At 42.5% G+C, this 285,813-nt stretch overlaps 9 protein-coding genes across 13 annotated transcripts in view; 3 read left to right on the forward strand and 6 right to left on the reverse strand.

The window, feature by feature from the left end:
- Positions 1-232: 232 nt before the first annotated feature.
- On the reverse strand, positions 233-52,180 carry SLC1A1 (solute carrier family 1 member 1). 2 transcript variants are annotated; one of them, XM_066180862.1, is made up of 12 exons: positions 52,056-52,180; positions 38,380-38,520; positions 20,585-20,677; positions 18,811-18,925; positions 17,025-17,067; positions 15,184-15,291; positions 13,695-13,879; positions 11,597-11,704; positions 6,893-7,015; positions 6,160-6,354; positions 5,521-5,655; positions 233-2,371 (listed from the first exon to the last, which is right to left on the reverse strand). In XM_066180862.1, the coding sequence occupies exons 1-12, from the start codon at positions 52,144-52,146 to the stop codon at positions 2,125-2,127; spliced, it is 1,584 nt and encodes a 527-aa protein (XP_066036959.1). In that variant the 5' UTR covers positions 52,147-52,180; the 3' UTR covers positions 233-2,124. The 2 variants fall into 2 exon arrangements, with proteins under 2 accessions (XP_066036959.1, XP_066036960.1); XM_066180863.1 differs by lacking the exon at positions 6,160-6,354.
- A 25,226-nt stretch (positions 52,181-77,406) lies between these two features.
- On the reverse strand, positions 77,407-122,358 carry ARK2N (arkadia (RNF111) N-terminal like PKA signaling regulator 2N). 3 transcript variants are annotated; one of them, XM_066180865.1, is made up of 5 exons: positions 122,284-122,358; positions 106,238-107,051; positions 87,595-87,777; positions 83,298-83,424; positions 77,407-79,364 (listed from the first exon to the last, which is right to left on the reverse strand). In XM_066180865.1, exons 2-5 carry the CDS (start codon positions 106,959-106,961, stop codon positions 79,181-79,183), a joined length of 1,218 nt encoding a protein of 405 aa, XP_066036962.1. In that variant the 5' UTR covers positions 106,962-107,051; positions 122,284-122,358; the 3' UTR covers positions 77,407-79,180. The 3 variants fall into 3 exon arrangements, with proteins under 3 accessions (XP_066036962.1, XP_066036963.1, XP_066036961.1); XM_066180866.1 differs by lacking the exon at positions 122,284-122,358 and adding an exon at positions 122,063-122,107; XM_066180864.1 differs by lacking the exons at positions 77,407-79,364; positions 83,298-83,424; positions 87,595-87,777; positions 122,284-122,358 and adding an exon at positions 99,107-100,087 and having other exon boundaries at positions 106,238-107,031.
- A 6,963-nt stretch (positions 122,359-129,321) lies between these two features.
- Positions 129,322-138,513, reverse strand: HAUS1 (HAUS augmin like complex subunit 1). Its single transcript, XM_066180867.1, has 9 exons — positions 138,339-138,513; positions 137,121-137,295; positions 135,970-136,105; positions 134,843-134,977; positions 133,785-133,908; positions 132,954-133,019; positions 131,670-131,741; positions 130,515-130,562; positions 129,322-129,573 (listed from the first exon to the last, which is right to left on the reverse strand). Exons 1-9 carry the CDS (start codon positions 138,495-138,497, stop codon positions 129,514-129,516), a joined length of 975 nt encoding a protein of 324 aa, XP_066036964.1. The 5' UTR covers positions 138,498-138,513; the 3' UTR covers positions 129,322-129,513.
- Positions 138,514-142,510: 3,997 nt separating this feature from the next.
- On the forward strand, positions 142,511-150,081 carry ATP5F1A (ATP synthase F1 subunit alpha). The gene is made up of 12 exons (XM_066180868.1): positions 142,511-142,654; positions 143,841-143,919; positions 144,939-145,108; positions 145,842-146,015; positions 146,094-146,260; positions 146,390-146,538; positions 147,468-147,619; positions 147,741-147,965; positions 148,070-148,177; positions 148,688-148,832; positions 149,051-149,201; positions 149,855-150,081. Exons 1-12 carry the CDS (start codon positions 142,595-142,597, stop codon positions 149,934-149,936), a joined length of 1,662 nt encoding a protein of 553 aa, XP_066036965.1. The 5' UTR covers positions 142,511-142,594; the 3' UTR covers positions 149,937-150,081.
- Positions 150,082-152,787: 2,706 nt separating this feature from the next.
- PSTPIP2 (proline-serine-threonine phosphatase interacting protein 2) lies at positions 152,788-173,583 on the forward strand. Of its 2 annotated transcripts, XM_066180869.1 has the most exons (15): positions 152,788-152,842; positions 160,783-160,883; positions 162,501-162,578; positions 163,452-163,486; positions 165,006-165,112; positions 165,773-165,835; positions 166,746-166,844; positions 167,046-167,091; positions 167,496-167,575; positions 169,007-169,105; positions 169,619-169,715; positions 170,013-170,094; positions 170,765-170,799; positions 171,101-171,158; positions 171,685-173,583. In XM_066180869.1, exons 1-14 carry the CDS (start codon positions 152,810-152,812, stop codon positions 171,148-171,150), a joined length of 1,005 nt encoding a protein of 334 aa, XP_066036966.1. In that variant the 5' UTR covers positions 152,788-152,809; the 3' UTR covers positions 171,151-171,158; positions 171,685-173,583. The 2 variants fall into 2 exon arrangements, with proteins under 2 accessions (XP_066036966.1, XP_066036967.1); XM_066180870.1 differs by lacking the exon at positions 166,746-166,844.
- A 1,977-nt stretch (positions 173,584-175,560) lies between these two features.
- EPG5 (ectopic P-granules 5 autophagy tethering factor) lies at positions 175,561-230,600 on the forward strand. Its single transcript, XM_066180871.1, has 44 exons — positions 175,561-175,653; positions 179,882-180,808; positions 183,031-183,274; positions 184,128-184,264; positions 184,827-184,934; positions 185,914-185,987; positions 187,696-187,804; positions 188,120-188,234; positions 188,802-188,952; positions 189,854-190,009; positions 190,355-190,512; positions 194,153-194,307; positions 194,866-195,006; positions 195,231-195,395; positions 196,602-196,724; positions 198,534-198,793; positions 200,649-200,789; positions 201,184-201,328; positions 202,148-202,345; positions 203,075-203,185; positions 203,903-204,022; positions 205,447-205,613; positions 205,805-206,029; positions 207,701-207,824; positions 208,706-208,847; positions 209,933-210,104; positions 211,350-211,512; positions 212,100-212,242; positions 213,500-213,656; positions 214,700-214,894; positions 215,852-216,065; positions 216,826-216,986; positions 217,103-217,310; positions 218,069-218,144; positions 218,969-219,072; positions 219,272-219,447; positions 219,928-220,113; positions 221,653-221,862; positions 222,007-222,151; positions 223,188-223,430; positions 224,401-224,620; positions 226,109-226,324; positions 227,452-227,566; positions 228,644-230,600. Exons 1-44 carry the CDS (start codon positions 175,606-175,608, stop codon positions 228,824-228,826), a joined length of 7,731 nt encoding a protein of 2,576 aa, XP_066036968.1. The 5' UTR covers positions 175,561-175,605; the 3' UTR covers positions 228,827-230,600.
- Positions 230,601-232,677: 2,077 nt separating this feature from the next.
- SIGLEC15 (sialic acid binding Ig like lectin 15) lies at positions 232,678-240,696 on the reverse strand. Its single transcript, XM_066182290.1, has 6 exons — positions 240,645-240,696; positions 238,392-238,775; positions 235,543-235,899; positions 234,549-234,579; positions 234,277-234,282; positions 232,678-232,768 (listed from the first exon to the last, which is right to left on the reverse strand). The coding sequence occupies exons 1-6, from the start codon at positions 240,694-240,696 to the stop codon at positions 232,678-232,680; spliced, it is 921 nt and encodes a 306-aa protein (XP_066038387.1).
- Positions 240,697-259,062: 18,366 nt separating this feature from the next.
- LOC136288103 (urea transporter 2-like) lies at positions 259,063-273,946 on the reverse strand. Its single transcript, XM_066180872.1, has 9 exons — positions 273,857-273,946; positions 268,349-268,511; positions 267,441-267,630; positions 266,881-267,009; positions 265,609-265,801; positions 263,806-263,953; positions 263,104-263,238; positions 262,109-262,158; positions 259,063-261,072 (listed from the first exon to the last, which is right to left on the reverse strand). Exons 2-9 carry the CDS (start codon positions 268,494-268,496, stop codon positions 260,896-260,898), a joined length of 1,170 nt encoding a protein of 389 aa, XP_066036969.1. The 5' UTR covers positions 268,497-268,511; positions 273,857-273,946; the 3' UTR covers positions 259,063-260,895.
- A 10,808-nt stretch (positions 273,947-284,754) lies between these two features.
- The window catches only part of LOC136288104 (urea transporter 2-like), a 9,190-nt gene continuing 8,131 nt past the window's right edge, over positions 284,755-285,813 (reverse strand). The window contains exon 6 of the mRNA XM_066180873.1: positions 284,755-285,392. Coding sequence (XP_066036970.1) covers positions 285,123-285,392 — 270 coding nt within the window. The 3' untranslated portion in view covers positions 284,755-285,122. The remainder of the gene's footprint in view (positions 285,393-285,813) is intronic.

Below are 285,813 nucleotides of genomic sequence, written 5' to 3' on the forward strand. Positions count from 1 at the left end.
TGTTTAATAATAGCACACTCCGAATCCAGATCATCTGTAGTTAGAGGGGGTTCTTGCAATCTCAGCACTCTGCTCTTAGGCATCTATTTTATTGGAGGAAGAGTGTAATTCTTGTCAAAACTACAGCTAAATCACTAGACACAATAACATAAATCCTGAATTCGATGGGGTTTGGTTTTCTTGTTACAGCTAAAGGAACTCTTAAGGAGAAGACAGTAGGCTAAAACAAGAGTAAAGAGAGAAATTATTTATTTATAACACATTAGGAACACAGTTCATGGTACATCATTAACAGGGTGACTACATAATACAGTGATCATAAAAGGGTACCTAAAAAGCTAGTTAAAGACAAGGCATAGATTATAGGCTAGTGATGGAAACTGGTAGGCTTTTTCCTCCCATAAGCAAAGCTGCACAAATAAAGACTGTCTCATACTGTTTATGCAAAGGTAGAAGATTGATTTACTCAATTTGTAAATTTTCTTTATATTGTATAAATTTACTGATACTTAGATTAACATTTTCATATAGTTTATGATGTTAAATTTAAATACAGTATTATGTCTCATTAATTTAAGGTGCAATTTATCAAAATCTACAGTAAATATTTTCTTCTTAATCAGTTCTCTTTGGCACACTTCTGGTCTGTTTAAATACAAAAGTGTAGGATTGAACTGAGTATATAACACTGCAGGTACTTGGAGGGTTTTTTGTTAGTATATGAATGTGATTTTATGCTTACCACAAGCTTATTCACAAAGAAATAACTGTATATGAATTTCAGTTTAATTTATATATAAAATGGCTAACTACTTCAATGTGCAAGGCAGAAAAAAATTGTTACAGCAACTCCTCCCTTGAGAGAGTGATTTTTGCACCATGGAAATCTTGTATAAAATGTTATAGAAAATGGAGATTTTTAATGAGGAAGTTCTCGGTGCTTCTTATCTTACAGCAAGCCACCTGAGGACATGATTTTCTAGGTCCAGAAATGGTTCATAAGATACAGTTTAGCAGATAGGTTGGCACTGTAGTGGTGTTGCAGCTATAAACTTGCATGTTCCACTGACAAACTAAACCAAGGAGCCAAAAAAACAACCAGTCTGTGTAAGAAGTTTAGTGAAAGTGGCTTCTTTCCATGAGAAAAGTCTCATTCCTGAATTCCTGATATGTGTGTGTGTGTGTGTGTGTGTATACACATATATGCTTTTATTGCAAGGAAGAAGCATTTAGATTTTGCACTCTGCACTTTTGTCTTTATGACCTCTGCTTACTTTTGAGTTAGTATTTTGTTAAAATCTAAGGTGGATAACAGAAAATGGGCTTATTTCTGTTTCTGATGGAAATATACAAGGAGGCCATCAAAGTTGACCTAAATAGGTAAAGTATAATTTTACAAAAGCTCTTCAAATTTCAGAAGCGCAAGCTCAGGGCAATTTAGTTCACATCTGAAGGCCAATACCAGCAGCTGGCATTCACATTAAAGGTATGGAGAAACTTAGCTACATAAATACTGGACATCTTTCAGTGACTAATTATTACAGTTGAGGTAAAACTAAACTCTATTCACAGTAAAATGTACTTATTACAAGGCTCTTCTGGTCTCTTTTATCCTGAATCATGCAAGTAGTATCCCCTCAGCTGCAGAAATTAGCATTTTGGCAAATGATCAAGTTACAGGAGTTGTCAAGTACCGTGCAACCTGTTTAGAAGGCAAGGATATAAAAAGGGATTTCATACAGGTGCTTTGTGATGTGGTAATGTGTGAAATGCTGGGCTACTCCTGAGTAAAACACATTTGGCTCTCCCAGCTAGTAACCCATTTATGAGCATGGTGATTACAGAGGCATCTCAAAGCCTCAGGAATTGTATATATTCAAAAAAAAAAAAAAAAAGTATTTTACAACTGTCTTTTTCTTCAACCTGTCAGTAAGGACTAACAATGGTGAGTTCAAACATTGAAGGAGATGATGAGAAGGGGCAGAACTGGTAAGGAGAATCAGTCTGTGTGGTAAATCAAATGTAAGTGAGATGTAATTAAGTCTAAATTTCCTTTAAGCTTTTTGAGATATTGCATATGACCATGTCCCTTAGTGCTCCTTTTTTATCTGAAAGCTACTGGCTTTAAAACTGGGATGTCTGTGTGAAGGATATGGTGTCAGATTTATCTATAGCAAAGCCTCCATTGATGTAAGATTTCTTGGCCTGTGTTTCATCATTATCAAGTATTTCTGTTTCCAATGCAAAAGGATTGACTATGTTGACTTCAGAAGTGACATCCATCTGCTCCAGCTCCCTTTTTGAGAGCTTCTCCACTACTCCTGTACCAAAGGCGTCTCCCAAGACATTCACCATTGTTCTGAATCGATCTCTGTGGAAGAAAAATGTTGTCAGAAAAAACATTCAGTTGTTTAGAAAATCCTTTTAGTAAAAGTAGGGTACTTTACCTTATGCAGTGCTGTTTTCTTCCCAGTGCAGATCTGGGTAATTATTCAATTAAAAGAAAATAGTCTTGTAAAACAAAAAACAATTTTACCCACGCGTATTTGAAGAAGCCTGAAGTAATTTTCATGAGAAATTACTTTGTACAGGACATGCAAAACTGCAAGTCATGTCACTTGTCTGTTAGAGCAGTTATTCCACTGCTGTGGTATAGCCATACAGAATGTTAGAAGGATCATCTCTCAGGCCCCTGAAATATGCTACAGAGCTAGTTCCCTTTGTAATGACAGACTGTGGGGTACAGGAGCAGAGTATGTATTGTGCCTTTTGTCATTCTAACAGTCATGTCCTCAGCCAGAAGAGCACCTAGCCCAGTATCTTCAGTATTCTGGCCCAAACCTGGAAAAGGGAAAGGCATGTCTTCTGCTGGTTTCTTCTTGTTAAAGAGCTGAAGTACAAACTTGTACTAAACAAGTCACTTAAAGGAATATGATACTCTTGCACTAATAATTTTTCTCCAGACAGAAATGCGACATGCAGACCTTAAAACCTGCTGCTACAGCAGAGGAACAACAAACTCTTGCAAGATAACAAAGTTTGAAAATTGACCTGGAAGTTTGGTTTGGACAGCGGAAGGCCATGATTCTTTATTTTTCTTTTCAGCTACAGAGCACTACAAAGGCTCTGTGGCTGAACAAGTTTCTCTTTCTGTGCAGAGATATTGAGGTGGATATATTCACAATATTTCGCAATACTTCAACAACTGCTGAATTCCAGTGCTAAAAAAGTTTTCCATGTGTAACAAAAATATATGGTAGGGAAAGGAAGACAGAACAGTAAAGATTCTAGTAGGATCAGTGTGACAGGTGAGGAAATCAACAGCACTGGAAACTCATCTGTTATAACAGGACTATTCTATTAATTCTTCTATTTGTCATTCGACATATGGAAGTACTAGTCAAGCCTATGTAATATAACCTCGGTAAGTTCAGAATTAAGTAGTGGGTTGTTAATGAGCCACTTCTAGCAACCACTTTGCAAAATTATACATTTTAGGTAATAAGAACAAAAAGTGAAAGTTAATAATCTATGTGTCATCAAAATGTGCATTCCATCTCCTGAGGTGCAAAATGCGCTAGCAATGATCCCTGGTATATTAAATTAATCTTTGATTTAATTTACACAGTAAAACACGTCTTAGTCTGAAAAAATGCCTCAATTAGAAGCAGAAACCTCTTGAATTATTTGTATGTTTCATGGTGGAACAAGTACCTTCCATGTACTAATACTGTGCCTAAAACACACAAAAGCTATGGACTTTTAAAGTGGAGTGAAGATCAGATCCATAAAGTCATGATTGCTCTAGGAAATAGGGTATTGTTCTCTTTCTTTCTCACTCCCATAAGATAAGTAGAGGGCATCAAATTAAATTATTAGGGTGTAGACAAAGCCAAACAAAATTCAACTATGTCTTGGCACAACACATCATTAGGATGTGGAATTCATCTCCATAGGACTTGTGGAAACATGGGTCCCAAAGCAATGAGGCATTCATAGAAGATGATGACAAAAATCACCTCTAACTCAGGAACTCCCTGTGCTGTAGTTTGCAGGAGGCTGGGCAAATATTTTGCAAAAAGAACCAATATATGTTTGTTCTATTCTTAGACTCTTTAGATACCTGCTCTGAGCTAGTGGTTTGTACTGATCTGCACTACCCTTAAAAACACTAAATGCCCACTAGGAATAGAAGAGAGCTGGAGAAAACAAAATGACTGTGGAGCACAGCAAACAAAATTATTAGACACAGTTGCCAACAGCTGATTGGGAGAATGTACTTGTGGATAGAACTGGTTCATTTGGAGGAATTATGCTTATACATAAATTGAATTGATTCTTAGATCCATACAACAGCCCTGATTTTCTGGAGACTGGCATTTCTATTTGCAAAATTGAGTTATATAATCAAATAAATTAAATATATTTGTGAAATACATAGGTTGCTGCCAGAAATCCTTCAGGAAAATTATTGGAAAGTGTGGAGGAAGAACAGCTAGACATTTGCCTTGAGCGTAAATAAACCTGAAGAAGACATGCAAATATTATGAAATTATTAAGATCACTGGATTGATATCAGTGAAATGTCATCCATGCAAACTCCAGGTGAAAAAGACCTTGAGCTAACCACTAAAGCTCACACAGTTTAGGAGGCAAAAGAACTAAAATTATATTCCTTAACTTGTGAATCCTGTTACCCTATGTATCATGGGACAAAACTGAGTATTGATGTCCTTCTCACCTCCAGAATACAATGTGATTCTTTGGGCTTTTGCAAACGTAGCAGAGATACACACTGGTGTAACTTAAACAGTAAAGATTTTTGGTGAAAAGGCTTCTCTCCAGAAAGAGCAGATGAATGGGACTGAGAGGTTTTGAAGTGCTCTGATATGGTTGGGATTAAGCATAAGGATAACTTTCTGAATTTACATGTGTGCTTGTTGATTGAGGGCTGGACCATTGAAGAACAGCCCTAGCAAAGGAGTGCTGGCAGCATAGATGTGTACAGCTGGCTATATTGTTTGCATGAGGAATCCTGGGTCAGTTTTGCTTTTTTCATGTTGTGCTCCACTGCCAGTGTATGGATATTATGCACTATGCAGCTTGTGGCTACATTTGATTTTTATGAATGATGTATGTGTTTAGCATAATGTGGTGGCATCTCTGACACTTTAGAATTTCTTGGTACTGTCAAATTTGTCTGTCTTGAGGATGATGCTCATGATTTGTTAGTGCTGTGACCACTACTTTAAAGCAGAAAGCATCTCTGAATATGAGGTTATTTACTGCCATCCCATGCAGTACGACTTCTCTCAAAATCAAAGCCATTACCACATTCAACTCTGAACAAGCCTGACCATAAGAATAATCTTTGTCCATTTTCTGCAACAGCCCTAAATGATTTTATTGTTTTCTTTCTCAGACTCACACATTTCCAGGCAACTTATGCAAACATTAAAAAAAAAGATAAAGAAAAAAGAAAAAGGAAAAATCATTAAATAGAAGGTGCCTTTAACTTACAGAAGCCAATCAACTGCAATGATCAGAGTAACATCCTCGGCAGGCAGGCCAACAGCACTCAGCACAATCACCATGGTGACAAGTCCGGCTTGGGGCACGCCCGCAGCCCCGATGCTGGCTGCTGTAGCTGTTACACTAAATCCCAAATAAAACCCAGAAAAGACATTCAGAATACATGTTAATCACAGAAACTCTGTTTTATGGCTCAAATAGTTTTATTTCACTGCAAGAAAGACGCCTAGATATTTCAGTTTTCCTCTTGAATAGTATTTACTCAAAGTCGGGTGCCAAGCTTATAGGACAAGCCATGTTCTGATGCACTGTTATGGTTACACTGCAGGATAACAGGCAAGCAAAGCGGACAGATCAAAGATAGAGGCTGAGTTAGGTTTGCAAGTGTTTGCAGGGAAGAATAATGGCAATTTTCATAACTGTGCTGTATACCAGCTGCATATCCTGGCCCATCCTACCTCCTCATCAGGTTGCCCTGACTAGGCCTCAGATCAAGAAGTGAGAATGTTTGTTATTTCTTGTGCTGTGAATGATAGTTTAACCTTTCTCATGGGGTATCCAAAGTTAATGTACCATTCACACAAAAGCTCACTTCCCACAAAATGCATGTGACAGCTTTAGTCTTACCTAATTGTAATTATCTGGCCAATATCCAATTCTAAGTCATTCAGCTGTGCAATAAATACTGCTGCTACTGCTTCATAAAGAGCTGTGCCATCCATGTTGATGGTAGCTCCAACTGGAAGAACGAACCTTGTGATTCTTTTGTCAATCAAGTTATTTTCTTCTGCACAGCGGAAGGTGACAGGCAAAGTTGCTGAACTGGCACATAACGAAACACATAAAGTAAGTGCAGGCAACAACACACCATTTCCATTATATTTCCTTTTGCTCAGAGCATGATCTGCTTTATAACTCAAACGGAGATCTAAGGCAGGAAGGAAGGCTGCACCGTGAAAAAGCAAAGCAATTTCTGTTATACCTTCCAATATAGCTAAGAAATGGAAAGGAAGAAATAGCTAAGTCTTAGTTGTTCTCAAAATTACATGGTAAATTGCCATGGTTTATGTAGTCACAAAAAATGTGCAACAGCTTAAATGCTGTCAAGTCTGTGGCCAACGAACGGAATGGCAAAGAACTGCCTCCTCCTGGGAGAGGCAGACTCTCATTCGTTTAAGGCTAGCACACCCTGTAGTGCCCTTTGGGTACTGACAGAAATAATGATGAAAACATTATTTCAGCCTCCAGGGGACTGAGAACTGTCCAGTTCATACCAGGGCTTTTAAAACAGTAGCAACAGAATCAGAGCACAGACCATGCAATTGCTACTGGGTACATTATAGAAAAGATGTTTCTTTACCTGGAAGAGATCATGAGGGCTGTCAGAAGTGCCTGAGCCATCCCCATGGCAAACCGTAAAGGATTTTTCCTTACTATTATTAAGTAGATAAGTGGCAGAATTATACTGGAATGGATTGCAAGTCTGCAAAATAAAATCAACTAGTTAAGCAAACAGATCCATCTCATTGTCTTTCTTTACTAAGGTGGTGATAATAGGTACCCAGCTCTATCCTCAAGTATACTTATGAAACACTGAAGGTGACTTTAGTGACACCTTGGTGCAAAATTTAGAGAGAATGCCATGTTAATAAAAAGCAGACTAATGCTGTTCTACACTTCTTTTTGGAAAGGAGAGTGAGACCATATATGATAAGCTGAACAAGAATTGACTTGGAAATAATTTTAAACTGATAAAAATGAGAAGCCTAAAGTAATACGTAATACTTAAACTCGTGTGCAGAGGGTGACCTGAAATAACACTAAAAACACTTCACTCTTCTGCCAAATCCTTACAATGCAAACCAGAGACAAATCAGGAATCCAAATCAATTTATTATTCTCAGTTTGTCTGCCCTTATTACAGAACATGTTTTGGAAATAAAGCTAAACATGCTTTCCAGTCAGGGACAGCTGAAATGCACATCTTCCTGCAGAAACTTCAAATATGGACCTTCAAAAAAATCCACTGGGGAAAACTGTGTAAGCTCAGGTCTACAATTAAAATGTGGTGAGGTGTTTCAGACTGTTTAAATAAGATATATGTAGTCTAAGCATTTTTAATGTTGTAAGATGCTAAAATACTATATTTTGAAACCATTAATTTTTAAAAGTAAGACGGTTGACTCACAGAAGATCAACTTGCTCTTTTGACTTTAGCAGATCAGATGTATTTGCCTAGGTATTTGTATAGATCTCAGGGACAAAATCATCCATCACCTTATACATTAATTTTGAACCCTGTGCAGTAATCCTGAACGCACATGAATGCAGAGCTTGTGGGCACTAATATAAGAGGTAAACTGACTGCTGTAAGTATGTGTGAAATGCAATGTATTTGAAGAGTTTGTAAATATCCCCTGTGTTTGAAGGTTGCAATTATAGCAACATCAGCTTTTCATGGAAGGAAATTATCACATAGCCTGGAAACATAAACCCAAAACCTGCTGTCACTTTGGAATTTTTTTTTCTGTCCTCACAAAATGTTCATGTGCACATTCCTGGGTTGTAGTAGTGCTTTTTGGTTTCAGAGCAGTTGATAAAGCAATAAATCATGGTACCATTTGCTCTGCCAAAAACAGACATTTAAGAGACCAGTAGTCACTGTACAGAAATCCACAACAGCATGAAAAATCATCCATAAAACCTACATATTTGTTTCCTTGGAAAAATTGTCTTTTTAAAAGGAACAGGCATTGAAGTTTTCATTCTGTATGGCAACATATGACATATTTAGTGCAATGTAAATAATAGCATGCAACATGTCATGATAAAATTTTGTAAATAACTCTAGAAAGAAATCTAGCAATTTATACATGCGCCACCACAAGACACCATTGTATAAACTGACATGCCTGAGAACAAACTGAATTCTGCAGAATATATAGGAAAAAAAAGAAGTGGTGCGGGTACCATTTGCTGTCCTAATAAAATGTTAATGAGAGTAAGCATTTCAAGTATGTCTAAGTCTAAAAGCATATGGACTTAGTTTTTCGAAAAATTTAGAACTGCACCTTTTTAGTAGCAGAATGAACATGACATTATTCAAAATAAAGTATTTTTGTGTATCTACTTTGCTACTGCTGGTTTTCCTGAAACAACTTTGAGGTAATATTTATTTTTCTTCCTAAAATGCAATTCTCAGCAAGTAGCAGAAATTTTTATACCAAAAATCAAAATCAGTAATTGAAAACAGAAATTCTAATAGCATTCATTTTTAAGTTAGGAAGACTCTTGTCCCTCAGAATCTCAAGCTGCCATTTGATATAGGAATATTTCTTACAGGGATGTAGCTGCCTTGTTGCTTTCAGAAGAGACAAAGAGCCAGGTAAGGAGAGTCTACTTGCTGCAGTTTCTTTTTCTTTTTTCTTTTTCTTTTTTTTTTTTTCCCTTGAGAGACTTAAGATACTCAGTAACAAATTGCACCAAAGACACTGGGGAAATCTGTTCCCTTGTGGCCACCCGAATGAGACATACAGACTGAGATGAGTTGCAGACAATGGTGGATGAGTGCTGGTAGGGCTGAGGCTATGAAAGGTCATGAATAATTAAGTTGGGAAGAAGGTGAGCTGGTTAGAGAGGTTAAAGGAAAGAAAGCAGAGGATAAGACAATTATCTTGATAAGGAATACAAGAAATGTTTAAGATAACCTGTTATTTTTGGGTTCAAACTTAAAGAGAAGATGATAACCAGTTACAGAAGAACACCAGTGAACAGAATACACTGCAAACAGACAGAGACAAACATAAGAATGAAAACCAAAATGATGGTGGGGACATCAGTTTTTAAGAACCCGAAGAGATAGCAACATTTCTCATCTTTCCTGAGAAGTGAGAGAAAAGGATATTCTTGTATCCTGAAAAATGTAGAAAAAGCACCTTTCCCCTGCAGACTATAGCCTATGTACATGTCCATTTCTGCTCCTGTGATCTGATTACAACACGCTCTCCCTGATGGTCAGTTTTGCAGAGAATGCACTGCTGTTAGCCCTTATCCACAGGGCCTTGAGCAGCACTCATGGGAGCCTACTCTGCAGGAGACAGAAATGCTGCAGAGATCTACCTGAGCACCCATCAGGGAAAATGGTGTCATGTTTGCAGGAACAGAGACTTTTTCTCTCCAGGAATGCAAAGGTGCTCACTACATATAATGTTTTTGATGGCACCTGGGGTTCTACTTAAAATCGTTGTGCCTGTCAAACCAATCAGCTAAACAGGAGACTATACAATGGCAGTTTACTTTGCAATCAGAGTACTTTGGAGAAGGCACTGAGTCTTCACTCACATCTTAAGAATCTTGACTTGCCTTGTAACAGTAATCTGTATCCAGTAACCGATAGGTAAATAAAGTCATAAAACTTTATGGGTAAATAAGTCATAAAACTTGCTATCTGATGTAAAACTGAAGACAAAAGGCAGTAGTAATCCATTCAACATATTCCTCCTCTAAATTAACTGGAGTTAATAACATAGAAAATGTGCAGAAGTGATACACTGTCATTCTGTCAATGATTTCTATCCAGCTTGTGATTGGGGTGTCATTTATAATTTGTACAGAAAATATCAGAGTCTTGATTTACCATCTCTTGGTAAATATCAGCTTTTGAACCTGTAAAAATCTGACTTATTTTCCAAGTGCAAACAAATACTCACACAAAACTGCATAATGCATTAGATGAACATAACTTGCATTCACCTCTGTAACATTTTGAAAAGTAATGAATCGTTGCTATTTCTGGAGCAGTAATTCTTACTTAGAAAGAAATTTTATCTTTGATTTTCAATCAGCTAGTCCAAACATGGCTTATGAATACAACAAAACAACAACCTTGAAATAAATGTGCTTATCTAGCACAGATTAATGCAAAAGCCCCAGAGATCCTTCCTGACTATTTATAAAGTAGTTTGCATTTAAGACTAATATATTACCATTGTCTTTGCTTGGCTGTTAAAAAGTGTGTGAATGACATTTGAAGAATAGCGTGCAAATGCATAAAGTGTGGGGAAAGAAACTCTTGAACAACTTTGGACCTAGCCTCCAGACAAGTCATATATAAATCCTTAGTATACTGAAGGAATTATAGGAGTGGATGCTAAGGTAATGGACCAAGACTGCCTAGAAGGCTGTGCTTCACTGAATTGGAAGTAGAAATTTAACTGCATTTATCTTACTGGGACTGTAATATCCATTTTTCTGACAAAAGAGCCCTTTCAGAGATGTACAATAATCTGATATTATAACCTATCATTTGGAGCAGTTAAGTTATTCTAAAGTTCCACTGCTGAAAGGCTCCACATTGTGCAGGTGTAACCTCCTCCACCCAGACTGTTCTACACAGACAACGGCTAAGAAAAGAAGAGTAGAAAAAAAGTTCTGATGCTTGGCTGTGTTATTCAGATTGCAACTTCTCTTTTTGCAGTCTCACCATCTACCCTAACTCTGAAGGAAGAATTAGCAAACAGTGCAATCCCCAGGGCTTCTCTTGATGTCAGCTGTCTGCTCAGCACTGAAGAGGGAAGGGATCAGTCTCTCTGGCATCCTTTATTGTGCACTGCTTTTACTAAACATCTGTATTCAGCAGGAAAAGTTTGGTCTGTGCTGCTACACCTTGGGCCCAAAAATTCCACGGAGGTTCCCAACATAATCCACTTATTTGTGTATGTTTGATAGGGTGGCAAGCCCTAATAAGACGTAATTCATAACCTCACCTTTAATACAACAATATTTTCCGCTTCAGCACAAGTTGTGAAGATGAAACAATGAATACAAGAAAAGAATTTGCATTTGGGTTTTGGTTTTTTTAGAATGCAAGGCAGTGACTTTTTAAAACAAAACATGCACGCGGCAAAACGTGGATTCAAACCATCCTCTCACATGCTCACATAAGTTTCACTGATGAGAGTTTTTGTCTCTGACCTAGAAGACTGGGTGTGGTGGATAACTGAGTGGTAATCAACTGAGCTCCAAAACTGCATACATACAATTCCATCTCTAAGAAATGACATACCCACTTATTACTGTAGCCATATAAAGACCCAATTTACGAAAGATTTCCCAGTCCTCAACTTCTATTATCTTCCCAGCAATTAAAAAAAGGATACCAATTGGCATATACCTGGAAAGCAAAAATAAAACTATCAAAAATGCATTCTAGAAATACTGCATGCTCACCATGAAATAATATCTTTCCCATAGTAATTTTTAAAACAGACAGAAAATGTGTTTTTATAGCCTGTTTCACAACAACAGATTTTTTGTCTTATGTTTCACATTGGACTTTATTCATTTGCAGCAAAGTTACAACAGAGGTGATGAAAAAAGAAGGTAAAAGTAAATGTAACCCTACATATAGTCCAGCTAGTATTACATAAAGTCTAGCTAGTACTGTATAACTTGTATCTCTTGTCACAGAATACACAGAAGCTGGGAAGGGGTATGGGCATTTGTTACAGCAAATGTTTGTGTATAGCCGCAGGCTCCACTAGGGGTGGAAGTTTGCAGGGTTGAGACCAGTGTCTGTCTAGTCTGTAATGACACAGAGATGGGAAAGGTGTCCTGTAGTTACAGGAGCTGCCCTGCAGCACTGGGGGCTATATCTGTATCACCTGCACAGAATAAAGTAAACCTGCACAAGGCCATGCCTTATGGATCTGAACAGCTGCATAGGCTACTGCCTACAGAAAATTAAAGGGAAATACCAGGAATTATGTTAGCACCAGCTCCACTGCAATTTTTCTTTTGGTTCCAGAAGCTCCAGAGAGCAGCTGTCACAGAGACAAGTTACTATTTCGGAGCTTTGAGCAGTATAAATTAATCTAGAAATGTGTGAATATATAAAATGCATAATTTAAAAATAGAAATTATAAATTTATAAAATGTATGCTATCTCATAAACAAAATTGTATCTTATCCCTGTAGAAAGCAGGGATACCTAGGTCCTCTAAACACTGATGAAAACAGAACTAATTCCTCATACTTTCAGCACAAATTTCTACCTTGTTTCAAACAACAGCTCCCACATCTGTAGAAACTCAGGGAACCTGTAGCCACAGTTTCTGGCACATACAAGAAAAATGGATAATCAATTTATGAGTAAATTCCTGTATGGCATACGCTAAGTCTGGAGTCTTGTTGTTGGTAATTTTCTGCAGAGGGGGGCAGCCTATCTCACAGGGCTTTAACTTAGCCTGGGACAAAACTAGCTGCTTAGCACAGGACCAGTTGCAGAAATTAATTTGCCTTTCTTTAAGGAAGCAAGGAGTGTGTAACTAAACTCTGGACAGGTTTGCTGTCTTACAAACATCTCAGTGTGCTGGGATGTAAAAAAAAACCCATGGAAGGGTCAGATCTGACAAGGTACTGATATGAAACATGTGCATATGAACAGAATATTGTAGTAAGTGACACAAGGCACTCCACACGTAGGATCAAACTCTGGAAAGAATTGTGTATTTATAACCCTGATCCTGTACTTGTGATTTGCACAGACAAAATTCTGTGAATAGCTGTGAAGTCCAACCAAACACTATCAGACGAGTTTCTATATTTTAAATTTTTTCTTGTCTGAGAGTATTATGAGAATGGGGTCTCACAAAATGTATTAGCAGGAGGTAAATGATGCTAAATTTTATTCTGCATACCATTTTGAATTTCGCTCTGTGCTGTGGCTTGCATATTAATTCAGATTTCTGAAGGAACTTAGTTACAAGGTAAGCTATCCTGTGAACATGTCAGGGAATAATACTCAAAACTCACAAGGGCATACGAGTGGTAATGCTTATCCTCAAAAGAGTCCTCAAATGAATAGTGCACTAGTTTTTTTATGAACATCTAGCAAGAATGTTTAAAAAACTCATGTTTCTTGGGAACCAATAGGACTGTTTCTTTAGTATATATTAAGTGGAAGCCCTGTCTCCAGTTTCCTCAAAAGAATCAAATTCTGTAGAGAGGAAAATTTTTACCAATCTTTCTTTGAAGGTAGCCTTCTGTAAAGCACTGGGAAAAGCAAACATGAAGTCTGATGTAGGAGTCTGCTCCTACCTCTTCAATGACAAAATCCACTTAAAGAAATTGCTGGAAAATGCCAGTATTATCCTTGGACTTACCACATAATTATCTGAACTATTCTCATTGTAGCTTCATTCAGTGCATTGAAGAAATCCAACAGCACTTGTCCCTTCTCTCCCATTTTCCCAATAACCATTCCAAAAACAAGACAAAAGACAATCAACCCCAGCGCATTGATGCCGTTGGAATATGTCCCCACGATTTTATATTCTTGGGTTTTGTTCTATAAATTGGAAGCAAGAGAAAAAAATACTATCTGAAAATAATGAATTTACTTTGAAAAGTTCTAAAATGAAAACACATGTAGATTTTTTTGAAAGACATGAAGCTCTTTCCAAGCCTCTCTATTGGCTTTCTGAAAGTGCCAAGTGGGCAAGTTCAGGAATACACTAAACTGAAATTGAACACATTGTATTTTAAAGCAAGGATCTGCCCAGACCTTAGCAGGGAGTAAAGCACTCCTAAATTTGTGTTGTCCTTTCTATAGACTTCTGACATGAGGTATGGCAAAGTCTAAGTATCCACAGTCATACTTTTAGGATATACTCCCCTACACTCAAGATTTAGTCCCCACTGGAAAGCAGAACACAAATGTAGAATCCTTGTGTTTGTTTCTGAGCAACTCAAGGGTTTGTATCTGGATTTAAGATAAATTCACCATTGCGTTACAACTAGGACATCAGTGTAATTGCATAATTTATAGGAGAATTGTATGCATATAACATAAAAATCCTACTAAAGGGGTATTAATACATTCTTCTGTGCAGCATGAAGGAAAGGGTGCAATTCTTCACTACATTCTGGTCCAGGAATTAATTATTGTCTCTTCATATAGCTCATCTTCCCATGCTATTATTACTTTGAGATGAAATTTGGAAGGAGTATAACAAAATGTATATTGATTTGGTATTGTTTATAGTTCTGTGTTCACATTCTATTGAATTCCTTTCTCCCTCTTCTCCAGAATAAGTCTAGACTTAATACACCATTAACACTCGTAAGCTTTCCACGCCTCTAATGAAAGGCTTGTTAAATCTCTTCACTTTTGTCTCTGTACATTTGTTTTCAGAGTAACAGACTATTAATTAACAAAAGTTTATATTGGTTTTTTTTCTATTAAAAAAATTCTATTATTATTTTCAACTAATTTTCTTCTTTAGAGCTTATAGTTACAGTCATTGCTACTCAAACATCTCATGGTGATATACATCTAGTCTTTCCACAGTGAGTGTTGAATTTCTCAGAAAATTGACAATTCATAAGAAGATAAATATAATCAATCTTCATCTATTATCTTTGCACTAGTCAATCACCCATGGGCTCCTTGATGTTCTTAAACCTACTGGAAGATACTTCCAATGACCTCTAAGCACCTAGTTATTAACTTCTGTGCTCTTGCTAAAATTTATCTATGTGCTATTTCCATTCATTTCTTCATCACTAACCACATGAACTAAACCAAATTTAGTCTATATTCTTTCTCCCTGCTTGATATATTATGAAGGAATAAATGGATAAAGGTTGCACCTCTGAAGCCTTTGCTGTCGTAGCCGTTGTAGTGGGTTCTTCTCGAAATAGGGAGCTATTTTTATCCACAGCAATTGTAGCTTTAACTTTTTCACGTTTGGTTTTATACTGGAAAAGATTTTTTTAAAAAACAGAATAAATTATTTAGAAACATGAGAAAACTGAAGAACAGACAAAGGCATAGCCTCTGCCCAGTAAACATAAGAGAAAAATTAACCAATCTGACTTGAAGGTAGCAAACATAGACAAAAATTTTTTTTCCCAATTCATCTGAGCCATCAGGGTTCTGTACCTCAGAAGCTGTAGATCAAACAAGAGATTCACAAATAACATGCTATGAATTCTGCTCGCCAGGATCTTGAATACCCTGTGGATGTGCTGCAGTCTTTCAGGGCATGAGCTAGAGCTCCTGACAACAGCAAGAATTGCTGACAGCCATGTCAGGAGAGGTCTGTAGGGCAGATGCACCAGATGCAACCAGGCCCTTGGTGATGTGGTCAGCGTAACTAATGCCATTGTGCTAGGCAAACAGCCTTTCTTTGTGGTCAAATGGGTTTTATATTTCTGTTTATATTTCTGTTTCCCCACACTGCCAGGTCTTCAAGGTCCTGTGTACCAAGCAGACAAACTGAACAGACTTCCTCCCACTACTAGCCTCCAGATTCCTGGCACTAGGCTGACTATGCCTCTCCTTATTTTTCTTAAATGTTCCAAGCACTCAGCCAGACAAGTGGTGTTGACACAGTCACAGAACAAGGAATTCTAACAGCATTCTTACACTGTCCATAAAACCAAGCAGGTGCAAGTCCTCATGAGTAACTTCGACCAAAACTGCTACAGGACAGTGAGACCTGGTAGTCAGGGATGCCTCCATCATTGTCTTCTTCCTCTGAGGACTGAGTGACCAATCTGTATTCTTTTATATGTTTTTCAAGCCTAGATGATAACTGATAAAGCAAAGTACTTGATACACCAAGTATTAAGATTTGACCATATATGCACTGGCTCCAGGTGATTAGAAAACTTAAGCTGAATGGTGCTAGGATAAAACTGTACTACACTGATTCTGCTCATAGAAATCCTGTTGTTATTCTGATTGTAAGTTCTGTGCAATACTAATCATAATATTCCATTAAGAAAATAAGACTTTAATAGTAACTACAGTTTAGTGCCATCATCATTCTATAAAGGATCCCTAAAAGAGCCTGCCTTGTCCCCTTAGTGTTGGGTGGCCAGTATTGATGAGAAAAACTACATGGAGAAGTTTTATAAAGTGAGTTGTGCATAGCAGCATATCTGATATCAATTTCTGGGGAGGGTTGACTGGTAAATCTAATATATAGACAGAAGTTTCCTCTTTCATCTTCCAACATTCACTCTTCCTGTAAGATGTCTTGAATAGACTACTTGAATAGTTATCAGCCTTTTCCTTCAAAGGATTTGGTCTGGAAATCGACATTAGATGTGAGACACTTCAGGGTGAGGGCTAACTTACACAGACTTCATGAGACACAGAGGGACCTTAGGAACAAGGAAACAGATCCTCATAAGATGGTTCTTCTAACTCGTGTTGTCCCAAAAGGAAAAATCTTGTCTTACACACTGCTTGGTTTCTGCATCCAGCTTCTAAACAGTGTCTTTCCACCTCTTAATAGCTGATAGCAGAGTGTTTATCATAATTGCAATGGAACCAAGATGCCTTAAACTCCCACCTTTTTATAGAGATGAAGGTATTCCTGGACTTCTCATAAATAAGTTTCGCCTGACAACTTTTTTTGTGACAGAAGAAAACAATTTGTGGTTAACAGTGAAAACTACAGAACAGGAATGTTCAAACTTACCTGCTGGAAACAGGCCTGAACAAGGTTCTCTGGGAACATATTCCTGTTAACAGGCATAGAAGCATTTCAATACTACAGCATACTAAGGAAAAGTTGTTTGCTATAAACAAAAGGATAACATTTGATGCTTATAAACAGATCATGTTGTGGTTTTTTTTAGCAGAAAGGAGTATATTTAGCATCAGCAGATATAGATATATAGATATATTTCTTTCTTCCAAAGAATTAAGGGTTTAAGAGTCCCAGTGACTATTTTTCTCCTTGCACCTGTTGAACTTTTGGGCTTTTTTTTAGTATTTGACATTTCTATTGGTAAGCTACTAAACCCCATGGTTTTTCCCTGCTACATTATCTCCTTGACCTGCAAAAAGAATACAGGACACACTATAGGATATGTCAAATACAGGCAGAAGAGAAAAATAAAAAACCTCTTGCAAAGGCTGTGCTGTAAGAATAAGATATTTGGTGTGCTCTATTGTAGTTTTGAATTCAGAAAAAAAATCTTGGTTAATGGTAAATTCTCCTGTGTTAGTCTGGCGTCAAGGACCATTTTCACACACTGAAAAAAAAAAAGAGATTTAATGCAATGCGGTTTTATGGCTCCTTTTCCAAATGCCAATTTCAGATTCAAACAATTGCAAAAAGAAAGCATTAATGGGGTATTTGGTAAATATCCAATCTTGAGCAGAAAAATGCATTTTTATACTGAAGCAGAAGCTTTTATCTCCCCTACAGATCTTTCACAAGCTCCTGCCTTTAGTTTTCAAGTTTTTAAAGCAAAATCTATTCAAAAGCAAAATCAGTTTGTGCAAGTGTGGGTTTTTTCTTCATCTTTACAAGACTGTCTGGATTTGAATCCTAAATCCATTATTTTTATTTATATTTTTGAATATAAATATGTAGGGAAATTAATTCTAATTTCTTTAAAAGAGAATTTCAGATCCTTTAACTGCTAATTTGCAGTCTTAAATTTGTTTGCAAGAAGTTGAGCTATCATCTGTAGCAAATCCCTAAACTACTAGGTATGTGGCAGTTGATTCTTCCATGACAGATTAAGTAAAAATTCTATGAAAACAAAATGGTGGGCAGGAATTGTGACCCAGAACAGAGACTAAATACATGAGAAGAAAAAAAATCAACAGAAATATTTCTGAAGGTACTACGTAGCCTCTATTGAAAATGCAGCTTTTTTGGGGTGTTATTTTTCTTCAAATTCTTTAAACATGGTAGCTCTGAAAACCTGCACATGTCTTCTGCAGGCTTTTCTACGGGTTTCCTTCTTCTAACCTCTTTAAAGTATCTATCATTGTCCATGATGCTAATGGGGAAAGGCACAATATAAGGTTGCCTTAGACACTGGTGATGCAGCAAACTTCTTGACTGTGGAACCCTTGCTGCCTTGAGGAGGGGAACCATAGCTCTACAATTTCAGCTGGTTGTCTGTGCTGGATGACATAGAAGCTGCCAGTCAGTAATCCACCAGTAATCCATCAATCCTTTATGGATCTTTTCCTCATAGTAGACAAATCTAGCATGTCAAGTTCTGTGAAGGAGGGATTTTTTTTGTCACTGGTTTATTATCCGAAGTCTATGGTGTATAGTTTTTTTTAAACAAACTGCTTTGAGTATATTTTAAAATGTCTAATTTGATGAAATACAACTTATTCTCCCCTTATTCGTCCAAACATCATCAGAAATCATTTTATTACATTACATATCACAACTTTATTTGTGTTTGTTTGGACTTCTGCAAAGGGGATATGGAAACTAAAAATTAAAATCTCACCTGAGCAGATCCAGCATGGCATCAACAGTATTGACTTCTGGGGTACTGCCCACTCTGTGAATCTCACTTGCTCTTTGAGTCACTCCAGGTTTAATGGTCACAACAAGGATAATCCCTGCAGCAGGAGGAGCAGAGAGCTCACAGTGTAAGCAGAGGCATTGGTGCATTCTTCCTCAGTATATCCTGTGTAGCCAAACTCTTTGTGAACTCAACTAAATAAACACTTTCCCTGGGTACTTCTGCTGGTATGTGCAGAAAAGAAAAGTCTGCAGATGGTGTCCTTAAATGTGTGGGTTCCCCTAGTACAGGAGGTACTTGCAGACGTGCCCCTAGACTTCATCACTTCAGCTTTTTTTTTTTTTTTTAATGTATTGTACTAGATCACTACTGCTCACCAAGTGGGTAAATTACTTTAGCTGGGCTTCAGATTAGTATGCTGCAACTTTTGCAGAGCGAATGTATTTAATTGCTCTTTACCTTTTCCTTTGTGTAGTTCTTCTTGTTACTAGCTTTCAGATTTGAATACAAGTGTGCACTGTCCAGTGACCCCAAAGTCACACGGTGTTTTATTAAAGTTAGGTAGTAATAAAGTTATGTAAGAGAAGGGCTTCAGAAAAAGAAAGAAATAAAAAATTGTAGGTTAAGAAATACTAGATTTGGCTTTGTAAATACTGAAATCAATGACAAATTTTTCATTTACTTTAGTGGCTTCATTTTAAGCATTTTTACAATTGTTATTCTTCAAATGCATATTATTTTCTCTCTCTCTTTTTTCTTTTTTTTTTTTTTTTTCTTTTTTTTTTTTTTCTTTTTTTTTTCTATACAAGTCCAAAGAAAGTCAAAGCAAATGAAACTACAAAATTCCAGTGAAGGAAGAAAGAGGCATTTGGATGATCTTTCAATCAGGCAGGAACAAGTCTTTCTAATGAATAAAAGCAGTACTGCATTTGCCCAGCTCTGCATTATGAAACAAGTAATGTCACAATGCTATGGAACAACTTAGGATAGCAATGACCGTGGGAGATTGTCTGGTTTAACAGATTACCCAGGGTTGGGACAATTTCAAGGTTAGATACATACTAATGTTAGTCTTTAAAAATATTCCTTCTTATGTATTGACGGAAATTTCCCAGACATTAGATAGATTGGTTTATTTTGTTTGTTATTTAAGAAGGCTGGCTGAGGATGTTTCTTTAAGCAAATATGGAAGGTGTCAATGTTGCTTGTCAGGAATGAACTTCCTGTAAGAGGAGATGTGAATTTCAGAGATGTAGGATTGGAGCCTGGCAGTGACAGAGGGGAAAAAAACCTTTGAGGCAAGAAACAAGATAACAAGGGAACCAGTATTTTCTGTCATTCTTTCAGGTGTGACACACTACATATTTTTCAGTCTGAGAATCAGGAACAAGCTGTCAGTTTTGCTATTGAGGAAATTAATTTTGTATTTAAGGCTGGTCTTTGACATTCATTTGGCTTTCTCACTGCTGGTCACCTTTCACCTCAGCAGATAGCTCCTAATCTTCCCTGAGCTGAAATCTGAAGTATATGGTGAAATTGCCTGTGGCTTCACTTTGGATATGAACACAGCCCAACCGTAGACAGCAGAACTAACTTCTCTATTTATCTGTCTATAGGTAATGTCAGGTTACCTGAACCTGGTATGATCCCCCATCTCGTCTCCACATCCTGTCTTGGGAAATTAGTAATGTCACAGTACAGTATATTTGTAATTAGGCAATGCTATGATTAAAAAAGTTACAGAATCACAAAGTACCTAGTATTACAGCAATGACTGTAGTGGAGACATAATATACAACTGCTCGCAAACCAATCTTCCCAGAAATGTTGGAATCCAAAGCAGCAACACCTGCAAAAAACAGCCACAAAAACAAAACAATAAAAACTAGTCTTACAAGAATGTTGTCATTTTTGTAGAAAGAAGTAGTTATTGTCTCTTATTTCTATGCAGGAATTTTTTCCTTATTCAAGATGTTTCTAAATACTTAATTGGCATTTGCACTTCTGAAAAATATCTGTAGCTGACCAGCATATTTGCTTCTTCTTCTTTGCAAAAATCTGTTGGGGTTTTTTTCCCTTTTTTTTCTCGGACAAAATTGTCACAATTTATTTCCTAATTCGCTTAACTAATAGCTTCAGTTTTTCCAGATCTGTAACATTGTGGCTTTAAAGCTAAAACCCATGTGAAGGGAGTTACTCAGGTCTGTTACCCCAGGTTATTCAAAGGCACAGCAGAAAAGTAAGGATCATTTCTGGTAATTAACAATCATTTCTGCATTAACAGGTTTACTGTTTTTAAATTTTTGGCTAAAGCTTTTTTCTGAAGCTTGGGTGGTTCACACTTCTCCACCTGTATATGTCATTGTCATGAACAGGGGGTGGATTTACTAATGAAGGTAGGGAAAGTGCTGAAACAGGTTTCATACGGAGGTCAACTTAGCTTCTGGCAACAATATTAGATGAAATTTCTCGTGAAGTATTTCTTAATTGTTTAAAAGATTTATAAAAGCTGTATGTGTAAAATCAGTAACCAGGGAAAAATGAGCATTGTCACTCCAAAACTTGTCTGTTTTTAACAACATTAGTTAATAATTCACTGCTATCTCTTTATTATACATTTGTGATCCATTTATATTTGTATGTTTATGGAGTCAGTTTATAAAAGACTGGCTAGATTCCTTCATACACAAAAGCAAAACCACCGGGAGGATATTTAGCCTCAGAGAAGTGTGATTTTGTAGGGAAAAAATAGTTTCAAAAGTGAAGGAAGAAAAACCAAGAGATCTGACATACATGTAACTTACTGATCTTTGAGCTCAAGAAGGATCTTAGCAAGCACAGTTTAACCATGTGTTGATGTCTCTTTCAGAAGGTATATTAACAGCCCTGACAACTTGTACCTGGAGGCATATAATGTCTTACTAGTTCTGTTAATTGTTATTCAAAATGCAAACAATACCCAGAGGGGAAAATGAAGGTTACTTTATTTCATAATCTGATTATCTTGTGGTTTTCCATGGGATAGTGTATCATCAGACTGAGTACAGAAGAACTACACATATATACAGGAATCATAACACAAAGATTATCTCACTTGTAGAGCAAGTAAGGATAACTAAGGAACTATTCATATGGCAGAAGAATACAGATCAATGCAGAGAAAAACAATGCCACAGCTATTACAGGAAGCTGTCAGCAGCACGGATATTGTTTGAGGCACGAATAACAGAATGGACACAGAGTCTGGGACATGATTTCTATTTCTCACCTTGGGAACTGGGGGGGAAAAAGGTAGAAAGGAGGACTTTTCCATTGCTGTGGGCTCAGCTGTGGAAATCATAGCAGCAAGAACTCCTGAGAATGGATAGTTTTGGGAGGAAATGGTTAAAACTGGAAGATCTGGGGAGGAGGAGGGAATAGTTTAGACCAAAGTGACTTTGCAGCTGGGAATGCTAAAAATGTCAGTGTGGGAAAACTCCATTTATTATATCTAGTGTGTGGTTCACCCAGTGCCTGTTTCGAGAAGTGGAATTCCTGTGGAGAGATAACACACCCTCACAGACATGCAGGAAGCCTTCTGTTACAGAGAGGCAGGCCGCAAGCACTTCCCCCGGGCTGGCCACTAGGATGAGCTAAGCCTAAGGGAGCCTGTGTCCATGTGTCTCTGCCACCTGGCATTGCTGGTGAGGTAATGGAATAAATCTACTCTTCGCATTTCATCTGTAGCTCGGCAATTCCCTTGGTTACCTGATTGTGTCAATTCACACCAATAGTAATAAATAATGCTTTCCGTGGACAGGCCTGTTTTCAAAGGCTGTCAATGTTGAAACTTCTGCACCGGATAAATTAACTTGGAAGGATTCACATAACTTTTTGAAAGAGAGCAAACAGGTATTGTCACTGTTTCGTATCTTTTAACGAAAAGTTCATAAAACCTGGAAATACTTGGAATTTTATTCTAAAACTTGTGCCTTGTTTTTTTGTTGTTGTTGTTGTGGTTTGGGTTTTTTTTGTTTTGGTTTGGTTTTTTTGTTAGGGTTTGGGGTTTTTTGTGGGGTTTTTTGTTGTTGTTTTTGTTGGGCTTTTTGTCTTGTTTTCTTTGGTTGGTTTTTTGTTTTTTTGGTTTTTGCCTGACAGTCTTGTTGACTTAGTCAAGAGTCTAATAATCATGAAAGGTTATTTCCTGGAGTAGTCAGTTATAAAGATCCAACAGTTAATATAAAAGGAGATTCCTGTGACAGGCATTGTTCTGGCTCCAAATGAAATCCCTTTGCAAACTGTTATGCTCAGTAGAGTTATAGAGGTATAGTAAAGGTAAACTTGCCCCTGCCTTTTTAAACTGGATAATGATCCTCTTAGTGAGAAAGCTGTGCTAGGAACCAGCCTATCCTTCCATTGTCATGTTGGTGCTGCTTTTCTGGTAACCATAAAACCACACAAATCATTCAGACAGACATGGTTGAACAAGTACAAGTATGGTCTGAGAATGATTGGCAGGGGGCTTGCAATTTTTGGAAAGCTGCTGTACTCTGAAACCTGCATTCAGAATGATGTTTCCATTTAGAGACTGAAATAGCATTCACTACAAGTGCCACAGACACAGGTTTGCACTGGGTGATGTATACTGCTAAGCTCCTTTTTTTTTTCCATGTTAGCTTGTTACCCATAAGAAAATATGATATATAATAATAGAGCTCTATCCAGATATGTCCTACTGTCATGACTGAGCAATTAATAACATGATTGATAGCTACTAGCCTTTTTCTCAATATAACTGAAAATTGAGATTCCCTTTGTAGTTACATCATGGCTTTACAGATTTTTGGACATAACTGAAAGAGTTAATGGAAGATGTATTGAACAAAGCACTAACACAATTACTCCTACAAAGTTAATAATACTAAACTACTACACAACACTGATTTCAGTTCAGAAGAAAACTAAGATGCCACATACACTGCTCCAAAAGGAAAGCCTGCAGTGTTATTCAAAATTAGATCACAAAAGCAGTGTAATTAGGTTTGGTTATCTACTTTGGATTACCACTAAACTTTTTCAACTAATTTATTTGTTCTTTCTTCCCTCAATCTATCCCCGAATTTAAACATGTTTGAACAGATAAACTGGCAATATAATTTACTGTATAGAGTTTGAACAGGCATGATGGATTCTCCTCCATCCCTGGGCATTTCAAAACTGCAGTATTTCTGATTACTCCCTTAAATTTTCCTACAAAATATTTCCTAATTCAGCTGTAGCATAAAATGCTGTTCTGTTGTTATGATACAAAAAGGCTTAAGTAAGATCATCACGAAAGACACCAACTGATGTTGAAATCTGTTAATCTCTCTGCCCATATCATTTTAGCAGAACAGAGTTAGGGTTTTAATAACTGAAGTCAAATTTTGGAATCAATTGTCTAGTCTTCTGCAATTCACCTTCCATGTTTTCTATGTTAGTCTCCGTTTTAACGCTCTTGGTACTCTTCTCTTTTTTTTCCCCAGTTTTCTCTATTTTGCATCACATACACTTGCAAAAGAATAAACCCCAAAACAGTCAGTGAAATCAAGTCTCTCCCTTCTATTTTTTTTTGTACTAAGACCTCAAAACCCTACTAAAGTGAAATGCTGCACTGCAGCAATTTTTTTTATTGTTCAAATTTAAAACTACTTCCCTGAAATACTACTGGATAAAGCTACCTAAGGGAATAGTCTGATTCAAACAAAACTAAGCTTAAATATGAAGCATGGTCTTCCAGAATTTTTTACTAGTAGCCACTGCACATAAAATGTGTTCACTTTAGAGGCCTGTAAAAATGCATATGTACAAATGGCCAAATGGCTTTGGCCTGAGGTATAGTACTGTAATTCCAGAGTTGTTCACTATGCTCTTGTGAGACCAGTGCTATGGTCCTGTGAGATCTGGTAGTGAAAAGGGTTGTGTGAAGGACTGGAAACACTCTCAAGGATCTTCTGACTTTCAGAAATTATCATCTTCTAAGTTCCCTAGGGGTAACACCCACATCCTTAGAAATTGTCACACCATTCTACAGATTGGAATACATGCAACTGAGCACTCAGACCTATGCTTCCAGGCACTCTTTTTCACTACATTATGAGAGACTTAATCTACAATTTTGTTCAGTGGTTGACTCTGTTCAACAGCAACAATCATACCTAGACCCCCTGGAATTTTTTATTTCTGCTTTACAAATTTCAGTGTCATCATCAAGTCCATCTCTTGCAGTACTTCTTAGGTGTTCTCAAGCTTGCGAAGACTGGTGGAAGCTGACAAGATCATCACTTTATTCGCATGACACATTTATCATTATGTATAATCCGTAAGAGGCCAGGCTGTTTAACTCCTTTGCCAACACAGCTACACTTGAGGATCAATACGTGAGCTTTCTTGATGACACTTGGCCAGCTCCTAGCACTGACAGTTGTTCTCCTTAAGTGATCCAGGGCCCAAAGGAAGAGTCTGACTCAAGGTCCAAGTTCACACTACTGCCAGCCACATGCTATATTTCTTTATTAATTTTAGACGCTAATTAAATTCTGATGAAAAACAACTCAAGTATGGTGCACATCAACTGTACACAATTCTCTCAGGGTTCTGATATCTAATTCCCTATCAAATTCTCAACTGTAACAAAAATATAACAAGAAAAGTTCCTGAAGAATAGAACTGCTTTTAGATAGTATGCTTTTAGATCTTTTCAGCTATTACCACAATATTGATTCAAAGGCAAAACACAGTACTGAAACTGCCCCAAACTGCCAGCAGCCTTATTGATTTAATTGAGGAATTTCTGTGGTCACTAGATAAATCACAGGTGTTCACACTTTATTTCTTCATGTCCATTTTGGCTCTTCCGGCTGCAATATGCAGTCACTACATCATAGAAACGACACGACTGGTGAATATCTTGGAGAACAAAATTTTTTTACACAATGTTGCGTAAGATATATAAAAATAGAAAACCATATCTGGCTCTTAAAATGCATATAGAGAATTTCAGTAGGCAATCCTGTTAATGGAACCACAATGTCTTATATGAAAGAAGTAATGTTATTTTATGGCTGAGGTGAACTGTGTTATGTGTTGTTGCAAAAAGGTAATATTTATTCTTTAAAAAATACTAAGAAAAAAACTCCCAAACCAGTGCTGACATTCTGCCTTTGATAAATGGCTGCCTGAAATACATGAAGTTTCTTGGCTTTAAAAGATGGAGCTGGGATTGTTTCTAATTTAAGACATGAGCAGTATTAAAATTTCAGCTACATGCGACTGGTATGACCTCTCTGTTCCAAAGTGGTTTTGAAATATCATTTACCTAGTACGGAGAGTTCTTATTTAATCCACTGGTCATCACAGAGCTGGTAGTTAGGCCATAAAATGAACCTTTCTTAGGTGTAAGTGAAAATTTTAAATTAGTTGCCATACTTTTCTTCTACTTGCAATGGGAAACACTACCAATACTAAAACAGCATTTGGCATGTTCAGAAGACAGACATGCTTTTTATCTGAGGAGTGAACACTAAATTCTAGCTCCAGTGCTGAGCAAGCTTATTGCTTGCACAAGCAGTGTGTAGCAAGCTTATAGCTTATTTTCTTATTTCTCTATGTATCTAAGAGAATCCAAATCTGTATTCTTGTTCTATGAGCTATACCAGCTCTAATCAGTTACTGCTAGGAAAGGAAGGCATCTTACACATGTAAGACTAGATTTCATCATCATATTTCCATGTAAATTTTGTCATTATTTAATAGTTGGGTCATAGACACGAACAAGAAAATTTCCTTTACACTCCAGGAAAAGGCCCTTTCTGCTGCCCCATAGCTTGGGACAGTTCAAACATAAATTCAGAAGAATGTTTTTCTCAGGGCTTCTGAAAAGAAAGGATTCCAAAGCCAGTTGTCCTCTGTCCTTTTGTTCTTGGCCCAGTATTTCCTTTTGTCCTTCATCTATGCTCACTTTTTGAAGGTAAAATCCTTCCATATACAATTCAGAAAATAAGTGCAACGAGGGAATCACTGTGGTGAATTCAGAGCCTATCCTTTACTGAAGACATTTTTGAGTCATCCATCATTTTTCCCTCTTCCCATTTCAGACTCTGAGCTCTTTCTCTCCTATTTTTCCCTTTTATTTGCATGATTTAGTAGTACAAGTTTGCCCTGACTGTCATTAATCTCCTGAAAGGTAATTTTCTTCATATTCTCCCTGCAATTTCAGTTTCTAAACTAGGTTCAACAGCAGTTTGTGCTGCTTCTTCCAAAAGCTGAATGGTGAATCTTTTCCTCTTTTTTTTTTTTTTTTTTTTTTTTTTTTTTTTTTTTTTTTTTTGGTGCTCTGTGGAACTCTCTGGGAAATGCAATACCATGTTCCTTGTGTATGAACAAGACTATCAGGACCGAATACATAATTCACCACTGTCTACCGAAATACCACTCACATGCAGGACTTCAGGCAGCATGATGTTATGTACGAGTCCACTGCTCATCTGAGACAAAGGACTCATTACTATTGCCTGTAGATCATTCTCAAACATCTTTCACTTGTTGTGCATCTCATATTTTATTTTTTCCTCGTGTTTACTGTCATGGGGTTTGGAAGGATTTTTTGCAACTAGACTTTCCCCAGCTAACTGAATGATCACTTTAGCCTCTCATTAGGTTAGTTCCAAGTCAGATGTTGGCTGAGAAGATCAGGTAATGAAAAAGCTATGGCAAATGGAAGCTCCAAACACACAATAATATGCAGTCTCTCAAATGAGATTTTTCATGATCTATTGTCTTTAATGTTTTTACTAGAAGTTTTCTGTTCCTATTCTGACAGTTCTTCTACAACAGCAGTTATCCTCTTTTCAAATGTCATTGTTACTTACTGTAAAGGAAAAGGATTTCTATGGCAGCTTGTAGCAATTACCTTTTCAATAGACTTGATAAAAATTTCATTAATTGCTCTTCTTTGGAACAAATGATTGTTACTCCACTAGTAGGTTGTGTAAATGCAACAGGAGAATGTCTTATAAATGAAATGAAAAAAACAAGCATATGACAGGGGGGCAGTGTGAGCGAAAGAGTGGGAAAGGGAGATAGATGCATGCAGGTAATGCGTTAGCATCTGTTTGTGCTATTTAAATATCACCAAAAATTCAAGTCAGAAAATTCTCAGTTTTTAATTAAGTGATCTAATGACACTTGGATTAGCATGTCAAATATCGCTCTTTTAACTTTTGAGAGGCATTGAAAAAAGATTACTTGGAAAAAAACCCCAACAAACAGACTAAAGTGTGGAATGCAACCAGAGTTACAACAGTCCAAATAGTGAGAGATGTTTAGGATCATTTAGGATGGGGCTGGAAAAGTAGTTGTAATGAATCTTTCTAAATGCCAGATAAGGTGGAATGGGAGACAACAGTTTATAGCAATGAAAGGGTGAAGATCATTATAAAACAGAGGGAAATTCAGGTAAGATTTGAAGAAAAATTTATGACCCTGGATATCAGTTTGCTAAGGGACTGTTGTGCTGTATTTTTGGCAGTTGGCACAATCCTTGTATTATGGTATTTCCCTACAGAGCTTATTGGAGACATGCAGAGAAAGAGGGTATTAGTATTGCCTTCTATTCATCATTTCTAGGAACATTTTTTCTCTAGAAAGCTCTTAGAGGTTATATAATCTTTTTATATAATCCTTTTCAGGACAGATGATGTTCCTTGGTTGGAATATAAGAAAAACTTAAAAGGAGGGAAGATGACACATCTATCTGCCAAGATGGACAGGCTAACAAAATTCATTACAGAAATCAGATTCAGTTCAAGGATGTGGCAGAAATATAGCCCCTGCACTGTTGCTGGTGATACATGTATGGAGTGTATACAGAAAACCTGTAGTTTTGAAAGTACTTGAATTCTCTTGAAATTACTGGTGGCAAAATGTATAGGTGGACAAGGTTTAACTTCCAAGCTATTAAAAAAAGCCCTTTAACATGACACTGCATTTTTAATCGATTGTGATATCTACTCACAGAGGAATGGAGGTGAATGAAAAAGGTGAATGAAATCTGGTTTACCTAGTGAAACAGTTGTTTATGTCCTGAACTCCACAAGTGAACAGCAGAAGCCACCAAGTGACTTTAGACCCATCTACAGTGGTGCCACCAGCAGTGCCCACAGTGATATGGCTAGGACAGGAGGCAGAAACAGCTGGTGCCACAAAATGGCTCTTGTATTGGAGCTCTTTGCCCTTGAGAGCTGGTGGTAGTCATGCTCCATGAAGCAGAAGTGCACTTCAAAGTCTTATTACTATAATTTAACCTTAAATAATGTAGGGCCTGTCTCAGTTGTATGAGGTCAACTGATATTGATGGGAAAGGAGTAGATGACTATGACAGAAGTAATCTGAAGAAGAAGGGCACAAAGTCTTGTCCATTAATAACCCATGACTCTGCCATCCTGCCTGCCTCAATGACTGTACATGGACAGCAGGGACAGAACTTCCAGCATCCCTCAGTACAACTGAAGGCAGAACTAATCAACAGTACTGTAATGTTTTCTGACCTTCACACAATTAATGATACAGAGAGAAGAGGTGAGCCTCCTGTCTGAGCCCAGATAACTACTTTACTAATACTATCTAATGGATCTGATTTTCTTGGAAGTTCTTTTGGCTTAAGAAACAGCAAAGCATACAGAGAACATGCAGGTATTTCAGAAGACAGTCCCTGAGTATGTTAAGCTAGACCAGTAATTTCCCAAGGACTGTGCTGGTAATGTACACAGCCTGTTAAGGATGCCTCAGTAATGGAGCATCTCCCAATAGCTGCACTTCTTGGACTTGTAAAAATGGAAACTGCTGAGGCAGCTGCCATTCCAGGAATGATGACACCAGAGAAAAATGGATTTGGGTGCCCTGCATAATAGGAAAAACCCACATTTGACCTCCTGCCATTTTCTTATCTGTACTATTTTACAGTACTGTAAATATATGTATATACAATGTATATATGAAATGCAACTAGCAGGTCTATTCCTGGGCATTACCACAGTCTTAGTATATTCCAACTTAAATTACAAATAGAGTGAGTAAAATAAATAAAAAAGTGGTTGTTTAAAATCTGAACTGTTCTGATTTTCAAAAATAAACATGAGAAATAAAAACAATCTGATTAATTCAATTTTTTTTTTCTCATTGCATTCTAGCTCTTTTGTATCCCATTTTGTATATTTTGTTTTCATTCTCCAAATCCTTTGGCACTGTGATAAAACAAACTAGTATCCTTCCAGACACAGATCCAACACAGATCCAAGGTAAGAAGCTCACCCTTTAATTTTGAACAACTGAAAAGGACAAATAACCAAGTCAACACATCCATTCATCAGTCACAATCTAACATACTCTTTACACAGGGAAAATAGCAGACTCTGCAAATGCAAAAAGTCACATGGCTTTGGTAATTCACTGGGATATTTTTCTCTCTCAAGCCGTTGTAAGAAGAAGCCAGATTTGCAGTGAAATCATTACTTTTGTACTATTAGTAGCAAGTGCAAGTAAGAGTGTTTATTTGGCAGTGGGAAAACTGGAATGGCCATGATGCTTCAGACTGCAGTGGACCAGTAGTCAAAGCAGGCCCTGGAGTAAAGCAAGAGTTTATTTCTATAGTCATGGAAGCTTGATAGTTTTGCCAGACCCACAGCTCGGGAGATGTATTTATAGCTCACATAAAGCTGCCCTGAGAGAGGTAATTGATACTGTCTCTTTTTCCACTGTTCCTGAAGTATGCTATGAGTGCCTGCAAATGCCTCATCAATTGCTTTAAGAAATTTTGGTGGTCCCCATAGCTGAGCCTGCACAAATTCACAATGCAGGAAACTCTCATGTATCTCTTCTAGTCTCTTTGAAGTTGTCTGTGAAGGCCGAAAGTGCAGGGAAGGTCAGAAACATAAGAAAAAGCTGTATTAATATTTTGTCAGGGAGGAAAGATAAGAAATGAGGGAGAGATTATTGCAGAACTTGAAACAGACGTTGAATAGCTGATAAAATCATGTCATTAATATTGAGATCTGAGATATGGACCTGCTGTGCTCTGTAACATCTTTTAACACAAAGCTAAAATTTTTGGCATTTATGGGTAGCTCTGGAAACATCATCAAAGAAAGGTCATTTATCATATATGTGATGTGAGTTTTTTGACAGAACACATTTTAGCCCTGAAGAAGAAAGACCACCACATCAGGATCCATGGCTTATAGTTAGAAAATCAATGTTGCAGGCAGCGTGATATAACCCCATCAGAGAGGGACCGATTGAAGAGAGATGGGAAGAAGACCCATGGCTTCTCGATGTCTGGGGGTGTTGCATTAAGATCCAGATCTCCTGACACTAGGTACTAACAAGGAACTTAGATGCAGGAAATAAGGCCAGACACTTTATGTGGATTGGTAAGCTTCAAACTGGGCATGTAAGTTTCCTCAGCTTGTAAACAAGTACCAAGGAACAACTGTTGTGGAAACTTGACAGTTGTCTCCAACCTAAGCTCTGCTGTGATCCTGACAGAAAACAGATTTGCAAACATTTCCTGCTGTTGCATACTGTGTGAATTTCACTTCATGAGAAAAAAAGCTAAAAGTGATTAAAGGGGACTAATCTGCTCAGTATGCACCCTTGATGAAACACATTGCACGACTCCAGGGAATTTTCATTCTCAGAATGAAATTAGAGTTGTGAATTTCCAAGACTTTCAAAGATATTTTATATGTTGTAAGTATTCCCAAAATGATTAGATTTAAGTCTCAAAACTCCCATGAAGCATAAAAGACATTTCTCTCAATTCTCCCTACAGGGCACCTAAAAATAACATATTTTTTGTAGTTGTCTAATATTTCTTCTATTAGAGCATTACTTCAAAAAAAGTGGATTTGAGGTGTGGAGTATTACACTCAGTACAGCTGTGGTTCTGGTATCATAGCAATGATCATGAGTAACACTCTAGGCTTTTGATATTCATTTTCCATTTTTCCATGTCACTACCGCAGGATACAGAAAACACAAATCATTTCTTGACATGAATGATGCATTAGTGTGCTATTAACTAATTTGAGGTATAGCAATCTCATGGGTAGACAAAAGAGCTCTATATTTTGAACTGAATTATCATGGGTAGACTTTTGGGTCAGAGTAAATAAGTTTACATCTGAATCCATTAAAATGATTACGAGAAGAAGAGAACAATTAATATTTGTCTCTGAAGCGGAGTACTACTCAGACTATTTCATCCCCAAAGCAAGGTCCTGCTAACCAAAATTCTCAAAACAAATACATGCTTAGTGCTTATGTCAGTTTTCTACTAGGCTATGGTTATGCTTCCAGGCAGGTTAGTGGAAAAATTCCACAATTTGCAACTTGTACACTAAATCAGTGTGTAAACAATGCTTTTCTTCTCTTTCATTCAGAAGAGCTGGATTTGTGAATTAAAACCACATTCTACAAAGCCCTCCACGTGACCAGAGGGAGAATTTTGCCTTTTGAATTTGAAAATAGAGGTAAAGATTTTTCTGCTCTAATTAGAGCTCCAAGGAGAAAGAAGAGGCATGTTCCTGATTTAATTGAGGAAGTCAGTGAAGGTTTTTTCACTAAGATGGAATTTATTCCAACAAAATAAAATTACTAATACTTTAAGTTTTGCAGAAAATTCTGAAATCTCAATGAGTGATTCCAACCTCCACTCTCTTTGGAGGATTGGGATCTGGTCCTGGGACACGCATTTATGGACAGCTCCACATCTCTAAAGCATAAGCTGATTCTTTTCAGGATGGGACACTACCTTTTAAGACATTATAATCCTAAAAAAGAAAACCACAGACAACATGTTCTAAACTGTCTTGGTGACATACTTTGTATCATAGAATCATAGAATGGTTTGGGTTGGAAGGGATCTTAAAGATCCTACAGTTCCAACACATCTGCAAATGGCAGGGACACCCTTCATGAGACAGGTTGCTCAGATCTCCATCCATCATGACTTTAGACATTTCCAAGGATGAGGCAAACACAACTTCATGGGTTAACCTGTTCAAGTGCCTCAAAAACCTCAGGGTAAAGAATTTCTTTTCACTATCTAATCTAACCTAAACCTACTTGTTTTCAGTTTAAGGCCATCGTCCCTTGTCTTAGCTCTAAATGCCCGTGCAAAAAGACCCTGTCCAGCTCTCTTGCAGGTCACTTCAAGTGTTGGAAAGCTGGAACAAGGTCTCCCTGTAACCTTCTCTTCTGCATACTGAACAAGCCTGTGAACTTGCTGAAGAAGCACTCAGCTCCATCATCAACCACTGATAAAATGTTAAACAGGATTGGTCCCAGTATTGAACCCTGGGCTACATCACTACTGACTTGTCTCCAGCCAGATTTGTGCAGGTGATTGCAACCTTCTGGGTCTGCCCATTCAGACAGGTTTCAGTTTGCCTCACTGTGCAATTATCTAATCTGTATTGTATCAGTTGTTCTGTAGGATGTTATGGGAGACTGTCAAAAACCTTACAAAAGTCAAGTTAGACCACATGACCTCTTTGAAATTCTGAGTTTTCAGATCAAAAACAAAAGTCACGCTCTCAAAAATTATTGTAAAGAAGTGAACAAAGAGGGGAATGAAAAATGTATGGAAGATCCAGGATTTGTCTTCAGCTATGATTGTAAACAAGACAGCTCACTGTTTGCCTCACTGATAGTGGCAAGACCATGTATTTCTGCATTTGGCAGTATCTTTTCTAGAACGAGACCCAAAAGTATTTTCTTCCAAAGAAAATCATCATTCTTGATTAAATGTAGAACATGCAAGGAAAGGACCACAATCTGCATGCTGGGTGGTTGTCTTTGGTGGGACCAGATGCGTTTTGAGGATTTCCACCTCCTTGGAATATATGTATTATGCAGACCCCTACAGGGCCTGTATCCAATCATCACAGCTGTTGGACCTGTGTATGTGTTCACACCCTTAGTGGCAGACACTTGAGGCCACAATATATTCAAAGTTACTGCAGTAAAAGCAGCAACAACGCTTCAGCTGGTCCAGAATTAAAGTCTTTTTAGTCTTTTAAAGTTTACAAGTTCAGTTTTAGTTTACAAGTTTAGTTTACAAGTTAAAGAACATTTTTGTGTTATTGTGCCTTTGCTGCAGGTTCAGTGTGTGCACCAGAGACAACTGAAATGGCTTATCTGGTACATAACTGTAACCACAGTGTGATGCTGAGTCCAAAGATGTCTAGGAAGTTTTGATGCCTTTTGTAAATTTATGTCATGTCAAAATACTAGATTTGGTTACAGGTAACAGCTTTGTGCATGAATCACCAAGACAAAACTGGGAGGAGTGGCTGATGTATGAGATGGTTTTATGGTCACTCAAAGGTACCTGGATGTGCTGGAGAACTAGTCTCAGACAAATCTTGTGGAGTTCAACAAGAAGAAATGCAGAGCTCTACATTTGGGCAAGAATAATGCAGGGCACCAGTATGTGCTGGAGGCTGACTGGCTGCAACAGCTCAGCAGAGAAGGATCTTTGAGTCCTGGCAGACAACAAGCTGACTGTGAGACAGTAAGATCTCGCAGCAAAGGTGGCCAATAGACTCCTGGGCAACACTATGACAAGCACTGTCAGCATGTGTGTGAGGGGGTGATCTCTCTAAACACAACACCTGTGAGGTCGCACGTGGAGTACTGGGTCTCTTTCTGGGTTCCCCAGTACAAGAATGGGATAGACTTACTGGACTTAATCCAGCAAAGGGCCACAACTATGATGAGGGCTTTGGAGCATCTCTCACATTAGGACAGGTGGGAGAGCAGTTCAGACTGTTCAGTCTGGAGGACAGAATGCCCAGAATGACCTTTGTCATGTGTATAAATTGCTAATGGGTGGGAATGAGTACAGAGCCAGACTCTTACCAGTGGTGCCCAGAAACAAGACATGAGACGATAGTCAAAAATTTAAAAACTCATGAGATTTAATCTGAACACAGAGAAACTGCTTTAGCTGACCCTGTGGGTTGATTTGACAAAGCCTGAGTTTTTTTTGTGGGGGGGAGGGCCACAGAAGTAGCTTCTGTGAGAAGCTGCTAGAAGCTTCCACCATGTCCAAGAGAGCCAATCTCTGATGGCTCTGAACATGGACATGCTGCTGGCCTGATTAGAGAGGGCAGTAATCCCTCTGTGATGACATATTTAAGAAGAAAATCAAAACAGTGCAAGCAGTTTTTTTTTCTGGGGTAGTGATGAGCTGTAGCCACTGCCATCTCGATGGGTCCTGCAGTGAGCCTTGCCTGCCTGGCTGCCCCTAACCAGCTGTGCCATGGGCAGAAGGACAGGGCCAGCAGTGGTTTTCCCTTCCTGGTGCTCTGCATGAAGAGAGACATTAAATAGCACCAGCGCCATGGTGGCCACCACTGGCTATGCAATGGCAGTGGGGTCACCTGGCCAGCAGTGGAAACATGATGAGCAATTCCCCAACACTGAACCTAGACAAGATCAACCTCTTGGTACTGTGGGATCCTGCAGGAATTGGTAGAACTTGTTGACAATGGTACCTAGAAGCAGCAGTTTTTCTTCTAGTCAGAGAAGAAGAGGAAGAGAGAACATGTGGGAGAAAACAGCATGGCGACACCAAGGTCAGGGGAAAAGAAAGAGGGGAAGGAGGTGATCCAAGAATCAGAGCTGTGATGAGGACTGCGGTGAAACAAACTGTCCCCTGGTAATGCATGAAGTCCATGGGGGATGCAGAGATCCACTTGCAGCCCATGTGGAAAGGGCTCACGCTGGAGCTGGGGGATGGTGGAGGGGGCTGTGTGAGGAGTGGAGACCTGAATAAAGAGAGAGGGCCCCTGCTTACAGAGATTGAGAGAGAGAGGGCCCTTGCTTCCAAACTAGAGCAGTCTATCCTTAGAGGACTGCACCCTGTGAACAAACGACCCATTGCACAGCAGTTTTGGGAAGACTGTTTGTGGGAGGGAACCCCCTGGCAAGGCAGAGAAAAGATTCCTCTCCCTGAGCAAACAGAAAATCTTAAGTGATGAACTGACCAAAACCCCTATGCCATCTTCCTGCACTGTTGGGAAGGAGGGAGGGGCTGGCAGGGAAAAAGGTGTTTTAAAAGCTTATTTTACTGCTCATTATCCTCCTCTGACTGTTAATGATAAATTCATCTTATACCTTTAAATTTGAACCTGGTTTGCCCTTGGAGTATTTTTCTCCCAGTCGTTATCTCAACTCATGAGCCCTTCTTTAATTTTTTTTCCCTCTCCTCTGCCTAACTATAATAGAAGAGGGTGAGTGAAAGACTTTCGTGGCTGTCTGGTATTTTGCCAGTATCAAACCATGACACCCTGCATGGGCTTTGGATAAGATTATTTCAAGAGATCCCTTCCAACCTCAATCATTCTGTATGACTCTGTGTAAAAGAATAAAAATTACTAGTATGCTTCATAATCATTCACAGGTTTACTTACTCAATTCAAATGTGTATTTCTGATGCATGGAAGATTAACATACCTATTTTAAAAGAGACAATATCTTATCAACACCCTGAGGACGGATACAGGTGAATAGAGAAAACCATCACATACAGACGTTTGTGGTTCATTTGCAAAGCCCTACAAATTCTATCAAAGTAGCTTCTGTTTTTATCTATATTGTTTCCTTTCCCTTGCCTAAAATCCTAATATACAAGTGTAGAAAAAATATGCCCTTACTTTCTATGGAAATTGGATATGCCAAGGTCAGAATCAGAGCATCTCATTCTCACCATGAGATGCTCTGATTCTGACCTTGGCATATCCAATTATACAGTCATTTCTGCATTTGGCTGTAATCTGCAATCTGTAAAATCCAAGATTGTGTTAGTAGTTACAAATGCAGTTTACTCATACTGGAACATTATACATTAAGTAAGCACAATATTTTTAACAGGATGATTCTTGCTTCCCCTGCACATGCTAGACAGGGATAGATTTAATAAATAATTCATTTAATGATTATTCTAATAGTCTAACTTATTTCTGAAGACATGGGCCCAACTTCACTCACAAATAAAAGCTTGTTCAAAAAAAGAAATGTCTTAGTCTTATCTTGGCAGTTTTTCCTGGGTATCCTCTCCTCTCCTCTCCTCTCCTTTACACACCAACATTTTTTTAACCTCCCTTCATTCCTTTGGATACAACCCCTGACTATTTTGTGTCATTATTTCTCACTCCGGCAGCTTTCCATTCTGGATCTTGCAGCTCTTGATATTCTCCTTTTCAATTCTAACATTGGGTTCCTCCCACCCTAAATTACAGATATGCTCAAAAGCCCTTGGCAGCTTCCTTTAAGAACTCTCCTTCATAGACTCATTTTGGAATGTGCTGCTGTGAAACTAGTGATATCTTTAACTATGAACTCTGGGGAAATTGAAAGTTTGTATTTAATATCCTATTCTTGAATGCACTTTCATAACATGATGAAAATTCTGCTTTCATTTTCTGATCACAACATGCTCTCCTTTGCCTTAGGCAAATGTCTGATGCATTTTCATTAACATCTAACCAATCAACAAACATCTGGACATGAATATGTTGTCAAAACAGATGTTTTGTGGAGACAAAAAGGGACAGTATAGTGACCAATGTGTCTTGATTCACTGCAAGAAGCTGAAAAAAAATAGTCACAATCCTTACATCCTCAGCAAGGACGTAAAGAATAAAGAGGAGTTTGCTTGGCTTTCCCTTATTTGAAAAAAGTTATTTCTAAGGGAAGGCTATTTGACATTCAGTTCTGTCTCTTTGCCTTGGGCTTTCTCCACCAAATCTTTCTAAAGTTTTCCCTGTGGGTGACCTGTTAGCAAATTGTAGCATTCAGGGCAGGGTTCCAGCCAACACCTTGCTTGCTTTTCCCAGAAGATGGAAGCTTTGCTTTTTCTTCCATTTCCCCTTCCTGGCCACATAGTCTCCCAAGCACTTGCTTGGTTCAAAGGAGTCTTCAGTTTTGGGGAAGTACAAGTGGACTCACAGAAGGATTCAGTGAATGCTAGAGTTCATGCAAGGTACCTTATGGAAGTTTGCTGAGACCAAAAAGTGCAGGTCAGGAATGTCCTCTTTGTGTGACAGTAGGCTATGAGATCAGCTCTCCCTTGCTTGTGAAATGGCATCATGAGACTACTTATAGCAGTTAACTCTGTAACTCAGAATATGCAGTTGCAGCTTTGGGCTTGCAATTTGCAACTGCTTAACCCACTTCTGAAAACAGGGAGGGAAAGATACAAGAATCTATAGATTTGCAAATTAGCTCACAGCTCTATACATGACATTATATATATTATTAGCTAACAGCTCTGTATAATGACTAAGATAATAGTGCTAATCCTTCCAAATCCTTTCTCATTCTCGTAATATAAAGAAATAATTTAATCTAAAGGTAGGAAATCTGTATTTCTCAGGATAGAGTTCCATCAAGTTTCTTCTTTCCTTTAGAAAGGAATTTAACCCACAATGATAATCCCATAAGCTAACAGTACATTTTCAGTCGTACCTGTGACCATACTTGATATGATTAATGGCAGAATGATAAGTTTGAGCATTCTCATCAGCAGTTCCCCGGGAAATGCAAAGTAGAACTTATCCAAGTTAGACAGTTTGCCATATTCCCGTACCAGCATGCCAATTCCAATACCTAAAAGGGACATAAAAAATGTTACACAAATTAGATGTAATATATACATGTGAGACAAAGAGAAAAAAATAGCAGAAGACAAAAAGACCAAGCAATAAATGTATTTTCACAGCTATGACAGAACTTCTAAAGCAAATCAGATAAGAGATATTTTCTTTTCTGATAATAAGCAAAGTAATAAACTGTAACAAGCTTCAGGATGTTCTTTTAGGTATGTCTTTGGAAAAATCTGATTAGGTGCTCTGATTATCAGTCCAGTCCAGTACTGACTTTTTACCCACCTTCGCTAGTTCTAGAAGACCCATAGCTGGCATTAAAAAAATCTATAGACTATATAAACACTACCAAACACTAAAGAGAGATGGTGACATAAATACTTCAGATGATTTCTATTGGAGAAAATAAGCCTACCCAGCAGCAATACTTCCAGTAATTGCTACTCTACATAATTAAGAAAGAGCATGCCTGTAATCACTGAATTAATTTAATAACTTTCAGGAAATAGATCAACAAAAATACACTCTGCTCATTTCACACTCATTTCACAACACAAATGGCCTACAAATACCCAACTATTAATTCAACCAGTGAACCAGTGATTGTACCATGGCGCAAGACACCCTTATACATCCTCTTATTTTTGGATTACATTATCAGATAGTTCTCACTTCTGAGACAAATCAAGGATAGGAGTTTTACCAAAAGAAAAAAATCACAGGCCAAAAGACAAAATTCTTCAGTTTGACAGGCAATACCTTTATTTTCTATTCCAACATGATTTTTGAATTTAAATGACTGTAATAGAAAATATGTTCATCAGCGTCTAAAAAGCACTAGAACTGTTGTTTCACATAGGAGCTTTGTAATGGTTCAGTCCTGCATGAACTGAACATCAAGAGATCCAGTTTCTCAATGAAAGAACAAGTCAGAACACTTCAGCACCAAAATTAATCTAAATGAAAATTAAGGCAGGTTAAAAACCAAGTCTTTCCTGTTAATAGAGATGGAAAATGAACCAGGTAACCTTCCAAGAAAATGAGCTGCTCTAGTCAACTATTAAGATTTCTGATCAAGGTGTAATCTCTGCCAGTGAATATAGACAGCTTAAATTCCTTGGAGCAATCTTGAATCTTAACAGCCTTGAAGATATTATGCAAATGACCTTGATTAATGAATGATAAGACACAATGATCTCTATTGCTAAACTAGGGACTGAATTAGATGGGTTGAAAATATTTACTCTGCACTTTTAGATAAGCCCAAGCAAGATAAAATTCCATTTGTAAAATGGTTACATGAATTGAAGTTAGTTGCTAAGGCTTTGATCCTGAAAGCACTAGAGTAAACAGCTGAATCTAACCATACAGGTAATTATACAGGTAATCTCCATGTCTTCAGATGATTCGTGCAACTTAGGGTAGCAAGACTAAACTGCATGTTTATGGCAAGTTGTGTAATGCCACTTTACTTTCAGCAGGTATGACCAGGACTAACCATCTGCTTGTCATTCTACATGGTGACTATCATATTTGACCAGATGGAATTCTGATCACTGTATATTCAGCAGGATTGCTAGCAGGTATAAAAATTCACCCTTGTTTTCATTCTTGAGGGTTCTGTTTTCTCCTTCTTTAGATTTCACTACAAAAAGTTCCCACATGGTCTCAAAATTATAGCAGGGTTTCCTTAAGATTTTCTATCCATATACTTATACCTGTTCTCTTAGGGGTGTTTTTTTTTGTGTTTTTTTTTTTTTTTTTTTTTTTTTTTTTTTTTTTTTTTTGTTAAGGATATTATTTATCTAATGACAGTGGCTGAGAATAGGGTTCCAACAACCACTTGAAACTATATTATTGCTCTCAATTCCTTATTCATGTAATTTCTTTACCAGACAGAGCACTTATATTTGTATTAACTTGTGTAGCATGCCAAACTACAGTAAAATGCATCTATCTTTTAACTGCACTTAGCATCTAGCATATGCTGCTTGAATATATCATAGGAATACAAAAATTTTTATTTTGTAACAGTAACAAGATTAGAAATTTAGCAGAATAAACTTGCTTTTATACTGGAAATAGACATATATAAGAACATTTGATCCTCAACTCAATAAGCAAGTTCAACCTGGAAATTTCTTCTGGGAATTATAACACACAAAAAGAGGTGTGCTCCAGAACATATTTCACATGGTAACCACTGCTTTTAACATCACATTGATTACAGCAGCCCTAAGCAGAGACAAAGTCTTATAAAAATCTCAATTTCTCTAGATGAGTGCTACTGATAATTCCATTATTTCTGAAATAAATATGGACAATTACTTTTAACAACCTTAAAAATCAGCATAGTCTGCAAAGCTGCTTCTATATATTAGGATTCCTCTTTCTACTTTTTTTTTTCTTCTTCTTTTTTTTTATGGAATAATTTTCTTCTACTTTTAAAGAGCAAAACATCAAAACTTCACTTTTTCTACTTGCCGTCTTCATCTTTCCTGTTTAAACCACTCCACCTTTCTTCTTGTCCATGATAAATTGGTTTTATTTCTTTTCCATCTCTTCTCTTTGCTTTTTCTTGTCCACGTAGCCAAGTTAGGTTATGATTAGGTTGTGGTTAGGTTATGATTTTTAGCACAAGACCAATCCCTTACTTACAGCTCAGTGATACATACTGATTAAGCTCCAGATTTCTGCAATATTGGGCAGATGTGAAGAACAATGGTGGAATAAACTGTACAATGCCATATCTTTAATTTAATTTTTTAGGGAAAATATATGCTTATAACTGTGCATAGTACGGCATATGCTGTATAGTATGGTGTCTACATTTCCTCTCCCAGCAGTCACCAAGACAGCAAGTGAAAGGTGCAGTCTGGGTCCCTGGGATTGAGATGCACAATGAAGGCCACAGGACAATTCTCCTGTCTGAACCCATGTGAAACAACACATGCCCTAACTCCTTGTTACTATTCTCCCAGGTAGCACATAAGGCTTTTTATAAGCTTGGTAACAGACAGAAAATCCTTCAAAGAAAGGCTGTAAATACAGATGAAGTGGAGTGAGGATGAGAAGAACAAGATAAGAAAAACACAGCAGAAGGAAATCACTGAATATAAGCACACCAAGTGAAACCCATTGGCACTCATATTTCAGGGAATCCCAGCTTAAAAAACTAGAGGGAATATATGTTTCCTCTCTATAGGATGAGCCATTTTTCAATGTGTTACCCAGAAAAAGGGGAGCAGAGAGTGCTGCAAGGGGTTAGCTAGCACCTGCTACTGGCTCCACTGTATGTAGCACTAGATCCATCACATCTACCAAGCCTGAGGCTTTACAGGACCTAGAAGATGATGGCTGTGGGTATTAAGGTGGCAGAATCAGTCTGGCCTGTGTATGTATGTTCAATGAGTCCACCACAGAAATTAGGCAAAATGTGTCTTGGGAGTCTATTATGTTAAGGTGTCTGTCTATCTGCAAAATGACTTCTGTGACATCTGGGTATCCAGTGAAGGGTAATTTATTGCCATCTGATCTTCATCTAGAGTTTGCTATTCTATTTTTGCATATTGCTATTCCTTCTGAAATGTTGTCTAAAGAAAAAGGTAAATTCTTTGTATGGGAACAATTATAGGGCTACCGCATTTTTCTTCAAGTACCTTGCTGCAGTTTCATGACACAGATTTGGAAATGAGTAAAAAAAACCCCTCCCCACACTCTGTTCCAAAAATTCCCATAAACTCCAGGCTCAGTTATACTAGCATACATGGTATGTGTCATAGATTGTCCTACAGCTACTGGAAACCTGTAAAAATGTGCTAGCCATTTAGCACCCCCCTAAGCAACCCATTGTGGAGACCATTTACGATTTTTCAGAAAGTGATACCTAAACCCTCAGGTCCTTTTTGTATAATCTGTGAGGTCAACAGAAGACAGATTTTGAATTTGAAAACTCAGAAACCCTGAGTATCTGAATCTGTTCAGGACATGCAGTATGACATTACTGTATTATTTGCTTTACATCATTACCATTGTGGGTTAGTTGCTCTTCAGAACCTGATTACATCCCTGGTAAGAAGATGGCATGATAGCATGCCCCTTTGCTTTCTTTACCTTCATAGGTAGAACAACTCAAAATTTAGAAACAGATAACTGAAGTCCACACATAGACATGCCTGCTTTTATTTCTCACCGAAAGAGAATATAAAACAGAAAAAACCTGTTATGTAACATGTAGGACTCCCTCATGTTATTTACATTCATGGATGAGAACAACGGTTTGGGAGGCACTGTTTTACTTGACAGGGAGTTCCCCATCAGTGTGCATGACACTGAAGAAACAGCATATCACCTTCAACTCCCACTGACTTTATTATGTGAATGATCCTTAGGAATGAACCATAAAGACAATGAGAAAAGGAATCCAGCATATATTTTTGTATAACTAATAATCTATTTTGTAAAATGATCTGTTCTGTAGTACATGTATCACTCTGAAAAAAATTATTTTTCCTGTTCTCTTAAAATTTCATAATATGGAAACTAATCTTCACTGAAGCAGAGTTAGTGACCCTGTCTGATGCTGATAAGCAGTGTGGGAATTACAGGAATTTTGCTTTGACACAGCACTGAAAGAAGAAAAAAAAAGTCACATTCTTCAAACTGGTATTTAATTGTACTGTAGCAATATCTATTGCGCTATTAACAAAGTGATTAAGCTGGTCATAATTTCACATTATATACTGCACACATGTGGCAGACTAATTCTATCATTTTGGTGGGTCTTAACTGGACTAACTTCACAATAGATGATTCATGGAACTGAAAAGGCTAGCAAAAAAAGTTCACCGACTTGATTTCAAACACAATACAAAATATTCTATATAAACACGTCAAATTGCAGCACAGGCAGGAAAGATTTTTGCAGCATGATACATTTGCAGTCCCTTAGTAGTATTTTATAAATAAATTGTCTGATCTCTCCATAGAGTTTCTGTTATCACTGGCTTTCTCTTAGTGCAAAGAAATACAGTGCCAACTATAGAACACTAAAAGAGAGGGTGTGGAAGAATATATTACTAATGCTTATAAATGTATTATTTCAGCTTTTTTTGCATTATTTTCAATACTTTCTAATGTTACACATTTTACTGTTTTACACTCTACTTGACAATGTACCTTCCAATAAACATACTGACGTTGATCAAAAAAAAAAAAAAGATTCTTAAAAACTGCAGGCAATCACTAAGGTATAGAGTTTCAGGGGTGTAATTACATAGTAACTAATATCAATTCTCTGGTTGCTTGTGTTAGCCAAACTACTAGCTTGCTTACAAAGACATATGAAGAAAAGTTTTCTCAGAAATCTTCCAGAAGAAAGTTCCCATATCACCTCTTGGTTTACTGAGGAACATTTAGTAGCAATGTTTAAGAGAATATGTGCTTGTTCTCTGTCATGGTGAGACCCCTGATACTCTCTGATTATCCTGTTGAGGGTGCAGTGACTGTAAATTCCTTCACACAAAGTAACACATTGTCATCTGACTGCAGTGTGAGGGAAGTTCAGGTAGACAGTTGATTCCAGTGATGGACCTTCAGGAATGAAGGCAAGATGGAGTGCTAGCCAGAGGGGAAAAATCAGTTTCTCCAGTGTGGGTGTAATCCCTTTACTCACAGTAGGTTTGAAGGCTACTGCAAACAGCAAACCCACATAACTCCTGCTACTTTCTGTGCTGTGGGAGCCTGGAACAGGGCTAATAACATGGGGCAGCCTGTAGCAGTCACCACTAACACAAGGCTGCCTCTCTGCTATGCAGCCCTGCACAAGGCACACCTTGCACACCTCAGTCAAACCAAGGGCAGTTAGTTCACTCAGCCAGGAAATGGTGGCTGTTTTCCTGTGACTTTGTGACCACAGTTCTGCTCAATGTGAACTAGTACTCCCTCCAAACATGCAGAGGGGTAACCAATTTGATTATATAACAATGTCTCCTATTGGACTTTGGCTTTCCTCTCCTTTATCCAGATAGTAGATAAATCCCACCTGTACATATCTTCCAAATATTTCCCATGTGCAGATCCAATATCTTTCAGAGAAAGCCAAGAAAAAATATACAGCTGAAGGAAGAAGAAAAACCTTACCATTGTTCTTCATCTAGCCAGAGCTCTTAATTTAGAATCTACCACTCTAAAATTAAACTAAGTTTTACCAGAGATAATTTTTTTTCTTTCACAGTTTTTCAACAAACTTTTTGACTTACTATGTTTGTGAAGTACTGTGCTTACAACCTTAATATAAAAAATTTATTTATTTATTTATTTAATAAACAAGGTTGTGTCATAAATTAAACAATCTGGGGAAAATGACAATTCTTTCCCAGCAGCTATGCAACCTACATTTCTTCATGAATTTGGATGTGTCCTAGTGAAAGCACCCGTTCCATTGGGAAATTCTGTGTAAAACTCATTAAGGTTCAGAAAAAGCAAATTCAGTGTTGAACGCACACAAAGGAGAACTACAGGGTAATTAAAAAGAATGAAGAGCATATCGTTTGAAAGGAGATGAAAGAGCTTAGTCCACCAGGGATGAGTGACATAGAAATACAGAAAACGGTTGAATACTAGCGATGGAGCAATATTTTCATTACTGGATGCACAGTGAAACTGAATACATTTATAGTGAAAATCGTAAGGCTTTAAACAATCAGATTGAAGAATACAGGTTCCTAGAAGGATATACAGCATCAAATAGCCTATCCAGCTTTAAGGTGGAGCATGATATGTAACAGAATTCTATCTGTGATGGTGCAACCCGAAGCAGCCGAGGCTAAAATAACCCAGGGGGTATCCTTCTATCTCATATTCCTGTGTTTTACAGTAAAACTGAAAAGTAAGCTGACAACAGTAACTTGTCTTACTTCTTTTGCAGACTGTCCTTATGAGCCCTTTTAAATATCACTTCTAAAATTTCTAAAATATCACTTCTCCTTCATCTCATTGATCTATGACGTGTGAGTCTTCTTTAATTATGCAGTCATCCAGACATGTACAGGTCATACTGCTTCCATAATGTCTCCAAATGCACTACATTTTATAAAGCAGTGCTTTTGTTTAGACCCCTTTTCTCAGTTGTTTCAGAAATTCATGTCCCCTAGTTGTAGCTTCTAATGTTTTGCTTATATGGCCTAACATACTACAGCACAATGCCACACACAAAACTAAAAATTTCACACATTTCCTTGTAAAAGCCCACTGATCTTCTGGTCTCTTTCCACAATGTTTGCTTGCTATCTCAAAGCTGTATAAGCACCTTTGTACATGGATAGCCCAAGAGATACTAGCTTAGTAGAGCACATCAGGAAAAATGCATCTTCATTTAAGATCCCTAAAACACACAAGAAACTAAATGGTTGGCAGTGGTATAAGAAAGGTGAAAGGCTAGTAACTGGAAATATCTGCCAGATTCTGACCCTTGTTATTGCTTCTTTGATGAGAGAAATGGACAGTAAGCAGGACATTCTGTTCTAGCTCAGCTCCCCTTGCTGGAAGAGCAATGGAATGATTGTGACTGAGATAAGGAACTGGAAAGGCAATTTAGTGGACACTAAAGATAGACAGATAGTAACATGCAGAAACATTGTTATTCTGAAACTAATGAAGACATCAAAGCATTGAGAAATCAGATATGACCCAGAAAATTAGCTCAGATTAAGCAATGCCCGGTTGTTTTCCATTCCAAAAGCATGAAAAGACTGTGAAATTTGAAACACTAACTCAAATACAGCCCTGATCTTCAGATGTGATACAGATGTGTTCTCACTGCACAAAATAATGTTATGGGACTATAAGTACAAATGCCTTGCACAAATCCTATGGGGCATTTGTGGAAAAAAAAGATTTCCGAACAGTGCAACTGTTGTTTGTGAGTAGTCTCAACCTGGACATTATCTTTTTTGATATGGTATATAAGATGAAAGTGTCTTTATGCTTTGTTTCTAAAATGAAATAGTAATAAAAAAAAGCAATTACATTGTCGTATCTTCCCTCAAATAATATTGTGAAACTGGACAGAGTAAATATTTTGCTGAGATTAGTATTGGTGTTTTTGCTTCAAATGTAAAAATAATACTGGTAGACTTTGGTAGTTTGGGGACTTTGCAGAGTGTAAATTGACATTACACTCACCCTTTCCAAAGATTTAAAAATTCAGATTTAGTGATAGTTTCACTTCACTCACATGAAGTGAAACCCAGAGACTGTGGCAAAACAAATAATAAAATAAGAAAACTTCATATGCCAGAAATAAAAGATGGATTTTCTTCACTTCAAAACAGTTCAAGACCAAAAGAGGCATCATGTGTAACTTCCAACCACCTTTGAAGTCTTCCATTGGCTGATTTCCTGGCTTAGAGCATTTTTGATCCTCAGTGGTATGTGAAACTCTCAGATGAAATTATTTGTCATTCTGCATTTTACTTTCCATTGTTAAAATTAAATTCAGACATTTTCTCAGAATCTGCTGTTTCATACATTTCTGAAGAGATCCCATCCGGTATTAAACTGTTGGCAAGCGTTACAGAGAAACACAGATATAAGAATCATCACGGTCTAGAGAGGCATAAAAAGTCACAAGTATCATGTATGCTGTTCTGAGGAACAGCAAGAAGAAAACAGTCTTCTTTTCAATTTCCATGCTATTACAGTTGATTCAAAATATCTGGTCTTCATTTTTTATAAATTGTAAATTAATGAAATGCTATGCTTCAGAATTCAAGAAAGGAATTGAATGCTTGGCTTACAACTATACTTGTCAAAAACAAAGCAATAATTCTTTTCTTTTATTATATTTCCCTGAACTTCTTTCCTGATGGTTTTGCTAGTGTATTTCAAGAGACTATAAATCTGCTTCATTGTTTGGAACCTTACCACTGTATTTTGTAAGCAAGAAATGGTACTGAAGACAGCCTAAAGTAAGCTAATGGGCTATTTTTTGATAAAGGTACGAGGAGGGAGAAATGGAAAATAGTGAAACCTTACTTCATATCAAGAATAGGCTTTTGCTATTTAAATTGCATTTGACAGTGACAGAAGCAACTTAGTGTCATAAAGACTTTATAGGTCTTTATGGGTTTAGAGGCTGCAGTCTGTAATTGCAAAAGAAACTGAGGAGTATGGAGAGCTCCCTGGATTCAGGCAGCCTTCTGCATAGGGAAAGGCCACCAACAGAGTGATAGGTTACTGATTGTTCTGTTGCTGTCTTCACCCCATGAGACATTCATTCTTGTAAGAAGGCACTGGTGGGCTTCCAGGAATGGGGAACTACTGTTGTTAAAACCAGCTGTCAAGTCCCCCCCTGTCTGATAACAGAGGGAGCCATAGCCTTTCAATTAGCATGTGTGAATACACCTCACTTGTCTAGAAACAAAGAAATATTCTTATAGTTACTTATAATATTACTACTTAATATTATAATATAAAATAATAACTTCCATTAACATTATAGAGAATAAAGGCATATAAACTGCTAGGGGGATATCATAGAACACAAAACAGAAGATTCAGTGGCTACTGGAGTTAACAAATCCTGGCTAATCAGTACAGTCACAACACTCAAAGTGTCTACAGTGCTGGTGTTACAACAGGAACTATGCATACTTTAATCTCACTCTGAAATCCAGGGAGGAGATCTGATGCCTGCCTGAATCTTTCAACAAAGGAATGCACAAGCAAAACATCGATCCTGCGGAGACTGAATAAATTCACTTCAGAGGTGGAAATGTCAGGTATTTAGGCATGCTCCAGGCTCAATACCTGAACCCCGCCCTCTCTGTTACTCCATCCCTGCCTTGCATCATCGCCGGCTGCAGGTAGAGTTATTCCGCGATCTCCCGCCGGCCGCTCCCGGCTCTCCCTGAGCCACCTCGGACAGCTCCCGCAGCCCCTGCACCGCCCACCACGGCTCCTGGGATGGCACCAAGATTCCTTTCTCGTGGTGTATGAGATGAACAGCGTAAGGACCTTGTACATTTGTGGAGGACGATGGAGGAAGGTAATGACAGAGCACAAAAGTGTTTATCGCTGCCTCACGCTGAGACTGCACAGGCACACCCCGACGAACAAGGGGATGAAGAAAGAACACCTGCCATTCAGAGTCCGCCTTGCCATTTGCTTCCTCTGTCTTTATCAGTCTCAGTATTGCATTTCTCACACTTCTGCACGAATACCTGAACCATTTCAGTGTCGCACACATGTGCTGTTGAGAAAAGCCCAATCCCAAGTTACAGACAGGCTCAGAGTTATCTGAAGTTCTGAGACTGTTGAAGAAGCGACAGACACTCCATTCAGCAATAAAAATAAAAAGATTTTTTTTTAAAAAAAAGCTGATAGATTTCAAAATTACCAGTATAAAAAAATTTCTTTGTGTATAATTTTCTGACTCTGTAAAACGATCTTGGCTCTAGTATAGCATGCTACTTACTGCAACTCAGTGCCTTGGACCATATGTACGCAAATCACCTACACTTTCATTCCCATGATAAGAAAAAAAGCTGTTTTGCTGAAGAACTGCACAGTATTACAGGCTATCAGGCTAAGACACACAGACTAATGAGCAAATATTTACACATAATGAGCCTTTTACTTTCATGACTGGTTTGTCTGCATTGCAGAAATGACCTTTTGGAAATAAAGTGATGACAAGAAATACTTTAAGAGAAACCCGTGAAGTGTGACTTCAACTCTCCGCATGCAATTGCCCTTTGGACACCTGTTTCAGGGTGAGTAATTTTCAGGGATATTTCTGGTTTCTTTTGCTTGATTGTATCATCTGGAAACAATGTAACTTTCTATATAAAGGGCTGAAGAAGCACTTGAAGCCTGTTCACTTTTAAACTGCTTTCCTTAGCTCAGTGTCTCTGGGCTCAGTAAGGCCAGCAGAATAAAAAGATGCAAGATACACCTCCTTCTGCAGGTATTTGTGTGAGGCTGATGCTCTCCTGGTTACATCTCTCTCCACATCAGCTTGGTGGCCTAAAGTTGACTTTCTTCTAAGACAAAGAAAATGACCACTTCAGCCTCAAATTTCGTTTTATTTGAATATACATTCAGGTGTTTTCACCCAAAAGACACTACACTCAAGATGTTTTGTGTACAGATTTTAACACACACTGCTAAGAAAGAAATTCTGGTATTTTTGAAAATGGAAAGGACAGGAAAAAGAGTGAATGCTTAAGATTTCGCATAAAATAATTACTCTTGAAGGAAGAAATGTTCAGAATTCTGAGGGATTTCTGTCTGTTTCTGTCTCTTTTCAGAGACACACACACAAATAATGAGGAAAACTTTTCAGCTCAGTAAGGGTAAGCATTAAAAGATAAGCATATTTCAATTGGATGCTGAACATGGTTCTGATAATGATAAGCAAAAATCATGATTCCACATGATAGCGTAGGAATATCAGGTACTCTGCAAGACAGCTGGACAGCTTTCACAGCATATTTTCACAGCTTGATTATTTCCATACGTTTCTGAAAAGCCTATTTTCTTCTTTCAAAATGATGTGCCACTCTTGTGCTCATAAATGTTAAATTGTTCTTCCAAACTAAGTAGATTAACAAACCTCAGACCAGTTTCCCAGGGTATATTAAAAAAGAATGAATATGTAAATTTAATTATGAAAGGTTTGTGGACTCTAGGTATATTACAAACTTTCCTCAGGCTGTAGTAAAACAATAATCTATAATTTAATGCCATCTTTACAAGCGTTTCACTGTCCTTCTTACTTCACCTTTGAGAAATACTGGAAATGCTACAGATACACAGTTCCTTGCAAAAGGTAATTTGGTCCAAGGCTCACAGAATTACTATGAAGACTCTCTTTGACAGTACTGTAGAGCTCCCCTGAGTTAGGGACTCTTAATTACAGTTTAGCAAGCAGAGAGCTGGAAGGACACAGCAGGTGTTGGGAGCCTGTTCTCTCACTGGGAATTCCTATTGGGCATTAGGGGAATTGGGGTCAATTGTCCCCACAGCTCCAGCATAGTCATACTTTGTGGCTCTCAGAGAAATTTAATTTCAGAATGTTGCACATGTAGAAACACATCACACTCTTCAATTCTAACTACAGTCACTGAAGATAATGAGAGGGGAATATTTCTTAAGCACTTCTGTAAATTGGAAGTAAGTATATCAACTCCTGGTAGAGTACTTGACAGCAGTACGCAAAAAAGCAACTGTACACACGCAAACACGGACACATAATAACACTCCTCCAGTTGTACAGTCAGATTTTCAAAGCAAGGCCCCTAGCACACGGTATGAAAACTCACAAAAATCTTTCCCTTTTGAACAGGGTGAGAAAAACACAGAAATCTTTCAAATACTGAATGCATTGAGGAAAACACACATGTATATGTAAGCACAGTTCTGATCACAGTTTATAAATAACTGGGTAGAATTCCAAAATAATAATTCTCTTCTGAACAAATCTCCACCAAAATAGGCATGGTCCAGCCAAAGTTCAAATTAGCAGAAAAGTCATCTGAAGGAGACCCGAACAGCAGCTTAAGGAAGTATTTACAGCACCACTTCTCCACAAGACAATATGAACAAGGCTCTCCAAATAACCAGGAGAAAATGAAATAAGGTGTGCAGTTAAGGCCAAAATTATGCCCTACGGAAAAGCCTCTTCATCTAAGTAAATTGCATTTTCTTTCCCCTCTGCCCACTTAACCTTAGTAAGATGGCGTTCAACTCTTTTCCCCTTCAGAAACTTGTTGACGTACAGGGGAGATACCCTGCTATATTTACAATGATGGCCCTGAAAATCTATCTGAAAGCCGGGTGGCACAGCCAGACGTTTCACCTCTGAAAACCCCTCCGAGAGCTGGGCGGCATTGCCAAACTCTTCCAGTTGCACCACTCGCTTGGGCCATGGGAAGCTCCACAAAGCCACCGCTTTTTTTCTCCGGCTCTACAGCCTCCTTCGGCGGGGCTGCCGCCGGCAGACCAGCGGCAGGCAGGGGCCGCGTCCCCCGCAGGGGCTGCAGAGGCCAGCCGAGGCGCAGCGCGCAGTGGAAACCCGCAGTACGGAGAGCTCACAGTCCCCGGCGCCCGTGCGCCCTCTCCACACGGCGGTCTCACCCCGCCGATCACCGACCTTTGCCACACGGCCCGGCGGGACGCGCACCGGGGCCGGGCCGGCCGCGAGGGCCCCGGGACCCGCTGCCGACCCGGCCGCCCGGGGCTCCGAGCGCCGCGTCCCGCCGCGCCCAGCCCCGCTCTCGCCCGGCCCCCGCGGCACCGCGACACTGCGGGACTGCTCTCCGCGACCGCGGCGATGCCGGGGAAGAAAGGCCGGCCGCCCTCGCCCGCCTTTCGGGTGGGTGGTTAGCGCGGCCCCGCGCCGCCCCGCCCGGCCCTGCGGCCGCGCATCACCCCCGGCCCCGACGCACCGCCCTGGCACCCGGCAAGGCCGGACCGTGCCGGCAAGGCCGGGCGGGGGGCGGAGGCGCCGCGCTCCCTGCCTGCCACCGCGCTCACCCGCCAGTACGGCAGCCACCGTGCTCAGCAGCAGCCAGTTCTTCCTCACGGCGCTGGGGCACAAGAATCCCTTCTTGATCGCCTTCGCCATGGCGGGGATCGGCGGGGCTGGGGCGGTGCGCGCCGCGTGGAGCCGAGCCTTGTCGGGCCGATGCGGGCCGGACCGAGCCGCCTGCGTGCGCTCCGCGGGGCTGCGCGCTCACCGCGGGGAGGCGGAGACGTTGCGCTTCACCTGGCAACCGGAGAGCCCGGCCCCCGGCCGGCCCGCCTGCCGGCCGGCACACCCAGCTCCAGCGCCAGAATACTGCAGGCGGCAGGTACACACGTGTCTTTTGGGATTTCTCCCCAGGACTTGACCCTGATGGGCTTAAGTACCAAAATAGCGAAGAAGGGTTTATTTCTTGTGCAATTCACTGGCAATGGTCTCCTTCTCCCTCCCCACCGTAAGCTTGATTAAAGTATACATATAATATTTGGACCCAGTTCCCTGTGGGGCTGTGGTTTTCAATATATCTATAAACGTGTTGATTTTGATTGTCAAACCTGTAGCTCAATGGTAAATGCAGAAAACAGGCAAGCCCAACCAAAATCTGCCATTGTCTTGCTGTATGACACAGAGAGAGCAGAGTGAAAGTTTATCTTATTTAATTGCACTTGGTGTCATCCATTTCAAAGCACACTCTAGTGAGGTTTACCTGATTTCTGTCTATAACGGCTGGGTAACTAAGGCCTCTAGGAGACCAGCAAAAACTGCAATTGAAACCTTGTCACTTTTGCACTTCACATGAATCAGGCTGTTCCGTGTGACCGCTTGGAGAAAGAGACAAGTATGTACCTTGCTGAGTCAGGTAAGAGCACTGAAATCCACCTGGATGAGAAGCAAGAGCTGTCATCAATCTCAAGTGTTAAAACCTTGGCCTAGCTGCATAAAATCATATAGAGACTTCTAAAATTGTCCGTATTTTTCAGATGTGTAGAACAACTGCAGTAATTTGTTTGCATCTGTCATCAGGAGAATTTAATTTAAAAAATAAGAGGAAACCTAGTGGTGGAAAGGAAGCAGATGAGTAGTTATCATATTAGTTCAATTAAGTCGTAAAATGTTTCAGACCACTTAAAAGCCAGGCTGCCATACTACCACATTACAAACTACAGCAAAGCAAAACAGAAATAATTAAGGTGAAAAAATGGTAAGAAACACCATGACTATGCCTAGACTTTGGTATGGAAATGTCACAAAGTGTCAGTAGCACTAAAGAGATACAGAAAGAAAAAGGCACACTGGGTTTCAAGGTGGGCAAGATCAGGCATACCTTGTGCAGAAGAGCTCTGACTTTGGATCTCATTGCCATAGGGTGTAATTTTTTTTTTTTTATTTCCTCTAATATATACTTGGAATCCCAGGGTTTGCTTTCAGTAAGTCAAATGTCGGATCTGCCCTAGGAGGTGGTGAATTGGTGCCTCTCTAGACAGTAGAAACAAAATGATTTGCAAGGCATCTTCAGAATTTAGGCCTTCCATTAATTTTCTCCCTACTGACCTTCTCATCTACCCCTTCGTACAACTTACTCTGCTTCTCTTTTGAGCTGTTTCGGTGAGCTAGGGGAAATTATTCCAATTCAGTTCCTGAAGACTAGCTAACATAAGATTAGGGGAAAAAAAAAAAAAAAGAAAAAAGAAAAAAGAAAAAAGAAAAAAGAAAAAAAAATTTGGTAACACAATATCCATAGAAAATTAAAGAAGAGTTTGAAAAATTTTTAAGCTGTTGAAATAGGGATGTTTTAAACATCCTGATGAGCAAGCTGTTTTAATTTTCACTTTCCTATTATAGAATGATGGACATTGGCTTTGATCCTGGATGTGGAGTCAAGTTGGCAGTTTCTGTAAAGGGAACTATAAATTAAAAAATGCAACATCACAAAAAAAGTATAATAAAGTGGAAAAGAAATGTAGCACAAGCCCATGGATCACTCTGAAATGTTAAAATTTTTCTAAAAATTAATTCATCTATAAAAAAGACTAAATGACACAATGCTTTGCAAGACTACCTGTTTGTACACCTAGTAAGTGCAGCTACTGAGCAAACATAAATTTAAATTCTATTTAAAACATTTTTGTCATTGTCTGATTTTGAGACATCTTGGAATCATTATGAAATTAATAGAATGCATTTGTGAAAAACTGTCAATACACTTAGTCTGTAAAGATGATAATAATACATTTTGTAGCTATATTTGATCACGGTTACAAAGTTGTCAGAGTAGATCATGGTTAAGATGATATGCATGAAAAAATGCTTTAATTTTTTGCATTTAGTTTTTTTTAATGTTAATGAAACCTATGGAGGAATCAGTCTTGTAAAGTGAACACTGTAATGGGAAACAATGGCATACATTGACCATGTTTGGGTTGTTGTTGTTCCTGAAGGCTAAAATAATTCAGATTACTTTGCTGTAGAATTAGGAGTGTATATAAATGCATAAATACATAAATAACCCTTCTATTGACAAATTATTACCACACGGTGACCTGATACTTATACAGCTGTGTCTCAACAATAACTTTCAATCTGTAGAACTGTCTTAACTACATTTTAAGTTAATTACTTAAGACCAGGCTAGGAATATTTTCAACAGTTTGAGGCATATGATTGTTTCAGTGCTGGGAGTTGCAGAACAGTCCTACTAGAGCATGTACAGTACAGTGCAGTACAGAGTGTAGCAAGTGGAAGCTTGCGCTTTCATACATCTTTAAAAAGATCTTCAGTGATTCTAGTTAAGACAAGAAAAAAAATCACTTCAGTTTTACTTATTTAGACCTTCAAGTTTTTCTGCTTAGGTTAACTTATTAATATAATTTGTGTAAGTTTTGGTGACAGTTGATTTGTTCCATAGAAAACTAATGAAGTGCCTTTTTCTCATAGTTTATGATGAGCATAGAAAAGAAACTGCATCAACAGGCAATTAATGAAACTTTTAGAATTGTATTTTTTAAAATGCTTTGATAAAACAGAAGTATTTTAAAAATATTTTTTTAATTTGTGCTAATAAACGACATAAAATACAGATAGAATAACTGAAGGTTTTAATTTTTTTTTAATAACGAAAAGCCATGGGTACATACAAAATTTGAAAATACAAAGTGATCAGTTCCTAATATCTTTTTGCTTAATAAGAAAATTATCCAATAAAAATTGTATCATTTCTAAGTTCAGTGAAGTACCAAAGCATGTGGAAGAAAATGCACAAAGCTGTGCCTTATGTCTGTAAATACTTTAGTTACCAAGCACCCAAAATCGCAGAAATTTTCCTTATAGACTGGAACATGTGCCTCCTGACATCTGACCTCAAAGTTTAACTTCCATATATGCTATATAATATAGCATATGTGATAAGAAAAAATATATGATAAGAAAAAAATTCCTCCACTGAGCTTTATTTGACAGATGCTCTTATTGTCCTCAAGGGCAGAGCTGATGGGGTGCTGATTTACATCTGAGGCCATACTTGTTTAATAGCAGTAATGCCTTTTCTTTCAAAAATGCTGTTTAATCCAGTGTAGGTTTAAACTACCAGAATCTTTATTGGTATATTTAATTATTCCAACCCTTTCTTATAATTTTAAAGTCGTATATATTTCTATTTCAGTAGCTGATTCTGAATGCACAGAGGAATCCATCTTAACTACTGAGAACTTCCAGAATATTAACAATAGGATCTTCTGTCCTCACAGGTTTTTCAACTCTTACCAAAGATACCCTAAACCTTATCAAATTAGTCATTCCTCATGCTTTCTTCAACTGAGCTTTTTTAGAATTGTTAAATTATGCATTAAAACACATTAATAGTAGATAAAAAGGTCTGGATTTGGTCTAATATTAACAAAGAGAGGACATTGGAGGGTTTTGTTTGTTTGGGTTTTGGTTTTTTGTTTGCTTCTTTTGGGAAGGTATCACTGGGTTGGAGTTTTGTCAGTTGGGGTTTTGTTTTAGTTTTTTCCCTTAATTTAATGAAATCCTGTGCCAGATCAATGGGATTGATTTTCATCTTTGTTGGAGTCAATGGGACCACAACTGGGAGGAAGACAACAGCTGCAGATGGGATTTTTGTTTGCTAGCTTATAGCTGTCTAATACTGAAATTTTTTTTCCTACCAAAACCCAGTTTTGCTCCATCTCAACTAAATGTTATTTTATCAGCCATTTTTCACTGCTGGTATCAAAACTCATCTGTGTCAAACTAACACAAAAGAATAATTATGAAAACATGATAATGATTTACCTGTTATGCTTTTAAAACCTTGGATGTGGAGCCCTACATTCTAGATCACTTCTGGAGTTTTTTTCTAAATTGTGTTCCTGGCCCCAGTAAAACTACTACGTATATTGTCACTTACTTTAATGAAATTTGGAAGATGTTGTGTCCATGTCTTACTTGGAGGAATTTCTATCAGTGAGAAAGCATTTGATTATTTTTTCTTGTTTCAAGTAGTGTAAATATTTCATACTATGCTTGTACGTTTTCTTGGCTGCAGAGATTTTAAGTTGTAAGAAGGTGGCCAAGCAGAGTGGGAAGGTGGCATGAAATGTGTTTCACAGATTGAGATTTAACTGGTAGTTATGTACCATTCACAGAAGGCTGAAGGAAAGACAAGCTCTGAAAATCATCACAGGCAGATACATTTTACAAAGTCCAAAATTTTTCATTTGCCTACAAAGTATGATGGCGTATCTGTGAAGTGATCATGAACCAGCAACTGTGTAAATCCATGTGTATACTTGTGGTAATGATTTTAAAAACGGTTCTTCCTTTTCTTAATGATTCAGCCACTTAGGAGTCTATAAAAAAAGCTAGAACAACATGCCTGCAAATAGTTTTCCTTCCTAATTACACAAAATGGATAAGTATGAGCAACAAGGACAAGTATGAAGAACACATATTTCTCTCAACACCCTTCTTTAGCCTCATGTGCGAAGGAGTTCTGGTAGTAATAAAAAAATGAATTAAATTTGCACAAACACTAAAAATGTCTGAGTTTCTGCAAGCATTTAAAAATCTCTGTCAGAAAGTATCAGTATAGCAGGGATGAGGTTTGTGTTAAAGGATGATGTCTTTATGTGCTAAATTGTATTCGGTAACCAACTTTTAAATCTTTGTAGAGAAGATAAATACATCTACTATCTGGAGTGGAGGCTTACCATTTCACTTTTCATTTCTGTAATAGCTTCCCACCTGCTGACTCAGAAATGAGCACTGCTTAAGGCAAGTGTGGGGCCACAGAGTAGCAAAACCCCCCAAAGCAGAGCCAGAGAAACGGCGGCGGCGGGACAGGGCCGGCCCAGCTCCAGCAGGGCAGGGGAAGGTGGGCTCAGAATTCCGGGATGGAAGGTGATGGCAGATTTCACAGGACCGGACCTGGTGGTGACAGTGAACTCCTCCCGCAGCAAGCAGTCGCCTGGCCATCCTCTCTCCAATGCCGAGAGCAAGAGAGAGAAGCTGCCCCCAGCCCTGTCCTTTACCTGCCCCCAAAACTCTCGGTATCTCCCCATCTGCGAGAAACTGCTCAGAGACCCAAAGAAGGCAGGTGCTACAACTCCTCTCCTTTGGCCCCTTTGTTCTGCCTGAGTACCTACAAGTACCCAGTAGTTAGTTGCCTAGCAACTTAGGGAAAACTTCTATAAGTAAAACAGAAACAAATCTAACCCTCAACAACTACACAAAGTGTGTATGTATTAATACAAGGTGATTAAACAAAGCAAAGCAAAATTATAGGATAACATTCTACTGCTGCTCCAGCAACTCTCCAGGATGCCTCATTATGTGATGTATTATATAAGTAGCTGCACTAATACATATGTAATTATAAAATTATTGATTCTAGCAGACAGTTGCTCTTTATCAGTCTTCACAAATGACATAAATGAAATTGAAGGGCAGTGTTCACCCACACTCCATTTGGAGATTTATTTTAATGAAGATGTAAGGAAGCAGAACGTCTTCTTGATAGAAGATAATGATAGCAAATGACAAAATTATTTTGGAACTCAAATCTCTTGGTAACACATTGAAATGGATGAGCAGGCGAACACTAATTTAGAAGATGTTCAGGAAGTTTGAGGTAATATGTTAACTTAGATAGCCAAAGGTCTGAAGAGTGAAGTTGAGAAAGTCATTCAGAATTATTGGCTATGCAACTCAAAAATGAATTGTAGGCACATGATCTGACCTCCTGGGACATTTCAAGAGCTTGAAAATGCTCAAAGCCCTTGGTGTCATTTTTAGGCACAACTAAACAATCATTGTATTTATTCCCATTTTGTTCTGAGGAGTTTAATCACAAGATTTGGAGCTTTAGCATGGTCTGTGTCTAAGCCTCAGCTTTTTTAGATACCTGCATACATTAGAATAAAAGCATCCAATTGTGAACTAGGATTCTACTCCAAAAGAATTTGGAAGAAAGTGGAAAAAGACAATGGTAATGCACTATAAATGGTTCAAAGAAAGAACTCATCTTTTAAAGTATTTTAAAATCTCATTGTATCTGATACTTTACCTTCTTTCCAGTACTTGAAGGGACCCTACACAAAAGATGGAGATAGACATTTTACAAGAGCATGTAGTGCCAGGACAGGGGGGAATGACTTCAAACTTCAAGAGAGTACATTTACGTTAGACATTAGTGTTCTTTACTGTGAGGGTGGGAAGACTCTGGCACAGGTTGTCTAGAGAAACAGTTTATGCCGTATCCGTTGAGGTGTTCAAGGCCAGGTTGGATGGACTTCTGAGTGACCTGGTCCACTGGAAAATTTCCCTGTCCACGGCAGAGGAATTGGAATTAGATGATCTTTAAGCTCCCTGTCAAGCAAAACCATTCTATGATTCTAAATCTAGTCTCTTCAACCATTCACCCTTATCCTTTCACCACATGCCATGTAAAAAGTCCTTCTCTACCTTTTTTGGAGATCTCTTTTAGGCACTGTAAGGCTGCTTGAGGGTCTTTCTTGAGCCTTTTCCAGGCTGGAAAACTCAGACTGTCTCAGCATGTCTTCAAAGAAGAGCTGCTCCAGGCCTCTGGTCACCCATGTGGCCACTCACTCTAACAGGTCCATGTCCTTCTTATATTGAGGACCCCAGAGCTGAATCCAGTACTGTAGACTGTGTCTCACAAGAGTGGAATAGAGGGGCAGAATTACCTCCCTCAACCTGCTGGTCACGCGTCTTGTGATGCAGCGCATGCAGGGACATGGTTGACTTTCTTTGCTGCAAGCTCACTTTGCCAGGTCATGTCAGCTTCTTATCAAACAACAGCCCTTGTCCTCACGCCTGTCTCCATCCACTCATTACTCAGCCTGTACCCATGTTTGAGATGACCCAACACAGAGGGAGGCGCTTGTATCTGACCTTGTTGAACTTCCAGAGGTTTGCACAGGCCCACCTTTCCAGCCTCTCCAGGTCCCTCTGGATGGCATCCTTGTCCTTCAGTGCATTGACCACCCATAGACTGGTGTCCTCAGCAAACTTGCTGAGGGTGCTTCTACTGTCTGTGTCACTGACGTGGATACTATATAGCACTGGTCCCCTGAGGGACACCGCTCACTGGTCTCCACTTCGACACCAAGCTGTTCTCACAACTCTCTGAGGGCTAGCATCCAGCTAATTCCTTATCCACATAGTGTTCCACCCACCAAATTTGTGTCTCTCCAGTTTAGAGACAAGGATGTTGTGTGGGACAGTGTCAAATGCTTTGCACAAGTCCAGGTAAATGATGTCAATTGTTCCTCCGTCATCCACCAATGCTATAATCCTGTCATAGAAAGCCTCCAAACTTCTCACGCCTTAGTGAGAATTTGCCCTTAGTGAAGCCATGCTGGCTGTCATCAATCACCTCCCTGCCCTCCGTTCCAGAAGGATAGGCTACATGACCTTACCAAGCACTGAGATGAGATGATGGGCCTATAGTTCCCTTGGTCTTCCTTATTTTCCTTTTTAAAAATGGGTATTATATTTCTGCTTTACCAGTCAGTGGATTCCCACAACTTCTGAAATATGACAAATAACTTTCTCCATTAATTTCCTCAGGATCTGCAGCTGTATCTCATCAGGTTTATCTCAAAATACACCTGACCCTTGGAGCTTTCATTCTGTGTATCCTCTCTCCATGCTTTGAAATGTCTTCTGAGAGACACAGAATTTCTGCAAGTGGTGAGGAAGGAAAGCTGTCAAAAGGGTATATTAACCCAGGAAGAACAGGGTGAACACCATGGGTTACCATATCTCCATAGAATTAGATGAAGTGCTGGCTGACAAATTACAACCCTCCCTGAACTGCAATGAAATGTATGCCCAATTTTTAGCTGCAAGAACAAAAGCTGGTGTTATAAAATAAGCCCATGATTTGGAGGCAATATTATTTTGAGACTTGCAGCTTGGCCTTTGGGCTTTGGTTCAAGCTGCACTGGAAGCCATAGGCCAAATTTTCATGGTTGTAGGAAAGCCTTAGATAGCCAAGCATCTTTCTCAGTGCATTAACTGCAGGAAATGCCTGCTAGGAACAAGGAAGGAAGTGCAGAGGAGCCAGGTGAATGCTCAGTTAGTGTAGTAAGTAAATCTCATACACAGCTGTTAGTATACAAGAGACAATATTTTAGTGCGAATTATGCAAGCAGTTTGAACAGTTATATGGTCAATATTTCAATATATCATGTGAGGGATGTTGTTGATAGCAGTTCATAGAAGACACGGCACTTACTGTCATTCTGAGTGTCTTCTTTTCTACCTTTTCACTAATTTAGTCCTATTTATGCTTTTCAGTTCTTCAGCTTGTGCTAGTTTAAACCCAGAAAAATGAAATCCCATGCAACTGTCCCACTTTCCCCTTGCCCCTCCTGATAATGGGGGAAACTAGAAGAGATTATAAATTGGAATCACAACTTACTGAAAAGATTGTAATAATCACAATATTAATAACAAAGAGTATACAAGAGGGAGAGAGAGAAGGGAGAGAGTTTTACCCCAAAAGGTTGTTCACCACCGAACATCCACCTGGGCAACAATCAGCACGATCTCTGAACAAGGCAAAATAGAGACCCTCACTGCATGGCACCCAGCAAAACAGAGGCAGCATGCCAGGGAGGCTCCTGTGGCTCAACCTCCTCCTCCCCAGCCCAGAAACAATGGAAAACAGGGACAAAACAAAACCTGGAAAACGACTTTTTCCAAATAAGGAGCTGTGGTGCAGAGATGCTCACTCTGGTGGGGGCAGCAGTACCAATGCAGGCTCTCTCACTCTCTGCCACCACAGCTGCAGCAGTGCTGTGGGTGCAGGGCTCTCTCTCTGCAGCAGTGGTGGCAGCAGCAGAGTGGCAGCCAGCAGCTCCAGCGTGGTGGCCCCGATGGCTACAAAAGCTGTGATGACAACTCTATCCTGGTGCCCAGTGGCAGCGCAGTCCTGGCTCTGGTCTGGCACACACCCTTCTGTGCGCCCTGGCTAAAGGTGGTGCCACTTCTGTTTATGGCCGTAGCGTTTCCCCTGTTGAGGCTACACTGCTCCAGTGGTGACTTGGAAGGTGTGGAAGTGACAGCACCCAAAGCTCCATCCATCCCCTTGTCCCTGTACCCAGGACAAAGTTCTTAGGCCTTAGGATGATCATGCTTACTTCTCACCAGGGGTGTATCTAAGGGAACACTGGTAAGGGAACAGTGCTGTAGAGGAGGTAAGCATTTCTAGTTTATTAATTGCAGTAGCCAAAGGAGAAGGCTTGAGGCTTTGCTTCAGTCTTCTCGGTAATTAGCTCCTTAGAAATCCTTTAGCTGCAGATCGGTAAACTGAATAGTTGGAAATAGAATTAAAACCATAAGAAATGGCCTTATATATATATATTTTTTTTAAGGTTTTAAAATTAGTTTTAAACACAATGTTGTCATGGAAATGCTGCTGGGCTTGAAGCAGCTGACTTTTCCAGCCTTGTGGTCACCAGCGGTAAGCAGAACTTCAACCTATGCTTCTAGCAAATTTTATAATTAAGTTTCTGCAGGGAAGTTTAAGCATAATTTCAATGTTCTGATAGAAATGGCCTGTAAGAACAAAAAAATCTTTCTAAAAATAGCCTTTGGAGAGGCCAAATCTCCTGAGAAATTGCAGTGGAAACTCTTTGTCATTCAAGAGGACATAAAGTCTCTCCACGCATCAAGACGTAACTGCAGGACAGCAAATGTGCATGGTAAGGTTTTTGACTGATGAAATATAAAAGTATTTTAATGAGTGAGCAGGTTATTTTGCCCTGTGTTAGCAAAAGGACTGCATGAAAATGACCCCACACTGCTGGTCAGTATCAGAAACCTGCAGAAGGCACCTCTTTCCTATGGCAGCAGTAGAAAGTATTCAAGAAGCAATCTGTACATAAATTCGGATAGATCAGTGCAGATGTGGGGTATACATCCCCTTATTTGTGTCCTCTTTTCACCTGCTAAAGAACAGAGAAGATCTGGGGCTAAATGTGTAGCAGAATATTGTATTTCAAGTTAGTTGATTCAATTGTATGTTCACTTCAGAATTTCCAGAGATGTTTCTAGCTCCCCAGGTTCTCTCTATCTGGACACCATACAAAGATATGAATATGGTGGTTCTCATGCAATCAAACAGCAGCAAGGAGTCAAACATGTTCTTTGTCAAAGCAGCAGGAATTCACATAAATCATGTTGTATAATCCTCACAATATCAACTGGTAGTGGGGCATTTTTCATCTAATGTGTCTGTGCTGTATTCCATATGTGTCATCTGTAGTCTAAAGAAATTCTGATTACATTTAAATTCTGCCACTTTCAGATTGTGACCACATGCTTTCATGAAAATTAAGGTACATTCTACATTAAAAATGAAAATTTAATGGCAGGGATAGAGTCTGCTGTGGCACTGATTTTCCTAGTCTCAAATTTTGTGAATGTAAAAGTCAGCAGTAGTTTACTGTGACACCACCCCAATCCAGTGAATAATGTAAGACATTTTTTTTGGTAGAGTCTGTATGTTGAAAATAACCATCTAAAAATTTCTTCCTTTGAGGTGAAAGAGTATGTGGATAATTTGGGGCTGATAATCCTTTCTACCAGCTTGTTATGTTGCCTTTACTGGAAGGTAAGAAGATACAAACAGGGAGATATTTGCCCAGTAAAATTATTTTCAGAGGTGTGTTGGTCACTCAGTTTTCAGATCTAATGGCATTACACATCTTCATGAGTTGCAGGAAACAGCAGAGAATTCAACCTGAGCACATCAAGGCAAAAAATCTCAGAACATGGGATTTCTGAGTGTATGTGCTAGGAAATACAAAATCATAGAATCAGCTAATTTGGAAAAGATCTTCGAGATCATCCAGACCAACCTATGACCGAACACCATCTTGTCAACCAGACCATGTTACTGAGTGCCACATTTCTTTCCTTAACCATCTCCAGGAACAGTGAAACCACCATGTCCCTGGGTAGCCCATTCCAATGTCTATCTCCCTTTGTGCAATGAAATGACTCCTAATGTCCAACCTAAATCTCCCTTCGAGAAGCTTAAGACTATGTCCTCTTCTAATATTCACAGCTGCCTGGGAGAAAAGTCTGACTCCCACCTGGCTACAACCTCCTTTCAGGGAGTTGTAGAGAGTGATAAAATCACCCCTAATCCGTCTCCTCTCCAGGCTAAACTATCTTAGCTTCCTCAGGCATTCCTTACAGGACTAGCATTCCAGACTCCTCACCAACTTCACTGCCCTTCTCTGGACTTATTCCACCATCCCAGTGTCCTTCCTGAATTGAAGGACCCAGAACAGAACACAGGATTTGAAGTGTGGCCTCATCAGTGCCAAGTACAGGGGAACAATCCCTGCCCTGGTCCTGCTGGCCACACTATTGCTGCTACAGGCCAGGATGCCATTGCCCTTCTTGGCCACCTGGGCAACCCTGACTCATGTTCAGTCACTGTCACAGCACCCCCAGCTCCTTTTCCTGTGCGCAGCTTTCCAGCCACTCTGCCCCAGCCTGTGGCACTGCCTGGGGTTGTTGTGACCCAAGGGCAGGACCCAGCACTGGGCCTTGTTGAACCTCACACCATTGGCCTTGGCCCTTCATCCAGCCTGTCCAGATCTCTCTGCAGAGCCTTCCTGCCCTCCAGCAGAGCAACACTCCCACCCAGCTTGGTGCCATCTGTAATAAACTAAGATTACACAACTCTGAGTAAAGGAAGTTACTAGTTGTATGTTATGAGGTTCCATAACATTAAAGGTTAAAACGTCTTTTATAAAAGCTGTAAAATCCCCATTCTGTACCCCAAATCCTGTCCCCTCCCTTCTCCCTTAGAAACCCCACTTACCTGTCTCATTGTCCTAGGCTACTGACCCCATGCTGAACGTTCAGGTTGAAAAGTTACTAATTATACCCCATTAGTGGTTACGTGCTATATTTATCCCAGTTGTGCCCATGAATTGTTACACGTTACATGTATCCCAGCCCCAGTTTTTTTCTTCCTGGAGTTGTAAGCTTTGTACCCCTTTTGAAACCCCTTAGAATGCCTTAGCAATTCTCCCAAGTTGGACTGCTGCTGCTGCCCTGCTGGCTTCCTGTCAGCCATCTTTCTGTTTCCTGCTAGCAATCTTCCTACATCCCGTCAGTCCCAGCCTGCCTATCAAGTTGCAGTTGCCACCCCTATGGAAATTATGGAGCCCCACTGCAAACTGGGACAGAACTGACCCAAACAATCCCCAGCCGAGTCGAATCTACAAAGAATTCAACCTCCCGGAGAACAGCAATGGACTGTGGACACCTTGAAGTGTTGGCTGACTGATCCTGGTATCTGGCCATGACCTCAAAGACACTCCAAAGGAAAGACATCCCTAGAATCGACAATCCCTATTGAGTTTCTGAGGCCTCCTGTGTGGTGAGTGAATTGCTGGGTTTGTAGTAGTCTCTACAGCACCGACTCAGCACCACCTTTTCTGTGGTAAAAGCCACACTCCCCAACAGCATAGGACGTTCCTTTGAGCCAACTTTTTTCTAAGAAAGGCAATTGAGGAGGAAACATTGTTTCCTGCCCGTTCTTAACACCATCCATGAACTTGCTAATGGTAGACTCAAGCTTCTAATCCATATCGCTGAATATCATTATCAGATAAAGACAGTAGAAAGGACTGGCTCCAACACTGTTTCCTAGGGTGACTGCACCGGAGTCCTTTAGCCAGCTCATCCACCGTGGCACTGTGCCGTGAGTGGGATGCGTCTCCCAAGCGGATGATGAGAGATGCAGCTTGGAGCACTTTGCTCTACAGAATGGAGGTCTTTAGATCAGCACAGGCTGGGGACAAGGAATGAGAGGGAGGTCCTCTGTGATCCAGAAGGGTTTATTCACCTCAACAGTCAGTGACCCAGAATACGTATATATATGAATACCCGCAGAATACATACATATAAGTCTGAAGCAGTTTATACACGAGGGAGGTCTCAGGGGCGGGTACCGAATTCTAACCAATAGGGAGAGGATGTGGGAGGAGAATAAGGAGGAGTTTCATACTTCAGGAACCAATGGGAAAGCATTGGGAGGAGAACAGGTCACTTGGGCCAATGGAGTGTCAAGGATTAGGGAAATCCCCGGGATGGGTTTCGACAGGGATTGGTCCAGGGAAAGACTGACTTAAAACATTTGGGAAAAAGGAGTTGGGTTAGGTGCTACTGATAGCTCACGGGGTGGAAACAACTTTCTGGATAAAACCATTACTTCAGGGAAACAGGGGGATACAGAACAGTCCATTAACAATGAAACTCAAACAAACTAGAACACTAGGGGACACCACTAGTGATGAGACTGAATATGCTTGACTGAAGGAATCAGTTAAATTCTGAGCGTATGTATAGTGAAATTACCCTAACTGGGCAGTTTGCAAGAGCACTTTTTCTAATGCAACATTTACTGAATGGAGTAAACAGTCACACTTTTCTTCTTTGCTATTTTTTCTTTTTTCTTTTAATTTCTTTTTCTTTTTTTGCTTATATTTTTCTCAGTTTGAAAAAAACCCAACCAACCAACCAAACCAACATGTAAATTATCCTGTGGAAGCCATTTCTTGGCAATGTGGTTTGCAATTTGTAGTTTGAAGTGTTTTTCCAATTACCATTATATGTAACCTAGGCTATGAGTTTGATGCTGAAAGTCTGAAGTTTTCCTGAATTCTGCAAAATATAATATGATATGATTAATATAATTAACATAATTAATATGATATAATTACATATGTGTATATTAGGCCACTTTTTTTGGTTCAAATTTATGGACAAAAAAGTCACTATAATAACAGCAAGAATAGTCCTTAAATACTTGTATTTTTCTAAAATTTAAGCATTTAATTAATGTTAATTTATTTGTTGCTATTTCCCTAAAATCACTTTGCTTGTATGATTTATTTTGCTGAATAAAAATAATCAATAAGCAGTAAAATAATTTCAGTGGTTTTGTGCAAGCATGAGAATTATCTTTTTTTGGGAGTTGTCAAGTTAAAATAAGGTGACTTCTTCTGATTGTTTGACTCCATATCATTTAACAGACTCCTTATTGCTGAGTGGGACTCTAATAATTCAGTTTCTTGGAATTGTAAGTAGTTGGAAAATAGGCACCCAAGTGGAAATAGTTCAAAATAGCTTAGGTTTTGTGCTCTCAGCAGTAAGTAGATTGATTTGTTTTTTGTCATGCTATGGTTGCTTTTGACTTGCTCATCTTTAGCACTTTGAAAACTCAGCTTCAGTATCTCCAAATGGATGCTCCACATCACACTTTGAAAATGTTAGCCCAATAATTATGTCTTGATCCATTTCTGAAAGCAGTGAGGATCATCTTTAATGCTGTATTTTTCTCCTTTCATCCACCCGTGCCTATCCATTGTGCTTTCATTTGTTGCTTTTATTTGCATCTGTGGTAGTTTTCCAGCATGCTTAGCTTTGTGCACTTGGATCTGAAGGCTAAGCATGATGTATTTGTCTGTCATACTCTCTCTTTGTGCCCAGTGGAAGTGTCCTATCATCAAGCAGTCGTTTCACCTTGCTGCATTGCAACAGAGCTTACACAAGCAGTGGTAATACTAATGCTGTTCTAAGAAGTAATTGTTGAGGCATTCATCTTTAAAAGGAGATATTTTCATCCAAAAGTCTTAGAGATAAGGTAGTCCTGCTCTTAATTATGTCAAGGACCCTTTGAAGTCTCTGACTTCAGCAAGCTGGATTGTGCTCTACTATTACTATTATTCTGATCTCCTTTTGTGCCTGAGTAAGACACTTAACTTTTCAAAGGTCTAAAAAGCCTTCAATGACCCAGTTGACCCAGTGTGAAATTCTTTATTCAGGGAGACACAAGAAAGATCTTGAATATTCATCTATATTATAAGCCATGCCTAAATTTATATAAGGTGATATTGGGTACCTTGCTTTTGGCAATGTAGGAACATTACAGAGAAATTGAATTATGGAGGAGTTTATTTTCACAGAATGGTGCTTTCTTGCTCTTTTCATTTATTTTTGATCCATGTTGTTTTGGAAGGAGAGAGAATCTAACCATGAATTATCTGTGGGTTCAGTTACAAGTGCTTGAACATGGCATCTGATTTTGGTAGAAGATCTGATGTTGTTTATACATGCTCCAGACTTGAAAAAAGAGGACTAGTGAGAGGAAATTATGTTGTGACTAATGAGTAAGTCATCCTGCTCTTGTCAGATATGTCAACTGTCAACCTTCTTACAAGACCTTGGCAATCAGGCTGACATTAACTGTGAAATCATTACTATGTCTGTAATCCGTATGTATTTCAAATGAACTCATTGCACAATCTACATACCATCCATAAGAAATACTCTTCCATATTTTCCATGTATGGGAATGTTCCCAGATTTCAGAAATAGATCTCTTTGTAGAAATACACAGTCCATACCTAAGAGAAAAAAAAAACTCCCTCTGTCTCATTCAGATTTTCCTTCCCACATTCCTCCACACAGTGAATAAACATCATGTTCAGTCTAAACTGGCTATTTTCCAGGTAAGTGCAAGTTATCCTATGCTATCCTGAACCACGTTTTTCCTTGAAACTCTGTAAGGGAAGAGTGATCCTGAAGGTGTGCCCAGAGGCCATGATCAATATGCACAGGGTAAGGTGTAGGTTGTGAGCAAGTGGGCAGTTATTGCACTTCAAACTTCCATGGAATTCTAAATGATACCCCTTAAAAAAAGGCAAATTTTATGTGTGTGTGCAATCAGCATAAGTAAATACAACGTTAGAAAAGCAGTGAAAAGGACTCTGATGTTGGTTTTTTTTCAGCTAACTCACCAATTCCCTATCATGGTTTAGTCAAAAGACTAAAAAGACTATAAAGACTGTAAAGTCTATAAAGACTGGATGTAGCACTCAGTGCTGTGGTTTAGTTGATGAGGAAGTGTTAGGTCATAGGTAGGACTTGATGATCTCAAAATGTCTTTTCCAGCCTAGTTCATTGTGTCATTCTGTGGTTCTGTGAAGAGTCCACATCTACCTTTATATATTAATGTGTCTCTTTTTTAAGATGCAAGCAGACAAGGAGAAAAGATATTATGAGCTCCTAGTACACTTGTACTGAATGCTTTTATTTGTTTGAAAAAAAAGTCAAAGACTTGCTATTCATTACTTAGAGAAATCAACAACACTCCAAACAAGGGTGAAAGAGGTATAATGAAAGGTAGGTTATGATTAACAGAGTTGTCTTTAATCAAAGTGTGTTATGTTTTCTCTTGGACATAGAATACAGAATAACACTGACAGATTTTATAGCAACTGGACAACATTATTTGGTGGAGATGGTGGGAAAGGAAAAGGAAGAGAACAATCACTAAGGAAACTTTTGAGAGTTTTCCTCATGCATCTTCTTAATATAAATGAACTGTAATATATATCATTTTCTGACTATATCGAATGCTTGCTGTGGAGAAAATTAACTGTTGAAAAGGCAGATTGCCATTGCCTGTCTTGGCCACCTGGGCACACCCTGGCTAATGTTCAGTCACTGTCACAGCACCCCCAGCTCCTTTTCCTGTGCGCAGCTTTCCAGCCACTCTGCCCCAGCCTGTGGCTCTGCCTGGGGTTGTTGTGACCCAAGGGCAGGACCCAGCACTGGGCTTTGCTGAACCTCACACCATTGGCCTTGGCCCATGATCCAGCCAGTCCAGATCCCTCTGCAGAGCCTTCCTGCTCTCCAGCAGATCAACAGTCCCACCCAGCTTGCCTGCAAATTGCCTGAGGTAGCACTCGATCTCTTTGTCCAGGTTGTCAAGAAAGAAATTAAACAGAACTGGCCCCAATAAACTGCACTGCAGCCCTTCCAGCAGCCCCAGTTGCCTCAGGCAGCTGCCCCTGTGGCCCCCGGCCCTGCCGCAGTTGTCCCGGGCATTTCACGGGGCTCAGCCCTCCCTACTGTTGCTTTGCATCCGCACACACGTTCCCTCCCTTCCCGGGACACCCGATCACCCGGTGGCGCTCCGCGCGTCTCCGGAGATGCCACAGGCACAGGTTGCTGTTAAAATTAGCCCCTGGCTCCCTCCCGCCGGCGTGGTGCCCGCTGATGAACCCCAGCACAGCTTTTGGGGTCCAGCACCCCCCGTCTGGGGCATGGTCCAGGTTTTGCCCCAGGCTCTCCTTGAAAAATGATCGCCGCAAAATTCTGCTCTCCTGGGATGCTCTCCGGCCTCGTGGGTGTTGCATGTGGCACGGGTGTCCCCCTGGGTGGGTGTTTTGGGGGTTGCTGCAGACACTGGCCTCGAGGCACCGGGGATATCTCACCCCTCGATACCATGGGGGAAGATTCTCCCCTTATCCAGGAGGAAGGATGTCCAGAAATTAAAATGTGATACAGGGCAGCTGGGAAGACCTGGGCCACACAGGGCACATCAGCAGCATCCTGGGGCAGGTCTGAGGTACACCACAATTCCCAGACCTGCAGTATCTGTCCCCCACCCTCTGCCCACCCCTAAGCCCTCAGTAATTCGGCCTGATTCGGGACTTTTCACCACCTCTGCAAAACCAAGCTGGATGAAACCTTTTGGGAAGTCAGGATGGTCTCAACTGACTCAAAAAACAATGGCTCAGTTTTCTTCAGATTTAGGGGATTTTTTGGCTGGCTTCAGGCAGGGCAGTGGAACAGCCCCCAGTGAAGGGCTTTATCCAGCAGTTTTGAAGCCCCTGGTTTGCTCCAGAGGGACATTTCACACCCCACAGAAGCCTTTTTATGGAATCCTAGAATGGCTTGGGCTGGGGCTCTGAAGGTCTCAAGTCTCAGGTGGGGGAGACGCAAAGCCTGTTGGGCTTGGGGGAACAAATCTGGAGAACCTCCAGGGAAAAGTGATGGTGAAAAAACTTAAGGCAACATGGATATAGAAAGGGCAAAAAGGAGCGGGAATCTCTCCAGCAAATACCATTGCTCCATGCCTGGTAGCAACAGCAACCCAAACCCAAGTGGGGACTCAGAAACTGGAAGGGCTTTATTTGAGATTTTTTACACTGACATTTAATCTCGGGTTATTTTGCTGCTTTATTTTCTGCCTCCCAGTATTTTTTTCTCTTCTGCTTCTCACCTTGTTTCTTTACTTAAAAATAAAAAAAGAGAGGCAAATTGGAGGAAATCATTATGCATTTGATTGAAGTGTAATATTTCAGCGCTTCAATTTTCCAGCTGTATGGAGATAAAATAAGAAAATAGGTGAAAATCTCAGATCCAAAGAGCAACCATTTGAGAGGAGAAAAAGGGAGCGAAGGAAAACACTTTGCAATTATTTTGCCTTAGCCCATTTCAGGTATGTGGCCCAGAAAGTAGTTTTTCCCTTTTCCCTGAAAGGAGGATTTTTGGGAGCTCACAGCAGCTCAGAGGAACCCAGCAAACATCCAGAGCCATCCCTAGCTCATTTCATGAGGGAGCACAATTTATAGTAGCAAAGGGGATGAGTATCACATGTCCAGGGAAGGGAACAGAGCTGGGGAAGAGGCTGGAGCCCCAGGAGCGGCTGAGGGAGCTGGGAAAGGGGCTCAGCCTGGAGAAAAGGAGGCTCAGGGGGAACCTTCTGGCTCTGCACAACTCCCTGACAGGAGGGGACAGCCGGGGCGGTCAGGCTCTGCTCCCAGGGAACAGGGACAGGACGAGAGGGAATGGCCTCAAGGAGTGACAAGAGTATGAGAAGGTGGATATTAGGGAAAAAGATTTTGACAGAAAGGGTGGTCAGGCATCAGAACAGGCTGTCCAGAGGGCAGTGTTGGAGACCCCATCCCTATAGGGATTTAAAAGCCACCAGGATGTGGATGCGTGGCCACATGGGTCAGTGGTGGCCTTGGCAGTGCTGGGGAAATGGTTGAACTTGTGGGCTTTTCCAACTAAAGCAATTCAATACGACTATGATGCCCCATTTGTATCTTAACATTTTGCCAAAAATGAATTATTTTTCTTCCAGGAATTTCATTCTCCATTTGTATGGATCTGGTAGATAACAAAACAAATCTAGGGTTTTTCTGGCTTGTGGTGGTTGTTGCAAAATGGGAGCTGGTGAAGATTCACTACATCGAGTCCAAAGTGAGATATTGGGGCTGATTGAATTCTTCCTTTCAATTAGAGTTTTAAGCTCATAATACTCATTATTGCCTGTGTGCCTCCACAAGGCAAGGGTGGGGATGGGATTTAGGATGCATCACATCACCCTGTTTCAGGCAGAATGACCCCAAATTCATCCTTTCTCCTCCATCCTGCCCCTATTTTTAGGGGGCAGAAGTTTTGGTGCGTTTTCCTTGTTAGGCCCCCAATGCTGTCACTATCCAAGTGTGTTACCAGCTCCCTGCAGCAGCAGCTTTGGGATGCAACCATGACCACTGCAGGAACTGTAGAGAAAGGAAAGCCCCCTCCTGGAAACATGCTTTGCTGCAAAATCCCACAGATTCTGCTACTAATCAAGGACATTGTACTATTTTATTTATGAAATCAGCTCCTTGGTTTGCAATACCCAAAAATAAGGCAAGGTCAGCAACCCCTGTCCACATTCCCAGATCCTGGGCTTAATATCTTGAGAAATGACTCATCCGTGTTTAATTACCTCAAAATCACAGCTGGTTAATTTAATTTCAGTATTCCATCCAGATGATTTGTTTTCTTTTGCCCTTCCTTTTGCCCTTCCTTTTGCCCTTCCTTTTGCCCTTTTCCCTGCCTTGGGATGGATGCTGGCTGTATGGACGGGGTCTGACTAAGGCAACTGGGTCCAGCAGTATTGGGGGGAAAAAAAAAAAAAAATTGGCCTTTTCACATCCAGAAGCCTTTTTGCCTGTTTTTGAGGGCTCTTTCCCCGTTCTGGGTATGCAGAGGGTGAGACAGCAGCCCAGATCCCGTATCCTCTGGCTCTAGTGCCATCTAGTGCCTTCCCAGGGGCTGCTTCCAGCCAGGGCTTCCTGAGAGAAAGTATCAGTGGCGAAACCGCCGTAAAAATCATTGTTATTGCCTCCCTTCCAAAAGGGTGCTGCTGAGACCCCCCACCTCCACCCACCTCTCCCCTCCCCAGCCTTTCTGTGGGGTTGGGAGCAGGCTGAGCCGAGCCTAGAGCTCCAGAAATTAAAGGAATTTCTCCCTGGGGCACAGAGAAGGAGAGGATGCTGGTTTAAAGCTAATTTTGGAGCATTTTGGATGACCTTAAAATCATTTTAAAGTTTTTCTATACCCCTGAACAAGCTGGGAATGCTGGTCCAGGGCAAGACCTTACACTGGCCATTGAAGGATGGGGGAGCACTGCACCACTCCTCCAAAAACTTGGCTGTAGTATGCAATCCTACTGCTCACTGGGAAAATAGAGCATTGACTTTTTTGGCTGTCAGGGAGCTCAGCCCCTCAAGGAAATCTCAGTCCCTGTGCTATGCCCAGGTGGGACTGCTTTAAATATTGTCCTAATTCCTCCTTTTGACAAGCAGGTGGAGGATAGAGAGATTGTCCAAGGGGTCAAGGATTCATCAGCTTCAAATGGGATGGTGTTTTTAATGGCCTGATACTTTGTTTTCACAGCATCCTAACCACAGAAAATGTTTGGGAGGTGTGAAGGTCTCCTAGGTGGGCACCAGAGGCTCATTCTCCTTTTGCTGTGAGGGGGTTGAACTGAACAGCATTTTCAACTTGCCAGGCCTTGTCCGAGACATGTTGTGAGGTTATTTTTGAAATTACCCCCCCTTTTATTAGGATTTCCTTCACTGTGGTTTTGTATTCTGGTCTTGGCATGTTAACCTAGAGAAGAGAAGCCTTCAGGCAGACCTCGGAGCCCCTGCCAGTGCCTAAAGGGGCTCCAGGAGAGCTGGAGAGGGATTTGGGACAGGTGATGGAGGGACAGCACAAGGGGAAATGGCTTTAAATGGACAGAAGACAGGGTTGGATGGGATACTGGGGGGAAATTGCTCTCTCTGAGGGTGGCGAGGCCCTGGCACAGGTTGCCTAGAGCAGCTGCGGTGGTCCCATCCCTGGAAGTGTCCAAGGCCAGGTTGGACATGGTTTGGAGTAACCTGGGAAAGGTGTCCCTGCCCATGGGAGAGAGTTGGAATTAGATGGTCTTTAAATTCCCTTCTAACTGAAATAATTCTGTAACCCTGTGATTGGCCTGACATTGGGGTTTACTGGAGTTCAGCAACTCCAAGTTTAAAGTGGACACACAAGGATCTAGAAGAAACAAAACTGGAGGTTTGGGTGTCACTGGTCACTGGCCAGCCAGGGACAAAGCAGATGCACTCAGCTGTAGATGGCATTTCATCGGAGGCACCAGTCAGGCTCCAGGAGCTGTGTTCAATTCACAGCACCTACAGAAATGGAAAATGAATTTGACAGAGGACTCCTGTTTTTCCAGCTCTGATGTGGTTGCCCTGGATTCACCCACAGCTGCTGATGCAGCAAGTAAGTGTAGAAAATTATCTGAAATTAAATTTCCAGACAGCTTTCCCCCTGCCCACTCTAGCTTTGCCCTGAGACTGTCTGCAAGATGTTTCCTTCCCAGTGGCTGGCACTCAATTCTAATTTTAAACTGAATTGCAAATCCAGATGACTAATCAGATCCATGAGAAAACTTCCAAGGGGCATTTGTGAATCAGCAGTTGTCAGGACTCTTGGGTTTGCATTTGCTTTTCAAAACCTCAAGATATAGACTGGGGGTCATGGGTTGGATCCTTGTCTGCCCTTTAGTATCAATAACAAGAGGATTTCACCTTATTTGCACCAAAGTTCTCAGTAAATGCAGGGTCTGTCCATCCCAAGTTTGCATTTTGCAGGCATTCTGCTCCTTCCCTGTGCAAACAGAAGGGAAACTGCATCCCTGGGGTGCTCTGGAGAGAGCTGACATTCAGAGATGAGAGCCCCAAAAAGGAGAGGCAAAGCTGGGAGTATTTCAGCCAAGGAAGGTGATGCCTTCAGCAAAGAACACCATTTACAGATTCTCCAGGGAATTGGGGAAATAATCCACTTAGCACAACCCTTTCAGTCCTCATTTCAAGGCAGGCAAACTAAACTTTCAGCCACAAAATCTATCTACATTGCAACTAATTCACTGGGAAAAACACAATACAAAATCTAACTTGGTTTTGGGTACTTTTGATTAGGTTTTGTGTTACCCCAGAAATAACAATTCCCACAAAGTCAAGTGACTCCTACATAAAAAAGTGCCAAGGGCCACAGTAGAAATTTTAAGCTTTCTATTCAGTGTACCCTAAAGCCTATAGACTCTGGGTATCTCTTTGTTATAGAGAAGAAAAGATTCAGGAGATATTTTATCTGTCCTCTTGCCGTATCTCCACTGAACTCCACGGCTCTGTTCTCCCTCAGCTGCTGATAAACACAAAATAAAGCATGAGACTGGTGCCCACCTCTGCAGTGACCACCAGGCCCAGAATTTGGCTCCACATATGCCAAGGACTCGGTGAGGCTGAAAACCTACTTATTTTACCTTCATTATCCATATTGGTACTTAGAATACATGGATAAATGGCCTTCCTGATTTGCACAGGGATCTTTCTCATCTGATAAATACATGTAAAACACTGGTATGTACTGAATAATAATAATAATAATAATAATAATAATAATAATAATAATGATTATTATTATTCCTATTCCTGTTCCCATTTCCATTTTGCCTGTGAGAGGGCTGACAGGCAGCAGGACCCCAAGTTCAGCACAGTGCAGTTGTACTTTACCATCCTCCTCTTTACTTGTGACTCCAAATTTCCCAATACAATTTTGTGGTTCTCTGAACAGTTCACCCTGGCACCACCACCCTGGTCAGAGAAGACCTGCCCTGTAGCACCAGCTTGAGTCAGTCTCACTGACCAGCAGAAGATGTCTGGGAGGATGGGAGAGAGGGATGCAGTCAGAGAAATAATGGTGGGAAGGTTGCTCAAGCACCTGAAGGACTCAGGTGTGTGGGGAGGCTGTGCTGAAATTGCATCCCTGGAAAGGATTCTGCAGGGCACAAAGAGCCCCAAAATGGAAGACAGGGAGCTGCTGGAGCCAGAGGAGACAACAGAGATATTCCCATGACTGGAGCCCCTCTGCTGTGGAGCCAGGCTGGGAGAGCTGGGGGTGTTCAGCTGCACAAGAGAAGGCTCCAGGGAGATCTCAGAGCCCCTGTCAGGGCCTAAAGGGGCTCCAGGAGAGCTGGAGAGGGACTTGGGAAAAGGCATGGAGGGACAGGACACAGGGAATGGCTTCCCACTGCCAGAGGGCAGGGTTAGATGGGATACTGGGAGGGAGTTCCTGGCTGTGAAGGTGGTGAGGTCCTTGCACTGGTTTCTCAAAGAAGCTGTGGCTGTCCCTGGATCCCTGAAAGTGTCCCAGGCCAGGCTGGACAGGGTTTGGAGCAACCTGGGACAGGGGAAGGTGTCCCTGCCCATGGCAGGGGGTGGAATGAGACGATCTTTAAGGTCCTTTCCAACCCAACCCAAACTGTCCTGGGATTCTGTGATGGGCAGCAGCCATTTGTCACTGGTACCTGCACATCCCGGGGCACTAACATTACAGGGAGAAGTGATGATCCTGCCCCGGTCCAAGATAAAAGGAAGGTCTCTCAGCCAGGAAATCACTTCAGCATTCTGGATATGCAAAATTAAATGTGTTACAGCAAGAAACAGTGGTGAATTTCTGCAACTGTAACCGAGAATTTATGGATTTAATTGGGAGATGTGACAAACAGCAGCATATTTGATGGAAGTGGAAGAAAAAAAGCCCCAGCAAACTGATATTGTTTAAATAATACACTTTATTTAATCTTAAAATAGTTTAACCTTTATGCTACAGACTTGTTTCAAAAACCAGAAGGTCTCATCTTGCACCAAAAATATATATATTTATATATATATATATAACATTCTGTTTTATTATTATTTCTCTCCAAAGACCATTAAATATTAGATGGAAAATGAGAACTAAATAGTGAGTGTCAAGAAGAATCAAATTTTATTTTTAACTAGAGATGCATGTTATAAACATTTATATTCTGAGCAATGATTTGTCTTCACTATAGAAGATTCCAAGTTCACACTCCAGCAATTCAGGAGAACTGCTAAACCCTGAAGGTCTCGAGCCAATGCACACTGAGGTTGATGGGGAGCCCCAAACCGACCCCAGTGGGTTCTGGACCAGGCCCCAAGTGCATTGGTTCTCAGCCACACAATGGCTAACTTTTCTCTTTCCTGCTGAGAAGAGCAAAAACCAACCAGGCACATTTTTGCTCTTTTTAAAAAACAGACGTTAAAAAAAAACCCAAAAAAACAAAACCAAAACAAAACAAAAAACCCCCACCAAACCATTTCCCACCCATATCCAGTGATTGCATTTTTCAGATCACTAGCCTTGAAATTTGTTAAGAGAAAATACATAGTGTTTTAAATAAAAGAAAACCTGCATTGGACTACCATACATGAGCTGTTTAAACAAACACAGTGCACAGTTGGAGGAAATTTGGTTAGGAGGCAGTAGTTTTTATGTACACATGGAAGTCACATCATATACAAACCGAACAACAAGGAGAGTTAGTTTGTATTTTTTCACGGAAGGACTGCAAACAGGGTCTCTGCAGCTTTCTTCACAACCAATCTTCAGGAGACTCTGTGAAACGGTAAGAAACAGCAACAAGAGCTGGCTGTTCCAAGGTTACTTTTACAGCAGGTGTGTGAGCCCATGGCTGATGGAAACACAAGGAGAAAGGATGGGCAGAGTAGTATGGGGCCTTTCTGGGCTGCAGGGCCAACAGGCTCCATCCATGCTCCCCTCCCACCCTCCCTCCCTCCCTTCCTCCCTCCCTCCCTCCCACAGAAAAGAATTGGTCACTAAAAACATCACAGATATTTTTCTGGCTGTGCAAGACACTTATGTTCAATGTTCCAGAAAGCTGGAAATGGGAATATTAATCCTTACCTAGCTGTTCTGTAAAGTGCAGTATGAACTGTTCTGCTTATGGAAGAAACAGATGTTTGTTATTAACTATCCCCCCCTGCTGGGCTGTTTTTCCTTTATGTGACAACACAGGTAAATGTATTTTAATTTTTTATTTTGCCCACAGATAAAATTATGGGAAGCCAAATAAATTTTGAAACCAGCAAACATGAAAGGAAAGCAGAACTTCCTATGTCCTGACCACTCCTGTTCAGCCCTAAATAGTAAAAAATCTAATGGCAGAGCTGTACCAAATTCCCAATAGAAACACCTGGAATATGAAAGAATGTTTCAATTGCACAGCAGACATTTAAAGTGAATAATACCATCTCGTTAAAGTCTGATCTTTGGTTTTTGCCTTGGGAAAGGCTCAAAATGACAGATGAGGGGCAGGAATTTCCATATATGCCACAGAAAGTGCAGCCTGCTAAAGTTCCACTGATTTTGGTAAATATTCTAGTAGAAAGTGTTTCCTGAATCTTGGCATTTCCAAAACTAGTATGAGAGACATGATTGAAAGCCAGAGAAATGGTGCAGATTAGTAAAAAAAAAAAAAAAAAAAAAAAAAAAAAAAAAAAAAAAAAAATTAATACCACAACCTTAGTTGCTGACCCTGATCCTGCAAACCTTTGTTTCTGACCCTGATCCTGCAACATCTTTTAGGACAGAGTTTTAAGCATTTGAGTGGCCCCACAAATTCCAGGAACAGGTCCCAGCTGAACATCCTTTTGCCAGGCTGGAGCTTTGGAATTTGCTTTGGATTTGTTTTTTATTTTGTGAGATGGTGAATGACGCAAACAAGCAGCAATAGAGATGGGGACTATGAGTAAAACATTTCATTCCTCTCCTTCCTCTACTCCAGGCAAGACTTAGATAAAGGAACAAAAGTTCAGCTATAATGACAAAGGAAAGGGATTCTGGGCCTTTTTACCTTTTCCTGTGCTTTTGCCATGTTCAGCTGTTTTCAGGTCACTACTATTACTATTTTAGCCATTCCAAGCCATGGGAATTGACCAGTGAAATACAGTAGTCAAGGAGACAGAAGACTCAGCACTGACAAGTATAAACTATAAATTACATTGAAAATAAAAATGTTTTAATTGAAAGCTGTTCAGTGCATTTGTTATGGGCCGTTTGCTTTAAAGACAATCCCTCCTGCTGGTAACAACCAAATCAACTTGGGTAAAAATACTCCTGGCCCAAATTCTGGAAGTGTTATAATATCCCCCAGCTCCGATGAAATCAGTGAGGACACAGCATTTTTCAAAACCACTGATGCTCACACAGCAACACACTACTACTAACAAACTCAAGATACTGATAAATTAAAAATGTCCTGGAGTCGGGAGGTGGGGAGGGTGGGAGGACGTACATTTGCACGCAGTTATTTTGTTAGATATACACACATACATTAGTAACTGCAGATATGTTTTAAATTCGGTGCTGTTAATTCTGGGCACGAATCCTCCTTGGAGAAGGCAAAACCATTTGAAGTGATACTGAACTCAGACTACATTCCTGTGGACGTGGAGAAATGCCACGGGTTTGTGTTTCATGGTGCCAAGGACGGGGTCTCTGGAGGCGATGGTTTAGCCAGTGAACTTGTGTGCCAGGGAGGGCGGGAGGGGAGGGGGCAGAGCACAGTGACAAGGTGTTGTTACAGGAGGTATTTGCGCCTGGTGTCCTCGTCCAGAGTGAGGTCCACCACTTCTGGGGGCAAGGACCAGTTCTGCTGGGGAGCCCCTGCTGTCCATGGCTGCGTGGGCTGGGCGCTCCCAAACGGCGAGCTATGCTTCCAGGAGGACACGCTCTGGATCACCCCTCCCCTGGGATGCACACACCTGCAGTGAGGAGAGGGACACACACAGCATCAGGGACACTGCTCAGCTCAGCCACGACATCCCCACCTTCAGTGTTTCATCATTACCTGGTTACCACTTCCCTCTCCAAACTGGATTCTCCGATTTGTAGAGTCTGTGGCATCTCACACATCCAGTGAATAAAGCTAAATTTAAATTTGGGGGATTTGGTGGGGATTAAATTATTCTAAAGGAATGCCAGTGGGTGTAATGTAATCTTTCTCAAAAAATATGTGCATGGATCCCAAGGATCTTGAGGAAGCCTGCCCCACCATGTGTAGTACAATGGAGAGTATCCTGATGCAACTTAACCCATTGGACTTTTTAAAAAGAGAAAAACTTTAAGTGAGGCTGCCTAAGAGAAAAAGAAAAGCTATACTGCAATATTAAATCAAAGCCATATTAAAACATGGAGGTAATGATACTTTCATTACAATAATTGCAGAAGAGATCTTGCTAATCAAGTTATTACACCCGTTAGGTCTGGGGTTTTTTTGTTTTGGTCTTTGTAACTGAAAATTATAAACATGCTGGGAAATGCTCACTGGCAACAGCTCAGCCCCACTTCAGCAAAACATTTAAGTTTTAAGTGACTACAGACAACAAGACTAAAAGGTGTATTTGAAGATAAGGCTCCAGTGCCCTGCTGAAGCACAATACACAGGTAGCTATTCACACGGCATTTTAACCTATTATATCCATAGTAGATACATGACAAATGAAGCACAAGTTAAGAGCATTTAGAAAAAGAGAAATGCAAAATGAAAGGCAGAATAATTTTGTGTATGATGAAGTGATGACAGGAATTTACTGGAGGCTTTAGGATGATCACTCCATTTCCAGCTGCAAATCCTAAACAGGCACTAATAAAATTTGATACCTAGTGTTCCAAAAATTGTTTTGCTCCTGTAAGCACCGGTAGTGGCAGTAGCTGCTCCTGGATGCATGGATAAACATCAGGTGTTCTGGCTGCTGGGGTAACCTTTTCTCACTTCTTTGTGAAGACATGTATTTCAGGAACTCAAATTTCCTGCACTGATCAAATATCCCTGAAATTTATATTATATTTATTCCAATTTAAGTCTGTGCTATTTATTTTCTCCAAAACTACTTAGGTTATGCTCAGCTGTCTTGGTTCTGGCTGGAGTTTCATGAAATAAAATGAAAAATCTCATTCTCTGAGCTGTAACTTCTCTGAATATAAATGTCTCATTGCCTTCTCAGACACGCTGCTTAGGTTTAGCTGTGATGTTCGGAATGGTTCTTTTATTACTTCTTCAGTCATAAAAACACACACTTAAAGTATATATCTACAAAGAATTAGCAATAAGACCCTGTAACTCTAACAAATGTCTGGATTTCTTTCTTTAAAAGCTTTCTTTTAAGGAGAAATATTTTTAAGCATAACTGGCAAGAAAAGCTTGTAGGCAAAGCAAATTAAATATGATGTTTGATCTCAGGGGCTGTAGTACACCATTCTGAGAACAGTTCACAGTGTTTAGGCAAAGCTAAGAATAACTTTTCTTCCTGAAGATGTTGAAAACCGAGCCATAAATTATCTCAAAGAAAAGATATCTCAGAAAAATCGAAGTGTCTGTCCTTAAACTAGTCACACAAGGCACCAACAGCAAAACATTCAGTCAAACATGAGCTCAGGGAACATGCTTCCAATGTGCAGCTAAAGCAGGATACCAAGTAAAGGCAATAAAAAAACCTTTTCCTTTCCTAGGAAAAACTAGAGGAAAACCAGTTTATATGCATGCATGATTGAAAAAAAATTCTGCCGGTGAAAAATGAAACAAACTGAAAAATATGACTTGGTGTCCTAAGTAGATGCCAAGGAATATCCCAGTGATGAGGAACAGCACCAATTCACTAAGAATCTGAAGAACTACAAACTATGAACAAACTCCAGGGTGTCACAACTCACACCAGCCCAACGATGACATGGAATAGGGAGCATGATAAAAACCAGGATCCAAACACCACACTAACTAAGCATGCAGAAAATACTGATCAAAAACCTAACCTTTGCCCAAATCACAACCCTGCCAGAAGCCCATCAATACTTCATAACTGCAAGCCTAGACCTACAAGAGAAATAAAACTCTAAGTAGGATTCAAACAACTGAAATGTGTGAGTGAGTATTCAAGGGAGGCAGTAAACACTGGTCTATGGGAGATGCGTACAGGAAAAAAGTAAAGCACAGAAGAGTGATTTTAGTCTCATTTGCTGTAATTATTTCAGTCCATATCTACTAAAACTCATTTTAAACAGCAACTCTGCTTATAGGTCATGTTTCTATTCCCATAGAGGGTGACTATTATTGAGGCAGCAGCATGGAAAGCTTTCAAAGAGGGGACAGAAGAACAAGGGTCCTGTGTGCAGTGCTGCACAGATTTACATCAGCCAGTGCTGGAGGGTGAATCCACATCCTTTACCGTCAGCACAAAGATCCTCCAAGCCCTGAGTTCTGATGCATAAACAGCCAGGAGAGCTGCTTCCTAAGGAATTGCCATCTTCCAACAGAGTTGTCCATGCAAGGACTTTCTCACTGTTCTAAAAGCTAAGACTAAATCCCTCTTCTGGAACTGAGTATTTCCTTTTTTTCACATCCAACGACACTGGGCTGTGCCCACATTATCCATGAAGTTTCCTGCCTGTGAATTTGGGTCCCGCACATCTTCCTTCTTCCTTCTCCAAGAAAGATGCAATGAAGGGACAAGGAACTCTGCTCCGTGTTCCTCACACCTCTTTTCTGCCTCCAAACACCCACTAGGAAACAGAAAATTTTGAAGGAGCTTGTCTATGTACTGTTTTAACTTGGTTTCACTCCACCAAATTCCCACTCCATACTATTAGAAAACGTCAGTTTTGTTCAACTGCTTCATAATATTTTAAGCCAAGGAAAGACCACAGACTAAAGATGAAGACTAACATCAAAAAATGCCTACCAAGAGGAACAGCTCCACAGATTCCTGACTGAGAGAGAAACCGCTGGCACCCTTACCCTCATCTACTTTGACCTCTCTTGAATCTTGAAATAAACCCAAGATTCAAAGTCATCTGATTTCTAACCTAAAGGGAATATCTTATAATATTAGCTGTTAAAAAATGATAGTATTTTTACCCCTACTGATTAAATAAAGTGGAAGCTGATAAAAAAACTTAAGTTAATATTTTGAAAGGAAACAAGAACCCACATAAAGATTTTCACTTAGTTATTTACATATTCACATATTCCTTTAAAATTGGAATTTTTGATATTGAATTGTAGCAATATATCTGTGTAACAGGCCATTCTGATGTACCAGCCAAACTGGTTGTGAGTAATATTACCAAACCACCTTCAGTTCTGTTTTTAGAGCTCTCAGGAATTCATCAAGGTTACTGAGAAAACAGGATCAAAAATAAGAAGAGAGCCTGAGAAATTGTCTGCAAAAAATGTAAACTCTAGATAGGGGAAGCACAGCGTGATGATGGACACTTGACCAATTGGTGTCCTGAAGGATGTGTGCCTGCTTCAGGAGGAAGCAGCTTAGCCAGCCCAGAGATGCATGCCCACGTGGACAGTACACTTAGAATCTCTATCTGACATGTAATGTAAACAATTAACGGCTTCTGTTGGAATCATTTTGGTTTGGTTATTTAGTGGCCCATTTTCCCCCTTCACTAAATCACAATTTTAATCTGAGTAACTATCAAGTTGGTCACTTTCTAAAGAATAATACATTCTGACATCACCATGACCAGCAAAACAGAAAAAAACAAGTGCAACATTTGCTGCTTTTTGGGCATCACTCATGGATGGGTAACTACAGAAGTGAAGGCCAGTACTTTCTTTACTGATTTTGGTAAAGCAGACATTCTGATAAAATGAAAGTAACATTAGAGCAAGAAAAAATAATTCATACCTGGCATGTTCCTGAACTCCAACAATCTCTACTTCGCTGTCAGAAGAGGCAATGTTAATTTCGTCATTGGCCTGGGCATTGCCACCAGAGATTTTGTCACCTGCAAGGAAGCCTTGATCCAAATGACCTACAGATGGAGAAAATGAGAATAGAGACAGTGTTTAACAGCTTACATGACTCAGAAATCAGCTGGAAAACGAGTTTCCCAACCTTAAAAACCAAAACAACACTGAGATTAGAAAATCTCCTTAGACCAAGTTTTTCAACTCACAAATCATCACCTGATACAGGAAAACCACTGGATTTAGCTGGCATCAGTAGCTCTGGTGATGGTGCTGTCACACAAATGTGAACAAAGCCTGACTGTTGCACCAAGAACAACTAGAATTTCCAGCTGAAATGTTATGACAGTGCTAAGAGTCAAACTGTCCCTAATGTATAAACATTAAGAAACAAAACAATCTAAGAAATGCAATGATACTATAGCCAAAAAAAAAAAAAAAAAAAAAAAAAGCCTATAGGCTGGACAGGAACATCCCACACATCAAGGAAAATTAATTTAAATTCTTCAAATAAAAAAAACTAGGGGAAGCTGGTCCGCGAAAAAACACAGCAAACCTCTCAGTTTCTGGCAGTGCTGCTTCATACATCTGCTCTACATTATTACAAATACTTGAAAAGAAAAAGTGGTTTTCTTAAGTCCCATATGCAGCAGGGCTGTTTTTTTATTACAGTTCCTCAATGACATCCAGTTTGTCAGTCAGTCAAACCAGAAGCTCTCTCTAAATACTCACAGCAAGTGTGGTGCATTTTTGCCTTTTCTGCCAAGTGCTGCTAAGTAGGTTCTTCATCCCAGTTAGTGAATCTGTATTGAGTCATACAGGATAATACTTGCATGGGAAATGCAAAGCAGTCGGAATTATTATTTCTCTCACAGGAAACAGATTTCTTGAAAAATCAATTAATTAAAATATATAACTTCTACTCTTTTTTTTTTCCCCCCCAGGAAAAAGAGAAGATAATTAATTCCACTGTCTCTCTTTATCATTGGCCTGAGGGATGCTGGGCAGCCATGAAGTAGCTGATACTACCTACTTCTGAAAAACCACTTGCTCAGCTGTACTACACAGGGGAAGAGTCATTTGTTGAGCAGGAAATTTGAGAGTAGGTGAATATTTTATGTGTATCTAGTTTGAGTGGACACCTCCTCAAAGATGAGAGGAGGAGAAGCAATAATTATCCACAGGATTTCAAAGGTGTGTGAACACGCAGAACTGATTATACCCCCAGGGAGATTAAAAGGAAACAGAAGAAATTAAACTTGAAACAAGTGCCAGGGAAACTTTCTAATGGCTTTAAGCACGCAGGAAAGATGAAAGCAAATAGAATCATAGAATGGTTTGAGTTGAAAGGCACCTTAAAGTTCATCCAGTCCCACCCCCTGTCATGGGCAGGGACACCTTCCACTATCCCAGGTTGCTCCAAGCCCTGTTTAGCCTGGCCTTGAACATTCCCAGGAATCCAGGGGCAGCCACAGCTTCTCTGGGCAACCTGTGCCAGGACCTCACTGTCATCACAGCCAGGAATTCCTTCCCAATATCCCATCTAGCCCTACCCTCTGGCAGTGGGAAGCCATTCCCTGTGTCCTGTCTCACCATGCCTTGTCGCAAATCCCTCTCCAGCTCTTGTGTAGGAGCAGAGATCATGTTTTATGTTCAGTTTTTGAAAAGCCAAGACCCTTGGTGATTGGATCAGGGTTAGCAAGGGAATGAAACACATATGTTGCCAGGTGCCTAAAGGATGAGTTTCCACCTCACAAGACTAAAAAATATTTGTAGCTGAACTTAAAAACAAATTAATAGCCCAGTCAGTCTCTTCCTAGCATTGCAGTTAAGCTGAACATTTCTTGGCAAACATCACTGACTGCCAGGGAGCCCAAATATGGGTAAGGGGTATTTCTTGAATAGAAGTGGATGGGCAGACTGTGAAACATGAAATGAAAGTGCTCAGAGGCTTTGATTCACTTGCCAGGGGCTTCACATTGCCAAAGGGCAGGGTTGGATTGGACTCTGGGGAGAAATTCTTCCCTGTGAGGGAGGTGAAGCCCTGGCACAGGTGGCCCAGAGAAGCTGTGGCTGTCCCATCCCTGGAAGGCCAGGTTGGATGGTGCTTGGAGGATAGTGGAGGGTGTCCCTGCAGGACATGCCATCCCATGGCAGGGAGTGGAATGGGATGGGCCTAATATCTTGTTTTAATGCCTAACCACCCTTCATTTTCTTGACAGGGTAACATCTGGCAAAGGACCAAAGCAGACCAGCTCCTAAAAAGCCTCAAAAAGTATTCCTAGAGTATAAACTGGAGTCCCAAAAGAGCTTCCACATGTTACCATAGCTTAAAGTTCAGGCAACAAAAAGACAATTAGCAGTAGTGAAACCATGATTAGCAGAGTAAATACTGCAAGAGTAGCTGAGTGTTAATCAGGATTATAGCACAGACAGACAGATTTACAGCCTCTGGCCATAAAAATTTCATGCTTAATAACACGCCTATGCTGTTAATTTCTTTGCGCAAACATTAGGATGATGCCCAAGTGATGTTTTGTTTGCCCTACACCACCAGGGCTTGCAAAGCAGCTGCAAATATTTGCCCATGCACAAAGATGTGACAGTGTAATAAGAATTTTCACTTTGATAGAGCTGCCTATGTTGTTTTTTTCCCATGGGAAAACATTCTTTAAAGTCTGCTAAACTAGATACTGGCTGAAGGTTACACTTGTGAACTAGACCCAAGATTTGAAAATTCTGCTTTCCCAATATGCAACCCTAGACCTGGCAGGAAAAGACCAGCACTGGCTAAGGTGCAGTCAGATGTGTACTGAGGCTGCAGGGTAAAGTGTGTGCACAAGCAAAAAGAAATTTAGCGGCTGACATGGCCATAGCACCAGGACCAAATCCATATGCACATTCCTAGGGATGAAGAAATCTCTTGATGTTTCCTGTTTTCTTTTGCCTGCAAGTCCCCTTGGATATATGTAGAGGAAAAAAAAATTCTGCCTGCACTGCAGCATTTTAAGGGAAAAGTGGAAGAAAGCTTGGTAAGAAATGTTACTTTTTATTTCCTTACATTCATTTGGTGTACTGATCCATTAGTGCTATGTAATACAGGTGATTTCAGCTGTTCTAATTGTCTAATAAATCCCTTAATAAGGGACTGGGATTGCTAGGGGTCAAATAGCTATCAGTCAGCTGCTGTCACGCAAAAAATACCAGTGAGCTTGGAAAACAAAGGCAAGCTTCAAAAAGGCTGGAACAACATCCAGCCACAGACCACAGTGAAAATAATGCACAGAGATTCTCATACTCAAATCGTGGACTTGTAGACTCCATAGTAATGGAACATCTCTTTACAAAGCACCACCTAATTGTGTTTCTTTAAGCCTTTTAGACAGTGAAAAGCAGCTCAGAGCCACCACAACAGTCCCCATGGTGGGAGCCCTGTGGCAGGAAACCTTTGGGAAACACAGCACAAAATACAAACCTATTGTGCTCCACCACAGCTGGCAAGACTTACGTGTCTTATGCAGCCTGAAGTCATAACATGGGAGTTAAGAAAATGAGTAGAAAGCAAGTAAAACGTTGGCATAAAAAGCTGTGAGATGAAGCTGATAGAAAATAAACCCTGCTAACATCCAAAATAATTTTCTAAGGGATGCTGGAAATGCAGATGGAATATGGGAAGAATTAATGCTTGTATTTTAGAGATATAAAGAGACAAAAAAAACCACCAAACAAACAAAAACAAAAACAAACAAAAAAAAACCAAAAAACAAAACAAAACAAAACAAAAACCAAACAAAAAAAACACCAAAAAACCCCCCCAGAGACCCCCCAAAAAACCATACACAGGCAATCCCAATACTGAAAATGAGATTAGGACCAGCTGACTAGCTGGTGGCATGGGTTGTCATAATCAATCATTCAGTAACAAGATTAGGTCACTTTCATTTAAAAAATACCCACCACCAGAACCCCAGACCTAAGTTCCCTGTAGTAATTAGAAGGAAAAGAAGAAGAGTAGTTAAGAAAATTAGTGTCAAAAATATATTGCAGGAATATTTGTCAATTTTTATCACTTGTATTTTGGACTAAATGTCAGACCTTTTTAATAAGGTCCTGTTCTCTCACAAAATCCACATAGGGAGCTTTAACAGCTGTATAAACTATAAAAATGCTGAAAGCAAGAAAGGGAGAGACACCAACTGCAATGCTGGCACAAATGTCAGAGAATTTAAACAAACCTGTATTAGCACTCATTTCATTCAGCAGCCCTCTGGTTCTCCAGGCAGACCCTGAGTCTTGATTTCCTAAGGAATTACTGTGCTCTTGAACTACTGCAGCCGCCAACAGATTGTCCACATTTACCACTTCTGGGTCTGAGTTTGTGTCTGATATATCATAGTGAGCCACAACAGGGGGTCCATCTGCAGAGGAGAAAAGCAACATGGATTAGAAATCAGCACAGACTGAAAGACACCTCAAAAAGTACAAATAATTTGTTTAAGGATTAATGCAACATCCTACACGACGCCCTTAAAGGTATATAGTGGTAAATTGTATGAATTATTAAACTTCAGTTAATGAACACAGCCTGAGATTGCAGAGACATTTTGACCTTTGCATACACAGAAAACACAAGTGTCAGAAACACATGTTTATCAGAGTATCAGTTTTTTGTGTACTGTCTTTTACATTAACACATAAACATCTCCATATCCGACAATGTTACATTTACAATCTTTAAGGATAAGACCTCCAGTTTAAAATAAAAAAAAAAAAAAAATTACAGGACATTAAATTGGGCAGACAATATTTATCTAGAGAATTTTGCAGAAGTCAAATGACAGCTTACATTATTATAGGGATGATTGACTAAAACTAATTTTTTCATAAAACTGATCCAGTGACAATGAATTTAACATTAGGCAACTTTCCTTTCATAACATTCACCTGTCAACGGCAGGGGGATTTTTCAAAATTGCAATTTTTTTGGTTGTGTTTATTTTTTTTTTTTTAAGATCAACAGTAACAAGAAACAAAATTATATTGTGCAGCGATAAATATGCTTTTCATTCTACATGATTGTCAGATGAATTTTTGGCCACCATAATAAAGGAGGAAAGAGGGAGATAAAATTGCTTACATGATTCTGAAATCTGTCCTTGAGGAATAACAAAAAGCTATTTTTGATCTGTTTTGTTAGGACCAACTAAATTCTTTGTGATGAATGAAAATCACTTGTAATTGGAAAACGTGCTAGAAATAGAAGAGGGTCAGAAAAAAACCAAGCAAATTCAAGGCCAAGATTGATGTGGAAGCAGAGAGAAAGGATAAATTATGCAATTCTGAGAGAACGTGAGTGTTTTAGCTCAATGACTTGCCCCATCTGCAGCTCACTGACTCAGCATGGATGAGAGTGGTTTGGAGCCTCCCCCTTCCCCAAATAAGAGGATCAAAACTTTCTTTGGACCAAGGCTTCATCCACACAAATGAGGATGAGACAGAAACACAGGCAGGGCCAAAGCTCAGCATCTTTGCAATTCTTTAACTCCAAGGTTCTTGGAGCTCTGCAGCTGAGCATCTGCAGGACCTTTTGTTATGGGTGTGATACATGGAGGGTACAACTTGTATGAGATAATGTAAAATAATCATAAACTAAGAATGTGTTCAGGAAGTCAGGACTTTCAGAGTTACAAAATGACTAATGAAATCTTTTAAAGTGATAAAGAATACAATTAAAAGCCTTCGGAAAAACTGGTTCTTTTCGGAGTTTTAAGTGGCTGTTGAAGACAGAAACAACACAATGAACTAGAAGTTTCAAATTTGCTCTCCCAAAAAGCTGTTTTTCTGAGGTTTTTGGATCAGATTTTGGTTTAAGGGGCTTTTTCTGAGGGGGTGTTTTTTAGTAACTTGGTGCCTGAAATAAAATTCAACTGACTATTTTCGGAAACCCCTGTTTTGTGATTAGCAACACAGTTCATCAGAGAGTGACATTTTGCCTAACGAGTCCTGAAGATCAGTTTTGCAACAAGGTATGAAGAAATTTGCAAAATATTTCGGATCAGACCTGCCTCCAAAACAAAAATCCCATGAAACAATGTTACATTACAAACTTAAAACAGACCCAACAAAAATAAATGAATAGTTAAATACCAATGTATTAAAGACCAAACTGTTCGCAACATGAAACGCTGATGATTATGACTGGAACAGAATTCCTGATAATTAACTGGAAGGCAATCTTTTTTAAAAGGCAATTACAAAATAATGGAATACAGAGTTCAGAATTAAGCTGGCTGTTGTTCAGTTAATTATTTGTGACAGCTGATGATTAAATTACACATAGAAGTTAGGGATGGACTGAATAATGGGAGACATGTTTTCTTTCAGTCTTATCATCAGAGTTCAGTGTGAACATACGTAATGTGAGCTGTAAAAATAAACAGTTGAGTGCAGAAGATACGAGGGTCAAGTACAATATTGACTATTTGACCATTTTTTCAACAGGTTATCTAAGATTTCAGGAGCTCTGGACTGTTCCTTCAGGCCTTTGTTTTTCTCACTTCTGACTCAGACCTCCAAAAGCAGAAGCAAAACTTGATTTTCAGATAGACATCTCTACATGAGTAAAATTGTATTTGGACAAAAAGCAACAATAGTCTCAAGTCAAAATTGTACCACTCCTACATGTATAATCATGCAAAAATGTATAATAAATGTATATACATGCAGAGTGATATTCTCATCACCTACCCATAGAAATAACTTGTGTGAAAGTCTTCATCAGTAGGAAATACAAGCATAAACTTGTTATCTGTAGCTCCACTCTTGTATCTTCCACACTTCCAAAGAGCACACCTTATAACTTAGCTTAAATTCAGTATACATCAAACAGACAAAAATACTTTCAATATAATTTACACACTATAATTATATTTGTCAGGGTAACAGCCACCAATTTAACAATCTGGAAAAAAAGAACCCCGAACAAGCTGCCTACTTACAAAGCAATCACAGCAGAGATCTATTTTTGCATTTCTCAGCCTTGCCTTTCAGGTGCAGATCTGGAAATTTGGAAAGGCCCCCAACACCAGGTTTATCCACAGATATCACCAGTAAATGACTAACAAAGCCAAGATAATGTTCACCAAACTGCAACCCATCCTCAGACTCCCCATACTTACAATAAAAGAAATAAGCATAAATGCTTATGCGTGTTACAAAAACCACACAAAACCAGACAATAAAGAAGTTGCAGGCAAAAACTACCAGATGAAAGGTGCAGTGAAGGCATATTAAAAAAATAATCTTAGAAAAATCCTTTGTTCCCAAAAGCCTGTTTCCTTTTCAGTGCTGCATGGATGGGACAGGAGTGGAAATCTGGAAATAAATAATACTTCCCTAGCCAAGTACGTGATCATCTGGTGATATGATGCAAAGTGAACACATGGTACCAAGAAATAAGCACAACTGGCTTCAGCTAGGAAATAAAGTGAAAAAATGCTTTCAGGTTGAAAAGGTAAAAAGGATTATCTACAACCATAGATGTAATTCATTATCTTTTCTTTATAATAGAGACAGTACACGTAATTATTGACTCTAACAGGATTTCAACAGATTAAGAAACAGACCTCAAGACAAACCATGCCAGAACCCAGTCTTAATATAGAACAGTTAGGAGGTTCCCTGGTCAGTAATTTCAACTATCAACTTCAGAAAAATTACATCTTTTGAGAATCCAAGGTAGCCAGGAGAAGTACATTTCCCTGGTGACAAGCACTAATTAATTTCTAAAGCAATAAATGCTTGACAAAGGCAAGGCTGTAAGTTAATAAGTACCAGCAGCAAAATAGAGCTGTTGACATTTAATGCTATAAAGGGGGGAGGGAAAGCCTGCTTTCTTTTTCTCTTCCCCAAAGAATTTAGAGGCAGAGGTCATCACGGGGACAGGATTTCCAAGTGTCCAATTCTCCCTTAATTTACACAGCTCATCAGAACTAATTCCATTCCAAACAACTGAATGAAAAGTCACATGCACAAAAATCCAGTTCTACACATACCAATTCTCATTTTAAACTTGCAATACAGAAAATTAAATCACTTCTCATCTGCTACCTGCTCCCTTGCTTTTCTTAGAGCCACATCTCAACACTCAGAAGCCTAACCCATGCTGTAAGATCCACACTCCTATTATCCCTTACTTCATTATAATAGCAGCACAAGCGAAAAGGGGAACTCAAGCGTAAAATTTCAGCTGTAGGTTAAAAGCAGCCATTCCATAAGAAGCACTGTCCCTCTGCACTGCACAGACAGTTCATCATTGCAAAGGAATCACAAGATATTAGCTGGCAGAACCTGAGTGAGAAATTTAAGTCCTTGAAATCTGTGGGGACAGGCTGAGAGCTGCGGGAGTTTGGACTGCAGGGAGACCTCAGAGTCCCTGTGCCTAAAGGGGCTCCAGAAAAGCTGGAGAGTAACTTAGGACAAGGCATGGAGGGACAGGACACAGGGAATGGCTTCCCACTGACAGAGGGCAGGGATGGATGGGATATTGGGAAGGAATTCCTGGTTGTGAGGGTGGGGAGGGGATGGGCAGGAATTCCCAGAGAAGCAGTGGCTGCCCCTGGATCCCTGGCAGTGTCCAAGGTCAGGCTGGATGGGGCTTGGAGCAACCTGGGATAGTGGAAAGTGTCCCTGCCCATGGCAGGGGCTGGAATAGGATAAGCCTTAAGGTCTCTTTCCACCTAAACCATTCTATGATTACAAGTCATTATTTCTCTTCATCTTTCTTACATTTAGACATCCTGAGCAGAGCTCATCACCTAAACTCCTTACCATTGCAGCCAGAGAAAGGAAGTTCAGAGTCAGATCATCCTAGCCTGGAAATTCCAGTTTGGAGGATCAAGAGCACCATCTCCCCTTCTTCCCCAGCAAACAGAAAAAGCTTAGACACCACCTTAGCTCAGGCACCTCAATTTTACAGTACTCAAATTCCACAAGACGAATTACAGACTCAGGGATGGGATTTAAAATTTGCTATGTTTCCTCTACAAGTAGAAGAAAAAAAGACTGAAATCTCCAGAGGACTATCCCGATTAAAATAAATCCAAAATTAAAAGCCTAATTTTGGTGGTCTGAATTGCCCTCTGGAGCCATCAGTGCCTCTGCAAGGAAGAGACATGAAGCCATATTTAGGTGTGAATATCACCCCAAGTTTTAAGACACAGAGAACAATAGAATAATAAGAGCAACGACAATTACAACACTTTGTTCTTACAAAAAGCTCTCCATTAGTGGATCCAGGAGAGCTCCGAGGTGGTTATTAACCTCCTTTGTCCATGGGGGAAACTGAGGCAGGCAGCAGCCTGCAGTTTGCTCAAGGCTTATGAGCAGAGGAGTTCAGCCTGGCTGAAAACAACATTCCCCTCCAAATACTGGGCTGTTTTAAACTTGTGAATGTTTGAGGAGTTTAGAAGCTTTTGGGAAAGGTGCAAATGCTAAAAAGACTACACACACAGAGTCCAGGGAGACACAGCCTCCGCCAGCCTCACCCCCACCTCTTGGCTGTGAACATGGGCACTGATGGTCTCAGCCTCACTACGCTAATTGAATTTATTTCTATGGAACAAGTGAGAACACCAAGACATTTTAAAATACTGAAATACCTAAAAACGCCCTCATTTACACTTGATGCTTAAATTTAAGAGGTAAGTCCCATTACTTCCAGATTCCACAAGATATAGAATGGACTTTATTACCTATATAAATTTTAAGGTCAGATGATCATAATTGAAATAAATGTATTTTGTGTGCCAAAACCTAAAAGACTTATCCTAAGTGACTTGCCAAAATAATTTTATAGTGGACACATCAGTTACTGAACCAAACAGTTACTGAAACCAAACTGATACACAAAACTACAGGGGGAAGTGACAGCCTTTTTCTTTCAGATAAGCAATACAAACCTGGTATTAATTAAAACATGACCCAGATCTGCCATTTCAAAAGTACGTGCAGCTCAAATGGCACAAACTACCTGAACCCTCAGACAATTCCCAGAGGGGAGTGGGGCTGGAGATTGGTGCTTTTTTGTGCTGTTTAGCAACATGAAACACTTCATTGCTATTTAGATTTGTTTATTCATTCCAGGTTACAGTAGTTACATTTCAAAATTTACAGGGTTAAGCAAACAATACATTGTAAATACAATAAAAAACAATAGCAGTGTAACAACATTCTCTCTAAAATCATAACGTGAATTTTATCAGTGAGTCCACTTTCCTGACATTTCCCTTCATTTCACACAGTAAAGCTTTTCTGTTTGGTGGGGGTTTTTTTAACCATAATAATAAAATAAAATCAAAACAAACAATGATCAAATTATTATCTGTTCCCAGACTGGATATTTTTTAATATATCACATGAAAAGAAATCTCAAAAATTCAAGTCTTGTTGAACAGCATTCATACTTTCAGGCTTTTTGATGACTAGATGGAAAATACCTTGGATTTAATTTACCAAATGATGAATGAAGATAATAAAGCATTTTTCATTGTGCGTTAAGCAAAGGCACATGGAATATGGCTATAGATTGAGAATACTGGGAAGCGGCATCCACTTTGTATCTCATTACAGGAGTTATTTTCTGTGATGCTGCCTAACAGTGCAATACTTATGGAAGCAGGTATATCAACCAGATCTCTTCACCAGTTTTACTTGGAGAAGTGTATCAGGAGGGTTTTGAAAACTGCCACACCCTTACATAGCCATGGCAGTTAAAAAAAGTAAATATTTCCCTGTGTTAACACAATTTCCACTAAGAAAAGGCAGCAAACGTGTACCCCTGCAGAATATATCCCACTTTCTCAAGCACAAACTGCACCTTTCCATGGAAGGACTCATACAGCCTCTGATGATTCAGACTAATTCCCTGCTTCATCACTCTGCATTTGAAATCCCTCCTAACTCAATGAGCCTATTTTTCCATGTGCCTTCATTTTGCTGATCTAACACCAAGAGACTAATGAAATTTGTGAGAAAGACTGATTTCTGGCTTTGTGTTTTGCAAGGTACTGTCCATCTCTAACAATCAGCCTGATTATTTGGGGTTCTACTGTACAAATCACACAGTGCACTTGGTCTAACACATGTAACTGCAGTGGTCACAGTGTAGACCCCCATTACTTTAAAAACATCTACTCAACTGGCCTGAATTATACACCCTCATCAGGCAAAGACTCCCCTCAAGGTCATCTGGAGGATTCTCTGGACAAAGAAATGCAGAATAAGTTCAATTTTTAATGAGATGAAATACTAGTCCCATTAAAACCAGTAGAAAATTTTTACTACTATTAATGGGGCTAGGGTTTAATTTCTTAATGCCCCTGAAATATTATTTATAAATTTATCCACATACACTATGTGGATACAGAAAGAGACAAAATATATTAAAAGAGAAAACAGTGATAATAAATATGTTCCAATTTGTAACGTAACTGCCATATATAATCCTGTTTCACTGAAGTTAATATTGGTTTTCCAGTCTTTACCCTAGCAGCTCAGATAAAATAACCCAAAAATCTTGCACAAAAAGACACTGAGCTTAAAAAATTAGATGTGTATATCTGCCTGAATTATTTTGTCCTAGTACTGTAAAAATGGCACTGCAAGTTTCACATTTTGACTTTTTTTTTCCCTGCACTGTTATTTTTGCAATAGAAAATCTGAAAAAAGTTTCATTTCCTTGAGTTTGTTTCATGTTGTATGTTAATCTTTTTTTCTAAATAAAATCTGACAATTCAGATATTTATTCCTAAAGACCTTCCTTACCAAACCCCACTGAAAGGAGCATGAATGCCTTGGGAAGAACCTGCAGGCAAGCCTGCAAAAACACCACACACTGAAGCCCCTAGACTTGGAGGGACTCCTAAAAAGGGACTGATTCTAGAAGGAAATCCTCTTACTGCAATGCCAGTTTGACATTTAGTGAAACCTAAACTGAGCCTTTATACAAAGGCTTACTTCTTTTGCACTTACACAAAAAATGTGAAACCAAAACTGCTGTGTTTCACCTGCTGCTAAATCCCAACTCCAGGGTTGTACAGGTGTTCCACTGCTCCTAAGGTGGAACAGTTGCCATATTGAAAACGCATAATTCAATATTTAAAGTGATGGTATAGGAGCCTGAAGCAGATGAGCTCGGGCTGCCCCACCCCTGGAAGTGTCCCAGACCACGTTGGATAGGGCTTGGAGCAACCAGGGATAGTGGAAGGTGTCCCTGCCCACGGCAGGGGGTGGCACTGGATGAGCTTTAAGGTCCCCTCCAAACCAAACCATTTCATGATTCTCTGAACAGGCCAGTTAGGTTTAAACTGGTACCATCATCCCTGGAATTAAACCAGTCTACACCAGCTCACCTGACTCAATGCATATGACATTTTCAAATGATAAGTAAAATTCCTTAAAGGAATTAAAATGTTTCTTTACACCATTCTGAAGTATAAATCTTGGGGCAATTAGAGAAACTCTAAATTATCTGTGTTTCTCCATGTCTGTGCAAAACTCCTACTGATTTCTCCCCTACTTGTTAAATTTGGTGGTTTTGAAGTACTTTGATGAGATGTGAGCATAAGCACACATTCAAAATGTAACTCAGGATTGAAAAGTAGATGAGTTTTCTTCTGACAGTCCTAAAGTAGTCAGACTGTTAGATAAGTCAGACTGTTTCCATAAGATACAGAATGGGTAAGATAAAAATTTATGTTAAAATTTCATCTGAAGAAATTTTAACTCCCTGAGAGTTTGTAGCTGAAGCCCTTTGAAAATAAGAGCTTATAATGGAATTCATGACAAACTCAACTGTAGCCATGTTGTAAAAATAGTGAAAATATTCCCAGGAGGCAAAAAAAAAAAAAAAAAAGAAATCTGAAACTATGTGTTGGGAACCTGTTTTCTCAAATAGATGCCAAAGACTGTCACACATAGTTAAAACCCAGACTCATCACTAGTATCTAGAGGTTGGGTCCTTCAGAGCTCTGAACCTCCTGGATTCAGAATACAGAGCAAGAGAAATGCTCCTGTTTCTGGGCAAATCCTTCATCAGGCAGGCTACGCTACACCCGAACAGAAAGGTGGGGTTCTCCTCTCAGGCCAAACATACTTCCCCACGTGGAAATCCAGCTCATGGAGCAGATACCTAGCTGTGCACATCAGTGCACACTTTTCATTTCAAAGGGGAGATTTTGTGACAAAGCTGAAGATTGGCTCTGGTTTTGAGCCAAGTGGAAAGGGTGACCAAAGGAAACATGATTTGCCATTTACAAAACAATTTACAGTCACTGATCTTGCACAAATGTTTTTAGCTTTCAACTAGGTAGCTTTCATGGAGAAATTAGGTTAAAATTATATCTAATAGGAACTATTCCCTCATTCTTCTAGGAGCCTTGAGATAATTTTATCCTAATAAGAGTAGAGCTTTAAAGTCTCTATCCTCAACTTCTGTCACCCTCTGCTTGTTCTTTTAGGTTCACAGCTGCTTGCATTGAATATAACAGTTTGCATTGATGGAAAAAATAAAAGGTTTAAATTTTTGCCTCCAGTAACCAAACAAAATTTTTTATCTATTCATACACTGAATTATTCCAATTCTTTTTTTTTTTTTTTTTTTAAGACTACCTGGCCAATACATTGAAAATTTGCAGAAACTTCACTGGCTACATACCTAATCAAGTTATTATCTATTAATTTAGGTATTAATTGAGTTAATTATTAAGTTATTATACATTTATGATTAAGTTATTATCCATTATTATGTTATTATCCATTTATGACATACATATGTAAAGGTGTTTCAGTCTGAGAGATAAGTAAGTTCAACTGAACTCCTTACACAATTTGTTCTGAAATACCTAATTGTTCCACTTATACTATTTTACAAAAAAGATTATGGGCATGCTTACAGACATACACATTAAAATAAACCAGTCACTGCAAAAAGCTGCTTCTGCATGCAGGGAAAGATTTGTAAAGTTGTCATGCTTTAAAAATTCTGCTTTTATCATCATCATAAAGAGATTTTTATATATATATATATATATGTGTAATCTATGAACACCAGAAGGATTGATTCATTTTGGTGGGGGTTGTTTTATCAGCAAATACTCTTCCCTGAAAGATCTTTTTAAACAGATGAGGATAAGCTTTTAAATTGCAATCAAATGTAGAACAACTTGTTTAACTTTTACCTGAAATACACACAATTTCAGACAAGGGTTTTTCTAACAAGTTCGTATCAAAATCTTTGTATCAAAATTATGCACAAGGGTGACCTGAAAAGACTTTATCCCAGTACTTAAAAATCGTCTCCTGCATAGTCTTTCAAACAGTTACTCCGAAAATAATGCAGGTCTCTAACCCAATTTCTTTATAATGAAGGCATCATATACTTAAAAAAAAAAGTCAGTCTAGGACAAGAATAATGTTAAAATATCAGTGTTGATATTATACTGATAACAAAAAGTATTTCTCGAGTTCCTTTTACAGGTTGGACCCAAACTGTCACATAAATTGATGGAAAAACTCCCACTGATTTCAGGGAGGGTAAAAAAAAAGCCTGACCTACAGATGATACTGTAGTTACTCCCAACAGGAGGAAAAGAAAGTAAAATAAAATAATTAGGAAAAAAGTGACTGGGGTTTAAAAAGCAGGGTAACTGAGCTAAAGGAGACCCAAAAGTTTTCTTTACTTAAACTGCAGACATTCATTTTCCATTGTAAAAATTTTGATTTAATTTTCAATAGAAATTTTTATCAGTTCTACCTGGTGATATATATATATATACACATTTTTTTGGTAGCTACAGAGAAATTACTTCACATGAAGGAAGGCCGTATTGGAGAGGTGATCAAAAAATCCCCATGTATAGAATAATAGTAAGAATTAAATATTTTAATACATAGTTTAAATTAATCCTACTTTAAACATCACAGTTTCAAGCCTGCCTATTCAGGATAACTATTAGTACAAAAAAAGAACCCACAAACCAGCAAATTCTTGCCCTACTTAAAAAGAATCTGATGCTGTGGCATTCCCCATCACAAGAAAAGAATGATATCAGTGGCGTCCACACGTGGTCCGGTCTGACCCAGGCCAGCAGCTATCAGACCACCATGGTGCTCGCTTATCAAGCCATCCTTTAAAACCCTGTGCCAAGGCTCAACCCATCCCCTCATGGGGATGCTGCTTATCTGAGGGCAGACAGGATTGTTTTTATTCCAGTGTGAAGGATGTGGCTGAGCTGTATTGACAGGAGGAAGCAGCGGCCACTCTGTGTGCACAGGCTGGGGCGACTCATCTCACCCCACAGTTACCTCTTAGAGACCACTGATAAGCAAGGTTAGGAACAACCCCCGGGAGAGAAAGACACAGCCAAGAGGCATCCTCAGTGACGGCTTACTTCTTCCCACTGAGACCCAGGCAACAGCAGAGCAGACACCTGGAACTGGTGGAGATGACCTGCACCTGCGCCCAAACCAAGCACATGGAGATGTGCATGCATGTGCCTGTGTGCGCACACAGGGTACGGCAGCTGCCTCCATAAATGTGCCTTGTGCAACACAGCAGTGACACTGAGAAAAACCCTGGAAAGGGAATGAGCTGCTGAATGGGAGACAAAAAAGAATTAAATCTGCTGTGCACGCTTGTTATAGACAGCTAAATTTTTAGGGTAAGCTTTAGTTATTAGTTCTGCCTAAAAATGAAGAAGCTAATGTGTAGCATGTTCAAGCTGCAAAACTTGAGAGTAAACAGTGAGTTAAGGAAATGTCATGGGTATCTAGTCTGGATCTCTAGGGTGCTTTACCTCTTAAAATATAACACTTATTTCCTTATATAAATGTTTTAACATGCAAAAAGGGCATCTGGATGAATACCCTGAATGTTCCTGTTGCAGCAAACACAGCCCTACTGCTTTTGGGGTATCTAGACAAGGATTCTAAGTCATATTTTCCCAAGTTTGGTGATGAAAGCTTAGGGTGGCTCCCCCCATGCACCTTTAAACGTGTTTATATGTGTGTACTGGCACATGCAGGTGGGTATACTGTGATTTTTTTAAACTACATATATTCACTATAAATTAAAAAAAACCCAAACAATATCATGGTAATAAAACCCAAAAGAGAAAATAAAACAAACACATACGAAGAGAGAACAAACCTCATTTTTAGCAGAATCCAAAATAACATCAAGATTGCAAAGATCAGATTTTTTTTTTTTTTAAGTTTATGATTGATTCAGATCAGGCTCTGCCATATTCCTGTTCTCTGGAAAGATAGGTGGAAAATTGTTATTAAAAGTCGCTGGAAACTCTAGCATGGCACTGGCATTTTGATAGCCCACGTACGAATTAAACAGCTGCTGAGGAAGTACTTGGCTATCAGGCATCTGCACAAAAGCCCCTGACTGTGTGGTAGGGGGGATTCTTTGGCCAACTAGTTGGATTTTAGGTTCCCTGGGCTCCAGTTGTTGCTTGCTTTCTTCGTCCGTGTCAAGATGGGTTAGCTTTTCTATCCACATGCGGAATTTCTCCTCTGTCTGCCTCTGCATCTCGGCAAAGCAGTTCATGGCCTCTTCCAGGACATTGCCTATGCAGTTCCTATCCCACATGGTGCCCCTGTCAAGCAATCCTGGAATTTCCCTGGTCGCTCCTCCAGATCCCCCAGCACGACTGAAGCCAGCTTTAAAGACATTGAGGCCATTTGATAAGACATCATTAAATAAGAACATAATATTGTTTATTAAGGCATGTTAACTGAGGAAAACAACTTTTCTAATTCTGCCTCTTGGATATGACAACAAGAGAGGAATGAGCATATATTAACCAACAGTATTACTCTTACAATAAAATTTTACACCCACTGAGGTTTTAATAGAAATTTTAGCATCAAAATTATTTTTATTCTTGAAGTCTCAGACAATTCTGTCACAAAGGTCTCTTTTACTATCAAATTACTCCAGTTCCCTTGCAATTTCCTTTGATTTCAGTTGAAGATGTCAAAAACATTATACAATAACATGTTTAGTTCTATTAAGCTGCAATCCAAAATGCTATTTTTTAACTGAAAAACCTGAATCATTATGTGTATTTTACTTACTCACTTGGACCCTTTTATAAACGGGCTGTTAAACACAGGTGGAATTGACCCAAAGCTCTTGGCTTTATTTTGGGAAGCACATAGAACACACGACACAAAACACAAAAACACGGGGGGTTATGTGAATACTATGCCAACACAGGAGGGGAGAGCATCCTCTGCCAGGCATGACAGACACAGCTCCATCACAGGGCTAACCTGCATGCCACAGAGCCCTGACCAGCCTCACACCAGACAGGACCCTGCCCTGAGCTACCATTCCTACAGCCAGTCCCAGGCAAGGCAGAAAACAGGGAATGGTTGGAAGCAAACTGTTCTGCTTCTAGCTATCCATCAAAATGTATGGTGGAAATGACTGGCTTTGGGATTATCAGGAAGAACTGCAGCAGCCAGAAGAGAAGGACAATCCTCATGGCCTTACTCTACATATCAATAACAAAAGGCAGTGAAATCTGTATTTTCAAGTCTAGAGTTCACTCAGGAATCACCTAGGAAGCAATAAACCCCCAAGAAAATGAGGCTCAGTACCCATTTGAGGAATCATAAACAGTATGTGCATGCCACCCAAACACACAAATGTTACCAAAGGTAATTCCAAAACAAGACAAGCATCAAATTACACTACACAATGGTACAGAAGATGGTAATTTAGTATCTAAATATGAAACTTGTGGCACCCTCTAGCTTAAGAATGAGCGGAATCATTGCACAGCCTAAGTAAATACTTACCAAAAAGAACCTAAGGCACTAAATCTTTATTGGGATTTCACTGAGTACATGAAATTACGGTATCACTTAAACACTGCATTCTTTTTAGGAGCTGTTTAAGTGAGGTATACACAGATCCTTCAGTAACAGCTAAACAAAGCCCAGGGTTATTGTCTTATTTCTGAAGAGCATTTTTTAAGTCTTTCTTGTCCATCTGTTTGCCTATCAGATATTCTGGAAATTCAGCATTCAGGTCCTCTGCTAAAAATAATTACTTTATAGCAACTAATTTGCATCCCTCCAACTGCATTTTAATTAAAATCAATTAAATAAAATGGTACCTTTTTTTCTAAAACATGGCTTCTTCTGTATTATCAATAATTTTTTCCTCCCTAAAAGAAGTATTTTTTCCGTTCATTTAGTTCTAGTACTGAACATCCAATATGATTCTGTTTATTTGTCTTTAGTCTGGATCTTAGCTTAAACTCAAGGAACTAACTTACAATCTTTCTGATTTCCACAGACATATTAATATGTAATTTTTAATTGCAATTTAAATAAAAACTATTGATGGTGATAAGTGAGACAATCTTCTCAGGTTTTTAAAGGTAAGAATGAACTAGAATGGTCAAAGTAGACAAAATTGTTTCATAAACTGAATGAAGTATGTATTGAAATATACATAACCCTGCAATACAAATTTTAAAAGGCATTCACCACAGAGTATCTATGAATGCTACAGCTATTTTGCTGCAGCAGCAGCAAAACAATGTTTTAAATGCTTCCCATGCAGTTACTACAACAAGCCGTATTCAATCTTCTATTTTAGGGTTAAACCCCCCCCAAGCCTAAAAATGCATTTTTACATATCAAAAGTGCTAGCATTTATTTAATTGGTCCCTCTTCTGTCTATAAACTTTAAGCGATAGGGTTTTTTTAATTATGCCAAGTTTAAAGGAGAAGAAATTTGAGGTCACAAAAGGATCAGAATCAAAGATTTCTCTGTCATTTTTAAGACAACACCTCCTGCAAAACAGCACCTAAGAAACGCCCCAATGCTGTCTTTTTATGGTATTTCTTAAGTACAATCTAAGTTATAATCAAATCCAAAGTAATTTAATTTAGGAAGTCTGGCAACATAACAATGTAAGATATGCTTCAACTTCATTCTAACTAGCAATGGTTGGTTCCTCTGTGTTATTCTGCTGCAGACTTCCAAATTAGTATCTTAGAGCAAATCATTCTTAACAGACTACTTCTTTTTCCTACCTATTATCTATAATTGTCATTCTGAGTTACTTGAACCAAATTCATCCCTTGCAGATGTTTCATCCAAGATCAATGCATAGTTATTAGGAGGCAGGAATCTGTGCCCATCTCCTTGGGTTCGCTGCATATTTTAAAAGTCTTCTCTTTTTTTTTTTTTTTTTTTTTTAAAACAAAGTGAGATGCAGCTTTTTCAACATTAACACATATTTTTGTGATAGCCTAAAAACATGAGTCATCCCCATTTCAATGATTTTTCTCAGTTGTAGAAAACACAATGGTGGTAAAACGCAAAATATTTTTGTGTATTATTTTTGTTTCTAAAAATCCCTTACTTCTTCCAAAAGAGAAGTGTTTACACAGCAACAAATACTGACTGACTCCCAGACCTGCTCTCATGCCAATTTCATTCAGAGTTAAAACACAGTATCATATGTCAAACTGTTTAAAGAAAAAACTTCATATTACAGCAGGAAGTCTAGCAGAATCTATTTCAGGACTACTATGCCATGTTTATGTGATGTTTAAGAACAGCAAAATCTTAAATGCCAACAGAGAGACTCAGTCATTAAAAGATAAAAAATTGTTCCTCACCTGCAATAATCCAAAAATCACAGCATTTCCTGAAATAAGGAGCCAAAGATTATGACTGCTCACATCAGTAAAAAGGTTCTCAGGAGCACCCCTGAAGTTCAGACTGAACCTGTATTTTCAGGTGTAAATTAACACCACAGGATGCATTGAGAATACTGTAAATTACATTGTGCTGAGCTTCTTTGCAGCTCTCAGTACCTGTATTGAAGTACCACCAGTAAAATCTTGACTCTTCAATCTTTCTTGAGCAGAAAAACAAGCCTGACACTATTTTGATCCACAGTACATTTAAGTTCAGCAGAGAGACCTGACTATCTATTGTACAGCTGCTCTGTTCGTAACTTCGTGGCATCATCATCACGTATTTCACTGAACATTTTCTTTACCTTACAAATTTAGCCAAGCATATTTCAGAGCCAGTGACATGGACAGTTTAAAAAAAGGTTTATTTAAACTATTGCAGTATTTAAATGGAAGCGTTTTAATGACACAACATGAAGGACTACTGTATTCTCAAAATGTGGCGATTCAATTTTTCAGATCACGCAGAAGCAAACTGCCTGCTGTAACACTACCTGTGTTGACAGCTTAAGAGTCTGTAACTTTTGTCACGACAGCCAAATTAGCTGGCACTAAAAATTTTAAAGTATCTCTGTTGGCAAAGCTGTTTTTCAGGCAACAGAAGGCTAAAAATGAAAATTATATGAAAATAAGTGATGTTGAGTAAGTAACCAAGACTGCAGGTGAATGTCCAAACACAGACTAAGGGAAACACATGCTGCCTGTAAAAAACTCTTCTGCATCAATATGTACAGGCAACTCTTTTAAAAGTAAAGGCAAAAGTTTTTCATGCTTATGTACTGACACTGAAGTCAAAGCCTTTAGTTTTCTACTGTGTGCAGAGAATGCTGGGGGCCTGAAATTCCAACAATGCTTTTTGATACCCTGTATTGTTTTCTACCTACACGTTAGCTCCCTCAATTTTGAGGCTATTCACAGTGTTTTGGTAAGTGCACTAAAATGGCTTTCTAGCCAGAAGAAGGAACTGAGTCCTTTGCCAGCTCCAGGCAGAGGGATGGCAGATGGCTTGGGAACCCACCACTGCGAAGGAGCGCTGGGAGTCCGACCAGACTCGCAGCTCTACCACAGCTCTGAAAACCACAACGTCTCCTTCACCCACAAGCAGCACAGGATGCGTTTTTTGTACAAACGACATCCTTATCTCCACAGAGGGTGTTTTTCTCTCACACTTGGAAGGCATTTCCCACAAAGCAAAGCCGTTTCTATTTAAAGGAAAACTGCAATGTGGCAGGTACGTATCGCACCCTGTTTCACTGAGAGGACAGTGCAAACCTTTTAATGTCTTAAACAGAGCTCACCACCGAGCAGACAACACGTACTGTGAAATAAGAAAAAATGTTAACGTCCCTCGCTTGGGATGGTTTGTGCACTCTTGTACTGCAGGTAAAGTGGGCCTTGGTGTAATCGTCACTAATAGTCAAGCTCTTCATGTGATGGGATCCTTTCACCAAAAGCCTCTCATGGTCAGGAATGAGAGTCAAATACAGAAGCGCACAGGCATACACAAAAAATACCCTGGAATGGCTTCAGGTCCCCAGTAATGGCCCTCAGAAACCTAAGCAGACCTGAAAATACCATTTGGTGCCATTCTGGGTCACAAGGTACTTTCAAGGCTTAAAAAAAGAATGTGACCTGAGGGACTTATTCTGTGTGTTTTGTGGTTTTTTGAGAGGTGGGGAAGAACCTGTCCCAAAAATCAATTAAATAGTCTTCTTCAACAGGCTTTAAATTTGGCTTAAATTGCCCGAAGTGTAAATATTATAAATAAAAAGGCTAAAACTGTGAAAGCTACAAGACTGACTAACTACTAAATTGGTAAAAAAAAATCTATATCTCTATTAAAAGTTTACTACACAGTAATTAGAGGAAGATATTATGCCTTTTCCAGACATTCTAATAATAAACATTTACTTCCTTTGTGCAACCTGCTTCCTAGCAGGTGTGGGAAAAATGCCGATTTTCATGGTGACAGCACCATCCATAATCAACTCAGTTAAATCTGTTATTTGTAAAATCTAATGCAGTATTTTAATAATTCATCTAGAAAGCATTAGTTCAGTAACTTAATATTGCCGTTTTCCTTTAAATGTTCTTGCCCTATGTAAGATGCCATTTTTCCCAAAAAGAAAAAACTTCTAGCGCAACAGGCAAAAAGGCATGTAACCCAGTAAAAATTGGCAAGCAAAAAAGTTTATTTTTATGGATTTTATTTCTGATTGCCATATGATGGTTCTATGGTATAATATGCTGCAAGAATAATTCACACAAAATCCTATCCACAGCACTTGGACTAATAAAACAATAAAGACTCAGCAGACAAAAACCTTGAAGATTCAACTTTCTTTTGCTAATAAAATGACGCTGATAAAATGACAAGAAGGCCCCTATAATTTGCTGCCTCCCTTCTTTACACAGATGTGTCAGGAAGTTTAAAGCGTAGAAATTATTGATCCTAACAACATAGGAAAATGGTAACAATTTTGTCTAAAATGTTGAAAATTTAGATGTGAATACAGCTTGGGCACCTGTGTAATCATACCTGTATCCTAAAATAGGTGACCAGCTGCAATCTGAAAGAACTTAGAATAAGGCTAAGCAGGTTTGTCATGCACTGACATGTCGAGCTGAAAGCACAGAGTAAGTGCAATAATGGCCAGGGCCTTACTGTTACACAGGCAAGAGGTGCACCGTGCCATTTCTAACACAGCTGCCAAGCTGTGGGCTTTATATATTAAAGCAAAGCTGGCCACTTATCTTAAGAATTAGATTATCACCATCTAAGGGGATTTGACAGCACTGATGTGAGTTCATATAGGCTTACAAAGATCTGAAAAATCCAGAATTCAAAGGTAGTCCTTCCTCCCATTTACCATTTCTATGCTTTGCTGGTGTGCAAAAGTGCACAGGAACCTCAGAAGAGATTTTTAAAATTTGCCCACATCTTGTTATTACACTGCAGTCTTCAAATTTACACAGAGCTGCAGTTCTCCTGGGTTTTTCTCAAGTGTCAGTCATCTAACTTAGCATGACAGCTGAGAAACGATGTCAGGCGTGTTACAGTTCAGTTTAAAAAACATCCTCTACCTGGTATCTCTGCAGTGATTGTCTTGCTGCTCCCTGAAACCTCTTCGTCGTCGTCTGACGAGCTCGTGCTGGAGTCACAGGTCAGGTCACTGTCGCTGGTACTGCTGTCCTGCAGCAGGCTGTACTTCTTGCGAGCAGCAGCCTCCCGCTTCTGCCTCAGGAGCCGGATCCTCTCTTTGTGCTTTTGGCTCCGATGACCCTTTACCTTGGTAACTCGGCCGTTCTGCTTATCGCTAGACTGTCGGTTTTTCTTGGCAGCCATTGTGGAAGTCTCACTTTCAGACCTGGATCTCCTGGATTTCCTCCCGACCGCAGCCCCGGACACCGCAGAAGGGTCTCCCTCCACAGCGGCTTCAGACTGGCAGGGCTCATTCTCCTCTGCAGAAGACAACGTGTCTGAGTCAGCCAAATGCCCACTGGAGGAAGGGGAAAGCATGCAGTGGTTAGAAGAGTCACTCTCATAAACTCGGCCACCCGCTGGCTTGTCACTCTCCGTAGATGCCAGCTGAGACTCCGAGGAGTCCCGCCTCAGTTCCATCAGCAAGCAAGGCATGGAAGAGAGCACTGCAGAGTCTGCTGCAGTGGGCACACTGTCTTTCTGACATTGTGTTTCAAGTTCTATAGGCCTGTCTTCCTCGGGAGCAGTCTCTTGCTTTTCAGAAATCTTTGGTGGAATTTCTGAATCAACAAGTTCTTCTGCCTTTCCTACTGCCTCCATCTTCATTGCAGAGCAAGGTCTGTCCAGACTCAAAGCATTGAGCACGTTGTCCAGGAGGCTGGGTAAGCTAGACGTGGTCTCCAGCAATGCAGCAGCCTGCACAGGAACAGAACAGTAGGAAAGAATTACACAAGTAACTCAGTCTGCTCTTCACAGTGTTACCTTAAACAAGTCACTGCTTTCTGTTGCAGACAGAATGGGTTTACAGAACCCCAGAGTGGTTTGGGAGGAAGCTTTAAGCTCATCCAGTGCCACCTCCTGCCATGGGCAGGGACACATTTCACTATCCCAGGCAGCTCCAAGCCCCATCCAGCCTGGCTTTGGACACTCCCAGTGATCCAGGGGCAGTCACAGCTACTCAGGACAACCTGTGCCAGGACCACCCCACCCTCACAGCCAGGAATTCCTTCCCAATATCCCATCTCTACCTGTTCTCTGGCAGTGAGAAGCCATCCCCCCTTGTCTTGCTCCACCATCTGTGTATCAAATCCCCCCCTCCAGCTCTCCTGGAACTCCTTCAGGCCCTGTCAGGGGCTCTGAGGTCTCCCTGGAGCCTTCTCTTGTCGAGGTGAACAGCCCCAGCTCTCCCAGCCTGGCACTACAGAATAGCATCTTATTGCTCAGCATCATGTTCTTAATTGACCTTTTCCTAGTGAACTCATCCTGTTACACTAAATTATTCCTTCATTTACACACCCATGAAAAATGGTACTGGAGTCACATTGAATGGGGTTCCCAGAAGAACCATTATGCATGGGAACCTACCTACCAAAGACTTATTAAATAAAGAAGTGCTACTGAATTATCAGAGACATAGGTAAAGCCTCTGGCTCCAGAGGCGTTAGCCACATGTCACACAGATTACTCTCACCAGAGAACCACCATGCTGGTGAGTCATGTAAAGATGTTTTAGGAATATCTAATACACCATTCAGGAAGTCCTTGAGTGTCTCCCATGCAAGCCCTGGTTATATGAGAACCTCAAGGCTGACTTAGTTTCTCTCAAATCTGCCAGGAAAGAAGCATTAAATAGTAGGGGCTGCAAGCAAGAAATATTATCTACCCACACCAATATCCTACATTTTACTTCAAGTTATAATTCAGTAAATTGCATTGCTTCAGTGCAAAGACAAAGACAAAGCTGTTTATCTGATTGATAACTTGAACATTATCTACCCAAAAGTACCTGAAGCAACTTCAAGGAAATTTTCTCGGAGATATCAATAGTTACCATTTTGTCTTCATTATTCACACTTTGCCTTTTACCTGAATTTTCTCTTGGAATACAACACAGAATAAAGATCTTTCAATTACCACATCCACTTAGAGATGAACAGCATGGAACAAATCCTTTACAGCTTCAGAAGTACAGTAAATGATAAATTTATGGCACTTCAAAAAACAAAGTATAGGCAAGAAAACACAGCAGTGAGATCTAATCTGAAAAACTGCATTTCTGCAGAGAAGGCCAATCAGCACTTGAGCACTCTGAGGAAGCATGGATGGTTCAGAGAGATTTTTCTGTACCCTGAGAATCCTTCTTCAGTTTCCTGATCTATCCCAAGCTGCCTGTAAGCATGTAATTGTATATATGCATGTAATACACAATATAAGGGTACTTCCCTGCTTCTGAAAGGTGCTGTGCAAGGCTCAGCACTGTCTGGTGTGCCCTAACCCACTCTGAAATTTCATTTTTGAGAATAAGAAAATAAGAGTTCATGCTTCCTTCAGGCTAATGAATGAACTGCTGTATAGTGCAAGGAAATGAGGAAAATACTTATGGAGGAGAAACACCAGCTAAGGAAAGAAAGGTTGGTTAATATAAGACATCACAAGAAAGATGGAGACAACAAAACCCGGCCTGCTATATATGGGGGAAAAAAATCCCAAAACCCAAATCCCAAACAATAAATCAGCATTTCCCTACCAAAAACCAGAATAAAATGCATATTGTGGAATAGAGGAATATGTCTATCAGGAAAAATATTTGTGCATACCTGCGCTGAGTAACCCTCTCTTGAAAGCAACTTCAAAGAAGACTTTTTGGAGACAGTAATTTCATGTAAGCAGTGAATATCACGAAGGAACAATCTATTTCCAAGGCTACAGTAGAGCACAAACAAACCCAAATGAAGAATACACACGTTCTGAGACATAAATGCATGTCAATAAAATCTTTATTTCTATGTAATTACCTCACAAACCTCTATTATCAAATAATTCTCCTACTATACAGGTAAGTAAAACAGATTTGATGATAAAACAAGTAGAATTTGTATTCTCCCTGCTAGTGCAGTGCCCAGCTTTCCTCTGGCTTTCATTTTAAAATGAAAAATATCTTCTCTAAGAGTTTTGAAATGTACAGACAGGGAAAATATTGGTTGCTCAGACACAAACCGAAAGAGTATTAGCGGGCCAAACGAAAACATACTTAAATATTCATATTAATAACTGCAGAACAGTTTCTGCACTGTTCAACCTTTTAGCCTAGGGAGCAAAAAGAACAGAGCTTGACAAGAAGCTAAAGGGCAGCCAATGACAGCTGTGGACTTTTTTCCACAAATCTCCTACTTGGAAACATCATTTACCTCACAGCTCCCAAAGGGGCTGTAACAACACCCTTCCTTCATTGCACTTGCCTTCCCACCTCTTTGGTCTATCAGCAAGAAAAAAATATGTTTCATCTGCACATTGACACCTTGCTAACAGCTCAATTACAATGATTTTACTGGATTTTTAAAATATTAAATGGGATCTTTAACTACTCCAACCACACTGGTTCGATCCCTCACACAGTGATTGTCAGTGAGTTGGCAGTAGAGGAGTGAATAGTAATTTCATGACACTGATGTGTTTCCACGTATATAGAAAAAATCCCACTTTTTTTTTCCTGGTAAGGTTTGTACTCTACAGGTCCATTGAACTGGCTCTTTAGACATCACCAATTCCATTATTTATATATATATTGTCTTAGGTTGAAGTATATTCTATCACCATCTTCATGAACTGTTGAAACCAGGTGAGGCAGTGCTCCCTGCCTCCTCCACTCTGGATTATCTTCTGTTAATGGGCCCATCAGCACCTTTGCTACGCAGCTCACAGATAACCCCTTCCTGCACTACCTCCTGTTAATGGGCCCATCAGGCCTTGTCACATGACTCACCATCCCATTGTGAGATGCTCTGCCCAGAGGGAGGAACCAAGCATTCCAGCCTGGATATAAGCTGAAACTCTGAACACCAGAGGGCGCTTACCCACTGGATTCCCAGAGGACCCGAGCTACCAGACCTTTCTACAGGATCACTGCTTCAGGAAGACCACCTCATCTGGACTGCTTCCCTCACTACGCTCAGGTTGTATTCTGACTCTGTCAGTGGTCTTTTGTATTATTGCATCTATTTTATTTTACTTTCTTTCCTTTTTTTCCTATTAAATTGTATCTCTGACTTGGAGCCTCTCATTGGTTTTGCTTTCAAACCACTACAACATACATACATATATATTTAAACCAGAGCTTTGCCTTTCTCTCAGTGGGAAAAAAAAAACCAAAAACAAAACCCACCCAACCATGACTCGAACAGGCTTTGCTGCAGGGAAGAACACAGTCAGTTTGGCAGAGAATATCTATGCCAAGGAAATCCTGATCTCAAAGAAAGAAAAAAAAGTCCCAATTTAGTCCTTCATGACAAAACGTACAGAACAGCAAGAAAAGATTTTACTGAAAAACTCCCATTCCTTTCTTACCACTCGCCTGTCTAGTAACAGTACTAGAAGAGGAAATCTCATGGTGGTACTACTTTTTCTACTGAAATGAGAACACAGCACTGAAAAATACGTTGTGATGCTTACAGACACAGATGGATACCTAATTAGACATTGATCAGAAATGGCATTCTGCTTTTACTGATGAACAGATACCACAATGACAATTTTAAAAGGCAATTTTGTAAAAACCTATGTGCTGGATTTTTCCAACAGAAAATGTTATTTTCCAAGTCACACATTGAACATACCAGTGTGCAGAAACCATTAAATTATCCTGGGAAATATTTTTCAAATCATGGATTCATTTGTAAAGGCACACAATTTGTACACTAGGAAATCTGCACATCAGGGAAGAAATCCAGAAGGATTTTGAAGGTCAGATTTACAGAGAGAGCCCAGCCTCTCTGGGTTTTGTCCCCATTCTTTTCCCACATAACTGTGACTGCACGATCATTCTCCCTCCTGTGCACAGAACAGGCTCATTCTTCTGTGGGCAGACTCCTTTCAATAAGCCAGCAGAAATCAAATGAGAAAGTAAGTGACATTTTCTGCCAGAGCTTGCAGGAAGGACAGAAGGGAGAGCAAGCACAAATCATCCCTGTAGAAAAAACCCACATCGGATTAAAAGCTGCCTGCTGTTTTGTATCATCACACCTTGAACTCACCAGTTCTGCCTAGACAGAGTGTCCTGAGTGTTCCTTCACGGCACTGTTTGCTCTGGGAAGAAACTTTTGTAAATTAAAAAAAAAAAAAAAAAAAAAAAAGATTAAGAGCAAAAAGCCTCAGAGGCGATAGTAGCTTCCTAAAGAACAATTTTTCATGTAATATATACTATGGCACAAAGACATATTAAAGATAGCAGGTTTCCCAGAGCAGAGTCTCAGGCATCAGATTATAAAAATAAATAATTTAACAGAGTGTTAGAGCAGCAGATCAGCTGTGTGTCTCTGGAGAGGGACCCTGAACAAAGAAATAAATCCCCAGGAAATTACACAATTTAGGCACTCACACATCTTGCCTGCACCTCTTAGTTCACTGCTGATTTTTGGGGCCTTGCAACACTTTATTGGGTTGTTTCTCCATGTTCAGCTCCTGTGGAGATGCAGCTTCTGCTGGTGGTTGTTGCCTGCTGATCTCTGGTTTTAACTCCAGGTGCCTCTGCTCCCTGGCAGAGCAGACGGGACTAAAACAGCCCCCACACAGGTAAACAGTACTCAGTAGCAACTAAAACATCCGTTTGTTATTGATGTCCTTCCCACAGCACAGACAAAACACAGCTCTGTATCAGCTATAGGGAAGATTACTAAGGAAGTGAATGCCATTCAAGAAACACATTTCTACCTGTAAGTTCACAGTTTAAGGTTGAAGGCTTCATCAAATCCAGCTACTCAGGCCAAGCCATCAACATACTAAATAACGTATCATATTTCAGCAGCTAGGATGTTACTCATTCTACTTACAACTCACTTAATTAAGCTGAACAAGGAGTATCTCACAACAGCCTGAAATACTTAATAAACCCCATGACACCCTAACCTTAATTGTACATTGTAATTTTAGGTGTTATTGAACTGACTAATGAAAACGAATGCCTAGCTTGTATGAAGCAAACCAGCTCTTCTTTTTCTGAACCTATGGACAGGACAGATTCTTCTTTTGGAGGTACTAGTGTTCTCACAGCACCTTGCTGGAAAACTCGCTTTAACTTATTACTAACACATTTCCTCTTAATCACAGTCCAACAGACCACTTCTTTTTCCTGCTTATGGTCATATCACCTTCTTATGCCAATCCTAGCAACTGCTGAAATGAAAAAAATTATCTAGCAGAACACTGCCTTTTAATGCCTTTCAGTTAGCGCTGAAACAAAACAATTTGAACATCCCACCTCCTCTCACCACTTACCATTCATCTGGAAGCCACAATTTTCTTTAAAAATGAGAAACTGTACTTATGTTATTGCAGCAAGTAACATTGTGTACATTCTTGAGGCTTTTGTGACTACAGAAATGAAAAGCACTGCAGTGCTGCATACAAGCTGTTCAGAATACACAGTTAACTACAGATTGTTCCGTATCTTTCCAACCTCATAGTTTCAGGGCCACAGAAGTCACTTTCATCTAAATCTGAGTACGTTTTGATATTTATGAGGAACAAAACACTATAATGGCTCATTTTTACACAAACAATTATTTCCATCGCCAGTGGATTACATTATCTCCCATTTACCCAACAGAGATGGAATAAATCAGAGGTGTGAGAGTGGTAATGACAAACACATAAACCAGAGGCCAATAAAATTATGTAAAGCAGCTGACTATTTTAAAAAATGTAAACACAGAGACAAGCTCATTAAGAACTCTGACTCAAACACTTGACAGACTGTATGTCTGAGGAGGATAGGTTGGGAAAGGAGAGAAGCTGCACACAGCCTGAGTACTGAAGAGTTGACTGTAATGCACATGTCTGCACATAACACAGGATAAATTTTTGGCAAAACACAAAGTTAGGCCCTCTTCTGACAAAAGGATGGGTAACTCTGAAGATGTGAAGTGCTAATGAACCTGTCCACCTCTGAAGCTTCACCAAAACCCTTTACAGGTGTAGCTGTGTCTCAATCACGCTTTTTTCCTTCTCAAATCACCTTCCTTTCCATTGAAAAGAAACGCAATTAATTTGGTGAACTCATCAGTGACATTTTAGTACAAAAAACCACAGAGATATCAGTGAATCACAGAATGGTTTGGGTTGGAAGGTACCTCAAAGATGATCCAGCTCCAATCCCCTGCCAAGAGCAAGGACACCATCCACTAGATCAGACTGTTCCAACCCCCATCCAGCCTTGCCTTGGACACTTCCTGGGACAGGGCATCCAGTGCCAGGGCCTCACCACCCTCACAACCAAGAATTTCTTCTTAATATCTCATCTAAACCTACTCGCTGTCAGTTTAAAGCCATTACCTTACACCAGACAGAAGAATGCTTAATTAACTAAAAATTAATCAATTCAAATAATCAGACATCAGGAAAGACTCATCTGCACCCAGATAAATGTAGAAATACCAATGCTTTCTGGACTTCCCAGCTTGTTCAGCTCCTCCCGAAGATACCACACATTCCTTTTTAAGTGTCACACAAAACGGTGCACTTAAAACAACAGAAATGAGACCAGCACTCAGTCAATTTAACTCAACACAGTTGACTCAGCTCTGTGTGGATGTGTGTGCATGATGCTCCACAGCAGATTTTTCATAACACTGAGCCACCCCCACAGGGATACTGTGTAATTTATATAGCGTTCCTTTGAAAATGCTGCCCTAAAGCTGACTCACTGGCATGCGACTCTACCTAGGGCACATTTCTGGGAGTGGAGCTGGATCTTTATCAGATGATTCACAAATCAGGCCTGGTAGCAACCCCAAAGAATACTACCCTTCAGAACTGACAAAACAAAAGAAAGGATTAAACTGATTCTGTGTTTCAACCGGTTTTGCATAAATAAATGAAGGTTAAAAACAGGTTGCTCCTACTGAGCGCTCAACAGGCTGCATATACAAATTACCGAAGACCAAATACAAATTACAAGTGTATGTGCTAATACAAAGCTTTGCAGAGCATCCTTTGTGATCTTGAAAAGCAGTATTTTTTAATCCTACATAAGAAGCAAGACTGCACATTTAAATACAAGTTTTTGCATTGTAATGCTTAATGCACATATTCTGCCTCTTTCAAAGGACACTCAAGTACCAGCTAAGGTTTATTTCACAACTCCACGCATAGACTTCCGTAAACACTCACCAGCTGCACTTGGAATGCCACAATAAAAAAATCACTGCCCTTGCACACAGATAAAAGCATGCAGGATTGGCTGCACTTAGCCTTCTAAGAATCTCTTCTCATAATGAAACCATTTCTCTCAAGGACACAACAATTTAAAGTCTAGAAAGTTCTCTACTCTAAAAATAGAGGGGGCATATCTTTGTTACTACCTGTTCCTAAAACTTTATGTCACTTACTTTTACTTTTTTTTTTCCAATTAAAAAAGTGGAAGAAATCAATACAATCAAAGTTCCCTTTTCTCTTTGCTACACCAGATTTTGCCGATCACCCTACAGAGGATCTTCACAGGGATGGACCATCTTTTTCTAAGATACCGAGTTTAACAGATTTTCCCACTTTACCTATCCATTTCTGTTTCTTGAACAAAATGGGTTCTGTGCTTCCCCATTATATATAAACAGATCTCCTCAAGAAACTCTGGTCTATTCTTCTACCACAATCAAAGCAATGCTCACATAAAAGCCACATTTTTAATTGCTTGAGCACCACGTAACAAATTATTTCTAATTTTCAGAGCAGAAGTTAGGAACATTTACCTGAGCTATCCTGAAAGTAATCAACATTGTGTCATTTGCCAACAGCTCCAGCTGGTAGATCAGGACAATTGCAATGCAACTTCAAAGTAGCAAATCCATCTCAGCAGTGCCATATTCACAGAATCATAAAGGTTAAAAAATACCTCTGAAATCAAGTCCAGCCTTCAACCCAGCACTGCCACCATGTTCACCATTAAACCATGTCCTGAAGTCCCACATTCCACAGCAATTTTCCAGCATCTCCACACCTCTCACAGCTACCCAAAAGCTCAAGGCACTGAACTAGACTTGCTCTGGGTTTATGACAACCATTTAAAGAAGACAAGTTATGAGACACTAAGTAACTCTACAGTTTGTAAATACTTTATGGTCAGACGTTTTTTACACATCTTTGCCATTGGAACCAAACAAAACCGACACTCAGGTATTTTAAAGTTTCAAATGCTTTAATTCAACACCAATGGATGTTTCTGCCATAAGGTATAGGGCATTAAGATACCCATTCTATGGTCTGACCATCAGGTGACACATTCAAATTCTACAGAAGGCCTGAAAAGGAGCTGCAAGCTCAACAAGCCCTGATCTCAAATAATTTTCTTATCCACACAGCCACTCATATTTTCACTTGCTTCTTTAATTCTTAAGCTAGTAGCGTCAAATCTAAATATTGCAATACAGATTTACAGGAGGTATACCACTGAAAAATAAATGGTATCAGTACACTAAAGGCAAAGTCATGCAGCATTCAAATGATGAAATTTAACAACTGTTGGGCTGCTCTTGACACCAAATGACCAGCATTAAGACGTGCCCATTGATTTCAGCATCCACCAGATTGTTAACGATCAACAGTGCAGTCTTTCCATGTCCAAAGTGCTCCTAAAAGAACAAAGGATTCATGTCACAGGTCTCAGTAGGAAGCAAACACAGGTTGGTTCTACAAATGAACAAAAGCTACCTTGGGTATTTAAAAAAGAAGAACAGACTGGGTCAAAAGCCAGTCACATGTGTGACTGGCAAAAATGCCTCTAACATGGGCTTTACTATCACATACTTTCTACAGTATTTACTTCCAGTTGGCAGAGGAGAAGAAATTTGAGCTCTACTTCAAGACAACAACAGACAGGCCAAAAACCAGACGTTTCTTTCCCACAACACATAAAAGACTTTGCATGTATTTGACTGCAGAAATTAAATAACAGTATGTAAGAAGATACCAAGTTACTAGCTACAAAAAGAGAAAAAGAAAATTAAAAGGCAGTTTTCAGAAGTACCATGCAAGCACGTACTGACAGGAGAAAAAAAAAACCCTAAAACCAAAACAAACAAACAAAAATAATAACCCCCTCTTTCCCCTCCTCCCAAAAAACCCAAAAAACCCCAAAAAAACAAAACCAAAACAAAACAAAACAAACCCAAACAAAAAAACCCACACCAAACAAGCCTTAAAATGCATCTTTTACCCCAAGATGTCTTACATTATTATTCCTGTTTGGGAAAAAGTGGCTCAGCTGGCAGAACTAACGTTTGCAACAGGAGACATAAACTATATAAACAGCTTTCCCAGTAAATGGGGAGATGGGAGAAAAGAAACGAAAGAGCATGGAGCCTGGGTTATCAATTCAACCACATTCCATTAATTCAACACAGCCTTATCTCTGCTGGCGCTTTGAGAGTTCCATATAGACAAACAATGAAATCCACTACAAGTTTTAAACAGTAAAAAAACCCATTCTGATCTTGTAAAACAAACAAGGGAAACGGGGTGTCTGTTATCAAACTCACTTTAAGTTGGGGTGAAGTTTATAACTAATTATTGAGGGCTTATGAAGGTAACCCTGGCAAGATATTCAATGAACTTCCTTAGCTTGGTTTTATTCAGCAATTCCTGCATTTTCTTTATTACACTGAGTGGGTCCAAAGTCTGTATTTTGCATTTAATAAGATGACTTGCTAACAACAGTAAGTGGAACCATGAAAAATAGAACTTCACCTTGAATGCTTTCTAAACCCAATAATCAAAGAAATACTTGGTTCTTTGTATAGATTCTGCACAATGCTACCAAAAGGTGGTACCTCCTCTGGAGGAACCGTAGTTACTCACAACAGAAATTGCACTTATCAGTAATGGGCTCATGTGCACTGCTACCCAAAAGACCATTCTTTCCCATAAGGGCAACTTCATTTCCAAAAAACCTCTAACCAAACATGATGAGGACCCCACAACCATCATTTCACTCAACTTCCTTCACTACAAGACAGCCTTTAAATCATTGCATTTCCAACCACAGGATTAGTAGAGAGCTTCACTGATCTATTCTTTACCAAGATTTTCCCCCTAAATTGCCAGATTACTTAGAAATGTCCTTCTGGAATGATCTGGCATTCCAAGAGAACATGAACCAGGAGAATGAGCTGAGGAGCCAGGAGAATTACCAGCTGATGAGAAAGACAAAGTACAAGAGAACAGCACTGGTTCAGCCCCACCTTGCTATCAGGACAACCTGATTCTTTTTTTCTTCAAATGTTTGACAGTGCTATTGGAGCACCAGCCTCACACTGGAACCACGGAAATGCAATAGTCCCATGGAAAAAAAAGCTACTGAAATGGTAATTGTTTCATCATGCAGACAACTGGTATTACAAAGTCTGGTTCTTAGTTATTCCCAGCTCTGCTACTCTGAGTCACTTGGCCTGTGCCCATGTTGGATGAATGGAACTGAAATCTGCCTTCTCTAAAAAAAGTTGTGAAATGCTAAAGATCAAACATCATGAAACAAGACAGTACAGCAGAGAGGTACCATGAGGAACACTTATTCAATCAAAGTCTGGCTCTTCCTCCTCATTTTCAGGAAATTTTGAAGCATCACACAGAAGAGCATCTTGCAGGACACTGTAGAATCCTCACTATAATGTCAAATCCATGATCCACACACACTGAAACAAAAATGTTAGCTTGAAGGAGTCTTCAAATACTTGCATTTAATTAAAAAGTGACCACCTGCTACACTTATGATTCAAAAGTTGTCAGATTGAGTATTTACAGCTTCTAAGCTGTTTTCTCAGAGACCAAATATCACAAGGCATGGTAAGGCTGAAGCCTATATGCCATTCTGCTACTTAGATCAATTTCTGAGCATTGGAGAGAGACTACATGGTCAAATTGATACAAAACCCCTGAACACCTTCTTAAATAAAAAGGGATATTGGGTGGAATCATTCTGAACCTAAAGCTGACACACCTCAAGACCATGGGCAAGTTACTGGACCTCCTGGAGCAGTCAGTAATGCATCTGACACAGTGTCACTGCAACACCTGCACTGCTGAGCTGCATCTCATTTCCAGCCCTGCATGAGTAACCCGTGTGTGCCCCAGCCGCAGGAAGCCAGTCACATCCACGGAGAAACTGCTACAGGCTCCATTCACGCCGATCAGACATGGGGAGAGGCAACACTAACAAGTGGGAAGGGGGCAAACACAGATTTAAATTTGAGCCCTTAAACAGTAACACTGAGTAAGTGATGAGGTATCAGTCACTCAGCTTAGCTCAGAGACATACTACATCAGAGAAAGCAACAGCACAGGCTAATGTTTACACCATATGCACATTTTGATTTACAATCCCTTTCATCCAGTTCTCTTTTTGCTCAAAATCGCACATTTGTGGATACTGTGTTCCAAATCTCAAGTCACAGACTCAGAACTGCATTATGTATTAAAAACCTGGAATAAAGATGTGACAGAAAGTACAATTTTTGTGGTGATTTGTGTTGTTCAAGCTCCCTGCAATTAATATCTGCTGCCACAGATTCCAGGATCGTAAGTTTGGCTGCTCCTGAATTACAGTGATAAAGTTAAAGGCTGAACTCCCATTCATGTGCCGAACACTTATTTTAGTTCTGGAAAAACAAAAGTTGTTTCCTTTCCGCATAAGGTCATCTCAGACCATCAACACACACTGTACCACACTTTATCTCAGAGCTCTTTCCCAGCACTATGCCTGTTCCCCTCTCCCAGTGCTGCTTAATTTTCAGTTCTCGTTGCCACCAGTAATGTACAAGCCAGCAAAAGTTTTAGTAACTCTTTTCCAGAGTACAAGTTACACGCTGGCAATTGTGGTATTTAAATCTTTTACTTTGATCTAATAAATGTGTTATTAAATCCAGTGCTCAGTTTCTGTCAATGGTTGCATTTTTCTAAGCCATTCTGTCAACTGCAGATAAAAACACAGAAGCTGAGATTGACACAGACCCAATTCTTTCAAAAAGTACCATCAACACAAGTTTGAAATGTTAATGGACAAGAATGTGGCAGTTGCTTGGAACTATTTACTTGTTTGAAAAACTTTCCAAAGCTTTCATATTGCTAGATAGTTGGTGGTGTTTTGGTCAGAGGGTAACCAGAGAGCTGGATCACTCAGTGTGCAGCCCCTTCACTGTGTGTATGTACAGACCCCCCATCTCATTAACAGATGTTTCAGTGAGACGTTGATACATAGGCAGGTCAAAGATGGCACATACATCCTTGGTGGTGGAGGGAGTTGATGTGATAATACACAAGAGAAACGGAAGAAAATAAACAGGATCCAGGCAAAGAATCCTGCATTTTAAAGGGAAATATACAGCAAGAAGAAGGAGGTCAGGACAGCCAAGGCAATTATATCTTGTTGCTCTGATTTATACCAACTTATCTCCCTAATGTTTGATGTCCAAAGCCCCATATGATACTTACTCTTTGTTCACTCAACCTTAACATACCCCATTAATTCCACCCCCTTCACAGTGCCCACTTGTCAAAGGCACCCAAACATCCTTCCTACCTCCACTTTATCAGCTAGAGCAGGGCAACATCTTCTGTGCGCGGTGACCGTTCTCAACTGCCTTGTGGGTAGCTTCAGGTTCCTTCCTGTTTCCCCTCCCTCCAGCTTAAGGCACACACTCCTGGTTTGTGCTCTGTGATTCCTTCTAAGAAGGTAGAGATGACCAGGCTGCACCGTCACACAAATCACACGCCTGGATGCGCAAGGCCACAGTCCTCCCTTCTCCCTGACTTCTCACTGCACCTCCTCCACCACTCCAGCAACTGAGCTGGAGAGCAAACAGAAATAGTCCACGCAGTGCAATTAAAAAATGTGAGTGTTTCAAAATGAGTCAGAACTGTTACCTTCATGTACTCAAGCAGAAATACCAGCTGCCCAGACTCAGACACCACCTTCCACCACCCTCTGCGTCCCTGCCCTTGGTTCCCCAGACAGAGCACCAATGTCCCTGGTAAGCCAGAACCACAGAAAACTGCTTTTATTGGCTTTCAGTAGCCACATAACCACCCCCTTTGGAGCGTGCCTGGAAAGAGCCAGCCTTCTCTAGATCACCAGAGGTGAGGAATACTCAGGAAATGACTCTTAAGAATCACTGCTGCTGGACAGATGAGTTCCCCACACTTCCTCTCAGTGCTTTGCTACCATGTGTATATATATATATATACACACATATATATACACATATATATACATATATATATATACATATATGTGTGTGTGTGTGTGTGTGTGTATCGGGGGACATCTGGGTTTAGCAAACACATGACAAGCAACTCACTGTTCTCCTGAGAGTTTGTTACAGACCCGTTTCCTCCGCAGAGGCCACATTACCCTTCTCCAGGGCAGCAGGAAAAGCTGCGCTGCCCTGACACCCTGGCTCCCAGCACTTGTACCAAAGGAACAGCAATTACATGTGGTAACTGGGGCAGGAGAACCACATGGTGGGTAGCTCAAAAGAGCACCATGCTCAGTTTCCACCTCAAGGTCAAACATTACGTTTTTAATAGACTTAAGCAATGTTACTTGCTTTAAGAGACACATTTCAAATGTAGCATTTGTTTGCTGTTCCAAGGGGAGAGGCATTACTGTTTGTATTTAAATTTTTAGCTTGAAAAGTGGAAATAGTTTAGCCCTTACCTATAAGTGAAACTATTATTTGGTCTGATGCTTGACAAGTATCAGAGAAGATCTAAAACCAAATAAAATCTCTGGGAGGTGGAATTAAAAGAAATTTTACATTTTTAAAGAGATGCTCAAGGGTTCAAAGATTTACTTATTCATTCACTTTTAAAAGCTAGAATCACTTGTCAGGGGGAAAAAAAATCAAACAGGACTGACTTCTGCCACCTTGCCACACAAGTTTTTTTCAGCTTTTGAAGTGTTGTTAGGTACTTTGTGCTGGTTTAAAGTGCATAACTAGTTACAACCACGACCTTGTTTAACTAAGTTATTGCAGTTATAGTTTCACCAGGGTACCTACAAACTTTAAGGCCAGTTGCCTTGTTCCACGGTTAAGAAACTAAGACATAAATACACTTTGATGCTACTTAACAAGGGTGGAAACAAAGTAAACCTAAAAATAACCCCAACACACTAACTAACAAAACCCTCCGTTCGTTCAGAAAGTGGCCTTTGTTGTCCAATAACCTCCAGGCAAAGAAAGTTACAGTACTGGAACTGGGGAAATAACTAAAATATTACAAGTTTTAACAATAGTTAAAATATTACAAGTCCGCTCAGTCCCCCGTTTTTTTCGCTTTTAAAAAGGAACAAGTAGCACAGTAAAATTTTATATTCCCCTCGGATGGCTGTGTGGCTCGGAGCCACATCTGCAACCCATTAGATGTCAGGAGATCAAGGGGAACCCGGGCTAGATACGCAACGAACAACTTGAGCGTCCTTCCCATACAAAACACATTTTCCCAGCAGAGAAACACAAAATCCAAGGTAAACCAAGATGCAAAGAAACCCCTACAGAAGTAAACAACCGGAGCCCTTGCACCCCTTGTTTTTCCAAGGAGTAACTTCCAATAGCTCACACTTCAAAAGTCGTTACAGGAAGAAGAAGAAGAAAAAGAAAAAAAAAAAAAAAAAAAAAAGGGGGGGGGGGGGGGAAAGGAAAAAAGAAAAGAAAAAGGCACATTACAAAAGTCCCGGGAAAGACAAAGAGGCTCCCGAGTTGCTGCAGGGATCTGTGGGGAGTTTCGACCGGCGAGGCCAGGGCAGAGGAGGGCGGCGGGGCCGGGGCAGGGACTTTAGGACCACCCCCGAGGACGCCGCGGGGCCGCTCCCGCCTGGGACAGCCAGGCCGGTACCGCCCCGACCCGCAGCGCCGGGCCGCCCCCGCCCGCACGGCACCGCGCTCACCTGTGCGAGGCTGGGCCCCTCGCGGCCTCCCCGGCGGTGGCAGCGGCCGGGGCATGGGCGGCCGGAGGAGCCGGAGCCGCGGGAGCAGCGGGAGCGGCCGGGAAGAGCCGGGAATGTCACCGGGGCCGCCGTGCCGTCACTTCCGCCCGCCGCGCCGCCCGCGCCCCACAGCGATCCCTCGCGGCCGGCGCGGGAAGGGCGGGAGCGCCGCCACCCGGGGGGCTGCGACGACCCTGGCCCTGTCCCCCTGTCCTTGTCCCGGTGTCCCCGTGTCCCTGTATCCCTGCGTCCCTATATCCCTGCGTCGCTCTATCCCCGTCCCTGTGTACCTATCCGTGTCCCTGTGTCCCTGTGTTCCCGTGTCCCTCGCCCGTTTTGTCCCTGCGTCCGTTTTGTCCCTGCGTCCCAGTGTCCCTGTCCCCGTGTCCCTGTGTCCCCGTCCCCGTGCACCCATGTCCCGGTGTCCCTGCGTCCCTGTGTCCTCGTGTCCCTGTATCGTGTCCCTGTGTCCCTGTTTGCTTATGTGCCTGTGTCCCTAGGACTCTTATGTCCCTGTATACCTGTGTCGTCCCTCTGTGCCTTTATCCCCATGCCACAGTGTCCCTTATGTCCCGGTCTGTATATCCTTGTGTTCGTGTGTCCCTGTCCCTGTCGTTATATCCACCACTGTGTCCCTGTCCTGTGCCACTGTCTCTGTGTTACTGCGCCACCATCACCATCCCTATGTCCCTGTGTCCCTGAGTCCCTAGCCACTGCCCCTGTGTCCCTGCGTCACCAGCCCTGTCACTGCCCCTGTGTCACGGTGTCACTGTCAGTGTCCCTGTCACTCTGTAACAGTCACTGTGTCCCTGTCCCCATCAATGTTCCTTGTCACTGACTGTCCCTGTGACACACACCCCCCAGCACCCCTCACACACTCCGAGCACGTTCTCCCTTCGACACCGATCCTGGCGATCCTGCGCTCCCTGAGGCCACAGAATCCGGGGATCTTTGGGTTTGGAAAGCACCTCTGGAGACCCCAGCCCTGGAGGCTGCGTGGGGGAAGCGTGCTGCTTCAGCGACACCATAATTCCCTCTTTAATGATTGTAATGCACACTTTAAACACTGTAATGTACATTTTAATCATTGTAATGCACACTTTAAACGTTGTAATGCCCTCGTTAAAGACCGTCCTGGCGTTTCTTCACCCCGGGAGTTGTCCTGCACAGCTGCAGGTGTCGTCCCTGAGACTCGGAAGTGTGGCAGGAAATCATTTCAGCATAGTCCATAAGTCCTGATCAGGGCTACGAACACCTGGGAAATTCAAGCGTTAAGCATTCACCGTAGAACTGCTCGTGGCACAGACTCAGTCCTAGGGCTGGTAGCACGGAACTGTGCGGGAAATCTATCCGCACCACCACTCAAATCGTGTGCTGGATTCGGGAAAAACAGACAGACATCTTGCCACCTCCGAAGTATTTGTCATATTATGAGAGATTAAGAGATTCAGCTAGAAGCAAAACCACGCCTTCAGGAATCCACAATTATTTTTTAAGCCGGTACTTTGCGAGGTACTTCGCGAGGTACTTCCCACCAAATATGTAAAAAAATTTCTTGCCAAGAAAGGTGAATTCATTATTCGTGGTGTCAGCATGAAGGAAAGCACTAGCAAAGTCTGTACTTGAGCAAAGACAAAGCCTTCCCCGTGCTGGGCTGCGGGCAGAATCCAGAGGCCACTCCGATTTCCTACGCGCCTTTGACCATCAACCTTCATCACCCAGCTGGCTCTTCTGGGGGAGAGAGTGGGGGGAAACATCCAGAACCTGTATTTCTAGGGAGAAACGTGCTTTGGAGGCACAGCCCCTGAAAGACACCCGGAGGACAGCACGCAGCTCACAAGCGTTGGGACACGGCAGTCAGGAACAGGCAGTGCAGTTTTGGATGGACTACAGGAGAGCATGAGAACACGGAGGAGGGCGGTGAGCATCTGCCTTAGGTTTGCAGAAAGAGTGATACACGGGAAGGAGCTCCAAGACTCCATGGCTGAAAGAATCGGCAGGCTGGAGGCTTTACAAAAGAGAGGAAAAGAAATTCTTACTGTCTTAAGTACAGCGGAATTAGTAAACTCAGTGGGGAGACACCAGTGATCCGTAAATGTCTGAATGAGGCAAGCAGCATCAAGGGAGAAAGAAGGCTGGGGCTACATTAATGAATTTAATGGGGTGAAATTACAGAAGGGTATATCTAAGCTGAGAATCCATGTGGAAGGCTTTTGAATGGAGAACCACAGGCTGGAAGATTGTCTCCCTAAGGGAAATGGTGAAAGCTTTATTACCTGAGATTTTAAGTGCCAGATTAGGGGGAATACCAGGGGACTCATTCTGAAACATCAGAGACATTGGGCTGAAAGATTAGGAAGGTAAGAGGAAAGGCTGGAGGTGGTGCTTGCTCCAGGAATTTTGGGAGTAGAGCTCAGCACATCTAGGCTCCTCTGGCTCCATGTTATCATTCTTTGACTGTGTCTGCCAAGAGTGCAATGATTTCAGCATTCCTTTCACCCAAGGACATGATAAGAACTCCTCCACTGGGAAGAAAAGTGGTTGAACAAGTGAATCTCTTCGCTTCCCCAAGGACAATTGGAGGAAATCAGCTCAGTGCTGGAGCACAGCTCTGAGTCACATTCTCTTGTCAAAGTAAAAGTTGGTTCTGAGTGCATTTTGGCTCATAAGGGCATCCAGGATGGCTGCTTTCAGCTAGCTCCTGGCAGGGGGACACTCCTCTGTCCCTGCTCCCTTCTCTTTCCCAGCTCCAGGCCAAATGTTTCCCTCCAGCTCCAGACTGAAGAATGACTTTTTAAGAGCTCATATTGGAGGCTCTTGAAGAGCTTATCCATAGGCACATTACTAAGCATCCTCTGCAAAGGAGGCTTTGCCTCCTAAGCAACATTTAAACAACACCCATTTTCCAAGTCTCTGAAATCACAAACGTGCTGCTGATACCGAGCCAAGCCATCCTCCTGCTGCTCTTGAGGTCACTCAGGCTCCCCTGCAGTCACAGCAGTCGCTAAACAGGGGTCACGGAAAAGGTGTCCAGAACACCATAGTGTTCATCCATCCCCGAGGTACAGGCAGTGTCTCTTTGGGAAGGAAAAGAAATAAAACATTTCCTTCCTGCTAGGTTTTATCAGCCAACATAATCTAATTAACTAGCACAGCTGCTTCATTAGCATTAGAGGTATATTTATCAAGGAGCTAGAGGAAGCATTTATTAGATTAGTTAGTAATTTTGGAGTTGCTGGATGTGTTTTTACTTGAGTTTACACAGTTCAGGATGGTGCAATACTGAAGGACTTCAAGGCAGTGGGAGGCAGCACCATGTCCTCCCATGTAGATGGTACCTGGCACAGACAGAAGGAACCACAAGTCTTACTTTAAACGCACTCTCATTGGTAAAGCCTCTGCTTACTCATGTGGTGAGTTCTGCAGGAGAAATATTTGTGAATTGGAGAAGCAGAAACACAGCCCAGTACTGAAATTCTTTGGAAAAGTGAGTATTTAACAAAATAAGAAATGCTTTTAAAGTTGCTTGAAGTTACTAACAGTGACTATCAGCTTGGAGGCAAAGTGAAGGATTTCCTGCAAGGTCACGCAGACCAGGATCACTATTGTTTCACTGCTGACCCTGTACTTAAAAATTTCAAAGAACAGCTTATAAATACAAAACATTTCCCAGACCTCTAAGACCCATTCAAGTCTAAATGTAATTTGAAAGATCTTTTACACACTTACCATTGGATATTAAATTTTGCTTATAAGTGCCCAAACCAGTATTGAGTATCAAGATACTTGGAGTGTTCTACTGAAGATGGTACCAAATGCAACTAACTTACTTTTAAAATAAATCTTGAAACTTTCAATATTTTTAGCTATCTTTAATTAAAGTCCCATCTTAATATCCTGCATCTAGCAAAGGATTTATACAAATGAAAAAAGGTTTTTGAATACTTTCAGTCAAAGGAAGACTGGAAAGGAACCACAATGAAATGTTTGCAACAGATGGAGTATTTCTGTAGTACTAGCTAAAAGATACAGCCAAAAGAGATTCCATACATGTCTTTCGATTCAATGCATTTTAAGTAAAATATATATTGATGTCACCTTAGAAACCTTAAATTTGCTTGATGGATTCTGCATTTCTCTAGTATTTTACTTTAATTATTCTGGGTTTATTATCTAAATTTTTTTTAAATAGATCCACAATACTTTGCTAATTTGCAGATGATTTTTTTTTCCTAAAGCAGTTATTATTTTGCATATCGGCCCGATAAGAACAGTGTGTCAATTTGTGGTAAAATGTGTTTGAGTTTTCCCTTGAGGCTGACCCCTATTTTTCATAATTTTTATTTTTCATGTAGTTCGTAATTTTAATTCCTTTTTTTGTTTTGCTTTTTTGTTGTTGGTTGTTTGTTTTTGTTTTTGTTTTGTGTTTTCTTGTTAATTTCCTCATGTTTTCCAGGAGGAGGAATTGAGCACACAGCAATAAAACATGAACACCTTTTGCATGTTGTTGGGAAAATGGAATGTCTGCAGCTCAGTCTGGCCCTGCACCTGCTCTCATCTTTGCAGGTGTTAACACAGGGGTCTCCAAAACTCCATCTGGGAGCTCAGAGTGGAGCAGCTGATGTACACTGTAGGGACAGTGAAGCAGTGGAGGCCTCCCTAGCCTCACGTCCCTCTCAGTCGGATGATTATTCCATCTTATCCAACAGCCAAGGGTCCAGCTGGCAGCCACACGCTGTGACCTACATGGAAACACGCAACAGCTGCCAGGGCAGATGGAGAAGCCCAGAATCAGGGGTTTTCTCAGTCAGTCTGGTGTGCTCCTGTCTCAGCAGGACTTCAGGGAGCTGTTCCTCCTCCAGCATCCCATCCCCATGTGGGAAAAGCTGGTCTGTCCCAAAACACCAGAAAGAAAGGGTTCCTGCAAGGCACTCTGTCCAGGCAAGACCAAAGAGCTGAGAAACCTTCCCAAAGGGCTCCACAAACCTTGTTTATTTGACTTTTCCCGATTTCCAACAAGAGCTGAGCAGTCGGACATGACACCTGTCCACTGATTTACACTGCGTGCACTGGGGATGCCTCAGCTGTGACACACAGCTCGGATGCAGCTGCTGGGGTTTTTTTTTCCTCCTTGAGTTTCCAGTGCTAGGAAGCAACATGTGGATGTATTCAGGCAGCTCTCCAGACAGTCTAGTCTGGCCCTGCTGCTCTCCAGATTCAGGCTCTTCACATTCTGTGAAATAGTGGTGCAGCTGCTCAGTGGGTGTGGAGAGGGGGGAACAGCCCCAGGCTTCACAACTGGCGCAGCACTTCATGACAAGGTGGAGCTATGGAACCGCCACTGCCCCAGGAAATCCTCCCAAGCCTGGGGTCATGGTTACATGTGTGAGATAAAAAGTTTTCTCCCAATCTTAGCCAAGTAAGTCTTGAGTCTCTCAATAAGAAGCAGGGCTGGTAGCACCCTCAAGCCCTCATCTATCCTGTCTTTGTATCCCAAAGTGTGATCAACACTCCCTCACATTTTAAACACTCAAGCAAATAATTTCTAATCTGCTTTTAAGGTATTCCAGGGATTAAGATTCCTTAATTGCCAGGCTATGACCTCCAGTGCCTTACACTGGGGCTTTCTCGTTACATCATTCTTTGGTGCCTACCCAGCCATGTTCTGATGTCTTCCAAGACTACTGCTTCTTTTCCCTACCACTACAGGAAAACCAGATTATATTCTTGTTCTTTCCAAGTTCAAATACCATTCCCATGGCTTTTGGGTGCATTTCATTTGTAAGCAGTAGCTGTAGCTGTAACCATCCCTGTGCTGCAGTGCCTGCTCCAAATTTCACATCAGGTACCACTGAGATAATTTCTCCTGAGCCAGTTTAGCCCATGAATTTTTCACTTGATTTTGCCCTTGCTTCCTACCCCAGGAGTGAAGATAAATATCCCCAAAACTAAGGCAACTCACCCTTTCCTCACAGCTTGATTTAAACACTTGGAAGTAAACTGCAATTCTATTGCTATTTCTCATACGTGGGAAGATCGCACATAATCAATATGATTTATAAGCAAGCTTCACTTTATCGATCAAAAGGCACACATTATATTGAGGCTACTTATTATTATGCACACTTGTTAACATTTGATTGGTTACAGTAAAAGAAAACTATATACTTGTTTTCACTAAGCTTCTGCCTCAAACTTCTCAACCCCAGCGCTTTGTTAGGGTAACACAGCTGCATTCAAGTTCATGCTGACCTCACCGGCTCCTGTGCAAGTGATTTTAGCAAAGTTCTCTCATGTCTATGTGGCCTTGGTCACGTAGCCATTCCTCAACACAATTCCTTCTGTGTATGAAAGAGTTTGGAGATTCCCATGGGCAGTGGCTTTCTGGGAATCCCTCAATTCTTCCCCATCACAGCAAAAAACGAGAGGACAGACATCACACTTGTGGTATTTTATTAACACCAGTGTAATTTTGAATCACTCTTCCTGCAGATCAGTGGAAAATCAACTTTTGCAGTGAAGCAACAGCTCTCATGACCATAATCTCTTGCAACTCCAATTGCAAACATATTGTCACTGAGAACACCACGATTTGCCTGGATGCTTCTCAGAACAAACAGGCCCATGCTCAACGTCCTCAGGTGCTATCACTGTTCCTAGATTTTGTTTTTTTCCTGTCCACAGGAGATTTTCTGATTTGGTATCAAATGGGTTCTAAAAGCTGGAGTGTGCAAAACACTTCTGAAATTGTGGCAAGCTGGTGTGGTGATGGCACGGAAGTAACACAGCTCAGGGAACCCTCATGGAAAATGACATTTCAGGTAGAATTGTTAAGGGCAATCGGACTTCAAAATCACGTTCCACAGTGGTTTTGCAGAAATACTTTTTTCAGATCTAGAAAGGTCCGTGCGTTTTTAATTGTTTTAAAACTATGTCCGCACTATCCACAGAGCTGCTTTACAGGCATGTATCACAGAGGGAAAAAGAACTCATAAAGACAACAGTAAGGAGGTTATTTAATGAAAAATATGTGAAGTTTACAAACACAAGGCCAACAGAAAGAAGAACACAGCAGGAAGGTGCCAAGGTACAGTAAGAATTCTGAAATGCATTGCTAGTGCAAGTAAGTACGCAACAGAAGGGAAATCATGTTCCACGTAGGCCACTTCAGGTAACCTGGGGTTTGCTGGGCTATGTCAGCTCGAAAGGCAGAGCCTCAATCTCCATTGCGAGCTCTTCGTCCAAGGCTTTCTACCAGGAGAGAAAACCAAGAGGAATCAGGGACCACAGGAAAGCTTCCACACACTGCTGGTAAACAAACACATCTGCAGTGACCAACTGGGAGGTTGTCAGCAGTGATGGGTTAACCCCAGTGCTGAGCTGGATGGACTTGTCACTGCAAAAGGCAGCCAGCCACAAGGAAACCTCCAAATGAAGAGCTGGACAAGCTCAGCTGCCTTTACTCTGTGCCCCAATGTGATTTTGGACACCTCCCAGCTCACAGGTCCTTCCCAGAGGTGAGCATTCTGACCTCAGAACAGCCTCAGGCTGGTAAGGGGAATTTGTACTCCTGAATCAAAAACAAGTGGCGTACCAACCTGGGCAGTCTCACGTGAAAACGTGCAAAATGCTCTCATCTCACTGTGATTTTTGATCACAGGTTTAAGGCTTACCACTTGTGCTTTACAAGCAAGCAGGCAGTAGCCCAAAGGAAAAACCCCAAGTTTTATAGGGCTCAAACGTGGCCCTGCTCACTCAGGAAAGCTATGTATGAACTTCCCAAACAGCTTTTACGGTGTTTAGCGCAACAGCCACACCTGCAGATTACACAATGGAGAAAATGCGCACTATGTTTTACAGGGGAAGGTCCCCATTGCAGTCTACAAGGCAGCTATTGACTAAAATAGAGCCTGGAGCCCTCGGAGAGCCCAGAAGGAGCAAGGAAGCTTCCGTAATCTACACTGAGTGAATAAACATTCCAATAGGTAAAATTCAGGGGGATATAGCTACCTAATCTACACTGTGCCCAACTGCCTTTGCAGGTCAGACATCACTCCCCACCAGTTCCCCTGATCAGTATCTACAACTTACACCTCACCAAATTTCCCCATGAGAACATTAAGACTCATGGAGGTGGGTAAATGTGTAATCAATTAATACATGTGACTCCTGGAAATATAAAAAACTCTTACAAGTTCTTTTCTCGCTTCTTCAACCTTCACTCTTGCCAGGGGAATGCTCTAATGAGAAAACAGCATAAAAATCAGTATTTCATCAGGAAACAAGAGTCCCTGCACCTTTACAAGAGTGTAACGATGAGCCTCAAGTGAATTAGTGGACAATTAATGGACATGCAGTTTTGTGTATGCACTTCACATGCAGAAGGTATTGCCACTAAAAGCTTAGTATTGGTTTGGGCAATCATGTATTTTTCAAAAGTCCGGTATGGCCTAAAGTCTAAAAAAACTCCTTCATTTTAAGTGATTTTTCCAAACCTACCAATCAAGAGACTTGATTCCAAACATATTTGTGGAATTTTCCAAAGCACAGTAAGTTCGCAAGGATAAACCTCCCTCCCCTCCTTCTGCCTGCACCAGAAGTGAGGCACTGGGCCTCTCCCTGTCTCTACTGACAGCAAGGCTGGAGGAGGGAACTGGAGAACCTAATCCCATTTGAATGTCCTGATCCACTTGAGAGGAGGAGGAAGCTGCCTTTTTGAGGAAGATGGATTAAAGAGAGCAGCAGTCCCACTTTTCTACCCACAGCTTTTTCTTTTTTTTTTCTTCCCCTAGGGGCAAGACAGCAGTGTTTGTATGAGGGAGATGAGAAACTTGCATTTTCATAGAGCCAAGTACCCAGCACCCTAAAGAGAAATCAAGGAAAATGATGGAGCAGCCAGTTTAGGGGACAAAACCTACATTTGGCCATTTCTTCATGATCCTCAAGATCCTGTTCAGAGTTCAAACTCTGCACTATGCGTTGTGTCCACCATATTGACAGCCCAATGACAGTTACAGCTAAAGTACTGGTAAATCCCAAGAAGTTGATTATACTAGGAGATTCCTTGTCTTCTGTATTTCTTTGTTAAATTTCTAGCTAATTCACCTGAATACTAACTTACCCAGCCAATCTGTCTACTTTGTTAGAACAAAGTTTGCTTGACAAGGAAATCTAATTTCTTGGCTCTGATTAATAAATAGAGATTAAACCTTTGCTTTGCATCATTAACAGACCTGTAGCACATCTACCTGTCCACCAAAGCCATCACAATGATATCCCTTACATTCTGATGTCCACTAAAATTAACCTGATGGCAAATACAATGTAACAGTGGAATAAATAGTTACAAGAGGTAAATCATGGTAGGATGCCCGTTCCTCCTTCAATGGCTCAATTTCTTTCAGGAGTGCAGACAGTTCCTGCAGAGAGAGCAAGGCAGGTGATATTCTAGGGAATTATTTGTAGAATTGATGGAAATGAGTGAGATAGATCCACAGTTGTCTACAACATTTCAGAATTTGAGAGCTTTCATCCTCTATAAAACACATGGAAAACTGAAGTTTTCCACATGCAGCAGCAAAAAGACTCTCCTTTATGCTTATCAAGGGGAAGTAATTTCTCTTTGGGGGTTGCAAATTGAGTAGCTTCCACCATCCTGAACTCTTTTCAAACAACAAGTTAAATAAAAAAGATAAAATCATTAGTGCTATCTGTTTCACTGATGTCTTGGCAAAGCAGTTCTATAAATGTCAAGGAGTCAAACCTTATCTTATGCTTGGGCTCTAGAAGATGAAAAGCCTAGAAAATTTGCTTGTGGCTTTTTGGATGCAAAATTCCAACAAAAATTAATTCTGGTCAGTACCCTCCTGTAACACTGGGCAATGTGAGCACTGCCACCCAGTGCTGGTTGGTGAGAACCACAACAGAGAAACCAGGAAACCTATTTTCACTGCTCCACTCGAAAACATACAGGAAAAGATAGCAAAAGTAATGAGGAGAAAGACTGAGTTCCCAAAACAATAACAGCAAAAAAATATGAAGATGTATTGAGTGCACAGCAGAAAGCTGTAAAATCTGTAGTTACTAACTCAAGAAATGTGCTTTTTCTTTAACATATGATCCACTAGGTTTACAATACAGCTGAAAAATGTTATATATTAAAAATAGCACAGTGGTTCAGAATTTGTGTTTCACTTGACCTTATCCCCTTGTTTTGAAGTGTTTGGAAGAGATTTATTTTGCACAAAGTATAAAGAATCACATGGGTAATACTTTCAAGAAACTGCAATACACAGGTATTGGCATATAGTCCACAGAATATCCACTCTGTTTATACCAGAATACCCACACTTCGGATAACACAGATCACAAATAGAGGAGGCAGATCTGTTTTCAGTGGCAGGGAATTTATCCTGTGGAAATTCTCCAGTAGATGCCTCTAGGAAAGACAAACCCACCCAAAAGAGCCCAGTTCATGGAAATCCACCTGCAGGATTTTTATTTGTGCTTCCTTTGGCCATTAAAATTTGTTCAGGCAACCAAACAGCAAACTACAATTCCTGAAAGCACCCAACAAGCAAGCCTGGCCTGCCCCACTGTAGAAACATCCCTCTTGTACCCAAAAAGCCTACCTCAGATGATTCCACGAGTGCGTCATGCACCAGGGAATGGTCCAACTCCATGGCAACAAGCTTATCCTGCAAACAGGAGAGGGCACAAAATGCAACGAGGAGAAAGATTTCACCATTTCCTTCTGTTTTTATCTAAATAGGCAGAGAAGAACGCAGACTGTCCACAGAAGAAACTGCTATTTGAGCCACAGCTATAGTTGGTGTACCAAATGAGGTGCTGCTAAAATTTGTATTAAGAATAACAAGTCTTTCCAGAAAAGCAGTGGGAGAAGAGCACATGCCAACGCTGAAGAAAGGCTTCTCAGGAAAATGCCAGTTGTAATACAACACTTTCCATCTTGTATTTGTCAAGGTAACAAACAGCATTCATTCACATGTCCTTCATCATTTAGGAAAGGTGAAGGAGCAGGCAGTACAACTTCCGCTTTCTGCATTTAGTCATCCACTCTTTTCAAAAAATGGGTTATTTCCATTATTCTGAGACACAATTTACCTCAGTGAATCAGCTGCTGTAGTGGTAGCTGTCTGTGTTCTCTTGTATGACAGTAACTCACAAGAACCACCAGGTAATCCCAGCTAAAGAAGTTTCTCAGGGAATGAGGAGAGAGCGCTGTACTGATCACAGATTGTGCAGAGGAGAGATCAGCAGGGACAAATGAACTATATTTACATGTTGTCCTGTTAGGTCAAGAGTCCCCAGTTCTGGAGTTTAGGAAGCTTATGGAATGTCTCTGTAACTACAATTTGGGCTGCAACTACAAATTTGGGCTCAACCAACCATGGCTGTGACATCCCATCACAGTGTCTGGCAGGAAAATTCCTTCCACCTACCTCAGCATCACTGATGTTTAGTTTTAGATCCTTAGATTTATCTTCCAGGAACTTCAGGTCCTTGGATTGAATCTCAACTTCGGCCTTTTCTGCTTCCTGAGATTCCTTTAATTTTTTAATATCCCTTAAAAATAGCATTAAAAACCCCGTTACAGTCAAAAGATAAATCAGTATACAAATACTGTAACTTATCTATGCTCAAGCTAAATCCTGCAATACAACCAACACAAGAAGGAAGAAAATGGAGAAAATCTCGTATTTCCCTGTGAGATTTTCCACCAGAACCCCAGAACCCCACAGGCCAGAGAAAGCAGTGGCAAAGGGGAAGCCATATGCCTAAAGGCAAAGGGTAATAGTCTTGTGCATAATACCCTAACTCACTTACAGACCTGTAACACAAGCTAAACCTCAGACCAAGAGGAGGCAAACCTGCACAAAGAACACAGGAATCTCTTCTACAAGCCAAATTACCACTTTAAAAGACCAAAACAACACCCGACAAATACCTAGACTGGAAGGGAGCTATGAAGAGCATCTGGGACAACCCCCACTCAAGGCTGGGTTTGATCCTGCTGTCCCTGGAAAAGCACTTCAGATTACATCCCCCAGGGAATGGACTTGACACTGATTATTTTTTTTTTTTGAGTTATTACTATCATTATGTCTTCTACACACTGGTTAAGGGATCTTCTTAACTGAGAATAGTTTTTGTTTTGACTCACTCAGTCTTACTACAGAGCACATGCTAAACGCGCTAAGAAAATCAGATGGCCTCAAACAAAAGCAACTGGTGGAAGCTGCAAACTTCTATCTGGAAACTGCTTGTAGATCACTTTTGCTTTAAAATAATGGGTTTGATGCTTTCCCAGACCTCTTTCAATTACTGAAAGTATCCATAACACATGGGTTTTGATAGACACTTCCAAATACTTTGAATTGGAGATGTCGCAAACCCCTAAAAATTCAGTTATCCTTGTTAGTTACCACAACTCCTGTTGCCCAAGACAGGGATCACTGGTATTACTTTTATCTTTCCCTCTTCCTCATCTGTTACTCACTCCTCGAACTGCTTTTCCAGCGTCAGTGCTGAAGTTAGCTTTTTCCTGAGAGTCTTCAATTTAAGTTCCATTTCTTCGTTTTTTGATTTCGTTTTATACAGTTCTGAGGTCTGGTGATTGATGGCACTGTAGAAGCTAGTGAAGAGAGAATCAGTGGAAATGTTTAGGAGTCAACTCTACTGACTTCTGAAAGTCAGAGTTATTGTTATTCTTCTCTCCACACTTTACACTAATGACTTAGTTTCCTCCTGATGTTATGGCAAGAGTAAATTAAAATAAGACACTGAGGGAATCTGCTTTCCAGCACTAACACAGATTTCCACATGGAAGGGAAAACAGCCCAGCAACCTGAGCAAGAGAAAGTGAACAACAACTAGCACTCTGGTGAATAAAACCACTGGGTTTGAAACCACCACGTGCTCCACTCCTGGCTTGCCTTACTGCCTTTGACAGAAACTGTATTCAGTCCCTGGAAATGCATGGACACAAGATGTGCCCAGCAGCATCTGAGTCTCCGCCTCTTCCCAAGTGGCCCAAAGTTCTTCCCCCACCAGCTCAGGAAAAGAGCTGTAAGAGCCAAGATCCTAAATACCACATAAAAATTGGACTCCAAGGCAGATTTTGCCCCTTCTTTAGTGCAAGGGCTGCAGTGTCATGGGCCAAAGCCATGCTAGGGAGGGAGGCCCAAGGAGACCAGACTAACAGATGCCATTTCTCCACGGCAGAGGGAATCTCCTTGCATTATTGAGACCAGATGAGACAAACAAAGATGAGGAGCTGAGGCTGGAAGATCAGTCACAGTTCCCCAGTCTTTGCTAAGCAGTAGGAAACTGCTGTAGCTTAGGATACCTGGCACAACAACAGTCCAACTGGCAGCAGCCTGCAGCCACTGAACACAAAAGCATGAGGAAAAGGAGGGATTTAACTACATCCCAGACCCTTCCTATGCTGGGATAACCCAGAGCTAGCACTTTGTGTTCAGTTCCCATATACTCCAAAGCTGCCCAAGGGGTGAAAAATAAGCCTGACAAATAAGATTCCTAGTGTCAAGTTTGAAGCTGCTGATGTGAAAAAACGGAGAAAAACAGCACACACCATCACCATGAATGCAGAGTGTGAAGAATTACCTGATAAGAGATGTGTTCTCCACTTCGAGTTCCAATGCACTTTCTACCAGGTCAATGAGATCTGTAGTGGCTTCTCTGGACAGAATGCCTGCAGTAAGACCAAGGCATTCTCCAAGAATATCCTGCCAGTAATCAGCTGGAAAATATATACAACCGAAAGTAGTGATTTTTAAAATATAACTGTCCTTCTATGGAACTCTTCAAAGCTCAAACCCAATCCCACACCGAGAACTTGGCTACCTGCTTGTTTTTGGGAGGAAAAGACACTTTTAAAAAAGGCTTAAACATGCCGAACTGCTGCCACATCTCTATTTGTCAAATGAAATTAATATACAAAGGGAGAAAGCACTGCTCCACTCCCTCCCTGACCAGCCTGACTGACATCAGACAAACAAGAGCTCACCCTCGTGCTACAGCAATGAGCACATGCAGGTCATCTCCCCACAAAGCTCAGTCTGAGCCTTGTTCATGGCAGACCCAGGAAGTCTGTCTCCATCATTTTTTGTTTGGTGGCAAGGCACTTGAAGGAACAAAAACCAAACACGTTTTCTTACAAGAACATCTTCACGTGTACTATGCCAGCCTTTGCACAGAAAAGTAAAATTCCTTCCTGAGGAAAGCCTTTTAAGGGACAGTCCTTTATTATGTGTGTTAAAAGCATACTATGGTCCCACAAACCACTCAAAAAACCCCAAAGAAATTATAAAATAGTCACTCTAGGCAGCTCCAGCAACTTAATCACCCCGATGTTATTTTAGACTCCTCCACGGCTTTCCTTAACAGTGGCTGAGCACCAGCTCAGGCTCTTGAATGACCAGCAGGGACACTTCCCTCTCTATCCAGGCAGTATATCCATGGTGTGCTATCCAGCCCAGCAGACTAGGAGGTTTTAGCAAATAACTTGCTTGTCCACATTTATGGCCCACTCAAGATGGCTTAAAAAATTGTCCTTGACCATTCTTTTATCACTGCAAATTTAGCTGAAAGGAAGACGTGTGATGCATTGTAGTAAAAACTGCATCCAAAAAAAGCTGAGTTGTTTCAATTACACATATTTATTTATGTTCCTAAGTTTTTAACAAATACAGTCTTCAGGATCACTAAGAAAAGCCTGACTCTGATGGAACTGAGAAATGGAGCTTCAAACTCACCTTCCGCTTCATACTTGGTTACCCAGTCCTTCATGTCCTCTATCAGCAACCTTACGTCCTTGTCTCTCTCTTCACTGCACTCCATAACTTCATGCAAAATATCCACTGTCCTTTCATTCACCTCATACCCTGGAATAGTCACATCCCCATATATTTTCTTCAGCCATAAAGTAACCTGCCAGAGAAAGGAGACAGAAGAGCAAGTAATCATGTGAAATGACAAAAAACAGATGACAGACGTAAAAAAATGTGAACTACGGCAAATTCTGCATTCCTGAAGAGTAACTCCTAGATCAGTCCAGGAGACATTGGTGGGAAAAGGGGAGAAAAAATCATTTTCTTCTTTAAATGCTCTCTGTGGTCTGCATTATATCCCTTGCAGTCTCCCTCATTTCTTTGGACACCTGCTTATCTCCATGTGATAAAATGTTATCTTTTTATTCACATGAAATGTTGGCTACAGACACTGTAATGACCCAAGAGACACTAAATGGGTGTTTGGAAAACTGGTGAACACTGTGTTAAAGCCTGTGTGATAAAACTGCCCGGGCCATCATTGGGAACAGTCTCTGCAGAAGAGTGGGAGAGAGTCACCACAATGTGCAGGCAAAAGCCCTGCATAGCAGTTGTACCATCGGAGACAAGGACAGAATTAAGAGCTGAACACAGTGCTCTCAGGTAGGGCTCTGATTGTGGAATTGTTTGGGCCGGAAAGGCCCTCCAGGATCATCAAGTCCAACCATTCCCCCAGCACTGCCAAGACCTCCACTGACCCATGTCCCCAAGTGCCACATCCTCCCGGCTTTTAAACCCCTCCAGGGATGGGGACTCCAGCACTGCCCTGGGCAGCTCTGCCAGGCCTGGGCAAACCATTGAGTGAAGAAATCTTCCCTAATATCCAACCTAGTAAGATTAAAAAGATTAGATTAAGATCAGTAATAACTGAAGAATACGGAAGTTCTACACTATGTAAGGAACATAAACACTTGCACAAGCCTGCCTAAAAAACCTGACGGAGAATGGACGCAGCCGTATAATTTTAAAAGCCTTTTTTTTTTTCCCTAGCACCTGCTTCCTCATCCTGCAGTCGTACCTCAGCGACCTAAGCAAGCAACAATGGAGAAAACCACCGCACCCTTCGGCGCAAACAGCACGAACGATGGGGGCGGGGGAGAACTGTGATGAGAAGAGAAAGCGAAGCCCGCCGGGCGCCGTTACCTGTACGAGCTTCTTCTCGAAGGGATGGCCGGCCTCTACCTCTGCCTCTGCCTCTGCCTCTGCCTCTGCCTCTGCCTCTGCCTCTGCCTCTGCCGCCGCCGCTGCCTCTGCCTCTGCCGCCGCCGCCGCTGCCGCCGCCGCCGCCGCCTCTGCCGCCATCCCGCCCGGAGCCTGATGGGAGTGGGCGGCGGCGCCGCGGGGAGTCGCCGAGCGTGGGTTACACCAGAGGGGGAGAAATGGTAATGAAAAGGTGCTTAACAGTGAATCAGAATGTTAAACGCTCTGAATCAGGTCGTATTTAGTTAAGGGAAGATGTTAAAAAACGCCAAGAGAACCCCAGCAACAGCAAAACGAAACAAAAGAGATGTAAGGGGAACACATCGAGAAGTACAGCAGAAAGCTGCCTGGAGGTGCTGGTGCCAGCGGCTGGACAGGAGCCCGGGAGTGCCCAGGTGGACAAGAGGCCGATGGCCCCTGGGCTGTCCCAGCCATGGTGTGACACAGCCCCAGGGCAGGGCCCGTCCCCTGGGCTGGCACTGCTGAGGCACCTCCAGTGCTGGGGACAGCTCGGGGCCTCTCAGGACAAGACAGACACTGAGGGGCTGGAGCGTGTCCAGGGAAGGGAGCGGAGCTGGGGAAGAGGCTGGAGCCCCAGGAGCGGCTGAGGGAGCTGGGAAAGGGGCTCAGCCTGGAGTAAAGGAGGCTCAGGGGGAACCTTCTGGCTCTGCACAACTCCCTGACAGGAGGGGACGGCCGGGGGGTCAGGCTCTGCTCCCAGGGAACAGGGACAGGAGGACAGGAAACGGCCTCACGTTGTGACGGGGGCGGGGGGCGGGGGGTTTATAGATCAGATACTTGGAAAATTGTCTTCACAAAAAGGGGTGTCAAGCCCTGGCCTAGATTACCAGAGTGACCGATCACACTGCGCCTGAGTTTCAGTACTTTCTCACTGGCAGACCAAATCCTGTCTCAGATATGGGACATAAAATCATCCCCAGCTGCAGATTGAGGGGAGGGAGGACTCTACCCCACTCAGATGAGACTCCACTTGCAGAGCTGCCTCCAGTCCTGGGCTCCATAAGCATAAGGATGTGGAGCTGCTGGAGCCAGAAGAGGCCACAGGGATGCTCCCAGGGCTGGAGCCCTCTGCTCCGGAGCCAGGCTGGGAGAGCTGGGGGTGTTCAGCTGCACAAGAGAAGGCTCCAGGGAGATCTCAGAGCCCCTGCCAGAGCCTAAAGGGGCTCCAGGAGAGCTGGAGAGGGACTCGGGACAAGGCACGGAGGGACAGGACACAGGGAATGGCTTCCCACTGGTAGAGGGCATGTTAGATGGGATATTGGGAAGGAATTCCTGGCTGTGAGGGTGGGGATGCCCTGGCACAGGTTTCCCAGAGAAGCTGTGGATACTCCAGCCTTGTAAGTGTTCTAGCCCAGGTTGGACAAGGCTTGATGTGTTGTCCAGCCCTTTAGGGGAACGTTGCATCTAAGATTCATAGATGTTCATGGTCAAGAGGAACTACAAAAGTCAGAGCATTCACAAAAGTTTCCTAAGTGAAATTACACACTTGGCATGGAAATTAATGTTAGTCTCTGACCTCCTCGTACAAGCCCATGGCAGTGGGTTTTGAATAAGTGGGTAGTGTGAAAGGGAAGAAAGCAGGATTAAAGAGGGGGAGAGAGGAAGAAAGAGATCACCAGGCTTGGCTCCACTGGTGATCCAGCTGGTGGACTGTCTAGGGTCCTGGGGTGCCTGCACATATGGTCTTGGTGGTGGGACCTTTTATAGATGAGTTTACCTGCCCTGGAGGTAACGTTCTCTCTTTCTATGCAAATTTATCATCTGCAGTTCATTCTTCTAGAACTTTCTGGAAAAGGGTTGGAGGACTGATGCTGTTGTACACTACAATGACACAAATACTCCGACTTCAGAAGGGTGAAAATGACTTTTTTCTTGAGATGTGTCTCCCTTATATACTATTCTACACAAACCAATTTGATTGGTGAAACAAACCTCTTCAATCACATTGGTCAGACCAGAGGGACATCAAGAAGAAGTCCCTCCTAGGGAAAAAATGTAAACAGGAATGCAGTTACAAAAACATGTCTCTTGTTTACAGGAAATTCCCTGGGAAAGGAATTTCAAAAAACCAAAACATGTCAGGCACGAACCAGGGCTACAGAGGACTTCACGGGCCTCTGGTGGTCTTGATTGCCTTTACAGTCCTAGACGGCTTCTTGCCTTCATACCTGTGCTGTGCTGTGTTTGTCTCCAGGAACTAGAACAAGGATGTTTGCCCCAGAAAAATGCTGCCCTGTCTCTGAATGGCCTCTTCTCCAACCCCATCCTGTTCTTCCTTATAGCTGTGTTTTTATCAACAAACCGTGATTGTTGTTTTCAACAATGCTTGGTTGGCTCCACAGTTATCCAGCTGTTGGGTGTTTGAGGCACACAACCTCTTATCTTCTGGGCTTCTATACTTGGGGCAACCAGATTTAGTCTATTAAACAGATAGCAGCTAACAAGCAAGCTCTGAGTGATGTTCATGTATTACGAGAAAACAAATTATTGTTGCTGGAATTTCCTTGTCAAGGTTTAGGGCTTGATATGCTTCAACGATCTCAGACATGTGGGAAGGTTAACAAAGCTTGGAAAGGAAGGATGTACCACTGATAGTGGGCATAGAGAATGCAGAGTTTACAAGGCACAGGGATATCTGCTTGAACTTCCGAGATGGGGAAGAAACTAATAAAGTGAACCCAGCATCTGTGCTGAAATCAGCTCTGACTGGGAAAACAGTAATTCTGGCAGGGGGAATCTGTGACAACTGACCCAAGAATCTCACCAACCCAAGACAAGAGAAAGACTGGGGATGAGAAACAACAGAATCATTAACCAGTAGAATACTACTTGATAAAAGAACTATGTAACACATAGCCAGTGAACACCACTTCCTTTGTATACTAAAATGTATAAATTGTAAAGTGTTTTCATAGTTCTGGAATACCACTGAGCACCCAGGCTTGCACAACCGTGCAATAAATAATCAGAATCTCTTTTGTGTGTCCAATTATTGGCTTATTACACAACAGGTAAGGAATCAAGTTTTTGCAGACAGCACTGTCACTGCCCCATCCTTTCCCTACCCCTGATACTGAGCCCCACCAGATTTGCACGCCTCAGTGGCTGTAGCAGGACAGCTATGATTAAGCAGCTGCATATTGTGAGCATTGTGTGCTTGGCTGACTTTTTTAAGGAAATCAAGACGATTCCAAGGGGAATGGGCTGTTTGGATAAGAGGCACGAGGACTGAAGTCAGCAGGACTGAGCAGTACCTGGGAGAAAAGTAATTTTGGGAGTGGGAGATTGTGGCCAGCATCTCATTGATCACCAACTCAAAACAGACTGAGAAGCGAGAGCTCGAACTAGCAAAGACGGGTCTGAGTTGAAGTGGTAGTTAATAGATTGGTACTAACTAACAGAAGTTATGTCATTTGTAACCAATGAATGCTGATGCCTTTGGTTCTTGAAATGTATAAAGAGTACCGTTTTGATGATGGATATGCTAGACACCCAGCAACCTGCTTTGTGCTAACTAGAAAAAGAGACAGAAATACCTCGCCTCGGTGTGTGAAATGGTGCTGCACACCGGGGAACGAGCGCGCCGGGTAACACTTCTGTCCCTGATTCTCTGTCTCTGCCCCGTCCTTATCCCCGTTCTCTTTCGTGCCCCTGTCCCTACCATTATCCCTGTTCCTTTCCCTGCTCCTGCCCTTGACCCTACCCATGTCGCCGTCCCTGTTCCTTTCCATGGCCCTTTACTTGTCCCAACTCCTTTCGCCACTCCTGCCCTTGGCCGTGTCCCTGCCTCAGGTCCTGTCAGTACTGCTTCCCGTGTCCCTGCCCGTGTGCCACCTACGATCCTCCCTCATTCCCCGCCCCTTTCCGCCCGCTCAGGGCCATTTCAAGGACATAATCCCTGCGGGATTTTTTTTCTAAAAGCCTCATTTAGGTTTCTTTAATTATTTGTATTATTTTTATTACATATTCTAAATATTTGCGTGTAGATAGATAGACACACACACACATGCAAATCAGGGGCACGGGAAGCAGTTCCGTCGGGGGCCCCGCCCCCTGGGCGCGGCCGAGGCGCCAAAAGGGGCGTGAGGTGCCGCCGCCATTTTGTGTGCAGAGCGCGCGGGCAGCCGTCCCCAGCGTCCCGCCAGCCTCAGCCTCCCCCGGGACCCGCCGCCGCCGCGATGCTCTCCGCCCGCGTGGCCGCCGCCCTCTCCCGCTCCCTGCCCCGGCAGGCCGGCCTGGTGAGCGCCATTCCCACCGCGGAGCCGGTGGGGCCGGGGCGGCGCGGCGCGTCCGCCATGTTGGGGGCTGCGGTGACATTGAGGGTGTGAGGGGGTGACTGCGGGGTGTGGGGAGGGAAGCACGGGGTGTACCGTCAGCGCTGTGGGACAGACCCCGCTTAGGAACGTGGTGTCCTTGCCCGGGCTCGGGGTAGTGTTTTAAAGTTGGTAGGACAAGGTCAGGGTTGTAGGTGTGAGGTGCGAGGAGGGTGAGGGGTTTATCCTATGCTTGTGAGGAAGCGGAGGGTGGGAAGAGCGGTGAAGAACCATCCTGCCAGTGTTTCCAATGAATATGAATGGGGGAGAGAGCTGCTTGGGGTGCAGGGCATTAAATGGCGTCAGCGTTGCTGCATGGTGGTGCACTGGGAGCCTTGCTTAGGGTGCGAAAGCATGATCTTATGATGCAGTCATTATCACAGATTTTTTTTTTCTTTCATATTCAAAGCTGACCATGAGAAAAGTTCCTTTACAGGAAGGGTGAATGAAGGAGATTGTCCTAAATATGTGTGATTTAAGGTGACATTAGACATTGCAAGGGGCTCCCCAGGGGGGTGGTGGAGTCGTCAGCCTTAGAGGTGTTTAAGGATATAATGCAGTTAGTGCCATAGTCTAGTTGACAAGGTGGTATTTGGTAATAGGTTGGACTCAGTGACCTCAGAGCTCTTTTTCAAAGTAATTGTGATTCTGAGGTGTTTTTGTTACAGCGCTTTATGGGTTTTTTTTCTGTGTTTGGTAGCAATACCAAAACCACTGCAGTTACATTTTGTGTTAGAAAACAGAACCTTCTCCCTGTTCAGAACTTTGAGTGGTACAGTGATTTCTTTATGCCCCAAGGTTCTCATGTTCAGCACAGAAATGACAAATGTGAGGAGGTTTCTGTTTGGGAGCTGCTGCAGTGGTTGATGGTTACATCAGTGTACTGCAGAAAATGCAGTGAGGGATTTGGAGCAATCTCCTTCATTGTCTGTCCTTTCTTAGTGGTGCTGGACTTGGTTCCAGAACTCCATAGCTGTGAATGGGGTGCTGTGGAGCATAACTCAAAGCTGAAATGCATAATAAGCAGCTCAAGGTCAAAGGTGTTAATCTCTCAGCATTTTTTTTTTTTGCACGATAAAAGAAATCTTGCTGAAACAATGACTTATTTTAGGTTTCCAGAAACACCCTCAGTGCAGCATTTGTTGCTACCAGAAACCTCCATGCCTCCAAACCATGCTTTCAGAAGACGGGTGAGTCTGAGAAAGGTCCTGAGTGTGGTTAAGAATTTGGTCTGTCAGACAAAAAGGAATTTGTTTATAGTGAGTGTTAGTTGACAGCATCGAGGACATTTATGTTCTGGGAGTGTTTAGGTGAGCTGTTACCTGGTCACATCCAGCAAACTGCACTTGAATAACTTGACAGTGCTGGCAGAGGAGGGAGTGACCATGTTAGCTGGTTACATAGCATACCTGCTTCACTAGGATTCCACTCCCCTTCAGCATTATTTGAAAAAAAAAAATGGCCCCAAATTGGAGTTGCCTGTAACAAAATAAAGGAGTGGATGACTTCCTCAGGCCTGCCTGGGTTTGACCTTGTGTTCTTGGACGCAACTTTATTTTGCTGCCAGCAGTTCGCTGTTTAGAGAAGACAGCTGCACTGCGTAGCAGTGTGTTTGGCAGTGCTTCATGCATATTTTTTAAAGTGGTTTAAGGTGATTAAGGGCATTACTAGGAAATAAGTTTTGCAGTGTTATTTACTGTTTCTTAGCTGAGGAGGTAACAAGCTGTTGGAAGTAAATTGGAGAAGTATGGAGAAAATATTTTTATATCTTGTATCTAACAATTTGCTTCTGAAACATAATGAAGTTCCTTGATATCAGTGTGGATCTTGGATGACAAATCATTCGGCAGGGCATGCTCATGCATCCAAGGCTAAGTAACTGCACTGCAAGCAGGCCTGTTCTGCCTGGGCTAAGGCTGATTAATTAATCTAATTGCTTTCTAGAAAGAGAGAGAGTGTGAGACATAATCAGGAGAGTGGATAACCTCACAGCCAGGCCTGTTTTGTTTGAAGCTGGCTGGTAATGATGAACTGAAGCTGCTCTTATTAGCTGTGAATACACAGGCTGGTATTTATCTTACCCTAAGTAAATGTGTTGCTAGCTAGACTTTATGGCACAGCTGAGAAAGGGCACCTTGTGAATTTGAGGCGAGCTTACTTGCATGTTGTACCTTAACGTGCTAATCTGATTTCAGTCATCTCCCTCCAGGTACTGCCGAGGTATCCTCTATTCTCGAGGAGCGCATCCTGGGAGCTGACACCTCGGCTGAACTGGAGGAGACAGGCCGCGTGCTCTCCATTGGTGACGGTATTGCCCGCGTGTACGGCCTGAGAAATGTCCAGGCAGAAGAGATGGTTGAGTTCTCTTCTGGGCTGAAGGTAAGCTGTCACTTAAGGTGTTCCTTTAGCACGGAGATGTTAAAGACAGTTTGTTAAGAAGAACATGAGACTGTGCTTGAAGCTACCCCTATGAACATTGCATTAGTTTCATTGCAACTTTACTATGTATTAACTGGTGATTTTTAAAAAAAAATTTGTAACACTGCCTTCAGTATCAGTGTCTGATTCTCAGCCAACATTTGAACTGTCTTTGTCTTCATTTAGAAAGGAAAAGGACTAATCTGGCACTGGAATTTTTCTTTGTTTTCAGGGTGTCTTTTCTGTTTGCTGTTTAATAATGACCTCTGCTTCAATACATTATGCAGCTTGCTGGTTTTTTAAGTACTGTAACAGCTCTTTGAGCATTTTTAATGAACCATTTCACCTTGGGCAGAGAAGGAGCCAGTCCTTTTCCCTTGTCCAGCTTCTAGGAATGGGAGTAATGTTGTACTTGAACCTTGCTGACCCTTTCTCTTCTTTTTAGAGAAACAGTTGACTTGAGTGCTAGGCTGTTGGGGTATAACTACCTGGTAAGTTGAAAACTTAGGCAGGTTCTCTAGGCCACATGGAAGGAAATAAGACACTTTATACATAAGAACAGAACCTTGACTATTGTCACAAGGTTGAAATAGATCATGAAGGATTTTGTACACACTGAAATAATCATGTCACTATTACAGTTTTTATGCGTGTCAGTATGAATTTTCTGAGGGTGATGTGATCTCTATTGCAGGGCATGTCCTTGAATTTGGAACCTGACAATGTTGGTGTTGTCGTGTTTGGTAACGACAGACTGATCAAGGAGGGGGACGTTGTGAAGCGAACTGGTGCCATTGTGGATGTTCCAGTGGGGGAGGAGCTGCTGGGCCGTGTTGTGGATGCCCTGGGCAATCCAATTGATGGAAAGGTAAGTGTAGCTGAGTGCTAATGACCTCTGCTTATATCTGTGTGATACAGACCTCAGCAGTTCTTTCCTCTCTTTTAGGGTGCTATTGCATCTAAGACACGTAGGAGAGTTGGGTTGAAAGCCCCTGGGATCATTCCCAGGATCTCTGTGCGTGAGCCCATGCAGACTGGGATTAAGGCTGTGGACAGCTTGGTGCCCATTGGTCGTGGTCAGCGTGAGCTGATCATTGGTGACAGGCAGACTGGGTGAGTTAAATACTCAAGCCTAAAATATTCCATAAACAGAGATTCAGGTACAGCAGAGCTGGACATAAGGTTGTGTAGGGGCTGGGAGAAACTTGGGCAACTTGAATTACCAACCTCTCTGTTCCTCAGGAAAACTTCAATTGCAATTGACACAATAATCAACCAGAAGCGATTCAATGATGGCACAGATGAGAAGAAGAAGCTGTACTGTATCTATGTTGCTATTGGCCAGAAGAGATCCACTGTTGCTCAGCTGGTGAAGAGGCTCACTGATGCAGGTATGGATTTTGGGAGATGGTTGAGCCTGGCAGCTAATGACATTCTGTTCTCATTGTAATGCTGGGTACTGCTGTGACCTCTCTGCAAGGCTAGACAGAATTTATATTACATGTGTGAATTACTTAATTTTGTGAACAAAAAATCTCTATAGCAATCTGGGGGAAAAAGATGTAATTTTTGCTGTATCACAATTAAGATTATTTTGAGGCCCTCAAACTGCTGAATTGTTTCTGTAAAAGTCACCCTGTAGTTTTAGGGTTTTTTGTTAGCAGAATTGAAAGCTTCATCTTGACAGTCAGGCAGGCCTGGTGACAAGCTGTGGCCTTCAAGCTCTCATGGTCTTGGCATTTGTCCCATGTGTTCCATGTGCCAGTCAGTGTGAATGGCAGCTGAAAATGTGGTGAAGAGCTTTCACTGCCCAAACACAAGACATTAAATGATAGCATTTCTTCAGAGTCAGTAATCTCCATGACCCACGCTCCACATTTAGCAGAGCTAGCAGGAGATCAGGCGCTTTGACCTCATGCTTGGTGTTCCTGGCATCTGTCATGGAAAAACCCACATTTTAAGGACAGTAATTTGTTTAAAACTGTGTCACAGAGCATTGTACTTTCTTGTAGCAGCCAGGAAACCATGGGCTTTCAGTGTGAGTTTTTTCTAGAACAGAAGCTTGTCTTAGTTTTAAGCTTTGTTTTAAATGGGAAAAAAGTCTGCAAGTGTTAGATGTTAGCTGCCACAAACTTGGTCTTGAGACTTCCTGAGTGACATTTGCTAGCAGACACGTTCAGCTGCTGTACCGGCCTTTCCTTGTTAGTGTAGTGACACTGCTGGGGCTTGTTTCAGCACTCGTACTTTACACGCTTGTTGTTTTTGCTGATTTTGGACACGATGACATAATGCACTCAGAGGTGTTGCCAATCCTTTCCAGATGCCATGAAGTACACTATTGTGGTGTCTGCCACAGCATCCGATGCAGCACCCCTGCAGTATCTGGCTCCCTATTCAGGCTGCTCCATGGGGGAGTACTTCAGAGACAATGGGAAACACGCATTAATCATCTATGATGACTTGTCGAAACAGGTCAGGAAATTTTGGGTTTAGGCCTTTTGGGGTGGCATTGGTAGCTGTAAGAACATCTGTTTAGAAATCAAGAATGTTAAGTGAGGTGCTGAGCTCTGAGGGCTGTCTTTGCTCCCCGCAGGCCGTTGCGTACCGTCAGATGTCCCTGCTGCTGCGCCGCCCCCCTGGCCGTGAGGCCTACCCGGGTGATGTGTTCTACCTGCACTCTCGGCTGCTGGAGAGAGCAGCCAAAATGAACGACTCCTTTGGGGGTGGCTCTCTGACCGCCTTGCCTGTCATTGAGACTCAGGCTGGGGACGTGTCTGCTTACATTCCAACCAATGTCATCTCCATCACCGATGGACAGGTAGGGCTTCCTCACAGCCCAGCATCTCCATGGAACTTAGTGGTCAGTCTCTGAGGAGGCCTCCAGGCTTCTGAACAAGACAATGATACAATTCTATCTTGCAGATTTTCTTGGAAACTGAGTTGTTCTACAAAGGTATCCGTCCAGCCATCAACGTTGGTCTGTCTGTATCCCGTGTGGGTTCTGCTGCTCAGACTAGGGCTATGAAGCAGGTAATTGAGAAATTGCTGTTCCTAGTCATGCTGGATGAGTAGGCCTTCCAAGCCATTTCACTCTGATGAGCTGTGAGCAGAGCGTGAATAAAGCTTTTGATCTCTTAGTGTTATGAAATTTTAAAAGAACAGGCTTTATAGTTCTCTTTAATGCTTTCGTTGCCTGCTGAGAAAGGCATGGGGGAAAGGGAAATAGTATCAGCATAAAGATGTAGGATTAAGTTTTGATGTGTGGGTACTGATGATGTAGAAATAGAGAATGCTTTCTTATTTGCAGGCTTATAGTCCAGTCACAGAATTAGATTTAATACCAATAACTGTTGTTTTAGGGGAGATACAGCATGCTTATGGTAAAGTGTGGGATTTTTGTAATGTTTATAATCATCTGTCAGTTTTTAGATTGCTTTGTCTGGAATGCAAGGCAGAGCTGACAGGTGACAACTCTCAGCTGTCAGATAACCGTCAGACATGCTCTAGGGTGATGACAGTGGCTCTGGCTTTACCCTGCAGGTGGCAGGTACCATGAAGCTGGAGCTGGCTCAGTACCGGGAGGTGGCTGCCTTCGCCCAGTTCGGCTCTGACTTGGATGCTGCCACGCAGCAGCTGCTGAACCGTGGGGTGCGCCTGACAGAGCTGCTCAAGCAGGGCCAGTACGGTGAGTGCCCTGGGCTTGGCAGCTCTGGGTGCCCATCAGTGCCTTGTGCTATCGAGGTTGGGCTTGGTTAGCATTTATCTTGTCTGTTCTGTGAATGTGGTAAATGTGGATTTGCTTGAACCAAGCTGTCCATGTGCACTTGGTCTTCCAAGGACCCTGTAGTCTGTTGTGTCCTGAGGGAAGAGTTCCAGTGGTGTGAGTGCTGTGTTTTCCTGCAGTTCCCATGGCTATCGAGGAGCAGGTGGCAGTCATCTATGCTGGTGTGAGAGGTCACTTGGACAAGCTGGAGCCCAGCAAGATCACAAAATTTGAGAGTGCTTTCCTAGCTCATGTACTGAGCCAGCACCAGGCACTCCTCTCCACAATCAGGTATGCTTTATCCCAAGGATATTGATGTCTGGATAATGGTCCCCAAACTGTTAATTTAGTTTTTCTTAGAACACCAGGTGTTCAGCTGGCTGTATCAAAACTGGGGGTTAAATCAGCCTTCCTACCATCTGCCTTCCTCAGCTTCACTCTTAGGAAATGCAGCTGATGCTTAAAGTGAACTTTCTTGCAATGTGTCTGCTCTGACTTTTTCCTGAATTCACTTGATTGAATCAGTTTCCATATTGTGGACAGCTTTGAGCTGTTGGGAGTGCTGTGGGTTAAGTGCTGTAGAGTGAACTGTTGGGGATTGAGTATTTCCACAGTCCTGTCCTGGAATCTGGTCCTGGCTTTGTCATCAAGAAAATCATACGCCTTCTGTCTCTGGGGCACAGCTCTGTAGGTTGGGCCTTGTTGGAATACATATGGCCGTTCTGAAAGAATTTGTGAACAAACTTCAGTTCTTAAACAGGACTGGCTCTTTTAGGAGGAGGGGTGTTCTGTCAGTGGGATGGCTTCATGCACCAAACGAATGTGTTTGTTTATCTACTGAATTTGTTGGAAATGGGGAGGTTTGTTGTAAAGCTTCTGTGTTTGTCTCGGGGTTGACCCTGTTCTGATTGCTGTGTCAGAATTTAACTGAACTCTTCCCACAGGACCGAAGGGAAGATCTCTGACCAGACAGAAGCAAAGTTGAAGGAAATAGTCACAAATTTCCTGGCTACTTTCGAGGCATAAACTCTTAAAACTGTTCTAACAGACCAGGCTGTTGTGATCCAGTGTTCCAGTTCCATTGGAGATGAAAGCATGTGCGACTTGAATGTACAGATCTCGATGAGAATAAAGGTTCCCATGTAAAAAGGCTCTGTTCTGAATGTAAAAATACCGTGTTCTGAATGATTGCCTTTTGTCTGTACTTCCGGCTCGCTCTTACACCTGTATAACCACGGAACTGAGATTCCCTGGACACAGCACTGCTAGAGTAACTCTGGAAATCAGGGGTATCTTTAGTGGTTGAGTGGACAAACTCCCCTGACACAAACCAGGAAAGTGACAGAGCTGAGGGACCTTCTCAGTGTTTGCTATTTGTGCCAGGCAGGTTATCCTGCAGAAAGGCAGTGCAGCTGGGGAGGCAGCTTGGGCTGTGTCTTGTCGCAGGAATAACCCCCACTGGAGTTCACAGCAATCTGTAACTGCCTGATACTGACAGCATTTCTTGGAATTCCTGTCTGACCCATTGTGGTGCCCGGCCTTTGGAATACTGGTCCTTGTGTCTCAGGACAACTGCAGATGTCGCTGTTGGAGTACTAATAGCTAGAGATTTAAATCTGAGAATCCCACAATGGTTTTGGAGAGGACCTTGAAGATCGTCTCATTCCACCTTTCTGTCATGGGCAGGGACATCTTGCACTATCCCAGGTTGCTCCAAACCCTGTCCAGCCTGGCCTTGAACTCTTCCAGGGGTGGGAGAGCCACAGCTGCTCTGGGCAACCTCTGCCAGAGGCTCCTCACTCTCACAGCCAATAATTTCTTTCCAATATTCCATCTAACCTTGGCCTCTGTCACTATTAAGCCATTGCTCATTGTCACTTCAGGCCCATGTAATGAGTCTCTATCTTTCTTGTCAGCTTCCTTCAGGTACTGGAAGGCTGCAGTTGGGTCACTCCAGAGCTGCTGCTGCTAGGCTGAACAATCCTAATTTCTCTTAGCAGAGGTGTTCCATCCCTCTGATCATCTTGGTGCCTGCTCTGGATTCACCCCAGCAGTTCCACATCATCCTGCTGTTGGAGCCAGGGCAGGAGGCTTATGGGGTCTCACCTAAACAGAGGGGCAGAATCCCCTCTTGCCCCCCTGCCCATGCTGTGGGATCAGCCCAGGGCACTGGGGGGAAATTTCAGGACCAGGGCAGGACTGCTCTTGATGTATGCACTGTACCCAGTTAACTTCCTGTACAGGAGCAGGCTGCCTCCCAGTCCAAATCCGTGGAGTTCCAGGCAGCTGGAAACATTCTCATGCAGTTCAGGCCAACCAGCTTCTCTCGTTAATGGCCTGAAGTGCTTTGAGAGAGTGAGCTCTGCAGTACTGGGTGAAAATAAACACACATTTGCAATCCATAAATGGTAGATACCTTTTTGGGAACAGTGCTGTGCTCCAGGAGGAAGGACTCCTGTGCAGATTTATCTTTGTCTTTAAGCATCTTGTTTCTTTCACCCCACAGCCCCAGAAGAGGTGGCTGGAGGGCCTCATAGGTGTGAGGGAATACTGCTATGGAACATTTCTGATTTTTTGTGCCCAACGTAATTTGTTCCTTCCAGGACAGCTTTTACAGCTTGTGGCTCTGTTTCTGCCCAGTGACTGAACCCTGGTTACTGCTTGATACTGCTGTACCATGTTTTACTAATGTGCTGCTGTAGTTGGAAAGCCCTGAGCTCAGAGGTGTCTTAGTCCAAAACTACAGAGAGATGTATTTTTTTTCTAGTAACACAAGATGAATGTTCCAAGGTTCTGGTTTTTGCCCTCTTGCTGCTGTGATGGTAACACCATGAGCTAAATGCATCCAGTCAGGTCAGAGTGCAGGTCAGTCCATGAAGGTTTTGAAGGATGTGTCACAGGTTCTGAGTGGTGCTATGGGATGCCCTGAAGGGATGGGGCTGGGGATCTGGGAAATGGTGAGTGGATCACAGAATCACAGTGGTCTGGTTTGAAAGGGACCTTAAAGATCATCTGTGTCCACCCCCTCCCACTGGCAGGATTCCTGGTCCCAAATTGCTCCAAACCCCATCCAATCTGGCCTTGGACATTGCCACAGGTGAGGAGCCACAGCTGCTGTGGGCAACCTGTACCCTGCCCTCACCATCCTCCCTGGGAAGAGTCTCTTCCCAATATCCCATCTATCCCTGCCGTCTCTCAGTGGGAAGACATTCCCCCTTGTTCTGTTAGTCTGTGCCCATGTCCGAAATCCCTCTCCAGCTCTCTTGGAGCCCATTTAGGTGCTTAGTGGTGTGGATTCATGGCAGCGGTTTGTGCTCGTGTCAGGAGGCAACGCACAGGCTTAGTCTGCCTAAATCAGCATCAGGTTTCAATTGAGCAGACTTATTTCAGTAAGTTGAAAATGCCTTTTTTTTACACCACTAGAGTGTTTTAGCTGTCCTTGTGTTCAAGCAGAGGCAGCAGTGTGGTGGGTTGATTGGGGCATTTCAGTACACAGTGTCCGATCTCCACTTTCATATTTTTCAAGCATTGCTCAGAGGTCCCTCATTGACATTGCCTTATGTCAGGCAATGGCCCCTAATAAACAGTGTGTGACATGGGTTGTGTGTGGTGAAGGAGGATGGTGTGCGTTCAGGAGCGACTGGGGGAGCTCAGCCTGGAGAAAAGGAGGCTCAGGGGGGACCTTCTGGCTCTGACAGGGGACAGCTGGGGGGGTCGGGCTCTGCTCCCAGGGAACAGGGACAGGACAAGCAACATTCTGCAGCTGCAGCACCTTCCGCTCCTCGTCCCGCTCCTCGGGGTCCTGGGGCGGGAGCAGCCGTGCGTGGGAGGAGACTCCGCGGGGCGGTCCGGGCCGCGCCGGGCAGGGAGCGGTGGAGCGCGGCGGTGGCGGCAGCAGGATGCGGGAGGCGCGGTTCAAGGACCACTTCTGGGTGAGTGGGAGCACGGCGGGACAGCGGGGACAGAACCAGCCGGAGCCGAGGGGACACAGCTGGAGGTGGAGGGATCACTGCTGTCTGGTTAGAGTTGGTTCCAAAGTCAGCGATCGTGATCGTGGGGTGACTTTGCAGAATGCTCTGGGTCGATAAAACACTGGCACAGGTTGCCCAGAGAAGCTGTGGCTGCCTCATCTCTGGAAGTGTCCAAGGGCAGGTTGGACGAAGCTTGGAGCAACCTAGGACAGTAGAAGGTGTCTGCGCCCATGGCAGGGGGTGGAATGAAGTGGGTTTTAAGGTCCCTTCCAACCCAAACCATTCTGGGATTCTGTAATCCCCAGCAGGGACGGTCCACCATGCATGCCTTGAGAGTTGTGGCTTTACAGCCTGCTCCATGCAGCCAGAATAATCCCAGCAAGTTGCTGCTGCCCTGCTGGAGGAAGTTAGTGCCAGGCTGAAGGGTTAGATGTCATTAATTTGCCATCCGTGAGCTACTTGGAGACACCATGGCAAAAAATGCTCTCTTGATGTGGAGCTAATCCTGGACTAGGAGCAAGTCACTCAGTGTGGTGCTGCCGCTGGCTGTTCAGCCAGGGAGGAAAACCCACAGTTTGGGGAAAACCACAATTTATTCTTTTCAGTCTGAATTATGCTTTTATAAAAGGAGAAGTGCAGGAAACCCACATATCTGCTGCAAAGCTTCAGCTTTGTGGCTACTTGGTTCCTCTTGTGGTGGACCTTCATTCTAGGTATTGATAACCAGGAAGTAAATTACCTAATTTGGTCTTTGGGGGCTGAAAATCTTCATCTGTGAATGATGCTTAGTGTTTCCCAGATGTTGCCTGGAAGCAGCTCCCATCTTGTAGGATGTGGGAGAGAAGCACAGGCCCCAGGAAGGGCTGGCACCAGATTTGGGGCTCCTGAGTACTGAGGAATAAGTGTAGAGCACCAGCATCACCCAGCATCATTAGTAAGTTAACATTGTCAAATATGTAAATCCCACACAGGTTTCAAAGGTGTTGTGGAGAATAAAGCCAGCTTTGCATCTGGCAGCTGCTTCCTGGCTGTTTGTTATACAAAAGTTTTCCACAGTGCTCCCTTTGCATTGCAACTGGGCAGATGGGAGGTTTTGAGGGTGCTGGCAGCACCCCCTGGGCTGGGGGAATAACTGTGATGCCAGAAAAGCTGAGTAGACAGGCTTTGTCATGCCTCAGTGGCACATTGGATTGAAGAAGAGCTTCTTACCACAGGGCTGACTTCAGCTATTTCTGCCCAGTTTGTTCCTCTCCAGCAGTAATGTGGTGCTTTTTGGAGGAGGATCCTGGAGGAGAGGGCTCAGTGGGAGAAAACACCAGTACAAGAGCAACCTCCAGCTTCCAAGACAAGGAGGATCTGGGATGTTGCATGGGGTGCTCACCCCTGCTTGGTGACTTTTACTGCAAACACAACTATTTCCTGAATAATCCCTGGTTCTTGCAGAGTCCCAAACCACTGGTGCTGCTAGGGATTTTTCCTGGGTTTTGTCCTCTCTGAAGACTGTGTTCTCCAAGCCCCCTGACTGAGGAAACGTGTCTGGGGCAGGGAGCTGGGGTGGAGGTTGGACAGGAACGTGATGGATGTGAGTCAGTGGAGAGACTGAGGCCCTTTTGTGGTCATTGGGCCCATGGAAAAGGCAGATACCACCCCAAGCAGCTGCCACACCATGTACTGGTGACTGTGCATCAGCTGTGAGGGCTGGGGAGGAGGGGTGAATAAGGGTAGGAAGGAAAAAAAAACAATCAAGATGAGGGGTGGAGGGCTGCACATCCAGCTTCCACCTGCTTCTGAGTGCTGTGAGTGGGTACACACTTCCTCCTGCAATTTTCCTCTTAGATTGCGTTGTGTAAGGCAAAAACACGGGAAGTCTTTGCTGAAGCAAGTGATTTCTTAGAATCATAGAAGCACAGAGCATTTTGGGTTGGGAAAGACCTTAAAAACCATCTAGTTCAGCAGCCTCCCTGTAAGGGATAGCTTTCATGAGACAAGGTTGCTCTATGCTCTGTCCAACCTGACCTGGAACACTTCCAGGGATGGTGTAGCCACAGCTTGTGTGGGAAACCTGTTGCCAGTGTTTTAATACCCTCAATCATAAAGAATCCTAACAATTCCTTCCTTATATTTAATATGAATCTCTTCCTTATATTTAATATTTAATATTTAATATTTAATATTTAATATTTAATATTTAATATTTAATATTTAATGTTCCTTGGCCTATCATTACAAAGAGGTTGGTGAGGCACAACTTTCATCTTCTGTAGGTTCATCATTTGTCAGACAAGGTGAGACCAGGAGGACCATTGCTGCATGATCCTGAGCAGGTGGCAGATTCTGCCATGCATTGTTCTTTAGTGGTGATGCTGGCTCAGCTTCAGATCTGCTAGTCCAACAAAATGTCCATCTCTTTTTTTTTCCCCCCAAATTAACTCATCATCACACTCTACCTGCAGAATTCCTAAATACTGGGAAAACTGTATGTTTTTCTGGTGGGAGCAATTTTCTCAGTAGTTAGGACAGCCTGATGAGAAAGAGGAGACTTTGGGAGTGCTCCAGGGGAGTATCGTCCGACTGATGGGACAAAGACTAAAAAATGTCTCAAAACCTAGGCCAGTTTTGGTATTGGATCTTCCAGCTTTGAAATGTGACTGGTTGTGCGTGATGACCTCCAAATTTGTGAAGATAGGATGGTAAGGATGTGAGGATAGGTGAGGGTATTGAGGCCCTGATACAGGTTTCTCAGAGAAGTTGTGGCTGCCCCTGGATTCCTGGGAGTGTCCAAGGCCAGGCTGGACGGGGCTTGGAGTAACCTGGGATAGTGGAAGGTGTCCCTGCCCATGGCAGGGGGTGGAATGGGATGAGGTTTAAGGTCCTTTCCAACCCGAACCATTCTGGGATTCTGTGATTGTAGGCTAAGCTGCAGCCCACCCTTTGCTTTGTTGGGGTAGCAGAACTGTGCTTCCAGCCTCACCTGGGGACTGATTTAGTTTTAAACAGTTCTGGTTCCTTCCCTTTTGGTGGGTGCTGTGTGTGCTTCTGCACTGGCTCCTGTTCCCTGCTGGGGCTGACGGTGTGATATTCCTGATGTGCTCTGTTGGGAAAACACAGAGCCACTTGGCTTTCTGCACTGAAGTTTACTCATGCTCTTGGGTCTCAATACAAGATGATGGATTTTCTTAAATAAACATGTTTGCTTTCTGGCACCCCACGGCAGCTCCTGCTTGCTCAGGGACTGAAGTTCAGACATGCCTGAAGCTGAACATTTTTTGCCCTCCATGCTCTGACTCCTTTGTCACTCACTCCCACAGGTGAGTGACAGTATCCTGCCTGCCTGTGAGGGAGCTGTGCAAAAACAAAAATATTCCAAAGCTCATGTTTGTTTGCTCTTGCCCTGCCTGTAGTGATTGCCATGAATTGGGCAGCAAGTGTGACGTTTTGTTTTCATTTGTTTTTCTTTTTTCACTATGTGAGTTCTTTTCTTTCACATTTTTTCACTTTCTTAGTACATGCCTTGTTGTCTGCAAGCCTGTTCTTGCACATATTTCAGGTAACCCAACAGCCTTGGGTCTCATCAGCACACTTCGTTGCTGTAAAACCATACGGTAAAAATAGAAATGACAGTAATGCTAAGAACCACTCTAATTCTAGTCTATGGGCTAACAGGTTTCAACTTGGAGAGTGGAATTTTGGTAATTTTGCCTTTAATGAGGCAATGCTCTCCTCCCTGCAGTGTGTTTTGTCACACTGCTAAAACAAGCTGTGGCTGGGGGGATGCAGCCCTGGGTTCCTGGATTTATTCCCCGGCTGCTGACTGATGGTGGCTGTTTCACTTCCCCTTTCCCCTGCTCGCCCTTTTCTAAACAGGGACTGGCCTGGTGGAACTTAGCAGCAGCATTGAGAAATATCCAGGTCGTTGTTTCAAAGGAACAAGGTGGGGTTTGTGGGAAGAAGTCATTGCATCAAAGCAGAATGGTCCATTGCTTTTGGTGCCTCTGGGATGAGCAGGGAAGGTGTTGGCATAGGGGAAGGATACTTCAAATGGAAAATTCCTAATCAAAAACCTGCATTTTTTTGGGGTGCTGGACCCAGGTGGGTGGATTTGCAGCAAAGCCTTTTCCTCCCTGCAATGAATTTTGTCTCATTGAGTTGTGTACCCTTCTGGTAATGGGGTGGGGAGGAACTGCAACCTCGTGCAGCCTCTCCTCACCCTGCTCCCTGCAGGCACCAGCATAAGCACTTCTCTTTGTCTCAGCAACATATGTAGGACACTGACTGATTTTGAGGCTGCACTGGCTGTGAGCAAGGACAGCATGGCCAGCTACAGTTGCACAGTGTTTCTGACTACTTAAATAGTCACCAGCTTCTGGTGTGTTTCTCTAAGCGCAGGAAAGGCTGAGGAAACATACTGAGACCTTGGAATAAATATAGACCTTTCAAGAGATGGTTCATGAACAAGTGCAGTGCCCCAAACCTTTCAATTTGGGAAGGTTGGGACAGACTGATGGAGGGCAGGAAGGCTCTCCAAGTGGATCTGGACAGGCTGGATCCATGGGCTGAGGCCAGTGGTGTGAGGTTCAACAATAACAGATCGCAACAAGTTCCAGATCTTGCACTTGGGTCACCTAACATCTGCAGCTCCAGGCTGGGGCAGAGGGGCTGGAAAAGGCCCTTTGGGAAAGGCCCTGGGGGTGCTGATGCCAGCGGCTGGACAGGAGCCCAGGAGTGCCCAGGTGGACAAGGGACTGATGGCCCCTGGGCTGTACCAGCCATGGTGTGACACAGCCCCAGGGCAGGGCCCGTCCCCTGGGCTGGCACTGCTGAGGCACCTCCAGTGCTGGGGACAGCTCGGGGCCTCTCAGGACAAGACAGACACTGAGGGGCTGGAGCGTGTCCAGGGAAGGGAGCGGAGCTGGGGAAGAGGCTGGAGCCCCAGGAGCGGCTGAGGGAGCTGGGAAAGGGGCTCAGCCTGGAGAAAAGGAGGCTCAGGGGGAACCTTCTGGCTCTGCACAACTCCCTGACAGGAGGGGACAGCTGGGGGGGATTGGGCTCTGTTCCCAGGGAACAGGGACAAGATGAGAGGGAATGGCTTCAGGTTGTGTCAAGTGATGTTTGGATGGGATATTAGGGAAAATTTCTTCATGCTGAGGATTATTAATCCTAGAAACAAGCTGCCCAGGATGGTGGTGGAGTCCCCATCCCCAGAGTGATATAAAATCCATGTGGATGTGGGACTTGGGGAGATGGGTTAGTGGTGGGCAGGGCAATGCTGGGGAGTGGTTGAAGTTAACTGTTTTAGAGGGCTTTTCTAATTTAAAAATTTCTGTTTCTGTGTTTCTCCAATGCCATTTGCTTCACAGGGTGTGTTGTCTGTAGGGGTTTTCCATGTAAAGTGGGGTAGAATATAGAAGTGTCAAGCTCAGCAGCTTGCTGTGACTCAGATAGGATCATGACGTGCTTTCACATCCCAAGCAGAGCATTTTAGGCCCTCTTTTGGCTGAAAGTGTAACCAAACCCCAAAACATCACAAGCACCACACTAATTCCTTGTTGTAATTGAGTCTATTGGATGCAAATCCAGGCAGCAGATCAGGAAGGAGGGGCTGCATGTCCTGTGAGCTCAGGAAACATCAGGTGCTGCTTTGTCACCTTGAAATCATCTGTTTGCAGTTTCCATGGGCTGTCCTCTAAATAGCACTTGGGCTCAGAGCTCTGCCCAGCAGGGACGACCATGACAGATGTGAGCTGTAGAGTGGCAGGAGAGGTCCTCATGCTCTGTTTCAGCAGGGCTTGGTACAACTCCCCATCCTTCACAATTGCCTTTGTGTTAGTTTATTTTGGTTTTAAATCTTCTTCTCTGTGCCCATGGCTCTCTGCTTGCCATGTTGCACTTCCTCTTCCATTGCTGTTGCCAGCCCTGCCTTTGCAGTCACAGACTCTTAGAATGGTTTGGGTTGAATTGGACCTTCAAGACAATCCAATTCCACCTCCTGCCATGGGCAGGGACACCTTCCACTATCCCAGGTTGCTCCAAGCCCTGTCCAGCCTGGCCTTGGACACTTCCAGGGATGGGACAGCCACAGCTTCTCTGGGCAGCTTGTGCCAGGACCTCACCATTTTCACAGCCAAGAAATCCTTCCCAATATCCCATTTAACCCTGGCCTCTAGCAGTGGAAAGCCATTCCCCCTTGTGCTGTCCCTCCATTTCTTGTCCCAAGTCCCTCTCCAGCTCTCCTGGAGCCCCTCTAGGCACCAGACAGGGCTCTGAGCTCTGAAGGCTCCCTGGAGCTTTCTCCAGGCTGAACACCCCAGTCATGCTGGTCCTTTTGACTCTTTCTGTGCCAAACCTGCCCAGAAGGTTTCTGAAAAGGCCGATTTGACACCATACAACCCTGCCTGGCTCCATCTGGGCCGGGAACTCCTCCCATGGAAAACTCACATGGAGGAATTTAAAAGCCATATAAATGTGGCACTTGGGGACCTGGGTAGGTGAACGGCTTTGCAGTTCTGGGGAACGTTTAGGATATCAGAGGGCTTTTCCAACTTAATTGTGTGATTCTATGTTTCACGTAACACCTTCCACCCTGAGGTCTGGTCTAGCCTTGGGTGCTTAGGAAACACATGTGCTGGAATTAAATCCTTCTACTGTGGGAGGAAGAGTGATAAAACCAGGAGCTTAGTGCACATTATTGATGTATACTCCCGGTTTTCCCCTTGACCTTTCTGCCTGGCACAGAGAGCCCAAGAGTGCCAGGTAGCAGAAGAAGATGCAGGAGCCTCCTGGTGCTCCTGGACATGCAGTGATGGAGCTCTGATCCTCCCTCCTGCCTGGGCTTGCTGTGACCAAGCAGTTGTGCTTTGCATCCATTTTGCTTCCTTTGAAAGTGGGGATAGGAATTCAAGTTAGGCTGTTCCTGTGTTTTGCAAATGTAATGATGCCGGACTCCAGTGCAGTGTTTCCTTTTCATGGACCTGACTAGTGAAGATGTGGAGCAACCTGAGAGCTGGTTGAGGTTTATCAGTACAAACCTCATTCTGAAGGGACATTTGTACTTTGTAAATGAAGTTTGGTTTCTGCTTAGGTTCTGCTCCACAGTCCTGTCTTCCCATGCAAACCTGATCTGGGATACCTGTGGGTTTTCTGCTAGTCCCGTTCCACCACACCTCCCTTTCACTTCTTGCTTTCTGGTCACTGACAGTCAAGTACTTGAATAGGGAATTCCCCTTAATTAAACTCTTCCTTTATCACAAATACCAGCCCTGTTTCTCCTCCTTTATTGCACCAGGAATAAATTCCTGAGAAATCCCCTCTTCTGCTGCCCACACTTCCGTGCCAGATCTCTGCATAGTCTCATCCTGGCTTTGAACCATTTTGCGGATCTCTCCATCCTGCCACTGTCCCCTTCAGGTTTCTTGATAATGTTTCGTGGCTTTTCTTTCCTATCGCTGAGCTTCATACCTGCTCCTACTATTGCTCCCTTTCCTGCAGCCATGCGTAGGAATGGGGAAAGAATGGGATAGAGTAAGTCAGCCTCTGTCATTGCTGCACCTCTTCCTCTTCCCCTTCCCCTTCCCCTTCTCCTTCCCCTTCCCCTTCCCCTTCCCCTTCCTCTCTTTTTCTTCATGTATCAGTGCAATTTATGTTTTTAAGGAATAATTTGGAAGAAAACACTGACCCTTCAGAAGTCTATGGCAAGTGTGAGTAGCACAGATGTATCTTGTCTCAAATTGCCACCATGGTTCTCATTCTGGAGTCTCTCCTACAAAGTAAAAGAAAAGATTTTATTTCAGTGAAGAGGCACTTGCATGTTTGCTCCCAGTGAGCCATGGCCTGTGCAAATGCTTCAGGAGGTAGAAGTGGTCATGGACTGCACAAGGACATGACTCCTGTTCCTGTGTTTTCAGAGCATGGATCTGACCAGCACAGTTGGCTATGACAGCATCATTCAGCATCTGAATGATGGCAGGAAGAACTGCAAAGAGTTTGAAGACTTTCTGAAGGAAAGGTAGGGAGCTGCCTCTGACAATGGATTGGGTTGAGCCTGAAACTCATGCTGTGGCTACTCCTGGTATTCCTAGTTTGATTTCTGCCATGTTTAACTGATGTTAAAATGCTGTCCCATGAAGTTCACCTTGCTGTTTACCTTTCAGAAGATCATGGTAGAAGATCTTGGCCTAGGAGAGCCATGGCTTTGTCCTTTCTTTGTCTCTGTACATTATGAACACCCCACAGATTCAGCATTAAAAAGTGGTAGGACTAGGTACTGCCATTATTAATTAATCTCAGAGGAGATCACCACAGAGGTTCTGTTGCTGCAAAAACAGCTGCGATGATCCGACCATGTATTTTGCCTTTATAGTTCATCTGGTTAGCAGTGGCAAAATATGAAGAGCATATTCGAACACTGTACATTGAATTAATGTCATTTTGATAATGACAACTGGACAAAACCAACCCCTGACTCCACGTCTCGGTACAGAGCATCCTGGAACAAACAAAATGGGGATGAACAGGAGGAGAACTGCACTTAAAAGTGTCTAATGCACCTACATCTGTTCAGGCTGTAATCCCGTGTTCCAGGAAAATTTGGGCCTTCCACTTGAGGAAGTGGACCCTAAAAAACAAGTTTCACTCAATCGTGACAATGCAGAGAGTGCCAAAAGCCTCCTTTATATCCTGTGCCCTCTTTGGTCTTGAAGGAGGTTGTCACTGAAGTGTCTAGCCAGGAGGAGATCAGAGGCTGGACCTGGATTTGCCACTCTCTGGACTTGGCCCAGTTGTCCAACAGCTGTTACACAGTTCCAGCTATGGAGAATGTGCCTGCTGGATGTTTTGTCTCAAACAAAGTTCATGGGAATGTTGTTAGGTAGAAAAAAAATCAACCTATAATACATATTTTTTTCAATTTCCATGTTAGCTTCTGGAGTTTTTGGAGTTAAGGTAGGTGAATTCCATTGCCAAACTCCAGAAATCAACCACACTGGGGTCTCCATCTGTGTTAGTAGTTAAGGTATTTAAGGTGTTATTTGTTTTATGCAGTAGATGTTCCAATGGCAGCCTCTAGCAGTACTTGTTCCTTTCCACTGGCCACAAACAGCAAGGGTTGCCCACATGGAGAGAGCTACATTTGACCAAGCAAGTTGTCTGTAGTGATTTCAAAGCAGCTGCAAAGAACTGGTTGTCCTTACACTGAAACACATGGACTCTCTTTTCCTCTTTCATTTCTTTCAAGAGGGGAAGTTAATATGGTCTCTCAAAGGTGTTATTTATCCCACCTCACAAGATTTGTTCTCTTCTTCACGTGCTCTCCCTAAGGATTAGTGCACGTACAGAGAATACTTATTGCCACACATTGACAGAGAGCAGGGTTGAATGGGATATTGGGAAGGAATTCTTGGCTGTGAGGGTGGTGGGACCCTCTCTGACACAGGTTGCCCAGAGAAGCTGTGGCTGCCCTGTCCTGGAATTGTCCAAAGCCAGGTTGGACAGGGCTTGGAGCAACCTGGGATAGTGGAAGGTGTCCCTGCCCATAGCAGTGGGTAGCACTGGATGAGCTTTCAGGTCCCTTCCAACCCAAACCAATCGATGATTTCTCTCTTTGTTTTCTCTCTTTCCTCACCAGAGCAATTATAGAAGAAAAATATGGCAAGGAGCTCATAAACTTGTCGAAGAAGAAGCCCTGTGGGCAGATGGAGCTGAAGTAAGTTCACAGTTGTTTTTATGGGTGTCCCTGAAGCAGTGAAGGAGGAAGAGAAGGAAGGAAGCTGTGGGACAAAACAGAACTGAAATGTGATCAGGATGTTCAAAAGATGGGCTGAAATCATTCTCATGAATGAGCAGCGCCCAGTTGGGTTCTAATTTGCTTTGAGTTGGAGCCCACCAAGTTCTCCTTAGCCACAGATTAACCAAAGCACTCTAGATGTTCAGGGGGAATGTGAGCTGCTGGGTCTGCAGAAAACTGAGGATCATGAGACCTTAGGTTACCTCCGGACAGGTTTTGTAGCCAGAGGGAAGTACAGGTACTTCCTTGACTCAAACCACGCAAATCTTTAGAGCCCAAAATGCTGTGGCCTTCATGGTTTGCTCCATTTCCCAAATGACCCTCAGTGTCTTCTGCTTTCTCCTTTGTTTCTATGCTTTATACATGTCCTGGTCATTTACTTACAGTTTCATACTGAGGTGTCACTTCAAATGTTTCTGACATCTTTACTGTGAATAATAATAGGGAGAAAAGCTCCCTACTTTCCCAACTGCTGGCAAACGCACCATGTTGAAATTGTTCATCTGTTCCAAATGTTGGTTTTAGGAGGTTGCTGGAAACATTTGTCATGAAACTTTGAACTATTAATAACATCCAGTGTTCAAAAAGATGTAAAGTAAGTGTCAAACCAAGTGAACTGTGTTATATCTGCTGAGAGGGGAAAAAGCTGGAGGTACTAAGAGCGTAAATAAATGTGGTTTGAGGTACTTTGGCCATTGTTGAGTGAGCTCTGTTTTGGAAGAGGTGCTCTGCTGGTGCATGTGCCTGACTGTGCTTTTCCACCTTTTTTAATGCCCTGGCTTTGTTTTTCAGCACGTTGAAGAGATCCCTTGATGTTTTCAAACAACGTAAGTAATTCTTTGTGTTTGCCAGGACACTTGGCAGCGTAAAAGCCTGAAGGCAACTGCTTGGGAAGACAAAATCAGAGAAATCTCTAAAGCTTCCGTGCTGAGGCCTGGCATAGGCTGTACTGCTGGCCTGGTTCATCCCTGTGTGGGGGGGTTTGTGTCAAAGTGAGCCAGGATGTGTGAGACGGGAGACCCACAGGGCATCATTTTGTGATCTCTTGGGCTTCTAGGTCTGGCTAGAGCTCAGAGGTCATGTTTATGTAGTACATAGGAAGCTGTGCATGGGAAGCTCCTCTGGAGTTTGTTGGACAGGCTTGTCCTCTTCACAAACACACTGTAACTTGTACCTCAGACCTGGAGACAGCTCTGGGCCCCTTGGGACAAGAGAGACACTGAGGGGCTGGAGCGTGTCCAGGGAAGGGAAGGGAGCTGGGGAAGGGGCTGGAGCCTCAGGAGCAGCTGAGGAAGCTGGGAAAGGGGCTCAGCCTGGAAAAAAAGGAGGCCCAGGGGGAACCTTCTGGCTCTGCACAATTCCCTGACAGGAGGGGACAGCTGGGGCGGGGTCGGGCTCTGCTCCCAGGGAACAGGGACAGGACAAAAGGGAACAGCCTCAGGCTGTGCTGGCACAGGTTTAGATTGGATACTAGGGAAACTTTTTCATGGAAAGTGTTGTCCAGCCCTGGCACAGGCTCTCCAGGGCAGTGGTGGTGTCCTTGTCCCTGGAGAGATTTAAAATCCATGTGGATGTAGCACTTGGGGACATGGGTCAATGGTGGCCTTGGCAGTGTTGGAATGATTAAACTTGAGGATCTTAAGAGGGCTTTTCCAACCTAAATGACTGTGTCATTCCAAATGGTGCATCTAAAAGATGGTGGTTTGGTCAGTGTACGTTGTCATGTGCCACATCCTGTCATGGTACCATCAGACAGCACCTTGAGGGTGAGCACTCTGCTATCGTGTGCCCAGTCCATCCCTTACCCGATCCAGGTTTCTTTGCTGCCCCTGTGGATCTCCCTGGCATGGCTCTGCCCTCACCACTGCTGACAGTTCACAGCTGTGGGTTCAGAGCAGCTTTGGGAGTAGAGTCAGGAGATGGCATTTGGCTCGGCTCCCTTGGTGGACTTGCTGGGGTGGTGTTTCACATTGTGGCTGCTTGCCTTGAGCAAGAGGAGCCTGAGATTGTTTTAGCCTTCATTTTTCTGTGCCCCAAGTTGTTGTGTGCTGGCCTGGGGCAATGCAGTGTATTGAAACATGCCTAGATTTACTTGCATGAGGGGGAGTTTTCTCAAACTGGGGACTAGGTCCCAGCAGGACTGATCCTTACATTGGTGAGCACTGCTTGGAGGCTGCTTCAAACAAGCTGGAGCTTTTTCACTTTTCTGAAAGGGGATGTGTGGTGTGTTCTAAATTGACTTGAGAAACAGTCTCTTTAGGAAAATATATCTATATCTATCTATCTATCTATCTATCTATCTACACACAAATACATATAAATATTGAATTTATTTTCTCTTTGCAGAGATAGACAATGTGGGACAAGGTCACATCCAGCTGGCACAAACCCTTCGGGAGGAAGCAAAGAAGATGGAGGACTTCAGGGAAAAGCAAAAGCTGCATCGGAAAAAGGTCAGACACCACAGGCACCCTGCTGGGTGTTGATCCTACCCCCGCAAAGGGCTGATCCTGGCGCTGTCTCATGCCCTGTCCCAGCGCCTGCCACACCCCTACTGATCATGCTGCTGGGGAAGTACTGAGCTCCTTCCTATGTGTTGTAACTGTGTTGAACTGTGTAGCAACCTCCAAGTTCCTTCTTCTCACTTCCTTGTCTTCTCTGTGTGCTTTTTGGGGCCAGCCACAGCATTGGAATGTTTTTAAGGCATTCGTTTATAGTGCTGTATGATCTCCATAGGAGCTGCTAAAATGGCCAAGCCTTTTAACTTCTTCTGACTTGGGATTCCTTTGTCTGGAAAACCAGGGAAAACTGGTAGAACCAGGGACTGGTTTGGATATAGAAGAGGAGAGTGGGCTTCTCAGTTTTGCCAGAGTCTATGGAGGTGATACAGTACTATATATTGTTAGGATTCAGTTTGTAGAGCTCCTTTGCATACACAATTCAAGGCTTAGGCAAAAGTACAAAAGATGAGTTTTGTGAAGATGATTTGGGTACTTGAAGGTCTTTAAACACATCTCATTGTGATCGGTGGCTCATCTCTTGTAAGCCACACAGTGTGTTCTGGAGCTTTGATAGTCAGTGATGTGCTGACCCCAGGTCCGTTGTCTTCACAGATAGAGCTGATGATGGAGGCGATTCACAAAAACAGGAATCTTCAGTACAAGAAAACCATGGAGGTAACACAAATGTGCTGCTGTTTCTTGCCATGTAGGTTAATGCTGCTATCACACGCACGCACACACACACGTGCGCGCGCGCGCGCACACACACACACACACATGCACAGAGCACTGGGACAGGCTTAAATGAGAAGGGTTTCCTCCTCTCCTGTGACTCTTGATGCTGTGTCAGTGCAAGTGGTGTGCAGGGTGTGCTCAGAAACAGTCAAGAGCATGCCAAAGACACGGCTAGTGGTAGCCTTGCAGGGTTGGATACAAATGGTTTAGAATCAGAGAATTATTCAGGCTGGAAAAGCCCTCTAAGATGCGTGAATCCAACCATTTGCCAACACTTCCAAGCCCCCCACTAACCATCTTCCCAAGTGCCACATCACACCTTTTTTGAACACTTCCATGGATTGTGACTGTACCAGTGCCCTGGGTAGCCTGTTCCAAGGCATGAAAACCCTTTCTACGAAGAAGTTTTTCTGAATATCTACTCTAAACCTCCTCTGATGCAACTTGAGGCCAGTTCCTCTTGTCATGTCCCTTGTTCCCTGGGAGCGGAGCCTGACCCCCACCTGGCTGTCTGCTCCTGTCAGGGAGTTGTGCAGAGCCAGAAGGACCCCCCTGAGCCTCCTTTTCTCCAGGCTGAGCCCCTTTCCCACCTTCCTCAGCTGCTTCTTATCAAACTTGTGCTCCTGCCCGTTCCCCAGCCCTTCTCTACACATGCCTATGGCCTTGATTGCCAGGAGCTTTTCACCCCAATCCAAGAGCAGCCTGCCTTGCAAGGCTTTTCCCAAGCTGCAGGGCACCTTTTGTGCCATTCCCTGCTCTGCAGGCAGCCTGTTTGCTTGCAGGCTGAGCTTTTCCCCAAGGTCTCCCCTCGAGATGTGTCTGCATCTAGCTGTTGTGGTGTCTGTCCTAGGCTAAGCGTCTGTATGAGCAGCGCTGCCGGGACAAGGATGAGGCAGAGCAGGCTGTGCACCGCAACGCCAACCTGGTCACGCAAAAGCAGCAGGAGAAGGTATGGGAAGTGGGTAGCCATGGTGTTGGCAGGGAAAGGAATGTCTTTTCTTGCAGCTCTCATGCCCCACGGCTCTTCTCCCAGCTCTGGGTTTTGGAGTGAGATGGGGTGGCTGGTGATGCTCCCCAGTGGGGCTGCAGTGCCACTGGTGATGCCACCCAGCCTCTTCTCCACCTTCCTTGTCTCTCCTGTTTTTGGCAGCTGTTCCTGAAGCTGGCTCAGACGAAATCAGCACTGGAGGACACTGGTGAGTTTGGAAATACCATGTTGGGAGGGTGAGGGGAGTGTTTCCAGGGGCAGGAGGTTGTGAAGCTGTGGCATGGCTTGTGGGTGAGCTCCAGCTCTTGTGTCACGGAACTCCTTGGAAACACATGCCCAAGACACCAGCAGTGGGCAACTTCCCTGGAGAAGACTGCATGGCCCTACCAAAGCCACGTCCTTCTGCTTTATCCCTGATCTCCCAGCCTTTTCAGCCTTTCTCCCAGCCCTAGAATTACCTTCTAGTGAAGGGATTTTTTTAAATGAATGTCAGTCATGGAGTCACAGAATCATAAAATGATTTGGGTTGGAGGGGACCTTAAAGGTCATCTCGTTCCAACCCCACTGCCATGGACAGAGACACCTTCAGCCAAAATATGATTTGTCTTACAGACAGGAGTTACCAGCAGAGCGTGACCACAATGGAGAAGATCCGGGAAGAGTGGCAGAATGAGCACATAAAAGCTTGCGAGGTAAATGCTCCTAAACACCTCCACATGGCAGTGTGGTCCTCTGGCTTTGCAATCCTGGCTGCAGGACTCAGAGGCAATGCAGATTTGCTGTCTGTGTATTCCCCTGGCAGTGAAGCAGCAGGATGTATTGCAGCTGACTCCGTGTGTCTCAAGCATGGCTTCTGGATTCAAGGCTCCTCTGCTTCAAGGTTTCTGGGTATATCAGCCTGAAGCAGACTGCCTCACAGGGAAGTGGTCCAGCTGGGATTTCTAGCACGTGCTGGGGAATTCCAGACTGATAGCAGGAGGGCTGAGCAGGTGCTCTGCTGCTGACCTGTGATCTGTGACTGAGGGATGGACAGGGACTGAAAAGACAGATTTTATTCCAGATCTGCTTCAGGCTTGATGAAAGCAACCAGCTTTCCCATTCCCAGCTGATCCCTTCCAAGCTGCTTCTCTTCAGGCTGCTATTCTACTTTTCCCTTTTGAACTGGAATTTGCTGTCTGTTTTGTGTGGTGTGCATGGGTGTCTCTGTGCTGGTGTGCTTTTGGTGTCTTCTCTGGAAGCCTCTAGAATGGGGACAGTTTAGTGGTGGCCTGGCAGTGCTGGGTTAGTGGATGGACTCGATGTTCTTAGCTTTTCCAACCCTAATGATTCTGGGGTAGGGAGTGGAAAGCAGCAGTTTCATTTTTACAGATGGATGATGTGGAAGCTTTCCTCTCCATGTGTTGCAAAGGTCATAAGTGGTAACAAGTGTGGATGTTCATGGAAATATGTAAAAGCATGTGAAATTGAGGCATGCTAGACAGCAGATTTCAAAAGGGTTTAAAGCTGCTTGGAAAAGGGCAGGGCAGGAAACAGCCAGAAGACCAACTAATCAATACACCTCTGTTTTCATACATCCCCAGTGCTTTTCATCATTGCGCCATACTGGAACATGGAAATGTTAAAAAAACCCATGTACATGTGGCATTCAGAGAAATGCATTAGTGGTGTCCTTGGCAGCGCAGCAGTAATGGTGGGATTTGATGATCTTAGAGGCCTTTTCCAACCTAAATGATTCTGTGATTTAAGGGCACCTGTGTAAGGGAAGTAGGCTGGGACCACAGGAGCACAGAGTACCTTGGGAACCTGTACTGCCTGTAGGAAGCTGGCTTCATCTCCCCAGAGGTAGAGATGTGCTGGGTGATCCCCTCCCCATTAGTCTTGCAGATTTTCCAAGATTAGTACTCACTTTTGAATTACCTGGTTGCACAGAGGAATTATTTCTCTTCTGTACGATTTGGAGGACTCATGGCTTCCTTGTTTCCTGCAGAAGACCAACACCAACTGCTCCTGGCAGTTAGCTTTGTTTTGGCACGTGGGGATGAGAAGCAATCAGGACAAAAGAGAATTACCCTCTTTAAATCTCTTTAAAGATGTTATGGTCAGTTTTGTCTGTGTTGTTTCAGTTCTTTGAGACTCAGGAGTGTGAGCGGATCAACTATTTCCGTAATGCCCTCTGGCTCCATGTCAACCAGCTCTCCCTGGGCTGTGTCCAAAATGATGAGGTACCTCAACTGAAAATCTTCATTTTTCTGCATAGAAAACAAAGCCCAATTTGCTTTCCTGGGCACTAAGCTGTGTTACATCTGAATTGGGCTGTGGCTCTTGATTGACCACAGAGACTGGCAAGAGTGGGAAAGCAGAAGGATTGGCCAAAACTCTTGCAAATGAGGTTTTCTCTGGGATTCCCACATTTTTTAAGGGTGGTGAGGACCTGGCACAGGTTGCGCTGAGAAACTGTGGTTGCCCCATTCCTGGAAATGTCCAAGACCAGGATGGACAGGGCTTGGAGGGACTTGGTCTAGTGGAAGTTGTCCCTGCCAATAGCAGAGGGTGGAATGGGATGGGCTTTAAAGTTCCTTTCCAACCCAAACTATTCTGGGATTCTGTGATTCCCCTGACACTGAAGCATGTGTGAGTACTGGGCATAGTTTCACCCTGTGTGTGGTAAGCAATAGGGAAAAAGCTTTGTTTTTTGACCTGATATATACAAACACACTTTATTTCCCTTTTTGCAGAAATATGAGGAAATCCGCAAGAGTTTAGAAATGTGCAGCATTGAGAAGGATGTTGATTTTTTCGTAAATTTACGCAAAACTGGAAGTTTGGCTCCTGGTAAGAGCTTAGTAGAATCTCAGAAAGCAGTGCTGACTGCCCTGCACGCCTCATGGAGCAGGCTGCTCTTGTCAGCATCATTTTGTGTGCAGAAAACACTCATTTTGTGTTTCATTCATTGCCATGCAGCACTAGTCTCTGCCACTTTCGACAGCCCCTGGAGATTATAGATCCTGTTTTTTAGTTTCCTGATCAGGCGTTTTCTCAGAGTGGAAAAACTTAGCAGCTGAATGTTGGTATAGCAAGTATTTTCTGTCTGTAGTAGGCTTGTACTTTATTACTGTCAACTTTTCGTAGCTCCTGTTGTTTATGAAAACTACTATAATGCCCAGAGAAATGTGACTCCTGCGAAAAGTCCAGTTCCTGTACCTATATCAAGGTAAGATGTGTAACATATACAACTGCGATTGTTATTGCAAATGATGCTCGTACCCTCAAAACAGGCATCTTTCAATCTATTGGAAGCTTGACTTAAGGGTATTAGAGGAAGATATTTGCTTGCATGGGTATTGTGTGATCTGTCTGTCTGAGGAGAGTTAAAAGCATTTGAGGGTGGAGGGAGGAACTGCAGAGCTGTATTCACTCTCATGGGAGAGAAGCTGGGCAGGGAGGACATGGTGAAGGGTTTTCCTGTCGGGGCAAGGTGATGACTGGGGCCAAGACTCACACTAAGGATGAACTGCCGCTCTGGCTGCCACACTGAGAGAGGAGTCATGTCCAATTATGGCTTCCCAATGTCTCACTCTGGGCTAAGGCATGTACAAAGACATGCTCTGAGGCTCACTTGTGAATTTTTTCCGAAGTCAGTGCTTTCCGGTTATTATTTTCCTCTTCCCCACTGTGTCAGGTTCAATTACTGTGTTTGCCAAGTGGGCTGTGGGTGATGAGCCCACCATGACTTGCCTTGTCATGTCTCTACAAAGCCCAGGGCGGCCAAACCTCTTGCCCTCCCCCCAGCTCTGGGGTGGGGCAGCTGGGGCATGCAGAACAGGGGCAAAGGGAGTCCCTTAGCCATTCAGATCCTCAGCTCTGTGTTTCCTTCTGTGCAGGAGGGGACCGCTGCCCACCCCGACCAGTGCACCAGGTGAGTTACTGCTTTGTGGGCTTTCTGGCCACACAGGGGAGCTGTCACTTCAGCCTTTGCCCAAAGTCCCTTTCCAGCTCCCTTGGATCCCCTTAGGTACCAGAAGGAACTCGGAGGTCTCCTTGGAGCCTTCTCTTCAAGTGAACACCTGCAGCTCTCCCATCCTGGCTTGAGCCTCATTCACTCTTGCATCCCATCCCTTTAACATGGCCAGTGATTGGTGCTTCTGCTCTGTTTAAAGTCACATAATAAGCACTTCTCATGGGAAACCTGTGGGGATTTTTTGTGCTCTGTGTTTCAGGGGAGCCTGATTATGCCACAGTTGATGGCTACAGCTTGGTACATTTCTAGCAGTCACAGTAAGTACCCACTTTTGATGAAGAGATTAGGCTTAAAAGAAAGAGGAAGAGGAAGAGGAATTTTTTACCTGGGCAGATAGTAATATGACAAGGGGGAATGGTTTATACTAAAAGAGGGTAGATCTGGATCTGCTAGAAGGGAAAAATTCTTCCCTGTGAGGGTGGTGAGGCCCTGGCACAGGCTGTCCAGACAAGCTGCGACTGCCCCATCCCTGGAGGTGTTCTGGGCCAAGTTGGACAGGGCTTGGAGCAACCTGGAATAGTGGAAGGTGTCCCTGCCCATGGCAGGGGTGTTGGAATTAGATGGTCCTGACTGTCCATTCCAGCCTAAACCATTTTGGGATTCTGCAAGAAAGGATTTAATGTGAAATGACGCTACACAGAGGAGAGACAGTGGAGAAAGAAAGGCCATTGGTTAAGGAATGAGATTTTGAGGTGACTGACTGGAAGTGACACGCATGTTAGCCCTCCCATTGCTTGTCTGAGCTGTAGCTGTGGTTTAAACACTGTTGATCCTGTTCTCTAGGTTTTCCAAAAGGCAGGAGACACTGTTGGTCTGACCAGTGCGGCAGAGATGGTGTTTTCAGTTATTCCCAGACACAGAGAGCTGAAATGCTTCTGCTTTTCAAGAGGATATTTGAGGACTCCAGTAATTATTTGTACATTCAGAAAGTGCTTACTAAAAATCTATGCCTTTGATCAGCAAACTCCTTGGATGGACCATCACACTCAGAGGAAGAAAAGGACCAGACACAGAGATGATGTGTTGGAAGAAGTTTTTGATTTGAAGTTCCTCTAAAGTGTAGTCATCTAGAAGGTCTGGAGTCTCCCACTCTCTAGATGACTAAGAAGTTGTATGTGCTGAGAGGAGTGCTGCACTATGCTTTGGGCATGCTGGCTTGTATTCAGGGAATGTGCATTCCTCTCAGATCTCAGGTTTTCCCTGTTCCTAAGGGCTTTTGCCTGTTCCTAAAGTCTTTCATTAGTAGAGATGAAACTTGTCATTTAGGCAAAATTTTACTTATATCTCTCAGAAATCTTGCTTAGAGGGACACCAGCAGTTGCAGTGCACATCTGGCTTAGCTGTAGCTGTGCTCCTGGCTCAAGTGCTGACACTGGAAGCTGGTTTACATCTACCCAGGGAGGGGCTGTGTCACATCCAGCCTACTTGGAGGTCCCAGGAAGGATCTGATGGAATTCGTTCAACTCTTCCAACCACCTCTCCGATGAGGGTCCTGTGAGTTTTAGGTTTATCAGGTTATTCCCAGTAAGCTCTGGAGACCAGGCTGGATGGGGCTTGGAGCAACCTGGTCCAGTGGAAGGTGTACCTCTCCATAGCCGGAAGTTGGAACTGGTCCCTTTTTGGGACTACCTAAAAACAGAGGCCAGAGAAAATTAAGAGAATAAAAAGCAGTTATAATTATTGAAGGGCCTTCAGGTACATTTGGGGCAGACAAAGCCCACCCAGGGGCTACACCCAAAATGGACCACGGGTCATGGGTTTTCATATTTTTGAAAGTTTGGTCCGTTTGCATATTGGGGGTTAATCTTTCATTTACAGCTTCAAGTAAGGAAATAATTTACCTCCAGTTTGCTCCCCCAACTCACTTTTGTTTACATTTCTCAGGGCCTGAGACAGTGAGGTGTCCTTGATTCCCAGGCCTAGAGAGGAATTATTTTGTCTGACCAAAATGGGAAAGCAGTAGCTAACACTGTATATGGAGTTTAGAGTTACACACTAAAGAACTGCAGGATTACAAATATATGAAAAATACAAAAGCTACAATCCTAAGGCATCTGAACTAGGTGGTCTTTAAGGTCCCTTCCAACCCAAACCATCCTGGGATTCTCTGATTCTATGATTTAGTTAACTTCCGTGATTCTCTAAACTTTGGACTTGTTCTGACTATGCACCACTGGAAACAAACTGTTGGAACCATGAAACTTGTTTTCTGACCACATCTCCTGAAAGTTCCTGCCCTTGTTGTTACCACATATATAGATATGATTATGGCTTTGATTCAGAAGCTTATGTGCCTCAGAGAGACCTTATTGGTCTCTCTGATGTCCCTGTGTGCAGTGCTGCTTCACTGCTCCTCGCTGCCTTATGACACTGGATACAGGGACAATGGATATGGGGATAAACACACAATTTACCTGTCTAAACCTGGTGCCAGGTTGCTAACTTGGAGCAACAGGATTTGCTGTTTTTATGATGTTTTTTCAATTTGAATCTGCATGGCTTCAGCATGTGCCTCAGCCCACCAGTCCTTAGAGTTTTTACTGGATTTATTTGTGCTGTGAAGATGACACTGAGCTCTAAGATCTGCCCTGCTTCCTCACAGTGAGCTGTGCAGAGTGCACATGTCAAGGAATCCTATTTATTTCTGAAAGACCAAGGATACAAATACTCTTCTGAAGGAGCCTGCTGTAGTCTTAGTTTTATAAATATATATTTTAAAAAATAAGTTTTGAGTCTTGTGTTGTGGTTGTGTTCTTTTTTAAAGTTGTCATGTTCACTTTCTGTTGGGGATGGGTTTGGGATCCATGCAAAGCATCCAGTCTCTCCTGGATGGAAACCTACAAGATCACATCCTTGATCAGCCTTTATTTCCTTCCTGAGTCCTTGCTCAGTACCAACACAGTAGTAGGAGAAAACACCCCAAAAGAGAATGGCATGAGAAGTGCTTATGATTAGCCATGAGCTGCAGACCATGCAGGGCTGTTTGCCCTGAAAGTGTCTGCTCTGCAAAAACTTGCGTGTTTTCTTTTCTGGGACTGAGCACAATAGTTGCTGTTTGGCTTTTCTGGATGTAGAGGTCCCCAGTGAGGCTAAATCTTGGCTTGCACATTTACTGAAAGCACAGAAGTAATCCCAAAATCATGGTGCTGGGGAAGGTTTCCCCCTATACCCACATACAGTTTACCTTTCCCATAGATACAACAAATTCCAGGTTACACTAGCAACACAAAGACTTCTCAAGCCCTAAGTACAAGGTCCCATGGAGGGAGCAGTGCTTGTTCAAGGCCATTGACTGAACTGTGATGTGTTCTGCAAAGTGTCACTGAGCTCTGGGAAGGCTCATCCTCCTGGGCATTGGGAGAAGTCACTCCTGCTCCCAGTGGGGCTTGGGCCCTGCTGCAGCTCCCTGGGGTTGGCTGGGTGCCAGGACAGGGCTCTGAGCGACAGCAGGTGCTGGTCTGGGGCTGAGCCAGCATTCCTGCTGTGCTGGGGTGTCTCAGGCCCTGGGGCAGACAGAAGTGACCTCACACTCCCCATCGTTGCTAGTGAGGGCTTGGCTTCTCATCCCACATTTCCTGTGGCAGAAGCTTGGGTGGGCCCCATGGACAGTCTTTGAGTCCCTATAGGAGTCTCTGGTTCACTATAGACTGTGAGTCCCTCTGGACAGTCTGTGGGTCCCTATAGCAGTCTGTGTCACCCCACAGAGGGTCTGTTTGTCCTGATGGACAATATGTCAGTCCCTATGGATGGTCTGTATGTCCCTGTGGATGATTTCTGGGTCCCTAATAGTGGACCTTGGTCATCCATGGAGTCTCTGTCAGTCCCTATGGACAATCTGTGGGTCCTTATGGCTGTTTCTGCATCCCTACAGCAGACCCAACTCACCTAGAGATGGTCTGTGGGGTGCACATGGACACTCTGACGGTCCATATGGATGGTCTGTGGGTCCCTATGGAGTGTCTGTATGTCTGCATGGATGGCCTGACCCCACGGACAGTCTAGTCTAAGTGTCTCCACAGATGCTCTGTGTGTCCCTATGGACGGTCTCTTGAGTTGCCAAGGATAGTCTGTGGGTCCCTATGGATGTTTTGTGTGTCCCCCTGCATGCTCTCTGTGTCCCAATGGATGGTCTGTGTGTCCCTATGGGAACATCTGTGTATCCCCATGGATTTTCATGGAGTGTTTGTGTGTCCCTATGGATTATCCATGGCTCCCTATGGACGGTCTAAGTGTCCCCATGGACGGTCTGTGTGTCCCCATGAATGGCCTGTGTGACCCCGTGGATAGTCTAAGTGTCCCCACGGACACTGTGTATTGCCAAGGGTGGTCTTTATGTCCCTGTGAAGTGTCTGTGTGTCCCTACGAAATGTCTGTGTCCCCATGGACCCTCTGTGTCCCTGCGGAGACAGCAGGGAGAGAGAGAGTCTGTCTGTACCTACGGAATGTCTGGGCGTATCCATGGAGCGTCTCCCCCCGCCAAGGCCACTTCCTACTTCCTCTGGGCCCGCCGCTCCCCTCAGCTCCTCACCCCGCCCCGCTCCCTGGGCCTCGGCCCCGCCCCACCCGAGTCGCGCCCTGTGATTGGCCGGTGCCGCGGGGGCGTGTCTCACTCAGTCTCTCCCTGTGATTGGCCGCTGCCCCGGGGGCGTGTCCCGCCGCCCGTCCCTGCCCGGCCGGTGCGGCCTGAGCGCGGGCAGGGGGGCTATGGCCGAGGCCGTGCGACCCCCGCGCCGGGCCCGCGCCCGCCCCAAGGTGACGCGGCGGCCAGGGGGGCGAGGGGTGTCCCCCTCGGGCGATGGGGACGATGGGGACGATGGGGCGATGGAAGGTCCCGCGTGTGGGGGTGGCCGCGTCAGGCCGTGTTTACATCCGTGTTTGTGCGGCCTCTAATGGTGGAGGGTGGAGAGTGGGGGAGCGTGTGTGGGTGATGTTGTTGTGGGTCTTCTTTTTGTTTCGTAAAAAGATTCCTGCTTCTTCCTGCCGTTCTTCATTTCGTATGCATGGATTTGTCGTGTTTGCCAGGCGGGTGAGGATCGTGATAGGCCTTGTGCTGTAGCAGGATGTAAACAAGGTTTTTATTACGTTGTCCTCGTGCCTCCTCAGGGTCCTGTGGGGGAGCTGGAGGAATGTGTAGCAGTGGAACTTACCTGTATTTACAGTTTTTTAGTGTGGTGTGGGGAGACAGACCTACAGACAGAGCTGGGGGTGTTCAGCTGCACAAGAGAAGGCTCCAGGGAGATCTCAGAGCCCCTGCCAGAGCCTAAGGGGCTCCAGGAGAGCTGGAGAGGGACTTGGGAAAAGGCATGGAGGGACAGGACACAGGGAATGGCTTCCCACTGCCAGAGGGCAGGGATGGATGGGATATTGGGAAGGAATTCCTGGCTGTGAGGATGGAAAGGCCCTGGCACAGGTTTCCCAGTGAAGCTGTGGATGCCCCTGGATCCCTGGAAGTGTCCAAGGCCAGGCTGAACAGGGCTTGGAGCAATCTGGGATAATGGAAAGTGTCTCTGCCCATGGCAGGAGGGTGGAACGAGATGTTCTTTAAGTTCCCTTCTAACCCAAGTTATTCAGTGATTCTGTGATATTCCATTTTGTCTGTGTTTGGCTTTGAAATGCTGAGAACATGATGCTGTGTGTAACACATGATAGTGCTTCTTCTTCATAAGTTGGTGCTGCAGTTTATAAGTATCACTCTTCCTAGGTTTTTATCCTGTTTTGAGTGTGTTCCTTGTTCGTGATATTAGTACTGACAGCTTTCTGAAAGCTTTATTTTCTTTACAGAGAATGTTTGTGGGAATGATCTGAACTACCTAACAAGGTGGAAATGTTGTCCTTGGTTTCTTAACCTCTTTCTTGTTGTCCCTGTGGACAACCATATAGAGCAAGGATATTGAAGTCATGACTGTCTGAGCTCCTTGAAAACGCTGAATTAATTGACCAGTGCTCTGTAAAACCAGGATTAAATCTAGTGTCAAGTGTGGGTGTGCGTCCTGAATGGAAGGGAAGTAAATATTGACGGGAAAAACAACCCCAGAAGAGTTACTGTGTCATTGTTTCGGTTTTGATTCAGCCCCCTGGTGTGTGCAAGGCAGTCAAATCTTCAAACTGCTGCTTAAGAGAATTGGTTCCCTGCAGGAAGGTGGTGAGTCATGGGTGACGCTGCTGTTCATTAAGGACATGTGTGTGGTGACTCTAGTCTTTAGCCATCCCTTCCAGGTGAAATTCACTGTGCAACAATTCACTGGAGGTGTCACATGTGAGAACCCTGAATTCTCCACTGCTACACATGACCCATTTCTGGTATTTCTGTTGCTATTACTGTGCTTGCCTCTGTTAATACCCGGGCGTGCCTGAGGATGCAGTTTGCAGGTCAGTCACGTTAGGGACTTTTCCATTCCCATGCCACAGAAAAAGCTGTAATCCTTTGAAAAGCTGGAATTCTTGTGAGCTGAGAGAAAGGCTGGCTCAGCTGCAGAGCTGCCAAGTGGTGGAATGGAGCCCAGGGCTTTTGGAAAATAGTAGCCCAAAAGTTAAACTTGTGCAGCACCAGACTGATTCAAACACAGCGAGGTGGCAAAACCAGTGCACTTGTAAGTGGTGAAGAGGTGCCCCTGTGTCTGCTTCTTTTGTGTATGGCACTCAGGTTGATGCCTTAGGATTGTAGCTTTTGTATTTTTCATATATTTTTAATCCTGCAGTTCTTTAGTGTGTAACTCTAAACTCCATATACAGTGTTAGCTACTGCTTTCCCATTTTGGTCAGACAAAACAATTCCTCTCTAGGCCTGGGAATCAAGGACACCTCACTGTCTCAGGCCCTGAGAAATGTAAACAAAAGTGAGTTGGGGGAGCAAACTGGAGGTAAATTATTTCCTTACTTGAAGCTGTAAATGAAAGATTAACCCCCAATATGCAAACGGACCAAACTTTCAAATAATATGAAAACCCATGACCCGTGGTCCATTTTGGGTGTAGCCCCTGGGTGGGCTTTGTCTGCCCCAAATGTACCTGAAGGCCCTTCAATAATTATAACTGCTTTTTATTCTCCTAATTTTCTCTGGCCTCTGTTTTTAGGTAGTCCCAAAAAGGCATCAGGGTTGTTCCAGAGATATTTTTCCTGAAAAGTTTGAAGTGCCCTTGGAATTTGAGGGTCATTGATGATGTGCAAGGAAAAGAGAGTGGTCAGGCATGGCGCAAAACTAATGAGCAGGTGCCATTTGCCCGTCCCAGAGAGTGTTCCCAGCCAGGTTGGATAGGGTTTGGAGCAACCTGCTCTAGTAGGAGGTGTCCCTGCCTTTGGAAGGGGGTGGAATTAATGGTCTTTAATGTCTCTTACAACCCAAACCATTCTGGGATTCTTTGATAAGTGGCTTCAGCAGAATTTTCCTCCATGTTCAGAACTTGATTTCTCTGATTCTTTCTCAGATGAAATCTCTTTTAATGATTATGCTTTTTTTTTTTTTTTTTTTTTTTTCCCCCTAGGAAAGTGAGAACTGAAAGGCATGTCATAAATTTTAAAAACAGCTGTGTCTGGGAGAGATGCAGGCTGATACTGAGATATAAAGGGAATTTACTCTGTATGAAGACTGCAAGAGTAAACATTGGGGTTGTAGTGGGTAGAGGATGAGCATGTGTTTGTGAAGTATGTGGATCAATACAGTGTATAAATATGATTTAGTGATAAGGTATCCGGTGTAAATTATTGACTTTGAAGTAATTTTCAGGAGATGCTTATTAGCATCCCACAAGTCCTACCTTAGAGAAGTGCACTGATGTATTTTTAGCCTCTCACCTGGAGCTTCAGCTAGTGAGTCAGAGCTGTTTTGTGATCAGAAGTGTTTACAGGTTTTAATACACCAGAAACCAGTGTGAAAGCAAAGGCAGAGTAATTAGGTTTTTCTTTTGTAAAGGACCTGCAACCATATATTCAGAGTAAAATTAGCTCTGAGGTCAAGGTGGGCTAGTGCCTTGATTTGAGCCGTTTTCATTTATGCCTTCTCTTAAGGCAAAAACATTCAGATGTTTAATAAAAATATATGTGAAACTGTGGACAAGTTTCCAAACCTGTTGTAGTTTCCCTATTATTTCCCTATAGTAAAAGCTGGTACTCATTTCACCTGTGTTCATTGTTACATTGTCTGGGTCATCCAAAACTGGAGCACTGTGACCTAACTCCTCAGTTTTGCTTCTAATAAAGTGCTAGGTCTACACAATTTACAGATTGGCTAACCACTTTGCCAATTTTTTGTTTTACAAGTTGGCCAATGATTTACAGGTTATCAAAATTCTCAGTTAATTTCCTATGTGTGCATTTTGGAAGGAAGCTAATCTGCACCTTAGATTAGGTTTATAGGAATTACTTACCCTCAAACTAATTCTAATTTTAAATTGATTTACCGTTTAATGGCACTGTTTTTCTACATCTCCAGTGTGTATTGCCTGCTGAAAAAGGTATTTCAGTAATTGTTCAGATGTTACCATGGTTTTAGAATGTAGCTGAGGGTTACATTCCAGACTTGCTTTGCTTTGAAATTACTGTTTTGAAAATGTTTTTCCTGTCACTAAAATATTCTGTAAAATTTAAGATGGATCTGGATCACATAGTAACTTTTTTTTTTTTTTTTGTCAATATGGTGAAATTGAGTAACTCTTTTTAGGTGTCAGGGTCCTGTTATGTATAGTATTTTCTGTGTTAATGAAACAGTCTGTCCTGTGATATTTATAGATTTTTACTTAGAAATGTTGAAGCCTTGTGCAAGAGCTGACCAAGAAAACACACACTGGTATACAGTCTTCATAGGGCAGCTAAAGATTAGTTTGATATATTTGTTTTTATCTTTAGTATTATGAAAATTAATATCTTCAAAAGGGCTTTTGGAGTCATACTGCGGACAAATACTATTTTTGGTGTTGGTGGGATTTGGGATGCAAGATGGAGAGATTCACTTCGCAGTGACGTGGTTAATTTTTTGTTTTCTTAGGAAAAAAAGAAAAGAAGTAGTGAGGAGCCCCAGGTACAAGAGCCTGATGATGTTTTCCTGCTTCCTGTGGCAGAAGGGTCTTCTCAAGCCGGGAGAGTGCATGTGGAGCATCCTGGAGAATTTACAGAAATTCAGCTCAGAGATGAAGTAGACAATAGGAAAACTATAAATGACGTTTCTGACATTCCCCAAAGTCATTCATCTTCAGCAAATGAAGGGGCTCTGGAAGTGACTCTAGAGCCTCCCAAAGATGCAGAAGAGGTCAAAGGTGATCCTTCCCAGGAGGAATGTGTGGGGGATGTTGAGAAGAGTGAGAAGAATGAGTTGGACAAACCTCAGAGCCCTGTGGAGGCTGTTGCTAGTGGATCTAGAAATTCTAATGTATTGTGTAGTACCTTTCAGTCGAGTGCTGCTCCCCCTCTGTTAGTGATGGGCTTTGTGCAGGGCAGAAGAGCTGAAAACCGACAAGACTTTAGAGATCCTCTTGCCTGCTCTTCAGAGAGGCTTCCTCTCTGCGCCTCACAGCGCTCTGAGAAATCCAAGTCACGTGTTCCGCGGCCGATGTATCCAGACCTGTCCTTGGAGCTGTCCTATGAGAAACCCACCATCATGGCAGTAAAGCCCCTGCTGCACCAAGAGAGGCTGTACCCAGAGCTCCCCTCCGAGCCAGAGCTGGTTCCATTCACCAGGGAGCAGCTGAAAATCTTCGAGCCCTGTTCCTGGCTGGAGAACGTTGACTCCTATGCTGAAGAATTCGAGAGTGTGGCTCACCAGGACAGGCACGAGTTCTACGAGCTGCTCCTGAACTACATGCGCTGCAGGAAGCAGCTGCTGTTGGCTGAGGCAGAGCTGCAGGCCATGACAACAGATTGCCAAAACGTGAAGGGGAGATTATGGACTTTCAAGGAACAACAGAAAACCGTGCAGGTGCTGTTGCTGAAGCTACTTTTGAACCTAAACTATTCGGAAATTAATTATACTTGCTGCCAGGTTTATTGTAGTTAAGCTGTTTTGTTGTAAAAGAATCACAGAGTGTTAAGGGTTGGAGGGGGCCTTAAAAATCCTCTAATCCCAACCCTGCCTTCCATGGACAGGGACATCTCCCACTGGATCAGGTTGTTCAAGGTCTTATCCAACCTGGCTCTGAGCACTGCCAGGATTGGGGCAACCTTCCTGGGCAACCTGTGTCAGTGTCTCACCACACTCACAGTAAAGATTTCTTTTTCCTAATATCTAACCTAAATTTCCCCTTTTTTCAGTTTGATCTCTTTAGTCATTGTCCTGTTGCTATAGTTTCTGATGGAGAATCCCTGTCCCGCTTCCCTGTAGGCCCCTTCTAGATACTGGAAGGTGCTGTGAGGTCTCTACACTCCTGCAGGCTGAACTTTGTGAGGTCTTTACACCCCTCCAGGCTGAAGCCCCAGCTTTCTCAACCTGTCTTTGTAGGGAAGGTGTTCCAGTCTTCTTACCAACGTTTTTGCTTCCTCTGGACTTTCTCTGGCTTTAACAGTTCCATGTCCAGAGATTACCACCTTTGCTTTCTATTTCTCCACTGACCCCCTGTGCTTCAGAATATCATCATCTTGAGACTTAAACAGTTGCTTGATTTTTAACCTCTGATGTGTGCAGGGCAGTGGGTTATATGTTGGTGATTTCTTCTGGGGTCAGAAATGATGAGCTGTGTACACCCAGTTCTGTCCGTGGTGTCAGGTGAAGTTTGTACCGCAGCACTCCAAGCAGACATGGGGTACCTGCGGTGGAGTGACTGTAGCAGTGATGTCCCAGCTGGCCAGCTGACGGTTTCCGTTGATGTCATTGCTGCTGTCAGAGTAGCAGCTGCTGCAGGGGAGCTTGAAATGTGCTCAGGAGCAGCCCCATAGCTCAAAGGAAATGTTAGGGCCATCTACTTGCACTAACTTGTTCTGTAAGTGTAGCTGTGGTTTTTCTTAATTCCAGAGTGGGCATGGTACTCTGTAACATTCTTGTCTGCAAACCAGAGGGGTTTATGGAGCTCTTTGGGGCACACATCAGATAAGGTTTCCCACAGACTCCTTCTGTGACACTTGCCTTTGGAGTTCACTGTTACAGCGGGAGTGAATGAAACTGTTCTAATGCTGTTTACAGCCCACACATCATCAAAATTGTCCAAAGATGGTGAACTCCTATGCGTAGGGTAGATTTTACTGTTTCTGCGAGTGCAGTTCATCAGGGTTGGGGAACTGAACACATCTGAATTCTTTCCTTTTTCTTGGCGAATAACACTGGGCCTCACTGGATCCTAAGGGTTGCACTGATTATTTTCTGTACCAAAAGCAATTTTGGCTTCACTCGTGCATCCTCTAAGGTCATCATAGGGTTGTCTAAGATTGCTACTTGCTTTATTTCATCCCAATTCACTATTTCTTTTATGTACAGAATTATTTGTGTCTTTATACCAATTAAAAATTCTTATTCTAGTAATTTAGGAAATGCAGGGCTGCTTTCAAGGTAAGGTTTCAACGTGTTGGTTTTTGGGAATGTTTCCTGATTACATAGAAGATTATCAGGAATGTTACTTATTTTAAGAGTAACAAGAATGTTATTTATTGTATTTTTCTTGTGTTGAAGAAGTAGAGATGAGGCAGAGGAAAACTGGTCTGAGCTTTTAATTTCAGTTTGGGAAAAGGTCAGAGTACAGGTAATTTCTGAACATTTTAAACATGCAGTGGGGAATTGCTGCAGATCATCAGTCCTGGGAGTTTGGGAACTGTTTATCTTGCTCCAGTGAATCTTTCAGCTTTAAAATAGTGGATCCAAATATATTTGGAAATCTGTAAACTAAGAAGCAAGTGCACTCACTGGTAGTGAGACACCTTGTTTTGTTCCCATCTCTCAGTGCTGCAGGCAAGTAACTTCTGGCTGTTTCTAAACCTGAGTTACTGAGAGTTTATAAATTTGTTTTTCTTCAGGAGTAAAGGATATGAATCTTCAGTAGCTCTGAAAAGCACATAGGATATTGCCAAATGTTTGTCTTTCCCATTTATGAAATGCCTCCTTTTATGAAAGCCTTGAAATCTGTTTAGGAGAGGGTTATATCATGGTTGATTTCTGTTAGAGTGACCCAACAAAATGTCAGAACTGCTGACATAAAATATTTGCTCTCTTTTCAGGGTGTGTGTGCAGATCAGTGCAAGGTGACAGGTCATCACCGCTACCAGACAGTGAAGCTGAACGAGGGCATGCTGGGGGAGCTGAAGAAGCTGTTTGAGGCCAAAGCAGAGCATGTGCACCAGACCCTGGCCCTGCACTCCTACACTTCGGTGCTGTCCCGCTTGCAAGTGGAGTCCTATGTTTACAGGTTGCTCAGCAGCTCGTCCCTGCTGAGATCTGTGGCTCTGCAGCAGCAAGAACAAGGTATGTTTGCTGGTCTGAGCTGCCCCCAGTCCTGGTAAGGGTGCCCAGCACCATGTGCAGCTGCAATTTTGGAGCCTTGTGGTGGAATTTGTAAACTGGAGTGTTTCTTTGTTACAAAAAACTGTTGATCTTATGTAGGAATCAGTGAAACTCTTTTTCTCACAGGAAAATGTCCAGTTCCCTTGACTTTATCACCTGGGCAGTAAAAGCAGGAGTGACTTCTGCTGTCTGAGCTGCAGACTCACACTGATAACTGTACAGAAACACTGTGTGGATGGGACACCCAAATCCCCAATCTTTTGTTGTCCAAGGCAATATCTACTACAGTTCTTTTTCCCAAGTCCAAATAAGTCCAAAATAAGCTGGATATTTTTCCTGCTTTACTTCCTCTTGGAAGGCCATTTGAAATCTTAGGCTCTTAGTATTTAGAATTATCTTTTTAGTTTTCATCCTAAGTGCTTTGTTTGAGTTCATGCCAACATAGTCTTCTGACTAAAGTATTTTTCTTCCTCCTGCCCCAGATATTTTTCTTTCTTATTACTCCTCCCTTAGCACTCCACCTCCCAGATAGTTCATATGCATAGTAAATGGTGGTTCTTACAAAGCTGATGTTGAGAGAAAGCCTTTTGTGAGAGTAACTGTATTATATTCTTTTTATAATTAGTGTCCAGAGTTAATTATAAAATTAAACAAAGTACTCTAATTATTCTTTTCTGACAGATTTATCAGGCAGCTGTGTTGAAGTATCTTGGTGTCTGCAGATGCAGAGAGCAGTTTTATATGCAGCCCCAAACCCATTGTTCCTGCTGCTACTTCTTGTCAAAACTTCATTAATTCTGTTTTTAATTTACAGTTTCAAAGCAGTCAGAAAATCTCTCTTCAGATTTGAGCCACTTGAAGGAATGTATCAGTGTCCTTTTCAGCTTCACTCGCAGGGTTATTGAAGATCCTCAGTTTCACAGTGACCTTCTCATGTGGCTGCAGAGACTGGTGAGGGAGTAGACATGGATATATCTGATCCAACACATAGGATGAATTTGGGAATAATTTCTGGAAGTGTTTCTGTTTCACTCCCTGTCTGATGGGCAGCGTTTTTTTTGGTGGGGTTTGTCCTACTTGAGGAACAGAATCTCTTAGCAGAGCTTAAGAATTGATTCCCTTTTCTGATGAAGTCTAGCAGCATTAGTGAGGACTGGCACCTGAGCAGCTAACACTGCTCACAGTGAACTTCATAATACTCGTTTTGCTTTTACTTATTTTGAAATTAGAACTGTTCAGATATGTCATGTTGGAGAAACTTTTGTTTTGCCAATTTCTAAATAAATTAGATTCTAGTGCAGTTGTAGAAAAAGTAATTATGCCGAAGCAAATGGTTTGTGGCTGATAAGGCAAGCAAACAGATTTTAAATATTGTTCTCCTGTAACATGCTCTCAAAATTCAGGTTTGTTGGAAAGTGTTAGAAAAGAAACGAACAGTGTTACTCTAGTTACCAAGACTGTAAGGAAATGAACTTCAAAATTATTTACTCGATTTCAATATACTTCCCTCTAGGTATCTGTGCTGCAGAGAATTGGCTGTCCTGGTGACCATCTCTTCCTCTTCAACCACATCCTTCGGTGTCCAGCTGGCGTCAGCGAGTGGGCTTGTCCATTCATTCAGGTGCCAATGTTTAACTCTTCACTCTCAGCAGGTCAGAGTGGGAGTGGCGTGGATAGGAGAGGAGAGTGTCTTGGGCCTGCTTAGTCTCTTGTGACCCAAACTGCCTTTCCAGGTGCGTGGAATCATGGTGGCAGTGAGGGGTTTGTCAGGGAATACATTTATCCATGTTAGGCCAACCATGTGCAGGTTAACACACTCCACTCTTGACTGGAGAGATTCCATGAAAAGGAGTTAAGGCCTTATGCATCAGGTTTTGGGAGTGTTCTCCAAAAAGTGGAAAGCATATTTAGACTTGAAGCAGCTGCTGTATATAAAAAGTGAGATTGGAGTCAGCTCTGTGATGTGTAAGGGACCAGGAGGAACAGATTTTTTATATCCTATTGATTGAAGTGAGGCTGGTTTCCCTAGAAAGTTAAGGGACAACGGAAAGAGTTCACTTTGTTTAGGTCAGAGGGAGTGCAGTTATCGAAAGGCACCAGGTTGTTCTCTCAAAGAGCATACTTGCTCTTTTAAGAAGAGAAAACGTTGGAAATCTAGTTTCAGGAAAAAGACTTCAATTACACTAACAGGAAAGGTAAACAATGCAATAAAAGTATAGAATAGAATAAATTAACTTGGGAAAGACCCTTAATATCATGGAGTTCAATTAACCTAGTGTGGTAGGATTTCATCTTACCCTGTGCTCAGTGTCTCAATTACTCCTGGTGCTCAGACGTACATATAGCACAAAGAGAGAGGTTGTCTTTTTTAATGTAGCTTTTGATCTTCTTTCCCCCCCTCCTTTAATTTTTCTAAGTAATTCGTTTGGGCAAGTCTCAATATTTTGTCATGGCAATATTCTGTCCAGGGTGTGGGTGCTGTCTTTTATGGATTCTTTTAAGTCTTAACAAAAAGCTAGGGAGAAACGTGAATTTCTCTGCTAAGAGTAATTTGCCCTTTGCTTATTTAGATTTACTTAGATTTTTGCATTTAATTTCAGATCAGAGTCTTGGGTAACCCATCGGGTGTCTTTCATTTCATGCAATCTCTTGCCTTGCTTATGTCTCCTGTCAAGTAAGTATGAACATGCTTCTATAAATATTTATAATTATTTGAGAGTAGAAAACACAACACACAATTTACTTGTAAAACTCTGAAAGTTCATTGCAGGTAAAGTCATATGAGTGGGCACAAATTATTTCACAGTTTAATTCAAACCCTTTTTACTTATTATTTCAAAATTTGGCCTCGGTTGTACCTTCTTGTGCTGTACACAGTATGATGCAACTTTCTTTCAGCTGTGAAATAGCTTGTGGAGACTGACAGACCCACAGGTTTTGTTACTGTGCTTCTGAAGTATCTCTTGCTTTGCACCATGGCCTGTTTTTCATACTGTCTCTGCAACAGCATCCCCTGAGTAAAAGATGTTTAGCTGGTGTACACATTGTTTGGACTTCTTGATATGTTTTTCATCCTTTTTTAAAAAAAATATTTTTAAAATCCAGTAGGAATGTGGTGCTTGCAGAAGCTAGTTAATGAAATTAATCACGAGTGAAAGTGATTATGTTCTCCAGATAAAATACCTAACTTGCCTCTCCCTCTGCCCAAATCTTGAGGTCAGAGAATCGAACTCCTGGTATTTAGGGTTGTCACTGTGATCTTGGTAGTTTAGGTCAGACTTAAGTGAGTGTTTACTTGTTTATTGAAAGCTGTTATTTTAAAGGGTTTTAGTTTTACATTTCCTTTCTAGAACTGCCTGGGGAAACCAGTGTATCCTGAGGGAATGTGTGTTGCCAGTGCCTTTTGATACTTGGGTTTGGAACAAGGGCTAACTTAATGTGTCTGGGGTGCTGCTCTAAATGTTGATACCAGAAGTCTGAGCCTCCACAGAGTCTGCTCTTATTGGTAAAAGAGCTGAGGCTTGTCTGTTACAGCTCCTGCGTGTCAGGAACCAGGTTATCCTAGAGTAATTTACAATCACAGGATTGTTTAGGTTGGGAAACGCCTTTAAGGTTGTTGAGTCCAACTTTTAATCCAGAGCCTCTGTTTCCACTGCTGAATCATGTCCTCTGGTGCCACATCCACAAGCCTTCTGAACGCTTCCAGAGATGTTGACTCCACCACTGCCCTAAACAATCTGTTGCACTGCCTGACCAAGTTCCATTAAAAGCTTTTTCCTAGTATCTAACCCAAACCTCCTCTAGTGCAACTTGAAGCTGTTTTTAATCCTATCACTCATAACCTGAGAGCAGAGCCCTATCCCCCCCAGCTGTCCCCTCCTGTCAGGGAGTTGTGCAGAGCCAGAAGGTTCCCCCTGAGCCTCCTTTACTCCAGGCTGAGCCCCTTTCCCAGCTCCCTCAGCCGCTCCTGGGGCTCCAGCCTCTTCCCCAGCTCCCTTCCCTTCCCTGGACACGCTCCAGCCCCTCAGTGTCTGTCTTGTCCTGAGAGGCCCCGAGCTGTCCCCAGCACTGGAGGTACCTCAGCAGTGCCAGCCCAGGGGACGGGCCCTGCCCTGGGGCTGTGTCACACCACGGCTGGGACAGCCCAGGGGCCATCGGCCTCTTGTCCACCTGGGCACTCCTGGGCTCCTGTCCAGCTGCTGACACCAGCACCTCCAGGGCCCTTCTTGCCAGGCATATTTCTGCTTTACTTGCTAATTTCTTCCTCTTGTGTCTGGGTTTTTTAACATCTTCCCTTAACTGAAAGATTAAATTCAGAAAGATAAAAAATCAGAAATTTTTATTTCCTAATTTTTTACACTTGATTTTTCACTCTAAACCAGAAATCGTGTGGACTTCATGTGCCATATGAAACCAAGTGAAAGGAAAAGTTCCTCTTCTTCTGGGAAGGAGTCTGGGAACTGGACTCTGGTAGATGAAGGAGGAGAAGAGGTACAACAGATGACTTTTTTTGTTTCTCTTTGTTTTGTCCTCTATGCTTTTGTTTAAGCTCATTCATCTTTGTGAAATGGATGAAGAAAATCTGACTTGTTAAGTCAAAAAGCATGATTTGAATTAACTTCTATTTTACTCTCATTTTATCTCTGTTGAATAACTGTAGAGAGTGGAGCTTCCAGTAGTGATTATTAGCAGAGAGAATTCAAATATTTCAGTTACTGCTAACAAAACTGTAATTAGTACAATAATGAAGCCCTTTACTCTTGGTTTTACTGTAAAGCTACTGACAGCACCTGTATTTGTCTATAGGACGAGGATCCTGAAACAAGCTGGATTCTACTGTCGGAAGATGACTTGATTGCTCTGTTGTCACAGTTCCCATTTCATGAGCTGTTTCAGCAGTTCCTCGGGTTTACGTCTGAAGGTAAATTAGTTGCTAGAGAGTTATTCTTCATTTTGTTTATGCTAATCATATTGACTGTCACTGCCAAGAGTGCTACTGTATTATGAAGCTCTTGGAGAAGAACAATAATGCACCTGTGCATCAACTTGCAGGCTAAAGAGATGAGACGGAACTATATGCCATGTGTATGGGATAAATAAAAACCTCATAGCAATATGCATGCAAAACATTAGTCTTTTCCCTTAGTTTGGATTTGGTTGTCAATTAACTCCCAAAAGTGGTTTTAGAACTATTTTTCCCCCTTGCCTCTTAATTGTAATGTTACTGATGTTCTCTGATTTTTTTTTTTTCCCCAAAATCTCTGGACACATACATGAAGGTAATTGCTTGCCAGAGGTCTTTACTACCTGCATAGTTTATTTGTACTTTCATACTTAGCAAGTATTTATTGTTCATTTCATAAACAGAGCATACATTTCAGTTCACAAGATGATGAATTATTACTTTGAGTGCTTGTTAAGTTACTTAAAAATCCAGAATTCACACCTTTTTTTTTTTTTACTCTTATTTTTTGTGTCTCTGTCTTAGGTGCTTATTTTCCTGAAAAAACATCTCCCCAGAAGATGATGAAGATTTTTGCCTTTGCAAACTCCTTAGTGGAACTTCTGTCTGTGGGATTAGAAACGTTTAACAGAGCACGGTACCGACAGTTTGTGAAGAGAATTGGTCAGCTCATCAAGTAAGAGAATTTTTTTCTCTGTGGTGTGATTGAATCTGTTTTGTACGTATATTTGATGTTCAGAGCTACTAAAAAATCCCCAGAACCAGCCATCAAACAACCAAAAAAACCCCAACCCCATCCAAACAGTTCTCAGGTAGGTTTTGCTCTGACATTTGATCAGTTCCATCTGGGAATCTGAAATGGAGAATTGCAAAATCTAAATGCTGTGGGTACAAAGGAGCCAGGTGAGCTGTGGAACACCAGGCTGACTTCCATTATTGATGTTGTTAGGCTTGTCTTGGGTAGTCCCTAAAACCCAACAAGCAGCAAATTCCTTGAATTTCCCCTATCTAAAACCGATGTTACTGCTTTATTTCCGTTGTTACCAACGGAATTGTTTTGGGATATTTAATTTTCTCCCTGAAAATTGCCCTATTGTTGCAGTAAGTAAATGTAATTGAAGCCTAAAAGCTGCTCTTTATTTTTAAATCTCTAGCATTCATTCTATATGGCTTCTATGAGTGTGTTCTCAAGGGGGAATGCAGTCAAATCAGAAACAAAATCCATCTTTTTCTTTGTATTACGGAGGCAGTAACTTTCTCAGTGTAATCACTCCTGTATGAGCTTGCTTTATGTACTGCCATTTCATGCTGTACAGTTACCTTAAGGCTCCAGAGGTCACACACAAACTAATTTGGAATAACAGAATATTTTATGCTTCCTTTGCTTGTAAAACTAAGGAAGGAGAACACAGAAATTTGACTGATAAAATGTATATAGAAACCTCTGGAACCCAGAGGGCAAAATGTTGATCATGTCTCTTGCAGCTAGACTCTGATCTCATTGCCCTTGTCTGTGTTTTCCTGTGGTGCTGGCATACTTAATGGTTCTTCTTTGGCTTGTTTGCTCTGCTGTGTAGGATGACTCTGTGTCATGTGAGTGACCACTGGGCCCAGTATGTTAGTGGCAATAAACAATATGGATCAGTAGAACACCCCTACTCTGTGGAAAAATTGCAACTGGAGTTTGATGAGCTGTTTTTTAGAGCTGTTCTGCATGTTCTGAAGGCAAAAAGGTGGGTAATCCCTTCACTGGCTTAGTTTTGGAGGAGTTGAATACTTGAAACTGGGATTTGGAGTAGCTTTAAATACTTAAAGGTTTAAACAAGACTAAAATAAGTTGGATTTTTCAGTGCATTGGCAGCATCAAAGTAGGGAGGAATTAGGCCATGAATTTGTTACAACTGACAGAAGCTCTGAAATCTTGGTCAGTTCAGATGGAGGTTGGCTCAGAATTTGAGGAGCTAATACACATCCTCACATTGCTAACTCTATTATGTGTGGGCCAGAGATGTCTCCTTTCCAAATGTCAGGATTTATCAGGGTGGAACTGTTCCTAACTGCCTCTTCAAATCCAGCAGGCTGGGAGTCTGGCTGTTCATGTCTGAGATGCCTTATGGAACTTTGTCCAGCAACATGCTTTGGAGGCTCTTCTTTGTCATGCACTGTGCTGAGAACGAGCACCTGGAGCAGCTCTGTTCTACTCTTCAACCTGCTGACTACAAGCAAAGACTCAAAGGTAAAATTCCCCCACACAGAACCAATTTCTAATCCATTCAGCTGCTGCTGCATCAGCTGTGGGTTTAACTCTATGCAGGTTTTGTTGTTAAATGCATCCTTGAGAGCATGACTGGTCCAGTGGCCGCAGAAATGTCTTGGGCAGTTCATGGTTTTCCAGTACCTGTTTGCCTAAATTGCCATTTTAACAGCAATTGATAGATTTACTGTCCTGGTTTTCTCTGTGGCTGCCCTCAGAGCTGTAAGAGTGACATGCAGTTGGTACCTCTTGCGTATTCTTCTATGACTTCTCATCTTGACCTTCAAAACTATTTGGAGAGTGAGGTTTAAATCCTTAAGTACAGACTTCCATATCACTTAGGGTTGGTGTGGCAATTTTTTTGGTTGTTGTTGTTGTTTTTGTTTGTTTTTGTTTTTGGTGACTGGTTGACTGTTGAGCTACTATTGTTTATATTTTTATAGTTATAGGAAAACTATAAATATATATATTTATAGCTCTTATATATAAATATACAAATATGTCTGTATATGAATATGTATAAAAATACAAACATTTATATTTGTAGTATTTATAGTTCTATAAATAATGTATTTTTAGAGTCCTCCTTTTTTTCCCACTGAACTTGCTAATTTTGGCTTTAGTAACTCACATTGTGGGAGACTGCTTATCATCCGCAGCTATGTTTCCTTTATCTCAAGCCTTCTGTTCATTAATTTCTTGTCCTAAGTGGCACGTTTTATTTTTATTTCTTCTTGACTTTTGTCTCATGTTGATCTCCACAGTGAATGTGGTGTCTTCAGCTATAGCAGAGCTATTTTAGAGGCCAGCTGGAATGCTAGTTTCCCTCTGCTGCTGCATTCATGGATAGTATTTCAGGACTTGGTTGATGGGGGGGCAGGTAAACAGTTTACTTCTCCCTACTTTACAGCTTTTTTGCTGTCTTCAGGGAGAGGAAATCTTGTTTTTGTCAGTTCTACTTCTCAGCTGGCTGGTATCCCAGGTAGCTGTTACGCCATCTACCAAATCTGAATGGAGAAGCAGGAGAAAATGATGATTCTGGGAGGTTACTGAGTATCTTGGCTCTGTGCAAGCTCAGCTAACATTCCAGGCAATTTACACAGAAAAGGAGAGAGATACCAAGATTGTTGATACCAAGATAGTTGAGTGCACTTGATGAAATGCTGGTATGATAACCACTTGCCAGCCAAAACAGTAACTATTACACTGTTTCAGTAGAATATCTTTATTTTTGGTTTTGCTAGAAAATTTTTACTGCATCTATTAAGGGTTGCAGTAAGAAATACAGGTGGGTTTTTTTTTTTTTTGTTTTGTTTTGTTTTTGTTTTTGTTTAAATATAATTATCTTTTTCAGGCATTGTTTTGATTCTAGCTAACTTATGTTTTAAAGTCCCTGGTATGCTGATGCTGGATTTCTTTATCCTCTTCATTCTCGTCAATGAATTCTGTCAGCATAATACTGTTTTTCACCAGTGTCTAGACAGGGAAAATCAACCGTTCTTTCAGTGAAATCCATCTAATCTTCTGAAATAATTTTTTAACTAGCACTTCACAAATTAATGCTTAATTTCCTGTAATTCGTACCCTGGAAGACCATGACATTAATGTTCTCTTGGAAGAGAACCTGTTTTTGTGATTTCCTCTCCCAAATTAAGCATGAGAAAAGGGTGGTAAATCTACAGGTAAAAGCAAGCCTTGTTAATTGATGGAAGCTTTAGTAAATCCATAGGGGTGGGAGTAGTGCCTTTTTGGGACTACCTAAAAACAGAGGCCAGAAAAATTAAGGGAATAAAATGCAGTTGTATTTATTGAAGGGCCTTCAGGTACATTTGGGACAGACAAAGCCACCCAGGGTTTACACCCAAAATAGACAATGGGTCACAGGTTTACAGACTTTTATAAGTTTGGTCCATTTGCATATTGGGGGTCAATCTTCCAATTACAGCTTCAGGTAAAGAAGTCATTTACCCCAAGTTTGCTCCCCCAGCTCACTTTTGTTTACATTTCTCAGGGCCTGAGACAGTGAGGTTGATTCCCATATTCCCTTGTTTCCCAGGCCTTGAGAGGAATTGTTTTGTCTGACCAAAATGGGAAAGCAGTTGCTAACACTGTATATGGAGTTTAGAGTTATACACTAAAGAACTGGAGGATTACAAATATATGAAAAATATAAAAGTTAAAATCCTAAGGCATCAGGAGCATAGTTGCTGTTCTAGTGAGTGGCATCCCTGCCCATGGGAGGGATTTGAAACTAGATAACATTTAATATCCCTTTAATGCAAGGATGCTATAATTTTATTTGTGGTCCCAGTTTCCTTGCTGCCAGTATCAAGATTTGAGAAATCACTGATTTTTAGTGTGCCCTGAACTTGAACTGTAGTGTGGTTAGAGGTAGGGAATAGGGTCAACTAGCAAGTGGATGGTGAAGATGATGTTTCTCCACTATGAGACAACAGGATTTAGGTGGAGTCTCTCTGCTTCCCTATTCCTTGTCCCTATCTCCAGTCCCAGGCTATAGCTTGGTGCAGGTTTGAGGTTGGTGGGGAGCCCACAGTTGACCCCTCACTGTGGGTCACTCTGCTGTGCCTTTAGATACAATACTGATGTGGTCATTTTTAATGTCCTTCTGCATCATCTTAAAAAAAACTCAGAGTATAAGGGGAAACACAGTTGTCGGTAACTTCTGCCGTAAGAATAAAAAAGAATAGCATTATCAAATGGAGGTGAGTGGATGAGGCAACCCATTTGCCTGCTGTATCTATCAGCAGTGAGTTTCTCTTACTGTTTGGAAGAAACTGTTTTCTTAAATTGCACAATCCTCTAGCATGCTATTCCATGGGCTGTTTTGCCTGTACAAGCCTGACCTTCTCAGGTTGGAGTGGAGTTGCAAAATTCTTGAAAGCCCTTAAAGTAGAATGTAACCTAAGTGCAAGTGTTTGATCAGAACCATGCTGAGCATATGCGTGTTCAGGTTAGGTAGCTGAGTGCACAATGGGTGCTTTTTCTGTATATTCAGCTGCTATGATGGAGTCACTGTAAACAGTGTTTGCTGGCATGTTGTGGTTTGGAGAAGGCAGATCACTCTCCAGAACTTTCTACAGCTCAAATGCTGCTTTCAGTGCTTGTTTTGCCGCACAGACTCTATTTAAAGTTATTTGGAAGAAAAAAAGAAAAAAAAAAATTTAAAACCTTTTACAGGTTTCCTTTGTATCCTTACCTTCCTGTTGTCCCACGACATGAGGAGTGGAATATTTATTTGCTTTTGGCAATATCTCTTTTGGGTTTAAAGAGGAAACTTACCTTGAATTTGAGTGAAAGCATCTCTTAGCCTTCCCACTTGTGCAGGTTCAATTCTCTGTCTTCAGAGATGGATTCCAAACACGTGCATGTAGTTTGTTTTCTTGTATTGTATTCAGGAAACTAAAACCAGCCTTTCTTAGGAGCTCTTGGGCATAATCAAGACCTGGGCCTAGATACATGCAGAATTTTTATTTGTAGTTGGCATGGAATGATCTCTACAGATAACTTTTCTGGAATTTGAGTGAATAACTATAAAAATGCTGCTGATGTGTGTCCCATTGCACTTTTATCATGTTTCTTTCACTTGACTTTTTTTTTCTAGATCCAGAGCACCTTGCACAGTTTGAAAAGTATCTTCAATCAATGAACTGCTCAGAAGAAATCTGTCTGCTCACCACATTTGCTCAGATGGCACACACCAAACAGCCTGATGTTGATGAGGATTTTATCAAAATTGTTGTTTTGGAGATATTTGAGGTGAGTAATATTACTTGTCCATTCAGGAAAAGAATGAAAATGCTCTTTTTATTTGTAACAGTGGAAGATGTGAAACTTTGGTGGCTTCTGTAGTTTGTTCTACCATGGAATTTAAAAAGTGTTACTTTTTAAAAAAGTACTGAATTAAAATTGCCTGAAGTCCTTGTTATTTTCTGGGAAAAAAGAGCAGCTTTTCTGCAGCCAAAGCCAGAATGAAACAAATAAACAAAAATACATGTATTTTGTTTTATTTTTCTCATGTAGGCCTAACTTGCAGCTCTAGAATTCCTTGTGTGGTGTTTTTTCTGTTTTTTTGGGGGGGATTTTTTAGTGCGGCTGTGTTGTTGCGGTGTTTAGTTTTGGAATTTTTTTTGGCACTGTGACACAGAATTTTCTTGGTCTCTTGGGGCAATCTATTTCACTTTTCACATGGTCATTTATCAACTTTGCCTACAATAACCAAGAGCAATTCAGTCCTGTATTTTCTAAAGGACATTTCTTTTCTGTGTTAGTGGAGGTCAGCCAGAAGCAGTAACTTCTCCCTGCTCATCTTCTCAGGTGTCCTATGTTAGTCTTTCCACAAGAGAGACGTTTTCCAAGGTTGGTCGAGAACTCTTGGGAGCCATTGCCAGCATCCACACACAGATTATTTCTGTACTGCTGGATCGGATTAGAGAGACCATTGAGAAAGTGGGGATGGTAAGTGCTGATGTCTATAATTTAAATAATTTAAATCAGACACCCAGTTAAACCTAGAGGCTATACCAGGTTGTGTGATAAGACATGGCTTGGTATGAATAGATGTGTTAAAGACCTATCTGTGGGGTTTTTGGTCATACCTCCCTTTCAGATAGCAGGGCACAGGGCTGATTATTGTTATGTGCTGAGTACTGATGTGCACTTTTTGCTCTCTCTCCTCAAAGGTTTCTTTATATCTGTTCAAAGAACTGCCCCTGTACCTGTGGAAGCCTTCTTCATCCGAGATAGCCCTGATCCGTGACTGGTTGTTAAATTACAGCCTGACAACAGTGGAGAATAAACTGGCTTGCATTATCTTGGAAGGGCTGAACTGGGGATTTGGTGAGCATGTAGGTATTGAAAACAGGGGACTTGAACCTCCTCTCTTTTTCAGAGAAAAAGTTTAACTCAACCTGGGAGTAGAGCAGAATTTGAAAACTGTTAATTGCATGCTTTTATATTATGGCTGTACACCTAATTGGAGTTTCATACTAATTTTACAACACTCTGCCTGAGGACTTTCTTGTGTTGCTTTCTTATAGTGCTGTAGCTGAGTTTAAAAGAGATATTTAAGCAGGGATTTTTTTCCTCTCTAAACAAGGAAATAGCTGACAGGACAATTTTTTATGACTCACATAATTAAAATGCTTTTGGCTGCAGAAATAGAGGAATCTTCCCCAAAAAGTGTAGGGAGACTGGTGTGACTGTAGTTTGCATGCTGGTATTTAGGTATGTTTTTCACAGGGAAAGAAAAGTAATGATTGAAATTACACATTTCAAAACCCTAAGCATCATTTAAATGGTCAGGAATTATTCCATAATACTGGGTTGTTTCAGGAGCTCCATGAGTTCAGGATATAATTGAGGGTGAATTCTGTTTCAGAGAAAAAGAGAAATAGACTGGGGGAATAGTGTTACCTGAGTTCAGTGATTTAGTTTAGCATTGCATTCTGTGCATTTGGTCATCCTGAACTCTTCTTTGCCATGCTGATGATTGTACATGAATATTGGCCTACTTTTTCTCCCTGTTTCTCGTGGATGTGCAAAGTAAAATGAATGTTAGGGAAAATTAACAGAATTCTTTTCTGTGCAATAGCAATGCCATGTCTGTACCCTTTGATATGGGGAAAAAATGGCTCTTTAATGTGGCAATTGATAGAGGAATTGCTGTGTTTTCTTACAAAAACATGGTGATGGGATTTGGTTTGGTTTTTAAAGGCAAGAGTTCAAGTGTCTGTATTACGTAATTTAAAATGTCATCTATGGATTTTTGGGTTAATTATCATATGTTCATAAAATGCACGTGGAAAGGGAATATTATGATGCCTTTAAAAAAATAATCTAGTTGTTGGGCTTTGTATTGCCCAGTGTGAGCCTGGTACTCTAACACTGAGCTGAATTTTTTTCACTGGGCAAGATTTTTGCCTAGGTATTGCAATAATTAATTTGAACAGCCAGAAAAAGATTAGGATTTATTTCTCTGTTGTGCAGCTGAATGTACAATTGTAGAGACCTCTTAAATGACTCAAAGTTTTGTGTTCTGACACTATTTTTAGCAGAATACTCTTCACCTGGATCCAGCTGTCCATTCTGAAGTTGCATTGATGGTCCTGGAAGCATATCAGAAAAATCTCTCCCAAAAACCATATGCAGGGCTGCTTTCTGAAAGCATAAAACAGGTATCCTTTCTTCTTACTTACAAGGAATAACTTAGGGATGGCTATAAATGGGAAAAGCTGCAGGGCAAGACCTTGTTTTCTTTTTTTTTCTTCTTTTTAAAGCTGTTCATTGTCCCAACTAAAATTTAATAACATACCAACACTTAGTGTTGTCTGCATCCAGAGAGCTATTTGAAAATACTGTTAGGCTTCTGTTGAACATCTGTGTGAGAATTACAGAGTCATAGAATGGTTTGGGTAGAAGGGGCCTTAAAGGTCATCCAGTCCCACCCCCTGCCATGGGCAAGGACACCTTCCACAATCCCAGGTTGCTCCAAGCCCTTTCCAACCTGGCCTTGGACACTTCCAGGGGATCCAGGGGCAGCCACAGCTACTCCGGACAGCCTGTGCCAGGGCTTCACCATCCTCATAGAGAAGAATTTCTTCCTAATATCTCATCTAAATCTACTCTCTCTGTTTGAAGCCATTCCCCCTTGTCCTGTCACTCCATGCTTTTAGTAACGGTCTCTCTCCATCTTTGAGACAGACATTTTAGATAGATGAACTAATGACAAATAGTGACAAACTGGTCTTCCTTCACTCATGCAGAGGTAGACAGTACTTGCTAATGCAAGGCTATTTCTCATTGCTGGTGTGCATAAGACTCACTGCAGCTCTTATTTTATTTGAAGACTCAAGTGTTAAACCCTTTTGGAGCTTTTCAGCGATGTGCACTGTTGTGTGACCTGAACACACAACAGACATTTATCAAATTGATTTTACAGCACACTGGACTCAGGAAAGGATAGCTCTAAGTTACAGAATGCAAATGGAAGGATAGAAAGGTAAAGGTCTAAGAAATCCCTATTTTGGATATTTAGTCCAAGATGTTTATTTATTTAGCGGTTTAACATTGTGCTGTGCTTTGTCTTCTCAGTATTTTTTGTACAATGTTCTCTCCTCCTCTCTACTTTTTTCCCCGAACCTTTTCTTCCCGTACTCTGAATGTTCCTTGTTGTCTCTGCTCTGTTCTGACTTGCTCCTCTGTACTACTTAACCATGTTTTGTTGTCCTGTGCCAGCCAGATGAGTCTGTTTTTTAAGCCAGTGTTAGCCCTAGTTGCCACCTGTGCTGGTGAATCTGTCCTGACATGCATGAGCCTATAAATAGAATTTGAGAGAAAATAGTGCTTAGGTTCTTGTACCCCTACTCAGGGAGGATGAAATATCTGCATTGCCCGCCAGCTCTGCAGTTTACACTGTTCTGTCAGAACATGTACAGTTTTTCCCCAGAGATTTATAATTCCTTGTGATCTAGACAGGGTCTTTGTGACAGTGGTCACATACACATGTGACTCTGCCTGTCCACATACAGGCTTTTTTCTAAGGAGAGACTGCCAGGTTTTAGGCTTTTTGTTGACGGATAATATTTTTGCATAGATTCTTCTGTTTCCTTTCACTAGCAGTCTTAGATGTTTTAAACATTATTAAAGGTTGTGTGTGGCTCTTTTTTTCCAGTATTAAAATTTAATTCAAGGTCAGTATCTAGCTTGGAAAAATTTAAGCAGACAATGTAAGTTGATAGCCGTTACCTAAAGGGGTGGGGTGAAGGAGAGGGAAGTAAAAATTGAGGCCATAGGAAGAGAGTGTTTAGATAAACTACATGGTACGTCTAAAAAATAATTGCTGTTGGTCTAATCCTAGAGGGTTTGGGTTGGAAGGGACCCCAAAGATCATCCAGTTCCCCTTCCATGAACCAAGTCCCAGACCAGTGTCACATGTACTGTGTCAGGGCTGTGCTTCCTCTCTTGCTCCTGCTGCTCTGTTCCAGGTCTCCTACCTGGCCAGCATCGTTCGCTATGGGGAAACACCAGAGACTTCCTTCAATCAGTGGGCCTGGAGTTTGATTTTGAGGCTGAAGCTGCACAGGAATGACTGTGGGGTGCAGCAGAGCAGACTGGTGGTCCCCGTGTGCGACAGTGTGCTGGACATGGCTGAGTCGGTCACGCTGCACCCCCTGCTCAAGGCTGTGAAGGCAAACATCCCCATCGGCTGCTACCTGGCACTGGCAATGACCACCCTGGGCCACAGGTGAGGGCTTTTTGGGTGTTTTTCTTGCGTGGATGGCCTCAGGGGCTGAGCATCCTCCCTAATGCTGAGCTGAGGGTTGTTAACAGCTTTTGTGCCTGTTTAAGGAGTAAAGCGCTTGTGATGCAAGGGATCAAGCAGCTTGTCATCTCTCTTATGAGGAGCTGGGCCTGGTTGGTCTGGAGAAGACAGAGGGGATCTTGTTAATGCAGAAAAACATCTCAAACATCAGAGGATGGTGCTGGACTCTTCAGTGGTGTCCAGTAAGCAGATGAGCAATGGCTGCAGCTAAGACACAGGAAGTTTCACCTCAGTGTGGGAAAGAACTTTTTTATGCTGGGGATAGCAGAGCCCTGGAACAGCTACCCAGGGAGGTCATGGATTCTCCTTCTCTGGAGACATTCCAAACCCACCTGGACTTGTTCCTTTGTCTCCAGCACTGGGTGACCCTGCGTTGGAGGGGTTTGAACTGGATAATCTCAAGGTCTTTTCCAACCCCAGGTTTCTATGATTCTGGGACTGTTGTTTCACAGAATACCAGAATAATTTAAGTTGGAAAAGACCTCCAAGGTCATCAAGTTCAACCTGTGACCAATACCAACCTTTTCATCCAACCCAGAGCACTGAGTGCCACATCATTCATTGGACATCTCCAGGGATGGGGAGTCCACTGCCTCCCTGGACAGCCTGTTCCAGTGCTTAATAATCCTTTTTGTGAAGAAATAATTCCTGAATTCTTTCAAACAGCATGCTATTTCCTTTATTTTGCTAGTATTATTTTTTTTTCCTTCTGCACTTTAGGGTCCAGTCATAAGAAATAGTACTGAAAGTAGGGGTTAACAATAATTTCTCTGGGCAGGAGTAACTTTGAACCACACTTACTGAAAGGGTTGTTCTAGATAATTTCTAGATACTTTCTTTTATCAGGGTAGCACCGCATTCAGAAAATAGTGTGGAGAGAAAACCCACTCACTCTGGGAATGGTAAATAAAGAGCATTATAAGGGCAGTGAACCTCTTAGCTATGGCTGTGTTCCAGCACAGTATTTTCCAGTGCTTTTAGCTGGTTTGTAGGTAAGGCTTTTGGACATAATCAGATGTTCCTTTTTGAGGTACAGAGCCACAAAAATTTGATCAGTTCTCACTAGAACTGTTTTCTCTGAGTCTGTGATGCCTTTGGTTATGTGCTACGCTATTCAAAAATTTCACTAGCTTGTTTTCTAGGTATAATATTATGTTACTCTTTTAAGGAAAAAATATCTGGGCTTTCTTTTCCTTCCCCAAAGAAGCCATTGCTTCATGGTAAGATTGTGCCATGGATACTTTAAAGCAGTGGAATAGTTGGAGACTGATATTAAGATATTTTGGATTGAGAGTGGAAACTTTTCCATTACTTTGAGCATGGAATAAAAAACCAAAGAACCTCTTTAGTCTGTTCCCCTGCACCTTCTCTGTTTGGCCTTTGGCTCTTCTTTTCTTTGGAGAGGGAGGCAAGTTGTCCAAGTTAGGCAAGAACAGTGAGCATTAAAGTGATAGAAACTTGATGAAGACGTGAATCTCCAGTGATTTTTGGAAGATGGGACACTGATTCCCAGAAAGGAATTTGTGGTGGAAGGAGATAATTAGCAAATATTTGAGAAAGAAATACTTAGCAAATCTGTCAGTAAGTGAATGCCTCCTACAGCTGAAGAAAAAACCTCTGTATTTAGCAGCTTAGATTTTCAAAGATAAAATGTACAGTTACGAATGCGTTTACATCTCAGTTAATAAAAATTAAATCAACACCTTGTCTCCCTTTCTGCTGATACTAAATGTGTTTTTCTTTTTTGTTTGTCTTGTTTTGTTTTGTTTTCTGACAGCATCGAGAAATTCTGTGCTGAAGGGATCCCTCTTTTGGGTGTACTAGTCCAGTCTAGACATCTGAGAACAGTAGTCCATGTGCTGGATAAAATTTTACTATTGTTTTACTCTTGTCAGTATTACCTCCTGAAGAATGAACAGTAAGCATTATATGTTCATAATATGTTCATTTTTAAAATTTTATACATTTGTTTACCTAATTTATTCGTAGTTGCAGTGAAAGTTAATAATTGTCTTTTGGTTTAGACACCTGACAGTCTCCCAAATAAATCCTGAGTTAGATGTGGGTGCTGATGTAGATCAGGACCTGTATTTAGTTCTGAAGAGCTGCCTTGAGTTACAGGCTGGTGTGAAGTGTTCATACTGTGCCCAATGTATGTCTGAACTGGTTAAATCTGCATTGTGGTTGTGAATCAAAGCCTTTCTGTATATGTCTCATTGGTGCTGTTGAGCTGGTTTTAAGTCCTCTAGAAGCAGGCTTTCTACTTTATATGCAGTTGGAGTTATTTTAATTTCATTTGTTGACATCCCTAGGTTTCTATCTTATGTGGAACTGTTCCTTCATCTGGATAGTGGAGTCCCTCAAGGAGTGACCCAGCAGGTTACCCATAAAGTGACACAGCACTTGACAGGAGCAAACTACGGAGAAAATGTTAAGCTGCTCAGTAGTATGATACAGGTAAGAAGATTATTTAAAAAAGAAAAAGTGGAGAGAGTGTTTAAAACCAAGCTTATTTGACTGAGTTAGTGTTAAAGGTTAGAAAGGATACTGAACCTGGCCCTTCAGTCACAGGGTACTCTGTATCAAGCATTAGTAGTTGGGTTTGGTTTCCTGAAATGCTCCTGCTGAAACTTGCCTAAATCTGGCAATGTGTGTGACATAAACAACAGTATTTAGCTTTCAGACTTCTTGGAAAATTCATTTTCCTTTACCAGGTCAAAACTGTTTAAAAGAGGAAATGTAATATGCAGCACTGCTTTCTTGTTTGTGTTATTTGAGGAATGCAGCAGAGATATTAATGTTTGCAAGCTCTGATTTTTGCCATTAATTTAGTGCTCTGGAATAGAAAAATGTTCTTAAGTTAGGGAACAGTAGTATTTTTTTTAAGTGCAGAGAGGTCAAAACCCAAGGCCCTCTACATTAGAGAGGCATAATGGACACAGACCTGGAAGCAGACCAGGAAGGCCTTTTGCAGGAACAGCAGCCTGGTCTTTGGAAATGGATGCTGTTTATGCCTGCAGGGGTCCTGCTTAAGGCCTCTGTGTCTGTTTTTGCTGATTGCACAAGGTGCTCTGCTCTCTAGGCTTCAGAATCTGCAGAAGTTTGAAGGCTGAAGATTACAAAGCTGTCCTTATTTGGGTATAGATAGTGTTATTGTAAATTATCTAATTTAGGATTGCCCCACAGGCTCAAGCAAGTCAACCAGTTTTCCAATAAATTCTTAAGCTTTACTCAAAGCTGCAATCTGTTGACCACTTATACCCTTTAATTTGTCAGACTCACATTTTTCTAAGCGACCATCCAAATGGAGTAGGGCCAGCTGCAGTCCTGGAGTTCTGGGTGCAGGTCCTCACCAGCCAGCAGCTGTGGCACAGGGACCGGGCCACGCTCTGCCTGCTGGATGACTTGTGCAAAGCTGCTTTTCAGTACAGCCAAGAGGACTGTGTGCAAAAGCTGCTTTACCAGCAGCACAAGGTAAATAGCTGTGGTGTTTTGGTGTGGCTGTTGAGTAAATGGTCAGCTTGTGTGTCACACAGTTGGATTTTGATGTGAATGTATTTTCCTGAAGTGTAATAAGAACAACTGTGAAATCCTAGGATGGTTTGGTTTGGGAGGGACCTTTACAGCCCATCCAGTTCCACCCCTGCCATGTGCAGGGATACCTTCCACTATTCCAGGTTGCTCCAAGCCCTGTCCAAACTGTTCTTCAGCACTTCAGGGATGAGGCAGCTACAGCTTCACTGTACAGCGAGTCATGATGATGAGTGATGATGACACTGTCTGATTTTTGTTTTTTTTGAGTTGGTCAAGAAAATATTTTCTGAGTGGGCAAAGATTAATAAAATGTCTGATATTTTAATAATGATGATAATAATTACTACTAAAACCAGTTTGGAACACAGTTTTCATTCATGTGAGTTCTATTGTGGTTTGTCTTCTTCGCATTTCAAATATTTGTTGAAGTGTGTAGAACAAAAATGGAGCTTCCTCTCCTGAAAAAAACAGACACAGTCGCTGCAACAGGATGTTTTCACTGAAATAGAAAGTCTAAGCAGGCATTTCAGTGGTGCCTGGCTGAGCTGAAGTTGGAAAGTAGCAACAGGAGGTGGAAAGAACCCTGAATGACGGTTGAGAGATGCACCTGTAGCTTCTAAATCACCTGGTCATGAAAAAAAACCCCAAATGTTTTCTGTTTCTGTGCAGAATGCTTTGGGCTATCACTGTGACAAGGGTATGTTGTCTTCACTGGTCAGTTGGATCGTGGCAGGCAATGTCACACCATCCTTTGTGGAGAGCAGTGCCAACTCCTCTCAGGTGAGTGGTGTTTTGTAATGGGAAAAGCAGCATACTGGTCTGGGGTCTTTATTTTTTTTGCAGATTTCTCTCTTGGTCACATTTTCTTCCTGTCCCAGAGTTTTCTTGCGATAAAACCCCAGTTTAGCATAAGAAAATGCTGTGGGTTTATTGCACTAAAAGGAACATGGATATTTTGCACAGGGGGAATTTGTCTAATCTGTGCTCAAGAATTCATATAACAGGAATTATTAGTTAAATTTGCTTCTCATCTACTATTGTTCTTGATCTGTTTAACAAGACAAAATCTGTAAAGCCTGAGTTTTCTATTAGATCAGTCTTTATCTGATAAATATTTTGAATTTGAGTTACTTTCTTTCTGCTTAAGTGAGCTCCTTCAATTAAAAAAGAAACCTTGCAGTACCCCAGACAGAGATGCGTAGTGCAGGTGGAAGAGAGAAGATTTTACTTTACTGAGTTTGAGAAGGTTGTTTCCTCCAGAGCTCTCTGGTTAAGTCTGTCAGTTGTGTCTGTTTTCCCCTCTTCTTTCCCAAGTTTGTATAAAGGGGAAGTTTGAATTTAGGGATAAAGAGGTTTTGTTGTTGAGATATGATACTGCTTTTTGCAACTCTGCAGTGAGAATACGTCAAACATATTCCTCTTAAGAAATAATCAAGCTTCTGGATCCTGCCCCTGCCATTTTTTAATCAGTATTTGTGTCGTTTTTGTGTTGTCCAGGTCTGGTTTGCATGGACGGTGTTAAATATGGAGTCAATATTTGAAGAGGATTCACAACTTCGCAGAGTTGTGGAGGGGGAGCTGGTTATCAATGCTTTAACTCCTGATCAGGCTTTGAAGGTGAGAGAACTGGTCATCCCTTTTTATTAATTAGGGCTGCTGGAGGGAAGTGTTCCCTTGCATCATTTAGTTTTTCTCTTACGTACTACTTTCTTACTAGGATAAATGCATAAATAATGCTTACCTGACTGTGCAGGAGAAAATATACTGCAGGGAAATTTTCTTTTACATTTTGAGTGTATTTGAGTTTTTTTACATTTAAAAGCTACTATGGAAATACCTGATTTTACTATATCAATATTTACAGAAAACTAATATGTGCTTTTGCATGATTTTCTGGGTCATATAAAAGCCTCACAACGTCCAGTGGATTTATTCTATACCCCTGACATGGAGAGTGCTTATTTTTCAGGTGGGAAGGTGTGTCTGTATTTCGAACAGACGATTCCTCAGATGATCTGTATTGTGCAGAAGACTGGCCTTTACTTCTCTCTGTTTTCTGAATTATTTTCCAAGGCTTTCAAAACTATTTAGGCATCTCCTTTAACAAGGCACTTAATCAACTGTACTTCAGGCCACATTGCAGCATTTTCCAGCTTCTTTGCCCAAATTCAGTTAGAAATTCTACAGTGAAGCAAGTGGAAACCAAAGCTGCCCATTCTCAAAGTGTAACTTTTGGCCCGTCCTTCATCTCAGTGTATTTCACTGTTTTTCAGTGAAGGTGGTGGCTCTGTGAAAATAGGTTTGCTTGGACTGCGTCAAGTACATTTTGCATCCTTGGAGCTGGTCTGGAGAACATTTGTTCTTTGGCTTGCACATCTTGATTTAGCTGGAAAACAAAAAGAGTGTGAGCAGTGTGTGGAAAAGGATGCCAGAGGTCTGGTGGAGGGGATGAGGGAGTGCCATGGTCTGCTCCCAGTCTTGGGAACTCAGGAAAGCCTCCCATTCCCCAGCTTCAGGCACAGTCCAGGGGAGCTTGGAGTGGGACTGTTTAACCATTTAGTGGGTTTGTGATGTTGCTAAAATGGGATGCTGCTACTCATAGGTTGCTTTGTTCTTGTTCTGCTTTTGCCTCTGTGTTCTTTCTTCCCATTAGTTATACTTTGCAAATATGCTATTTCGAATTTTCACTAGAGCTGGTATTAAACATAATCTAGAGAAAGCTAAAAGTAGCATGCTGGAGATCTAAACCAGGGACATCTGCTTCTCTGGGGAAGAACAGTAATTAACTGTAATTAACACCAGTGGCCCATATATTGGCCTTGCGTCAGAGGCATCATGCTGGGGTTTTGTAAGCATCAGAGATGTAGGTCTGCTCTCCAACGTGAGACGGGCAGCTCATCCGTCAAGGCCTGTAACAGGTGTGTGACTGCTTCCAAAGTTTTCTTCTCTGTAATTACCAAGTGTTCACGCTGTGTTAATCTGCTCAGTTAACCTGTGACAGCCTGTTACAGCACCACACTTGTCTGGAAATGTTTCTGCAGAAAGCCCAGACTCAGCTGAAGCTGCCCATTGTCCCTTCCCTTCAGAGGCTCATGATTTACCGCTGGGCTCACCAGGCCCTTGCTACCCCTGCAGATCACCCTCTCATGCCGCTGATCTGGCAGAAATTCTTCCTTCTGTACCTTCACCGACCAGGACCACAGTATGGGTGAGTCTGACCTCCTCCAGCAGATTAGTAAACACTAATTAAGTGCACAGCAAGTGAGAGTCAGCGCATTACATTGACTGGTCCCAAAAGCAATGGGTACCAGCAGCTTCTCTGGTGAGCCAGTTTATCTGCAGAGATTCCGATTTGACATTTGTAACAAGACCTAGTCATGCTTTCTTGTTAATTTTTAGATTACCTGTAGATGGCTGTATTGGAAGACGTTTTTTTCAGAGTGCAGCTCATGTTAACTTGCTAAATGAGATGAAGAAGCGGCTGACAGAGGTGGCAGACTTCCACCATGCTGCCAGTAAAGCACTGAGAGTGGAGAGTCCTGAGGGCAGTGACAGGTCGCCAAAGAAGGCCAACTGCTCACCTGATTACCTGACTTCACCTGAGCTGCATAAGGAACTCGTCAGGTAAAAAAAGCCTGCCCAGTTCCACATTAATCAATGCAACTGCCTGCAGCACAGTTGTCGCTGTGTAAAGAATGAAGGGATGTGACCTTAGATGTACTACAGGCACTTATTAAAAGCATAAAATCATAGAACCATTCAGGTTCAAAAAGCCTTCCAAGATCATCAAGTCCAGCACTTAACCCAGCACTGTCAAGGCCACCACTAACCCATGTCCCCAAGTGCATAGTTGGGCTCAAATCCATTCCTCTGTTTGCATAACTTGTTTAGTTTGAGAGGGGGCTGGTTTTACTGCTAAAAATAAAGTATTGTTGATAGGTTTGTCACACCCTTCAGGGGAAAAGCTTTGTTTTTTAATGAATAGTAGCCCCATGTTGGCAAAATATTCGTTATTTAGGCATATCTGCTACTTGTATGTACATCACTAACATTAAATGTAAAATGCTACTTGGTTGTGTGTATGTTTGCCACATACCAGGGCCTGAATTTATGTCTGAGTAAAATTACTTTTTCAGGAAATTTACTGGGGACTTCAGCACGTGGTTCAGAGCAGTTTGTTTGGTTAGCAGCCTAAAGGTGAGCTCTGCCTTTAGGTGAGCTAAAGTGTGTTCTGTGCCACCTGAAAAATGGTAAATCTGCTTACCAGAACCTTGCCACAGGACTCCCTTTTTGTCTTGTGGTAGGCTAAGGGGGGGGACACAGTAACTCAGTGCTACTCAGCTGGTGAATGCCCACTTTTATGACAGATAGTAGCTCCTTGGAGATATCTCTACCTCATGTGTACTAAACCTGAGGAAGTATGTGAAGATTGCAAGGAAATATTTGAAAGGACTATTTGAAATATTTGAAAAGAGTCACCTGTTCAGGGGCCCTGGATGTGTGGAATCTGAGCTCCTGCTCTCCTCAGCAGTCAGTAGGTACTGTACAAACAAACAAGGGAGATGATAAATCCCACTTGGCTGTCTGTGAAAAATAATCCAGAGTTGCTCACCAGATGAACTTGATTAATATTTTCAGTATTTCATTTCAAATAAGTTCCCCACTCCAACAGGAAACAGGACTGCTCTGTGCCCAAATAAATCTTATGCTCAGGAAGTGAAAATGTAATGTCATTCTAGTGCTTCCTTGTCAGGAAGGCTTGGATGGCATGATTGTGAAAATGGTAGCAGTCAGTGGAATGATGTCAGCTGAAAAAAAGGTGTATTGATGTTAAAGTTTTAACATAGAAAGAAATGGGAATGGATGAGAGACCCTGGAAAGAAATATAAGGATGTGACTTAACTCAGGCGTGACATTTTGGAGCAGGCACTGCAGAGAGGTTGCGGGGTGAGAAGCCAAACTTGCTCATGTGTACTCTCCTTATTTCTTTTGAATGGGATTGTGATACTTTCTGACATAAGAGACTATTCCAGTCTTGGGTCTTATGCTAGTTCACATAAATGTTTTTCTTTTCAGAATTTGTCCTCTTATTCTTTGTTGCTGTCCTTCATATTTTCAAAGTAACTTCTTTCCACTGCTGGTCTTTAACTTGACAGTAAACAAGTGAAAAAGCACCTGAAATATCTTTTTTAAACCATACCACCTCATAGTATTATTTGTTGCCCTAATTCTAACCTTAGAACAATCAAATTCACACTGATTTTTTTTTCCTTTTTATCTTCTTTTTCCCCTCAGGCTTTGTAATGTTTTAATTTTGTGGTTGGAAGAGGAGAGTTTCCAGAAAGGAGACACATACATTCCCTCTTTACCAAAGCAGTATGATGCACATAGACTTGCTAAGGTCATGCAGAATCAACAGGTGAGTTGCTAAAAACACTGACAATCTGAAATCTAAAGTCCATTTGCTAAAATGAGTTTTTGAAATCAGTGAGAGAGTTGTGTTACTGGTCTGTAGTACAAATACAGCATGTATGATACCTTAATGGCTCTAACCTTTTTCCTAAAATCCTGTGCTATCTCAAACTGCCTTCCTTAATGTTAGAAAGAGGACTCGGATGTAGGTTACGTTATCTTTCAATTCTTGCGACACAATCCTTTTTCTGTACCACTCTGTAATTCTTTTTATGTTTCAAGTTAGTATTAGGAGCTATAAATAACAAATAGCTGGAAGCCAAAACCTGCTTGTCTTGGTAGTCTGAAAAATGTCAGGTTCAAATACAAGTTAGTGAGTGTGTATTATTCTATTCTTCAAGCCTGAAGACTTAGTAGAAGCGAAACCCTGCAAGAGGAGAGATTTTGAAAGAGCATTTACTTACGCTTGCTTTGTTTTCACTCCTCCAGTGTATATGACTACTGGAAATGCAGCCTGCTTTAGCCTGGCTGCAGTTAATCATCCCATGATGTTTTAGGCTTGGTCTCTTGTATTCCCTTTTTAGGAGCAGACTTTTAATAATCTATCTTTCTCTTTTTCTCTTATGTGTTGGGAATTATACCGTGTGTCAGATTTCGTCTCTAAGTGTGACAAATACTTTTCATTAGATATATATATATATATAATAAAATACTTCAGTATTTTTCTTCAATTTAGATTTTTTGCCCTTAATGATAAATTTTCTATGAGTTAAAACTGCAGGGTATATTTTTTTATGTACTTACTTGAGTTCCCCACCTACTAGATGGGTGGACAGCACATGGTGCTGACCAAAATGGAGATGATAATTTAACTTTTCTGTGCTCCAGGATCTGTGGATGGAGTATGTCAATGTGGAACTCATACATCATGAGTTTCAGGAAGCTCTGAACCTTTGGCTGCAGGTTCAGCTTGAATCACATCCAACCTATGCTTCTGCAGGGGAAGCAGATTTCACCAACCCTTTGTCAGGTAAGAGATAAAAATACCTTAAGGAAATTGCGCCTTAAAGAATTACTGGGATGTCAAAGCCCTGGTTTCTTCAGGAGCTTGATGATGCCTGCCAATAAAGATATTATTACTGTTTGTTTTCTGTGGGTACAATATTTTCCATGAAGTTGTCACAGTTTTCTCACTAATATTTTCATGTGAGGGGCTAACACTGATGCTTTTTGGCTTCAAGTTTGCCATGTTACAGAGCAGAGGTAGGACATCATGAGTGAGTTCCCCAAAAGTTCCTCTGCGCAGAGCATGCTCCAGACATTCATTTTCCCAAAATTTAGAGAGACAGGTGCAAGCAAAGGTAGAATCAACTGTACCTGAAAACATATTGTCCCTCAGATGTTTTTTAAGTTTAGTTTTGTGTGTTTGTTTTTTGTTTTGTGTTGTTTTTCCTCGTATGTTTCCCTGGAATTTTGGCATAATGAAAGGGTTGTTCTAGCACAGAAGGGATGATAGTCATAGCTGCTACTCTAAGGATACGGTGAAATTGGATTTGGGGCTGATCCAAAGAAGAGGAAGAAGTGAGGGAATAGAAGGGAACTGGAATAGTTTCTTAGGTGAATTTACACTGTTTGGACAAAGAAACTGAATGGAAATCAGCAGGAGGAGAGGGCTGACCCAGAGAATGGCTGTGCTCTGTGAAGGAATTGACACTGACAAGACTAGAGGTGAGGATGAGTTGTAGGGAAAGGAAGATGAATTTTGCTTAGAATTTTGTCAGGGTGCCTGTGTCAGATAAGTAAAATACATGAAATAAACGGAATGACGGGAAAACTGAAGATAGGAGTGTTTGGGGAAAACAAGGAAACAAGTGGGTCTTTTGATCCTAATCTTTGTGTGATGGAAGTGCTGGCCATGAAAATTAGCTGTGTGAAATAAAGTTTGGCAAAAATAAGATTAGTTGAGTACTTTTTTTTTTAAAAAAGGGGGAAACCTGAGAAATATTTGCTGCAGTTAAAAATGCTTCATGCAAAAAAATTAATGTTTTTGTTCAGTTTCCCCTAAACTTTTCTTACTGACCAAACTTGCTTCTGCTTTTTAAAATTTTTATGTAGCCAAAGTGAGGATCATGAATAACTTGAAGAAGCTTGACACTCCCAAGCCCCCTCTGCCACTGCAGACAATGAAAGCACCCGTGCCAGTGATTTCCTCTGCCACTCTCGTGAGCCAGAAAGACGCGATCCAGCTCATGCGCAAGGACCTGAACATCTTGCAGCAACATGCCAAGTGAGTCATGTCTGTGCTCCTTGTGCCTCACCAGTGCCTTGAAATGATCATGGAGTCACAGAATGGTTTGGGTTGGAAAGGACCTTAAAGCTCACCCCATCCTACCCCTTGCATTGAGCAGGGACACCTTCCACTATCCCAGGTTGCTCCAAACCCCATCCAACCTGGCCTTGAACACTTCCAGGCAGGGCAGCCACAGCTGCTCTGGGCGCCCTGTGCCAGGGCCTCCCCACCCTCACAGGGAGCAATTTCTTCCTGAAGATGTCCTTCACTGCAGCCTCATTTGTGGTGTTATCACAAGACTGTCAGCACTTGATTTCTGCTTCTTGTACCATTTGTTTTCTCTTTATTCTGGTCTGTCAGGTTATTATTCTACTTCTTCAACTGACATAAAAGTGCACAAGTCTTATCTAATGACTGAGATTTCATCAGAGGGCATCTAACTTACTTTCTCATTTGGCATATTTCCTGAAATAAAGCCTTTTTAGGCTAGATTTGTTGACAATGAGTTATTTAACCCTTTTGCTCCTAGGCAGTCGTTGCAATATGAAGCACCCAGGAGAGAAATCTGATTTCTGATTCTGCTAGCTTTGTGAATGAAAGAGACTTTCTGTTTTTAATATTCCAACTCAGATAATACAGCTGAATTGTTTTCAGTCACAACTGGTCAATCTGTGGCTGTTCTTACCCAATGTAGTCATTTAATAACAAAATTATGAACCAGAACAAAAAGTACTAAGCCCATGAGAGGCTGTGTCTAAACAATTCCAGTATCAGTTTTAGGTGGGTTCTCTTCTTTCTCTTCTGGGTGTGTGTTTTTTTTTTTTTTTTTTTTTTTTTTTTTTTGTTGTTTTTGTTTGTTTGTTTGTTTGTTTGTTTGTTTTTCTCCCCACTTTCAACTGAATCATCACTCTCTGGTCTTTTTTTCTTTTGTTCTGGTGGAAAATTGCATTTTCTACAGGGATTATTCTGTTTAGTTTCCTTCCAGGCCGTCGTATCAAGTCATTCAAAAGAACTCACACATACTTGAGTAGTTTTGTTCTTATGAACCTGGTTTTTTATTACTTTGAAGTGCTATTACTTTGAAGATTTAGCTCAATTTAATTTAATAACCTTTCATGTTTTCCAGGAAAGTGTCGTGAGTCTTTGTACAACACATTAAATTGAAGTCTCCTTTCTTATATATTCTTAGCATTGGTGTTTTCAGGAAAGATTTTGGTAATTTTATTAATAAATGCCTTTCAGAACTGCAGCTCTCTGGGAGTCTCAGCATGTTGCTCTGAACAGTGAGATCCTGGACACAGTGCCTAAGCTGTATGTCAACAGGGAGGAGCAAATCACCCTCCACCTAGAGTGCCGGGGAACTTCAAATAAAGACTGCCAGGGAGCAGCTCGGCTCACCATACAGGTTAGAGGCATGGCATCACCTCTCTTTTGGGGCTGTTGAACATAGAGGATGAATGTGAAATGGCTGAATTATTATAAAAGTGACCAAATAAATCCACACACATATTAGTGGTCTGAAACACCTCGTGTAATGCTCAAAAGGAGAAGCAGATCAACAGCTGAAAAATAAGTTGTTGCATAATGTGTTTCGCTTGTGGCAGCTATTCTAAACTGCTTCCCAGTGTATGGGTTGTGGGAATTTGTTTGCTGATAGGAATAACAGGAATGAAAATGTTTATGGAAATACTTCAGTGTTGCTTAGTAAATTAATTTTTTTGATCCCCTCTAAGTTTCAGTCCCTGTGGATTAAAAGGCTTAGATAAAAGACATGAATTCTATTAGTGTGTGTGATAATTAATTAGGAACACGACCAAGGATGTATGCTTGGGCACGATGCACTAAATCTCATCAAAGCTCTCAGGGGGAAAGCCATCCAAATTCAGAGTTCTTTGACTGGACTCTGTTTCTTTTTTAGAAAAAGCTGCAACATGGAAGAGTTTTAGCAAAACTGTGTTAATTCTGAAATGAATGTGGTTTTTTGTCGTTTAGTTTGAAGGGAAGCACAGAGATGAAGCAGTGAGCCAGCAGCTTCATGCTTTGCGTAAAGAAGTGAGACAGCTGCAGGCAGAAGCCATGAAGCCACCTTCCCCGGGTGTTGTGGAAGCAGCTGTACACGTGGAGAATTTCATAACGTAGGTTGCTCAGATGCTGCTCTGGGTAGTGGTTGTGTTTCCATTTTGGCATGTTAGAGTCAAAATGTGGAACCTGTTTATGTGTTTTTCTTTGTGCTCATCAGCTTGGGCCAACAGCAGAGCTTGAATCCTGAAACCTGTGTGTTTTGACGCAGTAATTCTTATTATCAGAGGGTTGTTCAGGCTCAGAAGGGCACACAATAGTGTGTTGTACTTCTGTTTATTGTTTTCAACTTCTTTTTATTGTTCTGTGCATTATAATAGCCCTCCTAATCCTGTAAAATGACACTCATTGATGACACATGGATGCTGTGCTAAGCTTTAGGAAGTAGCAAACTTCTACCATAGCTGTCTCAGCCACAGGCTAAATTACATTATTTGTATATGACTTTGGGTTTTTCTCTGTTATAGTGCAGGACATAAATCTTTAATAGAATGCTATAATTTGAATTTTTCAATAAGTGAAACAAAATGGTACAGTGGAAGTGAGCTAGATAATACTACTTTTTTTGAGGGGGTGTGAATAAAATTGAGTTGTCCAAGGCCCTTTTCCTCACTTAAAGACGTTTTACAGTTCATCCCAGAGGTCCACTTTTGCAACTTCATCCTCAATCTTCCAGATTCATGCTGGGATTCTCTTAGAGTAGCTGGTTTACTATAGAATGTAATGATTGTACAAGTAAAAGGATTTATATACTACTCCTGCTTGTTCATTCTTGATCATTAATCTTACAAATTCTGTGGATAAGCTAGTTCTTGGGATTTACATCTGTGGAATTGCATCTTCATCTGTTTTAATTCAGACTTAGTGAAGACAGGGATTTGATCTCAATGAAACATTTACTTGGCATTACACAAGAAAAGATTGATTCTGTTTTAATTCTTTTATTGTTGAGCCTGTGAAATAAAATGGGGTAGTTTTTCTTGCAATACAAAGGCAGTTGAGATGCCATCAGAATATGAGGAGTATGTGATTAAAGGGAGAAATAATCCATTGGAATTATGCTTTGGAAATCTTTCAGTGTTCACTTTCTCACTCTGATTATGAAGACTTTCTAAGGTTTGTAAGTATCCACTTCAGGCAGCAAAATTACATGAGCTAAATCTGTGACTTTTCAGTCTGGATATGAGAAGGAGGGATACTCAGGGAGTATCACGAATACTCACCTCAAGGCTATGTATTGGCAAGAAACCTCTCTTTATTGTTACATTCTCTGCATGGAAATTTAATTTGCCTTTTTAACTTAATTTTTTTAGGGCCCTGATAAATATCTACAAGGTGCAGCCTATGCCCATGATCAAGAAAGTTGGAATTGGTTTGTTTTTTACATTGGTAGAATATGTGTGTGATGAAACTCAACGTAATCCTCCCACAAGACAGTTCTTCACATCCTGCATTGAGATTCTGGGCCAAGTGAGTTTATTTCTTGAATATGAAAATACTTTTTAAATTTTTAAAGTTTAATTTTTGGTGCTAATTCGTATTCCAGTTTCACTACTGTTAATGGGGGGGACAGTCCTAAACACGTTCAGAAGGCTTAAAGTTAGTTTCTAAACTTCTATCCCATTTTGTTTGAAACTAATTGTGTAATATGCACAGTCTTTAGGAGAGGTGAAGCTTGCATTTAAGCAAAGTAAGAACTGTTCCTCTGAGGTGCCTCTGCTTAAATTTTCATTGTGTTAGTTAAATGCTGGAATTTTGGGCAGGTAACTAAGGTTTGAATACTTTCAGTTCGTAAGAGTGTGACTCAGCATAGACTTTGCTGTTACCTGTCAATTTCTGGTTGATGCATATCTTGTCAATGTCTGTATTTAGACACCTTTCTTCTACAGCCTTGTAGTGTTACACCTTTCTTCTGCAGCCTTGTAGTGTTCTCCTGTGTAGTGAGTTATATCAGAAGTTTGCTGGTAGAGAAGACAAATGCTTGTTGGTGGTGGTAATATTTGCTGTGTTTGTGCTCTGAGAAAAATTATTAGCCTGTGCTTTGGGTCAAGATACTTACTTTTATCTTAGATACAGCTTAATATTCCATGTGCAGCTTTCCCTGAGCACCTTTAACAGCTGAAGTGCTGAGAGGTTCTTCACAGCTCTAGTTCTGTTAAGTTTTTCCAAGTATCAAGCAGGGCTGGTGAAATCGGGATTCATTTTCTTACACTATTCCATCAGAAAAAGAAAAGGTATTTCTGGGTATTTTTAGACAACATATGTTATCACAAATGCTGCTCTAAAGTGAGCTAGGAAGACATGTTTGTTTTGCATTGTATCTTGTGGAATAACAGCATTTAGTCGATGTTAATCTTACAATTTCATAATCTCAGTCTTCTGTTTTTGAGAAAAACTTCACTTTTCATAAAAGGACCAAAACTATGAGTGTCTCAACAACAAGCTTAAGTGGTGTATTTTCCAGCTGACTGATAATTGGCTGTTATTTTTTCCACCATTCCCACTCTTCTCAGGTGTTCATCAGTGGGACCAAATCAGAGTGCAAGCGTCTGCTCCAGACGATCCTGCAGAATTGGAGGCTCTGTACTCTCCTTTCTCCTTACTTCACTCCTGTTTCCTCTCCCGATGAATTTGTGGCTTTATACAAAAAAGTCGTGGCCTTTCTGAGTGATGATAACAGTGATGTTGTCTTCATGCTGCTGACAAAGGTAAAGTCTGGTCTGTGTGTATTTTTTGGCTGAAGACCATGTCCTTAAGCTAAAGAGGAAAGAGATGAAAATCTGGTATTTTAAAATAGCATTGATAAGTTCTGTAGATCTGTGTTGGTCATACCAAATGGTAAGTGTTGCATTTAAGCTCAAGAGGGGCTAGAGTCAAGGCAAATAGCTTAAGTAGCCTTTTCTAGCACAGGTAATGCCAGTATGTGCTTCCCAGGGCTTATTGCTGAAATTAAAACCCTCTCTTGTTGACTTCTTCTGCCTGGTGTCTCTACAAGGACATTCATCACAGTAGCCACTGAATTCCTGGTACCTAACAATCAAAACAAAATTTGGGACAGTGTCTGCATTTTCCAGCTCTGTTTGGCACCCATGTCCTTCCTGCCTGTCTTAAAACAGAGTAAAGTAATACCAAATGATTTGCACATCTCCTGTTACTCATGATACTGCCAGTGGAATAATTAGTATAACACTTGGCCTTTGATATTCCTCTGATTCTCCTCCTCAGTTTCAGGGAGACAGCTGGGAGCCGCAGGCATTCTGTCCTGGGCAGGACTCTGAACTATCCATGGTGGCAGTGGTCAGTATTGCCCCTGCTGACCAAGGTCTAAGCAGGTGCTCAAAGCTTTGCTTCTCCACCTGAAAATGTATGGACTGTGGGTATCAGTCCAGTTTAATGCTTGTGTGGAAATTCAGACATATCTTTATGAATCTGAGCCACTCTGCCAAGGGCTGTTTCATAGATCTAGAGACTGCTGCGGAGTGCTGAATCATAGCCGTTGGAGAGTGAGGTTTGGAGTTAGGGCTAACGAGATGCAGATTCATGAAGTTTTTCTTAAGTACATAAAAATGTCATGATTTAATTTCTCTGGTGACTTCTCCCTCCTCCTAAAGGTGTTGTGTCTGTTGACTGTCCTGCTCACAAATGCTCCCTGTGCTCTCTTGTAGTTCGACCTCACTCAGTGGTTGAGCGTGGCCAAGCCGCCTCTCTCGGAGCGCACCCAGCTCCTGGAGTCCATTCACTTGGCTCTCAATGCATGTGGCCTGGAACCTGAAGAAGATATTTTGATGCCATTTAATATCTTCTGCAAGCATTGGACTAACCTTCTCCAGTATCAGTTCCCTGATCACTACAGTGATTTCTTAAGGTTGTTTGTGCAAAGTGAGTATCTGAGGTGATGCATCCTAAGCCTTTGTGCAGAACTCTTCTGGCTTAAAAATATGAACTCTGTGCAGCAGAGTTAAACTGCAGAATGATTTACACTTCCTTAGGTTTCTGCCTAGGGCATTTTTTTGTGCCTTGCTATGTGATGTGTTTTTGTTAGCCATATTGTAGCTCTTCTGTTAGTCAAGGCACCCACATCAATGACAACAGTTTTTCAGCCCATGTAACAGGAGAAGGATGGAGGAGAGCCTTCTGTTAATGGAAGCACCTATTAATGATGGCTATGCCATGGTCTGTAATGTAGAACCCTTGTTTTTGATTACCCTTCAATATCAGGCAGAGAGCTGGAATTATAGACATACAACTGACACTGAAATCTGCTGAAAATGTCCCAGTTGACATTTGATGCCACCCATATTCTGATGTGCCCCTCAAATGGGGTCAAAAGTTCTTCTCTCTGTCAAACCATACCTGCTGAGGCAGCAGCTGTCTCTTAATGTATATTTGCAGCCAGGGATGCACAAAGTGCATGGGAAGCTATTCAAGGAGAGAAACATGTAGATGCTAAAAGGAAATATCGATTACATTTGCAAACTAGAGATAATCTCTCACTCTTAAACTTGGGGCTTTCAAACTCCCATGCTACCTAATTTTTCATGTAGCAGGGAGCTGTAATTTCAAAGTTTATTGACTTGTTTGGAGAAAGAGACTAACATCTTTCTGGTTTTCACAAATGCATTCCCTTCCTTCTCCTAAGGCTCATCAGAGCAGCTTCTAAGCCCTGACTGTTGGAAGGCATCACTTCAAGTTTTGGGGTGTGATTCAGCAGTGACTGAGCAGGGCAATTTCAAGAAAAGTGATTCTGCTGAAGGTCCTGTGGTGAGGGATACTGCAAAAACTCTCCTCTCCATAGAACAGGTGGGTGCCTCTTGGGTTGATTTATGCTTTTCAGGTGAAACAGATGCCCTCCAGTGACAGATAACACTGCTGTGCAGCCTTTCTGCAGCTGACTAATAGCTTTCTTCTTTTTACAGGTCAGAGAGACAATAGAATGGCTTTCTACATCCTTCTGCAAACTCCGACTGGCCTCGGTGGACTTCAGGACTTTTGGCCTGTTTTCAAAATGGACTCCTTATGTGGCTGAAGTGAACACATTCCTGGAGTATCTCATTAAACGACTGATTGACACTGAAGTTGCTAATTTAGCCCAAGAGCCTGTTGGCAGTAGCAGAATTTTAGCAGGTAATGTGTCTCGAAAGCAAATGACTTAAAAACAGACACCTGATTTCTCTAATTCCCTCTGTTAAGGGCCATAAATACACAGTACAATCTTCTTAATTTTAATTTGTGCAGTAATGATAATATTAAAATACAGATGGGAAATGTTGCTGCTACTTCATGGCCATGCAGGACTTCATGCTTTATAACCTGAGAGGAAGTTTTTTTTATATTTGAGCTTGGTTGAGCATTATTTTATAAGGTGATTGTACTTTCTCCAGGAAAAGTACAGTCTTTTGCACTGAGCAGAGGTTTGGAAGGAGACACTACTCAATTTCATCATGCTTGATTTAGATCTGGAGAAAGCTGGCTTTTTTAAAGTTTTTAATTAATTTTAATTTAAATTTTAATTTACACATTTTAATATGTGAAGGTTTAAAGTGTGAATCATCTTTGCCCCCACAATCTCTGATGTGTTATTGAAATTATACTGATAAAACATCTTAACAATGCAAAATGCTTATGATGGTTGTTAAAACAGCCCTATTGTTAACTAGAGTTAATATTAAGCATATTGTATTTTAAATTTTTATTTGGCCAGAAAGGACTGATTGAATGGTTGGACTCAATGATCTTGAGAGGTCTTTTCCAGTCGTAATTATTCTGTAATTCTGTGAATGTTAGAATGAGAAAAGGATATTATATGCAAATTTAGAAAAGTGTAATATGTTCACTGTTTTTGATTTGAAGGAAAAAAGCAACTTTGTTTTGTTTCCTTTTAGCATTGCAGTCCTTGTATTCAGTCATTGCTGGACTCTTCAAGCCGTGGATACTGGTCTTGGAGAAAGAAGATGCAAGGTATATATGGAATTTTAAAATTAAATTAATTTTTGCTAAAGTAGGAACTTTAGGCCTCTAAGAATGGCTTTCATTATTACCTGGTATTTAATGATTTGTGCCTGTCTTGCCTTCCATTTAAATAGCTCTCACTTTGTCATTTCCTTAATTACAGAACTAATTCCTGACCTACATCAAATTTTCCAAGGTTTGGATAGAACAATTATTTTAGATATGAGAAAGATCTTGTAATAATATGAGCAGAGCTTGATTATTTGAATTATTTCACTCAATTTTAAAAATACTGAAACTTGAATTTTGGATTTCCTTTTTTTAGCTTCCATAATATCTGTAATACCTGTTTAAAAGAAAACAAAAAAGCCAAACAAATACAACCCCAAATGCCAGTAGTATATAAAGAAACTGTAGGCTAAATGAAGGCTGTGATGATCTATTGCTTTGTGTGCCTCTGTCTTGACATGAGAAGTTAGTTATGCTACTATTCATTCAAATTTTGCTTTCTTTCAAAATTAAAAGCTTTTGGAGTTGTGAGTGCACTTTCAGCACTAAAGTTAGAAGGTTGTCTGGAGTTGCTGAACAATGTCATTGAGAAACTGTTGTTTCAATTTCATTATGAATATCAAGCAATTAATTTCTGCTTATTGAGTGGATCTTTAGTGGGATAGCGAACTGTGCAGCTCTTCCAACGAAGAAGAGGACAATCTCAAAAAGCTTAAATTGGGAGGACTGCTGATACCTTTACTTCACTACTTTAGAATATTTAAATTGCAAACGTTTATGCTCAGGTAACTGAACGCTGAAATTCGTGTTGTGCTTCTTTTCAGTAGCCAACCCTGCTACCCTTGGTTGGAGAGCGACACTGCTGTAGCCTCCACTGTGGTCTGTTTGTTTGCAGATTGTATCAAGCTTTTGCACGAGAACTTCAAAGGTGAGCATGAAATCCTAAGCCTCCCCACTTATTGATTTGGAGAAAAAAAAATACAAAAGTTTAGTGTGCATTTTTTTCTTTGGAGTATATTTTAGTGTGACTTACAAGTTTTTTGTCTTCAAAAATAAACTTTCTTCTGAAATCAAGTTTTATCTGAATTTTTTTCTGTTGTTATTTCTGCTATTTTCTTTGATTCTAGAAAAGCTGTTGCCAAGCCACCATGGGGCTCTCTGGTTACACCTAATGCATTACTGTGAATGTTGCACAGCCCCCAAAATGCCAGAGTTTATTCTCTATGCTTTCCACACTGAGTTCAGAAGGCTTCCATGGAAGGAAATGCATCCAGACCAGATGCTTATGGAAGAGTTCTTTAAAGTGAGTTTATGGCATCTGTTGAATTAAGTTCATAGTCAGTCCTGCCCTTGAAAATAGCTGGAGAGCAGGAGACAGTTCTTTCTTTTTAAAGTTTGTTTTTAGCATTCACAGCTGCTCAGTTTGTGATGGATTTTTTGTGAAGGAGTGCTTTGGAGTCTTATACAAGGCTGTGGGGAGCTGTACAGCTCCCTCTTTGTTGATCTGCTGAAATGTCCCATTTATTGCATATGTATTTAATGTTTTTAGTTAGATTTAATATATTTTGCTATTGCCATGTTGTTCTCACTTCCAAGTTGTCTGAGACAAGGTAAAGCTTCAAGAGGGGGAGCAAAATGATGAAGAAAAGACATTTGTTACTCCTCTGCTGACCTAAGATGCTGCGGTAGATTTACAGTTAGCTAAAGAACTGAAAAGTGTAAAAGTACTACTTATATCTTACATTGTTTTATGCACCTGTCTTTTTCCCTTTCTCCTTCCTAGATTGAAAGAGGCAGCCCCAAGAGTTGTTTCTTGTTCGTGGGTTATGTTTTATGTGAAGTAAACTGGGTCAGTGTCCTCTCTGATGCCTGGAATCCCAACCCTCACCCTCAGACTCACAGCATGATTGTCTGTTTGCTGTATATGATGGTCCTGTTGGCAAAGGAGGAGCAGCTTATAGGCGAAGAGGTAATTTTTTTTGTGACAGTTCATAGCCATCTCTTAAAAGAAAAATAATTCTTTACTAGAAAGGACATGAGATGTGACTAAATCAATTAATTGCTTCTGGAGGACTCTTAAGAGGGTCTTGATCATCTTCAAGAAGTCCCATTTCACATCTGTCAGTTTTCTCCCACTTGCAGTAACTTCTCTCCATTTCCTCTGAGGCATTACAAGATACTGCACCAAGGTGTCACCAGCAGCCTTTGCCCATCATTGAATTTCAGTTTAGGAAAATAGCCAGAGTTCACATACTTTCACATACCTGAATGTCCTTGCTTATCAGAAGCATCTCAAGCTTCAGAAGATAGCTGTTTGCACATGGTGTGAGTCGGACTCAGGAATTCCCTTCTTCCCTCCAGCAGTGTGTTAAACTGACATACACTGTCAGGAGGTTTTGGCCTCCCAGAGCACTCCTGTGACACCTTGATCTAAATCTCAAACTTTCTCAGCCCTATATTCCAGGGCATGAGCCACTCAAGGAGTACTTGTTGTACCAGTGTCACATTCCTATGGAAGTAGTGTCATTTGAGTTAGTTCTGGATTATCACCACAATTCCAGTATTTGTTCATTCTAAAACCTGTAGAAACATAGAATAGGATATAAATTATCCTGAGTTGGAAGTAATCATTGAGTCCAACTCCTGGCCCTGCATGGACACCTCAGCAATTCCACCCTGTGCCTCCCTGAGAGCACAAACCTGGGAGATTAAAGATGACTACATCATCAGTAGTCAAGCTGTTGTCCAAATTGTCCTGGAGCTCTGGCAGCCTCAGGGTTGTGACCATTCCCTGGGGAGCCTGTTCAGTGCTCCACCACTCCCTGGGAGATTTTCTGATACCCAATCTAAACTTCTGACATCGCTCCATGCCAGCTGGTGTTTCTCTATGCTCAAGGGGCTCTTTTTCACTGCAGATGTTTAAGGATAGATGGTAGCTGCTCATAGAGAGACTTTTACATCTGTTGACTTGTACTGCCTGTGTGAGCTGTGGGGCTGCTGTGCTGTTCAGGGTGGTATTTATGAGAATAAGCACATGAGGAGTCCCCCAGGTTCGTGGATGGTTCACTAAATGGAAAATTCAGGGAGGCAGTTTCTCCTGTGACCTTACGTTAATGTATTTTTAAAAATAATATTTTAATGCCTCTTTTAAACTTGTACTGACTTTAACTTGAAGGGTCTCCATATCTTTCTTGCTGTCATTTGCATTTGACATGTTTACATGTCAAATTTTAACATTTTTCACAGACTTTAGTACTTGGTTAGAGCTGCTCCAACAGTCTGAATACAGTTCTGCAAATGCTAGAGATGAAATACATGTGTTAGCTTACTGCTTCAATAAGGAATTGCTTTTCAGACAGACTCCCTAAGGTCATCTATTTCTGTGGGTTTTCAGCTCCATCTTGTTCACATTCTGAAGCCAGAGCTTCCTTCCAGTATTGAGTACTGTGAGTATGAAATGAAAACTGCAAAGAAGGTGAAGTTTAAACTGATGCCTTTAAATCTTCAGGAATCTCCACTCATAAATCTTCTTGGACAGACCAGCTCTCTTCCTTGGCAGCTTGTGGGCATTTCATCTTATGAAAGCATCATCAGTTACTGCAACAGTCACTACCCTCCCTCTGTTATCCTTGCTAAGGATGCTGGAGCTGAACTGATCGTGAAGCTCCTGAAAATCTCAGCAGGCTTTGGGGCATCTTCAAATAGTCACATCCACCTTGTGAGTAGAACTAGTTTTGGAGCATCTCCATGCTGTTCTTGGTTTTGTGAGTTTCTTCTTGGGTATATTACAGAATATGGAAAGAGTTCTAGATGTGATTTGGTTGGGTTTTTTTCCCTAATTGATTTTAATTTTGTTTGACAGGATGCAACACTGAAGTGCCAAGCATACATTCGCCAGGTGGTTCAGTTCCTCAGCACCTTAGAACAAAGTGGAAAGATAACCCTTGCAGTTTTGGAACAAGAAATGGCCAAGTTGCTAGATGATGTAGTCATCTTTAATCCCCCAGGTCTGTGTTGAGGAAATGGCAAATTACTTTAAATTTAAATTAATTAATTTAAATTACTGTCAAAATCCTTTATTCCACTGAGTGGACTGATGAATATCTGTGACAATTTAATTCTTTGCATTACTGTCATGTCTCCCTTATGGGCAGCAGGGCATGGTGCTTTGGTGGTGTATAAATAGGTGGTATATTAGCACAAAGCAGAGAGATGAATCTTGCCCTACAGAGCTGTCAAGAGTAACAGAACTAACATTTAAAACGGGTTACGTTTGTGAGTAAAACTGGCTGATGATGTACAGAAGCTTAAGTGATTAATTTCTTTATCATCTGGTGGTTTTTTCTAATTTTTATTTTACTTGTCATTTGCCTCTTTTTTTAAGTGAGGGATGGCACAAATACATTCTCCTGGTCTTAGGAGGGATTAGGAGTAATGAGTACAAACTGAAAATGAGGAAGATTATGTTAGGTATTAGGAAGAAATTCTTATTGTGAGGGTGGTGAGACACTAGCACAGGTTGCCCAGTGCCTGGCAGTGCTCCAGGCCACAGTGAGTAAGGCCTTGAGCAACCTGATCGAGTGGAAATAGCCTGTGGCAGGAGGGTTGGAACCTAGATGATATTTAAGGTCCCTTCCAACCCTTAATATTCTATGATTCTGTGACTCAGAAATGGTTCTAAATTGTAAAACCTGGAAAACTTGACAGTGTTGAAGAGGTATACTGCTGTATCCTAGTGGTATACTGGTCTATCCTAGTGGTATAATGTGTCCATACAGCCAGGATTGTGTGGTGAGATTATCTAGACCTCATTTTTAGTACTAGTACCATGTTGAGGTTCCTCTGTCAAACTGAGTTCAGGTGAAATCAGTGTCTCACTGTACTCCACAGAAATGGTTGTGAGGGATCATGTCTCTCCCTGCCCATGGGTACGTAACGAGGAAGAGGCTTTTCCCAGTGTCCACAGAAGGTGTCTAGTGGTGAAGCTGAATCTGGGATCCAGTGTCTCTTCACTGAAAGGGTTCTTTGGTTTCTGATTTGCAGACATGGACCTGCAGACACGTCACCTGGCCCTCAGCAGCCTGTTCACAGAGACGCTGATGATGCTGAACAACTCCAGCATCACCACAGCCGAGTCCCTGCGGGGCAGCCTACGCAAGTGGATCGACAGCAGGGTGCAGGGGCTTCTGGCCATGCCGCTCCTCACGGCTGCGTGCCACAGCCTGGCCTCCGTGCGCCACATGGCCGAGACCACAGAGGCTTGCATCACTTCCTACTTCAGCAACGGTAGGAGCCTGTCTCTGTTTCGCAGCCTCTGGTACATCTGGGAAGCCACTGAGCACAAATTGTCTGGAATTATGGACTGGTTTGGGTTGGAAGGGTCATTAAAGATCACCTTGTTCCAGCCCCTCTGCCATGGGGAAGTGGAACTGTCACAAGATGGGGTATGAGAGAGAAATTCTTCCCTGTGAGAGTGGTGAGGCCCCTGGCACAGGTTGCCTAGGGAAGCTGTGAGTTCTCCATCCGTGGAAATGTCCAAGGCCAGGTTGGACGGGGCTTGGAGCAACCTTGGATAGTGTGTCTGCCCATGGCAGTGGATGGTATAAGATGGTCTTCTATGTCCCTTCCAACCCAAACCATTCTGGGATTCTGTGATTGTGGTCTGGATCTTACAGTTGCTTTAATTGTGTGTTTTCTTAATATCCATACTTGTCTCTGTGAAAACTGATTTGCTTTGTGTAGTGTTGCCATTTTTCCAGCTAAAGTGGAGGACTTTATGAAAAAAAATCACCCCAAGAGAACCAAAGACATTTTTCCCCTACTCTAGTGTTCTGTAGGCTAATTTAAGTAGAAAATACTCTGGTTTAAGTAAAACTCTGAAAGTGTGGTGTGCATGATTTTTTCTCTTCTTTTCTTCTTTTTTCTGTTTACATAATCCTTGTGGAACTATTTTTCATTTCTTCGACTGTGTGGAAGATTTCATTACACCTGAGGGAAATACTTCCAATTCCATTGCTAAAATGTTCAGATTTTAGTCCTGGGAAATGCTGGGAAAATATCTTACATTGACCTCAAGGAGGTGCCCTATAATAGTGGAATTTTTCTGTTCTCTCCATCAGAGTTGCATGACATGCTGATTACCTGAAAAACAGCTAAACCAACCCAGATTCTCTTAACTAGTAGTCCTGGTTCTTAGGTGTTACCAAGTGCTGCTTTCTCACCTGCTTTTTGTTCTTTCCTTCTGCTTTCTTCAAAGATTCCTCTCACCACCAGGAATTAGGCTGGGGCCCTATACTTGCTTCCCTCCAAGTTCCTGAGCTAACCATGGAAGAATTCCTGCAGGAGTGCCTGTCTTTAGGAAGTTACTTGACCCTCTATGTCTACCTGCTTCAATGTCTGAACACTGACCAAACCCTTACCAATGAAATGAAAATCCTGCTGACCATCAGCAAATGGCTGGAGCAAGTGAACCCCAGGTATGAAACTTGAAGCTTCTGAATGTGCCTGGACTTTTGGATTATTGTTATTATTTAGATTAGAGTTTATTTGGAGTTGTATAGCTGGTATAATGAGGTAGCCCTGGTTAATTAAGTTAATTTCAACAGAGTGCTGGATGAAATGGCCTGTCCTCCTTTATCTACTAATACGGGGTCTGTCCATCTGCAGTGCCAACAGAAAGTAGTTGTTAAGTGTCAGAAGGAATTTAATCTGCTAGAAAATTAGTGAGTTTGTCATTTTTCAGTCAGGCAAGCTTGGTGTCAATGGCAGCCTGAATTTGTGCTCCGTTAAAATGACTCGAAGCAAATCCTGAATCATTCTGGGTTCCACTTCCCAGTGTGTCCACAAGGTGGGTTGAGTTACATGTTGAATGTTCTGTCTGGCACTCTGAGAGACCTGGTGCTGAAAGCTGCTGGATGGGGACTGTGCAGCAGCTCTGTGCCAAATCTGGAGCCAGTGGATCTGATGGGACATCCAGGGTTAGTGGCCTGTATTACTGTAAGACATCTTAGATAACTGAGTTCTGAGGGGAAAGGATGCATAGCTTTGGGGTCAGAATAAAAATATTTAATGTGTGTAACAACTGTAGTTAGAGTTGCTGCTGAAATTGCCAAACCTGACTATTATTTTTCCATGTTAATGTTGATAATGTTTATATTTTCTGTAAAACAACAATTTGGAAAAATGTTCCCACTGTTTCTTGAAATTCAAAAAATACTTCCACTGTGGTAGGTACTGTAGTAATTTCATTGCCAAGGTATGAAGGAGACAGCAAAGCCACCATATAAAGCAGCTAAACCTTGCTGTAAACATCAGATCTGAGATTGCCTGCAATGGGAAATGACTGGGAGGAGTAATGTGAGGATACCCTGATGCAGGAAACTCGTGCTGGTGCTTGATGTGGAAAATCTGAGCTTGTTAACCTAAACTGCCAACTGTTTGGGGAAAGATTAAAAATAGCATAGGAGGAACTTCACTTTGGGCTTTACTCAACAAAAAGCCTAAATGTTTCCTTTTTTTAAGGATCATATTAAATATCTAAGTTGTTGTGGTGACAACATCCAGTGCGTCCTAAAATGTTTCATTGGTAAGTAAAGAAAAGAAGAATCAAATAGAGATACGGCTTCATTCCTTTTCTGCCAAGTTTTAGGCAAGTTTAAATCCACTTAAAACTGCAGTGTCATTTTTTTCCAGTTGTAAAGCTTAAAAGGAAGCACTGTTCTTTGTCCTGGTACAGGCCCTTAAAACCTTCTAGCTGGCGGATCAAATCCATAACAGCAGCAGTCATGGCACTATAATAACTGGTGGGGTAGTATAGTTATGTTATCCTTGTGTGATTAAATTAGCTGTTATTAATTAACAAGCTGAATTCTTCATGGACCTTATGGGAGGAAAGTAAACTTCTTAACCTATATATCTGACTCTTTTTATTTTCTCTTATATTTTTCTTCAATTTTTACCTAAAGTTCAGCAAAGGAAGAGGCAAAGCTGTTTCTCTGGTGGCATAAAGCCATGCAGTTATCCTTGGTGCAGCTGGAGCAAGATGACCCCGTTCTGATTGAATCTGTCATCCGGACCCTGCTGTCTATCCAGGGCCGGCAGAGCCAGCTGGCTGAAGAGAGACTCACTTCTGGAATACTTGGTGTTATTGGGTTAGGCAGGAGGTCTCCTTTGTCACCCAGGTGAGTGCTGAAGCTGTGGTGAATTAATTGGTTCAAGTCACAGTGTTAAAGAAACTGCAGCGTGGGTCCAGAATGCTTAGTCTGGTCCAGTGCAGTGTTAAAAGATGATCAGAATCCACACTGCCCCCAGGTCTGTAATGTTCTTTGGGTCTGTCACAGAAATAGCACAGTGAGCGTGTTTATCAGGTTAAGAAGCAAGTATGAACCTCTGCCAAGGTTGTGGTGAAAAAGGAAAGAAAATGCAGTTCTAAATCTTACTTAGTGTCCACCTCAAGCAAAGTTTGACTGTAGGCAGACTGATTGTTAGAGGAAGGTACTTCACCCTGGTCTACAGAAAACTATTTCAGTTGACTTCTCAAGATTTGTATAAAAACAGACACATTGCAATTTCTGTCCTAACCTTGAGGTATTGGAAATGTTAAGAGATGCACAAAGGAGCATGTCCTTGCTTGTGATTCACTCTGCTGTCTAAACAGAGACACCAAGTTTGATTGTTAGGTGTCAAAATCAAGTTCACTCTGGAAAGAATGCTGAGAAAAAAAACCCCAACAGTTCGACCCTGCACCTAAACATAACTTTGTGTTTATAAAGACCTGGGATGCAGTGCTGTTTAAATTGATCTGAATTCTCAGTATCATTCAACTTGTCCCTTGATTTGGGTGATAGGAATATTTTACATTCTGTCACCTGAGGAGTATTTCAGATGTGACATGAGGAGTATTTCAGCTAGGCTTGAAACAGATGCAATATTTGCTATAAAGGTATTATATTAGCTTTTATTATGTGTTGTGTCCTATTGTATGTATACCTAGAGAAGCTGGGACCCCCTTCCACCCCTGGAAGTGTTCAAGACCATGTTGGATGGGGCTTAGAGCAGCCTGGTCTTGTGGAAGGTGTCCGTGCCCATGGCAGGGGGTAGAACAAAATGAACTTTAAGGTCCCTTCCAACCCAGACCATTCTGGGACTCTGTGATACTGAAGTGGTTTCTAATGCATTGCAATAGTTCTTCTCGAGCCTTTACTTTGTTCCTCGTGCAAGAGATTCCTCGTGGATAGATGTTACAGTCTGTCTGTTGTTGAGACTCGCAGGTCTGGTGTCACCCTGTCCCTCTGCTCTCCCTGCACAGGTTCCGGGTGGTTGCCCGCAGTTTGTCTGCCTTCCTCCTGGTGCAGATCCCTGCAGAGACCCAGGTGCGCCTCAAGGCCGGCTCGGAGCCCAGGCTGTCTCAGAAGGCTCTGCAGGTGAGCTGTGCCCATCTCTGGCTGCTTGACATGCCCTCTCTGCATGGTTGTTTAGCTTTTGAGGTGAACTTTTTAAGAGTCACTGCAAGGATTTCTTCAAGGTAAATCCTGCTCTCACCGTGTTGCTAAACTTTGGCAGCAAGACTGTGTGACTCTGTCCTAAAGTGATCCTGGGTAAAACTTTATATAGTGTTCTGCATTAATATGAAGGCAACATTTTTGAATCTTACACATTTAAAAGGGGCAGATGAACTTAGGTCTGTAAAGCCTGACTTCAGAGAGTTTGGAGCATAGCGGGTAGAAGGAGTTTAAAACAAACAGGAAAATACAGTGCTGCTGTGGTTTGCACTGCTTTTCAGTGTTAAAGCAGGGCTACATTCACACTGACATTTGTTTATGTGAGGTCAGGGCTTAAAAGCCCTGTGACAAAGAAACATTCCCCCTTTAGCATTTGCACTGACCATGGTATTCTTTCAGTAAGCACTTGAGAAGAGGAAGGAGGAGTTGGTTAGAAACCAAAGCAAAGTAGCTTGGTACAGCTTGTTTCTCTAAGAAAAGAACAGAACTTGTTCAGAAGTATTTTCTACATTTGCCCTTGCTAGTCCTGCCAACACAGACTTCTCTACTAAAATTTTTAACTTGACAGTTAATATCTAACTTTAACTATTAATAACTAACTATTAACTAACTATTAATGGGAACAAAATATTACTTTTATGAAAGTCAATATATTCATAAGAACAACCTAAAGTGATGATTTAAGTGTGTTGCATCTTATAGTTTGACATAATTTCTGTGAAACCATGTCTTGAGTTCATGAATAGATATTTGACAATATTTGGGTTACAGAATCCTAGGAAGCATTAATAGGACAGTTTTTGTGTTGATCTTGGGAAGAGAACAGCTTGAAAAATACAAGTTGTCTTGAAACATTGTTATGGTATGGTAGTTTGCAACTGTTTTGGTCTGAGTACTTTGGGTTCTGTAGTAGGTGAAGATCCTTTAGGGGAATTGTGCAGATGGTGTGTTATGGACCAAAATACACAAAGCTAACAGAATTTCCCCTCTTCCCTGTAGGCACTGAGTGCTCTTGAAGCCATGTCATCCAACAAACAATACATGGATTACCAAGAGCAGCTCTCCCAGGCCTCTCTGTTCATCAAGCACCCTGCGCACTGTCTTCAGGATGGCAATAACCTCCTGTCCCTCCTGGTGAACACGCTGTACCCAGAAGTGCATTTTTTGGACAGCATTCGGTAGCGGCGCCGGGTGGGCACGCGGGGCCAGTGGTGGCTTTGGTTTACAAATGGTGTCCTTATTGCACAAATGATTTTTACCTTCAGAGTTCCACTTTAATTAAGTCAGACCTGTGCATAAGAAATGCACACTGTCAAGTTTTCTCCACTTCAAGGTTTTCTTGCTTTCCCTTTGATTTTTAGGCCTGTGGAATTGCTTAATGGTTTGCGTTTTGGTTTTGTTTTGTTCATTTTTGGGGTTTTTTTTTTGACTGAAAGCACTTGGTTATCTTCTGTGTGTGGTGCCCTTTGGAGAGAAGGGTGCCTGGGGATAGGTGTACAAATCACTAGTCAGCACTGCTCATCCTGTAGTGTCTGAAGTTTTTGCTTGGTGCCTTTTTTTATTTTCCAGTGTGTCATCACTCAGGCCAGTTCAAAAGTGAGTGGAGGATTGTGTGTAAAAGAGGTTTGACTTTCTTAACCAGGATACCTTTGAGTCTTACCTGATGAGTGTGTGTCTAGCGATTTTTGTGAAATCCCTGTATTTGAAAGGGTGGTATTTTCAATCTTGACTTTTTTGCTATCCCACCGAAATCCATAGTTTAGAGGCATGCCTACAATCTTTACCCACTTCTGTAAATACCAACAAAAATGGGAACTAAGAACATTGTTTTTTCCTGTTTTCTAAATGTTAGTGTGTCTACATCTATATTGCTTGGTTAAATGCAAGTAGCTTCTAGCCAAGTTCAAGGGGATTTAAATCCAGAGACATATTTTCTGGATCTCCAGTGTCTGAGAGGGGAACAGTCAGTTATTATCATGTTAAATAAGATTCCCTAATTCCTAACTCTGGTTGTTTAGGAAATGTTTAACAACCACCAAGTAAGCTTATTTTCTTCTGCCTGGCTGGACATGACATGACAGGATTTTAGATGACACTGTGAAGAGGTATTTTTGTTGTATTAAATTTGGTGATCACTTGTTAAAATTCTGTTGCCAAAGCATGAACCATGAGCCTGTAAATCTGTTGTTTCAGCTGAATGATCACTGCTTTTGTTGCCTTGTCTGATCATAAGATGCACTTTTGTTTAGGAAAAGCAGAAGGCAGATTTTTCCTGGTGCTTGTTTGATGTCCCTTTAATCACTGATCTGTTCGAGCTGGCCCAAGGTCCTGCAGTCCCAGTCCCTACAGCTCTGTGAAGGAATTGATTGCTTTTTCTCTTCCTCTGTTAATTGTGCCTTTGTGTTTTTGACATGGTTGCATGTTAAAACATGAGTTCTGGTCAATAGGGGATAGAAATGTGCTACCTACTGTCTGGTCAATGATGCTCTGAGCTGTTGCTCTTAAACCATGGTTCTGGTGCTAGAGGACAGATCACCTTTTCCTTTTTGGCAGATTCTGCTAATTATGCCAGCTGGGTCATTAGATCACCATCATTTTAATGTGGTCTGAGAGTTCTTTGCTCTATCTGCGAGCCTATGAATAAATACATATATATGAACATCCCTCTGTATAGTAACCAGATTCCAATGCAGCATGGTTTTTAACAGACTTTTTTAGAAAATTCATGTCTGGAGGAATACATTCTGCTGCTTTTCCCCCCGAAGACTTAAAAGCACTGGGTTTATTAGGTTCAATGTTATTGATCAGTTGCATATAAATGTGAAGAAGTCAGAAATATGTGTTTGACATGCACTTTCAAAATGAGGAATTGTTTCAGCTGTTGGGTTTTTACAGATGTATTTATAACATGCTCTGTCTGCGAAGACCATGCAAAATAAAAACGGAAAATCAAGCAGTTGGCGACAGACACTGTGATATTTTCAATTTGGTAGAAGGATCTACATCAGATAACACATAATTGCTGTTTGTGTCACGTATAGACCAGTCTTCTGGCTTCACGATCTGCATGGCAGTGGCTGAAGTCTGAACCTATATTGCAGTTCTCTGTGCACATGTGAACTCCAGAGCTTGGGGCCCTGTTTTCCAAGTGCTGCCCAACAGATTGACTCTATTCCTTCTAGTTTTACTGGAAGGACTTTGGCATTCTTTGTGTCTCCTAGATGAGTTCAATACCAGAAGTGTCCTGGTGGGTGCACTGCTGTGTTTTGTCCCTCCAGTTTATACTGGTTTGAGTGGGTGTTTGAGTGTCCCATGAGGACCAGGGGGAGCGTGTTGGTTTGGGACATGAGGTGTGATGCTTCTATTTGGACCCAAACTACTTGAGTTAAAGAAATAATTTTTGAGAGAAAAAATTCAAAAAGCCAAGCCTCAATCCTGTGCATAAGTAGAAGTGAGTTCTCATTACTCTATGTCTGTAAATTGTAAGGGCTCAGAAATCCAATTAATTTTGTCCAATTGATATCTCTGAGGTCTCTTTCCTCTGTGATACCTGTGAAACTGAACTGAACAGGTCTATGACTACACTGTCTGCTGTAACTTCCCTTTTCTCTTTGCATCTCTTATTTTTATTAAATCTGGCTTTATCACTGCTCGGATTTAAGCAGGGATTTAAAAGATCAGGTTCAAGTATATCCTTGCATTTTTCCCCTCTTATAGTTCTGGCCAAGTCATTTAAAATTACCCTTTGCTTTCCCACTGCAGATATTATGAAGAGGTGAACTTTAAAATAATGGTTCCCAGCCTGGGGTCGAGCTTGCAAGCTTGATGGTATTTCATTAGCAATTTGGTGGTTGTTAGGAGCAGGATGGTTTGGGGAGCAGTTTGGAGCTGGTGCACTGGGATGGTTAAACAGAGCATCAAATCCAGCCTTATAAATGTGAAATTAAGTTCAAGCTACCTGCTCTTTCTTCTTTCTCCTCCTCCTCATCTAAGCCAACCTGTTGCTGTCTCCAGCTCTATCCTGGGCATCTGCCTGCCTCTCCAGGACTCCAGGTTGACCCACACTGCCCTATACCACAAGCTGGATCTGTTCACCTGGTCTTGGAAGATGTTTACAGTTGGGTTAGAGACTTGTCTGTGGTTGGCCTTTGTGACTTTGTGGCCTTTGTGATTTTGTAGTAGTGACTTCATCTCAGAAGAGAGAGATTTAAGAAATGAGTAGTCAGACCTTAAAAAAACTCCTCTGTGTAACACAGGGATAGAAATGGTTTAGAAATAATTTGTTTATCTTAAAAAAAACCCAAAACCAACAAACCAACAATTTGGTGTATTGGAACATTTTCACAGCACATTTATCACAAAGCTCTTGGGTTTCTGGGCACTAGGAGCTGAAGCAGAGTTAGAACACAGACTAATTTAGACTTCTCATGTCCTGCTTTCAGCTATACCAGTTTTTGGAAAATGTCTTCCTTTTTTTGCTTGGATGCCTCTTTAAAGTTAAGATTTCCTTTAAACTCTAAAATAAACTCTTCTGGGCATTAGGAATAATAATAATTTTTTTTTTTAAAAAAGGAATAAACACCATCGGAAATTCCAGTAGTGTTTTGCCACAGCTAGGATTTCTATCATGTCCATAGCCCACTTGGATGTGGTTGGAGAAGTGGAGTGGTGAAAACGGCTTTTTAGAGTGATGTTTGAAAAATACCAAAGCAAAAAGCTGTGAGGCAATTTTACACCATTGCCTGCTTGCTAAATATCTGATACAGGCTGAAAACACACAGATAGTTTAAAATTGACCACATTTTGCTCTTCCAGCTCCATCACTCCTTCTTCTCTTTTTCCCACTCTCTCTTATGAGGAGAGGCTCACTTATGAGGAGATGCAGGGCTGGAACTCATGGCATTGTGGAAGGGACCTTAGAGATTATCCAGTTCCAGCCCCCTGAGGCTGAGCTGACGTCCTGTGCCCCAGCCAAGTCTGGTTCTGTGCTCCCTGGGGAAGGACATCCGTGGGGATGGGTCCTGACTGGCCCCTCAGCTGCACCTCGGTGCTGCCCCTCCTGTGGGCAGGGACTGTCTGCCGCCGTGTCTGCGATCAAAGTTCTCGTAGGTGCACTCTGGCAGCCTGGCAGGAGGAGACGTGGGAAAGGTGAGGGCACATTTCAGGCTGCTCTGGGCTTTGCCAGTGGCTCCAGTGAATGTCAGAGGAAGCATCTGCCACACTCCAAGACGTACCCTCTTCTACTTCACCATAGTTCTTAAGGGTCCGAGCTGCAACTACTCTTTTACACTTTAAAGCTTTTATATCTTAAAGCATACAGAGCAATCTCCTGAACCTTTAGCATCCACTGTGCTACTGTCTGGCCCAGAGCCTCATGAGGTTGTGATAAACCTTTCCTGAGGAGGATCTTCTCAAGTAAGTGTTGGCTTTAAGCCTTCTTATCTGTGTAGGTATCTGTGCAAATATAACCAAGGGTACAATGTGGTTTAGACCCTGATAAACCATGATAAATTAGCAAAATTGCTTTTTTAATGCTTTTTTATAAGTAATTACAGATTGGACTGAGGATTACATTCTTTGTTTCTTTGACTGTGTCATGTTTTGCTGGAATGGCCATTGTTCTTGGGAAAGGTCAGGGAAGGAGACATGTGGGGTAACTCAGGAAGGAGGTATCACAAAGAAATGACTCATATTGAAAGGGAGCAGCCGCATGCAGATGTAATTATCCTTCACCTCAGATAAGTCCTCTTTAGCATTAGATCAAGGGTTTGTTTTGGTGGGATTTCTTGTTTGTTTATTTTTTAGTTTTTGTTTGTTTATTTTTTCCGTCCCAAAAGTTTGGCCACCCCAGCTGTCAGGAAAGTCCAAGATCAGTGTTGTGCTGGGTAATGGGAAATGCCAGTGGTTTATCGGAGCATGGTGTGGATGCCAGCCCAAGAATCAGGCCCTGTCACACCTGAGCTGCCCTGTTTGCTATCTCCATACCTTCCCTGCACACTTGACTGAGCTCATCAGCTTTGGTGTGGCAACTTTTTCAGCTCCATTACAAACTGGGGTGCAGAGGGAAGGGAAGATTTCTGTTTCACAGTGTCAGCACAGACCTCATCCTTGACCTTTCCCTTGGGTGGGTGATCCATTACTGGTTTCATGTGGCATCACAGAACCATGGAATGGTTTGTGTTGGGAGGAACCTTAAACCTTATCTCATTCCACACCCTGCCATGGGCAGGGACACTTTCCACTATCCCAGATTGCTCCAAGCCCCATCCAGCCTGGCCTTGGACACTGCCAGGGATCCCGGGGCAGCCATAGCTGCTCTGGACAACCTGTGCCAGGGCCTTTCCATCCTCACAGCAAGGAATTCCTTCCCAATATCCCATCTAACCCTGTCCTCTGGCAGTGGGAAGCCATTCCCTGTGTCCTGTCCCTCCATGCCTTGTCCCAAGTTCCTCTCCAGCTCTCCGGGAGGCCCTTGAGGCCCTGTCAGGGACTCTGAAGTCTCTCTGGAGCCTTCTCTTGTGCAGCTGAACACCCCCAGCTCTCCCAGCCTGCCTGCAGCTTTCCAGCCATGCTCTGGGCCTGTGGCATGTCTAAACTTCTGTCAGCCCTTTACTGGTACAGCAGCCATGTGCTGTGGTCTCTCTAGTCTGCTGCCCAGTCCCTTGTCCACACTCCACTGGGATCTCCTCTCAGCTGTGCCCAAGCCAGAACTCCTCCCAGCAGTGTCCAATCCTTGTTCCCTCACACTGGTTCACCTCGCCATCAGCTCAACCCTCTCCTTGCCACAGCAGCCTGCTCTGAGGCCAGAAAATTGTTACCAAGACCAGGGACACACTGCATTTCTCACCTTGGTCATCCTCACTCTACTGCAGGATGACATGAGTAGAAGGCAAGACATCCTTACCTGGCCAGGCTGGGTGGAGCAGAGGGGGGACCTGTGAAGTAGAAATGGTGATTTGGGTTAGCAATGAGGTCAGGGTGGGCTGGGGAGCCAGGAGTGACCTAGAGCTGCTGGAAAACTGCACTGAAGGGTGGTTGTGACATGCCCGTGAATGGGAAGAAGACCTGATGTCAGGCATGTGGCCCTCTCTGTGTGTTTGGGAATTAGGTACTGGAATATAAGGACCAAAGTATTTTTGGTTGGTCTGAAAACTGCTGTTCAAGGCAAGTGATGGCTTCCATGAGTGTGACATCAGACTGTCCCTACAGACAAGTCACAGTGATTTGACATCTCATTCTTCTCAGTGCCCTCCTATCCATGCCACCACTCAGCAGCACTGGTGGGCTGGGGACCAGTGGCCTACTGGCTGCTTGGGATATCATATCTCTCAGTGCATGGGCTGATTCTCATCTCCTGTAAGCTGGGCACTCCCTGATCTCACAGCCTGGGCATGGCTGGAAGGTGGGATTTCACAAATGCTGGGGAAGTACTGGGTAGTGAGGCCCTGGGAGGCTGAGAGGGGCAGTCTGTAAAATGGGGATGCCCATCCCAGATTAAATTTGTGTGGGATGCAGCAAAGGTTAATCCTAGCAGTGTGCTACAGGGGAAGAGATAGTAATTAGCCTGCTTCAAGGGAAAAAAAAAATCTCATTATGTACACATTGGGTTCTCCACTAATTTCCCCTCTGTTAGTTTGTTAACATTTCTTCCTGGGCCCAGGGAAACTCCTGCTCCCTCTGAATTTCCAAAGGCCCCTCTGTCAGCAGGCTGTGACCAGCCAGCCAAGAGCTCTTGGGTCTTCTTAGGTTTCCTGCTAGAATTGTCCTTCTCCTAGGGCAGAAAATTATAAAATCATTAACACTCCTTCCTCCCAAACAAACCCAGTCCCCTCCTGCCTGACTTGTCTGAGCATCCATCCCTGGTTGCCAGTCGGATGGCAGGAAGTCAGGACACTGACCTTCTCTGGAGAAAACGGTGAAGCTCAGTAGCACCAGCAAAATGACCACCTTGATTCCCAGTGGCACAAAAATTAGGATCATGGAGGAGCTGTCAGAGGCTCTGAATTTGTAGAAGTAGACGGCGCCCTCTGCCCTGCCGTGGCTGTTGACAGCAGTGCAGGTGTATTTCCCGTCATGGGTCAGGGACCGCAGCTCCTTGGTGACACGGTGGCTGGAGCTGCTGGTGGAGCTCAGGTTGCTGTAGGCGGGCCCGGTCCAGGTCAGGGCAGGCGCTGGCTCCCCCTCGGCCGTGCACCGAGCCTGGAAAGTGTGGTCCTTGCTGGAGCTGACTGTGATGTTAATGATCCGGGGGGCTGCTGTGGGAATTGCAACAGGGGAGGGAAAGTGGGTCAGGGTGCAAAGGCAGATCTGGTGCAAAACACCTGGAATGAAGTTTTGGTCTTTGGTGGACCTCCAGCATTGTTCTATCAGGGTAAAGTTGGATACTGGTGAGTTGAGAGCTGGACCTGCCCCAGCCCTGCACCCCCCGTGCCCTGAGGTGATCCCCCAGTATGGGCAGCAAGGGAAGGGGAATTCTGCCCCTCTGTCCCTGTGCTCAGGTGAGACCACACCTGCAGACCTGCCTCCAGCCCTGGCTCCAACAGCACAAGGACATGGAGCTGCTGGAGCGAGTCCAAAGGAGATCACAGAGATACTCCCAGGACTGGAGCCCCTCTGCTGTGGAGCCAGGCTGGGAGAGCTGGGGGTGTTCACCTGCACAAGAGAAAGCTCCAGGGAGACCTCAGAGTCCTTGCCAGGGCCTAAAGGGGCTCCAGATAAAATGAAGATAAATTTTTTACCAGGACATTTTTTTTTGTTGTGACCGGACAAGGGTTGATGTTTCAAAACTAGAAGAGATTCAGATTTGATGTAAGGAGGAATTTTTTTTGAAAAGAGGGTTTCCCAGAGCAGCTGTGGCTGCCCCATCCCTGGAAGTCTCCAAGGCCAGGTTGGACTTGGAACAACCTGGGATAGTGGAAGGTGTCCCTGCCCATGGCAGGGGGCTTAGGCAAGATGAGCTTTAAAGATTCTCTTCAACAGAAATGATTTAATAAATCTATGGATGTTTGGATCAGCCCTCTCTTTCCTTGTTTTTCTTGGCACTTTCTTCTCCTAGATTTCCCCACCCAGCCTATGTAGGATAGAGGGGCAAAAGGATTCACCCAGCAAAGTCTGGATGCAAGGATGTATGCTCTCTTTGTTTTATCCCAGTAATGGCTCACACATTTTTCTGAACTTTGGTCAACTTCAGCTGTTGTGCCCTTGGTGGCGGAAGGCAGAGAAGTGCCACCCACCATTATAGGCACAGGTGCAGCTAGTGACCTTTTTGGACTTGGCTGCATCTCCACAACGTCCAGGATGTGTCACCCAGAGTGTTCCACACAAGGATTTTGTGGCCCTTCCTTTGATCTCTGACTTCCAGAATGCACGTGGATGGGCCTGTTTTTGTGAGTCCTTTGCTCAATGCCTGAGATTTGTCAGATTTGGCAGGTTAGTTATAGGGAAAATATCTGCTTCCTGACACAAGCTATTTTTGGTGATTTTTTTTCCCATCCCCAGAGTTACCAGGTCACTTTCAGGTGGGACATTAGGAGAACTTTCTTCACAGGAAGGGTGATTGGACATTGGAAGGGGCTGCTCAGGGAGATGGTGGAAACCTCATCCCTGGAAGTGTTCAAAAAGATGTTACAGAAAGCAAAGGGCACTAAATGATTGTCTTCACAGAGGAAGAGCAGGAATTAATTTTTTTCAGACTAGACAACAAAAATAGAGTTTGCAACCACCTACTACATGTCTTCCCCTTTGTCCATGTAGTGCAAGAGGAATGTGAGGCTGTGTGTCATGGGTCTGTGTGTTTTGGTGTTTAAATTAACCTTCTAAGCATTAGTTAGCCCCTCCCAATCACAGTGTCCAGGGCCCCTTCCCAAGCAGGGTACCGTTTCTGTGTGTGTTACATTCCTCTGGTGTTAAAATTCAGGCAGCCTCTGAGAGACAAGTCTTGCTGCCTTCCTGCCCTGGTCCTGTTGTGTGTGGGCATTCAAGAGCTGGTGGAACTGAAGGAGAGCCTCAACGGTGCATAACTTTTCAAAAAACAGCCAAACTCATCCTCGGGTCCCATCTGAACACCCACACTGTGCAGCAGGCATAAAGAACTTCCCTCTCAAAAGCAAAATCATCCAACCTCATGGCCTGGGTAAGATCTGAGTCTGCTTCTGGGGCCTCCTGTGCCTCCTAGTTCCCCCTTGGTCTGTGAGCTTGCCCTGGGAAGTGGGGTTAGCATTTGATATTTGTTGCTCTGAGCTGGTTTTCCAGGAAAAAAAAATTGTCTTTCATGCTCCAGAGGATTTTATATTTATGGCACCTGGGTACAAGGTATCTGGTCTTTCCAATCCTGTTACCACCCAGGCCCTGTTCTGCTAACTTCTTCTCAGCACCTGGGCTGTGCAGTTCAGGTTCTGATGGAGAGGATGTCTTTAACCCCAGCCTGGGTGACCCCAGATTGCCTTTGCTGCCTGCCCTGATCCCGTGCTGCAGGGACAAAGTGGGATGCACAGCTTTTGGTGGGCTCTCATCCCAGCTGCCAGAGCCATGCCATTTCCTTACCAGTTTTGTTCCTGTTCCCTTCCCTGCATTGTGCTCACTGTCTCATGTTGGAAGACTGAGGAGGACAATGAATTTTCCCTTTTATAACTGAGAAAGAAAACCCAACCCTTCGGAAAACCATCTCAGGTAAACTGCTACGATTTGTCATTTCCCACACCCTGTGGCTCTTCCCTAGAGGGTGGCTTTGCCTCTCACGCCCTCTTACCAATCAAATGCAGCTTGATCCCATTCCTGCTCTCATACTTGTCCTGGATATCTCCAGCCAGCTCCACCCGGCAGAAGTACCTCTCGCTGTCGCTCCAGGTCAGGTTGTCAACTCTGATGGACAGGTCCTTGTGCCGGGGGTTGCCCAGCAGTTTGTATTTGTTCTTGTGGCTGATGGCAGTCTTGCAGAGCTCGCTGCTGCTCTGGCTCACACACTTGAAGATTACCGTGCCATTGTAAGGCTCCTTGATCCTCCAGATGGCTGTGAGGGCCCGGTCAAATGCTTTGTAGGGGTGTGTGAAGGTGCAGGGCAGGACAACCATCTTTCCAAGCTCTCCAGTAACATCAGATGGGACGTGGACAGACCAGCCATTGCACTGCACACCTACAAGCAAGAAGGGATCATGGAATTGCAGAATGGTTGGCTGGAAGAGGCCTAAAAATTCATTTCATTCTGTCACCCTGCCATGGGCAGGGACACCTTCCAGTATCCCAGGTTGCTCCAAGCCCCATCCAACCTGGCTTTGGACACCTCTGGGGATCCAGGCGCAGCCATAGCTTCTCTGGGCAACTTGTGCCAGGGCCTCCCCTCACCTCACAGTCAGGAGTTTCTTCCTAATATCTGATCTAAATCTCCTCTCTTTTAGTTTAATACATAGACATGTCTATCTGTTCTGCTGCTATCAACAGCTGTAGCAGCAGATTGTGGCTTCAGAAACATCTGTGCCTACATTCCTGTCTTATGAAACTCACTTCATTAGATCAGGGGCTCTCAATAGCTGAGAATACCTGTAAAATGTAAAAGCATCCTGTAAATAGTTCCACCCATGTCTGGTCTTGTTGACTTCACCATATGGGCATTCAGCTGTCAGATTAGTCCTGTAGACTCAAAGAAAAGAACTGATTTTTGTTCCTGTATCTGTGGCCCATAACACTTGACAAACATCTCAGTGGCAGTGCAGCTTGTATTAACTAATTGTGTGTTACACAATGGACAAAGGCCAGCCTAGGGCCAGTTCTCTGTTCAGATATTTACATAGAGTCAGCTCCAAGCCAGTTATTTTGATTACTGAGATGTGGAGTTGTGCTGCCCTGTCATACACAATAACTGTATGGGCACCTTTTCCAGCCCAGATAATCTAATAAATAATGCTGCAGCACTGCAGGAGCTTCATAAAGCTCATGGGCTTTGAGCACAAGAACCTGGCACTGAAAGCAGTAATTGCTATTGCTTTCTAGTTTATTTGCTCTTGTTTTAGTTATTTTGCAGCATTCACTGTAACCTTTACTTTAGGACAACTGTACATTGTGTGCTTTTGAGTATGACTTGCCTCTCTCTGCCACCCCTTTGATTAGCTTTTCTTCTTTTTTGTTTTCAATCTTAAGCAAAGAACACTTTTTTTTTAAAAGCATATAAGCCCCCCCCTTGCCTTCCAGATGAAAAATAATGTTAAATATAAGTGCTTTCAATGTTAGCATCTCCGCCCATTTCCATGGAAACGCAGTTTGCCTAGTTATGGGTGGAGGGAGCCGTCAACTTTCTGTGTGTTATTTACCCTTAATGCTAAAGCCTCAGCATGGTAGGTCTTTCATATTCCTTTTGTTTAATATCCAGCCTTCATTTGCTCCTGGAACTGAAGCTCTCACAAGAAAGAGAAAGGCAAATAGCCTGCACACCTTACAGAAGGTAACTCCCAAAAGGAGTTGTCAGGTCAGTGTTACTGCTGGTTGTCGGTGGGAAAGGTCATGAAGACAATAGCAAGAGCTGGGGACCAGCTCAGCCACTACCCTTGTTCTGGCAAATGCTGTGTGGCAGTGAAGCTAAGCAAATCCAATGGAGTTTAATGGAATTTAAGTGCATATTTGAAGCTAAATGTGAGCTTAAGTGCCCAGTGGAACTGGAAAATATTGTGTCTGTTGCATAATAACTCCTAAGGAATATGAAGCAGAGTGCTGATGAAAGTGCTGCAGCCACCTGACAAAGCTGGGGAAAGTTATATGAACTTCCTGCTCAATTTAGGAAAACAGAAAAATGCAAAAAACCTCCTCAGCCTTATGACCTCTCTAACAGTCGCTAAGCCTGAGTTTTCCAAGTGTTGTCATACGCACTCAGGATTTCAGAATACTTTTAAGCAACATGATGGAGAGTGCAATTCTTGGAGAGTTTGTTGTAGCAGGCAGTTCCCTGGCACTGGGACTAGAGTGAGAAGAGAAGCTGTGATCAGACAGGGCTGACAGCAAGCTCAGAACTCACCCTTCCTGGAGATGCGAAGGAGGCACAGGAGAACCAAGCTGAGCTCTCTCATGCTGCTCGATGCTCTCCCCTGAGAGGTGTCAGCAGACCAGAACCATCTAGTTACATCTGAGCTGCTGGTCGTGCAGTCACAAAAGGTTTTTCCAGGGGTAGAAGAAGTTGTGGTTTTCTTCTCCTTGGAAGGAATGAGTTGTTTAGCTGAACTGGCTCTGGGTTCAGGTATTAATAGTCTGCGGTCAGTCATATGAAAATTACACCAGAAAGAATCACAGTATTTACCATTTTCCAGCTAAAGGGAGGGAACTGCAGACTGGAGCTGCAAACATCCACACCATGTGTGTGATGGGACAAGAGTGGATGGCTTTTGCTACCCACTTACCAGCCTAGAGGAAATCCCTGCAATCTGCCTGAGGTTGTGACAAGCAAGACTCTTACTGTCCTAGCTTAATGCAGTTCCTTCTCCTGAACCTGGAGCCTTCAAACCAACTATGCTTTACCCCTTGTGCTCACTGGAGGTTGTCACCCTCTAGGTATAGAAAAAACCCCAAACCACTCTTCTTTAGAGGACACTTCTGCTGAGGTTCGCTAGGGTGTGAGTGCTTTGGTGTCCACTGGCACCCTGCTCAGTTCACACTCACCCCGAGGAGTGATGAGTCATTCCCTCCTTTGAAATAAGATGAATTCCAGCTTTTTGCCCATCATCCTTATGCAAATGCTTACGGCTTTCCTTCTGGGTTTGGCTTTATCAAATTTACTGTGTAGTTTGCTCATCTGCAGAGCTCGGGGCCTGTGGGAAGCAGATCGTGTTTTCCCCCTTGCCATCTCCCTTATGGCGATCTTGTGGCTAACTTTAACAGCCTTGGGGCGTGAATTCCTTGTCTGGGTTCAGTTTGAGGTTTGCTGCCTTTGCTTCAGGCCAAGAGGGAGGGAGGAACGGTGTGTGCCTGAATAACCTCACCTTGTCTGGGGTGCTGCTGTAGGGCCCCGCTGCCTTCCTCCTGGATGGTGACATCGACAGCAGCACCCGCAGGACTCACAGACAGCTCGGACACGGCTTGGAGCAACCTGGACTAGCGGCAAGTGTCGCTGCTCACGGTGGGACGGGGTGATGTTTCGGGCGCCTCCCCTCCCGAAGCATTCCGTGGTTCCCGCTGCGGGCCGCCGCTGGACGGCCCCCAGAGCCAGCAGAAGGTGCTGTTGAGTCGCTGCTACCGCTTTCCCTGTGCCTGGAGCCAGCGCCCACCCCCAGGAAGAATGGCCCGGCTCCCCTCGGCGCTTCACCCCTGCTCCGGCGACCCCTCTTCCCTTCTGAAACTGAGGAAAATCTAGAAGGAGAACCTTGAGATGTGGTAGTGTGAAACGTGTTCGCTGCTTTCTGATCCCTTTCTTCCTGCCGTTTACAGTATTTGTGAAGAGAGACATTTCTGTTTTCCTAGGCTTTTTGGAGGAGGCTCTGAGAGTATCCAGCTCTTATTTATAGTTGTTTGGACCTGTTGCTACTCAGCCAAGGGTGTTAATTTTTCAAATACCGACTTAGATCCTTGCCCCATCCCCTCTGCATGTCACCCTTTAGCAGGAGCATCAGGACCAGTGAACTGATTACTTTGCAAACTGTCCTTAGTAGCTGTAAAACATAATTCATGCCACCAACAGCTGAGAAACCTGAGGGTAAGGGTGGTGGAAGCAGCAAGTAAGAGACCTGTAATCCCTATCACATCTGTGATACGTGCCTCTTCTGTGTACCTCCCCCTTCTTTGCCTGTATGCAGTTTGATTTTATCTATTTGTGATGTAAAGTTTTTGGTGGTGTGACTCTTTTTAAGCATTTCACCACTCATGGCACAGTGGGACTCAGTGGACTGAAGTAAAAGATTAAAGTGAAATCCCTGTTAAAAACATCTTGCTACAGTGAAGCATAAATGATTCATGTAAAGAATAGCTGCAGTTAACACCAGTATGATCCTCTTCCTCTTTAAAGTTTTACTGCAGCTTCTCCTAGAAAAATATCTGGTAAATCAGAGAAAAACTACAAATCCTTTGAGTTTTATCCGTGGACTGATTTTCTTCTTGGACCATGGCTATTGGAATGAAGCATTTTAGTGTTTAAAATACAGAGTTGATAACGTGTAGCTGAAAAGATTTACAACTATTTGAATCAGGGAAAAAAATTTGTAAAAAAATCATCCATGGCTATATGATCCACAGACTCTGTGACCTTTTATCCCTTATCTATGCTTAAATAATATGTAAGATTTCAGTATGGAAGCCTGCTTCTGGTCCAATATCAAAAGCAGGATGCCATCCATATTTATCAAATACTGATTTTAGTGCTAGTAAATTTAAAGGCTGAAAATAATGACATTTTTCCTTCCTCCCTAAGAAACTTCTGCAGCATTTTGTGATGAATGATTGAGGGATTACCCCAGGGGATGTTTCAACTGGATATTAGGGAAAATTGCTTCACAAAAAGGCTGGTCAGGGCAAGGGTGGAGTCCCCAGCCCTGGAGGGATTTAAAAGCCATGTGGAAGTGGCACCTGGGGACATGGGTCAGTGGTGGCCCTAACAGTGTTGGAGAGTGTTGGACGGGATGGTTTCAGAGGGCTTTTTAACCTAAATGTTTCCATGGCTCTGTGGCTGAGTGGTGATGACCTGCACTGAAGTTGCAGTGTGCGGCTGGAGATGATCATGGCAGAGCTCATCCCTCCCAGTCCCAAGTTTGTCACTGAGGACAACACTGAAGCAAAGAGTTATTTGTGTAGCTATACCTGTACTTATAATTCACCCACTTATTCAGGGACCAGAGTGAAGACAGGTGTTCCCCCTCCCTCCGTTTAGATCTTAGTTTCAGCTCCAGGGTTTTCTGCTTCAATTACTTCAGCATCATGTATGTTCCTAATCCTCTGAGGGTGCCAGCCTGCACAGATCCAAAGCAAAAGCCTCCTGTTTCGTCACATCTGTCTCTCTTCCCTGAAGGGGTTGGCTCTGTGAAGTACTGGGAAGTGAAGCTGGGAAGACAGAGGGGTTTTCCCTCTGTTTGGTCCCCGTTAGCAGCAGAAAATGGAGACATATGAAGCTGCTGTGGGCTGCCTGTCTTCCTTCTGTGTCCACTTCATCCTTACCAAGCAAGATGCCGGAAAAAAAATTGTGGGTAAACCTACAGAGCAGGGAAAGGAGGAAGGGATGGAGGGTGTCAAATGGAGGCACCAGTATTGCTGGTGACACTGATCCTGTTCCCTGGCTTTGAGTGTTGCTGCAGAACACTGTCACCACTGCCTCAAGCTCCTGCTGCTCTGGTTTGAAAGTCTACAGGTCCAGTCGCTTGCCTGGGGTGTTTTCTCAGCCCCTCACTGATGCTCCTTACCTTGGAAGTTCATCCCACTGCTCCAAGGCTGGGGCTGTTCCATCACCAAGGCTGTGTTGGCAGGCTGATGGAGCTGGAACACTGGAGCTGGTGAACCCTTGTTGCCTCTGGTAAGCATCAGCCAAAGCAAATTAAGTGTGTAATTGGGTAATTTGCACCTAGTGGGAAATTACTGCATGAAAAACAGCTTGTGTTATGGGCAGAGCATGGCAGGTGGAAAAAGGTAAATTAAGTGTCTGTCTCCAAGTTGTTTGTTGACTTTGTAGTCACATCCATTGAGGTGGATGAACTGCTCTGATCTCCCAAACTTATGCATTTCTGGCCCTGCTGCTGCCTGGTCACATCCTCTGCCCTGCTTTGACCATGGAACACCTGCAGATATTCAGTGCTGTGGTGGTCTCTGCTTTGCCCATACCAAGGCAGGTCAAAGCCATTAAGGGGATGGTCCTGGGGCCACGACAGTGCTGGTGCTCATTCCTCCAGACTGGTCTTGGTCCCATGCCCAGCCAACAGTGTAGATACCCCTGCTCTAACCACAACTTTGTGGTGGCAGAAATGATGTGGCCACTCATTACAGGAACCGCAAGAGCACTTTGACTCACAAGGGATCTGTATCAACTTGCTTAATGACAGCTATGGAACATTTTAGGACTCTGCCAACCCTCCTCAGACCCGTGTCAGCTCACCAGCTACTTGAGTGTCCTCTCCTGGCCTGGCCATTCTGTCATGCAAACAAGCGCGGGGAGTCTGGTCTGGTCTCTGTGTGATGCTGGGACTAGCCAGAGCCAGGGGCCAAGCCAGCTGGCAGGACAGAGACACTACACATCCCTTTAGACTAATCCAAATGATGTGTCTGATCAAAGGCACTTGAAATGCCACCACAGCAGAGGTCCCTGGCTACTGAAAGTGACCCTTTAGAGATTTATGTGCTCTGTCTCTCCCTGCGGAATGGGCGCAGCTGGTGATTTAAGAGATTTATGCTCCCCTGGTTGTAGATTTCATAGCCCTTCTCTGGGATGAGAGCTGCTCTCCTTTGGGAAGGAGTGTGGGCTGATTTCTCCACCAGGCCACACAATATCTGAAGCACATCCTGAACTTTCCCTTGACAGAACACTCTTGACCAGTGAAGGGGTGAGTCTGATCCATGATCTGAGCTTTGCTGCCTCACTTCACAGGCTCCAAACAGATTCAAAAGCATTCAGAATGAGATCTGTGGTAATGAATGTGGCACCTCTGTAGGATGTGCCTCTGGAGAATAACTCTACACCTCTTGTCACTCACTCACCCACACCCTGCCTTGCCTGAGATCTTGTGCCTTTTAGAGTAGTATTTATTGTGGCATCCTCTCTGAGAAATGTTCCATCTTGTTGTCCTTTGTCCTTCCTAAACTCTGATAGCCTGTAGTGTTTTCACTGATTTAAATACAAAGTTTAACCAGATTGCTGCCATGGTTTTTGTTTGTTTGTTTTTTATTTGTTTGTGAGATTTTTTGTTGGGTTTGGTGTGGTGTTGGTTTTTTTTTCTTTTTTTTTGAACCTTGGTGGTTAAACCTGGACTGTTTAGCCATTTCCCTGTGCTGGTGAACTTCAGCTGAATTTCTCCGCTTGGCATTACCTGATGCTGTGTGACTCCAGAAGTGCTTTGACTGCTCCTCAACATCTATAAGCATCACCCACAGGTTTCTCACCTTGCAAAGCATACATCACTATCATCTCTACTCTTAAATATGGCTCAACATGAGTTTGAAACTAATAAAGGCCAGAGGATACCACTGCATCTGCTAATCTGTTTTGCTTTGTGATTTCTAGCATAGCATAGAGTGTTTTCATCCATTTTCTCCTGAGCTGAACTCCAAACCTTGGATTTGACCCGGGTGCTGAGTTACCACGTGTGGTAGGAAGGACTAGGGAACGCACAGCTCCCACGGCCCCTGCGCTGAGCAAGTATGGGAGGAAAGCTGCAGATCTGAAGCCAAGCTGTTGAGACAATAAATGAGGCAGGGCTGAGTGATCACTCTTCCCCATGAACTGTGTCCAGAAGCAATATTAATTGACAGCCTTGGCCTGATTTTCCCAGGATTGACTATGCTGCTGTTAAATCTGCAGCTGAGTTATAGGCAGAGGCAACAGTGTTTTAATGGCATTGTAGATACTTGTGCCTTTAAGGACACCACATCAAATAATTTTTGTAGGTAGCAGATGACCTGGGCGAAGAGCAAGCAGTGTTCTGAACTCCTGTTGAAACAGGAGACCTTGACTTGAATTCTTGGCAGAGTCTGTCACTGCAAGATCAGCTCCTTTCTAGGTGGGACAGCAATTAGATGAGAGAGATGAAGGCAGCAGCTTCCCTTGCCCTGATGGGGCGATCTACCTCTGGCAGAGCCAAGAAGGAATAATTTTTGCCCTGTGGCAGGGGTTTTCCAGAAAGCAGGTGGGGTTTTCTTGCAGTTTAACTTTCATTGATGTTGTTCTTAGAGTTTGGTTTTCTCAGTGTGATTTTCTGACTGATGCAGGCAGGGCTACAGAGGACATACTAAATCAAAATCACAGAAATGCAGAATCACAGAATGCGAGTTACTGCCTGTGAGTTTACTCTTTACCTTAACCTCAGGAAACATTTCAGGTAGAAAATGGAATCTTTAGTGGCAAGAGGTGCAAAATATGGGTAAGTGTCCAAACCCATCTGCTTCCGTGCTGTTGGTACTGAGGTCTGCTGGATCAGAAGGTACCAAAAATGGAAGTGACATGTCAATTGTAGCATGTAAATGAATTTATAGAATCATAGGATGGGTTTGGTTAGAAGGGACCTTAAAGATGACCTAGTTTCAGCTTCCCTGCCAGGTATGGGGACACCTTCCACTATCCCAGGTTGCTCCAAGCCATATCCAGCCTGGCCTTGAACACTTTCAGGGGTGCTGTGGCCATAGCTTCACTGGGCAATCTGTGTCATTCAGTACATCACCCTCCTCACAGGGAAGAATTTTTTCCTAATATCCAATCTAAACCTACTCCTTTTCAGTTTGAAGACAACTTTCCTTTTTTACTTTTGCTTCCTCTGGTCTTTGATAGCACAGAAGTGTTCCCAAAAAAGCTGGTGCTAACCCTTTCGGGCCAGTGTAACCCTTACTTAATTGCATGACTGACATAACCTCATGTGGCTCTTGAGATACAGAGTGAGATAAGGCCCCTGCCTAGGGGAGCTCATTCTCATTAACAGTGATTGATGATGGCATTGACTCTTGAGATTAAGATCAGAGGCTGATAAGGTGGAGGAGAAGTGCTATGGGGAGTGCATTGTTCAAAACAACTCTCACCTCATACGGGTTGGAGCAAACAATAGATAATTTACATTCCTCAATACTCCCTGCTCACAACCGTGTGTGCACATGGCTGTTGCTTCACTGGCAGGACCTTGCTGGAAGCCCAGTGTTCCTGTCCAGGCAGGATTGGAAAGGGAAGCTTCACCAGAGGAGGGAAGATGCTTGACACAGTGGTGGCAGAGTGAGAGAAGCTGAGGAAGCATGGTGGGAAAGTGGGGTGAAGGAGAGGTGCAACCTGGGGTTGGGCAGAGGTGATGCTGCAGTGTCAGAGAACAGCAGAGCTGGGGAGCTGAGGGCAGGATGGATCCTTGCATGGGGATGCTTTACAGAATATGCTGTGCTGGGAGGGACCCACAGGAGCATGGAGTCCAGCTCACAGCCCTGCACAGATACCCCAACAATCCCACCCTGTGCTTGAGAGCAGCGTCCAAGCCCTCCTGCAGCTCTGGCAGCCTTGGGGCTGTGCCTATTCCCTGGGGAGCCTGCGCAGTGCCCCACCACCCTCTGGTGATAGAACCTTTCCTTGATATCCAACCTAACCACCTCCTGACACAGTTCCAGCCGTTCCCTGGGTCCTGTCCCTGCTCACAGACAGCAGAGATTGCTGCCTGCCTTTTCCATTAATTTCTGTTCTCTCCAGTCCTGAGCCCCCTTTATGGATTGTGACCTCTGTGAAGAGACTGCCTTAAAGCACAGTGGGATGGAGCTGGGGCATCAGCATGTTAAAATTTGGACACCTGCAGGGTAGGCAAAGTACTGGTAGTCTAAAGCTGAGGTCAGGTAAAGCAGGTGGTGAAGGGACTATGCTGGTTAGGAGTGGACATGATGGATGGAGGGAGCAGTTAATGACACTTCTTGGCAGACATGGCAGGCGGGTTTCTCACAAAGCTCTGCTTCTCATGTGACATCCTCACAGACCTTGGTGCAGTTAACCAGAGAGGCTCTGCAGTCCCTGGAGGCAAACTCTTCCTGGGGTTTCCACAATCCACTGGGTTGGGAATGGGTTTACCTTGGGGTGTTTGAAATTCACTCTGCTGTGTTTGCAGCATGTCCTTAAGCATACAAAGGGTTGAAAACATGTGACCCTGGATTGCCCATGTTGTAGTTCCCAGCATGTAAGACGGGAAAGGAGGTTTCTCTTTCTGTTGGGGAGCTGGGTGACTAAGACCATCTACAGGCAGGCTTTGAAGGAGTGGAATGCAGGTCATAGCAACATAAGATAGGTTGGGATAGAAAGGACCTTTAAAGCTCATCCAGTTCTACCCCCTGCTATGGGCAGGGACACCTTCAACTATCCCTGGTTGCTCCAAGCCCCATCCAACCTGGCCTTGGAGACTTCCAGGGATGGGGCAGCCACAGCTTCTCTGGGAAACCTGTGCCAGTATTGTCATAGAAAGAAATTTTGATTAAGCCTGTGTTGATGAAACAGAGCCAATTTCTTGTAGACAAAGAGCATTGCTTTTGTTACAAATAATCATACTGTGGAAAGATTAGTCCATGATTTAGCAATAAGAGGAAGAGCAGACATGTACATCCTCTGAGGTACAATCACTCATTTGTCTGTCAGGTTCAGTTATTTTGAATAGTCAGGGTTTTGCCCTTTTTCTCTGAGTATATAAACAATTCTGAGTTATCTTTTGAATGCTTTTGGATAAGTTCCCAGGAGAACTTAAATATTGGATGAATTTGTAACATGCCTGTAGGCAGCTGTCTTCTCCAGTCCTGGTTTGTGGTTACCCCTCCTGTGACCAGTGAAAAATTTGGCTACGTGTACATGAGGAGCACTGGAACAGCCCCACATGTCTGAGTCAGACTGTTTGGGTGCATTTCTTTTGTTGCTTTCTCACAGCTTCATCTAAAATCATGTATTTCTGCAAGTCTTACAAACAGCCATCATTCTTTGGAAGGAAAAAGGAACAAAGGAATGTATGAAGATTGCTGGCATGATTATCAGTCATATCACAAATGGGGCTTCTGTTGCCTCCTTAGATTTATTACCTAAACCTGCAGCACACAAGTTAGCAGCCTCCTCTGGGAGAAGCATTGTTGTATGGACAATGTGACTTTCCTGAACGGCATTCTTGTGGACATTCCTCCTCAGCTGTTTGGGCTTCAAAATCCCCTGACCTGCCACGTGCTCTCACTTGAAGGGTGGCACTGATTTTCCCTGGATGGTGTATGTGAGTCTGGTGGATTCCCTGCAGAATTCCCACCCTGGGAGGCAGTGATGTGCTTGCAACTGAGATTTCCAGCACTGGGAAGGACCTGTTTGATTTGCTATGAAGGACCATCCCATAGAGTCTCAGCAGAGCTTAGGCTGGAGCTGTGCAGATTGCATCCCTAGTGTGTAATTCCTCTTTTGGCACCTGCTGGTGCTGAAGATGAGAGACAACTTCTGCTTTCGGGAGGTACGAGTCAGGGGGAAAATATTCTTCTGGAATTTCCATTGCAGGCAAATTTTGAAAAAAACTAACACTTCTTTAATAAAGAAAAAGGCCTTTGATATTCACTGGGTAAAGCCTGGATGTCTCAGTCTCACTCAGCCTGTGCCTCAAGCATGTTTGATGTCACTCATTTCTGTGACAGCCCCTTCACTGCTTCTCAGCACATCTGCAAACACCTCAGGGATCAGTACAGATCTCCTTTTCTGATCTGCTCCTGCTACTCTGCTCTTACTCCCCAGCAGGACTTTCAGTTCAGCACAACATAAAATCATAGACTCATGAAGGTAGGAAAAGAACTCTGAGATCATGGAGTTTAGCCCTTAACCTGAATTAGCACTCAATTCACCACTAAACCATGTTCCCAAGTGCCACATGCCTTTTGAACACTTCCAGGGATGCAGATTCCACCACTGTCCTGAGTAGCTTGTTCTGGTGCCTGACCATCCTTTCTGTGAAGAAAATTTTCACAATATCCAGGATAAACCTCCCCCGGCACAACTTGAGGTCATGTCAAACATCTCTCATTTGGTTTATTTGGGGAATTTGCCCTTTCAAAACTATTCTATCTCCTCTCTTTGCCTTCAATCAGCATTCACCTTTGTCGTAGTAAAATAAAAAACTATAACATGGCAGATTCATCCCAAAGCTGTATCACTCCTGTTTGGCTCCTGTGCTCTCTTATTTAAAACTCCATTATATTTTGGTCATTTGTTGCACTACTGTATTGATCCTTTCTTTCTTAAATCCATTTTTTTTTGTATTTCCCAGTTTAATTAGTGTAATCTAAAAGTGTCTACTATATCATGAGATTGAAAGGTGGTCAAATGACATGTAATTTGCCCTTTCTGAATGCCTCAGTGATGGTTTTGTTGATTTCCCAGATCTTTGGTGCTGATCCTTCACCTGGATGGAGTAAATAGCTGGAGCTGTGGAGCGTTTTGTCAGGTTACATTTTTTTATCATTCTCCATCCCATAGAAATGGATATCTGTCTCTAGCTTTTTTCAGGAGAGAAATTAGTGGTATGTACTTTCCAAGAAGCTGCTGAGGGCAGCTGGGGTGGAGTGAACTGCAGTGAGGGTCTTGCTCATGGGCAACTGCAGATGGACAGTGAAGGAACATAGGTGCAAGGAGACACTGAACAAACTGGTAGAAACTGGAGGGTGTTGTGGCTAAAGAATGTCAAGGATTAGTGAATTTAAAATGTTTAGTGGTGTGGAGAAGTCAGAAATCTTTCCCAAAGGGGCTGGTGGCCATGTGCGCCACCACCAACGCACTGCAAGCAAACCAGGATTGGGGAAATGGAAAAGAGAGTGATGGCTCAAAGAGCAATTCATGGTGGGATAGCCAAAAAGAGGAGGTGTATCTTGGGGCAAAGAACAGAAATTCAATATCCCCCAGGGAATTTGTTTGCTCCCTGGAGAAAACTGTTTTGTTCATGTAGCAAGCTTGCTCACTGCTCCAAGTGCCCAGCAGAAAAAAACTATGCAGAGATGCCTCTGGTTGCTAAGCCACCACCACAGGACACCTGCTGCTGAGTGGTATTTCTCTCTCTGAGGAGGAAGAGTTTGTGTTTTAAGGTATTTTGTATGTGGGCAAGGCTGAATTGTCCACACAGTTTAGATAAACGTGAGTTGGAGGTAAGTGATGTGTTGGGTTATGCTGGAATGAATCAGGAGGGAGATATCACCCTGGATCTTCCTATGGCCTGAACATTTCCAAGGTTGGGGCATCCACAGCTGCTCTGGAAAACCTGTGCCAGGGCCTCACCACCCTCACAGCCAGGATTTCCTTCCCAATATCCCATCCATCCCTGCCCTCTGGCAGTGGGAAGCCATTCTCTTGTGTCCTGTCCCTCCATGCCTTGTCCCAAGTTCCTCTCCAGCTCTCCTGGAGCCCCTTTAGGCCCTGTCAGGGACTCTGAAGTCTCTCTGGAGCCTTCTCTTGTGCAGCTGAACACCCCCAGCTCTCCCAGCCTGGCTCCAGAGCAGAGGTGCTCCAGCCCTGGGAGCATCCCTGTAGCCTCCTCTGGACTTGCACTTTCCTACAGTGTCACACTCTCCCTCACTGAAACTATACACTGCAATGAGTTTTGTAAATGCTTTGTGACTGAGGCACCAGGACTGTGTGCAGGAAAATTCCACTTGAAAAAATTCTTTCTTTTCCTCCCCAGTGCATCATTCCAGAGGCACTCTTTTACTAGGATTATTTCCCCAAGTGTTCTAATTAGCAAATTTGATCCTTAACCTCCCACTGATTTCAGCCTTATCCGATTAAACTGATGACCAGTCCAAGAATGTTTAATCTAAAGTGAGGGGATTTGTAGTTAGTCAGTTTCCTAAGACCGTGACTTCTATCCATTTTCTTCTAATCTATGTATTTTCATGAGAGGTAAAAGGAAAAGAATTACAGACTATCTAAAAAAGTGTTTGTGTTTGAACTCCCATTTTTACAACTGCACATATGTAGTTTTATTTCACTCAAAAAAATGCTGTTGATGACATCACTGGTCTTAAAAACAGAAGCAATTTTTCCAGTGTTCCAAGTACAACTGGGCTGTATTTTCCCTCACAGGTGCTTCTGTTTGTTCACAGGATGGATTTTGTTGCTCCCTTCTAAGAGTTTGAATTTGTTGGGGGAAATCCTCATGCCAGTGATCTTAGAGCTATATTCCAACCTAAATGGTAAGCATTAGGAAGATGAGGATTTTTAAAATTTTGTTTCGAGGAAACAGCCTCAAATTGCTTCAGGGGAGGTTTTGGTTTGATATTAAGGAAAAATTTCTTCACTGAAAGGATTGTCCAGCTCTGGCTGGTCCTGCCCAGAACAGTGGTGGAGTCCCTATCTCTGGAGGGATTTAAAAGCTGTGAGGATGTGGAACTTGGGGACACGGGTCAGTGGTGGCCTTGGCGGTGTTGGGGGGAGCTAGATGGTACTTTCCAATCTTAACCATTCTGTGATTCTATTCTATGATTCTGCTATGCAGTGGAGTGCAATAGCAAGTCAGGGGGTCAACCAGTAAGTTATTTGACCTTCACAGCCCCTTTGCAACTAAAGCACCTTTGGCAATGTAAAATGATCCTTCTGACCCCCATCCCCGAAATATGAAGGCCTCCAACTCCTGTTTGAACAGTTTCTCTTTCAATATATGTGAAATTAATTTCCATGGTCTGTCTGTGCCTCTGAGAACAGGGAGAGTGAGGGCCTTAAGTCTTTGAGGTGTATTTGCTTTGAGAGTTACACTCTTTCATCATCTCATTCCAAATCTGGAAAAAGCTCAACTCCTGGTAACAAAAGAGGCCTTACTACCTGGCGGCAGTTTTCCATGGCAAGACAAAGAGGAACTTCAGAAATGTGCTAATTTGTGCCTAACAATTCACCCGTCATGGAGTCCTTGCACTCTGAGGGAGAGGGAAACAATCAAGAAATAATTAGGGAATAATCTTTTCAATGCACAGCCCTGCTTCCTTGTGGGTAGCATCTTTCTTAGAGGGTGAATTATGCCCAGCTATGGCCAAATTCTATGTCAATTCCTTCACACTTAGTGTCAAGATTCAAAAGATTAGATAATTATCAACACCAGCATTCTTTATACTGTTTATATTTCGTGTGCGACCCAGTGAAACCAAACAGAACCTGCAGCAGTCCTGGAGGATCTGATAAAGGATGTTGCATTGTTGCATTTCCCCGGATTTGAGCACTTGACATGAAACTGGGAGTCTTGGGCAGAATTATGCACATCAGACATCATGAATGAGAGTGGCTTAGGAAGTGGCAGTCAGGCAGTTCCTTTGAGTTGGACTTTTGGATAAAAATGTGACTCCAAGCAGATGTTTCCCAGCAGTATGGTTTTTTCTTTAACTTTACTTTTTTATATATGTTTTTGTTTACTTGTTTTTATTATTTTTCCCGTGAATTATTTTTTAATAGTATTTCCTTATTTATATATGTATTTCTTGTCAGAATTGTAAACACACTGACATCTCTTTGCTGGCACTGGGAGGGAGGTAGTCCAGGAAGATATCCCAAAATTTCTGCCCCGTGTGTTTCTTGTGAGTCTGGTATCATGTGTGTATCAGAAACAACAGTGACAAAAGAGTGCTTGAAAAAGTGGGGTGATCTGAATAGTATTTATTTGATGTAAAGACAAAAAACCCCCAAAAAACCAAACTCAACCAAAAACCTCAGTTTAAGTAATGAGAGAAATTAGTTCTGTTAGCAAACATAGTGTTTTGAATGATAATGGAAAAAAAGCATAATATGCATGTTCTTACTGACTTACATGTCAAATTTCCAAATAGCTGTTATTTTCTGAGGGGTGATGAGAAGAATAAATTCGCTGCATAGTGTAAAATGTAGAATTAATTCTGAATGATGTGCAAAATCTTTCTAAATGGCTGGGAGATGGCCTTCATCTTTTGTTGTTTTTCAGTTTTGTGCATATGATTTCTTTATGGTACTGCCAAAATGTCCCTGTTGCTCAGCAACAGTAGGCTAGAATAGCACCACTCAGAGGAAATCTGCTGATTTACACTGGACATAAATTGTGTTCTCTTGCTTGAGTGCATATTTTGACATAAGGGTAAAAGCAGCCTTTGTAGAGTTGCCTCTCTGGGGCCCTCATGGTCCTGGGTGGGGAGATCTCAGTTCAGACATTAAAATGCCCTTTTATGCTTTAGTTTGATAAATCATAGAACCAGAGAATTGTTTGTGTTGTGTTGGACACCTAAAGGTTGTCAGTCCAATCCCCTGCAATTAGCAGGGACATCTTCCACTACTCCAAGTGGCTCAGAGACCTGTCCAACTGGACCTCAATTTTTTCCAGGGATGGGGCATTCACCACCGCTCTGGGAAACATGTGCCAGTGTCTCATCACCTTAACCATGAAGAATTCTTCTTTTTATCTGGTTGATATGTAGATGAGCTGTACTTGAATCATCCGGACTGAGCCACAGTGCTAGGCCTCTAGGCCGTGGCACTGAGGCCTGTGAAGCTTGTGGCGCAGATAGAAATTTCAGCGCCAAGAGTGTGTCCCATTGGAAATTCCACTTAAGGTGTTGCTAAGGGTCGAAGGGTTTCATAGTAGTTAGTAAGTATCATAATTGGTGTGGACATAGTAGCTATCTCAAACAGTGTATTAAACAATGGGTGTTTGCATTTTTCCCTGTGCCATGTACCAATGAATTGTATCTGGAAGTGTAAACTATACAGAGTGTATAAAACCTGCCATCTTACACAGAATAAAGGAGAAACATAGCAGTAATCATATTGATCGGACCTGCGTTTGCTTTGCCGACTTCCCTTCATTATTTCGGGGTTCCCCTGCGACTTCGCCTGGCGCCCGGAAGGCAGGGACCCTGCGCTTAAGTGCAGTTGTTGGTCAGTTGTTGATTAGTTGTTTAAATTTTTGAATCTGGATTCCCGAAGACGTCGTTAACCTCCTCCCGCGGGTATCAGGAGTGGCTCTGGTGCGTGAAGCCTCCGACAAAGAGCGGAGCACCGTGACGCCTCCGTGGGGAGCGGAGCACTGGGAAGCCTCCGTGTTCAGCCCACCTGAGGTTGGATGGAGCGAGGGGGTCGGTCCTGATGGAGGTGCCACCATCGCGGGAGAAGGAGAGCCGCGGTGAGAACCAACAGATACGTAAGGTAACATGGAAACGGGATTGAATGCGGCCATGCGGCTTTTGCTGAATTTCCCCTCAATGAGAGGTGAAAAACTAAAAGAAAGTGACTTAAAACACTTGGCTCTGTGGGCCACGAAAAGAGGGGAATTGATAGCAGCGATTTCAGGCGGCAGAGACAGGAAACTTGCGCCGAAAAAAACGGCAGTCGGGAAAAAAGTTGTAAATACCTTGCAGACTGTCTCCGCCGAGAGAAAGGCTGACGAAGCTGCCATTCAGGCGCTTGAGGGGGCGGAGGCTGAAAAATCAGATTCTCAGCCGCGCACAAAAATCGCAGAACATTAGGACTGTGTAACACACGTCCGGCGGAAAATGCAATGGCGCCGGCGCGGTGGAGCCCGCCGGATGTCCTGGATCATGTGACACGGGCGGCGGAAGTGTCCTCTCCGCCTGCCAGACCATCCTGCGCACGAACAGGACGGGCCTCTGCGCTCCCCGTCGGGGGGCGCGGTGAATGCCGTCAGCTCAGGCGGAGCCGAAGGCGGAACGGAGTGGAGCCGAGGGGCGGAACAGCGGGATGGAGCTGAGGGTGGCGATGGCGGCGGTGTGGAGCGGCCCGCTCCCTCTCCAGCCCCTCCTTCTCCCAGGCACGTGGGAGAAGCCAGCGGCGCAGCGGGAGCAGGCGCCGCGCGGGAAGGCGGCACGGCAGAGAGAGCCGGTCCCAGCAAGCGCAGCCGCCGCAGCGACAGAGACAGCGGTGCAGGCGCGACCTACCGCGACAGCACACCGCCCTGCCCTTTTGTCTTGCGAAAGACAGTGGCGGCAATTCAAAACAGAGAGTGCAAGTGAAATACATCAACAAAGATCAAAACTTGCCGAAGTAGCACAACGACAAAATACATCGGAGAGCCATGAAACATCGCATCCTCAAGTGTGGAAGTCAGAGAGGCACAATTCCCTCCTTCCTTTGCCAAGTAACAGCTGACAGCGCCTCCCGAAAATAAAATACAGCTATCAGCTCTTTGAAAATATCTAAATTGGCTGATCTCAAATGCACAAATTCTACCTCAGAAAGTTACCCTTACATTTTCACCTTGTATGCTGCTCAAAAACAGTTTGAACAATGACATTTCACAACCATTTCAAGACAGTGACAACTCAAACCCTCGACTTTGTACCCCCACACGACAAATTTTAGTGAAAAAAAAAAAAAAAAAAGCCCAGCACAAACCCCTCTCTTTTTCTTGTTGTTTTCCCTTCCAAAAGAAAAAGGGGGAGAGCCGATCCCGGCTGGAAGCGGCTGGAAGGCTGAAAGCTTGATTCAACTTTCCATCAAGATGCAAGAGCAAGATGCAAGAGCCTTGCACTGTCAATTTCAGATTCCTCTGAATGAAACACAAGCAAAGTGATGCCCATCATAGTCTGGGAGAAAGACCTAGTGTCCTGAAACAGGAGTGAATGTTTGAGTGAATGTTTGATTTGATGTACTTGGATCCAAGCTGACTTGTGTTTTAGGTTGTGTTTTTTGTGTTATATTAATATAGGGAATGAGTTCTGTGTGATTTAAATATAAGTTGAATTTAAGATTTTTATAAGGTTTAAGTGTTAAGATATACATTTCATAAATTTAATGTTTGCAGATTTTTAATTATTCTAGGTTTTCAATTGTTTTAGCTTTTGTTAAGAGGTTTTAAATTGTTCTAAGTTTTATTAAGATATACTAATTCAATTTAAACAGTTGAGTCGTGTCTCAGACAAAAGAAACTTCGAAGGGAAACAGCAGTGATGGAGCACTGAGAAGTGTCACCTGTTTGTGTGACTGGAAGAAGACACAAGTTTTACATCAGAATTGTTATAGGTTGCAAACTGTTTTGTAAGATTTTATGTTGTATTTTAAAGTAATAAGTTTTATGATAATAAGATAAGTAAATTAAATTAAGTTTAAAATAATGATTATTGTGAAGAGTTTCGTTTTGAAATCTATTGAGATATCACTGTAGTATAAAGGCAGGGTCTTGGCCACACCTTGACTTTAACTAGAGGAGATGTTTTCATCAGCAAACCCAGATGTTTTCTGCACAAAAAGAAACTAGATACTAGTAGTTTTGACTTGACAGTTTGACCTTGTCAATGACAGCTGGACAGACTTTGGAGTGAACTTGGGAGCCTTGCTCGAGAAAGGATACCCACGTTTTCACTGAGAAAAGGTTTTTCAGCTGTTGCAGAATCTGGGGCAATGAGATAGTGTTTTAGTAATCAGCAGTCATTTAGCTTTGCATGTGTTACTGTTGATTGTTGTAGGTTGTTTGTTATCAGAAACATTTTAAGTTATTGTTATAAGATAGTTAAGTTAGGTTAAGTTACATTGTACCCTCAGTCTGGCTGATTCGAAAAGGAAAAGGGGGATTTGTAGGAGATAAGCTGTACTTGAATCATCCGGACTGAGCCACAGTGCTAGGCCTCTAGGCCGTGGCACTGAGGCCTGTGAAGCTTGTGTCGCAGATAAAAATTTCAGCGCCAAGAGTGTGTCGCATTGGAAATTCCACTTAAGGTGTTGCTAAGGGTCGAAGGGTTTCATAGTAGTTAGTAAGTATCGTAATTGGTGTGAACATAGTAGGTATCTTAAACAGTTTATTAAACAATGGGTGTTTGCATTTTTCCCTGTGCCATGTACCAATGAATTGTATCTGTAAGTGTAAACTATATAGAGTATATAAAACCTGCCATCTTACACAGAATACAGGAGAAACGTAGCAGTAATCATATTGATCGGACCTGCGTTTGCTTTGCCGACTTCCCTTCATTATTTCACGGTTCCCCTGCGACTTCGTTGATAAAGAATCGATCCTCTTTCAGTTTAAAACCATCAACCCTTTTCCCACTGTGATGGGCCCTGATAAATAGTTCATCCACACTTTTCTTAAAGAGATCTCCCTGGAGCCTTCTCTTCTCCATGTGAACACCTCCAGCTCTCCCAGCCTGGCTCCAAAGCTGAGGAACTCCAAACCCCAGACATCTCCATGGCCCGCTGTGCCTGCTCCAGGTATATTCTAGACAGAACATGACCCCATCTAACCCCAGTCTGAGGGCCTGTCCAGCATCTCCGCTAGGAATGCCTGGCCTTGAGGAGGTTTTTGTAGCTCTGACCAGAGCTCTGTTGACCAGTGCTGTGCCTTGGGCTGATCACACATACGGTATAGAACCAGACTTTGCACTTGCAGGTTTAAGAAGGTTTCATGCCACAAAATGCCAAAGGTCTGGGCGATCTGGGGCTGTTCATCTTGGAGAAGGCTCTGAGGGGACCTTCGACATCCTTTGACTGCCTAAATGGGCTCCAAGAGAGCTGGAGGAGGATTTTAGCTGTCTTGGGTGGCAGGACGGGGGGAATGACTTTACACTGCCAGAGGGCAGGGTTAGATGGGGTATTAGGAAGGAATTCCTGGCTGTGAGGGTGGTGAGCCCCTGGCACAGGGTGCTCAGAGAAGCTGTGGCTGCTCCTGTATCCTTGGGAGTGTTCTAAGCCAGGTTGGATGGGGCCTGGGTAGCCTGGGCTAGTGGAAGGTCTTCCTGCCCATGGCACAGAGGGTGGAAAAAGAACCCTTTAACCCAAACAATTTTGTGATTTTGTGATAAGCACAAAGACCAGAATTTAAAAGTTTCCTTTGTATCCCACACAGTGATTTAAAGATTTTATTTTCCAGTGTTCTCTACACTACTTGTTTAAGAGGTAACATATCTTTGGAAGTACTTAACGATAATAAAGAGAGAGAAACTTATACCAAACTCAAAAAAAGAAAAGAAAAAAAAAAAAAAAAGAGAACATTTGTTTCAGAAATTAACTCCACGGAATATTATGTAGATATTCATTAAGTAAATCATGGAAATGCTACATTTTACAAGTGAGTGTCAGTCATACAGAAATACTGTTGAATATCTGAAAACCTGAAACTTCACCAGAAGATACTACCAACAGTTCATCACAAATATTTTACACTCAGGTCTTTGTGATATTCACAAAAATACATGGATTGGGTTTTTTCCCCTTCCCAAACTCAAAAATCATGCTAGATTTTATTTCATCTCCTACAAGAAAGAAAGGTTTTGATTTGCTTTTTCTGGTGTGCTGTTAATGCATGTAGGCTCCTGTCAGCTGAAGGACCTGAGCAAATGGAATATTTTTGGTGGAGATATGAGCTTCCACCTGAGACAGAGTATGTCAGTGAGCTAGGCAGAAATGTGGCTGAGTTAATGCCTGTTGAGGTGATCTGCACTGCTGGGTGCAAGACTAGCTTCCCTCTTCCCTGCCTGCACAACCTGGGATCCTGAGTCGAGGTGGCATGTGGCTGGTGTCCTGCAGAGCTCTGCTGGACAGGTCCTCAAACGTCCCCTTCCCACTGTGGGGCAGAGAGAAATGACAGAGCAGAAGCTTCACAGAATCATAGAATTGTCGCCAAGGACACCACTAACCCACGTCCCCCACGTGCCACACCCACAAGGCCTTTAAAACCCTCCAGGGATGGGGATGCCACCACTGCCCTAACAGCCTATTTCTAAGATTGATAACCATTTCTACAAAGATATTATCCCCAATATCCAATTTAAACCTCTCCTGGCACAGCTTGAGGCTGTTTGCTCTCCTCCTGTCCCTGTTCCCTGGGAGCAGAACCCAACCCCCTGGCTGTCCCCTCCTGTCAGGAAGTTGTGCAGAGCCAGAAGGTCCCCCCAAACCTCCTGAGTTTCTGCAGCAGGCTGGGAGAGTGCAACATTTTGCTGTTTGGTGTTCATGGGCTGATGACAGTGTAGGGAGAGAAGTTAAGAAGATCAGCTCAAATTAGTTCTATTTGTGTGTTGACTGAACAGAGCCATTTTATTGCACAGGAAAGGGACAACAGTGACTTTCTTGCTGTCCCTTCCTTTGCTAACCCATCACCAAGTTTAAGTATTAAGAAAAATCATGAGATTAACACAAAAATCACAAAAATCATGTCCATCTTATGTTTGTTGATTGCTAATGAACATCTCTCTCCATGGGGTTTGAGAGGTCCTTCAGGTAGAATTCTTCACAATGTATTTTCTACTTGGCAAAGAATGCTCCTTATTCCATTCCTCTACTACAATGAAACTCTGTAAGATGCCTCCTATTGCTGTCATAAGCTGTTTAGCCATTAATTTGAAGTCCCCTCATACGCTGAAGGATGCTCTTTATTTCTTTATGTCTGAATTTGGTGTCTTCAATTTCACAGAGAGATCTTACTTTTCAACTTGTAAGTAATTTTCCCATTGCTTATAATTCAAGTGTCTTTTCAGACATATGTGCTTTAAAATCATAACAGGTTGATCTTGGGAAAGGTCCTTCCAGCACAGCAGTCCTACCTAATAGAAATATTCTTATAGAACAAACACACATGGTGGGAAAAGTCTCTCCACGCAGAAGGTGGTGTTGGACATTGTAGCACATAAATCATGGTCTGTTGGGCAAACACCTGGTGTTCTCTCTTCTTGGATCTCTATGCCTCACAGCAAGACCTCTCATGTTTCTTCCTCATCAGATAATAAGCTCGGTTGGCTTCTGGGTAGGTGACTTTGGAGAGTGGCAGCCTGCAGATCGCAGAGCTGTTTGTGGTCATTAGCAGGAAGGTCAGTGCAGACAAGCAAAAAGGCCAGGTTCCTGATGGCACCCCAAACTGCAAAGAAAAGTAACAAACCACCTGTTTACTATGTGTCCTCCTTTTATTAGCATGACGCTCAGAGCCAGCCACCTTGGAGCAAGGTTTCTGGAGGAAGTCTAGGCTCTGTTTTGCATTGAGTCTTTCCTTAGGGAGGTTGCGTTTCTTTAGGAAGTCTTGACATTTTGTATTAGCCTGCTGTATCTACCAGCTCTGGTGAGAGGGCTTCCTGCTCTTTGTGCCTCTGCCATGGTGAAGGTTTCTTGGGTGCACATGAGGCAGGGAGAGGGTGGCAATGAGACTGGAGAGTGGATACCAGAGACCTTCAGCTTTTCCCTGGGCAGTTGTACTGACTGACTTTTGGCGATTGAGAAAAGAAGTTAACCCAAATTTAATGTTTCTTTACACACACGCTGGGCCCCTTTTCCAATTGCTTCAGGCATGAAGTGAATATCTGAAAGAGGGGAGATGTTCTAGCAGCCTGCCACTGCCTAAAGTGCATCCAGGAGAGCTGGAGAGGGACTTTGGACAAGGGCCTAGACAGGATAAGGGGAATGGCTTTCCTTTGACAGAGGGCAGGGTTAGATGGGATATCAGGAAGAAATTCTCCCCTGTGAGGGTGGTGAGGCCCTGGCACAGGTTGTCCAGAGCAGCTGTGGCTGCCCCTGAATCCCTGAAAGTGTCCAAGGTCAGGCTGGACAGGGCTCGGAGCAACCTGGGATAGTGGAAGGTGTCCCTGTCCATGGCAGGGAGTGGGACTAGATGAGGTTTAAGGTGCCTTTCAACCCAAACTTTTCCATGATTTTGTGATCTCTTGAATTTATAGAGCTGAGCTGTGGGAGTTCATTCAAACTAAGATGGAAAGTGGTAAATGATGACTCCAAGTTGCTTGTTCCAGTGGGAATCACACCAACCCCCTGGGCAGATAGTAACCCCTCTCCCAGACCATTTCTGCCTATGGCTGAATTTTTCTTCACATCTTGGTGTTTTGTCTGACAAACCAGAGAAATTCAATGTTGGAAATCAGCCAGCCCTTAGCTGAAACACTACTTACCACAGACAACATATGGGTCACTGCAGCTCCCAGGTAGGCACTGAAGAGTGCTGTGAAAAAGGAAAGGCAGTTCCTGGTGAGTTCAGTTGCTCATGGAGTAGAACAGCAATGACAAACATCTCTCCTTCTGCCTTGGGTAGCTCAACCAATGATTTTGACCCTGTCTGGACAATACCCTGGCTAAACCCCTTGCTGTGTCCCCTCCAACCTGGAGCTTATGGAAGAGGCAAAGCATACAAACAAGCTAACAAAACTGAAGTGATGAAAAATGTGCTATGGTATCACGGGCTTTTGAAAAATGCAGTGACATGGAAAGAATGTACCTTGATGGATGGGGTTAAATGGGAAAATAACCCTTCCATCCTCATCTGTCCTTCTTCCAGGGCTTGAAGGAGGGTCAATGACATACAGAGCTAAATCTTTCTTGTATGAGCAATAGCTTCACTATTCACTTTCTGAATGAGCAGTAGTTTCACTTCCAGCTAGCTCTGATATTGCAATTTCATATGGAATTGCCTTATAAATAATTCTTCAACTCTGCTGTGTTGTCCAGCTCATGCTATTGATCCATTTCAAGAGAATGGGAAATGTGTACTGTCTAACTACAAAAGCGCTCCATTCTTCTCAAAGATTAGGTATGTCCTTCTTCAAAGAAGGAATTTGAGCTGGTATCTGTGGCTGGAAAAAAACAACATGAATCATCCAGCAATAAGTGAACAAACACAATTAATGACTCAAAACAAAGCATCTGATCTCAAAGACCTTGGTTAACATGTGTCCACTGATCACAGCTCTTGCTTTAAACACAACTCTTGGCTGAAGGTGAAAGCACCGAGTATGTTAAAGCCGTGACTCCAACACCCAGCTCCACCACTCACCAGCCTCACCTACATCCATCTGCCTGCCTGGAGGTGCCCATCTGACTCCAGCCCCCCTCTGCTGCAAAGACGTCCTGTCTCACTTCCTGGGGAGGTGAACACCTGCTGGGTACCTACCACAGGCCATGGCCAGGAGGTGTGTCTGCCAGGTGAGAGCCAAGAACATGCCCCCGATGGCAGCACAGGACAGGCAGCTGTTGTAGCCCCACAGCCCCAAGTAGATTTGGTTAAACGGCGTTGCTAAGCTTAACCCTGGAAAATAAAGTCAGAGATGTGTCATTTCTCAGCCAAAGAGATGAAAACAATGCAGAAATGGCAAGAGTCCAGATTTTCAAAGGTTCTAGCCAGCATTTGTACACGGAGCTGTTTGTAGTCATGTTGCTATGGTCTAAGGGAATTGTGGCAGAATTTTCCTGTTGCTGCTGAGCTGAATTTGGTGATTTGATTTCAATAGAACACATGAGTGAATGAGCCTACACGTGAACCTTAAATGCATTTCTGAGGCCTGCACATTCAGGCTGATGGCTATGACTTTCATTGATCTCCCTCTAAACCCACCACGGATACACCGTGGTAGAATTAATCTCAGCACAACAGACACTTCTTTCTTCTGAAGGTTTCCACTGTCATAAAACAAGGTAAGAGAATGGGGAAGTCAATCAAAAGAATTCTTAAAACAGAAATCTGAGTTTATTTTGTTTCTAAGGAGCCACTCTCCAGTGGGTGAAATACTTGTGACTTTGAGTGCTCCTCTAACTGTAGTTCCTCTTTTATTCTCCATGCTTTTATATAAATCTGTCACACAAGGCAAATCATTACCTGCCAGCATCCCCACCGCTGAACCGATCACTGCATGGACACAAATGAGTGGAGAGGAGATAAATAAACCAATCAGGAAAATTCCTCCAGTCCAGGGATTGTTACAACCATAAACCTGGCCCACACCAACTGGAATGGATTGCAGGAGCTGTAGAAATCAACAAAACAAAACAAACAAGACAATTTGTTATCAGCTTTGTAACTTTTTTGTTTGTTTTTGTTTTTTTTTGTTTGTTTGTTTTAGTTTTAAAACTTATTTTTCTTGGCCAGGCTCATGTTTGGCATTTGTTGGATGCAGTCTCTCTTTCTAAGTGGAACATTTGGACACATCTCGGGAGACAGCAGGGCATTTCCACAGGGTTTCCCCTTCAATGGAAATGAGTCATGGCTTGTTCCCCAGACCTGAGCTCCTCTGCCAGGTTTTTGCTCTAAGATCAAGGGTTTAAAAGATTTTGTGGAAGGGTCTAATCATCCTCTTTTTGCATGTGCTGCTGACTTGAGCATTTTTACATATCCATAGGGACCATGAGAGTGAACCTAGGGGATGGTTTCCTTGAGATTCTCTAGAAATATGAGCAAGAGTTGCTGGGCTGGTGGGACAGAGCTCAGTTTGGTCACAGCTTAGAGGTACTTTTCCATATACAGTCCCCATAAAACTATGTGTCATGGTAAATGTTCTTTGAGAAATTTCACTTGTGGGTTTCTATGTAGTGTCAATTAACTTCCTTTTCTTAATCACTCCCTGGGAACCCCTTAAAATAGTCAGCTGAGCCTTAGGAGAAAGTAGTTACTCTGGTATTTGTATTGTTTATGGTGTCATCCAGGAGAATAAAATGTTCCTTTGGAAAGGTTCCACTTGAATATAAATTAAAAATATGTGTATGTGTACCTGCACCCAAGTTTTTAACTATTCTGCCACAGTAGTATCTGCTTGCTCATCTCTAATCAGATAGATGCAATTTTTTGAACAGTCTTTATCTGAAAAATTAAAACTACCCTGGGAGTTAACTGGAATTCTCAGCACAGCCTTGGCTATGGGGACATGATCAGTATATGCATAGAAATAGAAATGGGTAATTAGATTCAAGACAGTGTTTGAAAATTATAATCGATACACTTGGATCCAACTGAACATGAAAAGATTCTTATTTTCAGGCTATGAAAAATGTACGTTCCTAGAGTAAACTCTTATATTTTGGATAATGGTTCTCTTACAAATCAAATTTTGTCCTCCCAGGCCATAATGCAGTAATATAGGAGGTGGACCTCTTGCAACCAGTCCAGAGAAGGGTGAAAAAGATGCTCCCAGGGCTGGAGCCCCTCTGCTCTGGAGCCAGGCTGGGAGAGCTGGGGGTGTTCAGCTGCACAAGAGAAGGCTCCAGGGAGACCTCAGAGCCCCTGCCAAGGCCTAAAGGGGCTCCAGGAGAGCTGGAGAGGGACTTGGGACAAGGCATGGAGGGACAGGACACAGCTTCCCACTGGCAGAGGGCAGGGTTAGATGGGATATTGGGAAGGAATTCCTGGCTGTGAGGGTGGTGAGGCCCTGGCACAGGTTTCCCAGAGCAGCTGTGGCTTCTCCTGGGTCCCTAGAAGTGTCCAAGGCTGGGTTGGACAGGACTTGGAGCAATCTGGGATAGTGTAAAGTGTCCCTGCCCATGGCAGGGGGTGGGACTGGATGGCCATTTAAGGTCTCATCCAAGCCAAACTGGAATTTATATATAGGAATTTATAAAGGAAGGTAATACATTTCTGTAGTATTTTTAATTGTAAATTAAGTAGACTGTTACCCTTAAGACATCCTACCATTGTGATTTCAGCATCTGACCAGGTGATATTCGGTGTTGCTGTTGCAGGATGAATGACAGTTGTAGGGAAGAAGAGGTTGTGTGGTCCTGAAGCAGCCAGGTAGAGGGTCAAGGCCAAGTTGAAAGGCAAGGTGAGAACAGGGAGGTCCCACTTAGAAAAAACTGCACTTAAAGCACTGGTGAAAATAGGGCTGAAAGAGGAACAAATTGGTCTCAAATAGGCAAAAATCACACCAGAACCATATCCAACCATAAACACACCTGCAGATAAGTTGGTCTATTTAAAATAAACAAAAAAGCCAAACCAAACCACGCTCTCCTCCTTCAACCTGTTTAATTACCTCAACCTTTCTGATCTAATCAGAGACAAGAAAGCGTCACCTCATAAATTTCCTACCCCTCCAAAGGCAATTATCAATGTAGAGATTCCTGTCATGTTATGTTAATATGTATGATAAATTTGATGAGCATGAAGGAGACAGGATCCAGTGTTTTAGTGGAGTTATTCCCCAGGTCAATCCCAGTGTTTACCTTTTCCTTTTAGCACCTGGAGTGGACCGAGACTACGATACCCATGCTGGGTCTGAGTGGAACTGTAAACTGTGCACCTTTGTTCAAGCTTGTGGATTAGCAGTAAAAGCTGACATCAAATTGACTGTAACACCATGTGAACTTCAGGCAGACAAATTACATGTGTGGTTTTAGCAATCTACAGCTACACATTTTGGGGTCAAGGACCAGGTTTCAAAATTTTTTTGCTGGCCAAATACCCAGCGGATTATGGTGTCGTATATACAAGTAAAATATTATTAGTTGTTTGTTTTGATTAGTGTCAACCATTATGTCTTGGGACCACTGAACAGCTTCTGTGCTTGGAGAAGTAAATTTTCATGACACTTTTATATGGCGACTTAAATAGATGAAACACCTGTGGTTGATGATGGTAGGAAATGGTGAAAATAATGTTCTTGAAACAGAAATGAATTGATGCATCACAGCAATGTGACTCACATTCAGAATATTGAATTACACATCATCAGCCACTGATTTTTGTTTTCCCCACTGGGATTATTTGTGATTATGTGGGTATTTTTATTTATTTCTGGATTACATCTGAGTTTAAAAGTGTAAATAACAATGCAGATTTAACAGTACATATGTGTTTGTTGTGTTCCCTTTCCACTGCTATCTGCTTAGAAATGCAACAGCTCAGTCTCACATGAGGGGACTCTGGGGCTGGAAGGAGACGCAGAGGAGCCATCTGACTTACCAGGTCATGGACACCAGTGCCACTGGCAGGAGGAGCCACCAGTTGTAGTCTCCATCCACAGAGAAGATAGCCATTAGCAATCCCACCAAGACCCCGTTGTATCCATACAGGCCTGCTGCTATTGCTGATCTGTGTGGAGGGAACAGCTGCCTTGAAGTTTTCTCCCCTGAGGGTGCTGTGCTCACATCAGCCCTCCCTCTCCACCCAGTTGTGACTCTGTTTGGGGATGACTTGCTGGAACTCATCCACTGACATTCGATTTTGCACACTTGGGTCAGGACCTGCCCCTTCTGCAGGTTTGTCCAGTGCCCCTCTGCACCAGGTGCAGCTGCTGGGAGGATCTGTCTGGTCCTACCAGAACAGATACATGCCCAATCAAGGCTGGATCACACAATCATAGAAGGTTTGGGTTGGAAAGAACCATAAAGACCGCCTTGTTCCAACCCTATGCCATGGGCAGGGACACCACCCGCTAAATTCAAGCTTCTTATCCACATCAAACATCTAACACATAAATCATCACAGAAGTGGTCACATGAGGAGGAAAAGGATGGACTTACCTGTCCTGACCCAGAATAAGTGCTGTTAAAGTTGAGACAACTGTTGCCACACATCCAGTAAGTGTCCACCATGGGTTCTGCAGCAGGAGGCCAGCCAAAATGACCAACCCACTGAGGGGATTGCTGACAAACATCACCTGGGATATCCCACGCAGCACCCAGTCAAGGAGCTGGATCATGAGAGGTTTGTCTGGGAAAGATTAAATTCAATAATAAAACAAGCCCCCTAAAGTCTGCAGATGGTATTGATTTGGGATGTATTTTTGAAACTCAGGAAGAGTTTTGGCAGTGGGACCTGGCACCACGACTGAAGCAATGAATCAACAAGACTGTAAAACCTGACAGGGATTTATTATGGTCTACACTGAAGTCTTACAGCTGGAAAACTGAGATGAACAGTGAGACTGCCAGAACTCTGTGTTATAAAGTACCCATGACCAGATTCATATGAACCAGCTAATTTATGTTGTCTGTGGCTCAGATGGCAAATTGTGTGTGTATCCCACTGCTGATTTATTACAGGGACCAAACACACCTACCTATGTGTAATTTAACTTCACAGTGGCACTAGGCTTCACAGAAACTGCTCAGCTGAAAGGACATGGAGTGTTAAGAAGAATAGCAGAGTACAGCATAACCATCCAGGGCTATGTTCTGTGGGACTAAATTCGCTTTGTACATGGCATGCTGGGAGGTAAATGTCATCTCAGACATCCCCAAGATTTAAGCAGTATGTGGATCTCTGCACAAAGCCGATTTTTCCCCTTACAAAACAGACATAAATCAGGGTAGAGGTAGTTTCTGTACTATTCTAACTTGAATCACATCACTGAGAAGTTAGTTATTACTCCTTTGATGTACTTATTATTTGGAATCCACTGTCATTAGTCACTGTGAAGTAGGTTTACCTTTCAGCCAGGTTCCAAAATCCTTCATGTCTCCAGTGAGGTAACCCACAGCTCTGCAGAAACTCTTCCCACCTGTGCTCAGTGGATTCTGCTTCACTGGCATTCTTTCCCCCTTGGTTTCTATCTTGACATCAACACAGTTTTCCATGTCGATGTTCTGAATCTTTGGTAAAATTCAAGGGAAAAGAAAAAAGAGAGTTCATTATAATGCCTTTCTGATCACTGTTTATTCTCTTTACCACATAACTGCTCACCATGTGTTACTTTGGAAGCAGAAAGAGGAGAATCCTTACTCTGAATATCTGATTTTTTTGTCTCCATGAGCACATTCCCTCTTCATGTGCCCTGTCCTCTCAGACTTCCATGCAGTTACAAGGAGATATTTCATTTATTAAGCTTCTCCGCTGCTTAACTTGTATTTCCACTTTGAATGTATCCATCTGCCATCAATAATAGGTGCCTAAATTCAGTTTCATAATCACCTATTGGGGTCAGTTCAACCCTTCTCATGAGCATGGGCTTAGCCTGGGGTTGTCCATGGTGCCTTATTCCATTACTCACATGCATTCATACATTCCTTTTTCTCATTTGAACTGCACTATAAGCTGACCAATCTTTATAAGTACCTGGCATTGGCTCAAGAGTTTGATGCCCAAATTCACAGCTCTTGCTTTCCCCTCTGCCTTAGTCATGTTGTTTTCTTCTCTGCTGAGACAATATTGGGGACTGTATGTTGGAAGCTGTAGTAAGAAACCCTCAGAGACTAATGAAAATACACTTATTAAATTCAGCAGGTGCTATAAGAAGCTAAAATCAGGTAGGGGACTTTTATAGGCCCAGCAAAGTTGTTTAGGCCTAAATTAGGTGTTTGGAGTGTAGAACTAGGAGATGGAGTCCCCTTTGGATCATACACCCTGTGTATAAGGAGTTGCTGGAATAACCTTTGGCACCTCATACAGCCTACAGACAGGATTATTCAGGCATGTGTATCAGAGGCTTACAGCTAACAGTAAAAAACAGTGTCTATAGCCAATTCATTGCTTGTTGAATAACCAATTCTGAATATAAAGTGAGCAAATAAATAAAAAAAACCCCTGTTCCTGGAGCATGCTGTTTCCTGAACTAATTCTTGGTAATTATCAAGCAAACACCAGAAAATGTGTGTTGTGTGAATACAGAACCAGTGGTGCTTCAGGCCTCACTGGTGAGTAGCAGCTTGTGCAAAATGTAAGGAATTTATATTGGGAGTTGGTAATCTAAATAGGATGTTACAGACACAGGTCTTGTGTTAGTCCTTGACTCACTCAAAACTTTACTAAAAGCCTTGTGAACAGCTCGGGAAGAGAAATTATAGTTCAGAAAAACAGGTGCTGAGTACTTAAGCTGCTTCTCCCTGGGCATTGCACTTCCAGACCCTCCAGTGTGGTTAAGCAACTCTGAGTCTTTGTGGGGGGATGCCTGGTTAATGCACCATGGATTAATCCTGGCCAGTTTCTCACTCTTGTGGCACTGGAGGGCTGGTGGTGACCTTTCAGGAAGCAGTAAGTATTTGCACAAAAAATAAATGGACATTTTCTACCTTCTGGAAGAGCCCAGCTAATAAAGGGATAGATTCCATATGAGAAGCTGATGGCAGGACCAGTACATACAGAAAAGTATTGAGTTTGGCTTTGTGTTGGACATGAAGGTAAGGACCTGGAATAAAAAGACTAAGGAGGAAAAGAAAAAGAAAAAGAAAAAAGAGGGGAAAAAAAGAGAAGAGAAGAGAAGAGAAGAGAAGAGAAGAGAAGAGAAGAGAAGAGAAGAGAAGAGAAGAGAAGAGAAGAGAAGAGAAGAGAAGAGAAGAGAAGAGAAGAGAAGAGAAGAGGAAAAAGAAAAGGAAAAAGAAAAGGAAAAAGAAAAGGAAAAAGAAAAGGAAAAAGAAAAGGAAAAAAGAGTGGTGCTAGGAATGGTGTCTTGATACAGGAAGACTTTTTGGGGGTTTGTTACAATTTATTACCTTAATTCATTAACCTTCACTTTTTTCATACTTTATTCTGGAATAAGTGAGTTGAATGTACTTTCAGTTAAATCAAAATTTCCAGCCAAGATAAATGCTCTCCATTTGGTGAAAGTGCATTTACATTTTCCTTTTAAAGGGTCTCCATCTCTATGCAGCTTGGGCTTTCCCTGCTGCTAACCCATAAAATGAAGTGCTGCTGCACTGCAGAGTGATATTGTGAGACCCATGCTGGCATGCCCTCTGTGTTCCCCTGCATGCTGAGTGAGGAGCTGTTTGCATTCAGGAGTCTGCAGAACAGGCTGCAATGGGCATGTGAAGTGTTAGAGTCACTGTCCAGTCCACTTGTACAGTGGAGATAAAATGGATGAAGCTGAGGGCCTGAATTCACAAAAAAATTCATGTATTGCTTTGCCATATAAGGGCAACTGTGAGCTGGCAGTGCTCCTCTGCCTTGGGTTTCCATGGGCAGAATTGAAACCAGCTCACTGCTGTTGGCACAGCAAAAAGACCAGGTGACCTGGTGAGTCACTTGCACTAACCTGTCTCAAACTTCTCACTCAATGAATACCCAGAGCACTGGAGTATTCAGAGTCACAGAGGCTGCAGGGTGATCATGGTTACCTTCTGTCCAGCAGTGATGCTCAAACTCATGTTCATTATGTCATAGAACCATAGAATACTTTGTGCTGGAAGGGACCTTTAAAGCTCATCTATTCCAATCCCTCAGTCCATTTGATCTAGGGATGGGTCTCTCTAGAGAGGGACTACAGGAACTTCATCCATTCAGTAGAGCATGTAGTGAGTGACAGCACAAGGGGCAGTGGCTTCAGACTGAGAGAGGGCAGGGTTACATTACACATTAGGAAGAAATTGTTCCATGTCAGGATGGTGAGGCCCTGTTAGAGATTGCCCAGAGCAGCTGTGGCTGCCCCATCCCTGGAAGTGTCCAAGGCCAGGTTGGAGAGGTCTTAGAGCAACCTGGGCTAATGGAAGGTGTCCCTGCCCATGAAAGGGGGTTGGAACAGGATAAGCTTTAAAGATCCCTTCCAACCCAAACCATTCTGTGATTATGTATGCTAAGGGAGAATGAAACCATCATGGAACAATCTCCTCACCTGCAGAGCAGCCAGGTGGGAAATGGGTGTAGGCCAAGAAAACCTTTGCTTTTCGTTGGAGTCTTCATGACACAGTAAGGATCCAGCCCCACTGGTTTCATGACCTCCCTGAATCCCATCCCAGGTACTGTGTGGGGGCTGCATCCTATGTGAGGGGGTTTTGTTGCCACCAGAGCCCTGAGGCTTGTCCCATCTGTTCAGAAACACAAAGCATGAAGGACTTGCACTACTTCTACTTAGCTGTCCAATAAGAGCATAAAGAGATAGCAAAACACTTGGAAACTGGTGCCAGCATAAAAGTTTGTAGACATTTTTAGTGATTTTACAAAGCAGTACCTACCATGCATCTGCATAGATTAATGATGTGTTAGCATAAAAGCACATTGCTTCAGGGAGTAGGTGATAGCAGGTATTGAGACAGGAGAGAATACAAAAGGTGTCTTATGTCAGAATTGTGGATATGCTCAGAGAATTTTAACACAGTGATGTCTGAATAATAATGCAGACTAAAGTGTACATATTCTGATTGGGTTTTCATGTGTGCTGGTCTGCAGCCGGTCTTTTGAAGACCTGCAGTTGAAGTTATGCAAACACATGGTTTTCACTGAAATTGTATTTTCTTAGTGCACTAAGGAATGAAATGAAAATAATTGAAAAAGGAGTGCTCTGCTGAAGCAGACTGCTTGGCTTCTGGATGGGAGCAGGATTGATAGGTGTTATTTTTACTATTATTCTTGACTTCTATTAGTCAGGGAAAAAGGTTTTTTTTAAAGACATAAGTCCTGTTCTCAGATGGGCAGCTTGGAGCACACTGCCTTGTCTCATGTAAACTCTACAGAGGTGTTCCAGCCCTGCAGTGCAAGCTCCCAGTACTGGTGTGTAATTGGTGAGATACAGGAGCAGCAGCAGAACCCAGGCAAAGCCTGGTTCAGTCTGAATGCAGTTTTCATCTCAGTGGTGCAAGTGCAAGTGTAGTGTGCTGTAAGTGCAGGGAAGCTATTTAAAACCATTTTCATGGGAAATGAGAGCTTCCCATGAAACAAAACAGAAAACAAAAGACGTTTCTCTTTTATGAAGATGAAATCATCACAGGGCCAAGATATTGATCTGCCATGTTTTTTTAATCATCCTTTCAGAGTTAATAAATGTCCTGTAGCAAAGTACTGACGTTATGCAACCCCGTGTCTCCCTAAATCAATTTTCCTTCCACTTGTGTCGACTTCCTCCCTGTCACACCATACCCATGGCATCTCAGTCATGCCTTGTTAAAGCTGGCTCCATGCTGGGGCTGCACTCCTGCAGCACCTGGCCCTGCAAATACTCCTTTATTCACCTGCTGAGGAGGAGACAAGCCTGGCCACACGTTCATTTTGTGTTGTACATGGTAAGAACGGTATTGTGCTTGCAGCTGGGAGAGGGACAGAATCTTTAATTTATCTGATTACTACTCCCAGGAATGGGCCCTTCCAAGCTGGTCATTGGGCTTTTACATGTGAAAATGCAGCAAAGTCATCTAGTGCTTTCTCTTCTCTCTGGAATTTTCCTCTCTCCCTGCCAAAATTTAGGTTTCTCTGAGGGTTTAATTTATGATGAGGTATTTGTTTGTCCAAGGACCTGAGGACCTGCTACTGCACAATCACTGCCATTGTATCTTGAATTCTCTGAATTGTTACTGAGAAGTCTGCAGGCAGCCAAGCTCTGTGTGCAGCTTGCTTTTAGAGGAATTCCTGCATCCAAGCACAATAGGAGGAAAGGGCCAGACTCTCAGCAGCTCTAAATCCAGCACAGCCCATGTAATGTTACCAGGGGTGTTGTAAAGCTGGATTAATATTGTGTTAGGCATAGGAACACATGCAAGCACAAGCACAATCTCTGAAACAGATTATAATGTACTTGACCCTCACTGGAAAAAAACAGTTCAGTTTCTCCCACAGAAGATGTATTTCTAAGTATTAGTTCAAAAGAAAGCTTACCCTTCAGGTTCAAATATTCATTAAGCTCACATGCAATTCAGTTTTCAGAGATCTGTCTCTCAGGAACAGAGAAATACAGAGACACTATCACATCAGCTGTGTATTATTACTATCTGGGCATTTTCATTTGGCAGAATGGAAAGGCAGTAATAGGAAATGTTAAAGTGTTCTGGTTATTTCTTCTTTTTTTTAAATTTCTTTTCTTTTTTTCCTTCAAGGTTCAGCCACCTGGGCTAAGCAGTACCAATAAATCCTCACCCTGCTAGAAGCTTCTTGATAACTGATATTCTTGTGCTCCTCCTAAGCCTCTTCTCCTTCAGCAGGACTGCTCAAATGCTGGTTGCCAGGTGTTTTGAGGGAATGACCCAGGTAAGTCAGTAACAGGGTGCATTAAAAGGAAAGAACAGAGTGCTCTTACCTCTCAGATGAGCTCAGGAGTAGCTGTAGGTATGCTGGTTAGGCCCGAAGGAAAGTAGGGAAAAGGAAATGTCCCACTGGCTTATATACGCTAGCATGGCTCCTGTCCTGATATTACTGATTTGTTTCTCCTCCCACTTAGCGAGCTCCAAGTGAATGCTAAGAAGGTTCCCCCTTGAATTCTCCACCTTTCCTCTTGCTCTGTCCTGGGTCTCTTGCCAACATTCTATCCAAATGTCCTCTTTCCTGCTTTTTTTTCTTTAATTATAATTATTTTTTAAAAATTAATTCTCCTTTAACTTTATCCTTGCTCCTTCTTTACCACTTAAAAGGACAGAAGATTTTAAAATGAACTCTCAATGTACCTGAGCTTGCCCTCTCCAAAATTATCATCCTTATCCAATACAACTTAGCACCCTTCCCTGTCAAAATTCTGACTTGGGAATGTGCAACACAGCATTTTGTATTCAGCAGCCTCTCAAGTTTTCCTGTTTCTGAGTAGCTTTCAGAAGCACTATTCTGTTAATGAAATGCAGTGGAAGACCTGGTAAACTTCCATTGTTTAATTGCTTTTTATCAATTATTTCAGAAATTCAAAGGATATTTTTCTTTCTGTTCATTTTATTTATTTATTTTTAACCTCTCCTCCCCACTTCAGTGAAGGAGTCTGAAATATCAGAAGCGTGGCGGTTTTTAAGGCTGTGAAAGGGCTCCAAATGACAGAGAAGAGGCTGGAGAGGGAAATCTTAATTAGTAACACAGGAGAAAGGGCTGAGAAGAAGACAGTGAGCTTAAGGGACATTTTAGGGTAATTTAAGTCATAGTAGAATTCACTTTAGGACTGTTTCCCAGTAATGGCTGAGGGAAGCAACCTTGCAAATCGAGCTGGGTGCTGGAGATAGTGTTTTATTGTTGAACCAGAACCCATCTAGCTTTATGACTTTGCTTCCCCCAGACCTGTGGAAGCAGCCTCAGAGTGCACGTGAGCTGGAGGGATGTTGTTCTCACTGCACTCATTCCCAGGGTGCAGCTCTTTTGATGGAGATGTTTTTAACAGCAGACTGGATTTTTTTCTCCCCTAAGAGGAGGACATCTGATATAAGCTGTCAGCTTAGCATTGCTGCAAGAGCTAGTCTTCCTCTGATCAAACAGGCAGCAGCCCTTGTGAGTGAGCCAGACTCTGTCAGCCTACCCCTTTGCACCCAGTAGAACATGGAATTTTGTAGGGGAAGCTGTTTCACTCTAGTGCGGTTAACATATTTTCCCTTTACCATTAATTTCTTCTTGGGCTGCCTTTGCTTTCTGAGTGGTGAAATGAATCCTTGCATGTCCAAAGAAGGGAAATGCACTGGGTGATTTGGATGGAACAGCCTCACAGGGAGTCCCTTCAGACTGAGTTTTAAGCTTCACACCTCTCATATTTCAAGGATGCCCAGGCCTGGCTTCAGGTTATTTCACTGAAGATCTTTTCAGGTCTCCCTCAAAGGGGTGCAGCACAGGGGGCAGGCAGGCTCACTCCTGGGTTGTGCTGTAGGGAAATTCTTTCCTCCAGGGAATCACCGATTCACAGGATATTCTGAGTTGGAAGGGACCCACTAGAATCGTCAAGGCCAACTCTTAAGTAAATGGCCCATACAGGGAATGAACTCACACCTTTGGTGCTATTAGCACCATGATCTGACCAACTGAGCTAATGTCAGAGTCACAGAATCCCAGAATGGTTTGGGTTGGAAGAGACTTCAAAGCTCATCTCATTCCATCCCTGCCTTGAGCAGGGACACCTTCCACTATCCCAGGTTGCTCCAAGTTCTGCCCAACCCAGCCTGGAACACTTCCAGGGATGGAGCAGCCACAGGCCGGGACTGTGCCGAGGCCTCACCACCCTCACACAGAACAATCTCTTCCTAATATCTAATCTCGACTGCTCTCTGTCAGCGTAAAGCCACTCCCACCTGTCCTGTCACCACCTGTCCTTGTACAAAAGAACCAGATTCAGGACTGCTCTGTCTGATTCTGGTGCCTTAATGAGGTATTTGACAGGTTGGAGTGACACACAAAAAAGCCAGTGGCTGGCAGGTCAGTGATGGGTATCTTGGAGTGGTGCATTGTTTAGATTATCAGAGCTGGTTAATAAGTAACAGGATCAGTCTGTTGATGCTGGTGTGGGAATGAGGTTCCTGGCAGCAGCCTGCTCTAGTCTGGAGGCAGAGCAGGGAAGATCTCCAGTGCCATGTGACAGAATCATTGGATCCCAGGTGCAGCCAGCTATTGGAGATGTTGATCAGGAATGTCTGTCTGCAGCTGTGTGCACTAGGCAAAGCCCTACTTGTTGCGTGAGGATTGAGATTCCCTCCATATGGGATTGATGCAGAAAAGTGGGAATGATACAAAACTTCACAGGTGTAACTCAGTGCCAGTTCTGGCACCCATCACCAACCTCCAGTGCTGGCCACTCAAAGATGTAGGTATCCTTTGGGGTTCAGAGTGGGAAGACTGAACCTGCAATGGCCATTCCTAGGCAAAAGAATTGCGATGAGCCACGTGTTTGTCATCTAGCTGTCATGTATCACCTGTCTGGGAGGGGGGCACCAGCTCTGAGTGACCAGGTAAATATGAGCAAATTGATCATGCAGGTAACGCAGGCAACCAGAGAGTTGCCTCTTGATTTTGGGCATGTGTGAAGACTACTTGGTGGTCTGGTCCTGTTGGTTGTCTGACAGCTAATCTCTTTGTGATTTGGGAGGTCTAAATCTGTGTCTTACCTCCTTAGCTCACTGCTGGTGAAGATGGTTAATGTTTTTTCTTCCGTGCTCTCTGAGAAAGTGTCTCTGAGAACATCCCTTGGACCAAGCCCAGTGCTTGACATGGTGAGAACAGGGGTTTGTCATTGGATCTCAACCAGATACAGCACAAGAAAAACGCTGAATGATCCCTGACTGGTTTAGCTTGCCAGCCAGGACCTGTCTGGCTGCATCAGCTGGGTACAAAGCTTGAACTGGTCAGCTGTGCCAGGAAAGATTCTAATGGCCCTAATTCAGCTTCACACACTTCACTCCTCTCTCGAGCCTCAGTGGCCTTGAAGAGGTGCATTCAAACCACTTGGTAGCAGATGGGCTTTTACTGCTGTTTTTGGCTGTGCTCCTTGACTCAGGTTTTACTGATGGGAATAGGTCTGCTCAGGGAGCTGCATCAGCTCTTGTGCTCCAACAAGTGCTTTAAAATGGTGTAAATCCGTGTAGGGAACTTTTCAGGTTGCTAAACCCCATGTCCTGGTCTACTTTTGCTAGACTGGCGGATATGTGATATGTAGCCAGTGTTTGTGAGAGAAAGGGAGGGATCCCCTCCCTGGAAATGCTGACAACATTCCTCCTAAGGCAGCACACAAAGATATTTGCTTTCTTGCTGCAAGGACACCTTGCTGCTTGTGGTCACATTGATGACCACCAGGACCCTCGAGACCACTTCTGCCATGCTTCTTTCCAGCTGGAGGGCCACCAGCATGTATGGATGAAATTGTTTCTCCCCAGATGTAGGACTCTGCACTTCTGGAACTTCAAGGAGTTTTTGTCAGCCCATTTTTCCAGACTGATGATGACCCTCTGCTTGCCAACACAACCCTTTGGTATACCCAGCAGTACTCCCAGTTTTGTGCCTTCCTCAAATTGGCTGAGAGTCTACCCTGCTCCAACATTCTGGTCATTAATTAAGAAGTTAAACTTATGCCTGGCTTACACCACCAATGACTGGCCTCTATGTGTAATTTGTGCCACTGATTATAATGCTTTGACCCTAACCATTCAGCCAAATTTCAGTCCAACTTGCTTCACACTTATTTAACCCATACTTCATTAACTTGTCTGTGAGAATGTTATGGGACAGTCTCAAAATGAGGTGATGCTCCGAATTTGCTACAGTGAGGTAAGGGACATTTGCAGTTCACCTGGGCTGACTGTGACCAAACCTAATGTTTCACTTCCAGAAGTACTGCCATCCTGTGGTTCCTCTGGAGGTGTGTGGAGAGCTGGCAGTGGCAATGGAAATACGGCAGGAGTGGGAGACAGCCATATGGTGGGAGAGAGCCCATGTCCTGGCTGAGGACACAGCTCCTCTGGCCAGCTATGGCCTGACCTGTCCCACAGGCAGGGTTCCTGGAACATCAAGTCAGCCCTCATCAACATCTGTGGCCACTTTGCTTTTCATCATCTTGCTTTTATGAGTGAGTGAAGAGTGGAAAAATATGTTTCAGCACAGAGCACCACAGGGTCTGTTACAATCTTGGACTTGTTAGCTGAGGGCAATAATTTTGGGTTTATACAGAGCTGCCCAACAGCCGAGCTGGTATGAGAAGCTTCTATCCCTGCATTTTGGCCTGTAAAAATTCTCTAGAGAAAGCTGGTGTTTGACATTCCCCTGTGTGGCACTGGGATGGGATTGGGTAAGTGGCTGGAGCAGTGTCTGCTCCGGTGTCCGTCTCCCTCTCGTGGTGTGATTCCAGCAGAGCCACACGTGCAGCTGTGGAAATAGCAGCAAATATTCAGGTCTCCAGTTTCAGAGAGATCACAAACAACAGCTCCCTGGCCCTGGCCCAGTCCAAACTCCTTGAGCTCTGAGCCTATCTGCTGCTCTGTGTACTGCTCTTGGTGATGTATGCTCCCAAAATCCCAGTTCTTTTAACTGGCATACACATCACTTCCCTCCTCTTCCCACCTGCTCTGGATAGCCACTGTCCTTTCTGTGCACCTTGACATGCTCTTGTGACTCACCGGCTCAGTCCATGCAGCTCTAAGAGTGCATAAGTGATATCTGGAAACTAGCTTGTTGATTACGAGCGATAGTCTCTGTGTCCCGGGATAGGAGTGAGGCAGGAATGTGTGAAGAGCAGGTTGTAGTTGTCTTACAGCTACAGTAGCGTGTAAAAAAGCTCTGCTCTGTCATGGCAAAATAAGTGGCAACTTTGGAGAGAGGTGCAGGCTCTCTTCCTGGAGGTTGGTGCTCTGAGTGCTGGGGTAGAAAACAACAACTCTATTTCAGCAGCAAGATTTTCATGGTATTTGTTCAAAGCATTGCTGCTAGTGGGAGTGGGGACTTGTTTGGAAAGGCACTGGTTAGCCAAGGCCACGACATGCCAAAGACTGCAGTGGTGGTTCAGCAGCTTGGTGATGAGGACCTGCCCCCTGGAACCATCCTAGATGGGCACAAGATGCCCATAGTATCAAACTCAGGAAATGTGTCTGAGGCTACAGGAAGGACCAAACAGTCATGTGTGTCAAGAAATCCAGTGAAATATAGGTCAAAAAAAATCCCAGTACATTATTTTGGCTGGGTCCCCTTGTTTGGTTTTGTGTCCCCTTCCCTTTTCCCAGTCAGCTGGATCAATTTTTCTTACCAGCAATGGACATTTCTCTAGGCTGGTCTGGCTGCCTGTGGTGATGAGATCGTGTTGCAAGACCTGGAACTCAGGAGCTGAGAGGGAGAAAAGCTCTCTGGTTCATGCCTGAGTCTGAACCTCGAGGCTGTTCGTTTTTCTGGTCATCTCTAGCATGGCAGACTGGATCATCCACATTAGAATGACAGCCTTATAGAATAGTTGTTCAGAGAAGACCTTTGAGATTATTGAGTCCAACCATTACATTGAAACAGTCTGAAATACTGGAGGGATTTGGAGGCCTGAGGTTGACTGTATTGCTGTATTTCAGTAAAGATGGAAAATTGGAACTCAAAAAAGTTGTAGTTTCAGCTTCAAATCCCTCTCCTGCTCTCCTGGCTCCGAGGAAAAGCCCAAATTCAAAAAGGCTCCTTTTCTAAACCTACCCCAAGGCAGCAGGATCCTGTTAGAAATGACAAAGCTGGCCTGACTGGCCTCTTTTTAGGACACAAGGCAAAGTGGTTTTCTGATTTTTCATTCGCTTTTGCAATTTGAGAATCAATTCACTTCCCTGCATCTACTCTCAGCTTTATAGACTTCTTTCCTGTCCTTTCTGCTTCCCTTGCCCTGATGGTAGGGCTGTGAGTCTCACCCAGGGTGTGGCTGCTTCTAAGGAAATAATCCATTCTCACAAACCTGTATGTTGTAGGAGGTGTATATGTTAGGCCTTAACATGGAGCAGAATGCTATAATTCCTCAAACAAGAAACTCTTTCAGCATATAAATCCCAGTGATTACTACATTCTTGCCAAGTATTTTTTACTGGAAGTAGAAGATGCTGTACCTGGCATGGGTTGCTGATCAACAAGAGAAAGAAATGAGCCTTCAGATAGTAGAAACAACTGAAATTTGATATGGATAGAGGAATGGATAGAGGGAGAGTTACTTTGGCTTTGGGTGGTTATGGGATTTTGCAAACAGTACTACAGCGAGACATTTTCATGCACAAGCACAAACAGGTATAAATCCATTTGGCAGTAAAGATGCAAATTTTGGGGTAGGCAAAAGAAAAAAAAATCATATCTACTGGATAACTCAGTTCCTGCAAAGGGAAAATGTCCTAAATATGGTTTAATTTGCACAAGTGAATTAAGCTCACTTGGATACAGTAAGAAACCTTCACTGGCTGACAGTTTGTCATCACCTCTGACTGCTTTGTTTTCTCCAAAGATAGAAAGTCTCTACCAGATTTCTGGCTGAGTGGTTCTGCAGAGCAGAGATATTTGGAAGACAGAGCAACAGACCTATCAGCACTTGGTTGAAATGAGGGAAGAGTGGAAAAGCAGTGTCAGGTATGGGACAGGGTGTGCCAGAGGAACAAGATTCCAGACCATCCTAAGCTGCACAGGTCAAGGATACCTTTGTCTCTCTGCCTTTGCCTTTTGCAACTCAGTGCACAGCTCAGTTTAATTTGCAGGGGTTGGGATGTGCTAAACAGCCCCAACAACTGTGCATTTTGGGTGGTGACATGGTTGGATGTTTTTGGAAGGGCTTCTGCACACACTTGGTTCTTGAACCCTTCTGTGCTGTTTGAAGATGCACATTGTGGGAGCAGGGATTTTTGTCTGCCTCAACTGTCTATGCAGAAAACTACCCCTGAAGGTGAATGTGAGGATCCAGTTCCATGAGACCTTAAGCTCTTGAATGCACAGAGGTTACTGAGTGCACTCAGGAGTTGCTGAATTAGAAGTCAGAGATACCCAAACTAATTTCCAGGCAAAACGTGGTGGAAGAAACCTTTGCTTCCCACAGAGCCATCCCACATCTTAACCTACCCCTGGGATGTGTGAATTCCAGCTGTGGTAACAGCTGTACAAGTTTGTAAAAGACCCCTGAGAACAGTAAAATCAACTGCAATCAAGGACTTTGTTTCCTGTTTGAACTGCTTCCATCTCCCAAATTAAAACTGATGTAGAGGAAGAGGGAGTGACGGAACAGCGTTCAGCAAGCAGGTCTCCCCCTCAGAGTGGTGATATTTCTGCAAACTTGGCAAATGTGATCTACAGAAAACCTAAATCATTCTGCAGTGTTGGGCAATATGTCTGTCATTGCAGACTGGAGATGTCTGGAATGGACAGAGCACAGAGCAACTCCCCAACAGCTGGATATTTTTAGGAATTATCTTATTCTGACAATTTTTGAGGTTTTGGGTTTTTCAGCTTGTGGAAAGGCCCCACGTTGCTGGAGTGCCACTTTGGAGCCCTTCCTGGTATTTTCTGGTGCCTGTTGGGATGCTGTCTCAGCAGCCTGGGTGCTGGGGAGAGATGCATATTCTCCCTGTATCTGATGATTTCAGGCTCCTGTCCGCAATGATTGCTTGCAGGTGTGGGAAGAAGAGATGTCACATTGCAGAAGGGCTGAAAAAGAGGACAATATTTATTTTAAGATCATTTAACAGCAATGTCGAATGGAACAGGGAGTAGGACCCCGGCTCTGCTGCAAAGCAGCTCTAGTTGCTTGAGAGCAGACACCAACAGGGAAATCTGTTCATCTGGCTTTAACCCACCATGTTGCCTGGCCTGTGAGTGCCATGCAGTGCTGCAGCCACTTCTCCCCTTCACTGTTTGGAAGCACAGCACTGGGTTTTCCAGGTCTGCAGCTTTGGGCATCCTCCCTGGTGTCACCACCTCCTGTTGTGGTCTCTGTCTGTGCTGCTCTTCCCATCACCTCTTGACCCCTGTGAGGAGGTGATTAGGTCTCAAAGAAGATCAGATGATGGAAACTAGTTTTAGAGTGGCTATCAGGAAAAAATTCATTATGGAAAGGGCTGTCAAACACTGACAGACTGCCCAAGGCAGTGATGGAGCCCTGATCCCTGGCAGGATTTAAACGCTGTGTGGATGTGGCACTTGGGGACATGGGTTAGTGGCAAGTTCAGAAGTGCTGGGGGAGTGGTTGGAGTAGAGGATCTTAGATGACTTCTTTAGTCTAAAGGATTCTGTGTATCTGTGAATCAGGAGGGAAACTTTGTGCTCCAGCAGCAAGGATGCTCCAGTGCAGGTGGCAGTGTGGCTCTGACCTCTGCTACAAATGTCCACTGGGAAAGCAAATCTCTCCCCTCCACATTCCCTCCGTGCAGCTTTGCTAATTGTTCATGAGGAGTCATTAACAGATAAGTCCTCCTGGAACCACCAATACCTAAGCCAGGACATCTAAAGGGCTTGCCCCAGCTTTTTCTGTATGAATTCTGTGTCTGATCTTATCAACAGAAGCACCTATGTCTATGGGAGAAGAGTTGAGAACCTCCTCTTAAAGAGCAAAGTTGCCTTCTTTGCTTTTCATTTAGGGCACATGAAGCAAATACAAGAGTAAAAAAAAATATTTGGAGCAATAAGTAAGCATGTTTCTTGGAACTGCATAGTGCCTATACTATTTTTTACATTGAGCTCCACTTATAAAAGAATTGTTTTCATCCACTGGGAAGCTCTCTTGCAATTCCTTCACTTAGCTTAGTCAGTTCTGCTTTTTAATTTTTAAAGGCAAACTTTTAGGAGATTGGTTTTTTCATGGGCTGCGGTTAGGCCAGGTGTTGGTTTGTACAGGAACTTTTATTTAATGATATTTAAGGGGGAGGTGAGCTGGCTCTAACTAGAGGAGATGCTTTTTTTTTTTTCTCCTTTAATGGTCATTTTATTTTATGTTACATCTCTGGGAGCTGTCTCAAAATTATTAGTCCTACTGAAAACTGTACATTTTATCTCTCTTAATGAAAATTTTTATAGAACTTTCTAGGTATCAGGCTGCTGGGCTACCATTGATAGCCTCAGTGTGCTTTTATTGTCTGCCGTTCCCTTGCAGGAGACACTTGATTTGTCTTGCCTGTTTTCAAGAATTATTAGTACTGGCTATAGTTACTCAAATCTTTTGATTAGCTAGAGACTTAAAAAAGCTGTTTATACTCTATTTTTTGTGGAAGGCTTCAACTCTAGAAATTGCTTACTAATTGATTTCAGGATGAATTTTCTTATGGCTGAGGAATTAATGTCTGCAGTGGCACTTAAATGACAAATTCTTTCCAATAGCCATATTGTGCCTGGGCTTCACACTTATTTTTAGGAAAACTAACAATATGTTGGGCATAACTAACTGCAGTTGGGGGTTTTCTTCACATATATAGTTCCAGCATTATTTTGCAGTATTTTTTCCAGTGACTTTGCCTTGCTACTATTCAAATATTTCTCTAATGCTGTGCATGGGCTAAATTAAACTGTTCATGAATAAGCTCTCCTACTTTCTGTGTACTTCATATTTCATTAGCTGCTGTAGGGAGAAGGTCTTCAGACAGTTGTGTGCCACCTCTCATGTTATTCTGCCTCTCTTTGTCTCTCTACAGCAGCAGCAACAGGGGGATGTCCCTGATCTTGCAGTCTGAAGTGACCATGGAAGACTGTTTTGGTGCTAGCATTAGTTTGCTGATATCATGGCTCAACAGATGTCTTGGCAGAGAGGGGAGGAAGTAGGACCTAAATTTTACCATAATTCCTGGAATGGCCTCCCCTGTTTAAAAAAGCAGCTGAACGTAACACCATGTTTTTGTCTCCCAGGATGAGTTCAATCTAGGGGACATTTAGAGGGGTGGCAGATGCTGGTGCTGCTGGATTTTTGGTGATAAAGGCACAAACAATCACATGAGTGGCACCCAGGCTCACCATGTTAAAAAGTAGTTTTTGGAGCTGGGATCCCACTTGTTCAGAAATACTCACATGGATCTTCAAAACAGCCCTACATCATGAGGCTGAGAGGAGAGCATCTGATCTGAGTGTTTGTAGTTGCATAGTCCATTTGGATTTTAAATCTTCACATCCCTTGCATCTGACTTTAAATTGACCCTGTAAAACAACTTAAGAGTGCAGAAGCCTTTCTGTCTGTCTTCCTTCACAGAGGTTTTGGAAAAGGTTCCAGAGAAAATCCTCCTTAGGACAGCTGGAGCTTCCCTGTTGTAAGGACTTCGAGGAGGCATAAAGTGGCACTGTTAACCTTTGACTTGTTAATTTCTCATGGTTTAATGGAAAGGATCTGCTCTTCTAGGAAAGGAAGAGAAAGAACTGCTACCAGCAGTAAATGTGTATCCCATTCTTTGCATGAAGTTTTCATTTCCAACTGGATGTGAGTAGGGATTCAGACTTGCTATCCTGCAATCAGCAGGAGAGAGAGATCTTCTATTTTAAAACAGAAGATTATTCAAGGAGAAGAAGAATGTTTGATCCTTGGTAGCTAGTGACTCGTCTAGTCTGATTAAAGCATATATATTCATTGCTTGGAACTTAATGAGGAGCCAGGAGATGGCACCAAAGGTGTTACAGGATGTGCTCTGTGAGAGCACAGGTAAATACCTGTATGTGTTGTAGCTGTTAAGAAGTATTAAAAGTGTTAAACATTGATGGCACACAAGAAAGGAAGAGAACAGTCTGTTTATTTCACTTTCAAATATACATGCTCTTAATTTGAAGTGCAGCTCTTGACTTAGTTCTTACATTATTTATTATTATTAGACACCAATGCCTTCTCAGCATATTTATTTTGTTAAATTACACCTCTGAAATTAATGCAGCCTCTTGTCAGCTTTAATGTTCTTCTGCCTATTCTTATAATTATTATTGATAAGAGGTGACTTTCAAGTTAACAGACAGTGGATTGATAAGGCAGCTGTTATTATGTTACCTGAACGCTTTTTAGGAAGCTTAGCTCAAGGGCAAATGGTGATTTCTCCAGTGTGGATTGCTGAATCCCCAGCCTGCAGACTGCTGGCAAAAGTGGCGTTTGTAGCTGTGCTGTGCCTGGGTGACGTTTGAAAGGCTGCCCCCAAACTTCCCCCACGCTGCACAGTTGTCTGTACCTGAAATCAGTGAGCGTGGCAGCTCTTGGAGGTGCACAGTGGGGTGCCCCCAGTGCTGATTATTGAGCTGTCAGAGAGTTTCTGCTCCTTTTGCTTCTGCTCTTCCCTCCTGCTCTCCAAGGCCCTTCTCTTCATTCTCAGGTAGTAGACCCGGTTGGCTTCGGGGTGGGTGACTTTGCAGAGGGGCATTTTGTAGATGGCCTGGTTTTCTGACGTGATCAGCAGGAAGAGCAGTGCGGAGAGGCAGAAGGGCCAGGTGCACACTGGCAGCCCGAGCTGGGAGGGAACAGAACAGACACACAGGTGCACTTCGGTACCTTTTTGGTCTCTTTGCTTATGCCTGCCTGTGGCTAAATCCTTGTGTTTGGGGAGCTGGGAGGGCCTTGCTTTCCCTGAAGACACAGTGGCTACCAAGTGTCGATTCTGCTGCCCTGACAGAGGTATGTTTTCCACCTGGAGTGTGTGGGGCTGCACAAAGCATCTGACACTGCAGACCCCAGTCCTGACCGAGGTGCAGCTTCAATGCGGGTGCTGAATGGAACCTGGCACCACCATTGAAGCAAATGAACCAGGTTCCAGAGCTCTGATGACTGCAATGAAAGCCAAGACACCTCACTCACATACAGACATGTGAATTCTTTAATAAAAGGGTTGAATTCTACCCTCTCTGGTCTGTAGAATATCATGTATGGAAAAT

The sequence above is a fragment of the Chamaea fasciata genome, unplaced genomic scaffold, assembly GCF_029207755.1.
Source record: "Chamaea fasciata isolate MVZ Bird 193981 ecotype frontalis unplaced genomic scaffold, bChaFas1.0.hap1 SCAF_4, whole genome shotgun sequence".
NCBI lineage: Eukaryota > Metazoa > Chordata > Aves > Passeriformes > Sylviidae > Chamaea > Chamaea fasciata.

Excerpts from the sequence above, each read along its gene's own strand:
- SLC1A1 (XM_066180862.1), bottom strand. The coding sequence starts at position 52,146 with ATGGCGAAGGCGATCAAGAAGGGATTCTTGTGCCCCAGCGCCGTGAGG. Across the intron at positions 20,678-38,379 it reads CATATCAAGTATGGTCACAG|GTGTTGCTGCTTTGGATTCC; the intron begins GTACGACTGAAA and ends TGTTTTTTGCAG. Across the intron at positions 11,705-13,694 it reads ATAGTTCAGATAATTATGTG|GTATATGCCAATTGGTATCC; the intron begins GTAAGTCCAAGG and ends TTTGCTTTCCAG.
- ARK2N (XM_066180865.1), bottom strand. The coding sequence starts at position 106,961 with ATGAAGATGGAGGCAGTAGGAAAGGCAGAAGAACTTGTTGATTCAGAA. Across the intron at positions 83,425-87,594 it reads TGAAATGAGTGCTAATACAG|GTCATTTGGATCAAGGCTTC; the intron begins GTTTGTTTAAAT and ends CTCCATCTGTAG. Across the intron at positions 79,365-83,297 it reads GGAGTTCAGGAACATGCCAG|GTGTGTGCATCCCAGGGGAG; the intron begins GTATGAATTATT and ends TCCTCACTGCAG.
- HAUS1 (XM_066180867.1), bottom strand. The coding sequence starts at position 138,497 with ATGGCGGCAGAGGCGGCGGCGGCGGCGGCAGCGGCGGCGGCGGCAGAG. Across the intron at positions 137,296-138,338 it reads TCGAGAAGAAGCTCGTACAG|GTTACTTTATGGCTGAAGAA; the intron begins GTAACGGCGCCC and ends TTTCTCTGGCAG. Across the intron at positions 131,742-132,953 it reads CACTCGTGGAATCATCTGAG|GAACTGTCTGCACTCCTGAA; the intron begins GTAGGCTTTTTG and ends CTCTCTCTGCAG.
- ATP5F1A (XM_066180868.1), top strand. The coding sequence starts at position 142,595 with ATGCTCTCCGCCCGCGTGGCCGCCGCCCTCTCCCGCTCCCTGCCCCGG. Across the intron at positions 142,655-143,840 it reads TGCCCCGGCAGGCCGGCCTG|GTTTCCAGAAACACCCTCAG; the intron begins GTGAGCGCCATT and ends GACTTATTTTAG. Across the intron at positions 149,202-149,854 it reads GCACTCCTCTCCACAATCAG|GACCGAAGGGAAGATCTCTG; the intron begins GTATGCTTTATC and ends CTCTTCCCACAG.
- PSTPIP2 (XM_066180869.1), top strand. The coding sequence starts at position 152,810 with ATGCGGGAGGCGCGGTTCAAGGACCACTTCTGG. Across the intron at positions 160,884-162,500 it reads GAAGACTTTCTGAAGGAAAG|AGCAATTATAGAAGAAAAAT; the intron begins GTAGGGAGCTGC and ends TTTCCTCACCAG. Across the intron at positions 169,716-170,012 it reads AACTGGAAGTTTGGCTCCTG|CTCCTGTTGTTTATGAAAAC; the intron begins GTAAGAGCTTAG and ends AACTTTTCGTAG.
- EPG5 (XM_066180871.1), top strand. The coding sequence starts at position 175,606 with ATGGCCGAGGCCGTGCGACCCCCGCGCCGGGCCCGCGCCCGCCCCAAG. Across the intron at positions 204,023-205,446 it reads CTCCTGATCAGGCTTTGAAG|AAAGCCCAGACTCAGCTGAA; the intron begins GTGAGAGAACTG and ends ATGTTTCTGCAG. Across the intron at positions 219,448-219,927 it reads TTATGGAAGAGTTCTTTAAA|ATTGAAAGAGGCAGCCCCAA; the intron begins GTGAGTTTATGG and ends TCTCCTTCCTAG.
- SIGLEC15 (XM_066182290.1), bottom strand. The coding sequence starts at position 240,696 with ATGAGAGAGCTCAGCTTGGTTCTCCTGTGCCTCCTTCGCATCTCCAGG. Across the intron at positions 238,776-240,644 it reads CCTTCGCATCTCCAGGAAGG|GTGTGCAGTGCAATGGCTGG; the intron begins GTGAGTTCTGAG and ends TCTTGCTTGTAG. Across the intron at positions 234,580-235,542 it reads CACCGTTTTCTCCAGAGAAG|GTCCCCCCTCTGCTCCACCC; the intron begins GTCAGTGTCCTG and ends TCTACTTCACAG.
- LOC136288103 (XM_066180872.1), bottom strand. The coding sequence starts at position 268,496 with ATGGAAAACTGTGTTGATGTCAAGATAGAAACCAAGGGGGAAAGAATG. Across the intron at positions 267,631-268,348 it reads TTTTGGAACCTGGCTGAAAG|ACAAACCTCTCATGATCCAG; the intron begins GTAAACCTACTT and ends AATCTTTCCCAG. Across the intron at positions 262,159-263,103 it reads CCTCCTGGCCATGGCCTGTG|CACTCTTCAGTGCCTACCTG; the intron begins GTAGGTACCCAG and ends CCTTTTTCACAG.